General features: G+C 42.8%; 27 protein-coding genes and 3 non-coding genes across 63 annotated transcripts; 16 read left to right on the top strand and 14 right to left on the bottom strand.

The window, feature by feature from the left end:
* Positions 1–3,675: 3,675 nt before the first annotated feature.
* Prosap (SH3 and multiple ankyrin repeat domains prosap) lies at positions 3,676–72,446 on the bottom strand. Of its 3 annotated transcripts, none has more exons than XM_041777096.2 (12): positions 71,476–72,446; positions 44,664–44,736; positions 38,023–38,516; positions 13,927–14,052; positions 13,533–13,864; positions 13,302–13,470; positions 12,822–13,016; positions 12,442–12,508; positions 10,584–11,021; positions 9,116–9,743; positions 7,145–9,049; positions 3,676–7,084 (listed from the first exon to the last, which is right to left on the bottom strand). In XM_041777096.2, exons 3-12 carry the CDS (start codon positions 38,188–38,190, stop codon positions 5,461–5,463), a joined length of 5,652 nt encoding a protein of 1,883 aa, XP_041633030.1. In that variant the 5' UTR covers positions 38,191–38,516; positions 44,664–44,736; positions 71,476–72,446; the 3' UTR covers positions 3,676–5,460. The 3 variants fall into 3 exon arrangements, with proteins under 3 accessions (XP_041633030.1, XP_017019718.1, XP_070140905.1); XM_017164229.3 differs by lacking the exon at positions 71,476–72,446 and adding an exon at positions 55,917–55,935; XM_070284804.1 differs by lacking the exon at positions 71,476–72,446 and adding an exon at positions 45,469–45,487.
* LOC108072909 (uncharacterized) lies at positions 35,871–36,614 on the top strand. Of its 2 annotated transcripts, XM_017164234.3 has the most exons (3): positions 35,874–36,178; positions 36,246–36,381; positions 36,444–36,614. In XM_017164234.3, exons 1-3 carry the CDS (start codon positions 35,951–35,953, stop codon positions 36,521–36,523), a joined length of 444 nt encoding a protein of 147 aa, XP_017019723.1. In that variant the 5' UTR covers positions 35,874–35,950; the 3' UTR covers positions 36,524–36,614. The 2 variants fall into 2 exon arrangements, with proteins under 2 accessions (XP_017019724.1, XP_017019723.1); XM_017164235.3 differs by lacking the exon at positions 36,444–36,614 and having other exon boundaries at positions 35,871–36,183.
* Positions 36,626–37,773, top strand: LOC108072908 (uncharacterized). The gene is made up of 3 exons (XM_017164233.3): positions 36,626–37,042; positions 37,233–37,356; positions 37,549–37,773. Exons 1-3 carry the CDS (start codon positions 36,767–36,769, stop codon positions 37,638–37,640), a joined length of 492 nt encoding a protein of 163 aa, XP_017019722.1. The 5' UTR covers positions 36,626–36,766; the 3' UTR covers positions 37,641–37,773.
* A 1,050-nt stretch (positions 72,447–73,496) lies between the features above and the next one.
* On the bottom strand, positions 73,497–85,515 carry LOC108072869 (intermembrane lipid transfer protein Vps13-like). Its single transcript, XM_017164188.3, has 29 exons — positions 85,140–85,515; positions 84,975–85,067; positions 84,718–84,915; positions 84,305–84,661; positions 84,019–84,240; positions 83,819–83,955; positions 83,529–83,742; positions 82,036–83,467; positions 81,346–81,976; positions 81,134–81,289; positions 80,735–81,077; positions 80,432–80,577; positions 80,130–80,373; positions 79,801–80,073; positions 79,533–79,745; positions 79,364–79,473; positions 78,726–79,310; positions 78,101–78,670; positions 77,877–78,038; positions 77,222–77,815; positions 77,039–77,166; positions 76,142–76,984; positions 75,707–76,079; positions 74,829–75,650; positions 74,673–74,773; positions 74,478–74,616; positions 74,110–74,393; positions 73,913–74,051; positions 73,497–73,854 (listed from the first exon to the last, which is right to left on the bottom strand). Exons 1-29 carry the CDS (start codon positions 85,237–85,239, stop codon positions 73,612–73,614), a joined length of 9,852 nt encoding a protein of 3,283 aa, XP_017019677.1. The 5' UTR covers positions 85,240–85,515; the 3' UTR covers positions 73,497–73,611.
* Positions 85,516–94,010: 8,495 nt separating this feature from the next.
* On the bottom strand, positions 94,011–99,027 carry Rcd1 (Reduction in Cnn dots 1). 9 transcript variants are annotated; one of them, XM_070284145.1, is made up of 8 exons: positions 98,713–99,027; positions 97,404–97,720; positions 96,817–97,343; positions 96,309–96,754; positions 96,018–96,246; positions 95,814–95,873; positions 94,977–95,720; positions 94,011–94,919 (listed from the first exon to the last, which is right to left on the bottom strand). In XM_070284145.1, the coding sequence occupies exons 1-8, from the start codon at positions 99,025–99,027 to the stop codon at positions 94,132–94,134; spliced, it is 3,426 nt and encodes a 1,141-aa protein (XP_070140246.1). In that variant the 3' UTR covers positions 94,011–94,131. The 9 variants fall into 9 exon arrangements, with proteins under 9 accessions (XP_070140246.1, XP_017019879.1, XP_017019876.1 ...); XM_017164390.3 differs by lacking the exon at positions 98,713–99,027 and adding an exon at positions 98,461–98,555; XM_017164387.3 differs by lacking the exon at positions 98,713–99,027 and adding an exon at positions 97,883–98,535.
* Positions 99,028–99,103: 76 nt separating this feature from the next.
* On the top strand, positions 99,104–103,029 carry pea (ATP-dependent RNA helicase pea). The gene is made up of 2 exons (XM_017164386.3): positions 99,104–102,347; positions 102,401–103,029. Exons 1-2 carry the CDS (start codon positions 99,104–99,106, stop codon positions 102,946–102,948), a joined length of 3,792 nt encoding a protein of 1,263 aa, XP_017019875.1. The 3' UTR covers positions 102,949–103,029.
* On the bottom strand, positions 102,966–103,422 carry LOC108072961 (cytochrome c oxidase assembly factor 5). Its single transcript, XM_017164391.3, has 2 exons — positions 103,127–103,422; positions 102,966–103,065 (listed from the first exon to the last, which is right to left on the bottom strand). Exons 1-2 carry the CDS (start codon positions 103,322–103,324, stop codon positions 103,024–103,026), a joined length of 240 nt encoding a protein of 79 aa, XP_017019880.1. The 5' UTR covers positions 103,325–103,422; the 3' UTR covers positions 102,966–103,023.
* Positions 103,423–103,631: 209 nt separating this feature from the next.
* LOC108072989 (transmembrane protein 39A-B) lies at positions 103,632–105,272 on the top strand. Its single transcript, XM_017164437.3, has 4 exons — positions 103,632–104,007; positions 104,073–104,308; positions 104,370–104,931; positions 104,992–105,272. Exons 1-4 carry the CDS (start codon positions 103,735–103,737, stop codon positions 105,253–105,255), a joined length of 1,335 nt encoding a protein of 444 aa, XP_017019926.1. The 5' UTR covers positions 103,632–103,734; the 3' UTR covers positions 105,256–105,272.
* On the bottom strand, positions 105,230–107,162 carry CysRS-m (cysteine--tRNA ligase-like protein, mitochondrial). Its single transcript, XM_017164436.3, has 2 exons — positions 107,026–107,162; positions 105,230–106,964 (listed from the first exon to the last, which is right to left on the bottom strand). Exons 1-2 carry the CDS (start codon positions 107,034–107,036, stop codon positions 105,293–105,295), a joined length of 1,683 nt encoding a protein of 560 aa, XP_017019925.1. The 5' UTR covers positions 107,037–107,162; the 3' UTR covers positions 105,230–105,292.
* A 22-nt stretch (positions 107,163–107,184) lies between these two features.
* O-fut1 (O-fucosyltransferase 1) lies at positions 107,185–108,865 on the top strand. Its single transcript, XM_017164438.3, has 2 exons — positions 107,185–107,442; positions 107,499–108,865. Exons 1-2 carry the CDS (start codon positions 107,325–107,327, stop codon positions 108,587–108,589), a joined length of 1,209 nt encoding a protein of 402 aa, XP_017019927.1. The 5' UTR covers positions 107,185–107,324; the 3' UTR covers positions 108,590–108,865.
* Positions 108,835–114,576, bottom strand: eIF3m (eukaryotic translation initiation factor 3 subunit m). Of its 2 annotated transcripts, none has more exons than XM_041776906.2 (3): positions 114,439–114,576; positions 109,960–110,139; positions 108,835–109,906 (listed from the first exon to the last, which is right to left on the bottom strand). In XM_041776906.2, exons 1-3 carry the CDS (start codon positions 114,454–114,456, stop codon positions 108,968–108,970), a joined length of 1,137 nt encoding a protein of 378 aa, XP_041632840.1. In that variant the 5' UTR covers positions 114,457–114,576; the 3' UTR covers positions 108,835–108,967. The 2 variants fall into 2 exon arrangements, with proteins under 2 accessions (XP_041632840.1, XP_017019928.1); XM_017164439.2 differs by lacking the exon at positions 114,439–114,576 and adding an exon at positions 110,266–110,420.
* Positions 110,691–112,394, top strand: LOC108073052 (solute carrier family 25 member 35). 2 transcript variants are annotated; one of them, XM_017164519.3, is made up of 3 exons: positions 110,691–111,180; positions 111,246–111,381; positions 111,629–112,394. In XM_017164519.3, the coding sequence occupies exons 1-3, from the start codon at positions 110,933–110,935 to the stop codon at positions 112,154–112,156; spliced, it is 912 nt and encodes a 303-aa protein (XP_017020008.1). In that variant the 5' UTR covers positions 110,691–110,932; the 3' UTR covers positions 112,157–112,394. The 2 variants fall into 2 exon arrangements, with proteins under 2 accessions (XP_017020008.1, XP_070140262.1); XM_070284161.1 differs by lacking the exons at positions 110,691–111,180; positions 111,246–111,381 and adding an exon at positions 111,432–111,568.
* On the top strand, positions 112,482–113,584 carry LOC108073053 (solute carrier family 25 member 35). The gene is made up of 3 exons (XM_017164520.2): positions 112,482–112,729; positions 112,789–112,924; positions 113,042–113,584. Exons 1-3 carry the CDS (start codon positions 112,482–112,484, stop codon positions 113,567–113,569), a joined length of 912 nt encoding a protein of 303 aa, XP_017020009.1. The 3' UTR covers positions 113,570–113,584.
* Positions 114,223–115,697, top strand: LOC108072948 (solute carrier family 25 member 35). The gene is made up of 3 exons (XM_017164324.3): positions 114,223–114,560; positions 114,893–115,028; positions 115,091–115,697. The coding sequence occupies exons 1-3, from the start codon at positions 114,313–114,315 to the stop codon at positions 115,625–115,627; spliced, it is 921 nt and encodes a 306-aa protein (XP_017019813.1). The 5' UTR covers positions 114,223–114,312; the 3' UTR covers positions 115,628–115,697.
* An 80-nt stretch (positions 115,698–115,777) lies between these two features.
* Positions 115,778–118,025, top strand: ReepB (Receptor expression enhancing protein B). 3 transcript variants are annotated; one of them, XM_017164326.3, is made up of 4 exons: positions 115,778–116,019; positions 117,402–117,634; positions 117,694–117,793; positions 117,857–118,025. In XM_017164326.3, the coding sequence occupies exons 1-4, from the start codon at positions 115,869–115,871 to the stop codon at positions 117,916–117,918; spliced, it is 546 nt and encodes a 181-aa protein (XP_017019815.1). In that variant the 5' UTR covers positions 115,778–115,868; the 3' UTR covers positions 117,919–118,025. The 3 variants fall into 3 exon arrangements, with proteins under 3 accessions (XP_017019815.1, XP_017019814.1, XP_017019816.1); XM_017164325.3 differs by lacking the exon at positions 115,778–116,019 and adding an exon at positions 116,543–116,818; XM_017164327.2 differs by lacking the exon at positions 115,778–116,019 and adding an exon at positions 117,250–117,331.
* A 51-nt stretch (positions 118,026–118,076) lies between these two features.
* mRpS16 (mitochondrial ribosomal protein S16) lies at positions 118,077–118,654 on the bottom strand. Its single transcript, XM_017164328.3, has 2 exons — positions 118,459–118,654; positions 118,077–118,405 (listed from the first exon to the last, which is right to left on the bottom strand). Exons 1-2 carry the CDS (start codon positions 118,573–118,575, stop codon positions 118,133–118,135), a joined length of 390 nt encoding a protein of 129 aa, XP_017019817.1. The 5' UTR covers positions 118,576–118,654; the 3' UTR covers positions 118,077–118,132.
* A 715-nt stretch (positions 118,655–119,369) lies between these two features.
* cg (zinc finger transcription protein combgap) lies at positions 119,370–127,761 on the top strand. 16 transcript variants are annotated; one of them, XR_011444509.1, is made up of 13 exons: positions 119,370–119,592; positions 121,484–121,620; positions 121,677–121,756; positions 122,279–122,584; positions 123,013–123,149; positions 123,228–123,330; positions 123,402–123,726; positions 123,795–123,959; positions 124,021–124,168; positions 124,239–124,375; positions 124,439–125,063; positions 125,646–125,974; positions 126,304–126,443. XR_011444509.1 is itself a non-coding variant. In XM_070284155.1 (12 exons), the coding sequence occupies exons 1-12, from the start codon at positions 119,467–119,469 to the stop codon at positions 126,502–126,504; spliced, it is 2,496 nt and encodes an 831-aa protein (XP_070140256.1). In that variant the 5' UTR covers positions 119,370–119,466; the 3' UTR covers positions 126,505–127,761. The 16 variants fall into 16 exon arrangements, 14 of the variants coding, with proteins under 14 accessions (XP_070140256.1, XP_017019798.1, XP_070140255.1 ...); XR_011444508.1 differs by having other exon boundaries at positions 122,279–122,585; positions 122,969–123,149; positions 123,228–123,333; positions 124,236–124,375; XM_070284155.1 differs by lacking the exon at positions 125,646–125,974 and having other exon boundaries at positions 123,228–123,333; positions 124,236–124,375; positions 126,304–127,761.
* A 2,731-nt stretch (positions 127,762–130,492) lies between these two features.
* Positions 130,493–144,137, top strand: Sdb (SAXO downstream of blistered). The gene is made up of 5 exons (XM_041777227.2): positions 130,493–132,642; positions 132,764–133,033; positions 133,107–133,174; positions 133,581–133,642; positions 133,704–144,137. The coding sequence occupies exons 1-5, from the start codon at positions 131,104–131,106 to the stop codon at positions 143,954–143,956; spliced, it is 12,192 nt and encodes a 4,063-aa protein (XP_041633161.1). The 5' UTR covers positions 130,493–131,103; the 3' UTR covers positions 143,957–144,137.
* Positions 144,138–144,156: 19 nt separating this feature from the next.
* Positions 144,157–146,998, bottom strand: VGAT (vesicular GABA transporter). 2 transcript variants are annotated; one of them, XM_017164526.3, is made up of 3 exons: positions 146,825–146,998; positions 146,080–146,333; positions 144,157–146,020 (listed from the first exon to the last, which is right to left on the bottom strand). In XM_017164526.3, exons 2-3 carry the CDS (start codon positions 146,232–146,234, stop codon positions 144,724–144,726), a joined length of 1,452 nt encoding a protein of 483 aa, XP_017020015.1. In that variant the 5' UTR covers positions 146,235–146,333; positions 146,825–146,998; the 3' UTR covers positions 144,157–144,723. The 2 variants fall into 2 exon arrangements, with proteins under 2 accessions (XP_017020015.1, XP_017020014.1); XM_017164525.3 differs by having other exon boundaries at positions 146,080–146,998.
* A 250-nt stretch (positions 146,999–147,248) lies between these two features.
* Sox15 (Sox box protein 15) lies at positions 147,249–159,356 on the bottom strand. Its single transcript, XM_017164214.2, has 3 exons — positions 159,025–159,356; positions 149,124–149,857; positions 147,249–148,988 (listed from the first exon to the last, which is right to left on the bottom strand). The coding sequence occupies exons 1-3, from the start codon at positions 159,075–159,077 to the stop codon at positions 147,346–147,348; spliced, it is 2,430 nt and encodes an 809-aa protein (XP_017019703.2). The 5' UTR covers positions 159,078–159,356; the 3' UTR covers positions 147,249–147,345.
* A 4,288-nt stretch (positions 159,357–163,644) lies between these two features.
* Positions 163,645–164,993, bottom strand: RpS23 (ribosomal protein S23). Its single transcript, XM_017164197.3, has 3 exons — positions 164,847–164,993; positions 164,264–164,423; positions 163,645–164,036 (listed from the first exon to the last, which is right to left on the bottom strand). Exons 1-3 carry the CDS (start codon positions 164,848–164,850, stop codon positions 163,769–163,771), a joined length of 432 nt encoding a protein of 143 aa, XP_017019686.1. The 5' UTR covers positions 164,851–164,993; the 3' UTR covers positions 163,645–163,768.
* Positions 164,994–165,270: 277 nt separating this feature from the next.
* On the top strand, positions 165,271–167,170 carry Fib (rRNA 2'-O-methyltransferase fibrillarin). Its single transcript, XM_017164529.3, has 3 exons — positions 165,271–165,425; positions 165,544–165,977; positions 166,260–167,170. The coding sequence occupies exons 1-3, from the start codon at positions 165,413–165,415 to the stop codon at positions 166,839–166,841; spliced, it is 1,029 nt and encodes a 342-aa protein (XP_017020018.1). The 5' UTR covers positions 165,271–165,412; the 3' UTR covers positions 166,842–167,170.
* Positions 167,171–167,297: 127 nt separating this feature from the next.
* TRNAS-UGA (transfer RNA serine (anticodon UGA)) lies at positions 167,298–167,379 on the bottom strand. Its single transcript has one exon. It is a non-coding gene; the product is annotated as a tRNA-Ser (tRNA).
* Positions 167,380–168,053: 674 nt separating this feature from the next.
* On the top strand, positions 168,054–168,126 carry TRNAF-GAA (transfer RNA phenylalanine (anticodon GAA)). The gene has a single exon. It is a non-coding gene; the product is annotated as a tRNA-Phe (tRNA).
* A 176-nt stretch (positions 168,127–168,302) lies between these two features.
* TRNAF-GAA (transfer RNA phenylalanine (anticodon GAA)) lies at positions 168,303–168,375 on the top strand. Its single transcript has one exon. It is a non-coding gene; the product is annotated as a tRNA-Phe (tRNA).
* Positions 168,376–170,017: 1,642 nt separating this feature from the next.
* LOC108073037 (uncharacterized) lies at positions 170,018–228,361 on the bottom strand. Of its 3 annotated transcripts, none has more exons than XM_070284108.1 (8): positions 228,357–228,361; positions 201,806–201,971; positions 180,178–180,431; positions 176,457–176,708; positions 171,225–174,642; positions 171,033–171,163; positions 170,802–170,969; positions 170,018–170,736 (listed from the first exon to the last, which is right to left on the bottom strand). In XM_070284108.1, exons 2-8 carry the CDS (start codon positions 201,897–201,899, stop codon positions 170,398–170,400), a joined length of 4,656 nt encoding a protein of 1,551 aa, XP_070140209.1. In that variant the 5' UTR covers positions 201,900–201,971; positions 228,357–228,361; the 3' UTR covers positions 170,018–170,397. The 3 variants fall into 3 exon arrangements, with proteins under 3 accessions (XP_070140209.1, XP_017019988.1, XP_070140208.1); XM_017164499.3 differs by lacking the exon at positions 228,357–228,361 and adding an exon at positions 203,612–203,740 and having other exon boundaries at positions 201,806–202,131; XM_070284107.1 differs by lacking the exon at positions 228,357–228,361 and adding an exon at positions 202,501–202,766 and having other exon boundaries at positions 201,806–202,131.
* CCHa1-R (CCHamide-1 receptor) lies at positions 212,580–231,328 on the bottom strand. Its single transcript, XM_017164227.3, has 9 exons — positions 230,982–231,328; positions 219,267–219,840; positions 216,789–217,015; positions 216,630–216,733; positions 216,355–216,564; positions 215,310–215,413; positions 214,808–214,945; positions 213,459–213,605; positions 212,580–213,370 (listed from the first exon to the last, which is right to left on the bottom strand). Exons 2-9 carry the CDS (start codon positions 219,629–219,631, stop codon positions 213,142–213,144), a joined length of 1,524 nt encoding a protein of 507 aa, XP_017019716.1. The 5' UTR covers positions 219,632–219,840; positions 230,982–231,328; the 3' UTR covers positions 212,580–213,141.
* A 526-nt stretch (positions 231,329–231,854) lies between these two features.
* Positions 231,855–235,327, top strand: eIF3c (eukaryotic translation initiation factor 3 subunit c). Its single transcript, XM_017164475.3, has 3 exons — positions 231,855–231,976; positions 232,184–232,311; positions 232,373–235,327. The coding sequence occupies exons 2-3, from the start codon at positions 232,219–232,221 to the stop codon at positions 235,013–235,015; spliced, it is 2,736 nt and encodes a 911-aa protein (XP_017019964.1). The 5' UTR covers positions 231,855–231,976; positions 232,184–232,218; the 3' UTR covers positions 235,016–235,327.
* Positions 235,328–235,433: 106 nt separating this feature from the next.
* On the top strand, positions 235,434–236,101 carry LOC108072898 (TP53-regulated inhibitor of apoptosis 1-B-like). Its single transcript, XM_017164221.2, has 2 exons — positions 235,434–235,659; positions 235,727–236,101. The coding sequence occupies exons 1-2, from the start codon at positions 235,513–235,515 to the stop codon at positions 235,847–235,849; spliced, it is 270 nt and encodes an 89-aa protein (XP_017019710.1). The 5' UTR covers positions 235,434–235,512; the 3' UTR covers positions 235,850–236,101.
* A 353-nt stretch (positions 236,102–236,454) lies between these two features.
* On the bottom strand, positions 236,455–236,700 carry LOC121502921 (uncharacterized). Its single transcript, XM_041777067.2, has one exon. The coding sequence runs from the start codon at positions 236,648–236,650 to the stop codon at positions 236,522–236,524; it is 129 nt and encodes a 42-aa protein (XP_041633001.1). The 5' UTR covers positions 236,651–236,700; the 3' UTR covers positions 236,455–236,521.
* Positions 236,701–237,172: the final 472 nt, after the last annotated feature.

The following is a 237,172-nucleotide window of genomic DNA, read 5'->3' as shown; positions in this document are numbered from 1 at the left end:
TTTACAAAACCGACAACAGAAAATGCAAAAGCAATTGCTGCAACAAAAAGTTTACTTTTAGCCACAGAAGTGACATCCATTTGGGCAAGTTTTTGATTTTGGTTTTGTATTTGATTAGCCAAAAATTTATTGGTGCGCGAGAAGAGTCTTCTGTTTGCCGTTCTGTTGTTCTCTCCGAGATTGAACGAACAAATGTTGGGAGGCAAAAACAAACAAAAACATTTAAAGATGTTCTTTTACGTTAAAAAAAAGGAAAGTAACAAAATAAAATAGAAAAATATTACTTTTGTAAATAAAATGCTAGTTGTTTTATTTCACATCCATTTCAGCGGGCAGAAAATAGAAGGAAGCTTAAGAATTTACCGAAGAAATACCATTCGGCATTCGATCAACATTTTATTATATATTTTATATCATTATTATCTCAAAAACTACACTCCTTGTTGGTGAGATTTGGCACAAAACCGCAGATCAAAATGTGCGCTGCTCCCATTTCGAGTAACAGGAGATCATAATAGCAGTAGGGCTATTTACATTAGCTGCAATCTTTGTGGATTGTATTTGGTTTAGTCGTGCATTAGCTAGAGAGAGATACCTTCCTCAAAGAGAGTCGATCCGCCATCCATATGTTTAAATTTATCCTGTTTATTTATCCTGGAGATATTAATATTATTTATCTTGGAGAATCAAAGGATATTTAATAGAAGTAAAATGGATCAAACTTAGCCAAAAATGCTCTAATTTCAATTCTGAAAACGGTCCTGTGCTAGGTTTTTGTAGGTTAACAAATCTGCATACTTAATAAGAAATAAAATTTTTTGTGCATTTTTGAGAATTTTAATGATGTAACCCCTTATCATTTTTTGAAAAAATGGCTCAAAAATAATTTTCCTCCGGAGACGGCTAGATCGACTCGGCTTTTAATGCTGATCAAGAATATATATGGTTTATAGGGTCGGAAATGACTCCTTCATAGTGTTAGTAGCTTTTGACTGAAATTAGAAACCGTGCAAAGGGGATTTTTAATTTTATAAATATATAAATTATACCTCAAATCCCCCCTAACTTATATATATCTCAAATCAAATTTAAACCAATATTTTATTTATTTATTATTATTTATTCCTTTATTTTAGAGCTTAAAATAAGAGGAGGGGGCAACTTATAGATTTTAAAATTTGGTAAATAGATCAAGTTTGCAACGCTGTGATGGAGACCTTTCCCACCCTATAAAGTAATTTTATATAATTTTAGGATTGTCAGAGATGAAGCTGGAGGAGCGAGCAGATGGCTGGACAGACCTCAACCGGATGGCAGTGGAGGACGGTGATCGGATCTTGGCTCCGGGCTATATGAAAGCCTGCAGAAGGCGTAAATAATTAAAATATTTATAAATACAATTTAAATATGTAAATGTAATTGATGAAACACACAAATATGAATCAATAAAAGATGGTGAATTCAATGTGCAATTGTTTGGTGAAGGCGGCATTTATTTGGGATCGTTTGGGGAAAAATCTAATTATTTTGAAAGCCAAATCTAAATTTTTAATTTTTTTCTGAATTTTAAACATTTTTTTCGGATGTCTTACAATATTTCTAAATTAAAAAAATTTTTTTCTAAATATTTAAAACTTTTCTGGATTCTTAAAATTTTGCCTGAATTTTTAAATTTTTTTTCAGATTTTTTATATTTTTTAGAATTTTTTTTAGAATTTGTTACATTTTTTTAAATATAACTGCCAAATTTGAATTTGAATTTAACTGTCATGAGTGATGCTCATCTGGATCAGTGATGCTCATCTGGCTATATTTCAATATTGGAGGTCAATAAAGTCGGGCTTAATGTCAGTGATGCGCATGTGCATCAGTGATGCTCATCTAGCTATTTTTTTGCATTATTGGTAGAAAATTGCATCTCACTAGCTGCCAGTGATGAGCATCACTGATGGAAATGAGCATCACTGATTGAAGTGAGCATCACTGATGAAAGTGAGCATCACTGATGGAAGTGAGCATCACTGATGGAAGTGAGCATCACTGATGGAAGTGAGCATCACTGATGGAAGTGAGCATCACTGATGGAAGTGAGCATCACTGATGGAAGTGAGCATCACTGATGGAAGTGAGCATCACTGATGGAAGTGAGCATCACTGATGGAAGTGAGCATCACTGATGGAAGTGAGCATCACTGACGGAAGTGAGCATCACTGATGGAAGTGAGCATCACTGATGGAAGTGAGCATCACTGAGCGAAGTGAGCATCACTGATCGAAGTGAGCATCACTGATGGAAGTGAGCATCACTGATCGAAGTGAGCATCAGTGATGGAAGTGAGCAAAAATTTCCATCCAATTTGGCCGTTGCCCAAACTGGGGTAACAGGCAAACAGAAACCAGCAGCAAGCAACTGAAAACGGGTATAAACTGTTATAAAAACATTTGGGCAAAAATAATCATTGGTATAAACTGTTATATTTCATTTTATGCATTTATACCTGTTTTTTGCTGACAACAACAGCTTATGGCAACAACAACCTTTTTACAACAACATCCCTACAGCAACCCATCCAAATTTCCAAAAATTTCCATGCAAATTGCCCGTTTCCCAAATTGGGGTAACAGGCGAACAGAAATCAGCAGCAAGCAACTGAAAACTGGTATAAACTGTTATAAAAACATTGGGCCACGAAAAACGTGCCAGTGTGACCATATTGTAAATTTTGTCCAAGTTTCGAACCATTTAGGAGCCGGCGCAAGTAAGCGGAGACTCAAACCTTTTGAATCCAAATTTAGATGTTATTTTACAACTTCACCTGGTCACACTGAAACTGATCGTCGTTAAATTCAAATTCAAATTTGGCAGTTAAATTCAAATTCAAATTTGGCAGTTACAACATTTAAAAAAATTTAACAAATTCTAAAAAAAAATTCAAAAAAATATAAAAATTCTGAAAAAAATGTTAAAAATGACTCCTTCACTGGGAAATCAACTTCTGACTGACATATTTAGGTTTATTTAAATATAATATATCTTGGAGAATCAAAGGATATTAAATATACATAAAAAGCTTCAAACTTAGCCAAAAATTGTCTAATTTAAATTCGGAAAACGGATCTGTGCTAGTTTTTTGTAGGTTAACAAATCTGCATACTTAATATTAAATTTTAAGAAATAAATTTTTTTGTGAATTTTTGAGAATTTTAATGATGTAACCCCTTATCATTTTTTGAAAAAATGGCTCAAAAATAATTTTCCTCCGGAGATGGCTAGATCGACTCGGCTTTTAATGCTGATCAAGAATATATATGATTTATAGGGTCGGAAATGACTCCTTCATAGTGTTAGTAGCTTTTGACTGAAATTGTAATACCCTGCAAAGGTTATAAAATTAAAAGGGGTTTTTCATTTTAAGGCTATTATAAATATATATATTATACCTCAAATCTCCCCTAACTTATATATATTTTAAATCAAATCTAAACTAATATATTAACCCTACTTTAAACTCTATTCCAGGTGTCCGCTGGTCAGCATCCATACAGTGATGAAAATTCTTAAAAACTGATAATGGTAATAGCAAATCCCTTCCCCAAGGGAGTCTGTCGATCGTAGGCTAGATAGAGAAAACGAATACCATCCTCAAAGAGTGTCGATTCCACTTTGTTCGTTCATAGTTTTCATTCATATTTATTGATTCTTCATACGCATGGTTTTCATAATACATAATTGCATATTTTACGACTTATGTTAAATATTCCATATATTATTCCATTTTTAAATACATGAATTTAAAGTGTATGTGTGTGGGGGTTGTGTGTGCTTGTTGCTTAATCGTTTAACATTATCGTGGAGCAATATTCCTTCTATATGCTTAGCTTTCGCAATTGCAGGCTATACGTAATCGTGAGCACTCCCTGCTCCACGCGGGTTTCCTAGGCAGAGTTGAACTTATAAATTAACAAGCTTGACACGATGGCTAATCATATAATATTTGTGTTGGAACTAAAAACAGTTTACAAATAATTAGCAACTATTGCGAGAACTAAAAAGTGTGTATGTGCTAGAACCTAATTAGATGCTAGAATTTCCAATATATTTACTCGTACGCTTTACTGTTTTTATGTTATACTCTGTATTAGGGTTTTAGTTTTCGGCTTTTGCTAACTTTTCAACACTTAGATGCTAGTGCTAAGGGTGCGATTACAATATAATTCCATCCGATCCGATTCTGGCCATATATACCTCAAAGAGTGCTTTCCGTTTAAACAATGTATTGTAAATGCAATAATCGCTTGCTTGGTTAGTTTAGGAGTTATCCTTCCCGTACTCGTTATCCTTCAAGTACTCGTTACCGTACTCGATCTCGCTACTCGTACTCCATTTATAATTCATTTTCAGTTTGTGAGAGCGAATGCCTTTTCTGGGTTTCCGTGTTCTGTATGTGTTTTTGTTTTGTTTTATGCAGTAAAATCAGCCTTAGTTGTATAATAATTGTTACAACGTGAAAACGCATTTATATAAGTTGTTGACGATACAAGCTTGAGAACCTTCTCTACTTTATGTTTCCTCATTGCTCCTGTAATACTCTGGCAAGTAAAAGTTTTTCTCTATAAAAAACAATTATACAAAAGATCTCTCCCATCGGTTAAAAGTAAAAATCTGTAAATTTTACTAGCAAAAAATTTACGTTTTTGTTTCAATTTTCTTGTTGTATTCTTTCGGATTATAAAATTTGCCGCCTATTGAAATATTTTCGTTTACTTTTATTTTATAAATACTTGGTTTAAAAACATTATATACGTTTTATCCATTTTAGTATTGTTTAGGTTTAGGTTTAGTTTTAGTTGACTTTGACTTGACTTGGAAATTCGGCTAAATGCTCAAATTCAAATATTATTGTTACTCGGTGCTTTCCCTTCCTTTTAGGCCTATAAAAACCTACGCTAGTTTGTGTATTTAGATTAAATGTGTTTAGTTTTTCGCTTAAATGTGTGTTTTGTGCACTAAATCGAACACGAATGATCAATGGATGGATACTTGAATAAATGAACTTGTCTACGAACTAAGACTTGGCTCGAAAGCAAACTGAAAATAACGAAAATGCGAATTGGCATTCATTCGACTGCCTCTCAGTTTGTTTTCAAGAGGCTCCTCTTGGGGGATTTCAGGTTTTAACCATTAGATATTGCTGCTGTTTCGATTACAAAATAGCGTTTAGTTACATAAATTTATATCACACGCAATAAATATATAATAAAAGTAATTAAAAGACTGGGAAATCAAACGGTTAGCAGTTCGAACGTGATCCCTTTTAGCCGTATTTAATCGGGTGCAGTTTCTTATTTTCGTTGTGAGTTGGCAATGACTGTTGTTTTGGACTAACAACTAATACTAACTAACAATGTAACACGATTTGGCAAACGATTGATTTGATTTCTGGCTACTTGGCCACCTGCTTAGTGCAGCCTGTGGTGGTTTGCCTTGGGCATGGCCCCCACAATGCGAACCCTGCCCAAGGTGCCCACCGAGCCGGGACCGGCGCCACCCGACAGCCGTTGGTGCATCTGCAGTTGCATCTGCTGCTGCTGCTGCTGTTGCAGTTGCTGCTGCAGCTGTTGCTGCTGCTGTAGCTGCTGATGCTGCTGCAGTTGCTGCTGTTGCTGCTGCTGCTGTTGTTGCTGCTGCTGCTGCTGCTGGGGATGGTATTGGCTCGTTGGCAGATGCGGCTGCGGCGCGTGCTTGGCATCGTTGCAATCGCAGAACTGCGGCGGTGGCGCCAACACCAGATTGTCGGTGCACAGCTGCTGCAGATTGTTGTTGCCCGGCTGCACCGCAGCCGCTGATCCAACGCCCGGAACGCCAGCAACAACAGCGCCAGAGGCAACAGCCACCAGCTGTCCGCTGGGCAGCATGCCCACAACCATCGGCTGCGGTTGTTGCTGCTGCTGCTGTGGATGTTGCTGCTGCAGTTGCTGTTGCATTTGCAATTGCTGCAGCTGAAGCTGATGAGCTGGATGGTTCTGACGCTGAAGCGTATGCTGCGACGTCGGCTCACCATCGCTGTCCGCCTCCAGAGGCGGCGGCAGCTGCATCAGGGACACGGCCGAGGTTCTAGTGGCGCCCCTTTGCATGGCAATTGCCGCCGCCTGCTTGCGCGTCAGCGAATTGTGACGCTGGAAGGCCTTGGCCGGCGGCGAGGGACTCAGATCGCCATCGTCATCCTCCACATCGGAGCGCTGCTCCATCTCCGATTCGTGGCCACCGCTGTTGCTGTTGCCCTTGTGCAGCTGCTGCTGGTGCTTGGCCACCAAAGCGGCAGTGTTGCTGGCTCCTCCGGCCGCCGCTGCCTTGGCCTTGAGAATCTGCTGCAGGTGCTGCTGGTGTGCTAACTGCTGCTGTTGCTGCTGCAGGATCTGCTGCTGGGTGGCTATGAGCTTCTGATTCGGATTCGATTGCTGCTGCTGCTGCTGCTGCTGGTGATGGTGGTTGGGAATGCGACCCAGCACCTGGGGACTCATTACCTTGTTGTTGGCATTGACATTGATGTTGCTGACATTGCTTTGAGGCAGCATCTTGGCCACTGTTTGGGGTTGCTTGCTGCCCAGCTGCTGCTGCTGTTGCTGGATAACAGGTGCATGTTGCTGCTGCACTAGTTGCTTCACCGTCAGAGTGGCTGGGGCTCCTCCTCCTCCGCCACCTATGCTGATCGTGGTCTTGGCCATGGGCTTGGTTTGGCTTGGCTGATCTGGTATGGTCTTGGGTTCCTCCACTATGGTCACCGTTGGCTTCTTTTTGATGGTATCGGTGGGCTTGCTGACTGCCCCGGCCTGTGCCTGGGCCTGCTGCTGCTCCTGTTCGCTGCTCACCCCGGAGCTGCTATTATCGCACTCATCCTCTCCAGGCTGTAAATGCTGCTGCGGCTGCTGTTGCTGGTGGGCTTGCTGTGGCTCTTCTTCTGGCTTTTTGGCAAAGCCATTGGGCGATGACTTGGAGGTCTTGAGATTGCTACGAATTCGCTGGATCTCCTCCACGGAGAGCGAGTGGGAAATGGAGGCGCTGCCCGAGTTAGAGCTGCTGCCGCTGTTTGGGATAAAGGAAGGAATTAATAGGGACTCCATGATTCTATAGAAGATTTCTTACCTGGCCTGACTATTGCCACTGGTCTCGGGCACATCAAACAGGGCTATCTTCTCGTTGAGCTTGGTGTTGCGAGCCACCAGAATGGAGTTCTCATCCTCGCCATCTGACTCGCTGCAGCTGTAGTCTGGCTCGGGTATTGGCGGAGCTGTTCCAGCTGTTCCATTTCCATTCTGTGCCGGAGCTGGCGCCGCCTGCGTCTGTGGCGGCGGCGGTGCTGGCGGAGATTGAGGTGCCGGCTGCACTTGCTGGACCTGGACTTGAACCTGCACTTGAGGAGCAGCGTAGTGGGACGCCACTGCCGTGGGCTGCTGCTGCTGCTGCTGTTGTTGCTGCTGTGGTGGTGGTCGCATCTGCGTGGGAGCCGCATACTGACTCACCGGCTGCTGGGAACCAGCGGATGTCTCCTGCTGGGGCTTCTCCTGAGCCTGACGCAGCTTCCAGGCCATCACGTTGCGCAGCTCCTGAGGCGAGGCATAGATCTTGGCATTCGCCGAGGGATTGAAGCTGCTCTGGACGCCATCGATGGCGGCACTGGTCACCGCATCGTTCTCCGTACGCTTCTTCAGCTTCTGCTGCAAGGAGACAGTGCTCTCGTACTCCGAGACACTGCTGCGCGTCTCTACCTTGACCACCTGGCCTACGGGTGGCGGCGGTGGGGGATGATTCGGTGGTGGCAGCACCGCCTGTCCTAATCCTCCCAGCTTCAGCTCACCCTGGGTGGAGTTGAGGCGCTGCAGGGAGGCATGTAGCGTGGCCACGTCGTCCTGCGAGTGGTGACCCTTGCCGGCTGCCTGCCAAATGGATGAGGCGGAGCCGTGTAGCTGTGGTCCATGCAAATCAGGAGTCGAATGGAACCGCTTGAGGTCCCGTCCACCTCCTGCTCCGCCACCTGCTCCGACCGTGGGAGTGGCCACTGGCTTGCCGCGGAGTGTGCCACTGCCGTGCTTACTCCTCGCCGTCTTGCGCTTCATCTCGGCCACGCTGCCGTAGACCAGAGGGCCGGTCCTCATCGGGGAACCATTGGAGGCGGGCGGGGTGGCCGCTCCGCTGTCCGTGCCTGACTGGAAGCGCGAGCTGGTCATCATGGTGGCATAGCGACTGGCATTTGCCGCATTGCCCTCGCCCTGTTGCCGCTGGAAGAGCTCCTCCAGCTCGGCAGCTGTGATCCTGCTGGAAGTGGGTCGCGCCTTGATGCTGGCCGTGCGCAACTGTACAGGCGTTCCTGGCCCCGTCTGGTTCACGCCGGCGCCGCCACCCGGTGGGGGCATGGCTATGGACTCCACTGAATTGGACTTGGTATGTGGCAAGTCATCCTCCTTTTCGCCTCCATTCTCCAGACCAGCCACCATGGACTTGGCTCGAGCTCGGCCCACACTGAGTGTGGTCTTGGGATCACGACGCGGCGGCATAGGAGCCATGCGCACGCTTCCTCCGGCCGAGGATCCTCCGCCGCCATTGCCTCCCGGACCCGCCATCTTCCTGGGCAACGTGGCGCACTGCCGATGCGATGACTGCGGCGTGCTTGGTCCACTGTTTAGGTGCTGGCTACCGGCCCGTGCTCCGCTGGGCAGGTACTGGGCACTGGCCTGCATCTGGTGGGGAAACTGGGGCGAGACCACAGTCATGTTGACCAAGGCGCCCGCCGAGCGTATCATCTCCACCACCTGCTCGTGCGAGGCGGCGCTCACGTCCTCGCCGTTGATGGTGAGAAGGAAGTCACCTGGCCGGAGTCCAGCCAAATCTGCCACACCACCTGGATCTACATCGTCTAGATATTGGAGCGCCGGAAAGCGCTCTGAGGGACGCAGCTGCATCAGCTGGGAACTGGCCTTGGCGCCACGCAGGATAAAGCCGAAGCCGCGCTTGGCGCGGTGCAGCACCACCGAACGTGGGGCATTGTAGGCGCTGTGGAGGAGTAACCAAACTGGGGTTAGTTGGAATTTCTGGGAAATATATCTTTTATAGACTTGCCTCTTTTTGATGCGCGGCGCTGTGGCGCTGCTGTACTGTCCCACGGAGTGGTTATTGTTGTGGTTGTTGCCTGACCCAGCACCAGCTGCTGATGCTCCTCCGCCTCCGTTAATCTCTCCAGGCTGCTGGCAGGAGCCATTGCTGGCCACCGACAGCGAGGGAGACTGGTGGGGCTGCTGCAGCAGCGTGCTAGAGCTGCCCGAGTGCCCCCCAAGGCTCAGCTGTGGAGATCCCTGGTAGGAGGCGGCGGAGGACACGGGCGCCTGCTGTTGCAGATGCTGCTGCTGATGTTGCTGCTGTTGCTGTGGCGCCATGCCCGTGCTGGCCGTCATCACATTGGTGATGTGCTTCTGGCGCAGACTCACCTCCTGGACGCAGTCGGCAGGAAAGAACCCAGACTGATTGGTGCCGCGCACATAGCCCTCGAGCAGGCCACAGTCGGTGCTGCCCACCACCTCGATGACATCGCCCGGCTGGAGGCGAATGTGGCCCACGGTGTTGCCGGCATAGGGCTCCATGCACACCACCGTGGTGCTGGGATGGCCAATGGAACAGGCTGCCGAATCCGAGTTGGTTCCCACGCCCGAGGAGTCGCTGATGATGTCGCTGGTATCGCCCAGGGATTTATCTGTTCGAAGGAGGACGAGGAGCAGGATGTGGCAAGAGTGAGTGCGAGGTAATCTTTTGGTTATTTTCATGGTGGGGTATATATATATATAAATAGTGAAGAGAGACATGCACATGTCGGGGAGCGGAAGAAGTAGCCTCCGGCAAAGTGGAGACAAAGCGGATGCAGTGAACCGACGGACACAATGAAGACTTATGGTAAAAAATAAAGCATAGACACGACATGAACTGCGAATTATCTGCGAGTTTAAGTGACGACGAGTGGTTACATTTATATACCCTTTAATTTCAGTTAGGAGAAACTAATTTTTAAATTAATTAATTAATTAATAAGAATTTTGAGCCTAAACTACCCTTAAGGACAAGAGCCAGACCGGATTCTGGCAAAAACTCTTAGAGATTAAAGAGGCACTTACTGTTAATTAATGTATTAAATAATAATAATTATTATAAATACATTTTTATTATTATTATATTATCGTTATCATAATAATCATTATTATTATTGTATAATTATGAAAAACAGACATTTTCTTCAACAAAAATATAATTTGATGATTTTGGAATGGTTTACTTGTTGTGCAGTATTCATGATAGAAAACAGCATGCAAAATTCAATTATTTTTCCTTTTCAAAAGTCTACTAAAACGCATGCTTAAATATATAGAATTAAATATAGATCAAAGGGTACTTATCCTTTCCTGGTTTATAACTTTTTACAATATATATTTTGCCTTAACTTTGCCTCCCCATAAAACAGATCAAAACTTATAACAAAACCAAAACTTAAACTTAAGCAAATGCAAATGAGAGCGAAATCAAAGTAATATATATTCCTCACCTGTCACAATGCTGATATCATCCTCATGGGATCGGTGGCCAGAGGAACCCTCGGACAGGCTGGAGCTGGCGGAGCTGTAGGCGCCCAGCATGTGCTCCGAGGGGCAGGGCGATGGCGGGCCATGGAGCTGCAGGGCATGAAGCTGGAGGTGGTGCTGGTGGTGCAGATGGTGCTGCTGCTGCTGTTGCTGCTGGTGGTGCCCGGCTAGGAGCTGTTGATGGTTCTGATGGCTCAGCATCAGACCAACACCGCCAGCCCCGCCGTTACCGATGCCATTACCATTAAGGTGGCCATTTGCACTCCCATTGGCGACCATTGCACCACCAAAGCCACCGCCAGCCGCTGCCAAGAGAGCGGCACCGGCGGCTCCGTTGGCGCTCAGCCACCCGATGCCCGAGCGTCGCTTCGGATTGTAGCGCGGCGGTCCGCGGAAGGGAACTGTGTGGTGGATTAAGGATATGCGCTTAGAATATGTGTGTGTGTGTGTGTCTTAAGAGTTGTGTAAGGGATGGGGAAAGGTTAGGTTGTGTTAAAGGTATTGGGGTCAAGTCAGAGGTCAAATCTGGCTAATATTGGGAGCTCTTCAAATGGGAAAAATCTTTGTCAAAGTTTAGGAAATACAATTGTTGGTTTGGACTTTCTTTTCTGTTGAAAAGATGTATTTTTTTAAAATAATTTATCGATTTTATTGAAAAGAAATCAATAGTTTTGAGTAAATTAATCGATAATTGATTTCAGAAGTAGTTTATTTGGTAAATTATTTACTTTCTTCTCGGTAAAAATTTAAAACCGATTAAAAAATTAATTTTAAATATAATTTTATATAATTTATATTTCTTTATTTTATTTAATTCTGACTTTGAACATTAAAAATTTTAAAATTTGACGTCTGACTTTAGACGATTTTCGTCCAGTAAGAATTGTTTTTAATTTTTGTAGAACTTTTCCAAAAGCCCAAAAGACCGCTCTCTACTCAATCTATTTTCAAACATTTTAAAATTAAGAAAATATAATTAAATAATATTTAATCTAAGGCCCTAAGCCAGCTTAAATGTTTATATTCCGGGGTTACACACCTTACTTACACTTACTTACACTGATCATTTACCGAAGGCTAAGCGACTGTGACAAAATAAGCAAACTATATAGTCGAGGAGGACACTCTACAAATGTCCTGTCCCCAGGCAAACCAAGAAACTCGCTATTGGTGAAATGTGGTAGTAAATGTAAGAAAACATTGAACAAAACACACGGAACAAGAACAGCCAAAAAGAGTTTGGAGTGTGTGGCATCAACATTAACTATTTGAATTCGAATACATTTATATATATATTTAGACTTAGAGCAAATATCTCAAAAACAAGCAAATGCAAAATACGAAAAGGTGTTTGTTTTGGGTAAAATGTATATATATATAGGTGGCACTTTATATAAAAGTTGAAAGGAGTATTAATATTTATATAAACGAGTATTGTACATTGATATGATTGGGTAAAGAGAGACCTAGATGATCAAGTTGGATGATTGATTGAATGAATAATGATATGCGGTGTGTTCATAGAGAGAAAGAGCGATTGAGTGATACACACAAAATGTTTTTTTTGGGGGAAAATCTGTGATTCGAACCAAGTCTTAAAGGAAACTACATGTTTTTTGAGATGAGTACAGAATTATAATTATTTTAAAATAGATTGAGTAGAGCAAAACGAACTGAGAAACGTAATAAGAAACAAGGATAAACAAGGAAGTTGTTCTTGTCAAAAACAACTTCCCTTTAAATGGGAATTTTTGGTTTGAGATGAGTATGAGCTGTTAGTTCTGTCGAGTTGATGAATCTATATAGTTAACCTGCACTTACCTATATCCTCTGATTTGTAGTTCTCAATTATCTCCGCCAGTTCCAAGTTGCCGGCTATGACAGCCACCTAGAGGGGGGGAATCACAAAACGTATTAAATAACCGGAACCAAAAATCAAGTTATTAACTCAACAAAAACTAAACTTAATCACTGTAACTGAACTACAAAGCGTAACTACAGCGGCAGCAGCACAAAAGTACCAACTTAGAGACTACAAAACTACGAGTTAACAACGAAAAATTCATTACTTTCAAGAGTCCAGAGTTTGCACAGAGAGGGAATATGTTCTAAGATTGATTTTAATTAATTTTATTAGCCATCTTACATTTCCTGCCCTGTACTAACTTCTAGACTCCCGACAGAGAGACACTGGTCTTTACCTGGTAGGGAGTTTGATTGGCAAAGTTCTGGGCGCCACGCTGGGCGCCGCGAAAGAGAAGCATACGGGCACAGGCCTCTTGGTTGTTAACGGCGCACACATGCAGCGGACTATTGCCGGAGGCATTGCGGCCGTCCATGTCAGCACCGTAGAACAGCAGGTGTTCCAGGTGCTGGACCAGGCCATGCCGACAGGCCTGATACCGGAATCGGGAATCACGACGTAACGGAGGTAGCCAAAGGATGCAGCAGCCACAAACCGCGGGTTACAAAGTATTAGCAAGCGAATTTTTTTGGTTTTTTGTTTTTGTTTTTGATATTTTTTAGAGTTAGAAAGAGAAGTTAAAGAAAGAAGAGAGAGAGAGAATCAATCAGTAATTGGCAAATCACCGGGAATTGGTTTTGGCTTGGGTTCAAAGCTGGGTTTTGCTGTTAGGAATCAGACCGGGTTTCACTGGCTTCAAGGACCGTCACCGACTCACCTGATGCACCTCGTTCCAGCCCTGACTATCCTGGATGCCCAGTGTGGCATGATCATGTAGCAGACTCTCTGTGATCTTGGCCTCACATTTCCGGGTGATGGAAATGTATAAAGGGGTAATGCCACGCCCGTCTCGGTAGTTGGGCGAAGCTCCCAGCTCCAGGAGAGTGCTGTAATGATGGAAAAGTATTAATAAGACTTTCGAAATAGATATCCCAGTCCCTCCTCCTACCTAACCGCCTCTAAAGAGTCTTGCTCCACCGCTCTATGCAAAGCCGTGGTCCCATCCTTGGTCCTGTAATCCAGCAAAGCTCCTCCATTGACCAAGGCAATAAGCAGCTTATTGGGCTTCTTGGCGCCTGTGGCCACTGTCAGTGGAGTTTCGCCGCTCTCCGAGCAATGGAAATTGGGATCAAGACCCTTGGCACACATCTTGGCTATCTTCTCCACATGCCCACCATTGATGCACTCTAGAAAGCGACGCAGATTGGCCCGTGTGTGGAGAGCCTTGAGCTGACGTTCGTCTAAAGTGAGCATTTTGTAGACACGCCGTTTGTACTTGAGCTGGAAAATTCAAGGAAAAATCAGTAAAGGAAATAAATTCGTAACTGATTGCAAAGACTTACCTCCAAGTAGCCAACGGGTCCATTGAATGGATAGTCGCCCAGGCGTCGCTCTTCGTCCAGGAATTTGCCAGCCTTGCCATTGGCAGGTGGGGCGAACAGGCCATAGTTGAAGCTCTCTTTGAGTTCCTGGAAAAGCAAGGAAAATCAGAAGGTGAAAAACGGTTTAAGGCAAGGGTGTGTGTTGTGTTTTTTTGTGAATCAGGTGCGCCCATTGACGTCGTGCTCAAGTCGTGCAAGTGGCACAAAAGACTTCCGGCCTTAGCAATGGCTGAACTTCCTCCTAGTACTTATGCATATATATTATGCTATAAGCACTGGGAGAAAAATAGGTCTTAAAAGTTATCAAATAAATTTTTAAGAATGTAAATACCAGAAAGGAATTACTAATTATTCGTTCCCCATATAATATTTTTTAAATTATAAATATTATTAATATATAATTATTATCCTTGATTTTCAGTGCATTATTTATGTATTTTATATGTTGTCTGCCACACAATGTCCTCGCTAATGAGCGCGTGACTGCAGCACCCATATATGTGGCAGCTGAAAGGACACCCAACTAGGAGAGAGACCTAAACACAGGCTCGCATCCTGCCTGGCATTCATAATTTACCGCCGCCTTTAAGTGGCAATTTCTTGTTTTAATTAAACAAAAAAATAAAAACCTACAGCACATGATCCCTCTCTCCATCTACCTCTTTTTCATCCCGGAAAAGTTTGGTCTATGATGCACACAGAGAGACTCTCTCCCGGAAAATGTCTCGAGTGAATAACGGGTTTGACATTGCCAAGCGCTGCATTAATTATGCAAAGTGCGTGTTTGTGCATAGAGTGTGTGTGTAGGTGGTGTATGTTGTTCCCAGTTCTATTTGGTTCATTCCGCACGCCCTTAAGTGCCACTGAAAGGCTGTTGCCATGTTGCCTCATAATGTGCCAAATGTTGCCATTAAAGTGAACAGTTTTGTCGTGCCCACCGCCTTCTCCACATGTGGAAGCGTGGAAAATGGTGCTAGATGAGCAGGTGGTTATAGGAAAAGCTGGGAAATAAATTCGTTTTCTAATTAACCAAGAAATGTATTGTCTTTTTAGGGTGATAGTTTCAACGGAAGAGAGAAAACAAAAGCATACAAAATTCATTTTAAAATACATACAAAAGAAACCCCCACTTTTAGTATCTTATTCCTATAAAAATTCCCCAACTTCTCCATAAGCTTGTTTTCTCCCAGACACATATTTACTTTCTTGAACTTTAAATAAAACCTAAAGCAGTTACAGGTTATTTGCATAACTGAAAACTATTCCGCCTGCATTCATCCTTTTCTCTTTCCAGTCACGTATCCGAGACTTTGTTTATATAGTTGGAACCCGGATTCATATGCAGCAGCAGCAGCGGCAATAGTAGGAGCAGGAGTAGGGGCAGTTACAGCCCTTCTTCATCAAGTTTCCCACCCTTGGCCACCATAAATTTCAACCGCACAAACTAACACGCCACAAAGGAGCAGTTACACCCGTTTCTCCACCTCCGCCTCCTACTCTCCTCCTCCTGGGAATCCTGCGATTCCCTTTCTCCCCCCAACTCCTTTGGCAAATACAACAAAACACGTTAACGGTCTGTGCGCCAAATGGATTTTATGGCGCCACCCTCGGTTCTCTGGCCTTTGGACCGCTCCCATTCCCAGGGAATTTTCCTTGCCCTGCTCTTTCTCCAACCCCTCTCTGCCTTCCCCCAACTCCTCATCAGCACCCTGGGTCTCAGTTACAGTCTCAGTCATGCACATGCAAATTGCAGACACGTAGCTGCCCTAGACCCCAAACAAGAGCAGGGGAACCAGGAAGAGATTCCTAAGTCGAAGTGGGAAATACTCTACATAAATTAATCTTTTTGAGTTCATTTTTAAAGGAAAAACAAAGACTGAAAGCTAATTTAAATTTATAAAATTAATCCCAGACATTTTTTGTTTATTAAAAGATCATTAAGACGTTCCTAAAAAATATATTTCTAACTAGAAATCTAATTTTCCCTAAATTCCAATGACAAACACCTCCCCTAACTCATAATACTCTCTCTCCGAAAGAGCATAAAAGTAGCTAAAAAAGGACGCAATAAGGAATTCCCAGAAACTTTTCAGGTTTTTGGGGGTTGTCCTTTCCCCCCCTTCTGAAAAAGGGGGATGGCTCAAAGTCAAGTTGTTTGCGCAAATTGCATTTTTATGAGTTTTGATTTCGATTTTCCAATCCGTAAGACGACAACGGCTTTGGCTCATAAAGAAAGGTTTTTCCGGGGTAACGGAAGCTGTGCGCTTGCTGTGCTTTTCGGAAAAGTAATTTAGAACTTGTGCTCACTTTTTGGCTTTAAAACACTTTTCAAACTGTTTTTGGGTGATTTTTTTTTTTTCCTGCCTTTTTTGCTGCTGGGTGGCAGCCATAAATTCCGTTCGGCTGCAACAAAGTGGGGCAAGCGGAATGTGTATTCGACATATTCGGTTGTATTTTTGCGGCAGCTTTGGGGGGGAGCTCCATAAATCATGGAGGAATTGCAACTGCAGGCGAGCAGCAGCAACATAACCAGCAAACCCAATGGCTCTCCGAAGGGTATATACATGGCAACAAATTGCAATTTGCATGAAATTTACAATATTGCACAGTTTGAGAGACAGCCCAGTGCCATGGCGAGCAGTTTACGAGCCTTAGACATTTTTTTGGGGTTAAAGCACGATTAGTTTTAAAGTCACTAATAGATGGGAATTACTACAAGGTGGAGAGAATCTGTTACTAATTGAAATTAAGGCATGGTTCTTTATAATAAAGCTGAACAAATGGATATTTACTTGGAAATAATTGAAAATCTAAGGAATGTAGTGAGCAATACACCTAATCCCCCTTAAGATTTACTTTAAATAATTTAAGAATATTCTTCAAATGATATTAGAAGCTCAGTTCTTATAACTTAAACCCCACTAAATGCCCTAAAATATAATCTCAACACTTTATTCTTCCGGGGGCCAAGTGTCAATCAGCTTAAAATAAATTCTCCAGCTTAAATCTCAAATCTCACATACGCCGTGTTTGAGAGTCACAGCTGGAATAATTCAATTCAATTTGGAAGCAATTGGCAATGCAATGCAATTGCACTTGCAATTCCAATCTGCACAAGTGCCTCTACAACGGTGGCACAGTTGGAGAGCCACTTGCCCCGCACTGAGGCGAGTGAGTGTCAAGCTCAGAGATGCGAGAGAACCCGAGTAAATGTCAATGCAATGTGCGATGTGCACTTGCTGCCAGCCAGCAAATAAGCGACTTCCTGTTCCAATAAGAAGACTAAGAAAAAAAAATAGAGACCCCAAGGCGACTCAGCCTGAAGCAGCAGCAGCAGCAGCAGCAACAAAAGACATCATTGATAAATTGTCAAACAGTATATAGTATAGTATAGTATTCTGTTGTTGTTGGTGCAATTGTCTTCTTGTTGATTGAAAGCTGAAAGAGAAGGCAATAGGGGCTACATGGACAGGTAGTGCAGCATAAACAGTGCCAGCAAAAAGTAAACAGACAGTCAGCGAGTCCGATGGACCAGAGACCGGACAGCCTCCAAAAGCCTCCATTGGAAGTGGGTCGCAGTCCGACGACCATCTGTTGTTATTTTTACACTGTAAAAATAAGGGGTTTATTCCATTAAAAATGCAGAATTCTTTACAAAGAATACTGATGAGGGAATGTTGCTCTCTCTTGAAACAGATGAGTACCAACTCACTCTTTAAAAAACTGTTTAAGCTGGTCAGAAAAATGCTTTCAAAGTTAAAGAAATATTATTAAATATTATAAATACTACTCTCCTGTTTCTCCCAGTGCTTTCGTAATCTCATTCTATTGCTGCAATTAGAGTCGCAACTAGCTTGAATTTTGTGCAGTTTTCAGTTTGCCGCTAAAGTCACGGATTTGCTTTGATTTTTATTTATTTGTTTTTTGTTTTTCTTCGATTTTTTTCCCTGCCTTTGAGGAACTTGGTGGCTAGATACATTTTTTTGTGGTCTCATTAGTGTCAGCAGTTTTGGTAAGCAATTTTTGGCATTTTGGCAATGCGAAGAAACTGTAGAACAATATGCCCCACAGTTGTGCAGCCACTGGAGGCAGACTCCCACTCGAAATGGTATCGTATAACCAAGGAATAACCAAAGATCTGAGCCAGAGAGAAAGAGTTGACAAAGCGCAGCAGAGTGATAACGGAAATGGCAGTAAAAGGGAAGCAGAAAAGATGCTGTACTATGGGATTAAAACAGAAAATATAAAGCACTTTCCACACAAGTGTTCTTGAATCGATTGCTTTTAGAGGTTTTCAATTGTCTACCAAATATTTACTCAGCGAAATCGGCTTTGCAATTATTATCTATGGAATGCCAGACCGAGGTTCTACCTTCCAGTAATTCTACCTTGGTTCTGGTTCACATTTTTCCAGTAAATATTTACTCATATGCGCCAATATTTAGACAAGTAAATATCTTTTAACTGGAGCGTATGGCGTCAGCCTTGAATGAATCATTCCTTAGCATTTCCTGCTCATTAGCACCTTTAGAAATAATGCTGAATTCTAATCATAAATTCTGAATTCTAAAACCCCCATTTTTTTAATGAACATTTCGGCACTTCCTCTGCCATTGTCCCAGCAACGCGGCACATCATTTGGTTTTGTCTTCTTTTTGGGCTCTTTGTTCTGGAAGACTCTCCTCCGATTGCGCTGATGTCTGTAGCTGGAGCTTCTCAGGTTGCAGCAGCAACAGCAGCAGCATCAGCTTTGGAGGAGAGGCTTCGGCATCAATTTATGTAATCTGCCAGGCAACACGGAGCCCTCGGTTCTGGACGCGGGCCCGGACTTGGTCTTGGACTTGGACTTGGTCACATCATCTTATAAATTTAGCTCGTTTGCCGAAAGGGAGCAGAGCGGAGCAAAGATGGGATGAGATGCCAGTGGTTAACCGCAGAGCCACTTTGAATCGCAGTTTGGAGCCATGAACAATGCCGCCATCGCAAACTTGAACCTTACAGGGAGAGAAATTTGTGGCTTATTGCTAAATAAAATAAAATAAATATGGGTTTAAAATAAATGCGGAAAGTTATTTGCCTTTTATTAATTTATATTTCATAGGAAATATTAAAACTTACAACCTTATATTACTGAATATCAAAGTGGAAACTTTTATTTCCAATTCTTTTTTAATCAGTTTAATTTAAATAATTTAAAAAATACATTTCTATTATTTAAAGTTTGCACTTAATTTTCTTCAGTGCCTTGAGTAGGAGATGCGTTCTGAAAACTGGTTTCCCGCCGCGTTCTCTGTTCGACATTCGCATTCCTATCGCCCTGCCGCGACTCTGAGTTTGAGTTGGAGTTTGGAGTCCAAGTGTTTGGCAATTTTGCGGCGCTGAACTTGGTTGGGTTTTGGGATTCGGGTTTTTGGTTTTCGGTTCTCTGTTTGCCCTTACACCGATCACCCAACCCCAGCAGCACCTCTCCCCTTAGCTTCAGTCCCTCCTGATTTCATCTCAGATGACATACGGTTAACTCAAAAGCTTAATAATTTATGCGTGCATTGACAACGGATTGCGGTAATTAATTTCAAGTTGATTGCATTCTGGGGCACAGTTCCATTTATCAAGGTTTTTGCTTGTGAGCTTCATTTGAGAGTTTTTTCATATTTGAGTCATTTTTTAACAAAGGAAAAAGATAACTTAATAAGAAAGTATATGAAAATATAGAAAAAAAGTACGAAGTATCAAGATATACTTTACTCTCAGCATACTTTATTTTCTTTCAAATTTATTTAGAATTTCCTAAGCAGCCTTTTTTCTCAGTGTCGAAACTGCATTGGCTGCTCCTTATTTTTCCCTCCAGGAGGTCAATGACGTGTCTTCCGCCTGCAGCCATTCGAGCCGCCTCAAAGTCAAAGTCAAAGCCATTCAGCAGCAGCAACAAACTTTACTTTACAAGCCGCCCAGCCACCGACGACTCATCCCATCTTAACCAAAGCAAAGCAAACTAAACCCAACCCATCCCAGTGGCTGCTGCCAGGAACCCTTAGGTTTGCTCTGTATCTTTCCATTTCCCCGTTTGGTTATCATATAAGTTCTGGCAGGGCAGCAGGAAGGGGAAAAGCAAGAGGAAATTCTGCTCCGAAAACTAGTTTCGTTTGGCTAGATTTTCGTGGGCAAAAGAGCACTGCTCCTGCTCTGGAGCTGTGCTGGTTGCCTCCTTTTAGGTGTCCGTCGCAAGATGTTTGTCTTGTCATGCCCACCTACAGCATAAGAATCGGGTCTCTTGGCTAGTTTTTTAAACACGGCTAGAAATTTAAGGAACTTTTTATAAAAAAGAACTTGAAATTGAGAAGAATTAAATATTCTTTAAAATCCAACAGGTATAACTACATTTTTCCTAGTGTTCTCTTGCCTCAAACTTCTTGCTGAAGCCTGAAAGAAAGTGTTGATGTTGAAGACTTCTTTTGAGGCTCCACATCCCGACCCCACCCAACCCAACCCATCCAAATCCAACCCACCTTCCCCACTAACATTTATCAGAGTCAAGTGCATTGAACTTGCACTCGCCGACATGAAATTTATTTGCCCCAAAGGAGGCGTGTCGGTGCCCAGGACAGGAGAACGACGCCCATCAGCCATTCATATTTCTTACACTTGGCTGCACTTGGACAAAAAAAAAAAACTAACAGGGTAATGGGGGGAGAGGACTCCCTACTCCCTACTCCCTACTCTCTCTATCTTCATCTCTGGGGACGACAAAAGGACATTGACAGCCGGCGCGCGTCGAAAGGTGAGCTATAGCAACAACAAATGCAAACTGCAAACTGCAAAAATAGAAAATACCAGAAGAATTTGTACAGAAATGTAGTGGCGCGGCAGGCTAAAGGATGTGGACAAGCTCATGATGATGATGGCACAGGTAAAGAAGCCAGGTAAAAGAGGAGCCAGCACCACCACGTAAAACTTGTGAATGCAGGTGACAGGCATTTGCAATAAAGCTGCTATCTACAAAATGTCAGAGGAGGAGGAGGCACCGGCACCCGGGGAGGTAGTGCATCCCATACATCCACCTGGAGGTAGAAGAGAAAGGAGACCTTTCAGAGATTAACCGTTGACAATGTTGCACGGAATGCGGCAGTCCGTCCGAAAAGCGAGCTTAAGAGCAGCATGACAGAACCATGTTGCCAAGTTGGTGGCATGCTTCTGCTGCTACCTATATATTCGCCATCTGTCGGGGCTAAGTACCACGCTTTTCCGCTTTTCCAGGAAAGGGAAGGGCAGAGGAGTCTGTCCACAAAGTTGGTAAAAATCCAAAGAAGATGAAACCAACTTTAGCTCTACAGTTTGACAGGAAGTGGAATGGAATCAAGAATTTATGAAGGCATCGCCACTGAAAGTTCTATGGGGACATCAAAGTTTTTCCATTTTTCTTAAATTTTCGTATATTTATGGAAGAGCAAAATAAATCTTTAATGTTTTAAAAACACGTGGGTAACTGTATTTATTGTGTTTTAATTGTAGAAATTAATTTTATGTATTAAAAATTGTATTCAAGTTATAAAGTTATAAATATATCATTCTAAAATAAGTTGTGCCGTTTTCAAGGTAAACATTTTCCCTTACATTAAACCCATAACACTCCCTGATTAGGAAGCATTTTCCCATCTCCCTGACGCTCTCTTTCCCCCATTTGACTATCGTTTATCCAAAAACTAATGCAGTTAGCCTAAACAAATTTTCCAAACGGAGACCTGCAACAGACCAAAGGGGAAAATCAATATTTACATAGACACAAGACCCCAGACAACAACGGCAGCAACAAACAAACCAACAAACCAGCAACAAAAACAAGCAAAAACACAAAAAACAAGCCGAGTCAGATATTAAAAACAAAAAGAAAATACAAGGCAGCAGAGGTACATGCGATGTATACGTGTGTCTGGCGATTATGACTGCCTAAGAAGAGTCCGTAGTCCGTAGTCCGGAGACTGGAGAAGAACCATCCCTTTCTCCCCTCTGTCTAGGCTGAAGCCCAGATTCTGGGCGAAAACATGCGACAAATTTCCAAAGGGTCTTCCCTTCTTCCAAGGTATTCCTTGCTTCGTTTTGGGGTTAAAGAACGGTGGAAATGCTTTCAGCATTTTTCATATTTATCCCCTAGACAAGGGGGAGCAGCGAGATGAGGGGTAATATGAAGGGGAGACAAGCGGCTGGCTGCTTGGCAAACAAACAAAACACAAGACAAAATATAAATATGAAACGGCTTTACAAATAGAAAACCAAGACGAAGTCAAGATACACTTTGTGGAAGTTGGAATTAAATGTGACTTACAAGAGGAGTCTTCAAAATGTAAGTAAAATTTTAAATTAATATTTATTCTACTAAAATATATTTTAAAATACGTTTTTAGAGGTTTAAATACAATTTAAAAATAGTTTTCAGATCCAAACTCCTAGAAAACTTAGCTCAAAGCAGCCTTAAGCTAGATTGAACTTTTACTTTTTTAGTTTAACAGTTTAATCAAGCTGCTGATCCTAAGTTCTATATAAATTCCTAAGCTTTTTATAAAGAATTTGTCATTATTAATGTTGTAGCATAGCATCCCTTAACAGTAAAAAGCAAAATATAAAAGCAGCAAGCAATAAGGGTAGTTGGAAAACCTCCAAGGAGTATGTAGAGGCAAAGAAAAGGCCATAAAACGCTTTTCCCAGCTGACTCTAAGAGCAGCATTGGCATCTGGCACCGCCTGTCCGAATCCTTTCCCAAAGCATATCCCCCGTCCAGTGAAAGGTAGTACCCCAAGCTCCGAGGTGACCGTATGCACACAGCATTTCCATTTCTATGTCAAAGTCATTCCGCTGGACAATGTGGAACAATAAAATGCGCCACTAAACGCTACACGACACACAGCAAACACAGCACACGACTAGAACGGGGCCCATAATGATGGTAACGATGGTAATGACGGCATGATCGAAGCGGAGTTCTTACGCTGACCATTTGCTGAACACTCCAATCGCTAATCGATTTGATGCCAAACGTGCTCCATGCTCAAACCAAACCGAACGAGGCGGATCAATGGCTCCAATCCAATCCAATCCGATCCATCTGGGAGCCAAAGCAATTCAACCATTTGTTCTGGCCACTTTCTTTCGCGGCTTATTTGTGTCAGCGATTGGTTGGTTGGAGTTCCCCTTTTTCTTACTAATTTTCCTGAAGCAGAAAACCTTTACAGTTGTTGGTCATGCATAAGAGAAGTAATTTTGGACATTAAATTAATTACGGCCAAAAACTGTGAAAGAAGTATTTAGTGGGGGGAAAAACTCACCCACCCAAATCGTGTTCTTTTGGGGAAAAGGGAAAACGGTAGCTAGCTAAGCCACCCTTGTAGAAAAAGTAAACGAAAATTATACATTTCACTGCGTAAATGGTTAAGGCGTAATCCTGCAGGAATGTGGTTTCTCTTAGTTTTTGGGGGTGGTTAACGTAAAGCTTTTCCGGGTTGACAAACCTAGGAAAATTCGATTTATTTCAGTCTGAAATTTATATTTGCTTTTGAAGCTGAGATCTACCTTGGGCGGAATATAGAGAAACAGAAGGTTATAATGAGTGAATAACTATTTAAGTATTAAGAACTTTAAATCAAACATAAAATATTCATTTAACTTGAAAAACACGAATTAAATAGTCCAAATATTTGTGTTTTTGTTCTCCTTTCCCTTTATTTTACACCCTTCCTATTCTTTTTTAACATCCAAAACCATTGAAGCCACACATTGACCCCCTTTTCTGGCTTTAGCACTGGGACTAAAAACGGCTCTTTGGGATCCGCTGGCCATGCTGCCAGCCATTGGTCCAATCAATGCAACACCGAACGGACAAACGGACAGCGGACAGACGGACACCGGCTAACTGCAAACAAGTTGGCAAACAAACTTCCGTCTCAGTGCACTCCAACACTCCAACTGGAACTGAGTGATGCCGCTCTCGGTGCTGGCAGCTTATTGTGACCCAAATAGACGGCCATCGGTCAACTGTCGGCCAAACGCCACAGGAAAGAAAGCAAGCCTCAGAGAATGAGAGAGACAGATGCCCACATACCAACAGGGAGAAAGAAAGAGATGGCGAGGGAGTTGCACAAATAGACAGAGACCGAGGAGGGGGCATCAGACCATTAGCTGAGTGGCCTGGGCCATGTCCCACTGCAACTGCCAGTCGTTGTAAGTCAAGCTTGGAATGACAGCTCGGGGGCGAGTCCAAGTCCAAGCCCTTCGAGGCGGCATCAAATGATCAGCGGAGATTAGAGATCAATACAAATGAGACCTTCACATTGGGTGTCGTATTTGCAAAGAGAAAATATATAAGCTTTACAAAGGCTTTTCACTGTTTTTTTTCTTATACAATCTGAGACAAGTTCTTTATAAAAAACCTATATTTAGGTTATTTAAAAAATTTAAAAATTATTTAAAATATTTAAGCCTCCAAATATAATAATTATTTATGGTAATACAAGTTTCTACCTTCATTTTTCATATTTTCTTCAAAATTAACACCATTTTCTCACCCAGAAATCATCAGTTCAAGTCTTTCGAGGAGTGCTCCACCTATTAATAAGTATACGCAGCGTGTGCAATCTTTTAGCAAGGCAATTAACACCGCACATGTGTGGCATGCGGCACTCCATATCGCTTCGCTCCATAAACAAAATTGCAAAAAAGCTTTGAATTCTCCGCGAAAGCAACGGCAACTGCAACTGCAACTACAGCAATTCCCAATTGCAGTTTCAGGTGTGAACTAACAAAAAAAAAATCACTAAATATTTTATAGGAGCACAGGCTGAGTGTGTGTTGTGCTCAATGAGTGATAAAAGCCAGGTGCCCGCCTGGCCAAGTGTGAAACTTCATTAAGACAGCTGGCCGCACTGTCAACGATTAAGATTTTTGTGTATTTTTTTTGGGAGGCTTTTAAGTTCTAGAATTCAGATTTAGATCGAATAGTACAGCAGAGCCCAAGCCATGTGTTCCTTTGTGTTTTCTGAATTTGAATTTGAATTTTTTGTGGGGCCTTAAAATGGTGGGGTGCCCACAAATGGTAAAAGCCACTCCAATGCGAATACGAAAATTTATGCAGCCAGCGAAGCTAAAGTTGCAGCTGATGGTACACTGGGGAAAAGTTGGTGATAGAACAGGAATTTTGAAATGATTTAAAGGGAATTTTTGTGAGGGAAATTTAAATGTTTTTGGGAGACTAAAAAATAATAAGATATCCCTATAACAATGTTTTCCTTTTAATTACTTGTTTTACATCTATTTCTGGAGTTCTTTCTAAATATTTAATATTTTTCATGCTTTCAGAATGAAACAAATTGAAAAGTTTTCATCCTCTTGGCCACACGTTATTCCAAGTGCACGTTTCAGAGTTTTCTTGGCCGCTGGAAAAACTGACCACAGCCATATTTGACAACGGAACGGAACGTGCTCTGGTCTTGGCCCATTCTTGGTCCCATTCTCGTTCCCATTCCGACTGGCTTTGGCTCTGGCTCAAACTCTAAGCTCTCAGCTCTGAGTTTCAAATCAATCTCTGGAGTGGAGTGGAGAGCTGCGGTCGGTTTCGCGGCCCTTTATTTACGGTTCAGCGTTTTTATAGAGGTGAACGGGACACAAATTGCATCTAATGATGAATTTGCTTCACTCGAATCCAGAGCAGAATGCTCGGGAATGCCATTTCCCTCTGTTTAGTTTCTGTTTCTATTTTTTTGGTTTTCTTATTGGGGTCAACAGCAAAGTGCCACTTGTAATTAGGGAACATTGCCGGGTGGGGGTTTTGGGCCATAAACATGTGGCCAGTCAGCCATTGAGGCAGCCACTTGGCTATCTGACGGCCATCAGAGGCAACAAGGATTGGGAGGAGGGAGTCGCACAGCCAAGTGTTCCAAGTTCCAAGTGGCGGCCACAACAAACAAGGCAAAAGTCTTGGAAATGTGGCAGAAAAAAATATATGTATATGCTGCCAATTGCAATGCAAGAAATCTCACAGCTCGTAAATCGATGGCAGTTCCCTGTGGGAGAAGGGGTAGGAAAAATATACACTAAACAAAGAGTTTCTCTGTTTAGTAAATCTATGGAAAAAGAATCAAAATAAGCAGTAATTATGGCTCAAAATATGAAGCCATAAAGCTGACTAAACTAAGGAAATAATAGCAAGCACTTTGTTGTACAAATACTTTTATAATATTATAAACCTGCTTAGAAATATTTCATTTACTAAATGAAATACGAGGTCTTCCCTGAGTTTTTTTCTGCCTTCAACTTAAAGCCTTGGTTTTTTCCTGTATATTTTTTTGGGGCGTCGCCTGGCGCGCGAATTATGCCACCAACGAGCAGGCAAGCGAATGCGAAATCTTTTCTTTTTTTTTCGGCTCACTTCGGTTGTTTTCCTCCATAAACTACACTCCCCTCAGCACTCTGACTCCTCTATGCCTTCTGCCAAATTGCAGTTGCAACTCGGCTCGGTTTTGGAGCTCGGAACTGGCAACTGGCGATGCTGCACGTGCGCCGTATCTGGAAACGAGTTTTGGCTACTTTAATTTGGCCAACCGCATGGCACGGCGCGGCGGCAGATAACTGCTGGAAAAGCTGGAAAAAACCATGCTGAAGGACATTTGGTGTCTATGGCAAATGAGGCGGAAAAACTGCGAGAAAACAGAAATTGCTTTAGACCAAAAAAGGCCCAAAGGAAAGGTAGGAGCCAGAAAATACAGGCAGAAACCACAAAAAGAAAAATCCAAGGGGGAGAGAAGGAGAAAATTCTTAAAGCTTACAACTAAAAGATACCTTAAATTTAAATAATTAATAAAATAGTTGGGTTCTTCAATGAATAAATTAATAAATAATAAGAGAGGCTTCCTTAACTTAAGAGTCTTAAGACCCTATTCTAGGTTTGAAATTACACAAACTTAAGTTTTAGTTCTAAGAATTTCCCAAAGAATATGTGTAGTAGCTTCCCTAAAATATACAAAATATTTACAGGGAATTCCTGGCCATATATGCTTTCACAGCAAAGCCTGGCTAGGGGGCTGAGGCACAGGCAACAGCTCAGAAAATTGTATCGAACTATCTGCGGCTTGTTTGAGTTTTACTCGCAGGCTTAAGACTCCCCTGCTGGCTGGATGCCTCTTCTCTGTTTTTCCTGCTTTTCCGCTCGTTTTGCCAAAGTCAATTTTACAAGCAATGAACTCGAGATATTCCCTGCGATCCTCCGTGCTTCTCTGTTGTTGAGTTTTGCTACATTTTCGCTGCGAGCATTTTCTTTCGTTTTTTTTTTTTGCTGGCGTCAAAAGCTCTTTTTTTTCCTTGCTGTGGCGTTAGTTTCCACTAGGGCCCAGCCACGCCCACTAAATTGCCAGCATATTTGCTGCCTGAAGAGCTGGCTGGGATGTGGGGGGGGGGGATGTGGCTGTGGCAGATGGAGATGCAGAGAAGGAGGCTTTTCCTTTGGCAACACGTTAAAATAGCTCAAGTGGTTGCAGCCAAGAGATAGGAGAAGAGGGGCATTCAACCTGGTCGAAGTACACACACCCAACACACACACACACACATTCCACTGACACTCGGTGCCTTTGGCACAGTTATGCCTGCACTGAGAGAAAATAAAAGGAAGAGCCTGATAACCCTCATTTGCAAATAGATGATTTGAAAGGTTGAAATTAGGAATAGAAGAAAATATCGATATTTAAAACGATATATGTGCGATAAATCGATTTTCTCTTTGATAAATCAGATACATTTTTATCACCAAAGTTCTCTATTAGAAATCAGTTTAATGCTTCAGTAATATTAATAAAATATAATTTAAAAAATTAAGTATGATATTTATCGATGTCTAAACTGTCGATATTTCGAATTTTTTGTTTATAAAGCTATATTTCGAGTGTAATACAAAATTCTAAATAAAATTTAGAGTTCCCTTTAGTTGCTCTTCAACTCAACTAATTTCTCTCTCTGTTCTGGCCTGCTGTTCTGTTTAAAGACCCAAGTCTCCATTTGGACATGAGCTTGGCATGAGGAACTTGGGGCACCTCCTCAACTAAAATCAACTCGACTGGATTCGCACCAATTGAGCTGTGATTTAAGTACGCCATAAATGGCTCAAGTGCGAGATTGAGATACTCGAACACTTCTTTGACTTGGAGTTCCGCGCATATACGGGTTTCTTACCTGCAAAACTCTCCATGCTATATACTATATAGGCGCTGCTCAATTTGGATTGTGCCGCAATAATGGCTAATCGTAAGTAATGGGGTCTCTTATCCCAACCATGCTGGTATCCCACTCCCCTCAACCTCCCCGACCTTCAACATCATTATAATTATAATATCCGTTATGGAGAGACTTTAACTGTCGGAGGGTTCGCCACCCGCTTCAGTGCTCAATTTAAGTAAACACACATTCTGTATATATATTCACATGCGTTTTAAAACAAATTGATGCAAACTAATGAACATAATCTAAAAACACACAACACATCATATACACACATATAGAGGCCGCCGGAAGTGCTTCATTGTTCGGCGTTGGGGCGTCGGAAATTGAAAAGCAACCCAAAACCAACATCAACATCAAAATTTAAATTCGCAAATAAAACAAATAACAAAAAAAAACAAGAAAGGAAACTAACTTCGGGAAGCCGAAATTTGTATACCCTTGCAGTTTGCCATAGGATCTGTCATCCAATGAAAAATCTATCATAACTAAGCCAAAAAAGCATCAAATTCAATTCGGAAAGCTTTTCTGTGATAGTTTTTCCCAAATAAACAAATCTGCTTACTAAATTTCACATTTTAAGATATTAAAATTTTTGCTAATTTTTTCTGTGACAATGCACCATTTTAAGACCCCAAAAATACAAAAAAAAAATTAGGAAAATGTTTTTATTCCAAACATGGCTAGATTGACTCCGCTTTTTGAGCTGATCAAGAATATATATGATTTATATGGTCGGAAACGATTCCTTCACTGACTAAAATCATATAAAATGTCGGAAATGGCTCCTTCACACACTTTTGACTTAAATTATAATACCCTGTAAGGGTATAAAAAACGAGAGAAAGAGAACAACATAAAAGTGCCATTAAAAATTTAGTTAGAGGGCAGCTCAACTCATGAAGGGGAAATTACATTTATGCCAAGCGAGTGTGTGTCTGTGTGTGGTTTTCTGTTGTTTTTTATTCATTGTTTACTCAAAATAAAATTGAACTTGTGCGGCTCAATTTAATGGCAAACACACTCGAGTGACTTTTTTGCCATTTTAAAACGCTTAAAAAACATTCCGGATGCTTGAGAGGCGGAGTTTGGCACCTCAATTGTTTATTTTCAAAAGGGGATTGTTTTATTTGTATAATATTAAATATTAAAGAGGTATTTTCAATCGATTAAGCCAGTTTTTTACTTGAAATATGGTATAAATCTAAAGAATTACAAGTTTTTCAAATTAGTTGTGGGTTTTGTTTTATAGCAGCCAGTTTGTCAGCTATTAAACCTTATATTTCTATACTTTTGACTATTAATTATACTTATTTTAGCATTATTTTATGGTTATAAAAGTTAAACCTGAAACCTCAAGCGGTTGGCCAGACGCCAACACCAGTGCACTTTTCAAAATGAGTTTTTAAAACCACTTTACTAGCCATTATTTAGGTTTATTCAATTGAATTTATTGATTTTAGTGACGCGGTTAAAGTTTCTCAGGGACTGTGGCCAATGATTTAATGTAATTACTTCTAGTTTGACAAGCACTTTATTTATTTACTATAGTTTTTCTTTGTTGTCGCTGGTTGTCACAACAATTGCCTTTGGCTTTTGTCCCTAACGGTAGCACTCCCCCATGGTTTTGGCCACTATTGTTCATGGCAATTACAGTCGCTTTATGCAACTATCAAGCAATACGATATATAATTTCACAGTCAAGGTCGTTTGGAGGGTGGGCTTAGACAGTTTTGATTGGGCTTTTTGGGTAGATTCCACTCATCAAAGGTTGATTGAACTGTACAAATTGTTAACAAAAAAATAAGAAAGAAAGAAAAAACAATTAACAAAACAAAGCCTCGGTTTTGTCTGCTTTATGTCCTCAAAAAATTAACAACTCAGTGAAAAACAACATAATAAATGGTTATTATCAACTAAATTTCGGAATTCGCATGCAAATAAAAACTCCGCAGGCCACAAAAGTTCCAACGAAATGATATTTTTTGGGGTCTTTTTTGTTATTATTATTATTTTTGGGTTGTCTGAAAAGTTTTGTAAATTATTTTTGTTGAAATATTCGCCGATAATGTTATCGAGAACTGTCCACAAAACGAGGGAAAAGGAAAAACCCACTCTCATGGTGGTCATGGATACGATATATACATACATCGCCCCCTCTCCGCCTGACATCTCTCTCTATTATATATCTTTTCTTGCTCCATTTGCGAATGCCTGAAGCGACTCTTTTTTTGTGTGCCTTTTTTTTTTGCATTTTAATTGAATTACTAGGGAGGCGGCGGCTGAGTGCTCCAGAGGGGGCGTCGAGGTGCTTGGAAAAACAGTTCCTGGTCGCGTGCATCGAGCATAGCACCAACTCCTGGCCATAAATCTGTAACTGTTTGCTGTACTTGACACATTTCGTAGTTGAAACTGAAGTTGCCAAGCGAAAAAGGAGACAAAAAAAGAAATACCTATAGTGTTGCAACCAAATATTTGCGTAGGTGGCCGAACGAGTGTGTCGCTGCAGGCTTCGTGTCAATTAAAATTAAACTTAAACTTAGAAATTAATAAATACGATTTATTGCGGCACGAACGGGGAGAGTGTTTAGTACTGGAATTCGAGAATATATAGAGAGATAATATTGCTTGAAAAGTGCTGCTAAATTTTGGTTTAGTAACATTTTAAATTAAGTATTTAAAGGGTTTTTTTCTAGGCATTTAAATTTAATATTAATATCATTCTCCAACTTGGCTCAGTAATGATAATATTTTTAATATTTTTACAGCCTTAAAAATAATCTTTTATTGGCTAAACCTCGTTAAAAGTTTTAATTCCCACTTTTCTAGGCAATTAAACACGCTCTGAAGTGCCGCAAAAAATACATAATTCATGATATTATTTTTACATATGCATTTCAATGGTATTTAAGAGATATGAAAGATATACGAGAGTAAATATTAAAAGGCGAGAAGACCAACCTTAAACCAAAAGGCCACCTGAGTAAATTATTTGCGGAAAAGAGTGTTTGGCCGGCAGGGAAAAAAAATCAAGGAAAGTTAAGCATCACGGATTGTGGCGTTGTAAATTCAATCAGCATTTTATATATTTATATATTTGTTTATCGATTTCAGCGCCAGCCAGTTAAAGTTCCATTATATTTGCAGTTGTTTTCGATTGCGTATACGCAGCGTGGGCGTTCGTGTCCGCAGAAATTTCCATTTAAAAATTTGTCACAGCATCGTGGGTATTTATTTTGGTTTTTTTGTTTTAATTTTTAAGTTGTTTGGTATTTAATTAAATAAAAAAAAGTACGCCAGCGGCAGGTAGGGCATCACCGGAATTAATGAAAGCAAAACATATTTAATTAATAACGAGAAAATCGTGTTTACTGGGCAACTGTGTGTTGTGTGTGTGCGTTGATGATGATGTTGTTTTGTCTCTCCATGTTAGTAGTTGTTGTTGCTGTCATGCCGCATAACAATGTTCTTGGTTTATGCATGTAAATGTACATGATATATGTATGTATATATGTTTTTATATACATTCATTGTGTCATGTTTAGCCTATATATGCTTTACACATCACGCATACGCCATGTAAGCCTCAGCGAGCAAGGCAAATGTCATAAAACTCTTTTATTTTTATTTTTATGAATTTCATTTAATTTAAGTTTATTTTTTTGGCACACTTTATGATGACTGCATGTTGTGGTTGAATAAAAACATGAGAAATTTGCATACAGCGCGAAAGGGGATACTCGAATATTTATTTGCAGTACATGGAATGATACTACTGTATATTATATGTGTGTGTGTATGGTGTGTGAGCTTAACAAGAGATGAGAAAGGAAGATAATTTGTAACAAGGCAATGTTTTTATACTCTTTTCAATATGAAAATGTTAAAAAAAAGCTTGAAATATTAACAAGCAGCTTGAAATATTCATAAAACTGATTAAAATATTCAAAAAGGTAATTTTAATATTGAATAAACTGCTTAAAATATTAAGAACACGTCTTAACATATTTATAGAAAGGCTTGAAATATTAACAAAAAAGCTTGACATTTTCAAAAACAGCATGGAATATTTAAAAACAGCTTGAAAAATTCAAAGACAACATCCAGAGTGTGCACAACAGCACCCATTTTTCAATCTTTCCCTTGACATATAAGCAGAATATCCAATAACACATTTTTCAGTTAGTATAACCCCCAGAAAACCCCCTGAAACCCCTTTAAAAGCCTGCCTTAAACACATAGTCAACTCCTACATTGTTCCCTACGCCATCAAATGGTTATAAAACTTTACCACTTCATTGTGCCCGGGCTCCTCCTGGCTCCTAGTATAAAATTCAATCTCAGCCGGGGCCTAACCAATCGAGTGTAGGGGGATTCGAGGAGGGGAGTCCGCGTTCTATCGGCAGCATCTTTATGGCTGTGAACAATGGGGCTCAGGATGAAGCAGGAAGCTCTCTGTGCTCTTTCTAGCTTCAAAAGGGGCGAAATTATCCACAAAAGTATGTGACATTCTAGGCTCGGAGCTGGGGGGTGGGACACCCAGTTAAGTTCTCACCCGAATTAACGGCTCAATGGAGGATGAGGAGACACAGGGACCGAGATGGAGATAGAGACTCGCGCAGATGGGTCCTGCAACTAGGTCTCCGGGCCACTTGAGTCGACGGAAAGTCGCTGAAATGATGTCGTGCGTGCGCAAACTATGCGGCGTCATTAAATCTAACGAGCGCCCGGAGATTTTGTTGAGAGGGGGTTTTACTCCTACTCCCGACTCTAACTTTGACTCTCTGTGTATACAAGTGGATTTTTGCCATGCAAAATGTCTACATTTTCGACATTTTCCAAGCAAAGTTTTAACTGCTGTAGTTATTTCAACCCCATACAAGAGACTCTTACACACATTAACTTGGCTTAATTAAGGCATTTGCCCATTAACTAGGTCTAACTCTCTCCCTCTTTTCCGTTTTAGTTTAAGATTTATTTTGTTTATTTTGGCCAGAAATTGTCTTCAATTGATTCTAGTTGCGGAGGTCATAAATAAAGGGATTTCAGGGGTCTGCTCTCTCCTCGCTGCTGACCACATTTCCCTCTACCATTTGGCTAAAAGCAATTCCTCTATTCCCTTTTAGCCCTCTGGCACTTTTGGCCATCAAGGGGTTATCCTGTCTGACTGTCTGTCTCTCTGTCTATCCCTAGCTGGAAAGTTAAGAGTTAAGAGCATTCGATTAGAAATCCCCTTTGAATTTCGCTTTAGTCGCTGCTGATTTATGGTGGGAATTCGCTTGCACTTTATCTTAGTGCGTTTGCAGTTTTAGTTACAGCAAAGTTCTGGGAAGGAAACTAAAGGGAACAAAGTTGGCTTTAAGTAAGGAATAAACTTTATGAAGTTTTTATATTATAATCAGGTAAAGAAAGGTGGTTTAGGTATTTCTGACAATCCATAAAGCTTAAATATATAAAGTATTGATATTTTCTAAAATATTTAAGGGCTTGACATCTTATTAAATCTCTTTTTAGGCTTTAATATAACATTTAATCTCTTTTAAATCAAAAACTCTTAAAAATATATCTACAAAACCATTAAAATAAACCTCAAATATCCATTACAGGTTGTTTTCTTAATCATAATTCCATTATAAGTGTATAAAACCAAATGCGGCTAAGCTTTCCATTCTGGTTCCTTATCTCCACGAGCCAAAGTTATTGACTGAACTGAACTTGAGGCCAAGACAACTTGGAGTCCGGCAGCTAACGCCCACCCAGAAATCCCAAGACTCGAATACTGATCAGAAAAAGCTTCAATTTCGATTTGATTAGCAGGCGGAAGTTGAAATGCCAGAGGCCCACACACACACAACACAAACTGCACAAATTGAAGCAGCGTTAGATTGACTCAATGACTGACTGACAAATTGACTGATTGATGGTTAGGAAATAAATTCCACAAGAGTCTAATAATAAATTTATAAGGCCTGCGCCACTGTCAGGTGTCCCGATAAAGGCGACCGACGACCGATAAAATGTCAACTTATTGTCTTGGGTCTTTGGGATTTACTCAATAGTTCTGCAGTTATCAAAGGTTCGCAAAAATTATAAAAAAAACAATAAATAAAAGTTAAGGCCTGCAAATATTTACGCCATGATATCAGGCATCGTATTCTTTATGACAGACCCATATAGAGGGTTCTATGTTTGGTCACCGATAAGATATGCGGTCAATACGCTGATTGATATACAACTGTGGAAGCAGGAAATGTGCCAACAACCTGATATGCTTTCCACTTGAGAAAACCAGTACCCAGAACGAGGTGGAAAACCTGGTTAATTTATGAGGGATCAATAACCGGTGTATTAAATATGGAACTATTATAGTTTTACATTTAACTTGGGGTAATACTTTTAAAATTTATAGTTGGATATATTATAAAGAAAGAGAAAAAATAAACACATTTGCATATGGGTTTCAGTACACAGTCCTAACCCCAACTAGATTAGATTATTTGCATCAACCGACACCTGGTTCCCACACACCTCAACCAAAATTTACAACATAATTTACTAAGCTCCAAATAACAGTCACAACAAGGCACGCCCCCTCACCAGTTACCAACAACAAAAACAAAATACCGCCCCCTAAAAGAGCAGAGTCCAAGTACCCTCACTTGCCACATCGAATCGGAAATCGGTATTGACCAAATCGAAAACGGAACAAGCCAGCATGCAGCAATTAGCTGGAGGTCATTGTGTTCCTGGGTCAAAGCAGGTCAGCTCCAAAATCGATTGCAGTTCGGTTTCGTTCAGTATCCGTTTGCAATTCTGCGGTTTCATTATTGAAATGGGGTGCGGCAGCCCCCGCATTGAACTTTGACAATGTGTTTCGACAGCAATTTGTTTAGCAAGCAAATTTGTTATTAAATGTATACAATTGATTGGCCATTTGTTTGGCGTTCATTAACCCAAAGTAAGTAAAGTAAAGTACAGGAAATTATAAGGGAAAACGAAATCCAAAATAAAATCAACTTCAGCTATCATTCTCTATACCTAAAATAACTTCCAACTAATATTTATACCTCTTCTTTGAGCATTAGTTTTAAATATATGCTTTTATATGGCTTTATTATGGAAAACAAATCCGATAACCATCAATTAGAACCTTCCTTCTTTGCTGTCTGGTTCTTTTTTCTTAACCCCTTCCTTGACAGACGAGTGCCATTCAATTGTCAAATATCTTTTGGATCTGCAGCGTCACGATTTCCGACCAACCGGGCGTGCACGACTCACCAGTTGCAGAAAATTGCATTGAACTTCAAAAATTGAAACTTCACGAGGGCGCTTTTGGCCATTTCAGCCATTCGAGGGCAGGGGCGTGGCCCTGTCGGCCTCGGCTTCATGTTCAATAATGCTGGAAGGGCACGTGGCAGCTGGATAAAAATTCAATCAACAACAAAAAAAGTGGTGAAAAATTGCATTGCAATTCCAATGTAATTGGTTTTCTGTGTCGGCTTTTCCTCAAAAAAAAAAAAAGTAATAAAAAAATATATGTTTAGTTTAATGGAAATTGTTGCCATGGTTTGCGGGCCAAATTTAAATTTGATAAATTGATTTATTTATCTTTATTTATCTATATTCTTCAATTAAATCCCCAAAATGAAACCAAGATCAAATAATCTTTGCTTTCGAGGTCATAAATCCCAATTTATGTAAAAATTATGTAATAAATATTTACACTTTGTTGACGATGACGATGCTTTTCAAGAAATGTTGCTTTTTGTTACCGCTAAACTACGGATGCTACATCATCGGCGTCCTCTTCTTGAGCTTCCACGTGGGCGAATTGATAACGCATACGAACGACACGATCTTCATAAAGAACGTCTCCCAAAAGTCCTGGGGTGCTGTTGTCATGGCCCCAATCCTGATGGCGGGAACCTTGGGGTCCGTACTGCTGATCTATGGCGCCGCCAAGGTGAGGTATGCCCCGAAATGTCCTCATCAACCCAGACATTTTATTTCCCCTCTATTTTTAATTACAGCGCAAGAGATGCTTCGTCCTGCTCTGGGTTATAATCTATGTTATTATACTCCTGATGTACATCATCCTGTATATAATATCTTTTGTAAAATCCTCGCCACCGCCGATAATAATCGCCGTCCAGTCGGTGATCATAAGTAAGCTAATCGTGTGATTCCCAACCTAATACCCTTTCGCTCCTAATTCTCTGACCCAACAGTTGGCCTGATATACTCGCTGTTGATAGTGCATTCATTTTACAGGTACCTACGGACGGTGGAGCACGACGATGCCATTTGAAGTGACTGTCGTACTGTCATTGTTTTCATTTAAATTATACCAAGTGTCTAGTCATATTTCGTCAAATAAATTATATTCTTGTAACCATCTAGTTTTCTGAGTTTATGTTGTCACTCAGATTTGGGCTAAAAGTCGTAACCAAAACTCAAACATCTATACATACATAGAAATTTGATCAACAATAAATATTTGCGAAAACTTGTTCAACTTTTGTGAGGAAAAGAAGATACTGTATCCATTGCCATGGCTTGTCACTGCTGGTATCTAAGACAGATCGTGACCAGGTGCTGTCTGTGCTATTCCCTGCGCTTTGGGGTTTTGCTCCTTGGATGCATCTTCCTAACCTGGTTCATCTACCTGACCGTCGGCACTGGCTTCATGATGGAATCCATCTTCCCCGATGAGTACCAAAAGTATACCACGCATTTTAATCCTGCACCGGCCGCCCTCAAGACCACCATGGTGTTTTCCTTCTTTGGCATTTTAGTATCTGCCTTGCTCTGCATCGGTGTACATAATGTGAGTGTGTTTAGATATAGAAACTTGATCACAGACAAGCAATAGGGTTGATAAAGAAAGATTACGAAAATTGGGATACAAAACATAAAGAACCAAATAACTTTTAGACAAAGTTTTAAGATGGTTTCTGGTTTCTTTTAAACAAATCTTTTAAGATATTATATTTTAATTATAATTATTTTCCTTTTAGAACAACGAAATGCTTTTTCTGCCCTTCTTGGTCTTTTCGCCAGTTTGGATACTTGTTCATATTCTGGTGTTGCTTGTCTACACCTTTAAACTGGTTATAATCCTACTAACGCTCTTGACCATAGGTGAGTTTACGTTGTACACATAATCCTCATAAATTCCCTGTTTATTCCTCATATATTCCTAATTAAATCCTCATATACTCTTCATATATTCCCCGTTTATTCCTCATATTTTCATCATAAAACTCTCGTATATTTTTCATATATTCATTACAAATTTATCATATATTCTTCACACTCAATATATCCTTACAGTGGTTTTAATCTACACCTGGATAGTGGTTTGGTCCTATTATGTTCACCTGCTTTTTGCCTACGAAGACGAGCTTGAAACTGGTTACATATGATCTTTTGATGACAGAGCTTCAGTATGGATTCTGTTTGATGACTTGTACTTGGAAATATATACAAAATTACTATGTGTGCATTCTGCAAAAGCATTCATGAGCTTAGTTCAAAATTAAAAATATACAAAAACTAGCATTTTCTTTGATTATTTTTTGAGCAGAATCTAGAGGTAATTAGCATTAAAAACCTCGCTTAGATCTGATATTCTTAATTGAAAAGTCCCTAATTGCTTATTTTCCGTTTAGTAAGTTTCTGGCACATGCTTTTGGCGTGCTGCTCTATATATAGTATAATGCACTGAAGAGACTATGATTATCGTACATCCGTACTATGTTCTATGTATGTGTAATGTTATGTATATAATGACAGTGACCGACATACCTTTGGCAGCGAGGCAAGCACCTGCTGCTTGACATCCCAGACGAGCCGCTCCGATGGGAACTGCAGGCACTTGTAGACATTCAGCTCCGGCACATGGATGCGCACCAGTAGCCATCCGTCGCGCGGCTCCGGTGGCGGCTCATCGTCAAACGCCCCCGGCCCGGACATGGCGTCCGTATTGGCCGGGTTCTGTTTGACCTTGGGCGTTGGTGGGTGGTACGTCGTAATTTTGGCGGCTTTCTTTCACGCTTTCCGTGAATAGAAAAAAAAAACGAAAAAACCAAACGAACCACGAGGCTCCTCTGGGATTTGTTCGAAGTTTGTATATCCTCTGGACCTTTTCTCCTTAATTTTGTTTTGTTTATTCACTTTGTTGTTATTTTTTATTGGCAATTTATTTGATTGGTCGCCTGGCTAGGGCCTTCTGTTGATGGAATCCGTTTGGCTTGGACATTTCGCTGAGGGGTTTTCGTTGAGTCAGTCGCATGGTGGTTCTGAAAAAAAATAAATGAAGACTAAGATTAGCAGGTAAATATATACAATTTATTTTATACATATATTTAAATTTATATTTATATCAGGGCCTGATTTATTTACCATAAAATATGATAATGGCAACTGAAAGATGCTTCCGGTATGCCATTAAAAATAAGTTTAACGGAATTGTTAATGCTGCAAAGCCAATTAACTCATAAATTTGCACTCTTCCTTTGCATTTGCATGGGAAAATTATTCACACACATGTGCATAATGGACACAGTTTCCCCCTTTCAGCTCTCCTCCCTCGTAAGCGTACAAAATAAACTCGTTTCCACAGAGCACTTAGCGTTGGAAAACTTAATTTGCAAATTGGTTTACTTTTCTAAAAAAAAAAATAACCTCCACTGTAGTCAGTCAATTGGCCACCGTGTCTACATGTCTGAAAACTGAAGACTAGCAGACTGTGGAGACTGCAAGACTGCTGCAGACTGAGGAAAAACCCTCGTAAAATTCGTCAAAGTGAAAAGAAAACACACAAAAGCCACAGAAAACATTCCATCGTTGATTACTGTTTGATATTGACATTTTATGGCTGCACCACATTTGAATTGCAGTTGCAACTGCAATTATGCACAAATTAAATTCACACGAAGGAAATGGGGGCTGTTGTGCGGCTGTTGTAAATGTGTGCCAAAGAGACCCGCTGACAGTTGTCGCTTTTCCATAAGGTGGTGGTCGGTTGGGGGGAGAGGAGAACTGGAACTGTGGGCGGAACGGGTTAAACACCAACAAGCAACACTGCAAGTCTGCACTTTGTCGCATTTAATTGCAAGCGTGTTGATTGCATTCAACTAGTTAGTGCTGGCATTTTGTAGGCGGAAAACTGCGGTACGGGGTGCGGGAAAAGCGTGTGAGGTAGGGAAAAACTAGTGTAAAATGGAAAAACGCTTGCCGGTGAAAGATAAATCCTAATTGAGGATAAAAGTTGCGGGTGCCGGCAATGAAAGATGAAAAGGTTGCGCCAAATGAAAAGCCATTACCAAGACAAGGGGTTGTGCTAGATAGGAAACAAGGATGTGGGGGTAAAAGGATGTTGTCTGAAAGATGGAAAAATGCATGTTAACCTAAAAATGTAGCTAAAATTGGAATTATATAAAAAGTAGTTTCTTGAAATTTAATTAAATTATGTAAGTTTGGTCCAAGATTTTAGTTTTTACCATGATTTAAATCTAGATTAAGTCTCATGATAATCAGTTATCACCTTGTATATATATTCTTTAAAAATACAGGTTAACCTTATCTTGAATACCCCAGAAATTAACTTGCAATTATTGCTGATTTATTAATAATTCTCCCTCTGATAATTCTCTCTTTTTGATAATTTGCTTTCCATAAATTAAAATTTAATCTCTTGATATCAACGAATAATTTATTTTTCTTTTATTTATAGAGTATTACCTCTCTCTATGATACAAAAAAAAGGTAAATAATCTCTGGCTAGGCTAGACATACAACTTGTAAACAATTTGTTTAAATAATAAACTCTGTCATAAATTCAAACTTATCGCTGGCTCTTCTTTGACTGCCCAAAAGCTGCCTTTTAAAAAGTAAAAATTTATAAACTTTTTCCCTGGTTCAGTGCCCCCGTTTTCACGCTCAACAATGAACAAAAAAATATGTCACGGTCAAAAAACTTCACCGGAATACATAAATTAAAGCCCAAAATATATATGCACACGCATATCAATAAAAGTAAATACAAGAAATGAAGACTGCGTTTAAACAAGTGAAGCACTGAATATAGACAAAAGGCCCGTTTACCTTGGCCGGCACTCGGCTGTCAATCAAGCCAACGAATGACCGAGCTGTTCAAGTGAAATTATCAAAAGCAAAGGCAAAACGCAAGTCAAGTGTCGTCGCCAGACTTCTGTTTGTGATAAGCGTACCGGGGCCAAGGCATTGGTATTAATGAAACTCTGATAGTGGCCAAAATAGAGGGCCAAAAAGAAGTCTGATAAGGCGAGAGTAACATTTGGCTACGATTTGGCGCCTCAAGTGGTAAAACGATTCCCTTATAATTACGTATACGCCACGTGGTCGCAGCCAAGTCATTCAACTTAATTTGTAGAGAGGGAAAAACCAAGGGGCAAGCGGGCAGGTAATATCATTCGATGGGCTTTTTATTAGCTGGATTGAACTTAGCCAGCGCATTCGATTTTAATTGAAATTTTCATGGATCGAGATCCGGAGGCAAAAAGTTTATTTCGCTTTTAATTGGAAAAGTTGGTGCGTTCATACTTTGGCGCATAATGGAGCTTTGAAATACTGCTCAGCGGCATATGGAAGGCCTGATTTACTGATTCCTGTGAATTACTGGCTGGTCAGTAAAAGTCCACAACCATCCCCTCAACGATTTGCAGCGATTTTTCACTTGAGCTAATAGGAAAATTGTGCCTCGACCTTTGGAGGGGAAGCTAACTGCCCGGGCAAGTGAATCAAAATTTATGTTTTCGCTTTTATTTTTTGTTGTAGCATGTGTTCTTTTTTTGCAGGGTACCTTTTCTTTTATTTTTATTTTTTATTTAACAGACAGCTGTCTTGCGGCTGTCAAAGTTACAACTTTTGGTGCTCCCCTTCTGCCGATCGCCATTACCCACCCTCGTTGCTATACTCTATATATATTTTTGCTGTGTTTTTGGGGATGTCTGTCTGTCTGCTTGTCTGTCGCTTCTATTGTCTTAGCCCTGACAGCTATTTGGCTTGGGCACTCTGGATATAGCTCGTCTAATGCCAACTTAGTTGCTGGGAGTCTCTGAGGAAACATTTATTGCATAAGGTGTATGTAGTATGTTATCTGGGGTTTGTTGGGGTAGAACACATTTTTATGGTTTCCTTTTTATGAGGGAATCAATTGTTGACAGCGATGGACACATTATTGGGTTGGGTAAACATTAATTGGCTTCGGGTCACATAAGAGATACGATAAATATAAAAGATAGGCAAGGTGTTGAAGTTGGATTTTATTGGAAAAAGTTTAAGGGAGAAGGTAAATGTAGAATTCCAATAATCCCACGTAAATCAGTTTTTTCCCATAATAGCACATATTTTGTACCTCATAAAATATTCCGTTTCATCTTTATCACACTTGCTATTTGGAATTTGGGCACATGACAAATTTTCCTTGCCATATTTCGTTTTTTTTTTTCGGACCTGCCCCACTTGAGCCAGTTTGAGTGTCTCCTTCACTTGTTAGCTCACTCTCTTGCCGTCTCCCTCCATCACTGGTCTCTTGAACAATACCGTGCACCTCCTTGAGCTAAGTGCTTGTGACACTTGCCTCTCCAAGGCTTTATGACAGGCGATGAAATTTTATTTGGGCAAAAGTGTGACAAACTGAAAATGACAAAGTGCTCCGCTTCGAACCAGCTGCTTTTGGCGCGGGCTTAAAGCCAGAAAGAGAAGGGGTTAGAGCCCGACTAAAAGGTTAGAGTTTAAGCAGTGGGACGGCGGCCAACGGGGGGGAACGGCCATGTAAATTAAGTTTTAAATATGCCACATCGAATGGGCTTAAGTCGGAATTAGTTACGGCATCGGATGGATCCCTGGAGACCGTGGACCAAACGGGCGACTTTACTGGGTCAGTGGAGAGCCCCATTGGGTTGGCTCGAATGCGCAACTAAATGCGACTGGAGTTGCATGTGGCACACACCAATAATAATACGTGCACTTGAAGAAATGCGAGGAATAAAGTTAAAAAGCAATTGGATTTTATGTCAAGTATTAGTGGCCTTGCTAATAATGTTACGCCTTACAAAGGTCACACTGCATTTCTCTTTATGTATAATAATCACACTTTTACCATTAAAACTATCATTTATCCCAAAGAAGACATTACATTATCTTTTTTGCTCTCTGCACAAATATCCGAGAATGGAGAAACAGCATCGCTTATGCATAATGGCCCATGCATATTTAAATTGCCATCGCTGGATGTTGCAGTTGGTGCTGCTTTAAAAGCAAATTACTTTTGTCATTGCAATGGCTTGCCGCTCAATCTTGTGGGGATTCAAGAGATGGTCTAAAGGATGCACGGGATGATGGAGGGCGGGGGCCAGAGGAAGGTCCTTGTATAGCCACTTATTGTGGCACACTCTGTTGTGGGGATGCTGCAAATAATTTGCCTTGGCAACGGCAACAGCAGCAGCCACTGCAACAAAATCAGAAGCAACAACGAATGTAAAATGCAAAATGCAAAGCCCCAATCCACCCGCAAAAACTTAATAATGGCAAACTATTATTCTTACACCACCCAGCGATGGGCACACAGTGGTGTAAAGACGAAAAAGGGAGTTTAAGTTCAGCGGTTAAAATGATCATATATATTTATAGTTTTTAGCTGTGATAAAAAGAACTGGAGGATATAAATTCACATATTTTCTTTTATTATTTAAACGTTTTTCTTTGATTTTATAAATCAGTTCTTCATAGGTTTTCCGTACACCCTTCATCCCACTGTTACACCGCTAAATCGAAGGCGCCATTTTCCTTGTTGACGTCTCTCGGTGCATTGTTGCGTGTACCGGAAACGGAAATGCGCACATAATTCTATTAGAAAACATGCAACAAAATGGCGCCCAGACCACAGCACAGGGCAGGGCACGGCAACGGGGAAAGATGACCGAGCAGTTGAGGAGAAAACTTTAATTAAATAATGCTAAATGCAATTTCGCATGGCTCCTCCGGCTCCCGACTCCCGGCTCCTGCTGAGCCAGCACAAAAACATGTCACAGTGGAAGCAGGCTCATGCCTGAGAGAGCATCTCCGGGCTAATTTATTTTGCCATTTTCTGTTTATTCGAACACCAGAGAATCAGCAGTGAGAGACCGCAGAGGAAGCAGAATCAACCGAAACGAAACGAGGCGAGAGAAAAGCGAAACAAGAAAAACTTTAACCCCGAAACTTGTTTTCCAGTCACGTTCATTTTCAATCAAGTGGCATCATTATGCTGGCCAAACAAACTCAGGCTTGAGTTGAAGCCGAAGCTGATATATAGGAGAAAGAGGAGGCCAGGAAGAGCCACCACAATTGGCTAATACAATGGCTAAATTAGCTTGGACTCAAGTGGAGTGGAGTGTGTGTGTATGTTGCCCTTAACCCTTTGCTGCCTCGCTGCCTCCCTGCCAGCCTGCCTGTCTGTCAAGTCAAGTCAGTCAAGTCCAGCAATCAGTCCTTTGTCTAGGCCCACAAGCCGGCAACAAATTACCTTGGAGCCACCCGAAAAACCACAGAACCCACTTACCTGGGTGGCCATTGACCAGCCGCCCAGCTAGCGACTTCCTGTTCAAAGTCGAAAAGAGAAACAGAAGTTGGATTCGAATCACATAAATCTGCTGGGAAATCGCACAAAGGAAGGCAAACAACAAGAATCGAAATGGTCCAAATGAAGCATTGACATTTTGGCATTTATTTGATGATTAAAAATTGTTTGTGCATTTCAGAGTTTCTCCTTTTTCTCCCTTCAATAAATCTTTCCCTAGCTTTGGAAATCAATTAAACTGACGTGCAATTTAGCAGGTGTTCGGTTACATCTACCCACTGACTTAATTCAATAACTCTTGACGCCCAGCAGCAGCAGCAACGTTTCTTTTTAACAAATTGTATGGCCAACAGCCAATAAACCAAACGTATAGTTCAATTAATTATACAAGTAGCATATTTCACAAGTCCTGAGACGCAGCCTTTTTCGCTAATTTCAGCTCGCATTACGTCACAGAGCCATTAAGTCAAAAGTTGTATTTTTGCAATCAATGAAAATAAATTAAAGTCTAGAGGAGGGAAGAGGGAAGCAGGTACAAACAGACAGACAGACACACAACGATTAAAGAGAGAAAAACAGAACAAAACTTTATGCAAATGCTTAGCGCTCACCGCAAAACCAATCTAACCAGTTTCCGAATGCAGTGCAAAAATCTCACAAAACCAAAACAACAAATGACAACCGACAACCGCGACAAGTATACAGATGGACAACACATGGAAACACACAGCCAAAGCAGCCACGGGAGATATACAAGATATATATACATTAAATGTGAGAAAATTATGGGTTTCGTATTTAGACATGAGTAACACCAGCTACGAAGTATAAAGCACAAACTTACCCCTAAACTTTCCGTTGTCTTTTTGGCTTAGAACTCTGAGAAGCTCAGACTGTAGGGTCCAGACATGAGGTGGCTGAAATGAAGGGAAATATGGTTTAATTAGACATTAATTCCATTTTTTAAAATTTGTTTTATAAATTAGTATTTTAAAAATTATTTTTGATGGAAAAACAAGGCTTATTTTCCCATTTAAATATTTTTTTATTTCTAATTACAATTTTATTCAAGTTTATATCATATTTATTATTTCATGGACTATTTATTTCCGTTTTAAAACATTTCAAAACATAAGCCCCAAGGCCTTTTCTTGTTTTTAATTATATTTCGATTACATTTTAATTAACCCAAGCAGTTTAATCATCTTTTTCACAGCTTGTGTGCAGACTCTAGTATTTCCTTCGCTTCTCTTGATTAATTTCTATTTAACGTGCAAATATTTTTTCTGTCAATTTCACCAATAAATGCAATTTATATATCCATCCAGCCAACAGCAGCAGCAGCAGTGCTAGCAGGGCTAATTTCATATTTCACGTCTGGCGAGGAGGACTCCTTTTGCCTCTGCCTTGCCATTTTCTGCTCCTTCGTGCCCGCAGGGCCATCAATCATACGCCATGTAAGCAGCAGACGCACACAATCGAATCAATATCTGAGTGCGAGAGGAGACTCTGCGGGGGGAGGGGCAAGTGTTGTGGTTAGGTGAGTGTGCAACGCCCACGCCCACGCTGCCAGAAAGCATAAAAATTGCATTTGCCACAAATCGAAGCATGGCTAGTGGGTAAAAATTAACTTAAAGTCATATACATACACTGGGAGACTTAGAATATTTATTACGCAGTTTGTCAGGCACTGAAAATGATATGAATCAATGGGGAAAATGTACAATTTCATACTCTCAGTATTGTAACCATAACAAATTCCCCTTAATTTCATTGGAAACGCCGCCATAAATAAACAAAGTCAATATAAAGCCAACTTCGGCTTATATTAAGTTGTGTAAACAAACTGATTTCCAAGAATATTCAAGTGGCTATTGACAGAGTATCTGCAAACTGGTCGCACAACTTATGGCCGACACTGTCTGGCTGCCTGCTGTAATCATTGTTTGTTTGTCGCCGACACCAAAAACAGCTTTATTAAAAGAGATCTCACTTTGGTTTAGCGGGTTACTCTGCCTCCCTCCCTTTAATAACTTTATTTTTCAGCCATTTGAATTTATTGACACATTTCATTTGGCCAGAATTGTAGCGGCAACAGAATGAGTTTTCTGCCAAGTAATTAAGTCCGCTGACGAGCCCAAAAATGTCTCGAAACGATTTTGTAACCGCTGCTTGCCTTTCATGGAGAGCCAGCCAGCCCGGGCTCGAACTCGACTCGACTCGACTTAACTTGGCCAACCAGACACCATAACTGGTCGGAGCAAATGATTTTTAATAACTTTGACACTCATTAAACTCAAATTACATGCATTTGATTACGCAGCCACATGGGAGTTTAGAGTTTGGAAGCCTTTGCATGTGGGGTTTTACCCAAAATCTAAGCCTCTTAAATTTCATCATCATCATCATGACAGCACACAGTAGGCTTATGTTGAGGATGATCAAGGGGTAGTAGCCTTATAAATGACTTTTAAAGTTGTGAAAAATCACTAAAAGTTAAAGTTGGAAATGAACAAAGGGGGAGAGCTTAATAAACAAAATAAAATAAAATAAAAGAGTAAGCTTGATAGCCCATTAAAATCACTCAGTAGGCTAGAATTAAAAGGTTAATCGAAAACCTTAAATTAAATTAATTGTATGACCAAGAACCCCCATCAAATCTCCGAGTTTAATTAGCCATTAATTAGTCCAGCAAAGCCAGAGAGCTCATTGAACCGTTTACATAAAGAATTCAATCCTATGGGAGCATCACCCCATAAAAAACTCATTAAATCAAAAGCAAAAATTCTCACAGAGCCCCCAAGCTAGGGAGTAGAGAGAGATTTGATAGATTAAGGCGGCTTGGCCTGTAAATTAATTACTCACTTTGTCTTTGGACTCTGACAGGTAATTCCCGGGCCCTTGAAGTAACCATGAACTTGACATCTATGAACTGTCGCCCTGCCATTTTTTGTTACCTCTTCACCCTACCCGTTTGGCTGCCATGTGTTAACTTCTTTTTAATTGCCACCGGTCTTGGCCAAGTCTCGTTCTGAGCCATACACAATCGTTAAGAGCTCTTTTTTTTACGACTGGCGAACTCTGCACTTCCCCCTTTGCGATTGGAACGTGCTGGCCAGGTAAATGCATTTGCAGCTCAACACAGTCTTCACTGTACTGGGTTTTTGTGTTCAGCATGAAGCCCTCCAAGAAAATCACTTTGTTCTGTGCTTTATTTTTTTTTCATCGGGCTCACACCGAAACTCCGCTGTGGACTGGATCTGTGAAATGGCACGAACTTGCTTTATGGAAAGTGCCCGGCGACAGCAGCTACAACGGCGAGTGCTAATGGAAATTCCGGAATGCGGCTGCATAATTCTTGGGTTTTATTTACCAGAGAGACACTTCTGCTATACACGAGAACTTTTCAAAGTGTTGGCAAAAGAGTTTTGGTCACAAAAAGCATAGAATTGCGATTAGCAAGAAGCGAGAACAAATTTATAGAGTTATCTAGCAAACACTTTATTTTGGATTAAAAAGAAAGCAATTTCTTTAGGATGAGTTAGCAAAGAAAATAATAACACGTCTTTACTTGGTTCTTGGTTAGGTAGAGGCTAGAACCACTTGGGAATTATAGGGTTTCAGTGGTGCTGATATATTAATATATATTGATATATTGATAGCTGATTCAAAGACAAGAAAATCACGTCATTAGTAGATTTTTAAGCCATGTAGATGCCAGAACCACTTGAGAATTCGGATGCTTCTGTAATAAAATCTAGAAATTGAGGATCGTACTTCGCTTTGATCGATCTTCTCATATTTGATCCAAAATCTCCATTCTCTAGCCTGTTGAAATTCCCACAGAAATTACAAACAAATAAAAGAAATTTGAAAAAAGCCAAAAATTACCCACGATTATGGGAATTCGCTCTTTAGCCCCCGAAAAAAAAGATATGGGCTACACGAAGAAGAGCCATCCAATTAAGCCAAATCGACACTTGCCACAGGAGACAGACAAAACAAAAATAATACTGCCAGCTAGCCAGCCAGCCAAGAAACAAAAGAAGAAAAAGCGAAGAAAAGACGACACCGTTAACGGAATGACATGCAAAGTGCAGCTGCTTTTCGTGTAAGGAAAACTCAAGGGGAAATTCGCAAGGGGTGAGAAGGTGGTGGAGGAAAAATACACTGCACACATGGGTGACACGAACAAAGAGCAGGAGAAAAGCAAGCAGAAGAGATTGATTCTCGCCGCGTCACGTGGGAAATTTTCAAGTTCAAAGCAATTTTCCAAGGAAGCAAACGGCAGAAGAGGCAACTGTAAAAAGCGCAAATACGAGTGTACCAAGATGGCAAGAGGTTGAAATAAAAATAAAACTAAGCAGCAACACAAAGCGTGCACTCACGTGAGACTTGATAATAATCGGATTTGGGAAATCGTGAGGCGAAAAGAGGGAAAACAGCGGGCCACCAGGAAAATACTCGGGGTACTAAAAATAACAAATACAGCTCAGCTCAGCCACTTGTATCGATTACAGAAAGGCAGAAGAAAGAAAAAAACAGGTTGAGGGTCTCCGTCTCTGGAGAAATGCCAGCCATTCATCCATCCATCCATCCAACGGTCCATCGTCGTCCCAGGTGAGCCGAGCTGAGCTGTTCTCTGAAGATTCTCCTCCCTCTTGTGACTTCGGGGCTTAATGGATGGCCTTCGTTTCCAAACAGTTAGAATTAATTGACGTTAATAATGTTCCGATATCAAGATTTATGCTCATCAAACGGCTACTGTGCGCAGAATTCCCTGAAAACCTGTTCGAGCCAGGTAACAGCCACCAGCGGTTCTTTTCATTCAGCCACAAAAATATCGCTGTTGACAATTTGTCGGAAAAGGCAATTTTCCAAGACAACTCTTAGCCTAAACAGCTTAGAATGTTTATAACCCTGAGCGGTGCTAATGATGATTTCCAAGCATTATCTTTGGCGGTATAACTGCACACATTATCGTCAGCATGAGCGGTTTGTACAAGTATTAGTATACACCTCAATTCACCTGCAATTTGCTCAATGACAACCGATAAATATTCAATTTAATGAAATTGCATTTACATTCGCAAATAGCAAATCGCCAAGTCAAGCCACTTGAACCACTTTCGCCCACTCAAAGTTGATTGCAAAACTGCACCCACTGCCTGCCAGTCGCTCATCTACATCTTTCTCTTATTTAGGCTTTCAGCAATCGAGAAAGCCATTAACTTGGCCATCCATAATTTTTTAATTTACAAAACTCTTGCCAGTGAATGCCTGTTTTCCAAGTGAGTGGGTCGTCGTGAGTGAGTGTCTTGATTTAAATAACCCAAAGACATCGTCTATCTTGCATATTACATTTAAATCACTGCAAGTTTATTGGGGGAAATCCTTAATAATACTCGGTACCTGCATAAATTCAACCTACAAGTATGTCATCTGCCTCTCCTGGGCTTTTTCCAGTCTAGGTCTTGCAGCTTTTCTAGCTCCTGCATTTTTCCAACATCTGGTGTGATTCAGTTTGGAACAGTACAGTGAGAAAAATGTAAACAAAAATATTTCCTAAGGATTACAAATAATAAAATAGTAGTAAAAATAATAACTCCCTTTAAGATTTATTTCATATTTATATCTTACAATATTTAGCTTTAATTATTTACCCAATATATTTATGCTTTCTCTCACTACTGGCATTTTAGCTCCATTTGCTTTCTAAGCTTCCCTTTCTCCTCTCCTCGGGGGCTTTTGAGTTTGCGCTCCTCTGGCCAAACTCCTGCGGGCTTCTTTCTGTTCCCCGTTCTTTCAGGCTACTCCAAGTCTCACATCCTTATGCATTTTTAAACAATCGCTAACCCAAATAAAGTTTCTTGCTTTCTGCTTTCATATTTACGGTTTCTCCCAGGAGCCAAGCAAAAAAAAGCAGAGCACACAACTAGGCGCTTTTGGCCAGAAGGCAACAACAAAAAGTGTGTGTTTAAAAAGTGGGAAAAGTGGAAAATGTAACCACTTTTTAGGGCAGCAAACCCAAAGAACCTTTCGAAACTGCGGACACCGACAGTTAATTTATTATCTCGATCCCGGACTATCAGCTCCGCCTTGTTCTTGCCGATTTCTGATTGAATGTTGTTCGAACATTCCACTGACTCTGACGACTGGCGCTGGCTGTGTAAATAATAACATGGAATTCCTACTTCCCAGTGGCAACTTCTGTTTATTGCCACCGTGTTGGGGAGTTTGTGTTTTAACACGAGAGTAGAAAAAAAAACCCCGCAAGTCATCTCACTCTCAGCTCCTCTTTCCAGCTTCGTTACAAGAACTTAAATTATAGTTGATGCTCTTTCCAGGGGAGTTGGGTGAATATCAGTAGGGATTGGTTATTAAATATGAAATATTTACAGGTGTTTATTATGGTTTGAGGGATATTAAAAATGGCCTTAGCTTTAAGTTGGCTTAGGGTACAAAAATACTCATATTCCTGAACTTAAAAATATCATTGCCTACTTTTAGACACATTTTGAAGGATTTTAAAAAATGGTGTTTTAAATAAATATCAGTCTTTTCTTCGAATAATTTTCTAATTAAACCAACTTTGCTAGGCCTCAACTCAACTCTCTCCCAAGTATTCATTTATTTATACCACAAATAATAACCAAACGGAAGTTCAGTATTATTTTCCAATCATATTTCAAAGAGTACATTTTTCTATAATTTCTAATAAATAGAGTAACCATGATTCGTGACAGCTGTATATAACTCTTTTTTGTACCAGCAGCAGTTGGTGTTCTAGTTTATATCTAACCACTTGTATCTTGTACACAACTTTCGCAAACATAGATAGATACACACACACACACACAATTGGCAGCAATTTCCATTGGCAATTGTGTTCTGGCATCTGCGGCTCTTTCAGCTTTCAGTCTTGAGTCGTTTTAGCCTCATGTGAAACTTGGCCATTAATTTGAGCGCCGTTTTAAGGATGTATTCTGCTGAGAATGCGATGGCATGGCATTAGGTATTCTTCTCATATTTTGCATGCTGCTCCTACTGCTCATGACTGGGCTGGCATTTCCTTTTGTCTCCGGCAATTATGCATTATCTTGGATCGTTGACGTTGTTCACTGTGTTCTCCTTCTTGCGCTTCGAGTTTTGCATTTAATTACTGTTCACATTTCTCAAATTTCTCTCCATCTCTCGCTCAGCGTCACCTCTCTCAGGTGTCGTCTCCGCTGGAAGGCATTATCATTACCATTATCTTTTGCATCTGTAGCTTGGACTCCGAGTGTGTGTGTGTGTGTGGAGTATCTGCATCTGAATCTGGCGTCGTGCAGCGCCAACATTATGCTCATTACATTTCACTCGGCCGAGGATGCATCTTTTTCGTTTTTCCCTTTTCCTCGCTCTTATGACGCTGGGAAAGTTCTCTTGGGGAAGTGGGAAAACTTTCAACCCCTTGCCGTGTGATTTGCTTATTAAAGTAATTAAGATTTTATGTTGATATTCATGGCTAAATAAATCGTAAAAATATGGCCAATAAAAGGGGAAGGCCTTTTAAGGAAGTTTACTACTGAAAACAAACTCTCTCCCTAAGGAAACAATATAATATAAATTAAAAATTTAAATATATAAATATTTATAAAGCTCATATAACTAAACTGCAAATATTATATTACGCTTATAAATCTTTAATTTCATGTAATTAAAATTACATTTTACCACAAGAAAAGAAAGGTTAACTACCTTACAAAAATTCCCCTCAAGGACTAAGACAACTAGTGGCATCCAATTGCTCCTTCTAGTGGCAATTGAGAACTGCCCGCCCAAGGCTAATTAATTTATGCACCCTCAACTGGAGAGGAGATGATGCAGCTGCAAGAGAAGAGTTCTTCTCGGCTGATTGACTGTTGCCAGACGGTTTTCCGTCCGATTGCTAACTGATTCCTGGCTGGATCACATGTTGTAACCACTTCTAATTATGCACATTCGCTGGTGGCACTGTGCCTTGTCAGAGAAAAGAAAAGACATTGCTGCTGCTGCTGCTGCTGCTGCTGCAGGTGCAGTTGCAATGGCAATGGAAATTGGTGCAACGTTGCGGTAAAAGGCAATAAAGTGGCAGGCAGGCCAAGCAGTCAGGTCGGAAAAAGGAGGAAAAGCCATGCAAAGCATCTGGCTGTTGATGCTGCCCCTCTTCTTTGTGCCTTAATTAATTTTGATTGCACCACACAGGCAGGCTTTCCACGGCGGAAATGTTCATCACACGCGTGTGGCAAGGAGGCAAAAAATAGTAAAGAAAATATACGTCCAAGGGAACACTAAGCCAAGCTAATTAATTGAATTGCACAGGTTGAAAGACCGCCTGGCGGCCCCGTCATTACAGGCCATTTAGCATTGTTGGCTATGCAAATTGGCCCAAAGTCCGTTCGGAAGATTCGCCATTCGCCGAGTCGCCAGTCGCGATTCTCGATCTCACAGTCTCTGCCGCCTCTCCAGCTGATGAGATTATTAACTTGGCCGGCAGAGAACCATCTATCCGATTTGATGGGGTAATTGGCAGGCAAGTGTGATCACGACTTTGGACTGGCTAGCCTTTTCCTTGCCATTTTCCTTGTTGGCCAGAAATCATTCAGACCGCGAGCCATTGGGCTTGTTTATGGCCATAAAACGCAATTGAAATGATGCCGCCGCCGCCGTCATTTTGGCTTCGAGTTATTTTGCCTTCAGGCCGCCAAACATTTTGTTGACAACGCCCGATGACAGCCCCCGAAAAAGGGGGCAAAAGGGGGGTGGTAAAGGGGTCTGTTGTACTAGGCAACCCGCGCGATGTCTACGCATAATTCATGTTCGCGTCCAGACACAACTTCGAGCTCCGTGCGCCAGCACAGTGGGTGTCCTGAACAATTGAAGAGACTGAATAATCAGCGGGTGGAGTTGCAATTAGGGAAGGTAGAAAATATCGTTATATATCGATTCTTTATCGATAAAAATATATGTCCATTTAACCTTGCGATAAATCAATAATCGAAAAAAGAGAAACACAAATTAAGTAACTTAACACCGATATTTGATGATATTTGATAACGAACTTATCCCCTCCACATACATCCCCGAAAAGGCTATTAAATCATCCCACATAGCTTATACATTACATAACCACACATATACTACCTTTAGTATATTAATGTGAATATTTTCATTACCCTGAAATATCCGCCTCAGCCTAGTCACACTAATTAAACAATAGGAATAATGACTATCGCTTTACCATTTCCTACACCGTGAAATAGGCTTTAAAGATCATTAAATTAAAATCGATATGGGAGCCACCGCATTATTGGCAGTAGTAAGCTCATTTTTACGGCTGCACTCCACAAATTAAGCCCACTGTAACGCGAGGGGAGTTATTAGCTGCATTACCTCATCTCTCCGTGAACGTTCGTTCGGTTGTTTCGGCGTCAAAGGCATACAAAATTTATGGCCAAATCAACACCAGCGCAACACGAACGGCAAACAGCCAGCAAAAACCTCCATTTGGATATTATTTAACTACCGCGAGGGGGGTGCAGGAGAAAAGCGGGTGCGGGTTGGGCCACCACCACCAACCACCACCTTTTTCTTCTTCTCAGTTGACCCCGTTCCCTGGCTCATCTTGGGTCAGAGACTGGGCTTATAATTTAATTAGCTTTGCCTTCGCCGGCTCTCTTATCTGTTTGGTCGTCCTGGCCACTTGCATAACAACAATCCGAGGAAGGAATGAAAGTTCAAAAGTGGTCACAGCAGGTGGGCAATGGCTGGGGATTGAGTGTGGGCGCTCTAGGGTTAATTGTCTGCCAGTCGAAGTCACGAAGCCAAAATCGGACTATTCATTATCCATTATATTAGCTTAAAGAGGGAATGAAAGAAAGAAAGACGCTGCGATTTATTTCTTGGGAACAACCAGAAGCCTTTCTAACAGGAAATCCGCACGATCGGGGTCACCGAGCACTGCGATGACCCACTAAATTAATATGAATGACAACATTTCACGGCAACTATTTCGCACCCGGTCAACGTCAAAATGTTTATGCAAATATATCTCCGAAATCTCCACTCGAAATGCAAAATAAACAGAAAAAAAAGAGGGGCTGCAGAGTCACTTCGAACGTGTTTGTTTTGGGTCGTGATTGCCATCAGCCAGAGAGTCAGAGACGACGACGACGACGACGACAAAAGCCCAGTCAAGCGGCGACCTTGTCAAATTAGTGCCAAAAATGCCGGCGACAAAAGAGTTCGACGCTTTTAAAGTGGGCTTTTTGCTTTTGCTGGCGGCTTCATAAATCAGTGCACCGTGAATAGGGCTTGGGAATTAACTAAGCGATCGTTGAACGCTATAACAAAAAGGTAGCACGAAAAGTAGCTCACAACGAAAACCGGGGGCCATTGACAACATCAGCAAAAGTGAACTCATATTTTTGCAATTTCAATTTCAGCTTTTGTCCAAAATTGTATAAAATTTTACTTTCATTTTGCAAGCTGCCTTAAATATAACTTGAAATCCGGTGAACACATCAATTCCTTTTAATGGACAATACAATTCAAAGCGTATCAAGTTTATTATAATTCTCACAATCACCAAGCAGGTTCTATTATTATTAACCGACAAGGCATAACATTTAGCTTTTAGGCTAATAAAATCAATGAAAACAATCTTGAAAATTGGTCTTTGATAAAATCTATAAATATAAATAACAGGCGTTTGGCTTTGATTCACAAACTGGTCAAGTCAGGCAGCTCTTAAAGCCTCATAAATTAAGAGTGTGAAATTAGAATTTAAATTAAATTAATTGGTAATGTGATTCCTATAGAATTTATTTATTAAATAAGCAAAGTTACGAATTTAAATAGGAATGTTTGTTATGGTATGCGACCTACTTAGCTATCCATTTTAGCTTTTATATTTCAGTGGGAAATGTAGGTATGTATCTATTTAGGTCACTCAACCTCACATTATTTTGTGGATATTATCCAAACTGTAGAATTAGTTTACCTCCTCTCTATAGTACACATTTTTCTCTTAAATATAATTATCACCTTAACAATTTCTTCTACATTTTCTATTACAAAAAACCTCACTTCTATCTCTCTATTATCTACAACTTCTTTTTCCTGCCTTCAACAAAACTCTGTTTACCCAATTCTCGGTTAATGCATTCTTCGACATGCCCCACAAGCCTCTAAATAACGCTTGCCCAACTCCAATTAGCCCATTCTGGCAGAGTTGGTATTCAATTTAACCAGTTTACCCGAGGCACATGCCAAATTTTGGTCACTTTAAAAAGCCATTAGACCCTTGTTGTGTAGTTGCTGGCCGGGGGAATCAGCCAAGCAGAAACTGTACAAATTCGTCTTCATTGTTTTGGTGGGGGATTTCTCAAGCCGTGGAAAATGCTAATTCTAGACTCGAATCAATGCTGCTGAGAGAGAGGGTCTTCTGGTAAGCAGATGTTGGGGTTCTTTTCCCAGCGTGTTTACCTGACAACTTAGCACGTTCGTGTCACCTTTCACACTGAATGCTAAATGGGAAATGGGAAATTAAAGAAGGAATCAGAACAAGTCCGGCTGGATGGACACGTGTCTGACCTCAGACTTAATTATGTCATTAACGCGACGAGGAAACCACGATGATGATGAAAAGAGCTTGGCGACCATTAACTAGAGCAATACATAATTGCCCGAGCATTATCATCATCAGTGAAAGTTGGCAATCGTAATTAATAGTTCGGACTTAATAGTTCCCTTATTCTGTGAAAAGGTTAGAAATTGTTGCATGTCAGCCGGGTATTAGGAACAGGAAATGTGCCTTTGTGCTTTTCTTTTGGCCCTGCGAAAGTGTCGAGTAAAAGTAACACAATGGTCGGGTCTAGAGTTCATTCGCCCCAGCACATCAAGTCATAACTATTTATAAACTATATATATATATAATAGTATGTCCTAAACAAAAGTGCGTTCTCATGTTTCTCGCAGAAAAGAACCCGAAATGAAATTAGCAAACAAAGGAGCTGATGATTCTGTTGTTGTCTCTGCTTTTGGCTTTAATTAATGAGCGCCTTATTTGCCTTACCCCAAAGCCTTAGCCGCATTTACACTATAGTTAAGACGTTTCCGATTACGTTCCATCATCATCCCGTTGGCGAGCTGGGCTTATTTCGCTAAATATGCCATGAAATTGATGAAAAATTACCATTTAATTACCTGCAAAGAGAAACGGATAGAGGTTGAGAAAAACGATTAGTATACTCGTTTTTGCTTACATAAATCACTTGATCTATAATTAGGGTTTAGTGCTAAGTAAACACACAGCTTTTGACTGTTGAATTGCTTGGAAGTGAGGCTTAAAATTGTGTTATTTATTTGCTTGCTGATTTGAGTGGGTTTTATAATTATTTTATCATTAATCCGAGTTCATTGTATTGGCTTCAAGTGCCCATTAATTCTAATTTTAGTTGTACTTTCCGCTTCTCTTGTCTGCATTTTCTATGCAAAAAGGATCCCTGGTCCCTTTCTGTGTTTTTTCCAGGAGTCCCCGCGTAATCCCTAACCCTTGTTTTCTTTTCTTTTTTTAACTGCTGACTGGAAATAACCGTCGCGGCACGTACAACAAACAGTCGAAGGGGGCAGAGAAAATAGGCATAGGCAAACTGCCGGCACCTTGGACCCTAAAGGGACCCGGTCTCCCGCCTCCTTCGGAACTTTAGAACTGTAGGCACCCCAGGAACCCCTTCTCGGAGCTCGGAACCACTGACACCACAGGCACCACCCACAAATGCAGACGCGCTTTGTTGCTCCAGGGTCGCGTCGCTTGTTTTTTTTTTTTAACTCTTTTGGATGCACTCTCCGCTCCTCTGCAACTCGAACTCCAACTGTGTGTTGTGGGCCCCTTCACTCTGCCCCATCTGCATTTGGCTTTGTCTCGTTTACTTTTCATTCTGGCTTCTCCTGTTTGGTTTTTTTCTCGTCTTTTTTTCCTGTTGGGCATGTTAATGACCCTAGAGGCTGCCCCGCGAAAGGGGAGGAGAGAGGGGGAACACGAGAGGGCCCACACAGTGGCTCTCAAACTGTGGGCTCCCTTCACTGATTTTGCACAGGGAAAAATGTTACAATAAATGAAATACATACAACAAGGCGGACCTTAATGAGCATGGCTAATTTATTTCGAATTTATAAGAAAAACTTAAATTAAACAATGCAAAAGGCAGAAGAATATGTTGATAAAGGAAGGCCAATGTTGCTAGGAACATGTTGACAACACAAATAAAGATGTTGCAAAAGTTGCAACCTCTTAAAACACCTTTATTTTCCATGTTTTTTATCCGTTTTTACTCAAATAAATCCATAAAAAACCTCAATTTAAAGCTTTCTTTATTTAGAAATTTCATTAATTAACTAAATTTCTCCCAGTGCCTAGATAGAACGCCTCGTTGAGTGCCGCTGCTGCTGCTGCGTCCGCTACGCGTCGCTTTCAATTTAGGCGTCTGCGCATAAAATTGCATCGTTTGCTCTGCGCTTCGCTCCGCTCTGTTTTATTTTTCGCCTTATTTTACACATTTTACTTGGGCTTTGCCAGGGGGCAAAATGCAGCATCACAGAATCATGGCATCCACCTATCTTGCTGCGCTAATTTATATAAATATAAATATTATTTAGCTGCTCAGAGAGACTCGGGCCCTTTGAGCTGCAGGTTCTGTTTGATGTTGGTGTAAATATTTTTTGACGAACTTGAAATAAAATCAGAGGACAGCTGGCTATAGTTTTCATATGCATAAAGTGCAATCAAGAGCGCACAATCTTTCACTTTATGTCAGAGCCGAAATCAAATGCTTGAGGAATCGTACTACACAGTTTTTAATATATAGGTACTTTTTTTCAGTCATAAACAACTTTTGCAATTGTCAGACTCCATGTCGACACTTCAGCGACACTTGAGCGGCGAGGAGAGGCCACAATGCAATGCACTTCGTGGGCGAAACTCCAATCCCAATCCCAAGCCGCAGTCCCAGTCCCAATTCCGAATCCCCGCCAGCATTCGAGGCAAAGTTGAGTGAGTTGTAAATGAAGCCCACACATGACTTAACTCGAGCGAGTTGCCCCCTTATTTTTGTTCCCCCTCCTAGCTTTTACATTGCTCAATTGGAGTCAATGTCTCGGAGGAGATTCATGCAGAGATTTTCTGTATCTGTATCTGCATCTGCAACTGCATCTGCATCTGTAAATGTGAATGTAAATGTATCTGAAGGTCTACAGTACGGGTATCTGCATCCCGCCACAGGCGTTCCGGTGAACTGAAACGCTTTCAACAAGCGTGCGGCGTGTTAATTGCAAAATGTTGCTTTTTTGCCTCAGACAATTATTAAGGTGATATATTTTTCCTCTTTTATAGCACTGATTGGTCTACACTAATACAAATTTACGGAGCTTAGAGAGAGTTTAAGTGCTAAGTTTATAAATAATCCGTTTAAAGGAGTTTAAGAATAAATAGGAGATTTTTAGGATCACAGTGAGCAATTACTATAAGAGTAAAAATAATAGCTTAGAAATTAAAAATTTAACGCTTTTTAGGCATCAGGCTCACACTTATCCATATAATATCATTTCTAGACATAAAACTCAGTACTTATTACACCTTAAAACCCACTCAAAGTTCTTCAAGTTCCCTTAAAATATTCTTAACCATCAAATTGATTAATTGTTCAAGAAAATTCATTAAGTTATCGACGCTTCAAGTCATATATTTCACCTACATTCAATTTGGAAAGCTTTTTCTTTGAGGCGGCGGAACACTTTCCCAAGAACCCGGTGAGAAAACGATGCAATAATGAATCGTTTAGTTAACTCCGCTTGCACTTGGAAAGGTTAAGGGCCTCGGATGTGTCTGCCTGCCTGCCCCGCCCCAAATATCATTTATTATTTTTCACATTTTTCTCCCTGGATTTTTCTCATTTCACGGCCATCACCGGCAGTGAAGAACCTCTGAGAGATCGCCGCTCCAACCAGCCAGGCAGGCACATTCCCTACCTGGTCATGTGTATAATTATTTTCAACTGGGCTCTCTGGCATTTCCCTGTAGCCGGGGCAACTTTTCAAACTCGAAGCTGAAACTTTTCAAGCTGCTCTCACATATGAGCCTGTCATTTTAACTGAAAGACACAGACAGACGGCGCAGGCGAATAATATTTCGCCTAATTAACATAATTACCCGCAACTCTGGCAATTTTCAATTAATTTGCCAACTTGCATATTTCTGTAACTGGAATAATTTGGTACGTAATAAATAATGCAGCCAGCAGTGCATTCAATTAGGATACCATAAACTATTTATTAGGTAACCATGCTTAAGTCCTTGACAACGTTGCAAGTGACTAACCACAAAACCCAAAAGAGCGCCACTTCAAAGGGCTTTTTTGTTGTACATACTTATGTATAGACCTCATCCCCATTTTTTCAGGGCCGCCGCCGCCAATCAGTGACTTGTTTGTTGGCTTTATGAAAAGCGCAGTTTGAAAATAAATCAAAACACAAAGGAAAACGCACACGACAGAAAGAAATAAATGTAAATTCCAATTCGAAATGAAATGAAATGTAAATGCTGAGCCATCAAAAGCATCGAGAGCTGTGGAGTAACAAAAGGCCCAGTGAAGCTCGGCGAATCTGAGATGCCCTAAAGACGAAACTAAGTTTATTTCTTGTCATTTCGCTCGTTTCAACTTATAATCCCCCTTGGGTAGTGTAGCGCCATAAAACGTATTTTTCCTTAGCCACTGAAATTTGAATGCAAAAGCAGGAAAAACTTGGCCAAGCCACCGAAATATGCACAATATGCAAATAAGCCAACAAGAAATAAACAAGAAATGCACAAAAAAAAAAACAGAATACGAGAGTGACAGGTGGTAAAGAGGAGTGGAAAAAGTAAAACTCGAGGAAGATGGGTTAGAAATAAATTCAATAAAACCAAAGTGGAAAGAAAAGACAGGCAGGCCGTGGGGAATATTCATCAAAACTTTAGTTGAGCTGCGTGAGAAATGTGTGAGAATAATCCCAATAAAATGGTTGTAAAATGTTAAAATATATGAAAGAATAAAGAACAAATATAAATGAATGTTAAAAGAATTTGAAATAGAAAACATCTGTATTTAGAGACAAATATTTGTTTAAAAAAGATGTGTGGCTTAGCCATAGAAAAGTGCAATTTATTTAACAGATTTTTTCTTATTTCGAGCTTCAAAAATCTTGGAATATAAATACTAACCATATAGCAATTCAGTCAAGGCATTTTTATTGATTTATCAGCATTAATTTCGTTGTATGGTTTAACCTCTAGCAACAAAAATTCCCACATAAATTATTAAAGCCAAAAAAATGTTTTAAAAAATTCCCAAACATTTATCTTGATTGAACCCAATCGGCATTCCAAGCTCCACCACTGATTGACATTGATTCAATTAATTTGGCAAACTTTGTGTGGCCCTTTTCGACGGATTCCAATATAAAATTTGAGTGCATTTACCAACGACCTTCTTGCGGTTCATTCAACTTTCTTTCTGTCTTCTTCTGCTGAAAAATTGAATTGAATTTGCCGCCCAAGAAAATTGTTATTGAGTGCTAACGGACACGTAATGTTGGCGCTAAGCGAAAAGCGGTTCCCCTAACCAAACACACAGATGGAGAGAGAAAGGCTTAGAGGGGACAGAGGAGACACGGCCAAGAATGTTGGCCCAGAGTTGGAGACTCTGAAATTTGTTGGCCGAAAACCGGTTATCGACCTTTAGGAAAGTTGATCTCAACAGCGGCTCAGCAGCAGCAGCAGCAGCCTGTTTCGTGGCTAACACATTTTTCGTGTTAATTGTTTTGATTAAGTTCGATTTCCTAACCGAAACTTGCCCTGACACTCCTTGAAAAACATTGTTTTTCGCTCCACGTCATTCATCATCCGTCAACTGTCGTTCCCTGTCCCATCGTTTGTCAATCAATGTTTACCAAAAATTATATTATTATTTCATAATTATATTTATGAACAATTAATTGTCGGACATTATTTTGATTTGGCAACTCACCAGCCAAGCCAAGTCCCAAAACGCGTTGCGTGTGGACGCCTACAAAATGGCCAAAAATCGATAAATGGTCAAAATGTTGGATGGTCAGAGAGCCACAGCTTAGATGGCCATGTGGGTCCAATCTGTCCAAAATATATATACACACACACTCATGGAAATTGAAGTTTTATTGCTGTGACTGCTGCTGCCTTGTGCGTTTTGTGAGTTTGTTTATAACATTTCAGCATAAACAATATTTTCCTCAACCAAAAACGAGATACTTTTAATTAATTTCCAGGCTTAGAGGTTCTCTTTTTACTTGAACCTGGTTTTGGGGTCTTTTGTTTATCCTATGGCTCAGTTTACATTTCAGTTTCGTTTGAAATTTATTTATTTGAAAGCTAGTTTCGTTTGAAAATGGAGAGAAACATGAGGCCCTTTGAGGGCATAATTATTATGAATGATTTTTAATTCTGTTCGTTCGTAGAAAATTTACATACACACACCGGTACTTATGTACCTACCTAGCTGTCGTACCTTTTATTACAGAAAACCGCTTGGCAAATATTTGAGCTACGTTTCTCGTTCATTGTTTGCCCTCTTCTCCCCCTTTCCGTGGCCACTTCCCTTATCCTATTCACTCATTTTGGCGCTTTTGTTTGATGTGCCACTTGTCGTCGTCGTCTAAAGGTTCTCATTTTGTCTTCCTTCCTTATTGCGTCGATTATAAAGAATAAAAAAATGTTCGACCGACTCTTTTGCGTTCTTTTTTGGGTTTTTGTTTAAATTGTTGTGGTGGGAATGTCTAAAATTTTATTTTTGGAAAAGAGCCCATAATTGCGATAAACTGGCGGTCGATAAAGAAGCCAAATTGGGTTCATAAATGTGGTCGTAAAACGTGTAACTGAATCGCACATATGAATTTTTATTGTTTCTGATTAAAGTTTACAACAAGAAGAATCATTATGGAATTTATAGGTAGCTTAATAGTTTTTTTTAAAGAATATTGTTTCATAATAATATTATAATATGTGGAAAAGATAACTGATTAAAATACAAAACCTATGGTATTTATTTTTACTAATATTTATAAATTTTAATGCAAATATATAAATATTATTATTCTACATAAAAATTACTTTCAACACCTTTTCTTTTATTATTTCCCCATTAATAATTTTCAATTTTATTTGAACACATTTCAGATCTATTACGATAAGATTCGCTTTCAGAACATATTCCATACCAACAGGATGTTGTTCACACACCAGAACCACGCCTAGTCCTCATAAAAGAAATCTTTGCCGTCACATAATCAACTTTTTTCCCGGCACACACACACACACAACAAAAAAAAGGAAAAAAGAAATGACAGAACAACAGGCATATACACACAGCGAGACCAAAAGACACCCACTTGGCTACAAGCGAATGGGCCAAATGTGTTTATGTATCTTGTATCTTAATGTGTACATCTTGTTGTTGGCCATATACGTTGGCTCGTATTGCCAAGGCTATGAGCAGCACACACACACACACACGGGGGAGAGCCATCAACGTGATTTGCATTTAAATGCGAATATATATATATAGATGAGCATGAGAGCATGAGGATTCGTTTTCATATTTTATGGAAATCGATTACAACTCCAAATTGTCAAGTCCAGAAAGGGCAAATTGTTAAATGAACTGTCAAAACGACGACTGCAATATGAGAGGCGGTGCACAGTAAAGAAAAATATATTGGTTTGCAAGAGGTAATGCTTTGATTTTAAGATGATGACAGATTATGAACAAATTGTTCTTATTATTCTTACTTTAAAAACTGTGACCATGTCGCAGAATCCAGACTTGAGAATTTTTAGGCACCACAAGGGAAATATTTGTGATATTTTGAATGTCTAAAAATATTAATTTTCTTTGTTAATTTTACCTTTATTTACTGATCGTGTTTTCCATATTCCTATATCATAATTTTTTTACCTGTAAAAATATTCCAAGAAACCCCTTTCTCTTCTTATTATTTAAAGGCCAAAAGGATATTTTTTTGTTTGTGTAATTCTCAAATCTAATAAAATTCGCGCATAAATCCGTCTAAAAGCAAATATTTGCATAACCACGCCCCCCTGCTGCCGGACCGCCTCCTCATTACAGTTTATTAGCCCATGCAGCTGAGGCAAATTACGCAATTTGTTGTTTAATTTTGTGAAAATTGTAAATGCCTTTGCCTAGCGGGCTTTTTGCGTTTAATTAAGTCAGTCATTCCCCCGTAGTTCTTGTGTCTCTCCCCCTTTTGGCTCCCCCAGTAATTAGCCCGAGTTACTCTGATTGATTACAGTTACCTAACTGTTGCTCAGCAGTTGCCCAACAAACTGCGGCGGCTCTTGGTTGTTTTTCCTTTTTTTTTTTATTCCTCTAAGCCCCGCCCTTGTGGGCGTTCCAAGGCCCGGGTTCCCCGTCAGTCCATGTATAGTAGGCCCAACCAAGCTTCTCTGCTCTCGCTGCGCCCCGTTAAAATTCTATTAACGTGTATTTTTTTGTGTGATTACTTTTTTGCCAATGGCATCAAACGGGTTTCCAATCACCGCGCGCGCGAAGCCCAAGAAGGGGGAAAAAAATCTTGAGCGGCACTCTGCCTCCGCACTCTAGAAAAAAAATAAAAGAACACGGAAGCCCTGTCCGAGGTTTTATTAAATTTCTCCGAGTGGTTTGCTTTTCCCAGTCAACTTCTCCATTATCTTTGCATCTATCACCCGGTAGTGGAGGCTCTTGATCGATCCATTGATTGATTGATGGGTGGCTGGATGGATGGCGACTGTTTGTGCGGAAATGGGGTTTGAGCCCTGCATAAATAACACTGGCCAACAAGGACTAATGGATTTTCCTATTAAAATTATAGGGAAAATCTATAACAGTTTATTGTATCTAGAGGTAACTTCTTAGTGGAAATCTAGTTAATTTTATACCTATATAACTTTTTTTACTTCTTATAATTATTTGAATTTATTTCTTACATATTTAAGCTTTCTTAGACCTGTAAATTCTTTAAGCAAGCTCCCTTAAATTATTCCCTTTTCCCTTAATTTTTTTGAGGCCACCTCAAACTGGTGGTCTAGTGTTGATGGGCTTACTTTGCGCGTACTCATTTCTTAAGAGCTTCGTGTGCCAAATATTTTTGACAAATGCCGCTCAGCTTATAAAATATTTAAGCCAATTTTTCACTTCTCCAGCTCTAGTGTCTGTGTCATTCTTTAAGCAAAATTTCCTCGGTCCTGGCCTCATTAAAAATTAATTATGAATTTTTCTGTGTTCTGGCAGCAAACAAAAAACTCAAAAAATGAAAAGAAATTGAAGACCGGCCAACACAGACACACCCAAAAAAATAAAAACAACAAACAAATTCCTCACTTTCATTTTGTCTCATTGATTTCTATTTGATTTCCATTTCATTTAATTTCTTTTGGCTTTTACGTTTTGGCCATTAAAGTGCTTTTCGGTTCGTTTTTCAGCATTTAAGTTAATTTTTGTTATTTCTGCAGAGACACTTTCTAAACAAAAAAAAAGTTTCCGCGCTGGAAAAGTCACGGCCAGGCCTTACATAACGCATAATGGATGAGTATTACTTACTTCTCTATATACATATTTTTTGTTGGCTTTTCTTTTGCACTTTTCTTGGCCATTCAGCTGCTTTGTTTTTATGGCTTTTTTCAAGCGCACTCAGTGCTCTTGGCCGGCAGCAATTAGCGTAATTTAGTTGCATTTAAGAAGCGGAAATAAAATTATAAAGATTTTTTTTGTGGAGAAAGGCGAGAAGGAAGGGCAGTTCCGATTGAAGAAATTTGTTATTGTTTGCGGTTTTTATTCGCTGAAGTTTTTTTTTTTTCTTTCTATCTTTTGTCGGATTTATTCATGGGGAAATTTTATTTTGAATTTAATTCATAATTTACTGTTGGCAGCCACTTAAGTGAGTCTGTCTCTCTACGTTCTTTCTGCTGGAAATTTCATTTTAATTTGATTGCAGAAATTATTACAAATTAACTGGATTTTGCTTAGAGCTAAACTTTAATTGAATTCACAGCTGAGAAAGTTCTAGCGCAACTTTCTTCATAAGTCAACTTTCTTGGCCCGTTAATCCCCGTGCTCATAATGCCCCCTCTTCCCCCTTTCGTGGATCCATCCACCTCTTTATTTGTTCAACTTTGGCACGTTCTTGGCTTCCACTCTTCCTATTTGTTGGCCAAACTTATTTATTGCGCTGCCAACACCCCTCCGCCCCCTGCCTTTCCACCCGCATTAAGCCCTGAATGTCGTGCAGGGCTCAGCTGAGAGACAAAAGAAAATTCCGCAAAGAAAATGCCATCGTCTGCCAATGAAAATGTTGATTTACCACAATTGCAGGCAGGCAGGCCAGCGATTTTGGCTTTCTTCCCTTTAATGGGCCAGCCATAAACTTTGGCTTTTTCGTTGCTGTTTCAGTTATGGTAATGCCGATTTGATTTGACTATAATTACGTTAATAATATCACAAATCTCCAGCCAGGCAAGGTTTTTTTGGCATTCAAATAAATTTGTAAATAATTAGTTGACTTTGGTTGAAGGAAAAATAAATAAACGAAAGTGCAGAAACCTCAATAATATACACATCTATATTCCAGGCTGTTTTCCTTAAAATTTATGCATGTTTAAAATCAATTACACATTAATTATTCATTTTTCATATTGTAACCTTTTACGAGTTCGAAATCCATTAAAAATTAGATCAAAGTAAGAAAAGAAATGGTTTCAGCACAAAATCAAGAACAAAATTTATGCAGGAGCAGCAGAAATTAGCATAATATTCCCCGGGAGAAGCCTTTGATAAACACAAGACTGTTTGCACGTGTATCCCTTTCCGATGGCCCCCTTTTTCTTGGCAATGAACCGTATCAGCTAACGACTTGAACCCCATTTGTAACCTTGACTTGAATGAAAGCCACAGAAAGGAAACGCGCGTGGCAGATTATTGCAAAACTTGAGCTCTGATTTATCAGTTGCAAAAACTCCCCCACACATAGAACAAACACAATTATACAATTTGCAAGTGAAATAACAAGTTTGCAGTGAATATAATATATGACAGTGATAGGAAGTTCTATGCAGCTTATCGAGAAACCCCCACAGAATTGAAATTCCAACAGAAATATACTCAAAAAGTGAGTCATCATCACTTTGCTAAATATTATTCTTAAAGCACTCGAGAGATAATAAATCCGGCTTGGTTCTGTAAAGCTTTATCTCTGTGTTTTTTGAGTTATGTATATAATAGTGATTTGCAAATATATATCATGAGCTAAATGGGCAAATTGTGAAATTTATGTCTGATTTAATGAAGCCATTGTGAAAATAAATTTCTGATTCAATTTATTGACTCATTAATCTAGTAAAAAAGGGAAATATTTGTTTTGATTTTTTTATTTGTGTGTCTGTTAACTTTAATAGCCCCTTTAAAAATCTGTTATTTATTTTGGGCACTTTGTCGGCTTTTTACCATAGAGATAAGCCATAATTGGAGCTTGCTTTTTATGATTTCCCAAGTTGACTTGTAGATAATTTTAGAGCTACAAATAAAAATAGTTTTGATAAAAAGAATAATTCATTGAAATATGTTACTATTTCGATGGATATTTTCCCACAGGCCCAAAATTGCCAACACATATCTCCTGAATTATTCACGAGGCATACTTTCCACTTGAAATATGCTTTGATGATATGTACACCTGATTTACGCCCATCATAATGCGACCCAAAAAAAAAAAAGGAAAAGGTTTTTGCATTTGCGTTTTGAGGACATTGTGTGTGTGTACCCGCATGTATCCTATCTATAAAATGTGGACCACACTTAGTGCTCGTACGTGTAGTTTTATCCTTGTGCCAGATTGATTTTCCTAGCTGACTTTTCCTGCATGTTGTTATTGTTGTTTTTGTTGTTACTCATTGTGGTGGCAGATTCTGTTTTTATTTTTTTCATACTCCCCAATGCTTTTATTGATTTTTTGCTTTTGCCTCGTCGACTTCTTTTGCCGTATTTTTCCCCTCTTTTTTTCTGTTGCGGTAAAAAGCAAAAGAAAAATCGTTTTTCTGTTCAATTTTGTTGCTGTTGTTTTGCCTTTTTTAATTGCATTATGCAGTGAAATCACAGAGTGACAAAAAGAGGCGGGGCGAGACGAAGGCCACAAAGTTAATTTCATTTGTGAGTGCAAACAGGATGAGTCCAGGGCAAGGATCCGGATTGGGGATCCCATTGTTCGGCCCCGTGGAAAGCTCAAACTTTGCTTTTAACTGATTTGAGAGGGGGAGAATGCTGGAAAATGCAATAGGATTTTCCAAAACATTTCCCCTTAATAGCTTTGTTTGAATTTGGTTCAAGGATTTTCGAATATCTCTTGGGGAAATTTCTATGAAAATAGCTATGAATACAAAGGATTTTGGAAAATAATTCTCTAAGAACTTTTCACAATTAAAAACGTAGAATACTGCACCTTAAGAAGACAATAATCGTGCACGAGAACAGCTCGTTTTCCTTTATCACTTTTCTGCAGTTTTCCTTCGATTTGCTTCACCCTTTCCATTTCCTTTTATCTGTTCGGCCATAAATCTACGTGGGGATCATTAATTTGGTCCCGCTTAAGGGCTTTTTCCCGGGGACTTCATTTCTGTGTGCCACAATCCGTTGCACGTGTCCCACGTTGCCCCCACCCCAGAGCTCTGATTCCCTTTATCACCTTCCCTTATCAGTGCAGTGACAGACAAAGGCGGGCCAGAGCGCCGGGAAAAATGTCGAGAAAATGCCAACTATTAAGTTTTCCCAGCTTAGCAGAAAACAGAGAGGGCAAAAATATTTTCATTTCGCAATTTGAGGAGGACTTTTCCGGGTATTTTGGAGCACCAAGAGTGGCCGCATAAAAATGCTAATCATTTGCTCATTAAATCCGCATCATCCGCTGCCGACATTGGCGTCGGCGTCGGCGTCGCTGCTAGTGTTAATGACAGGACACCAGCCAGCCGGGAAAACTCCGGGCAAAAGGAAAGCTGCCAAGGGGAGCTGCCAAGGGGAGCAATAAAGAGATAGATATATAGAGAGAGAAAGATGGTCCCGGGCAGAGCTGCACAGCTGTTTTGGGAGCCTCAAAAGTTCAACGAGAATTTGGCACAAGCCAAATAAATAAAAAACAAAAGCAGCCAGCCAGCAGGCAAAAGAAGTCCAAGAAAAAAGGAGATAAAACAAGGGGAGAAAATAAAGTACGGAGGAGCAGAACAGAAGCGAGAAAAGTTGAGCGAAGGACAAGTGAGGGGCATAACCAGAACAGTGGTACTCAAAGATATATTGAAATCCTTTTGTAACCAGCTGCTAATTCCCCAATTGTTTATTAATTACATTTGATTGCATTTTGAGCGTAAAATAAATAAACAAACTGCTCGATTCAGGGCTTAAAGCAGCTTGAAAAATATTATACTTTCCGCTAAACAGCTGACGCTGTTCTGTGTGGTATGCGTCAGCCCCACTGTACTGCCCTTGGCTGATAAAATACACCCCATAGTAGCCGTCGTATCCGTCGCCATCCCCTTGCGCAGACATCCTAACAGCCTGTGAAATATTAGGCCTGGGCCTGGAACTCAGATCTGGGGACTGGATAGGCCACCGACCAGGGGTGCCTCTGTCGGGGAGACAAAACAGACTTCAGGGGATACATAAAGCAGAAGGAGGGGTGGGTGGAGGTTCCGGGTGGAAAAGGAGAGAAAATGAGGAAAAATTGCCTGGTGGGGTGATGCCAAATCATCTGTTTTAAATCGATTTTCTCTGTTTTTGTTGTTGTCTCTTTGCTAGGCTCATACTTTTTTCCCTTTCCCTCTTTTATGTGTATGCTTTTTTTTTGCTGCCATACACAGAAAAAAATCAGAGCATTAAAGTGGATAATTTAACCTTGTTAATACTAAATTCACATTTAAAAAGTAAACAAGACTTCTTGTAGATAAACAATAAATTTCTCTTGGTGCATTTCCATGTTTGACTTTATCCCGGCAACTGTAAATGTATCTCCCAACCCTGGGGAATGCGAATGAATGAGAAATTGTGACCCCGTCATTGCCTCTAATTCAGGTCTTAAATTTTCTTTCTGCTAAATAAAATCTGAAAAAAATACTAGTACTAGTACGCCCACAGCCAACTCCCCCCTTCGACTATCTGGCTTTGCGTATCTGTATCTCAGCCGCCGCGCAACTTAATTGACCCCAAAAATAGCTAGCGAAATTGCTTTAAATTTGTTAAACTTCAACGGCAGCGAACCAATCTGAGATCTACGCCTACGGGCCTCGCAGTCAGAGAGAGAGGGAGCTAAGCATTTTTGCTCATTAAATAAATCAAAAAATTGCCTGGGCCTCAGAGTTCGGGCCATAGAAGTCGAATTTCTCGACTTGGAGCGTTTCAAATCGAATACTCGTCGTAATTTATGCAAATTGGGCGAAATGTTGGCCAAAAACTTGAGCAAAAATGTCACTTTTTGTGGGCCAAGACGTAAAAACATTTTCTTGAGAAAAAAGAAAGAAACACTATAAATTGTTTTTAATGGATATGACCAAAAACGCAGAGAGTTGTGGAATTAAGTAAGATCACGCACTTAAAAACAAAAACACTGGGAGCTAAAGCTATTCGATAAATGTTAAGTGCTAAATATTTAAATTAAGCGTGACGAACTTGAATATTTTGATAGTTTGACCTTATTCTTGGGTAGACAAACCAGTCTTTAAGTTACAAAGAAAATAAGACATTTTAAGGGGTGTGGAGTATATGCAGAATAGGGGAGATCCTATGGAGACATGCACAAATTTTAAACGAGATCAAATCAGCACCAAAATCTAGGACGCAAACTGGTTAAACGGCCTTTGGTATATGACCCCTGTTTACCCACAATATTCCCTTTTTGTTGAATACATCAGATACAGGCTTAGCTTTTGATATCAGATCTTTGAAACAATTAAGTCGCATCCCCATTATTAAGCAACTGCAACACCAAAAAGGCAACCGCTGCTCTCAGATCTCCGATCTGGGATTGTTCTCTGCTCGCAGCTCTACGTGATATAGGCTCCCCTCACAGCCTCCCCCCTCTAAATCCCCAAAAGTACACAAAAAACAAACTGTGTTACGTGCCACGAGCGAATAACTATCAGATAAAACATGATCATAACAGCACATATAAAATTTTAACTATTTTCGTGGCGGACCAGTCTCTGAAATTTTATTGTTACGCTTGTGTAACAAAAACACCAAAAAAAATAACAACAAAAAACAATAAGCCACAACAAGAACCAGTAACGTTATGAGCAAGTTGTACAAAAACAACCAAGATAAGTGCAATTGGTAGGGAAAAATGTGAACTCGGAAAGGGGTACCGGGCAAAAAGAGGAGAGCGTGTGTAATTTCCCAATCACTCGCAAAAAGAAAACGAAATTTATGAATGCCTCTTTATAACCAGAGAACCACTCGAGTGAAGGTCAATATAATATGATGGGGTTTATAAAAAGGTGCGATAATAAAAGAAATAAAGTCGTCCAGAAGTACGGGAAGCAGACGTGATGCCATGGCGAATTCATTCCGAATGAGTGTGCTTCATAGGGTCAAAATTCCCGAATTCGTATTTCCTGCTGGCCGATAAAATGCGGTTAACAAAGTCTTACAGTTAATAGACCTTTTCTAAAGAAGTTGGGTAATTTTAATTGGTTGAAAGCAAAAGAAATTTTAATTGTCATCTGCTGTAACCATTTTCTTTTCTTAAATCATGGGCTTAGATTCCAGTGACAAATGCATTTTGTAGAGAAAAGCTCATGTAATGTTGGGTCACAGATTTATGAAATGACAAAGGTTTTTAAAAGGAAACTTTTTTTTTTAACTTTTGCAGAAAGAAAGACAATTTTTTTCTTAAAACTTATTGTTTAAGTTTATTAGTAAAAGGAAATATATAAATTAGCAAAGTGGTAGCTAAGTAGTCCCTACACGAAACTTATTGGAATATTCTGCAAAAACTGGATTCTAATATTATTTTCAAATTAGAACCACAAGCATCTCTTCCAGCCAGCATTTGGAAGATATTTTCTCGATGAGTCTTTTTGAGTCGTTGAAATGATTCAAAAAGGTTTCATATCATGCGGTACTCGAAAATTACCAGTAAATTAATCAAAAAAGACTCGAAGCTGATCAGATCAAATCTGGGATAGTCTTTTATTTTCAAATTGGAAAAATCCACATCCACCTTGTATTTCAAAGTTTCCCCGTTTTAGGGTTGTACTAAATGTGCATTAAGTGCCTATTTTCACGGCGAGTGACCGTGACCATGCCAATTAACGGTGATCAAGGGTTAGGGTTACTACCGCACAAAAGTTATTGGCCATTACACTGCCAATTTGCGGGGGTGTCCAAGGGTGAAGGTCAAATGGGGGACTATTAAGAAGAGCGTTTGCCCCGACGCCACTTTCTGTTCAGTCTTTAATTTTAATTTATTCAATTCGTCGGCAATCAATCAGTTTGTGTGCTTTGACAACAGTGCAATTTACCGTTACTGACCTTTTTCGTGTTGCAATTTCCCGAAATTCGTTCGGTTCGGCGCAATTTGTTTACTTTTGCAATCTATCGTTGTTGTTGTTGTTGTTGTTTTTCGCCGTTTTTCGTCCAGTTTTCGTGCTCCTTTTTTGGGTTGGGTATTTTGGACCCAAAAAAGGACGAATTCTATGTTCACGCTCTCTCTCTCTCCCGGTTTGTTCTCCTTCTTTGCGCGCGCGCTCTCTGCAAATTGATTTTCACTTTTGGAGATTGTCGAAAAAAGGCAATTCAAAATAATAATAAACGAACAACGCAGGAATTTTCACTTGTGCCACTTTTTGCGGCCTCTCTTTTGTTGTTTTATCTGCAGGAAACAGGTTTACTTTTTGATTTTTCGTTTTGTTTCCCTCTTTTCCTTTTCCTTGCGTTTTTCTCCTTCTCGAGATGCTCGCACACAGTCGCACTCACACGCACACACACACACGCACCGGCCAAACAACAAAAATTCTTTCGCTGTCTTTGATTTTTGTTTTTTCCTTAGCTGCTGCGAGACCGGTTTTTGTTGTTGTTTTTGCACTTCACTTTGGCTTGTATTTTCGATTTGTTAATAACAATTGCAGCGCTTTAAACAATTTTTGGGCATTTGCTGATTTGTGTGGGATTTTCGCTGTTTCCTTGCACCGTTATTCCGTTTTTATCCTCTCGCACCCGTCTTGAGCCGGAGCAGGAGGAAGGAGTGTGAAAAGGTGCAAAACACGATGAAAACTATTAATATTTCTATTTCCCGGCGATTTTACCGAATTTTCACATGTTTCGAACGTTGGATTGCGATTCGAACGACTTTCCGCAACCGAACGCCTCGGATTTTCAAAAACAGCTGATTTTCAAAAATAATTTGTTTGTTTTTTTTTTTAATTTTAGGTATAAAAATTAAATCGGTCGAAACAAACAGTTTTGTTTTAAATCAACGCGCAGCACACAACGTCTCCGATTCGCTTTTCAAATTGAACTAACTAACGAATACCCCCGATACGATACGATACGAACTGGTTTCATACGACCTCACCACCACCCACCCCCATTAAATGCTTTACCAATTTCTCTTTATTTCAGGAAAATCGACAATAAAATACTATTTAATTTAATTTTAGCAAATCAACTTTAATTTTCTTAAAATTTGTAAACATTGCTTAAATATGTAATATTAAATAGCATAAATATCGATATCTGTATAGTATTTAAGAACAAACGATAGTTGTAATCGAAATATCATGTGGTTTAAATAACGATTTAAGGGTACGGTCACTTTGATCGAGAAGAACGAGAACAAAGAAGAAATCAATCTTACACGCTAACAGAAAAACAGTGTAAAATTGTTAGTTAACATTTTTTTGGGGTCGAATTCTCATGTAGAATGTAAAATGTTCGAGATCGAACCTGTTGGTTAACAATAGAGAGCAACAGTGTACACAAACTCACCACGTGTAAAAGTAAAATGTTTGCCAGCCATCGATAACTATTCAGCTATTTTCTGGCTATTTTTTAACTTATTTCTGGAAAATATCTGTCATATCGATAGAAATATCGAGCATATCTGATGAAGTCACGCTGAAATGTTCGATGTATGTTGGCGCGTATTTTAAATTTAAAACGCCAAACCAGCGCTTAAATTCGCTAATAGAGTCAACATTATACCTCTGGGTTTGGGTTCAAATATTCCAAAACGAAAACCAAATATGCCAGGAATTTATTATATTCTTTAAATTTGTATTACTTTTTAATTAATATTTTAAAAAGATCACAAAATCTTCCCATCGTTCCCAATGCTAACTATATGATTTGGTCGTCCGATTTTCATAAACTTGAAATTCCAAATAATTCAAAATGATAATAAAATAAAAAAGGAGAAAATATGTTTAAAAACAGTAAAGTATTTATTTTTTATAAATTTCAAATTGTTCCTATTTTATCAAAGCACTCATTTCAAACTCCGTTTTTACTTTTGAATCTCCTATCAAGTATGCATGGAATATTAAGTTAACACCTACTTTGACATAAAATTTTAATATTAAAACATAATGGACATACATTTGTAAAAGCACGACACGTTACATCACAATTACAAGGTGCCACTCGAGAAAATAAATTTCAAGTCCTTTATTAATCATCCTCAGGATACGAGACCACGATCATGTGAGGATTGAGGTCCACCAGCTGGGCGTCGATTATGTCCACCAGGGCGAGACGCTTGCGCTCATCGGCCAGCAGGACCAGCTTGCGGGGCGACTCCTTCTGTCTGAACAGGCCCAGCGTCTTCTTGCCCTCCGCCTTGGTTGTGATCTGTACACCCCGCGAAACCGCCGTCACGTACCGAATCTCGCTCCACAGGTAAGACCAGAGGGACTAACGATGCAGGAGATGTACTAAAACTAAAAACTCTTATCTTATTAGCAAAACTTACCGTCCAGATATTAAACATCTCATTGCGCTGGACGTAAAGCAGGCGGTTATCGGACACTATCATGTACTCGAATTTCTTGAGGATCTCCTCGCAGTGGATAAAGCTGTCTGTGTCTGCATATATACTCTTATCGGCCTCCCTTTAAAATAAATTTATATAAAGTTAATTACGAGTGATTTCTCCCTACACAAACTTACATCAGTATTTTGTTACCCAGGGCATCCATGTAACAGTAGGGTCTTAGGATCATGTCGTAGTGCTGGAAGCGTGGAGGACGCATCCTTCTGATAACCTCAGTCGCCTCTGCGGCGCGTTTTACAGCATCGAAGCTGCCACTGGTAAAGTCAACCAAACCAGCGATGGGGCGAATCACCAGGCCAATTGCCCCCTTACCCAGACCCTTGATGAAGCCCCCAGCGCCCTGTTCGCGGGCTCCATTCATGGGTTTGGTTACAACGCCAGTCGCACCCTCCGCAAAGCCCTGCAAGAAATTTGTAGGAAATTAAATTGGGAAAAACGGGGGTTGAAGAAGGAGTTCTTGGAGGAATCCTGCTGAAGGACCCACCATCACCAGGCCCTTGCTGCTGCGAGCCAGTCCCTCATGAAAGTTCCTGGGCTTATTGAGGAAGCCTCGACGCCTCTTCTTTTGGTATTGCTCGTCAAAGGTCAAGACGGCCAGACCCTTGCCCATGGCTCCAGTGATTCTATTGAAACAGAAGGCATTATATTTTAATATTCCCTATAACAAAGGACATATTACTTGGACATGGCTGCCGAAGCACCGCCCACAGTGTGAGCAAAGAGTGACCTCAAGCCTATGACCAGGCCCTCGGCAAACTCTTGGGGTCCTTGGATGGCACCCTAAATATCAGGAATAGTTACGCTATATAATCATCTTGGAAATGGATTACTTCACCTGTAATGGTTCATAAAACAAGTCCTGCACACCCTTTTTGAGTCCCACCACCAGGCCATAGGGATTGCCCAGAACATCCAGACCCAGGACTAGGACGTACAGCTGCTTCAGCGTCTGACCCGTATAATGCGATTGAATCTCACTCATCAGCTGCGACTGGGTGAAAAACTGATATTCCCGCTCGAAATAGGCGAGGCGAAAGACGACATCGTTGACTTCGGTCAGGGTAACGCCCACAGCACCGAGCACGGAGCCCAGGAAGCCAGGCAGGGTCTTTGTGTCCGAGCCGCCCATGGAGAAACTCAAATGGATCTTGAGCGGACCCAGATGCAGGTTGTCGTAGAAGCTCTTCTGCTCCTGCAAGGATTGATTCTCGAAGAAGACGGAAAGTGGCAGCACAATGGAGTCAACGTCGTCGAGAAACTGTTTGGCCTCTGTCTCGTCGCTGACTTCCTTGGCAAACAAATCGCCAATGGCGGTGAGGAATTTCAGATCCACCTTGAAGTGGAACTCCTGGATCAGGAGCTTGGCGTACTTGAATTGTCGCACCGTAGAATTGGGCATGATGCGCTGGACCATGCTGCACTCAAGGAACGGCTTGAGGGCCGTGGTGTTGGCCATGCTCTTAGGCGGCGGTATGGGGGCCAAGACCACAGCGAATATGGGATCCATGCTCTGATTGTCCACCTGAATACGATTGATCTTCAGGTGGAGCTGGTTCTGGAATGGCGACGACTTGCGGGACACCCAAATGGCGGGATAGAAATTGCGTCGTATATTGCGTTCCACTGTCTTTTTCAAAATCATTCGATCAAAGTCGATCTGAAAGGAAGTCCTTTAGTTTTTCCACCTGCAAGAAACACAAAAACAATAATTACCGGAAACTTTTTGTCCAGCTTGTAGGTCTGGATCTCGTTGGCCTTCTTGTGCGCTAGGTACTTTGTATACTCGGCTTCAATAAGCGCATTCTCATTGATGGTCACCTCCTTAAACCGCTTTTTGCTCGTCTTCTTGGACTCCCAGATGATGCCAGAACTGGTGACACCCAGATATAGGATATCCACCCCCGACTCGTTGTTTATTAGCGAGAAACCTACACCGAGGATGCGCAGATCAATGCTCTGAGTGATGGACTGCAGGGCAGCATTACTCTCGGTGCGACGGGCAATGGACTCGCTTTCGGTGAAGAGCAATACCCGCTGCAGGCCGTCCAGGAAGGATACCCACAAAGCCTTAGAGCCATTCTCTGTGCTGTTAATAGAAAGGTAACCCCGATTAGCAGGCATAATATATATCAAATATAATGATCCTACACAACATCGCCCGTGTTATCCCGCTTAAGATCCGTCTCCTGCTTGTTTGTGCCAAACACCAGCACCTTGGAACCCGTCGGGTCATCCCAGGCGTACATAATAGTGCTCTTGGCGTTCAGGATATGCTCATTATTCGATCCCTTCTCGTAGTAGACAACCTCGTGCTTGGTGTGATTGATTAGCATGCCAGGAGCATCGGCCGTCTTGTATTCCGTGAAAGTGATATAGACTCCCCCCTCTGTGGTCTGAACGTCCACGTTGATGCCGCCCTTCTTGCTGTCCTCCAGTTTGAGCAGCGTGCAGACCACCTCAGTGTAGTCGAAAGCCGGCGTTATCTTCCCTCTGACGCGCACCACCACCTTGCTCTCCTTGACTGTCTTTGGCCAAAACGGCTCGAACTGATTCGTCTCGAGGAGCAGCCAGGGATCCCCCAGGCGGCTCTGCTCTTGCAGTTCAATGGGAAAGCGACACCTGTTGCACACAATGTAAAAGGGTATGAAGGTTACCTGCTTGGTCAACGTGTTCTGCGTCAAATGGTTGTGGACGCCAATGTGGTAGCTTCTGTTGTTTGCATGGCAAGTGACCCAGCCTTTAGCCCCGGCTATATCCATCGGGATCTTCTGGCTCCAGCTGCCATTGTCGATTCGAATAGATGCCTTCTTCTTGTTGGAGAATACCTTGTCCCGGAAAGTCAACAGAATGGGTCCAGTGAATTCGGACGGATGGTATAGAACGTCCACAGAGGTCGATTCCGTCTGGTAACTGAGCATCAGTCCCGTCTTGTTAATAAGCCAGAAGGGGCTAAATAGCGTGAGCATCAAGCTGCCCTCCCGGTTATCAGACCTGCGAAGGGAAAAGGTAAATAATACTTACCCATATCAGATAGCAGCTACTCACTTGACATAAAGAGACTTATTCACCTTCATCGCCGAGTCGTACGATGAGAACACCCAGGTGTCCACGTCGCCAGTGTCCTCCGAAATCTCGGTGACACAGGACCAGTCCTTCTCCAAGTATTGCATCATCTAAGCGGATGATTGATTACTTTCCATTACCTTCCTAGCAAAGGTCTTAACCTACCCTTACGACCAGGAAGCTCTTAGTAGAGGACAACCGGACGGTGGGCAGATGGAGGACACTGCCAGGCTTTATCGTCTTTTCGCCGTAGTCCAGAAATTCCTCCCTTATGTGGCTTTCCCCGCTGAATTGCATCGAGGATTGTGCATTTAAGCCGTCCTTACTCACAGAGCAACCGGCCACAGAGACCATGATCTCGATGGGCAGGGCATTGCGCAGGTACAGCGGCGGGCGCAGGTGAATCGTATAGAAGGCACTGAGTATTGTATATTTGTTCGAGTACTCGTGGTAGATCTCAGTCTTCTTTCGCCGGACATTGATGTACAACGGCTCGTATGTCTTGGTCGGATTGCAGTGCAGCTGGTTGGAGTAATCTGCTTCCGAAAGATTGGAGTTCCAGGCAAAGCCCTGATCCGAGGTCCTGTATCCCCGCATGGAGAAGTACAGTTCTTTGACGTCTGCGTATATGGCATGCAGCGGTACATGGAAAACCTGTCCCCTCTTAACCCGTCCCACAAAGATGTCCTGAAAGTTATCCACGGTGGGATGAGTGTTGCGTCGATATACATCTATGTGACACGTGAAGTGATTGTGTATCTGTGAGAGATTAAGTTTGAGCTCAATAATCAAATGCAAAAATAAACCTTATAGGACTTACACTAACTACCCCATGGATGTTGACCTTGGTGGTTCCGTATACCTGCTTCACCTCGGACACAATACCATAAGGCTCGGACACCGAGCTAGTCATTAGGTTAAAGAATCTGGTATCCGATTTCGACACCGGCAAAGCAATCTCTATGTCCCCCATGTCCCTAATCTGCGGAAACAAAAACTCCGAGCTCACGAACTCTACAAATATCCTTAATTAAGACCACATACCGTCACATAAAGACTATAGTCATCAACATCCTCTTCGGATGTCAACATGCTCAGGTCCTTGGTCTGTAAGTAGGCTCGTCCGCCCGACGCAATTATGACTATGTCAATTGCACTGGGCTTAACGTCAACAGAATAGTTCGACAAGAAAAGGCTGCTAGTGCTGGGCATCACGCTGGCAAGCTGGTTGTGCATGTCGTGCAGCATAAACATGCCCTTACGCAGGTCCAGTTCGACGTCATAGCCCGTGTCATTCTCCAGCATGTAAGGCGCAACAATACCCGGCTTGGTCAGACCCTCCTCATCGATGGCCTGCGAGAAGGCCTCGCCTAATTCGCCCAGCAGGCCCAGACAGGTCTTGCTGAGCGTTATCTCAAGCGTCTGTATCGAGTGGATACTAATGTACATGGCCTGCTGCTCCTCCTGGTCTTCAATCGCCTCGTTGTACACCAGTTCCGTGCCCATTTCAAACTTTAGTTCCCAGGGGATATACTCGCGGACGCCATCGGCGCGCATCACCTCGTTCAGCTCGATAATGGGCTCCCACTCGGCCAGGGTTTGGTTGTAATAGTTCTTTAGGAGGTTACCCATATTATAGATATTATTCGTATTCCCACCCACTACTTACCATGTTCACTGTCAGTGATCCTTGAGCTGTGAGATTACTGCTCCAATCGTTGAATACGGCCGTTAGGCGGGTGTCCAGCGAAATGAGGGGCTTCGTGTAGTAACCAATTCCAGACTCAATGACTAGCGTAACGCTGGGCATCTCAATGACGCACTTCTCAGTCTTGGTCGCCTCAGGAAATCTCTGGTAGTCCATGACCTCTTTCTCCTTTTCCGGCCGTGTGAACCAGTAGTCACGACTTTTCAAGGGTTGCTCCTTCCACAGAGTCGAATAATTGCGGGCAGCCTCGGCCACTTCCTGGCTGATCTCCTTCCCACTACTAATACTCACCATTGCCTTGTTCAGCAGCTCAATGGTGGCCGGGGAAATGTTGATTATGATGTCGCTCAGCTTTAGGCTAATGTGCATGCCCTCCTCCTCGGGCGTAGAGCCCTGCAGGCTAATCACGCAAGGATGCAGGATGTAGTGGCGGGTGGTGTCACGTCGATCGGGCAGAAAGGCGCACATGTACATCTTCAGAGAATCGATTTCCCCATTGATGATCTGCTTGTCGTTGATGCCGCGGAAATTAAGATGAGCATGGGCCTGCAAAGAAAACACTTGGGTGCCGAAAATATTCAAGTTATCCCCCAGCTTACACTGAAAATAATGCAACTAGTGTCCAGTTCCTCCAGACTCTCCACCAATATTATCTCCGGCTCGTCAATGTGGAGAATAAGGTTGACCTTTTTGCTCACAGCTGTATAAGCTGAAGAGCAAGTTTCCTACATTAAGAAGAGACTTTGACATAAGGTACTTGCTCCTTACCCAAGGACTGCTTTGGCATGAACTCGTTAGCTGTTCCTACGGAGGATTGGCGAAGGGATTTCTGGGCCTCTTGCACCGATCCCGCCATTGATTGTCGCTTCACCTTGATGGTGGGTTGAGGTGTCTCGTCAACAGGAAGGCTGAAGAAGGTGGAAAGCCTAAGCAAAAAGTCAATGCAGACGATCAGCCCAAAGCCGCGCACACGGATCTCAGCTTCAAAGATGAAATGACGATATAAAGGATAAAGGATAAACTCGTCAACCCCTACCAAAGGTGTCGTTCTCTTTAAGAACGGCCTTGATATCAATCATAAAGTCACGTTCATTGTAGCAGAGCTCAATGATGTCATCCGCTTCCATTTGTGGCCGCCCCCAATCTTTGCGTCTCAGGTATTGCCTGATCTGAATTTCCGAACTGCTGCGCGTATCGTCCACTTGGATATTGCACAGGACCACAGTGGAGCTCAAGGTGCCATTGTCCAGCTTGCTGCCCTCAATCGATAGGAAATAAATTCCAAACCGAGCCAGTCCTTCGTGTTCACCTGGGGGAAAGCATATAAAACCCACATTTAAGTGGGGAAGCCTTTCGGTTACTCACTCTCCATTAGACTTATGACCACCCCATCAAACTGGAAGTTAAACTTCATGGCCTCGACTATCTTTTCGTTGGGAAGGGTAAGCGAGGGACGAGCTTGGCGATCCATGGAAAGCCGTTTTTCCGATGACTTGGGTTTCGGCTTCTCCGGAGGCTCTTCACTAGGAGGAAACTCTTCCAAGCCCTCGTTCAGATTGTAATTCATCACCAGCATCACCAGGGCATAATCAGTCGCAAAAAAAGTGAGCTGTGGTCATAACAATAAATCCCATGTCTCCACTATATAAAACTTAAATAAAACCTGCCTCTATGGTCTTGAGGTGACCCGAAAGATCCAGCTCGGGCACGTCCTTGTACCAGCCGTAGGACAGATTCCGTTTGACCAATAAAGTGAAGCTCATGGGATTCATTATGTTTGATTTAGACAAATAGCCTACCGCAGAATCCATTTCTAAAAAAAAATGTATTAGTTTAGGGTCTCATTACTAGACCTCGAAATAGATCAATTTTTTGTGAAGCGTTTTTCGCGGGAAATAAATCGATTTTTCTAACAAATTCTATACAGTATATAAATATATTAAAATTTTCATTTATTTTCTTCCACTCACCATCAACAATGCTTTCATGGCCATCCATTATAGTCACCTTGATCAACTTTACATCACATATCCGGAGCTTAATCTCATCGATGACCGCCAGTTGTTCCCTGTTGGCCACCGCAATCTCCACTGTGTCGTTTGTGAGCTCCAGCAGACCCAAGTCAAGAGCCAGGGCATTCAAGGACCTAGAACTGGTGGGTACAATGATAATAGGAGCCTTGATGCGGATATCAAGCTTCATGCGAGTGGCCGTTTCATAGGCATCCATGGCCTTCTGGCGGGCGGTTTCAGCTGCAGCAGCGCTGGCCTGGGTTATGGCCTCCTGAGCCCTGGAAAAGTGGTTTAGAAAATTCTGAAAAAGTCAAAATAGATTAATATTTGTATTGTATTATATTATAATAATATTACCAAGACACCTGCCACGAACCAATTAAGGAAAATAATTCTCAAGCAGCCTATTTCCACTGTGATCTTCATATCGTCCGAGTTGTAGGCGAGGGTCTCCTCCTTGTTGAAGAGCACCACCTGGCAGTTGAAGGCGTCCTTGCCCACAATAGTCAGGATCTAAGGGGCATTAATTGAATATTATTTATATCTTCATGCCCTTACAGTTCACTTACATTCTTGTGTATGGTCTGTGGATTCAGATCCACAATCTGTATATCCTTGAGGCCTAAGTTGACGTCTGTGTACGAGTTCTTCATGATCAGGCTGCACACAAACCCCCTTACGGTTAGACCGGCCAAGTCTCGATTCAGAGAGGTGAGCTTCAGACCCACTTGTTCCAGATTCGCCATCAGGCGAACTTTCACACTCTCCACCCTGCCATATCGCTGATCTTGGAGGGGCTTAGTCTCGGTGGGGGTCATTATCTGTTCCTCCAGGATAAAACTAAGCTTTTGTCCGATGCCATCGCCGCCCCCGGCAGAACTCCTCGTCCACTCATGTACTTGTACACTGTAATTGGACATCACATAATCCATATTGCTTTGGAAACGATTTGCCACTTCCACGAGTTTCAGTAAATACTCCTGGTGCAGGACAATCTCCAAATCCTCGAAATTGGCCACAATCAGCTGCTCTGTGGAGTCGTATTTGGTGCTGAACTCTGGGGATGTCTTGGATGCCATTGTGCAGGTGACGGTGAACAGGTAGTTGGAACTATTCTCCGACTTGGGTGTGAGAATCATGTCCAAGGTATCAGAGTTATTCTCCGGGCAGCCAAACTGGCGCATGGTGATGTCTCCCAGCCTAAAAGGTATTTAAAGGAATTTATTTCCCAAGACCAGGACAATTTAGAATCTACTTACTTGACAGAAGCCACGGACTCGTAGGTTCGCGAGACAAAATATGCCTCCACTCTCAGAATGTCAATTGAGAGAATTTGGCAACCTGTCTCCGCTGGCAGTTCCCCCAGAAAGGACACCTTGGCTCTGGTCTCGTTCCATCTGCTGGACTGAAAGAGAACGAAATATACCTCCCCCAGGCTGAAGTTAACCTCCATATTGGTGTACTGCGTGATCTCTTGAGGGACCACCTCCGGCATGGCAGGCTGTGCCGTGGGCAGGACGATCTTCTTTTTCACCTCCTTGTTGAAATTAGGCGGGGCGGACATCGATTTGTGGGTAATAACTTGAGGGTGTGGCTGTGGATCTTCTTGCTTCGGAATGCTCATGACCACTCTCATGGCGAGAATGACGCGATCCTCCGAGATATTGACCAAAACCGAGGGAAGATCAATGTCGACCTTCATCTTAGGCAGCCGCGGATCGTTGTCGATCACACAAAGTGCAGCAGTTGCTTCCAAGGAGATGGGTCTTAGGACGTGCATCTCCGTTGATTCGGCATTCATTAAAGCCGTCTCCCAGGCCTCCCCAGCCGCGACCACGAGCATCTGAACATCCGCCACCTTGACGGTGAACCTGTCATAGGAGCTGTCCATCACCGCCTTTAGAATGTCGGCCTTCTCTTCGCCGGTGGAAAATATGTCCGTGAGATCACGCGCAGTGCTGGTGAGATGCACCTGACCCAAGCTCACCACCAGCAGGGACGCCTCGTCCTCTCTGTAGACTCCTTTATCGGGCAAAATCAAAGTGTTTGGCATGAGCAGGATGTCCACGTCCAGCACAGTTTTCTGTTCAATCACATAGTGCATCCCGGTGGCCGAACGCTCCTTGAAGTTGGCAATTTGTGAGCTGGCCGCATCCTCAATCCGGTTGACTGTCACATCCTGCGGCCTCTTGAAGGCGGAGATCAGGGCCATGACAGTGGGAGCATCGTAAACGATCTGCAGGGGACGTAGCACCATCTTCACCCGCTGGTCGCACTTTTTGTCCAGGGGATTCGTCTCGAAGAACACATCTAGCAGGTTGAACTCGTCGGTGATCTTTGATGCTATTAGCATAGGTGTATTCTCTGGGGTCTTGAATCCCGTGGCCTTAAGCTCCCTTATGCCGGCGGTAAGGCTCACGGCTCCGGCAGCAGGTCGCTGGATGAGCGAGGCCGTGGCCATCAAGAATTTGAGCAGGACCAGCGAGGGCAGGTCCTTGTATTCCCTAAACTCGCCGTGTGCCCTGGGCTCCTCCTTGTACAGGCCCACTTCCAAGGCAACCAGTTTAAATTTCATCTTGATGGCCTCGTATCTCTCAGGCATATCCGTGGGCACCATATTCTTTTCGTAACCAATGGCCGTGTACATCTTGGCCTTTTCCTCGCTCGTCATGGCTGCTTCGAACTTTTCGACTGCCATTCAAAGGGGGGAATTTAATTTTAAAAAGTCTAGAAGTGTGTTTATGGTACTTGCCCAACTTTTGGCCTTGTGTCTTGGATCCACCACCCCAGCCGCTGAACCATCCCGCCTTCTGCTTGGGCATTGCCTCGCGCTGCTTTTCAATCTCGATATTGACCCGCTCCCTTATCAGCAGGAGGTTAAAAATGTCTATTTTTTGCTCTAGTAAATTGCAGGATTCAATCAGAGCGGGGGAGGGTTTTTTGCTCAGGCATTGCTCTTTGTATTTCTGAAAAGAATAATTATTAATGATTATGATATTGTATATACAATATGATATTATAGATTAAGACTCTGGGAATAACCTGCGCATAACTGTCACATCGATTGCAGTGCTCCTTAATGTATTTCCAAGTCCAGGTCCTTTTAGACTTCCTTACATCCTCCTCCAGAACAGCGGTTATGGCAAATTTCCACCATACCTTGGCATGTCCTTTGACGGCTATTTAAATAAAATAACAAAATAGATAAATAAAAGTATAGAGTGGATATCCAGGATATTTACGTATATCATAAGGACGATATTTGCGGTATGGTATGGCCAACTGTTGGCGATTCATGGCATCTCCCAGCTTGATGAGATTTTCAAATTGTATATTGGTCAGGCCCACATTTAACTTTTCCATTTCTAGGGTCAGATCGATTTTTGCTATTTGGAAAGGCGGGTCATTCTGGTCAGGATTCATGTTTAGCTTTAGCTTGGCATTGCAAGAGATGGGACCCAGGACTGTATTGATAAACATAATAAACATAAAATATATATAAAAAAAGCTGCTAGTATAGACTTATACCGTAATTATATCCTGCTGGCTTCGAATCCTTGCTAGCAATATTATCCTGGAACTGTTCAACCAGATGGCTTGTATTCCTGGCATAAATCTGGCCCCCGCAATTTAGATAGGCGGACAAACTATCGAGATATGCCATTTTGTAGACCTGAGCCGCCTGCTGGGCCATATAGCACTTTTCCCAATCACAATCGGTGGTATAGAGCTCAAGCCGGTGCAGGGATATGCCAAAGGAGAAGGGACTGCCCGTCGTGGTGGTATCCTCGTAGCGCAAATGTACGTTGCTGATCAGCACCTGGAGATTGTTCACGATCTGGGCCGTCAGTTTCTCGGTAAAGCCAGCTTGGGGCTTGGGTTGATCTGAAAGAAAATAAAGAAATATCGGATATAATATATTTCTTTTAGCTTCTTCTTACCCTTTTCCAGCTCCTTTTTCCGAGCACTCTCCAGAGTAGCTATTGCCTTCTTTTTGAGATCCATCTCACGCTTGGCCTCCTTTTCGGGATTGTACCTAACATTGCTATTGGGCGTTACCAGGGCGTAGACTCCTTCGATGTTGACAATCACCGGTTGGGTGTACAGACGTTTCCAGGGGATATTGAGAATAAGTTTGTCTGTTAAATGAATTTAATTAAATATTATTTATTATTATTATTATTGTTCCTCGACTCACCCACATACCCGTAGATAAGTTTCACAGGCAGATCCAGATCCAACTCGTCCAGGGCATTCTCCCGAATCTTGAGGTTCTGCAAGACCACATCGCCTGCCGAAATAAGTATAAAATTGTTTTCATTAGAGTCTCATCATATTAATTAGCCAATCATAGCTTGTTTACCTCCCCAAATCCCAATTTTTAGCTGCTTCCGATCCAAATTCTCGATGTAGTCGCCCAGGAACTTGTTCAGCACATCCGCCACCACCGCCTCAAAAACCATCTTGTCCTAGCGTCCTAGCGGAGGTTCAATTCTTCAATTGATTTTTTGCGGTGTATTCCAATCGCTTGAAAGTTTAATTTTTTCAGAGATATATACTTGTGGTCGCTAAGATTTTTTTTAATTTATGCAAACACAGAAACAAAAGTGATGTAACGGTGAGAAAATATAATAATATATTGATTGGAAAGTGTACGCGGAGTCAAAAATTGTCAATAATTTGTATATATTTATTCAAAAATACAACATATTTGGAGTATTGTGTCAAGATAACCAAGATGTGTTTTTTATAAGATTCCTACTCGGAGACACAAACAAACTTTAAACTACAAGTATTATAAATTGTATAGTTTTCTAATTTGTTTACTTTTCAAATTTTAATTTTGTGTAAACATTTTAAATTTCTTTTATTTTGCGGACCAGAAAAGTCAACAGTCATGGTAAGAACTCTCATAAAAACTTAACAAAAACTAAAAACAGTTTATTGTACAGACACCCGTTAACCGTTTCATTCCATATTATTCTTTAATTTAAATTAATACAAAAATATAAACAAATTTCCTTAGCTAACAGCACCATAACAGCTGAACTTAACATGCTTCTGTTGTTCGCTGTTAGATGGAAAAACATCAAAAGCGGCGGAAAATCAACTGCCCCCCATGGCAAGCTGGCCACCCATCCCATTCCGTCTGCCTTGTAGATTTTCTTGCCCAAGTTCTGGGTCACTTGGGCATTTGTGCTGGCATTTTTCTTAAAGGTTTTTCCCCGTCTTCTTGTCGCTCGAATCGTTTTTCATCCATTCTGGGAAATGGGGGGCCACGTGCGGCTCATCCATTGACCTATTGTTGTTGTTTTTGCCGGTCCATTGTTCCCAATTTCCTCGTTTGTTTTGCTGTGGTTTTTGTTAAGAAAAAAGGTTTATTTCCAGAGGCGCCTACAGAAAGGTGTTTTTGTTGTCTGTTTATAGCGAAAAAAGCTGGGATTTTATGTTGAATTGTTGCAATTTTTATTGGTCTGCAAAATATTTGAGATTTGCTAATTGGTTGCTTGATAAGAGCTTGTAAATATATCTCTTGAAATCGTTTAACATTTAGTCAACAATTTTTATAGATAACTGTATCTGTTTCGAAATGTTCCTCTTGTTGCAAATACCAATAAGAATAACATAGAATATCTTTTTTTTAACAAATTTACTGCCTCATTAACTTCAACAAACTTCTTATTAAAACATTAAAAATAATAATGTAAATTCAAGCCCCTTCCATAGAACCTATACACACATGTGAGGTTAAAATTACATAATTTTTCCTGCAATGAACCGAAACCACAAGCCTGGCAATCACTCACTCATTTTGCATTTGCCCCGCGCTTCATTTGATTTGATTTATGCAAAATTCGCTTCCTTCTTGGTGATGGGAGGGGGTGGTGGCGGTGGAAAATGAAAATGTTCAGTCAATAAACGTGAGCCAGCCGCAAAATGATGACCCCCAGAGGTCGTCGGGAGAGTACCCCTATTATAACAGGGGGTAAAGCAGGCACTGGCTTTGGTGTTTTTCCGAAAATTTCGGTCAGGAAAATGCAATTTCACTGATGCTGCCGTTTTTCGTCTCTAATAATGCCAGTGCTCTTGCATTAGACAGATTTTCCTCTTGCACTTTCTGCCAATTTTCACGCATAATCAGATGGAAGGCTGATTTTCCACCAGAGTTTTAGAGTCTCTTTTTGATGGGAAATTTGTGGAAAGCTTCTGATGTCGGTTAGAAATGTGTACTATATTTATTTATGAGCTGTGAAACTATTTAATGTAGAATATATTTAATTTTTTTATTTATTATTTATTTTCTCTAATTTTCTAATAATTTTTCATCTTTGTTGCGTGCCAACATTACAGTTTGAGAGCCATAAATGTTGTTATGTTAGATCTTAAGATGTTGCCAGTCAGTTACTTCATGTTGAGAAGCGATTTATGAGCCGGCTTCTCCATGGCGGCAACTTTGGCCGCTGGTGCAACATGTAATGTGTACGACACGCCCCCTGAATCCTCAGCCACTCACCGCCCACCGCTTTCATAACGGTCACTAAGAAAAAAGAAAGTATTCCCAGATTAAATTCATATTTGTTTTTATTAATTATTATTTATTATTTATTTAAAATTAATAAGAAAATATGTCTTCCATATATTTATTTTGGGTTTTAACTAATTTCACAAAAAGGTAGAAGCTTTTGACAATCGGAAAATGGTTTCAAAAATGTACTAATTTAATTTACACTGATTTAAGTGTTTTAAACCCCTTTTTCCAGTGTGTTCACATTGGGTGGCAAAGCTATAGGAAAAAACACAATAGCAGCAGCAGACGAGCGAATAATAAATAACAACCAGCAGCTCGGGTAGTTTGAAGAGGAAAATATGGTAAAAAAAAAAAGGTATGTGAGGGTGCTAAGTGAAGTGCAGCTGCAGAGGATCACCTTCCAGTTAACAAATTAACATTTAAATAAATAAATTTATAAATAAACTCTAAACTATGTATATATAAAGCAAAATAAATTCTAATTAAAATCTCTATTATGATAAAATAGTCCAGATATTGTTTAAGACATGTGATTATAAATTACAAATATTAGTCAGAAAATAAAGTATGCCCTTTAAAATCTTTTAAATTATTATTTATTTATATGTTTCTAAATTCCCAGTTACCCAAATTAAGCTTCTTAATACTTGACTTACAAATTAGCCAAAAATACTGACTAAATATTTGCATACTTAACCCGAAACTCCTGTTTTTTCTTTGCCACCAACTGATTTGTTGATGTTATTTGAAAAACTTATGATCTGTGAATAATTACATTGGCCTTCCGCCCCCTGGCAATGGTAAAAACAATCACCAAAGCTTCATTTAGGCTGAAGGATTGCGGATCAGTTGCAGTTGTTCAGCAAAGCAGAAAAATGGCAAAGAAAAAACAACATTAAAACAAGGCGCTGGCGAGTGAAAGTCCAATGTTCGGACGCTTCGTTCACATCTCACTAACCTCGTGATTTATATTTACTTTTTTTTTTTGGCTCAAACCGGCTGTCGGCTGTCGGTTGTCTGTGACTGCTCCGAGCCCTCCTCCTCCTGCTCCTCCTCTTCTCCCCCTAGGTAACAGACAGTTGGACATAGGGGCGTGGCATGCGTTGCCTGCATAATGAAAACGTTTGGACACAACGGCAGCCGAGAAATAAATTTGCATACTTGGGCGAAGAAGCAGAGGAAAGTGAAAATTGCATAAAATTTTCTGTATTTTTCCAGGCCAAAATAACCGAAAGCGATCGCAAAAAGGAGCGGAAAAGTGTGCAAAAAAAATAGTGACGATGAACAGGAAATGCATTTCAAAGCGTTGGCCAATTCGCAATGCTTGCCAAACTGCAACGATATTTGATATTCAAATTGTGTTTTACTTTTTCTTCTCCATTTTTTTAAGGTATTTATGTAACTGGCTTATGATTGAACTACTTAAAGCGAAGATTTTGTAAATTATAGTTGGGGTGGTGCTTTGAAAATATTTTGGTATTTGCCAGGCAGTTGAAAACTATAATTAAATAGTGGTTAAGTGAATAATGCTTAGGCTGATTAACGAGTTTGATTCAAGACAAGTAGTTTTAGTTGGAGTTAGGTGGCTGCCATAAATATTTGTAATAAAGTAGGCGGCTTTGGAAATGGTTTTAAGCACTTCAGATATTTTTAATAATTCGTAATATGTGTTTAATGGTTTTTTAATATGTTTTAATAATAAGTTAAAGTTGTGTCACTAACTATAGTGATACATATTTTCAATAGAAAAATAAGGCTTTGAAAATGTTTAATATGTCTTTAATTGATTTTATAATAAATTAATTCCTAATATTGATTATAAGCTTAAAAAACCCTTAAAAAATATACAAACCTTCTAGCCAAGCCCAAGAGCTTTAAATTTAATAAATAATTAAGTGATTTCTCCCAAGATAGCTTTTTTAAGAACCATATTTTTTTGTATTCCTTTAAAACTCTAATCAGTTAATGAGAAATTTATGCAAAATATTCCTAGACAGCGAGCAGCATCAGCCCGAAAAGGAGATTAAGCAATAAATTTATGTTAAGCAGCCAACTGAAAGCTGTAAACTGTCGTCGCCCGCTGGCCAGGAGTAACCTTCCTGGCTCTTCTGCCGCTTCTGCCGCTCCTTTATTATTTTTTTGCTATTTCAGCACTTACACGAATTACGCGACCTGAGAAAATTGTAATTCATAATATTCCAGAGCAAGTAATTCCTGGGGGACTGGCAGCCAGGCAGGCATCCTTGCTCTTGCCTTGGGATCTGCTTTTGTTATTGCTAAAAATAGCACATGGTGAATGCCTCAAGGTTGGTTAAGGGGGATGATGCTGCTTGCCTCATTCCATACTTTGTCCCTGTTCTTGTTTTTGTTGCTGGTCTCTGACGTGTCAAAAGTTTTGGCCAAGGCAGCTCCCCCAAGACGACGACAGCCAGAAGATGGAATACTAAGGAATACAGGAACGGGGACAGGTGAGAGCTGCTTGGTAAAAGAACAAAGAACAATAAGGTGAAAACAGATTGCTTGGAGTATTCTGGTGGCATTTCTTGGATTATTTTTAGAAATATAGAGGTTTCTTTATTTAATTTCAAAGAATTTACAAAAAAATATTTACCTTTATTTAGAGTAATTTTTTCTTTAAGTTCATAACCCTTTTCTTAATTTTTATTTATTTGGAAACAATGTTTATATTTTATGATTTTAATACAAATTTCTTGGGAATATATTTTAGCCTTCCAATATTTTTATTAACCTTATATAGATAATTCACTTTTTGGTGTTGGCCACCTCAGGAATGTTCCACTACGTCACATCACATGAACTATTCAAAAAGTCAAACACATCAGCCAACTGTAGGTGGAAATGGATATCTATAAATGGATATCAAAACCAGATCAGAGGCATTAGCATTTTATGCATCACGTGACTGCGAGGTAGTGGCCAACTCCCGAAACGTTTGTTGTTAAGAAAAATTTGATGGAGAAAGGAAGAAAATCCAGGTAAAAGTATTAAAAATATATTCAAATAAATATAAAAAATTAATTCAATTTTAAAATACCTATTTTAAGGACCTTTTAAGGTAGCTAAGAATTTAAACTACCAAAAAATAAAGTTCAAAAAGCAATAGTATCTCGTCCTTGCACTTTTTCACTGCCTGGCCCAATCAATTTCGGCATAATCAGATGGTTGCCTGGATGCTCAGGCTCCTGTTCCTCTGCTCCTCCTTATTTCCCTACGAATGCTTGCCCTGGAAAAATATTGAGAGTGTCAGACACACATTGAATAAAAAGGAAGCGAGATAAAATGGGTGGAAAATGAAGGAAAATGGTTAGGTGGTGGTGGCTCATGGCAGATGGCAGCAGGTGGAGCACAGAGTCCCGCGGTATTGCAATGTAAGTGGCATTCGCTATTTTCCTGCCCCCGCCTTTCGCCACTGCACTTTCACATCATTTGCATGTTATTAAGCGCCATTTGATGAGGGGGGGGAAATGGTGAGGAAAATGTGAGTGGGCGGCGGCTTTGAAACCCTAAACTATCAGCGCTGGCCCGATGATTCCTGCTCTCACTCTCATTTTCCGTTTTCCCAGGGGAATGGGTATGCATTGCAAAATCAGAAGTACCGGGTTTTCGTTTTCCCTGCTCTCTGTTTTTCTTTTTTTCGGACAGCTTTTCGCTCGAATACCCGCGCTTATTAGTATTTGTGCAAGGGATTTTGCGTCAGAAGAAGGATTTGCGGTCTTTTTTACTTGAATACTAAAATTTTCTAAAGGATGCTAAAGAGGGGAAAAGCAGGGAAAGGATATCTGTAAACCTAAAAAGAGACAGAATTTGACGAAAGGATTGGAGTTTAAGGAGGGAGTTTAAGCTGGAAGTTTAGGCTAAGGATTACGGTTTTGAAGGTACTAGAGGAGATTGGAAGTTTGAGAGGAACTGGAAATATAGATGAACTGCTGATAAGTGAGATATATACATATTTCTCTATAAATAAATATATTATTCTCTTTAAAATACAAAATAACAAATTATAATAATACAGCTAATCTCCCATGACCCCAAAATAGTTTAACCTGGTTAACACAAGCCACCAAAAGTTAACAAAAAATATACATGGCAAAAAAATAACAAATATTCGGCTAAACACAAAATAATAATAATAAGCCATAAACAAAAACGCACATGGGGCCTTATGCTGGTAGCCAGCCTAGTGGGTTTCTGGTCCAACAAATTGCCACAAATTAAGACCAGATCGCGAAAAAAGGCATAAACAAAATGCACCCGGCAGGTGGTAAGCGAAGCGAAACTGCATCTGCAACTGCAACTGCATTTCCATTTCCATTTGCAACCAGCAGCCAAGCTAAAGACATTTTTAAATCAAATTCGATTTGGGTCTTGGCATTTGTGCGATTTACGAGAGTCTGGGAATTGCCCAGGCTTTCCACATTATTTTCCAATTGCGTAAGCCGGCGACGCTTGGGAATTGATCAGGAATTTGTACAAAAAAGTACCCAGAATCTGGTGGGGTAATTTACTAGATTTTTAAAGGTTTTAAATCTTGCTTTAATCATTTTTATATTAATTGAGAAGCAGCCTCTCAAATGTTGAGTATATTTTAGAATTGCATTAAATCCAGTTTATTAATTTGGAATATAATCAGGCTTTAAATGGAAATATACTTTTCCCAGAGAAGTTAAAAGTTTAATGGGAGTATTTTGGAGTTTATTTTTAATATTTAGAAAATATTTTAGAAATGTCAAAGAAAAAAAAACTTGTTGCTAACTTGTTTTATTTTCATATCACTTTAATTAAATCACCCGATTGCTTATTATCCTCATAGATCACTTCACATCACTGGGTTTATATCTCTACTCGATCAGTCACTGATCACGTTTGTCACATTACTAAAGTCCCAAGAAATCGAAAAAGCCTGCATTACCCTTGACGACTCACAAAATCAGAGATATACATATTTATCTTTATATAGCTGGAACACTGTCAAACTGTACATAAAGTGCAATTAAATATACATCACTTACACCAATGCAACTAACAAAATATGAAATACAACAAAAAACAAAGTCCCGAACACAATGTTCTTTGGCTTTTTAGCGAGCAATTCAGTTGACAATTTGCTGAGTGGCCAAAAAGGGTAATTAACCCAAGAAAGGCAAGTGAATTTGATAAATAAAAGAATATTAGGTACTAATTATAACTATAAATTAATATATATTATTACTATTATGTTTATAGCTGGCACTCAGAAATATCAATATATAATTAATAAAAAAATATATTAAAATATTTGTTGATGAATTTTTTTTAAATGAAAACAAGAAAGAAAGCTAACGTAGGCCAGCCAAAGTTTGTATACCCTTGCAGGTAACAATTAAAATATATCATAACTAAGCCAAAAATGCATTAATTTCGGTTCGGAAAGCAGTTTTGTGTTAGTTTTTATTAATTTAAAAAAACTGCATACCAAATTTAAAATTTTAAGAAATCAAAATTTTTGGCCATTTTTGCTAATTTTAATGATGTAACCCCTTATCATATTTCGCAAAATTTGCCAAAAAATCGATTTCCTCCGGACATGTCTAGAAAGATTCGCATGTTAATGCTGATCAAGAATATATATGGTTTATGGGGTCGGAAATGATTCCTTGACTTAGAAAAATATTATTTTGTGTTATAAAATCTGATTTTGTATATTAAAAAACTTCTTGATTTTTTTTTTAATTAAAAATATCATAACTCGGCCAAAAGAGCATTAATTTTAAATCGGAAAACTGTTCTGTGCAAGATTTTCTACAGTTAATAGATCTGCATACTTCATTTAAAAATTTTGAAAATTCAATTTTTTATCAAAATCAAAAATTTTAATGATGTAACCCCTTATAAAATTTTGCAAAAATGGCCAAAAAATCGATTTCTTCCTGACATATCTAGACAGATTCCCCTGTTGATGCTGATCAAGAATATATATACTTTATAGGGTCGGAAACGTCTCCTTCACTGCGTTGCAAACTTCTGACTGAAATTATAATACCCTGCAAGGGTATAAAAACTCAAACTTTCCAAGTATTACTCTATTTAAATTTAAATTAATTCCTAATATTTAATCTTCACTATTTATTTTTATTTTATCCTATTTTATTTTTCTAAAAATTATTACAAAATAATTTTTATAAATAATAATGGGTTAATTTGAACTATATAAAATAAAACAAGGCATCGCATTTATCAGGAAAATCACATACCTACATAATGCTTATCCATGTGTCTCCATGGAGCGAGCTTCAATGAAATCTTAGCTCTTTTCGACAACTCCTATGGCTAAAATGCAATTCTAAGCAAAATTATGCGCCATCAGCGCCACAGTTTGACAGGAACTGGTCCGTCCTCGAAGTGCAACAGCCGTGTAAACGTCTGCTCTGCCTATATAATCTCAGCCCTGCTCCCGGACAAGCTTCTCCTTTCGAAAGCAACGCACTTTGGGGCAGAAAAATCCACCAAAGCTTCCATGGAATTGCAGACATTGGCTTTGTGATTTCTCACGCCGCGCTTCCTGTTCTCTGATTGCCATAAGCAAAGATATATACATAAGATATATAAAGGTAACCCAAAACCATACCTGGACAGACCTGGAATTCGCACAAGTGTGCAAACGAATTCCCAGAACTTGCATTTAGAATATTTGCTTTATGAATAAGATTAAATTGTAATTCTTTTATTTTATTGAAATAAAACTCTCAATTAATTAACGCTTTGATAAATCCAAACTTAATCCTACTTCTCTTAACATATTTACATAGATATCCTTATTACTATAATCCTACTTCTTGATCTGCGTTGGAGTAGCTGGTGTTGTCGCCTCCACTTTCGTCGCCGCTGTCGCCATTGTGGGCTGCAGTTTGATGACCTTGGAGTCCGGGCCAGTTGGTCCCGTGGCCAGCTTGGAAACGGTGCCAATGTTGACCACTCGGCGCATACCACCAGCTCCTCCTGGCTGAGCAGAAACTGATGATGACGGCAAGCGATTTCCAAGCATCTGTACTGGCACCTGCTTGAGTCCGGCAGCGGATTTAAAGTATACATTCCTTATCGGAGCCTTGCCATCGCCAGAAACAGCAGTGGACGTGACCGGTGTGCCAGGGTTTATCACTTGGAACTGGGAATAGGCCTTGGTGGTGGAGCCCACCTGGCGTATAGCAGAAGCTGTGGGCTTAATGGTCTGCACATTGACGGCCTTAACGCCGGGCACTAAAGATCCTGTGGCAGGATCCACCACCAGAGGACTACTCGAAGTCACTGCTCCCGTTTTTGGGTTACTCAAAATCCGTATGGGCACGCGATGGGCGCCAGTCGTGACCATATTTCCCATGGGTTTCATGGTGTTGCGATTGATGTACAGCACCTTATTCTGGCCACCCACTGTTGGCGATGAGGTGGTGGTGGTGGTAAATAACTGATGCATGCCCTTGTTGAGCACAATGTTGCCTCCGCCTGGCTTGGTGGTGGTGGTGGTGCCGCTGCTGCTGGTGACAATTCCAGGCGGTTTGTTGGCCTCCTTGATGATTTTTTGACTGATGATAAGTGGTTTATTGGCGCTTCTGATGGGAGCTAAAGAGAAGGGAGATGAGGATCTTCTAAAGCAAGAGTTTACAAGTTGATACATACCTGGTTTTATTTCCTTTTCCACCGGCTGTTGCTGCTGCTGCTGATCTGAGATGATGCCTTCGTTGTCGGCAAATACAATGGGCATGTCTATGATGTTGGCAAGATCCACATTACCCGAGGAGCTGCTGCTGCTTGTGGCCGTAGCGGGCTTGGTGAGTTGCAGCATGGTCATGCCGTTGGCATTCTTGAAAACCGTGTACTTCTGCTGTCCCCCAGCTGTAGATGATGAGGAAGTCGAAGAGCTAGAAGGACCTGCTGTTGTAAACTGTGTCGTTTGTCCCATCGGCGCTTTTAGTGTATAGATCTGCTGGCCACCAGATGATGATGATGAGCCCGGTAGAGTCTTTACAATGCCTCCCATGTTGCCGGTTGAAGTGTTGGTTGCTCCACTTGTTGGCTTGTAGTTGATGAGCTTGCTCTGCGGCGGCAGGGATTTGATTTGGACAAACTGGCTGGAGGGTATCATCTTGATTTTGGTGCCAACTGCCAGATTGACCTGCGGCAGCTGTTTGGATATCACGCCACCTGGTTTCATAACCTTTGGTAGAAAAGCTCCACTGGATCCTGCTAAAGTTCCTGTTGCTGCTGCTGCATCCTCGTAGCCCTCGCCCTCATCTAGTATGAATTCAATGGATTGGTTAAGTTCTTCGCTGCTCAAATTTGACTTGTCTTGATGAGGTGCTTCTTTTTGGTTAGCCACCGAGCCACCAACTTTTGCCAGGGGTCTTGTTCGGGGTCTTCCAACTAAGGGGGTGGGATGTGGGGTAGAACAGTTAGTGGAAAGGATAGCCACAGGTGGCACTAATAACGACCCCCTTTTTGGGCGGATGACTTTACCCTTTCGCTTGACAGCAAACGGATCAATGAGTCGAGGTGGCTTCGGCTTGTGAGGGCGATCTTGAGGCAATGGATTAGTTCGTTTGGGAATGGTTATTGGTTAGGTGATGGTGGTGATTAGTGGTTAAATTACATGCGGGGTGAAAAGGTGGAAAAGGTTGGAAAAGGTGATTGGGAAAAATAACACAAAACGCTGGTACTCACTGTGCGCCACAATCTTGGTCTTAACCGGCTGACCCGCCAGATCCTCCTGGCCATCATTGAGCTTTCTTTTGCGCATCTGCTGCACCGCCTTGTTGGCATTGCCATCGGCCAGGACGTGGGTTAATTGCTTTACCTGACGCTGGTAACCCGGCTGATGCATTAGAGATGTGGGCATCCGAGGTCCTGGCGGATTGTTCAAGGTCCTACTAACAAAATCGAAGACCTCCTCCTGGTAAAGCAATTAAGAAATTACATAAATGTTTCAAATGGAAGAAATTTAACAAAACTTACAACCACCATGTAGTCCACCATGGCCTGTGTAACGCCCTCGATGCGCCGCTTGCTCTTAGGCACCCTCAACGCATCATCTGCACTGCCCACCACCACCAACGAGGACTCAGATTGCATGCGCTCGCGCAGCCCCTCCATCTCCTCCTGACTGGTGCGGGCAGAGTTCTGGCCAATGACAAACAGTATGGGCGCCTTAATGTCCAGCATTCGGTCATCCGGCATTCCGCGAGGACCGCGTATGGTGTTGTAGGCAAAGCCCATGCAAACCACACAGGCCACACTCTCCGACAGGGCAACCTGCAAAGCCAAAGCTGCTCCTGCATTAAAGCCGACAAGGATAATGCCACGGCTAGGATTATCAGTGCGCAATTCATGAATTCTGACGCGTGTCAAGGACACAATGGTTTCGGCCACCTGATCAAGGTTTTGATTACCAATTCTGTTGTCTAAGGGATTAAAAATACAGTTAAATCCGAGTAAATATGAAATGTATGTAATAAAAACTCACTCGAATTGGGCAGAGTAATCTGCACGACCTGTGTGATGGTGGCCAAAGCCTGATACCACTTCTGCATGCGATCCGTGACAACGCTACTGGTGGGCATGGTTGGCAGCACCACTATAATAGCGTTGTGCGATAGCTGACGCCCCTTGGGCAATATATTTGGTTCCCAGCGTTTTTTCATCACCGGAGCCAACAGTTCCTGGGTATGATTAAGCGGACGACTGAATAGCATCTTATCCACCAGCGTAGGCAGCTTAGTTTTAAGCGTCTGCAACATGTCTAGGTAGGAGGCCATGTACGAGGGCGACAGATGCTCCATGAGCAGCGAGTGCAGCCACTGGGTGATGCGGGGCTCCCAGGAAACGCCAGCTAGAGCCTTGCGCAGACGGGAGGCGGACTTATCAACGCTCACTCGGCGATGAATAGCTTCATGCTGGCGCTTGTCGTTGGCCAAACGCGCCAGCTGATCCTGGTCAAGAATGGAGCTCACCTTCTCGAATAGCATCTGCTGCATGGGTGTCCAACCAAATCTGTTGAGAATTTGAATGATTTTAGTCATAGTTTAAAGGAATACCAATAGAAGTACTTACTGATTGACTCGCGCCACCCAATCCTGCTCATCGGCATTGTTGTTCTTCACGTATTTGGCAATGCGAGCGCATTCGTTCATTGCCTCCTTGGCGGCTATGTCGTCGTAGGGCGGCACATGGACCTGCTGCGTCTCCGTCAGATCCTCGTGTTGCGGATATGTGTGGCAACTGGGACACTGCGGAGGATGGCGGACTAGTATGTTCCTTGCGGGTGCAAGGCCATTATTAACTTCGTTGCGTGTAACTGGATCACGGATATAGCTGTGCTCCATTTTCTCCCCAAACGACGATTCACTGGGCGCCGAAATGGTGCTGGACTAAGGGAGAAAAAGGGGAAAGAAGGCGTTAATATAGGGATCCATATATACAAGATTCTAAAAGAAGGATGTGCGATGGACTGTGTCAATATAGAGATCTTTGGGGGCGCATGCAGTGCAGGTTAGTGGGTGAACACGATGTTGCTTCTGGCTTATCATTACACTCTCTGTCGGCGTGGACGACGATGTGATGACCAGCGTGGGCGACTTGGTCGCGGACCCAGCCTTTGGCGGACTGCTGACTTTGATCGAGCCCGTCATGGAGGCAGCGCTGCCCAGGGAGCCGGCCTTTACCACAAAATACGACGCGAAACCTCCGCCAGCAGGATTTTTATTTGTTTTTGTTGTTACGCTTGCCGTCGCAGTCGCTCCCGTTGCCGTCGCCCCTGCTGCGCTTGCACTGGTGTGAGTGTGGCTGTGTGTGGTGTGTGTGTTGTCGCCTGGGCCAACGCGCGTGAGGAATTTGCTCGGGCTGTAGGTGATTATGGAGGAGGACCCGGCGGCGGAAACCTCCGGAGACTGCGGCTTGCTGCCGCTTTTCCCGGCTATTTGTTTCATCATTTTTTGGTTTCTGTCACTTCGTTTCTACACTAGCTGTCTGACTGCTTCTCGCTCTTCCTCTTCTACGCCGTTGTTGTGCACTTGCGGCGCTGGGCAAACACCTGGAATTCCCAGAACCCCTCGACTGCCGGTAGTCCCTATCAGTTAACACTCCTCGCCCTGATTTTGAAGGATTTTACGAGCAGCTCCTATTGTTTTTCGGCCGTGTTCCGCAACAGTAACCGATTTTCGCAATTGCTTTTGTAAAATATGGCGTGCCCCGCGGCGTTGCCACTTCGTTGGCACTTTGACCGTGTGGCAACTCCAGGGACAGCTCGACAGGCCCAGTACAAAAATATTTTTGGAATTTCACAACAAATGGGCAAAATGGGCGTCTGTCAGGACAGCAACCCGTACGGGCAGCCCTGCCCCGTCAAGGACGCGTGACTTACACTCTCGCTGGGCGTGGGGGTGGTGGGCTTCGCCAGTTCTGTGTCGGGGACCAGCGGCAGGGCCGCCCCAGCGATCTGTTCCTCCTGCTCCTGCTTCTGCACTCCGGTGCCTCCGCTCTGCAGGAAATTGTTGAAGCACTCGAAAAACGATGCCATGTTTGGGCGGGCACAGATTTGAACGAGAACTAAATTATTCACAATCTCAAAAACAAAATAACAATCAAAGGCAAGCGTCAAACCGAGCAAGGGTAGTGTTGGAACTGGGTGGCGTTGCCCAACACTGGCCCCATAAACAGCTGATTGCCTGGCGTGCATTTTGTTTGGAGTTGTGGAAAATCGCGTTAATTGGTGAAATTTGTTTAAATAGCTCCAAAAACCGACCGGAGGAGGCATGGAGGAGCTGCAGCAGTTGGAGTACCTCTCGCTGGTCTCAAAGATCTGCACGGAGCTGGACAACCATCTGGGCATCAACGACAAAGACCTGGCCGAGTTCATCATCGATTTGGAGAACAAGAATCGCTCGTACGACTCATTTCGCAAGGCCCTGCTGGAGAATGGCGCCGAGTTTCCGGACTCCCTGGTCCAGAATCTGCAGCGCATCATCAACCTGATGCGTCCCAGTCGTCCTGGTGGAGCCAGCGAGGAGAAGAAATTCTCGGGCGACGCGAAGGAGGACAAGAAGTCGCAGCTGATGAAATTATTTCCCGGCCTGGCTTTGCCCAATGATAAGTACAGCAAGAAGGAGGGCAGCGACGATGACGAGGAGGAGGCAAAGGAGAAGAAGGATGTTAAAGAGAAGAATGGGCACCACAAGATCTCCGACATGAGCGACGTGGATGCTGCCATGCTGGAGCTGGAAGCTCTGTGTCCTGGAGAAGGCAAGGCAGAGGTGAAGCCGACCAAGGAAACCAGTTCCAGGGATCGCCACAAGCGCCGGGAACGCAGCAGAAGCAGGGAGCGGGACGGGGACAGATACAGCCGTCGTCGCAGCAGATCCCGGGAAGATCGGGATAGGGATCGCCGAGAAGATAGAGACAGGGATCGCCGCCGTAGCAGATCGCGGGACAAGGACAGTCGCCGTCGTGAGAATCGCCGCAGAAGCAGGTCTCGGGAGGATCGAGACCGCGACAGAGACCGTCGTCGCCGCCGATCCAGTTCCCGAGACCGTCACGAACGTCGACGACGAAGCCGCTCTCGTTCCGGTGACCGCCGGGATCGTAAAGATCGCTCCAGGGACCAGGAACGCAGCGAAAAGATGCCACCGCCCGCAGCAGCAGCCGCAATGACCGATGATCCCGAGGCTGGAAAGATCTACTCCGGCAAGGTGGCCAACATCGTTCCCTTCGGTTGCTTTGTGCAGCTCTTTGGGCTTCGCAAGCGCTGGGAAGGATTGGTACACATCTCGCAGCTGCGAGCCGAAGGTCGAGTTACCGACGTAACCGAAGTCGTGAGCCGGAATCAGACGGTCAAAGTGAAGGTGATGTCCGTAACCGGCCAAAAGGTATCGCTGTCCATGAAGGAGGCGGATCAGGAGACTGGAAGGGATCTCAATCCGCTGTCACATGCCCCCGAGGATGACGATTCACTGCGAGATCGCAACCCCGATGGGCCTTTTAGCAGCAGCACGTCCATGTTGAATTTGCAAGGCAACGGCCTGGATGGCGATGAGCATGAGTCCCGGAAGCGTGTGACCAGGATCTCTAGCCCCGAGCGCTGGGAAATCAAGCAGATGATCAGCTCGGGTGTGCTGGACAGAAGCGAGATGCCCGATTTTGACGAGGAAACTGGCTTGCTGCCTAAAGACGAGGATGATGAGGCGGATATCGAAATTGAGATTGTGGAGGAGGAGCCACCCTTTCTCTCCGGCCATGGCAGAGCCCTGCACGACCTGTCGCCGGTGAGAATTGTGAAGAATCCCGACGGATCCCTGGCCCAGGCAGCCATGATGCAGTCAGCCCTGTCCAAGGAGCGTCGCGAGCAGAAGATGCTGCAGCGAGAGCAGGAGATGGAGGCTCTACCCACGAGCCTAAACAAGAACTGGATAGATCCCCTGCCCGAGGAGGACAGCTCTCGCAGTCTGGCGGCCAATATGCGAGGAATGGGAGCGGCTCCAGCTGAAGTTCCCGAGTGGAAGAAGCATGTGATTGGCGGCAAGAAGTCCTCGTTTGGCAAGAAGACCGATCTCACGCTGGTGGAACAGCGCCAGTCCCTGCCCATTTACAAGCTGCGCGATGATCTGATCAAGGCGGTTACCGACAACCAAATCCTCATCGTTATTGGAGAAACTGGCTCCGGAAAGACCACACAGATCACCCAGTACCTGGGCGAGTGTGGTTTCACGGCCAGAGGAAAGATCGGATGCACTCAGCCCAGGCGAGTGGCGGCCATGTCCGTGGCCAAGCGAGTGGCGGAGGAATATGGTTGTCGTCTGGGCCAGGAGGTGGGCTACACCATCCGTTTCGAGGACTGCACCAGCCCCGAGACCATCGTTAAGTACATGACGGACGGTATGTTGCTCCGCGAATGCCTGATGGAGGCGGAACTCAAGAGTTATTCCGTGATTATGTTGGACGAAGCCCACGAGCGGACAATTCACACTGATGTCCTGTTTGGTCTGCTGAAGACAGCTGTGCAGAAGCGACCGGAACTAAAGCTCATTGTCACATCTGCCACGTTGGATGCGGTAAAGTTCTCGCAGTACTTCTTCAAGGCTCCCATTTTCACCATTCCCGGCAGGACCTTCCCCGTCGAGGTTTTGTACACAAAGGAGCCGGAGACGGACTATCTGGATGCCTCGCTCATCACCGTCATGCAGATTCATCTGCGTGAGCCACCTGGCGACATTCTCCTCTTCCTCACGGGTCAGGAGGAGATCGACACTGCCTGCGAGATTCTGTATGAGCGCATGAAGAGCTTGGGTCCCGATGTACCCGAGTTAATCATCCTCCCGGTGTACTCTGCCCTGCCCTCCGAGATGCAAACCCGTATCTTTGACCCAGCGCCAGCGGGTAGTCGCAAGGTTGTCATAGCCACCAATATCGCAGAGACTTCCCTCACCATTGACGGCATATTCTATGTGGTAGATCCCGGTTTCGTCAAGCAGAAGGTGTACAACTCCAAGACTGGCATGGACTCACTGGTGGTCACCCCCATTTCGCAAGCGGCTGCCAAGCAGAGAGCAGGCAGAGCCGGGCGTACGGGTCCGGGCAAGTGCTATCGCCTCTACACGGAGCGCGCCTATCGGGATGAAATGTTGCCCACGCCAGTTCCAGAGATTCAGCGCACCAATCTGGCCACCACAGTGCTGCAGCTGAAAACCATGGGAATTAACGATCTGCTGCACTTTGATTTCATGGACGCACCTCCAGTGGAATCACTGGTAATGGCGCTGGAGCAACTGCACTCGCTGTCGGCCCTCGACGACGAAGGTCTGCTAACGCGTCTGGGCAGAAGAATGGCAGAGTTTCCCCTGGAACCGAATCTCTCCAAGATGCTGATCATGTCGGTGGCCCTGCAGTGCTCCGATGAGATCCTCACCATTGTGTCGATGCTGAGTGTGCAGAATGTGTTCTACAGGCCCAAGGACAAGCAGGCCCTAGCGGATCAGAAGAAGGCCAAGTTTAACCAGGCGGAAGGTGAGTTTGCAACCTCTAATTCCCGATTCCTTGCTAATCTCCTCTCTTTACAGGCGACCATTTAACCCTGCTGGCCGTGTACAATAGCTGGAAGAATAACAAATTCTCGAATGCCTGGTGCTACGAGAACTTTGTACAGATTCGAACCCTCAAGCGGAGCCAGGACGTGAGAAAGCAGCTGCTGGGCATCATGGACAGGCACAAATTGGACGTGGTTTCAGCTGGAAAGAACTCGGTTCGCATCCAGAAGGCCATCTGCTCGGGCTTCTTTAGGAATGCGGCCAAGAAGGATCCTCAGGAGGGTTACCGCACCCTAGTAGACTCCCAGGTGGTCTACATCCATCCATCGAGTGCTCTCTTCAACCGTCAGCCGGAGTGGGTCATCTACCATGAACTGGTGCAGACCACCAAGGAGTATATGCGCGAGGTGACCACCATCGATCCCAAGTGGCTGGTGGAGTTTGCTCCTTCGTTCTTCCGCTTCTCGGATCCCACGAAGCTCAGCAAATTCAAGAAGAACCAGCGTCTGGAGCCGCTGTACAACAAGTACGAGGAGCCCAACGCATGGCGTATTTCACGCGTTCGACGACGTCGCAATTAATGGACTAACTCTTAACCTTTATGATTGTAATTTTTTGTATTTTAAACGCTTAGAAATATATTTTAAGTTTAAACTTCAATAGCCTTTGCGACCGCGAAAGCGCTGCCGGTTGTCCAGCTGAAAAAGGTGGAGCTAATATGATGAAAGGAGTGGGATTACATACTTCCAATGTACTCACCAAGGAGCGCTTGCACTCGTAGAAGGTGTTGCGGAGCACCTGGCATTCGGGGGGAACATTGTTGTCCTGGAGGCACTGACGCGGTGTCTTACCCATGCGGCAGCACTCGCTCTCCAGGAGGCACATCTTCAGGTCAGCCCTCACACCCGCACAGGCCGTCTCGTCCGCCAATCTTTCGTTGCCCTCGTAGCGCATCATTTTTAGGTTTTTTAAGCTTTTTTAATGTTTATTTCCAATAACTTAAGGAATTCAGTTACAAAACCAAAGACCGGGCAAGTATTGGGAAACGTTTGAATACGCACAGCTGACAGCAAAAAGCAGGGGCGGAACATAAATAAGGGGGTCCAAAATCGCCCTCTGTGGGAAATAAACTAAACTTTTTAATTGTGAAATAAATGCATAACTTAATTGTTAATTATTAATATTTTTCTTTTTCTCAAATCAGTTGTATTTTATTTTTAAATGTTTGCTTTGTCATGGTGCACTTCTCTGGAGCATTCTCACATTTTCCAACACTGCAATAGCTGCATTTGTTGACCAACCGCACAAAAACATTGTTGCTCGAATTTGTTTAAATGTAGTATTTAATACAATCAATTATAAACGAAATGGCCTACGATGAGCGCAGTAGTGATGGCAGCAGCTCCAGCGAGACGCCGGATACCTACGCCCACTTGCTGTCCCCAAAACCAGGCCAGTCCTCCCAGACGCCGGCAACTGCCATGCCCAAGCACATTCCCTTCCCCGAGCACGCCACCACATCCGAATGGCTGAGTGAACTGATTATGTGCGCCTTTACCATGGGTTCGGCCATTGTCCAGTTCATAAACATTTACAGGACCAACTGGTGGCTACCACAGGCCCACACAAGGCATATGGTGGTGGGTTTGGTCATGTTTTTGACGGATCAACTGTTTCGAATTTAATGGAATCTCTGAATTTACAGAACATAGAGCTAATTGATCCGTATCTCCGCTATCTGATGCTCATACTAAACACGCGAAGACTGATTTACTGCTTGCTCCTGGTAAAGCTAAGAAGGGGCAATGAGAAGAGTCAGCGGTGGATCCGCCTGGGAATCAAGTACGGATTTGGAGGCCTCGTTCAGCTGGCCTTGGGTTTTTGTGCCATGAAGCTGTACCAGCAGCACTCCTACATAATACTGCTCTTCCTATCCTATCCGTAAGTAATTTAGTTACTAAATATCCAGGAGACTCTTGAATCCTTAACTTCCCTTCCCTAGAGTTGTCATCTACTTGCTGATCTTTGGCTTCCAACTGGAGCCCTTCCTGCGAACCAGATTCGAGCTGCCCGGAGTTTATATTAACGATTTGCCCGTCCACAGCTGCACTACGAATGCCGTGCACATCCGGGACGAGGTTGAGACACTGCGTCATGACTTTAACAAACGCTTTAAGCAACTCATTTTCACCTCCATGCTAAATGCCTATTACAGTGGCTTAATGCCCTGCTGCCTGGCGGTCAGTGTCCAATATAATGTACTCCGGGCAGCCCAGCACTGCATCATTGTTTGCCTGGGCGCTTTTAGTTTGTGTGCGGTGTTCCTTTACCCGGCCAAGTACAGCGATACGTTGCATCGGGCCACTCTGCATTTGGGCTGCTGGCAGCGAATTGACCGAGAGCCAGCGCCCTCGCAACTAATTGTGGCGGCCAGTGCTTTGTCCTGGTCGAAATATTCATCCTATGGCCATGGAACTGTGGTGAAGCACAACGGGGGTCTGTACCGGAGCCAGGGAGTAGTCACAGTGGCCACGCCGGGAAATGCCAGTCATGCGCGATTCTATGTGAGTATTTGTATTCGTTTCCTAGTTTTTCAATGTCTTATGCAATATTTCCTTTTGTAGAAACTCTTCCACAATCCCACCATCATTTACTCCACGCTGGCCACTCTCCAGGCGGCCGTGCTGCTGGTGGAAATTGGTTCCCTAAGCGCCGAGAGCGTAGAGTGGCACTTTGTGCTATCCATCAGCTTTGTGGCCTTCACTAGCATGGGCGCCTTCTTCAAGCTGGTGCGTGACTATTTCATCACCAAAGATCTGTACAAGACTGAGCACGCCGTGGCCTCCGATCAGCCCTTCCGCCTACGCATGAGAGATGCATTTATTTAATAAAGTAATAAAAATAACACATTAGCTTTTATTAGGCCTAGTTTTGGCTTTTGTCACCGGGCGAGGAACAGGATACAGCGAAAACCCAGGAGCTGCCCTGCTTGTGGTCCCGCACCTGGATACCGTGCTGCTGCAGCAGATTTCTCAGCTCGTCACAGGCGGCCAGCAGCTGAGAGTTCTTCGTTTTTCCGGAGATGGCCTCTTCCCGCATTCTTCCTCGAACAGAAAGGACATCGTCCACCAGCAGAGAGGGGTCGATGTTGTGCTCCTGGGATGAGATCTTCTCCTGAAGCGATTCGCTTTGTGTCAGCTCAGAGACTCCGAACGTGACCATGGCCCTGTTGATGAAATTCCCAGCTGCCATAAGGAGATCCATGCAGAAGGCCGGCTCATTCTCAGCGTTCACCTGCTGCTCGTTGATGCAGCGACTGATGCTGCTCATCTGGTCAATCAGAACGCTGATCGCTCGCGCCGTATCGAAGTCATCCCGTAGGCTGTTATCAAACTCGTTGACAGTGTGGGCCAGTTGGGCCTTCAGGGCACCCTCATCCAGCAGGTGGATCGGCTTGAGGAACTGTGTGTAGGCGCTGAGGTCCGCCTGGAAGTTCTTGAAGCGCTGCAGCGTCTGGCGGGCAGTCAGCATTAGCTGCTCGCTGTAGGACATGGCATTTCGATAGTTCGACAAAAGACAGGCCATGCGGAACTCGTCGGCAGAATAGTTCTTCAGCATCTCCGAAACCGAGATCGTGTTGCCCAGCGACTTGGACATTTTGTTCTGGTCACCCGCCATGCTGAGCTGGCCCGTGTGGAGCCAATAGTTGACCCACTGGTCTGTTTTGTAACGTGCACAGGACTGTGCCTCCTCGTTCTCGTGATGCGGAAAGCGCAGGTCCAAGCCGCCGGCATGGAAGTCCAACTGGTTGCCAAAGAAGAGACCAGCAATGGCACTGCACTCAATGTGCCAGCCTGGACGTCCTTCCCCGCCCCAAGGAGCCTCCCATGTGGGCTCGTTGCTCGATGCCTGGCGCGACTTCCACAGGGCAAAATCTGCGCTATTTTTCTTAGCCGGATCCGACTTCTCCTCCTCGCTCTGTCCCAGCCTCTGTAGTTTCCCATAGTTCTGGCTCTTGGACACATCAAAGTAGACGGATTTGTCCGGCGTAACGTAGGCATGCTCGTTTGCTATTAGCTCCTGGATAAACTGCACAATGCTCGGCATTGTGGTGGTCACATTGCAGCGCACATCAGGCGGTCTGACATTGAGGCGGAGCATGTCCTGCCTGAACTCTGTCTCGTAGGCGCGTGCCATTTTGAGCCAGTCAATGCCCGACAGCCGGGCTCGCTTGATAATCTTATCGTCCACGTCCGTGATATTCATGGCCGTCACCAGGTTGATCTTGAAGTGATCCCGCAAAATGCGCTGCAGGATGTCCACCTTGACATAGGTGCTGGCATGGCCCAGGTGTGCGGAATCGTAGACTGTTGGACCGCAGGTGTACCAAGTGACCATCTGCGGGTTGCGCAGCACCAGCGGCACCTTCTCCCGCATTCCATTGTTGTAGATATTAATGCCGGTGTACTGACCCAGCGGTTTGCGCCACTTGAACGCCGGCTGTTGATTCAGCGGCGCTCCGTCATCCGAGAAGCTCCGCCGGCAGATCCGCGCGGATTCAAGCCGCGCGCTCCCAAAGATCCGGAACGTTTCTTTGCTGTAAGTGTGTAAGGATATGGGGATGAGATCCTGACTATCTGAAGCTGCGGTATACTCACAGAATAAGCATAGCCCAAATTTCTAAGAATTTTGAATTGGTTCATGTAAACAAAAACATATGACATATGTGAAGTCTGCCAGATAGTTTTTCTATCGCCAGTATTTAGTAGGGTGTGTCGGTTAGAGAAATAAATATTAATAATTAAAAAACAACAGAAACTTGATATTAATCAAATTAATTAGATTCTAAAATTGTAAATTTAAATGTATACCAAAAGCTTATGATTTAGCTTTAAAAAAAGTGAAGCACCCTACTGCCCAGGGTTGCCAAGCTTTACAGAAAAGCGAAGCCGGCAGAATGCAGTGGCTTAAACTGAAGCTCCAATTTATTTTCATAATTTGTATATTAATAAGCTCAGCATGGGGGCAATTAGGACGCGATCCCAACGGCTACCTCACCTACTGTCCCTGCATGGGTAAGTCCGGCTTTACATCCTTTAAGCGCTCTTAGAAAAACCCTTCTACTTGGCAGGACGCTTTGGTAACCAGGCCGACCATTTTCTGGGCTCATTGGCCTTTGCCAAGGCTTTAAATCGCACCCTGATCCTGCCGCCATGGGTGGAGTACCGCAAGGGAGAGCTGCGCTCCCGCCAGGTGCCCTTTAACACGTACTTTGAGGTGGAACCGCTGCAGGAGTATCATCGCGTCATCACCATGGCGGACTTCATGTGGCACTTGGCCGACGACGTGTGGCCGGAGTCGGAACGTGTGTCCTTCTGCTACATGGAGCGAAAGAGCCTGCAGGTGGAGAAGAACGATCCGGAAAAGCCCAATTGCCATGCTAAGGATGGGAATCCGTTCGGCCCCTTTTGGGATACTTTTCACATTGATTTCGTGAGATCAGAGTTCTATGGGCCACTGCACTTTGATGTCCACCACAGTGCCATCGCTGCCAAGTGGCAAGCCAAATATCCGCCGGAAACATGGCCCGTTCTCGCCTTCACCGGAGCACCGGCCAGTTTTCCCGTTCAGCTGGAGAACTGCCAACTGCAGCAGTACATGCACTGGAGTCAGAGGTACAGGGATGGGGCCAGGGAGTTCATCCGGGAACAGCTGCCACGAGGAGCCTTTCTGGGCATTCACCTGCGCAACGGCATCGATTGGGTGAGAGCCTGCGAGCATGTCAAGGACAGCCAACACCTGTTCGCCTCGCCCCAGTGCTTGGGCTATAAAAACGAACGCGGTCCCCTCTATCCGGAGCTCTGTATGCCGTCCAAGGAAGCCATTGTACGCCAGATAAAGAGGACCATCAAGAATGTGCGACAAACCCAGCCCAATAATGAGATCAAGTCCGTTTTCGTGGCCTCAGATTCGAACCACATGATAGGGGAACTCAGCACGGCGCTCACGCGGATGGGAATCAGTGTTCACAAGCTGCCCGAGGATGACCCCTACCTGGATCTGGCCATTCTGGGACAGTCGAACCACTTTATTGGCAACTGCATTTCATCGTACTCGGCTTTTGTGAAGCGGGAGCGGGACTCGCATGGTTTTCCCTCATATTTCTGGGGATTCCCCAAGGAGAAGGAACGCCAACAGGCCAAGGCGCACGAGGAGCTGTAAACGGGAATCAGTAATTAACTACTTAAATACTCTAATTGGCCATTTTTCGGATTTAACATTCACATTTTATACTTTAGAATATTTTTTCAATTATTTTAAAGTTTCTTTAAAAACTTGGAACATTGCTGAAGCTTAATTTTTAATTGAAAAGAATGAATGAAAACCGAAAAAGCCTTTGAAGACACTGTTTAGTTGTAAGCTAGAAAAGTATTCCTCGCATTTAACAAGCATTTTGGATCTACACATTCGATTTTACTTATAAATTTATTCAAGTTATCCACGCACGCTCTCTTGAAAATAATTTAGATCGTAATTCAATTGCCCCGAAGCTTGCATTTGTTGTTCCTTGTCCCTCAACAGGTTAGTTGTTGGGCGTTCCTAGTGTATCAGCTTCTGGGTGCGGGCCAGATCCAGTTGCGCCGAGGAGACGCTCGTGAGGCCCTCGCGCACTGAGCTAAGGTTCTCCTTCCAGGCCTGCAGCAGATCGCGCAGCTGCTCCCACTGCGGAGCTCCAAAGGTGCGGTGCATGGTGGACGAGATGTGAACCTTGCGATTGGCCTGATCCAGACGGGCGCGAACCAGCTTCGTTTTCAGAACTTCGATAACGAAGGGCTCCACCTCATCCTCGTTGATCTGCAGCTCCTTGGTCAGCGTTTCGAAGGTCATCTCGGGACTGCTCTCTGCCAGCTGCATGAAGGTCAGCAGACGCATCTTCTTCATGTTCTGCTCATGGTTCAAGCCCTGCGAGGTGACAAACTCCCTGTGGTCCTCGTAGAACTGCACATACGCGGGCAGCTTCTCTGAGACGAAAATGGACAGGAGGTCGTGGATGAGGTCGCCTTCCAAGAAACGGACCGGCTTCAGCGACAGCAGGGGATCCAGCAGGAATGTATTGGGGTCGGCCAAAGCGGTCACTATGCACTTCATGGCATCCTCGCGGGCGACACAGGCATTATCAGCGGTATAGGTTCCCAGCAGCTCGATCATCACCTTGGAAGACAGTTCGAGGTTGGTGTCCTTGGTCACGTCGTGCAGCAGGCGGTAGAGCTTCTGCATCTGTTCCGACGAGGGCGGGCAGTTGGCAAACTGGGTCTTAAGCTGATCTACGCCGGTAAAGACCTCCAGCACCTGGTCGCACTGCTTGGCCACCTGCACGAGATGGTAGTAGACATGGTACCGCAAGGGCGAGGCGGTGTCCAGGTTGTTGAACAAACGCCACAGCGACTGGAGGCACACTTTGGCCAGAGGCTGATGCGGGGCCTTGGTCATTTTCTCGCAGTATGCCAGCACAATGTTCTCGCCCCGATCCAGGGGAATCTAAAATAGGAAACATTAGCAGGGAAGCTTTGATGTTTTCATGGATTACTCACCGTGATCATGATGGACACAATGCTGTTGAGGATGCCGTCAATCTGCAAGGGCTCGCCGTCTTTGAAGCAAACGTCGCAGACGCCAATAATCTTGTGCAAATCATCCTCCACACCCTTGTTGGACTTCTCCGATGAGATTTCGGCGCCCAGCTTCTTGAAATACTTGCGCAGCTCTTGTACCTAGTCGGAGAAATGGGAAATTTCGCAAAATATTAGTATTGTTTTGCAGGAAGAGGAAGACATAACCTCAATTTCGGGTGAACAGCCGCCTGAAAACATGGTTTAGGCTGGATAGCGGCGCTTTACCTGCTCGTCCAGGGACAGGTCTATGAATACCGGATGCGAAGTCATGGTTTTATAAATGTTATTTCAATTATTTAAACAAATGTAGTTGAAAATAACACGCACACGTCTTCGGCGCTGTGACAGCTCGAAAAAGGAAAGAGAGCGAGCAGGACTGGCGCTCTGGCTATTTTGTAGCTAGCGGAGCTACGTATAAGCAATTGAGAGGTTTATATTGGTAAATTCATTTATTTATATTTAAAAATTTAATTTTAATTAAAAAGTATTAAATAAAATCACAAATACTATTATGACTAGTAGAAAAAAGTTATAAACTTAAATAGATTGTAATTTTGTTTGGCGAATTTATAGCCAGAAAACGAGCTGATACGAGATACCTTCTTTGTAGAGTGAACAGATCTTTAGTTGTTTTTCCTCTTCACTATCCCGTCTGGTCATACTAAAACTAGAACAAAATATTCCTCATAACAACGTTTTATTATATTTATTTAACGGGCTGGGGGGCACTCCGTGCTTGCTAATTAGGGCAGGAAATTATGAAATACTCGAGATCAGCACAGCGCTTGGCTTCTTAGAGGCCACAGGGTCCCGCGGCAGGCGGCACAACAGTTTCTAGTCAATATCAGCCCGCTCCTCGGAGAAGCAACTCGTGATTACATCGCACCTACACATGGCCACCTCGGATTTCGTGCTGGGAGGCCTGGCCTCGGTGGGCGCCACCTTCTTCACCAACCCCATTGAGGTGATCAAGACCCGGATCCAGCTGCAGGGCGAGTTGGCGGCCCGGGGAACGTATGTGGAGCCGTACAAGGGCATTGCCAATGCCTTCTACACGGTGGCCAAAAACGACGGACTGCTGGGCCTGCAGAAGGGTCTTTCGCCTGCGTTGTACTTCCAGTTCATCATCAATTCCTTCCGGTGGGTATTGGCTTTGGTTTTGTAAACGCAGGATTAAGTGATATCCTTTTTTGAACCCTTTACAGACTCAGCATTTACTCGGAGGCCATGGAGCGGGGTTGGATGCACAACCAGCAGGGCGAGGTATCCTACGGCTTGGGCCTGATGTGGGGCGCTATAGGCGGCGTGGTGGGCTCCTATTGCTCCAGTCCCTTTTTCCTGGTACGTTCCCCCTGCCGCTGCCTGATCGGGAGGGGTTACATAAACAAACAAGCTTATCTATCCGATTTGGTTGGAGCCGCATGCTCATCACATTTTTCGGACTTTGTCAAAGATAAGAGACAATGATATGAAGAGAATATTGTTTATTAATTGATAAACAAATTAAGAGTTACGATAGAGTTTAAGAGTTAGTTAAGTATGTTTATGTTTATTTTATTTATTTATTTTTATTACTTGACAATTTCAGATCAAAACTCAATTGCAATCGCAGGCCGCCAAGCAAATCGCCGTTGGCTTTCAGCACTCGCACACTTCCATGAGCGATGCCCTCAGGCAGATTTACAATAAAAATGGCATTGCTGGCCTCTGGCGCGGATCGGTGGCTGCTTTACCCAGGGCTGCCCTGGGATCGGGTGCCCAGATAGCCACCTTTGGAAAGACCAAAGCCATGCTGGTCCACTACGACTTGGTAACGCAGCCCACGTTTAACTCTTTTACGGCGGGATTAATCGCGGGCTCTATTATGTCGGTGGCCATAACGCCACCAGATGTAATCACCACAAGGTTGTACAACCAGGGCGTGGATGCCGAGGGCCGTGGCCTGCTCTACCGGGGATGGGTCGATTGCTTCGTTAAGATCCTGCGCTCCGAGGGTGTCTACGGTATGTACAAGGGCTTCTGGGCCAATTACCTACGAATTGCCCCCCATTCGACGTTGGTGTTGCTCTTCTTTGACGAGCTGATCGCCCTGCGCAACAAGTACGGCCCCAAATAGAGCTCCCAGGAGTTGTGTCTAGCCTTACTTTAAGTACAAAAATTGTTTTCACATCTGATTGTTTTGTTAGGCAGTGTAGTGAGTAGCTTAGAATTCCTAGATCAAATCTCCTATGCTTAGCATATAGATAACTATAACCAAAATGTGCCTTCAGTTAGCTAAAAATTAACTTTAAATGGGAGCTGTTCCTCCTAGCTAGTAATTGTGCAATAAAACCCCGTTCATTTGTTACTTTTTACACACGCCTTGTCTCAGTTTCTCCCTTATCATAAGGAGGTTGTTGGGCTACGGTTAGTGATCGCCAGATTGTGAGCAAGAACGCACGATGGCTACGTCGGATTTTGTGCTGGGTGGTGTGGCTGCCATGGGAGCTGGAGTGTTTACCAATCCTGTGGAGGTGATCAAAACTCGCATCCAACTGCAGGGAGAGCTGGCCGCCCGAGGATCGCATGCCCAGCCCTACAAGAGCGTCTTTCAGGCCTTTGTTACTGTGGCCAAAAATGATGGCATCCTGGGCTTGCAAAAAGGTTTGGCCCCAGCTTTATGCTTTCAGTTTGTCATTAACTCTTTCAGGTGAGTTGTAGGATATTAGCCTTAAAAGAAATCTTCATTGTAAACTGTTTTCCATGCAGGTTGAGTATTTACACCCATGCTGTGGAGAAGGGTTGGGTGCACAACAGCAGGGGCGAGATCTCCTTTGCCCGCGGCATGTTCTGGGGCGCCTTGGGCGGAGTTGTCGGCTCCTATTGCGCCAGCCCCTTTTTCCTGGTAAGCGATTATGTAAATCAAACCTCAGAGGTGTCTGCCGACGCCTGACAATGTCTGGCGGAGATAAGATAAGCTCCTAGTTCGCTTGACCGCTGATAGCCAACTTTTCCGTTCCAGATCAAGACGCAACTTCAGGCGCAGGCCGCCAAGCAAATCGCCGTCGGCTATCAGCATCCGCACACCTCGATGAGTGATGCAATAAGGCAGATATACCGGAAGAACGGCGTCTTTGGACTCTGGCGGGGATCCATGGCCAATGTGGGCAGGGCCACCACGGCCTCGGCCGTGCAAATCGCCACCTTTGGTCAGGCCAAGTCGCTTTTGAAGGAGAGTGGAGTAATCACTCATCCCACCTGCCTGTCCTTCTGCTCGGGCCTAGCGGCAGGGTCATTTGTGTCGGTGGCCATCACACCTTTGGATGTGATTACCACGCGGCTGTATAACCAGGGTGTGGATGCCCATGGGCGGGGGCTTTACTACAATGGTTGGCTGGACTGTGTCCTTAAGATCCTCAGATCGGAGGGAGTGCATGGCTTGTACAAGGGCTTTTGGCCCATTTACCTGCGTAGTGCTCCGTACTCCACCTTGGTGCTTTTGTTTTTCGATGAATTGATTGCTCTGCGTGAGAGGTATAATCTTAAATAATAATAATAATAATTTAATAATACACCTATTAAAGATTTATATATAGGGAAAAGTGGCATTTTTCATAGCAGACGGGAATTTATTTTTTAGTAAAGTAGGGTGAGTAAGATTATAAATATTTGAGATTTTATTTATAATTATTATTTTTTATTGCAATTTTTTTTTATTTTAAAACTTCCCGCTCTTTAACTAACGATACATTTTTACTGATAAAAAACCGATTTAAATTATAACTGATTATTCGATTTTTACTGTATTCGATTTAAAAAATTTATTTAAAATTAAGCTTTGCCTAGGTTATTGATTTTATTATTAATAGTAAATACACATCTAAAATCCATTAATTAATTTTTTATAAATTAATAACAACAAGGACCCCTAAATCTATACTAAGGTTCCTCAATTTTTTCACCATTTTCCTGATTATTTCACAAAAACCCGAATTTTTTCTTAATTTAAATTTCACAGCCGGACCTACCTATCGATATTATTTTACCTACCATCATTTTTTAGATTAAAAACCAATAATAAAACTTAATTAATGAAAAGTACCTTTAAATCCTCCATTAATCACAACTAAGCTATATAATTTTAAAATCGATGTAATTTTTTAGTTATGCAACCATTCGATATACTTACCGATGACTTTACAGCTCTGTTTATCTGCTCAAACAAAACAGTAAACAAGATGTTAACGTAACATTAACTAAATTCAAAATTAAAAGTCTCAGTTAACGTTGAACATGGTCAAGTCGGACCTCGTTCTAGGCGGCATGGCTGCCATGGGGGCGGTGATGTTCACCAATCCCATTGACGTGGTTAAGACTCGGATGCAGCTGCAGGGCGAACTGGCCGCACGTGGAACTTACGTGAAGCCCTACAGGCATCTGCCTCAGGCCATGCTGCAAATTATCCGGAACGATGGACTCCTGGCCTTGGAGAAGGGTCTGCTGCCGGCGCTACACTACCAGTTTATACTGAACTCCATCAGGTAAGAACACTTGGTATTACATGGGGCAGAAATGAATTGCCAGCCCTAGAAGTGCTATGTGTAACTCAGAGCATACTTAGCCGGCGAGTCCCTTAAATCGGATTTAGTTTTAAAAATGGTTTAAATAGGTGTTGAATTAATATTTTTTATATAAATGTTGATTGATTCATAGTTAAATAATGAACCTTGGAAAGACAGTTTCCTAGATAACAACCAAGTAATACCCTAAAGTCATGTGCCTCTTATCTAAAGAGATCTTCAGTCAAGAAATTACACTGTGATAATGTTTTTTCTGTTAAATATATTTTAAAATAAGTTATCTCCTTTGGCAGGCTAAGCGTTTACTCGAATGCCTTGGAATACGGCTACTTGCAGGACAAGGATGGAAACATTGCCTTCTACAGGGGCATGTTTTTTGGAGCCCTGGGCGGAGGTACCGGCACATTTTTGGCCAGTCCATTTTATATGGTGAGTGAAGGCTGTCAATTCCCCCATAAATACTCCCATAATTACCTTAATCCTTTTTGCAGATAAAATCACAACAACATGCGCAGGCTGTCGAGGCGATAGCGGTGGGTTTCCAGCACAAGCACACCTCGATGTATGATGCCATGCAGAAAATCTACAGGGCGCACGGCTTTAGGGGATTCTGGCGCGGATCCACGACTAGCCTAATCCGAGCTTTCACGGCTTCCAGTGTCCAAATCGGCACCTTCCCCAAGGCAAAGGCTTGGCTTCAGGACAACGGCTGGATCAAGCACCCAGTGCTCCTCTCCTTTTGCTCAGGCCTGATCTCGGGTTCCATGGTGTCCATTGCCAATGCACCCTTCGACGTGGTCACAACAAGGATGTATAACCAGCCGGTGGATGCCAATGGCCGTGGCCTCGTCTACCGGGGGTTGTTGGACTGCTTCATAAAGATCCTGCGAAAGGAGGGACTACACGGCATGTACAAAGGCTTTTGGCCAATATATTTTCGGAGTGCGCCCCATATCACCTTAACGTTTGTGTTTTTTGACAAGTTGATGCTTTTGCGCAACCGTTATTTGTATAAGGAGGCAGCCTAAAACAGAGCAGATTCCGCCAAGCATTTTTGTTATCGTTTTCATGTGAATAAATAGTTTTACATTCAAAATACGCGCTCTTAGTGCAACCCCCGGAACCCCTGGTCACTCCTAAAACGAGTACTTTTGGCCCTGCATCCCGGTATTATTTGCCAAAAGAACCACGGTCACACTGTCGTCGAAATTGGAATTTCTAAAGTCGGCGTCGCATTTTTCCGTTTGACAGCTTACCAAATCACCCACTATGGCCGCCCAAATTGCACAGGTGCAACAGTTTTTCAACGGCTACAAGCAGAACGTGGAAAGGTCGCTGCGCGATGGCAACAAGCCCTGGTCAAAGGCCTTCGACACCTTGGAGGAGAAGACCGGCGTAGACCGCGTTAATATATTCTTTGGTGAGTTGTCCCTCTGTCCTTGTGGCGACGTCATCCTGCCTGACCCTGACTCCCCAAAACGCACACCCATTACCCCCACCTGACCCCTGGCGAAGTGGCTGCGTAACTCATCGAGATGCAGTGGAATTTTTCACGACATTTATAAATAGCAACCTGTTATATATAGTCAGGCGCTGGCTGATGGGGGTTTGGGGCCTTCAGCCGTCTGCTGCCCGGTGGCCAATTAGACGGTAATCACTCCGTTTAAGTTGGAATTAAATTCGGTTTGTGTTTTATCGCCAAGCGCGCTCTGGCACACACCGACACACTCCCGCGAGAGGTGAGCATGAGCATGTGATGTGTGCATGTAGGGGGGCAGCCTACGTAGGCAGCTGCCGGGGTGAGTGCGTGTGTGTGTGTGTGCCTGAGCGTTATCCACAAAACTTTTCGTGTTTTTGTGCTTTTCTTTGTTTACTTTATCGAAAGTACATTTTCTCTGTACGCGCGGTGAGCAATCCATCGGTCGGTTGTCTCAGCATTCCATTCCGCGATCTCAACGAAAGTCCAGCGGTGAACGGGGTCAAAAGGTTGCCATTGAGACGTGGCGCTTTGACACACACGTGGATAGAAATTAGCTGGGCAGGTGTTAGCGCTTCAGTGTGTGTGTGTGCTGACTGCATAGATCAAATCCATAGAGAGCTTTTGGATCCAGCTCCCCCGACAGAGTCACCGATGTGGCTCTGGGAGTATATTATGCTAATCAGACAGCGACAGGCGGCGCGACGCAATGTCAGGGTTCCCCTCGTTTACCTAGGCACAGGTGAGTCCTCCTGATGCTCCTCCTCCTCCTTCTCAGACAAAGTACAATACGTTCATAAGTATAATTAGCCTCGGGTCTAGCGTGAATGACATCACGCATACGTTCGGGGCAACGAGTCCGATCATCTGGGCGGGCAAACTGCAACTGGCCGGGATCAGAAGCAGGTCGAGACAACATCCCAGTGACAACAGCTAAGGGTTTATAATTAGCCCAACCATGGGGCGGTTTAGGAACCCCAGAGATCCCAGAAGGGGCGCCCTTGAAAAGGGTACAGGTATAGGGTTCTCTAGCTTAGGATAACTTGAATTCAAAACCAAAAAATCAGATACATTTGGTGGCTTAGCTACCCCAGCGCCTAATAGAACCGCTCCTGTCCCCAGATTTCGCCATGGGCCCCAAGGGAAAATCCGCCACAGCCACAGCAGTTGACCAACTAGACGACAAGCATGGCAGTCGAGGGTTTGGAGAGCAAAATAATCGAGCTTTTCGTTGAGAATGCCCTTCTACGCTTTGGTACAGTTTCGGGAGAGGGCCCAAACACCAAGTATTAATTACTTATCGACTTAATCAATGCTAATTTCAGGTGCCGCCGGCTTCTGCGCCCTCTATTTGATCTTTGGCTATGGCGCCCAGCTGCTGTGCAACATCATCGGAGTGCTGTATCCCGCCTACATATCGATCCATGCGATCGAGTCCAGCACAAAGCAGGACGACACCAAGTGGCTCATCTACTGGGTCACCTTTGGCATCTTCACCGTGATTGAGTTCTTCTCGGGACTGCTGACCTCGGTGATTCCATTTTACTGGCTGCTCAAGGTGAGTTCTGGATTACGTGTTTCCCTCACACGGTTTCTTAATTGGTTTCCGCCTTGCAGTGTGCTTTCCTCATCTGGTGCATGCTGCCCACGGAGCAGAATGGCTCCACCATCATCTACCACAAGCTGGTGCGACCCTACTTCCTGAAACACCACGAATGTGAGTCGTATTATAGCTACACAGTCTTTGAAGTTTCCTAATTCCGTTTGGTTTCCCTTACAGCCGTCGACAGGATCATCGATGATGGCATGAAGAAGGCCGCTGGAGTGCTGAAGCACGACTAGGACTAGGGAGCTCCGTCCGCTGCTATCACTTGCTTCCCCATGCATTTGGATTAGGTCACCACCTCACCTCGTATCGGTTACGTTTTGAAATAAATTTTAAATATGTACTCATTTCGTTGTTAATAAGAGCACGCCAGTGGTAAGAATGAAGACTCCGCTTGTTAAACGTAAAACGAAAACGATGGTTTTTATTAACGGCCAAAAAATGCGATCTTTAAGAGTTGGATTCCGCCTTTTCCGCGCTGGCCTCCGCCTCGGCGGCTGCTCTCCGGTTGCGCCAGGCGGACATGTAGGTGCGTGGGTGGATGGGCAGCAGTCCGGCGATTCCCAGTAGCTCCGCCGCCGGTGTGGACAGATGAGCACCTTTTCCCAGCCAGTGGCGGATCCTCTCCGTGTTCAGGGCCACCAGTCGCTCGTTGGAATCGTTGGGCAGGGGATCGTAGGAGCCGACCTGCTCAATCACAGGCTGGTGCTGGTTTTTTCTCCTCTGAATATATAATATTAATAATAATAGATTTTGAAGGCTCAAAAATAACCCACCTCCATGACGACGATGTGGTAGAAGGGGCGATTGGTGCAGCCCAGGCGCACGAAGCGGATGATCTTGGCCGATTTGGCGTAGAAGCGGCCAATGCCACTAGCCGGGGACAGAGGCATGCTTATATTTCCCGGTTTTAATACAGATATTCACTTATTTATTTTTTTATTTTGCGCTGAGGTTACCGCATATGCTGGCCAAAATCGATAGGTTTCCAGCGGATAGCGATAGTCGCAGAGCTGCCACCCTGGTGCTATATGTACTCCGCGCCGCCGATGGTCCACCGAGACGGCAACCCTCGTCCGCGCACGCCATCTTGTGTGTCAGAGAAACGAACACTAAGGAATTTTAGTGGTATAGTGTCTGTGTGAAATATATTGGAAAAAGAGTGTTTTGTTTATAATTTTAATTGCAAAAACTGCACATAGGCACACGGCGCGTGCACACACCGACGCACCGCACCCGCACGCCCCCCGAGGCCACCACCCGAGAGTGTTATCAGTGGAGCGAACACGGCGCTCCAAACGCCAAAGAAAAAAATGGCGCCCGCAGCAGCGGACTCTGGCTGACTTTCTTTTCGTTCGGAATATAGTCGTTCAGTTCGCCCCAGTCTCGTCGTCGGCGGACGAATGCGGTGATTTTCGTTAGCGTTTTCGTCGCAGTGCGATCCCCTCGAAACACACATTGAAAAGTGCCAATATAACCAAACGAGAGACCAAAACGAAACAAATCGAAATATTATTGTTGTGTTGTATATTGCTCGGCTCGAACACAGCCGCAAATTACCATTACCAATTTCCACTTACTACTACTAGAGAGGAGGCTAGTATTTTGTACGTTTAGAATACATACATACATACCTACATAACCACAAGCAAGCGAGAGTGCAATTACATTTGCGTTTGGAAATTTTGCGCTTTTTTCTCTTCCGCCTCCTTCCACCCTCCACCCCCCAATCTCTCTCTCTCTCTCTGTTCCCCGTTTGCCTCTGCACCGCACTGTGCTAAATAATGTGCGCCGCCCAGAATCCGCCGCCCTTCGGCTATACCTGGGGCTTTGCAGACAACGGCAGCCGCAACGCCGAATCTGTCCTGGAGATATCGCCGAACATCAACTACACGGTCAGCGGGGAGTCGGTGAGTAGTCCACGTCTACATTTTATACGGTTTTTCTTTTTTGTAGCGCCTATTAGTCTTAGCAAGTGCAAGCTGCTAGGATTCTCGCCCCACCCCCACCAAACCTCCTCCTTGCGTGCGTGTGTGTGTGTTGCTGTTGCTTTCCCACACCGAATCGTGTTGTGGCCACCGCATACACACAAACGCACAGCATACACGCACTGTGCGACATACATACACTCGCTCGCTGATGGGCCTCACCAACACTCGCTGGTTTCGCGGCAACGAACTGTGTATGTATACGTGGAGAACGAGCGGGCCGACGTCATACATACAAACATACCTACATGTACGAGACGTATGTACATGAATATACATACGCCACACTTTATGTAACTGCGTTGTCATGCGAATACGGAATGAAGCGAGTGTGTTAGAATTCTTTTACCATACATCCATACGAATTTTTTCCGTTTCCATTTCATTCGTAAACATCATAATTTGGTATTCGTAAGCCCAAATGCGTACACATCCATTCAGCCACATCTCTGTGTGTGCGAGAAATTCCCAAATAAAAACACGCACCAGGAGGATGGGAAAGGTGGTGGCGGTGGCAAGGCGGTGAATAAATAAATATGTAGCTAGCTGCCTCCCCACTCGCAATCCCGCCCAATTAATTAGCAGAGGAAGGTCGTGAAATTTTTCAACAGTCTGGCAGCGGGCAATCGATGCTAATCGATATTTGCTTGATTATATACATATCGCTAACCCAATTTTCAGTTCTATTAATAATTATTTGGCCTTTGCTCTCTGGTCTGGTTCTTGTTGTGTTTATTTTCCCCGTGGAAATTTGAAAAGCAACAATTCTTGTTGTTGTGCAATTGACAGGACGGGCAACCCTGTTTTTGTTGTTTTGTTTCTTTTGCTCGCACTCACACAGAAGCAGACGCGGCGAATTCGCCGCACTTGCGCGCCCGATTCGTCCGCATTTGTGTGCGTCAGTGGCGAATTCGCCGCACTTACTGTGGTGTGTGTATACGCACGCATACACGCCCAGAAATGACGTGTGCTCTTCTGGTGTGAGTTGCGTTTTGCGTGCGTGTGTTTTGATTACTTTTGCGTTCCGTTTTGGCGCCCATCACATCACACACAAACACAACACTCGTGCATTCGCCGATGTCCAATTGCACACACACAGCAAAGAGAGAAAAAGGCGCGCGTTTTTTTTATTTTACCGACCACCCTCCCCCCTTCCACCCCTTTCAACCGTGCTTATCATCTGTTGCCGCACTGCTGCTTGCGCTGCGCAGGTGTAGCGTGGTTATCAATCAGAGCGAGCAAGAAGCAGCATCAGCAGCAATTGCAACAATAACAAGAGCCAAAACAAAAGCGTATTGCGGTTAGAAGCATAAACCGCAACTTAAAGCGGCGCCGCCTGCAGAGAAGCTTAGGATAGCGAGTGGCAACTGTACACACCAAATGGGCTCCAATTTGGAGACCAAAAAAGTGCTTTAAAATATACTTATATCAAAAAACTTCAACAGATATAATATACATATATTTTTTTTTAGTAATATAAAACCAGAGTTAAGTCTTAAAAAATATATTTGTTTAGAATTTATTATAAAAACAAAATAAAACAATTTCAAATTTTTAATTAAATAAATAAACACTGATAAGAAAGTTTTCAAAATATTAAAAAAATCAAAATTAAGTATCTATGACCTATGATTATTTAATTATTAAAAATAATTAAAATATAGGCCAGTAATATAAAACCTTGAACTTTAGACCCTCAAATCAGCACTACATATTTAATGTAATAGTTTTTGTATTGGAAATGATAAACTAATACTATATAAACCCTAAAAGAACTATTTTTAAATGTGCTCTTAAATCCCCTTTATTCTAGATGCCCTATTTGTTATCCACGGATGGATCGTTGGCCGTGCAAAAGGATGTCAAAGGGCTCACAGGTGCCGGCAATAAGAATGTCGTGCGTCGCATGTTTGTGGTAAACGATCCCTCGTTTCCACCAGGGACACAGAGGTGAGTTGCTACGCCCAGTCCAGATTTTCCAATTCTATATCCATTTCCCTTTACAGGGTTATCACTGCCGGAGGATCATCGACGGTGGTGAAGAAGCAGGACGCCAATCAGCAAGTGTTGAGCCTGGACAAGAACTGTAAGTGGAAATTAAATCAAAGATCAAATCGAATCGAATCAGTGTTGCACGCGTTACTGTGTTACTGTGTTTACTGTGTGATTATCTCTATATATTTTTCGGTTTTCTGTTAATCGATTGTTTTTTCTCTCTCTACTCCCGTTTATTTATATAAAAATATATATATATATTTGACTTATTTTGTTGTCTTTTTTTTTTTTTGTTTAATTCTCGCTCGATCTCGCTGCCCTTGAATCCAACCCGAAAAAACCGAACCCCAAAAAAACCCTCCAAAACTCCTCATTGTGCTTGTGTGTGTTTTGCCCGTAATACTGCTATTGCACCCGAAACCCACCATCGATCATCTTTAACTGCACCACACTCATCACAACACCATTCAACCAAACATCACACACCATCGAATCAAACATCACACACCAACTCATCATCACTGCAACACAAAAACCTCATCACTTGGCGGGCGGCGGGCGCGGGCTGATCGATACCAACAACCAAAACTATCAAAATGAAAAAAACCTTCAGATCTGCTTGTGGATCCGGCCACGGCAGCAGCAGCTGCAGCGGCAGCGGGTGGCGATCCTTCGGTGGCCCATCATCACCAGTTGGCGAATGGCAGCATTGTCGATGCCAAGACCGGACAGACGGTGCTAACCGCTGGCTCGGCGGCGGCAGCCAAGTCGCACTTCAGCTCCATTGGAGCGCTGCATCTGACGCAAGAGGAGTGCAACGAGATCCTGATCAAGCGCGCCATCGCTGCCGGCCATCATCAGACGCACACGATCACCACTGCCGATGGGACGCACCATCATGCGTCTGGCGGGACACCAAGTAAGCATCTCAAATCTGTGTTTGTTAACCTCAAGTCCCCACTGCTCCCCCTCCTCCACCTCCTGCTCCTGCTCCTAGTCCTGCTCCACTCTCACACAACCCACGCCGATTCGATGTGTAGTCCCTCCTGGCATATACTCGTCTAATTGGCACATAATCTCGGTTCCGGTTGCTTAAGTTACGTTCTTTAGTTTTTAATCTGTAGTTATTGGTATGTTTTAAGTTTTTAACCCTTTTTTAACCCACCACCGATGATGATTTGTTTGCAAACTTTTTGCGTATATTGCGTTCGTATCTTTGATTTTCTTCCTTTTGTTTTTTCTCGCCCCCCACCGTTCTTTTTTGTATCTTTTTTTGAATTCCATTTGGTTTTTGTTCCGTTGGCGGTGCAACAACACTCTTAGGTGACATACTTCCTGGTATTTCAGTTCAAGTACAGAAAGTAATCCAGGGACTCGAGGATAACGAGGACTCGCAGGGTGAAGCACCCAATTTAAAGTTGGAGCCAGGCACTTTGGAGCTGTCACCGAAGACCGAACTACAGGAATCAATGCATTTCAGCGAAGTGAGTAGAGCTTATCTGTGCCTCCACCTGAGTTCCTTCTCACTTCAATAATTATGGCTTTTACGGGTCTATTCACAGACGGACGCCACCATTAAGAAGGAACGCCCGTACAGTTGCGACGAGTGCGGCAAGTCCTTTCTGCTCAAGCATCATCTGACAACCCACGCACGCGTGCACACAGGTGGTTGTTCTTGTTCCTGGCAGACTACCATTGACCAAGGAGCAGGCCTAATCGTCTCATCTAATCCGCAGGTGAACGTCCCCACATTTGCACCCATTGCGGCAAGAGCTTCGCGCACAAGCACTGTCTCAACACGCATCTGCTGCTGCACTCAACGGAGCGACCGTATCAGTGCCAGGAGTGCAAGAAGAGCTTCACCCTTAAGCATCATCTGCTAACCCATTCGCGTGTCCATAGCCGGGAGCGACCCTTTGTCTGCCAGGAGTGCGGGCGCGCCTTTCCGCTCAAGCGACATCTGGTCACGCACAGCAAGTTTCACGCCGGCGAGCGACCGTACGTTTGCGAGGAATGCGGTGAGAGTTTTGCCCAGGAGAATCACCTGATTATGCACTCGCGGTAAGCAAAGTTACTCGCCAAGCTCCGCCATGCCCCAGCAATGAACCTGACCTTTTGTTCGCTCACAGCTTCCATGGTTCATTGAATCCATTTGTTTGCGCCGAGTGCGGAGCCTCGTTTCCACGCAAGTTCCAGTTGGTTAACCACGGACGTATTCACGGCAAGATCCCCCATTCGTGCACGGTGTGCGGCAAAGAGTTTCTACAAAAGCGAACGCTAGTTTCCCACATGAGGTGAGGAGCAACTCTAATCTTTGATACAGCGTTTCCTAAACCTTTAATTTATATCTCTAAGACGCGTACACACTGGCGAGCAGGCGCATCCCTGCGTCAGCTGCGGCGAGGGTTTCCTCACCAAGGCCGAACTGCATCAGCATGTGAGGACGGCGCATAATGGAGTCAATCCCAATACGAGCAGTGCCACCATCATAGCAAATCAGCAGGTAAGATATTTCATATTCAAGCCATAAATATAGACTGAAGTGTGTCTTTTAATATCCAAAAATCAAGCAGCTGCAACAGGCTCATCATCATCCCGGACAGCCGCATCCACAGACCATTACTGTGGTCAGCAATCCGGCCAACTCCACGCTGCTGACTGTCTCCACTACGGATGCTAATGGCGTGGCCCGGCCGCAGTTTGTGTGCCGGTAAGTAATCACAACAAATATTCTCCAAAACCCGTCATAATCCTCGTATTTTCATTCCCACAGCGAGTGCGGCAGCGCCTTCAATAGCCGAGAGGCCTTAGCTCTTCACTTGCGTCTCCATACTGGCGACAAGAGCCTCATGACCGATCTGTGCGCTTTGACAGCCGCCCTGCCGGGTCACTTCTTGAGCACGGCCAGCTTGAATCCGGGTACTGTGGTCACGGCCAATCCCAATCTGGTTGGCCAGAGTCCAGTGCCCGTGCAGATAATATCGTCAACTGGGCAGGTGATGTCGCAGACCACGCTGGTGCAGGCCGCCAACTCGACCCATCCGCAAGCCGTGGTCACAGCAGTGCCGACCATGCCTGTGCATGGCCAGCAGCAGCACCTTCAGCACGTACAGCAGCAACAGCAGCAACAGCAGCAGCAACAACAGCAACAGCAGCAGCAGCAGCACGTCGTCTCTGTGGCGCCGGCCAACAAGCCCAAATCGCATTTCTGCGCCAGCTGCGGCAAGGGATTCGCCGCCAAGCACGGCTTGATGCAGCACAATCGCCGGCATCCGAACGGCGGCTGTACGGTGCGCACCCATGTGTGTGAATGCGGCAAGGCCTTCTTCCAGAAGAATCACCTGATGCTGCACCAGCGCCAGCATCTGGAGACGAAGCCAGCCATATCGCAGCAACAGGTATGCTAGAGACTCCAGTCCCCAGTGTGTCCAGTGCCTCTCCGATATAGCCCGATAATCAGATAAATCAGATATATACATTACCTGATATCCCGATCCGCTCTGTTCCGTTCTTAATGCTTTTGATTTACAACTAATTAGTTAGTGTTAAGTCTAATTCTAGTTGGGAGTAAGTTAGGCGACGGCCCCTAACGTTAAATGTAATAAAAAAAAGAAACAAAAAAACAAAACAACACTAAGCACCTAAGCAATGTTAATCCAATTCAACAATAAACGATTCTTATTGGCATCCGCAATAGAGGCTTTGTCGGTCGGTTAGTCGGTCAGCGGCGTTCTTAGCTTACTTCTAAGTTAAATGTGTTTCCCCCTTGTTTTGCTTACCCTCCCATCTCTGTCCCATCTTTATCTATACATATTAGGGATGTATATCGAGAGGAGAAACCGATACCACGATACAGTTATATATATTATATGATTGTAACATGTATTCTAGCATCCCTAATATGTATATACCTTTCACTGATTCCCCAATGAATTCGAATCTGAAAACATAATCGCATTACCTTCTCCAATACTTTGCAGCTTGTTGTACCAACTACTTCTTACTAAGAGTTTAAAACGAATCAGAACAGAGAAAAACAGAAACAAGATAAAGATAAACCACAAATGAACATCAAAAGCCTAAAAAAAAGAAAAGAAAACACAACAACAAGCAGCTCGAGGCACACATGCAGCCAAATATCTTGTGGATCTTTTAGATCCCAACCGATCTGAGGTGTTGTGTGTGTCTCCTGTGTGTTGCCACAAAAAAAAACAAAAACAAAAATCAGTATAAAACAACCATAACTCTGCAATGAATATAAACCCAAAAAATTCGTGTCGAAAAGGCTTCAGTTTGCGCGCGGTTTTAGGTGTGTATGAAATATATCCCAAAATTATCGCTAATGTATATGTATATCACGATGTATTATGTATGTCTTTTGTTGTTATTGTTGTTTGTCGTATGCTTAGAGCTCCAATTGTTCCTAATTTGATCCTGCCTGTGTCTCCTCTGTCTACTGTCTCCTCTGTCTCTCTAAATGTATCTCCCCCGTATCTTAATTTTTCCTTCTTGCAAGCGTAATCTTTAGTTTAGTTTGTATTATTTTCGCATATCTCTAGTTTAGTCGTCTATTTCGAGAGGCAATAGAGTCTCTTCCTCCTGGCCTGAGCTAAACCATGTTCCCCCCCACTCTTGCAGGAGGCGTCCTCGGCCCAGCAGCAACAGCAGCAACAGGCGGCTGGGTCGGCCAGCAGCGGACAGCAGCCGGCGCAGGTTCAAGTGCAAATAATGCCCGATGGCCAGATTCATGGCAAGGTGATCAAGTACGAGATCTGTCGCAGTGTCCTGCCCGAGGATCAGCAGCAGCAGCAAGAGCAGGCGGACATGGACGGGGAATAACCGAGAGCGACTGTAAATACGTGGCAAGTGCAACAGCAGTGACAGCAGAAGCAGCAACTTTAGTAGCAGCAACAATAGTAGCAGCAGCACCAGCACACACATGGCATTATCCAGATATATCCCTCCCGAAGAAGAGAAGAAAAGAGAAGTGAATCGGGGCGACAGCATCTACGTCTCGTGTAAGCGATTCCCTTAAGTGTAATAAATTTTAGTTAGAATCTAGGCTAGCGGCTAAGTAATCGCATTGTACACATATATTAATAGTTAACTAGCGTTTACAGATGCATGGAAACACGTATATATATATACATATATATAAAATGTATACACAGACATATATAGGTTTATGTAGAAAGTATCTGTTAATTATGCGATGCGTTGGTCGCATCTAAAAGAACAACCGCCGGTATATGAGTTGCAAAGTTTTAAAGCGTTACGTTCTCTATTGGTTCTACGGATAATACAAAACACGACTTTTAAAATAACAACAACAAAACACAATTTATACACACACACACACACACACACACAAACACACAAACTTATATATTCAAAACTAGATGACAAATATAAATGCTTAAGTGTAAAATGTATACAAAAAAATAACACGAAGAAAAAAAAGAAGAATATACTAGACGACTTTCGGTTAGGTTCTAGAAACTAGACACTAGCAAGCGTTGCACTTGAATACGTAACCAAACAGCGTAAGAAGCGGCTCCCCCAACCGGACTTGGCGTGGGCAATCCTGCCCAGAACTGCGTGGGTTTCCCGCACATTTCGATTGTACATACAGAAACGGGAGCCTGCTGCAAGTTTAATGCGAGTTTGGGGGCGGGCCTGTGGGAGTATGTGAAGTTTATATATATCCAAACACGATCAGCAAAAGATATATCTCTCTCTCTAGCCTGAGGGGAACTGCAACCTTAAAAATTATTCAATGAAATTAGTGACACACAAGGCGAAGAAGCAGCAGCCGTTAAAACAATAACAGACATACTTATATACAAAACCCCGAGTAAAAATCACCCAATCCATGCACGCTTGGCGACGAATATCACACTGTAAAAAATTCTACCTTAAGTCTTAGGAGTGCAGAAGAACATAATTGGTAATTATATATCGTAATCGGATAAAAATGAAACAATAAATAATGAACCTACACACTAAGCATATATTTTAATATGTAAGCCTTAAAAAAAAAAGAAAGAATAAATACAAAAACGGAAAAATATGAATTATAATAAACAAAAAAACAAGTGTGTGTAATTGCATTTAGGGCTGGGAAAGAATGTGCTATCTTTTTAGTTAAGTTAGTTTAGTTTAGTTAAGTATTTCTATGGGGGTCGGGGTCTTATCTAAACTTTTGCAAAAACGCACCGATCATACAATCTGTTGATAAGAAAAAAGCGCCAGAAACAGTGCGTTTCCTGGTAGCTAATTGGTTTTAATCAGCAGTGGGAGTAAAGTTGAAATAGGGAAAAATTTGATGAGACTTCTTTTAAGCAGGAGTGGGCCTTCTCTTGATAGGTTTACCGGAAGAAATATTATGTTTTAGGGTGCAAAAACAAAAACTACACATAACTAAATAAGTGTACATAAATGGCTTTCATTTTTTGTTTTGTTTTGTTTACATATTCCATCTGACTTCAAGGTTGATTATATTTTGTTATGCTTCGATTTTGACCTTCGCTGTCCAAGCCTACTGAAAATTATAGTATTTTTTAGACTAGAAACCCCTAGAACTAAACTGATGTCACGCAGCGTACCTACCAAGGAACTTTCTTTTGTCAAAAAAAATATAAAAAAATGAATGAATAACTTATTTATAGATTTGCTGATTAAACAAACCAAAAGCTAATGTTTTTGCCACTCCAAATGTGAGTCAACGCAACTGCAATTTGTGTTGCCAAGAAAATTGCTTAGACACTTATGGTAATAATTTGAGAGAGGGAAAATATCCAAACTAGAGACAAACCTTGTATGCAAATTCAGAGAATGCCAAGGCGAAAACAAAGCCAGATAAGATAAGAGCTTAAACACAAATTTTTTGTCTAATTGTTGCTAGAGAGATACTATTTAGGCAAAGCTTTTTTGGGTTTTCAGGTGTGCTTCAAAGTGGAAATATAAAATATTAAAAACTTTAATAGACTAGGCTGTTATTTTTCAGTTCCTCCTGCCTCAATTGATGGACCCTCGAGCACGTAGCAAGTGTCCAACATGAGCGAGGTAGTCATTACAATATATTCAGTCGGCGCCGTAACTTTTAATTGTTTTTAATTTTTTGTAGAGATGCGAGCGAATAAATAATATATGTAGGTATACGTCAAGCTACGTGACTGGGACTTCCATGCCCATATGGGCTTGAGGCTTGAGTCAGTTGGATAATAATGTCGCTTGCTGCAGCAGGCCTGCCCTAAAAGTGCATTGCAGTAAAAAAAACACACACATTTTTGGATATTTTGGCATTTCGGCCAACTGCCAAATAAGGGCTGACACGTTACCTTGATGTGCATTTCGCTTTATTTTGTTGAATTAAAATTAATTGAACTTGAGGCGACAGCCGAAACTTGCGCATAAATTTTCGAGAACGCCTCTGTTGTCGTTGCTTCGATTCAATTTCAATTTCCAAGGAAACAAACTGTGAGATGAGCGAGAGATGTGATCATCGCTGAAGCTCTACAGAGAGCTGTGCCTCTAATTAGCCATAGGTTTCCCTTGCACCCAGTGCGTTCTAGTTCCCAATTGCTCTGAATTGCAGTTTGTCCCAGTTGTCTAGTTTGCAGTTTGTTTTTATTTTTATGATCATTAGTATGCTCGGTGAATTGCTAAGCAGGCTTTACTGTGCCTTTTTTATTTTCCACTTTAATTTTGCATTTGTGGCTTACTTCTCTATTTGCGTGATTTTATTTTTTGTGTGTACCCGGGCCAGCAAACAAGTTTTGATTGCTTTTGGCTTCGCATGAAAATGAGTCTCAGTCGCCGATGCCGCCGCCGCTGCCGCTCGTTGCTCATACGCCGCGTATGACGTCAGGCTTGAATTAAGCAAGAATTGGTTTAGCTTTTCTTTGTAGCTTGACAAGCGAACATTTTGGAGGTCAATTGGGTCTCTCTTTTCTTATGCAGGCTGATCTATTGCATTCTATCCCCGTTTTGGGCATAACCACTTGGTTCTGGGTTATATTTTGCACCCACCCAAAGGCCGTTATAAATCAATTGGGCGGCCATTGAGCTTCAGCAGAATTATGGCAAATAAATCTTGATCCCAATGGGGCTTACTCACTGATCGAGCTCCGCCGGAGACGGAGACGGACGCCCACATAGCGCCCCGGCTAGACATTTGCTGACTAATCAGCGTCAGATATTATTCAAATTTAATTGTGCATCCAACAGATACAGCCGTTAGTTTTGGCCAATTTTGGTTTTTGCCAATTTCAGTTTATGGGCTTTGAGTTAATATTGTTTTCAAGAGCTGTTTGTTGTTCGATGTTTGCTCTAGAGGAAGCCAAGACGGCGCATGGCCTGGAAGATCGTGCTTCTCGGTTTTAGGTACCTGAAGCTCAAACAGAAAAGACCGACCAAACATCAGACATCTGTTTATTTTTATGTTTTTATTGGCACTTTCACAAAAGATCGATGCGGTGCGATGCGGTGAGGTGTGCGTGCAGCTTTTATTGGCTTATTGAACTCGGCTTCGTGGCAGCCAAAACTGGGCACATACAGGGAGACGTCTGTATAGTTCGGCCTACGCATCCGTCAGATACTCTGGCACGCATACAGGCGAGACTTGAAACCTACGCTGCCGCCTGGCCTGGCCTGGCTTTTTGCGAAGGCGCTGGCAAAGTCGTTTTCTGTCTCGCTTCCACTTGCTCCGACAAACCCACAAAACGCTGCTGCTGCTGGCGCTTCTGCTGCTCCGCTGGCAGCGCACAGATAGTCGGTTGGTCGCTCGAAAGCGGTTCCAGAGGCGATCAGTACGTTTTGAGTTGTGCTTCGCGACGGTTGGTGATCTTAACAGTGCTCCGAACGAAAAATACGAATCCGAATTAAACGCTGTCTCTCGGTTTTTGGCATCTAAGCAGTCGCCGCCGCCTCTAGCTGTATCTGTATCTGTATCTGAGTATCTGTATCTCTAACTCACTGCATCCGTGCGATCCCCCGTCTCTCGACTCTCTCTCCAAGGTGGTGTGTGTGTGAAGTGAGCGAGACTGCTAAGCTTTTTTTCTGCTCACACGTCTAACTGTCGTCGGTGTGTGTTTTTGGGGCCTCAACTTGAACTATGGCTCGCGTGCTCGTGTGCGTACTATAAATATATTTAAAAATAAGTATTTCGACATTCCGGCGGTGGAAATTATGTGACACACCACAACACAATATATAGCAGTCCAGATCCCCAACAACCACGTCCCATTCATACCGCAAATATTTTTACCGAGTGCCAAAAAGCAACGAAGCGAGTCAATAATTGTGATTAATAACAAACAACAACGAAAAGAGCCAACAGCGTTCATTAATTAGCCCGCAAATAGCCATAGTCCCTCCAGGTGCAATATTCGGTGATTACCTCATCTGTGTCAGCGCGCCGCTCGCTCAAAAAGCAAAATGGTATCAAAAAGCAATAAAAAGAAACAAGTGTCTCAGCAGCAGCAGCAGCAGCAGGCGGCAGCTTCGTCGTCGTCGCAGCCACCAGCAACTTCGAGCACAACCACATCGTCGTCGGCCTCGGCCACGAAGCTCACCAAAAAACTGGGTCCCGATGCGTTTGCCACTCTGACAACGAACCAAAGCTCTTCCTCGATGGAGCACGAATCCGTGTCCTATGGCGGCAATGTGGATCCTGTGGCCAGCACCCCTTCCCTGCCGGCAGCCGGTGTCCGCAGCTATAGCAGCCGTAGCTCCAAGAGCAAGGCCTCCCAGTCGCACTCCTCCTCAACCTACACAGAGCAATCTCAGCTAACCCACGGACAGAGCAGCAAGATCTCCTCCCGGGATTATGCCAACAATGCGAAGATCATCTCCTCGATTGATCTGTTGGAGAGTGAAAAGAAAGAGCCAGTATTCTCGGTGCCCATTGAGGTGGTGGAGATCACAACGCCCACGCTATCCGTCTCCGCCAGCGGGGGCAGTGTCTCGAAAATGTTCGCCGCCTCCTCGTCGTCGCAGCAGCAGCAGGCTAGCAGCAGCAGCTCCTACTTCGAGACCACAACCAGTTCCAGTCGGAGCGCCAACGAAACGCTCATTGCGAGCGAGAGAGCCGACACGGCTACCGGTATGACATCATCCGGGCCGAGGAAACAGGTTGGCTTCGACACCAAGACAGAGACCAACACCAGCAGCAGCAACATGACAAACACAAACATCACCAGCAGCAGCAGCCATGGCGGGGTTATTAATTTGAGCGAATCTCAGAGCGTGCCAAAGCTGCCGCCAGTCCGCGGAACAGCTGATGGGCCCGCATCCGTGACGTCGCAACCGGTTTCCGCGACGTCTGGCGCGACCACAACAAAGGCAACGGCAACGACGTCATCGTCATCCACGCGTCGCAACGATAAACTGGAAGTGGGCACAGACAAACGCACCGCCACCACAGCTGTTCATGGAGCTACGTCATCGTCGTCTGCTTCACTGGTCGACCAGTCGACGCTAAAGTCCAGCAAGGAGGTCAGCGAGAGCACGGTTCTCAAAAGCTCCAGCAGCAGCAAACAGTCCAAGTCGTCGTCCAAAAAAGAGGTCTACGATGTGAAGACCAAGACCTGGACAGAGTACAGCGATGGTAGCGATCCCAATAAGAGCCGTCCCGCCTTTGAGCGGTATGTGAGCAAGGATACCGATGGCAGCTCCAAGGTGACGTACAAGAAGAAAATATACGATAGGCGCAACAATCGGTGGCGGGTGGTGGACGAACGGACAGTGGACAGCAGCGCCGACACGGGCTATCCCGAAATAGTGGATGATGTCATTAATACAACACGGACTACGTACACCACCAAGGTGTACGACACGAAGCTCGGCAGGTGGACGGTCGTCGACGAGAAGTCGTTCACTGATACGAAAGCTTTCGTGCCCAATGACATTGCTCGTGAAATCGAGAAAGATAATACCGATGTTGCAAACATAACGACTACCACGGAGGTAACGAAGGTAAGTCCACATCGAAGATAGTGCGTTAGTGCGTGCGTTCCACAACGGACCATATCCAGGTGTCCGTCCCACTGGGTGTGTTTACCAATTTTCGTAATTAAGGAACTTTCCCTTTTGTTAGATTTTCGATGCAAGCATCAACGACTGGCGCGTTCTGGACGAGAAGGTGCACACGGATGTCATTGAGAAGATTGTAGAGGCTCCCAAGAAGACCATCTATGTGGACGAGTTTGTGGAGATTGAGAAGAACACCTCGATATCGGAGAACAATGAGAACATAACCCTGAACCTCAAAGAGACATCGAAACACAAAAATATTACCGAAAATATTTATGATGAAATCGATTATGTGCGCACTGATAAGCAGCAACGCCTAGACGACTCAAGAACCGTTAGTAGATTAGTTAATAAAGTAAACTTTTACACAAAAAAAATAATAAATATTTTCTTTAATAATTCAACAGCGGGGAGTCGCAAAGAACAAGACAACGACACACAGCGAAAGGTGCATCTGTGAAATCTGCACTTGCGGGTAGGCTTTATTTACTTTTCCCATTAAGGGCCAAAAAATAGACAATTTTCAGGAATTTTTTGTGGACAAAGGAAAAGACATAGAAAGTTCAAACTTGTCATATCTATTTATCATAGTTTAAAGATGATTTAGCAAAAATTTCAAAATTTTTAGAGCATGTCCTGAAGCAGGACACAGGGCGACGTAAGCCCATGACGGTGTTCATGGAATAGACTACAATTACATTGATAGCTTATACATTGGATTTTTAATCAACAAATAGATTAAGAAAAGATTCACGAAAACGAAAAAAATTTGTTGAATCGCCGCCAAAAAAATTCCTAAAGATTGCCTATTTTTTGGCACAACTAACCAGAATGGACCCTTGATATACTTCAAGCTCTAAATTCATTAACTATTTTTCCAGACGACATCATTGCTCAAGCAGCACAACGAAATCAACAGAGAAAACCATTATTGAAACCGATGGTAAGTGCGAGTGTCCCAAGAGTCGAAACAATTTTTCCTAATTAGATTTGAATTACTGCAGATACCTTAGACGAAGCATACACAAGGATACGTACGAATACCTGGTCGAAAAAAGAAAATGGAAACATTCCCAAGCCAAACGAAGACATTCTGGTGGATTACGTAGTCATTAAGAAGCCAGAAGACAATTTAAAACCCGAAGGTGACTTTGTTGTTCCGCCAAAAGAGCCCTATAAGCCCGGAGAGAAACGTGAAAAAATTGTGCATACCGACAACCTACGCACGGAGGGAGAAATGACTTTTGTGGAGCGGGAGGAATATCAGTACACTGTCCGTCCTGGATATGTGAAGCCCACAGACAACCTCAAGCCCGAGGGAGAATTCTACAGTCCAGAAAAGCCAAAGTACCAGCCGGGAGATAGGCCCTCTCAAGTGCGACATCAGGATAATCTGAAACCCGAAGGCGAGTTCTACACTCCTGAGAAGCCGGGCTACACACCAGCAGAAAAACCCGAGAAAATCATTCGCACTGATAATTTGCGAACTGAAGGCGAAATGACCTTTGTGGAGAAGGAGGAGTATCAGTATGTGGTGCGTCCTGGACAAGTCAAGCCCACGGATAACCTGAAACCTGAGGGAGACTTTTATAGTCCTGAGAAGCCGAAATATCGCCCAGGCGAACGTCCCTCTCAGGTCAGACCTGAAGATAATCTTAAGCCAGAAGGTGATTTCTATACTCCCGAAAAGCCAGGATTCCGACCGGCTGAACGTCCCGTGCAGAAGAAACCTCAGGATAACCTGAAGCCGGAGGGTGAATTCACAAAGCCAGAAAAACAAGTATATAAGCCTGCCGATAAAACCGAAAGAATTATTCGAAAAGATAATCTTCACACTGAAGGAGAAATGACTTTTGTCGAAAGGGAAGAATATCAATATGTGGTGCGTCCTGATCAAGTAAGGCCAACTGATAATCTAAAACCAGAGGGAGAGTTTTACAGTCCTGAGAAGCCTGGGTATCGCCCTGGAGAAAGACCTTCTCAGGTTAGACCAGAAGACAACCTCAAGCCTGAGGGAGAATTCTACACTCCAGAAAAGCCCGGCTTCAGACCTGCGGAGAGGCCAGTTCAAAAGAAGCCGGAGGACAATCTAAAACCCGAAGGGGAATTCTACAGCCCAGAGAAACCAAGATACAAGCCAGGCGAAAGACCATCTCAAGTCAGGCCAGAAGATAACCTCAGACCTGAGGGGGAATTCTACACACCCGACAAGCCAGGATTCCGTCCCGCTGAAAGGCCAGTTCAAAAGAAGCCCGAGGACAATCTTAAGCCGGAAGGAGAGTTTTACAGCCCCGAGAAGCCCAAGTACAAGCCAGGGGAAAGACCGTCCCAAGTAAGACCGGAGGATAATCTCAGACCAGAGGGAGAATTCTACACACCGGAGAAGCCTGGCTTCAGGCCTGCCGAACGTCCAGTGCAGAAAAAGCCCCAGGATAACTTAAAGCCGGAGGGTGAATTTACAAAGCCAGAAAAGCAAGTGTACAAACCTGCCGATAAAACCGAAAGAATTATTCGAAAAGATAATCTTCACACGGAAGGAGAAATGACATTTGTGGAGAGGGAAGAGTATCAATATGTGGTGCGTCCTGACCAAGTAAGGCCAACAGATAATCTGAAACCCGAAGGAGAATTCTACAGTCCCGAGAAGCCGAAATACAGACCAGGAGAACGGCCTTCTCAAGTCCGGCCAGAGGATAACCTTCGACCTGAGGGTGAATTCTACACCCCTGAGAAGCCTGGATTCCGCCCCGCTGAGAGGCCAGTCCAGAAGAAACCAGAGGATAATCTTAAGCCAGAGGGAGAATTTTACAGTCCAGATAAGCCCAAGTACAAGCCAGGGGAAAGACCTTCCCAGGTTCGTCCTGAGGATAATCTCAGACCAGAGGGAGAATTCTACACACCGGAGAAGCCTGGCTTCAGGCCTGCCGAACGCCCAGTGCAGAAAAAGCCTCAGGATAACTTAAAGCCGGAGGGTGAATTTACAAAGCCAGAAAAGCAAGTGTACAAACCTGCCGATAAAACCGAAAGAATTATTCGAAAAGATAATCTTCACACGGAAGGAGAAATGACATTTGTGGAGAGGGAAGAGTATCAATATGTGGTGCGTCCTGACCAAGTAAGGCCAACAGATAATCTGAAACCCGAAGGAGAATTCTACAGCCCAGAGAAGCCGAAATACAGACCAGGAGAACGACCTTCTCAAGTCCGGCCAGAGGATAACCTTCGACCTGAGGGAGAATTCTACACTCCAGAGAAGCCTGGATTCCGCCCAGCTGAGAGGCCAGTTCAGAAGAAACCAGAAGACAATCTTAAGCCAGAAGGAGAATTCTACAGCCCAGAGAAGCCCAAGTACAAGCCAGGAGAAAGACCGTCCCAGGTTCGTCCTGAGGATAATCTTAGGCCAGAGGGAGAATTCTATACTCCCGAAAAGCCTGGTTTCCGCCCTGCTGATCGTCCCGATCAAGTTAGGCCGACCGACAATCTGAAGCCCGAGGGAGAATTCTACAGCCCAGAGAAGCAGAAATATAGACCAGGAGAAAGGCCTTCTCAAGTCCGGCCAGAGGATAATCTTCGGTCTGAGGGAGAATTCTACACTCCAGAGAAGCCTGGATTCCGCCCAGCTGAGAGGCCAGTTCAGAAAAAACCAGAAGACAATCTTAAGCCTGAAGGAGAGTTTGTGAAACCTGAGAAGCAGGTCTACAGGCCCGCTGAGAAAACTGAAAAGATTATCAGAAAGGATAACCTTCGCACTGAAGGAGAAATGACTTTTGTTGAAAGGGAGGAATATCAATATGTGGTACGTCCTGATCAAGTAAAGCCTACTGATAATCTGAAACCCGAGGGAGAGTTCTACAGCCCAGAAAAGCCGAAATACAGACCAGGAGAAAGGCCTTCTCAAGTCCGGCCAGAGGATAACCTTCGACCTGAGGGTGATTTCTACACTCCAGAGAAGCCTGGATTCCGCCCCGCTGAGCGGCCAGTTCAGAAGAAACCAGAGGACAATCTTAAGCCAGAAGGAGAATTTTACAGCCCAGAGAAGCCCAAGTACAAGCCAGGAGAAAGACCATCCCAGGTTCGTCCTGAGGATAATCTTAGGCCAGAGGGAGAATTCTATACTCCCGAAAAGCCTGGTTTCCGCCCTGCTGATCGTCCCGATCAAGTTAGGCCGACCGACAATCTGAAGCCCGAGGGAGAATTCTACAGCCCAGAGAAGCCGAAATACAGACCAGGAGAAAGGCCTTCTCAAGTCAGGCCAGAGGATAATCTGCGGCCTGAGGGTGAATTTTACACTCCAGAGAAGCCTGGATTCCGCCCCGCTGAGCGGCCAGTTCAGAAAAAACCAGAGGACAATCTGAAGCCGGAAGGAGAGTTTGTGAAACCTGAGAAGCAAGTCTTCAGGCCCGCTGAGAAAACTGAAAAGATTATCAGGAAGGATAACCTTCGCACTGAAGGCGAAATGACTTTTGTTGAAAGGGAAGAATATCAATATGTGGTACGTCCTGACCAAGTAAAGCCTACTGACAATCTGAAGCCCGAAGGAGAATTCTACAGTCCTGAGAAACCGAAATACAGACCAGGAGAAAGACCTTCTCAAGTCCGGCCAGAGGATAACCTTCGACCTGAGGGTGAATTCTACACTCCAGAGAAGCCTGGATTCCGCCCCGCTGAGCGGCCAGTTCAGAAGAAACCAGAAGACAATCTTAAGCCGGAAGGAGAATTCTACAGCCCAGAGAAGCCCAAGTATAAGCCAGGAGAAAGACCATCCCAGGTTCGTCCTGAGGATAATCTTAGGCCTGAGGGAGAATTCTATACTCCCGAAAAGCCTGGCTTCCGCCCTGCTGATCGTCCCGATCAAGTTAGGCCGACCGACAATCTGAAGCCCGAGGGAGAATTTTACAGTCCGGAGAAGCCAAAATACAGACCAGGAGAAAGGCCTTCTCAAGTCCGGCCAGAGGATAATCTTCGGCCTGAGGGAGAATTCTACACTCCAGAGAAGCCTGGATTCCGCCCCGCTGAGCGGCCAGTTCAGAAGAAACCAGAAGACAATCTTAAGCCTGAAGGAGAGTTTGTGAAACCTGAGAAGCAGGTCTACAGGCCCGCTGAGAAAACTGAAAAGATTATCAGAAAGGACAACCTTCGCACTGAAGGCGAAATGACATTTGTTGAAAGGGAAGAATATCAATATGTGGTACGTCCTGACCAAGTAAAGCCTACTGACAATCTGAAGCCCGAAGGAGAATTCTACAGTCCTGAGAAACCGAAATACAGACCAGGAGAAAGACCTTCTCAAGTCCGGCCAGAGGATAACCTTCGACCTGAGGGTGAATTCTACACTCCAGAGAAGCCTGGATTCCGCCCCGCTGAGCGGCCAGTTCAGAAGAAACCAGAAGACAATCTTAAGCCGGAAGGAGAATTCTACAGCCCAGAGAAGCCCAAGTATAAGCCAGGAGAAAGACCATCCCAGGTTCGTCCTGAGGATAATCTTAGGCCTGAGGGAGAATTCTATACTCCCGAAAAGCCTGGCTTCCGCCCTGCTGATCGTCCCGATCAAGTTAGGCCGACCGACAATCTGAAGCCCGAGGGAGAATTTTACAGTCCGGAGAAGCCAAAATACAGACCAGGAGAAAGGCCTTCTCAAGTCCGGCCAGAGGATAATCTTCGGCCTGAGGGAGAATTCTACACTCCAGAGAAGCCTGGATTCCGCCCCGCTGAGCGGCCAGTTCAGAAGAAACCAGAAGACAATCTTAAGCCTGAAGGAGAGTTTGTGAAACCTGAGAAGCAGGTCTACAGGCCCGCTGAGAAAACTGAAAAGATTATCAGGAAGGATAACCTTCGCACTGAAGGCGAAATGACTTTTGTTGAAAGGAAGGAATATCAATATGTGGTACGTCCTGACCAAGTAAAGCCTACTGACAATCTGAAGCCCGAGGGAGAATTCTACAGCCCCGAAAAGCCGAAGTACAAGCCGGGAGAGAGACCTTCTCAAGTCCGGCCAGAGGATAATCTTCGGCCTGAGGGAGAATTCTATACTCCAGAGAAGCCTGGATTCCGCCCCGCTGAGCGGCCAGTTCAGAAGAAACCAGAGGACAATCTGAAGCCGGAAGGAGAGTTTGTGAAACCTGAGAAGCAAGTCTTCAGGCCCGCTGAGAAAACTGAAAAGATTATCAGGAAGGATAACCTTCGCACTGAAGGCGAAATGACTTTTGTTGAAAGGGAAGAATATCAATATGTGGTACGTCCTGACCAAGTAAAGCCTACTGACAATCTGAAGCCCGAAGGAGAATTCTACAGTCCTGAGAAACCGAAATACAGACCAGGAGAAAGACCTTCTCAAGTCCGGACAGAGGATAACCTTCGACCTGAGGGTGAATTCTACACTCCAGAGAAGCCTGGATTCCGCCCCGCTGAGCGGCCAGTTCAGAAGAAACCAGAAGACAATCTTAAGCCGGAAGGAGAATTCTACAGCCCAGAGAAGCCCAAGTATAAGCCAGGAGAAAGACCATCCCAGGTTCGTCCTGAGGATAATCTTAGGCCAGAGGGAGAATTCTACACTCCCGAAAAGCCTGGATTCCGCCCTGCTGATCGTCCCGATCAAGTTAGGCCGACCGATAATCTGAAGCCCGAGGGAGAATTCTACAGTCCTGAGAAACCGAAATACAGACCAGGAGAAAGACCTTCTCAAGTCCGGCCAGAGGATAATCTTCGGCCTGAGGGAGAATTCTACACGCCAGAGAAGCCTGGATTCCGCCCCGCTGAGCGGCCAGTTCAGAAGAAACCAGAAGACAATCTTAAGCCGGAAGGAGAATTCTACAGCCCAGAGAAGCCCAAGTATAAGCCAGGAGAAAGACCATCCCAGGTTCGTCCTGAGGATAATCTTAGGCCAGAGGGAGAATTCTACACTCCCGAAAAGCCTGGATTCCGCCCTGCTGATCGTCCCGATCAAGTTAGGCCGACCGACAATCTGAAGCCCGAGGGAGAATTCTACAGCCCAGAGAAGCAGAAATATAGACCAGGAGAAAGGCCTTCTCAAGTCCGGCCAGAGGATAATCTTCGGCCTGAGGGAGAATTCTACACTCCAGAGAAGCCTGGATTCCGCCCAGCTGAGAGGCCAGTTCAGAAAAAACCAGAAGACAATCTTAAGCCTGAAGGAGAGTTTGTGAAACCTGAGAAGCAGGTCTACAGGCCCGCTGAGAAAACTGAAAAGATTATCAGAAAGGATAACCTTCGCACTGAAGGAGAAATGACTTTTGTTGAAAGGGAGGAATATCAATATGTGGTACGTCCTGATCAAGTAAAGCCTACTGATAATCTGAAGCCCGAGGGAGAGTTCTACAGCCCAGAAAAGCCGAAATACAGACCAGGAGAAAGGCCTTCTCAAGTCCGGCCAGAGGATAACCTTCGACCTGAGGGTGATTTCTACACTCCAGAGAAGCCTGGATTCCGCCCCGCTGAGCGGCCAGTTCAGAAGAAACCAGAGGACAATCTTAAGCCAGAAGGAGAATTTTACAGCCCAGAGAAGCCCAAGTACAAGCCAGGAGAAAGACCATCCCAGGTTCGTCCTGAGGATAATCTTAGGCCAGAGGGAGAATTCTATACTCCCGAAAAGCCTGGTTTCCGCCCTGCTGATCGTCCCGATCAAGTTAGGCCGACCGACAATCTGAAGCCCGAGGGAGAATTCTACAGCCCAGAGAAGCAGAAATATAGACCAGGAGAAAGGCCTTCTCAAGTCCGGCCAGAGGATAATCTTCGGCCTGAGGGAGAATTCTACACTCCAGAGAAGCCTGGATTCCGCCCCGCTGAGCGGCCAGTTCAGAAGAAACCAGAAGACAATCTTAAGCCGGAAGGAGAATTCTACAGCCCAGAGAAGCCCAAGTATAAGCCAGGAGAAAGACCATCCCAGGTTCGTCCTGAGGATAATCTTAGGCCAGAGGGAGAATTCTACACTCCCGAAAAGCCTGGTTTCCGCCCTGCTGATCGTCCCGATCAAGTTAGGCCGACCGACAATCTGAAGCCCGAGGGAGAATTCTACAGCCCAGAGAAGCAGAAATATAGACCAGGAGAAAGGCCTTCTCAAGTCCGGCCAGAGGATAATCTTCGACCTGAGGGTGAATTCTACACTCCAGAGAAGCCTGGATTCCGCCCTGCTGAGAGACCAGTTCAAAAGAAGCCAGAGGACAATCTAAAACCAGAAGGAGAGTTTGCAAAGCCAGAGAAACAAGTCTACAAGCCGGCTGAGAAGACTGAAAAAATCGTTCAAAGGGATAACCTTCGCACTGAAGGCGAAATGACATTTGTAGAAAAGAAAGAATATCAATATGTGGTACGTCCTGATCAGGTTAAACCAACCGACAATCTGAAGCCCGAGGGGAAATTCTACAGTCCGGAGAAGCCGAAATACAAGCCAGGGGAACGACCGTCTCAAGTAAGACCAGAGGATAATCTCCGCTCAGAGGGAGAGTTTTACGCCCCGGAAAAGCCAGGATTCCGACCTGCCGAGAGGCCCGTCCAGAAGAAGCCTCATGATAACTTGAAACCGGAGGGAGACTTTTACAGTCCAGAAAAGCAACCATATAGGCCAGGCGAGCGACCATCCCAGGTTCGTCATGAGGACAATCTTAAACCTGAAGGCGATTTTTATACACCAGAAAAGGCTGGATATAAGCCAGGGGAGCGACCAGTAGCAAAGAAACCTGTGGATAATCTAAAGCCTGAGGGAGAGTTTGCTAAACCTGAAAAGCAAGTCTTTAAGCCCGCGGATAAAACTAAGAAGATCATTCAGAAGGACAATTTACGTACTGAAGGCGAGATGACATTTGTGGAAAAGAAAGAGTATCAATATGTTGTCAGGCCAGAGCAAGTGAAACCAACTGATAACTTGAAACCCGAGGGTGAATTCTTCAGTCCCGAAAAGCCGAAATATCGACCTGGAGAGCGAGTAACCGTGGTGAGGCATAAAGACAACCTGAAGGTGGAGGGAGAATTCTATGTTCAGGAGAAGGAGGGCTTCCAGCCTGGCGAGAGACCCAAGCAGAAGAAACCTCAAGACAACTTGAAACCAGAGGGTGAGATAGACATCCCAGATAAGGCCAAATACAGGCCTGCTGATAAGGTTACCAAAGTTGTTCATAAGGACAATCTTCGCACTGAAGGAGAAATGACTTTCACGGAAAAAACTGAATACCAGCATGTCGTAAGACCTACTCCGGTAAAACCAGAAGACAATCTGAAGCCTGAAGGCGTTATGTACACCCCCGAAAAGCCAAAATATGAGCCTGGATCTCGCCCCGAGCAAAAGAGGTACGTTGACAATTTGAAACCAGAGGGTAAGATGCACATCCCAGAGAAGGAAGGCTTCAGGCCAGCAGACAGGGTAAAGACGGTAATTCGCAAAGACAATCTGAGAACTGAGGGTGAAATGACATTCACACAGAAGGAGGAATACCATCATGTCAAGCGGCCTGAACAGGTGAAGCCAAGCGATAACCTAAAGGTGGAAGGTGAATTCTACACACCCGATAAGACAGCGTTCAGGCCTGCAGAGCGACCGATCCAAAAGAAGCCCAAGGACAACCTGAAGCCAGAGGGAGAATTCTACAAGAGAACCGACCGAAGCGAGACCGATAGCACGACCCTCACAGAGACAATTAAACGAGAAACGCCCAAGCGACCTGTGGACAACTTAAAGTTGGAAGGTTCGATGACAGTTACCAGAAAGGATGACTACAAAACGACGACCAACAAGACAACCGTGGATAAAGTTCAACGCACTCAAAAATACAAGCACAACAGTTCATCCATCACTTTGGGCAGTGATACGGCAATCCTGAAGACAACCAACCAGATGAACTTCGTATCTGGCAAGGACGCAGTTAAGCAAGTGGATTCCAACAGTCAAAATCCTGTAGACGGTCTCATTGTGGTGTCCACGAAGAAGGTAACCACTGTGATTGGAGGCCGCCACAAGAAGGAACCCGAAACCGAGTATGTCAAGAGGCCAGCCAAGATCAATGTGATCGAGAATGTGGCCAAGAATACAACAACGACAAACATTGAGAATACCCAAAACATTCACAAGGAAACCACCTCGATGCAGAGAAACCACAACCTAGTCCAAACTGATCTATCCACCAGAGCCATCGAAACGAATCAAGGAAATGTCACAAGGAATATCACAGGCGGCGATACTACCTCGAGAGTGGTGTCAGGCGGAACTGTCTCCAATACCGTAACTGGCGACTCTTCATCGACTCGCCTTGTTTCGGGCAGAAATGTGACCAGCAGCGTGACGGAGGACTCAACCACACGAGTAGTGACGGGCAGAAATGTTTCCAGCAACATAACTGGGGAAACTACATCAACATCCCGTGTGGTTACCGGAAGAAATGTCTCCAGCAATATCATTGGTGGTGATGCCACAAGTCGAGTCACCGACGACACAACTAGTCGAGTGGTTTCCGGTGGCAACAGGAATTCCAGCCACAACATTGTGACCGGTAGCTCCAACTCCAACATGACCAGTTCCAAGCACTTCCATCACCGCAAGAGCGAGTTCTCCTCGGAAGCCGACGTCTCGAATACGATATTCCATCGCAAGAATGTCACCAGCGATTCAAACACGGCCAACGGCAGCCTCACCTCCAACGGCAAGATGATGCGAAAGAGTATTCTCAATCTGCACGAGCAACCCTCCAGCAGTGCCCCCCATGGCGGGGAGCAGCGTCAGAGCTACAGCAGCATTCACCGGCAGAATCGGGACTCTGAGCAGAATTCCAGCTTCTCGAGCGAGCGTAGGACCTGTAACGTGCACAAGGAGAACGTCAAGAACTCATCATCGTCGTCCTCGATGTCCCGAATAATTTCTGGTGGTGGTGGCGGAGGAGGAGGTGTTACCGGAACAACAACTGTGACACGCACCCAAGTCTCGGGTGGGGGTGGCATCGATTTTCCATCTCAATCCACACACTCCCATACGACACGTCATCGGGGAAGCCAGCATGTGTCCAGCTCCAGCGGGGGCATCGATTTCCCCTCCTACAGCCACCATGGCCACACCGAGCGCATGATGACAACCACCCGTCGCGGCAATCAGTCCTCGATTAGTCTGGGCAACGACAAGTTCACCGGCTCCAGTCTCTACAAGAGCGAATACATAACTGCCCCGAGCACCACCACCTGTGCGGTGCATAAGATAAACAAAGGTGCATTCCAGCATACCAGGAGTACTCAAGAACACAAGTTCTTCAAGACCTCAAACTAACCCGAAAGCCGAGCTTATACCTTTGCCTCACTAACCCCCAAGACATACATATCCCATAATAACACTAGACGCCTAAGCTTCCATGACAATATATATACTTTACATGTGTTTCTACGCAATTATTATACAAACCAATCCGAGAACGAGAATTAACAATAAAGATAAAATCATATTTTTGGAATTTCGATTTGGACTCTGTGTTATTGGGATCAACTGGAGATGACGTCTTTATTGAGAGTTTAAAAGATGCGCTAGTGTCGTTTTTAAAGGCTATTATGTATAGGTAACTGTATATTTAAACGTTAAAAAAATCCATTCGACTATAATAGGTATATATAAACAATGGGTTCTATCTATAACATACGAGCACGAGTACATTTCGGTTTGTATTTCGTATTTTGTATAATGGTGTACATATGCAGTTTATTGTGTTTCTCTGTTCAATTTCTCTATATCGTATATTTCAATACAATAATTATTCTCTTTTGTATATACTTAACTTACACCTTTTATATATCATCATAAATAGTTATTATTTTGTATTATTTATGTTTGGAAGACATTTTTTCGCTTGTTTGGAAGACTTGCGTTGCGTTTTTCTTACAGACTAAACATTATTGTTTTCAATTTCGATATTCTTTCGCTTGTATGGTATATATATATATAACTGAATCCTTGGCCTCTCGGACCTGGCCAAATGATGCCAAAGCACCTGGAAGACTTGCCAGGCCCGAAGGGATCAAGAAATCACAAAGAAAATTCAAGACTTAGAAGGGAAGACCGATTTCGAATGCATTTATCAGGGCATTTCCGGAATCATAGATTCCAATCACGCCGAAGAGCACGCCAAGCCCAATGATGAGGTAGTCTTTGGCTATTTCCTTCTGGTCGAGCAGGTGGCCCTTGATCTTGATGTGGAAATAGCACGGCCAGATAAAGCTGAGCATGGTGCCCGTGAAGCTACCAATAAAACCCATCAGAATGGAGAAGTGGGGTATAAAGATGGCCATCAGTATGGTTGACACAATGACGCCCACGCGGAAGCCCAGGCCCCAGACCTTCAGCTCTCCGTCCAGATTCCAGATGGTGGGAAACTTGGTCTTTGGCGGACCCCGAAAGAAGTTCCTCTCGAGCAGCTCGCAGGCAGCATAGTAGGGCAAGGGATAGCTAAGGATGGCCTTGATCACCAGGAAGAAATTCACCATGCCCTTGAAGCCCTGCGAGTGCAGATTGTTGGTGATCACCTGCTGGGTATCATTCTGGAAGGTCAGGAAGCATATGTACCCAAAGCCGGCCTTGAACACGGCAGCCGCAATGTGAGACCAGTCCAGCATCCAGTTGAACTTGGAGCGGTCGGTCATGTTGCCCTCGAGCGTGGGCAGAAAGATCTGGGAGGTGTACGAGAACACAATCACGCCGAGGGAAATGGGAAAGTTCTCCATGTCGATGCTGAAGCGCACCTTGGACCAGCCCCAGTCTCCGATCTGCAGCAGGCAATAGCCCAGAATCACGGCGTTAATCACGATATGGGACATGGTGCACCAAAACGACAAAGTCGAGACCATTTTCAGGGACTTCAGGAAGCCCATGGGTAGCAGGAAGATGCCTATGAACAGCATCCAGGAGCGCGAGTCAAAGGAACCCTGCGGATAGGTTCCGGCCAGCAGGTCGCCGCACACCACCACATACAGGATGCACGTCATCAGAAGCTCAATCAACTGGGCAATGCTCACGGCCCGAGCACCCAGCTTGGGTCCAAAACATACCTTGGCAATGGCCACGTAGCTGTCCCGCACTCGCACCATCTGCCCAGTGGTGGGATCTGGTTCGTAGAGGCACTGCACCAGCACCTTGCCCGTGTAGCAGCAGATGTGCGCTATGCCGACCATGGCCACGATGGCCCAGTATCCGCCATGGAGCACGGCGAAGGGCAGTGAGACAATGAACATGCCCTGGATGGCATTGGTCACATTCCAGGCCGCCTGGAATTCGTCAATCTTGCAGCCGCCGCCACCTTCTCCCTCGCAGACGAAGGAACTGCCCTCCGAGGCAATGCTGCCTTGCCTGGAGAAAAAGAGATACAAGGTTAATTGGGGTAAGGATTAACTAGCAGTAAAACCCACCTAAATCCGTCCGTTTGCTGATACCTCCCGTCGTACTCATTGAAGGATGTGCTCTGGTACTCGCCCTTGTACTCGCCATCGCCCTCGCCATCGTTCTCTGTCCAGTTGCCAGCATTCCGAAAGGGATTCGAGCTCATCTCTGTGTTCTCCTCCATGCCAGAGGGCTGTGGCTGGTGGGGATGCTGCTGCGGCTGCTGCTGCTGGTGATGCGTGCTGCCCGGCGGTTGCTCGTAGTCCTTGCGCTCTGGAATTGTCTGTCGGGCCGTTTGCACGGCCACATTCAGTATGTTTCGCAGGGGCGGCAATGGCGTGGCCTTCAATTTGGCTATGAATGACATTTTGGATGCTGGCTACGAACGATGGTGGAATGTCGATGTCGATGGCGATGGCGATGACGGTGGTATGGTTAGGTGGTGTTTAAGGTGGTGGATTCGGATGGCGGCGGCCGCAAGCGGTGGTGGTGTCAAGAAGGCGTGCGACGCTTGGCTCGAATGTGCTGAGGCTGAGGCTTATCGATTTTGCCGATGGCCAGAATTATGTTGCAGTGACAATTTGCGGTACACTCGCCGCAGCTTCCGTTTCCGGTTTGCTCAAATTCGGTCGAAGATCTAGAGATCTAGAAAATAAACTTGGAATTTTGTCTCAAATTTCGTTTTGGTGGAATGGATGAGGGACTCCTCGTCTTGGCGCCCAGCGTGGTGTGCGTTTCATGCGTTTCTCGGATACTTGCACATCCTGCGCTCACTTGGAGGTTTCGAAATCAAGTCACGAATTAAAGTTGAAGCAGCTTGTGGCCAGGAAATGGTTTTTATAAGCAAAAGTCTGTTTGAAAATTTATGTAACTTGAGGAAAAATTATTTGGCCGTGTGTTCGAATGAGAAAAGAAAAATCTTTGCACTCCACACACAACCTGATGGAACCTGGACACTGCGCAGACTCCCAACGTCGTGTATATATCGGGTGGCTGTGTCATATGGTCACGGCCTGGACCCGCGTTCCACCCCAAGGAGTAGCTGTAGCTGTCACTGGGAGATGCCTTCCACACCAGAGTCTCTTTCGATTCGATTACTTTCTTAGGCTTTACTTTATTTCGTTTGTTTATATTTTGTTCTTTTTTGTGTTTTTCATAAATTTCTAAAACATTTTACATTACAAAGGGTTTGGGGGGGAGGGGACTGGAAGAAGGCTTAAGTCTACCTATAACCACGCTCTCTAAGATCTCTCTTTAATTTAGTTATCAAAATTGCAAATGTCTTCGCTTGGGAGTCAGTTGCTGTAGCAGGTCTTCCGCACTCCGGCCAGAATGTTGCTAATCTCATCGTCCTTGCGCTGCTGCTGCTCGAAGAGCATCTCTCCTACTCCCACGCCCACGCCCACGCCCACCATGCCGGGTCCTGGGGCAAAATGGTGATGATGATGCTGCTGCATGGCTGCAGATGCTGCAGCTGCTGAAGCGCCGGAATGGGAGGTCACAGTCTGAGGAGGAGGAGCTGCTGTCAAGGCTGGAGGGGCCGAGTGCGAAGATTGCTGTTGCTGCTGCTGATGTTGCTGCTGCTGCTGCTGTTGTTGTTGCTGCGGCATGCTCTCATAACCCCCATAGTTTCCATAATGCAGGTAACCACTCTGCATTGGTTGCCCACCATAGCCACCTGTTGTGGCCTGCTGGAAGGGCACCGCCAGCTGCAGGGGAAAGGCAGCCAGCGAGGTGGGCGCATAGGGTAACTGTGTGTAATAGCTGGCCGCTGTTGCCGGCAGCATGGCATTGCTGTAGGCCTCCGCCTCGTAGTCATCATAGTTCTGATTTGTGTCCGGGTACTTGAGGCTCTTCTGGACTCCCTCTGGCGAGGGATCTTTGTGCTCCAACGCCGCCGACGAGGAGGTGGAGTAATCCAAATCATTGGATTGATAGCGCAGGAAGTCCTCGTACTGCATCCCGTAAGCATTAGCACTTGGCAGATACTCCTGGGCGGACAACTCATTCATGCTGAGCCTAAGATTTCCGCAATTATCCGCCATGGAGACCGTATAGCTGCTCATATCGCTGGCCGTTAGGGGTCCCGAGGAGCTGGAGGGCGTCACTGTGCCCAGATTGCAGTGTTGCTGCAGGACACTCACACTGTTCCTCATCGAGGAGCTGCCCTCGTCCTCTGACACGGAGACAGGCGGGTAAAAGGTGCCCTTGACGGAGTGACCATGGTCGAGGAGACCCCGATTATTGCAGGTCACATACATGCCCCGGGCAGCCACCACGGCCACGGATGTGGGCGCCAGCGGATACGAGGTGGTGGCATAGATTCCCTGCTGATGGGCCTGCTGCTGCGCCTGCACCTTGCCTTTGTCCTCGGCCTTGGACAGCTTATTATCCTGGCGGGATTTGGCCGTCCGGCCACTTGGCGCCTTTGTTAGCTTCTTGAGCAGCAGGGAGCTGTCGTAGCTGCCGCCGCCACCCGTCGGCGAAGGCGCACAATTGGAGGCTAGGGACTCTATCTGCTCTGAGCTGTCCGCATTGCTGTAACAGTCCACGGAGCTGGGTGAGTATGTGGGCTTCAGGGGCTGCTCATAGAGGCCACCGCCGCCTCCGCTAGAGACCTGGCTCTGGTTCAGATTCTGGTTTGTGGAATTGCAGGTGCTTTCATCGGTGGTGGGCGTGGTGTAGCTAGAGGATCCAGTGGCCAGGGGAGGCGTGGCCAGCTTGGGATTCGCTTTAGAGCCAGCATTGCCCACGGGATTGGGTGAACTTTCGCTTTGATCCTTGCCTCCAGGCTGCATTGCTCGCAGCTTGGACTGCTTGCGTCGCCGAGGTCGGTACTTGTAGTTGGGATGCTCCGTCATGTGAATCACTCGGAGACGCTCGGCCTCCTCTACATAAGGTCTTCGATCTTGAGGTGTCAGGGAGCGCCATTTCTTGCCTGAGAGTTGAAGAGAAGAGAATAGAAGAAGGAGGAAAGGATTATGGTTAAGATACAGAAATCTAAAGAAGCCTTTTTTAAAATCCCGAGGTTATAATCCCTTAATATTTTTCCCCAAAATCCAACCATACTCACCCAACATCTTGCTGAGATCCGCATTATGCAGGTCAGGATTCTCATCGGCCAGCTTCTTGCGCTCGATCTTGGCCCAGACCATGAATGCATTCATTGGCCGCCGGATGCGCGATTCTTTGGCACTTTTTGACTGGGTTCCGCCGGGTCGGTACTTGAGGTCGGCGGGCAGCGGCTTGTGCCGCTCCAGGTAGCCACAATTGGGGGCACACAGGTCGCCCTTGTAGTCGTAGCTCCACATGGACGATGGCTCGATGGGCGAGTGAGAGGCACAGTCCTCCATGGGCCCAGATCCCCCACCTCCTCCTCCACCTCCTTGGCCCACCATTCCTGCATGCGGATGCGATAGAAATTTGTTCAAGACCGAATTACCACCGCCGCCACCGCTCAACAAGTTAATATTGCTGTTGATAAGGGAACCCGATGCACTGCCTCCGGTCACATAGGCACTGGACACCATAGGCATGGGTGAGTGACTGTGACTGTGGCTGGGCGCCGCCAGCACCGCCTCGTTGAGGGAATGCTCATTCTCGTAGCCGGCGCTCTGTATGGCTGGGGAGTGGAGGCTGGGCGAGGAGTGTTCACTGCCTTGTCGCACATGGTAGATACCGGCATCGCTGGTCGTCTCGTGCATCAGCCGGCCATCCGTGGTGAGGTAGCCGCCGTGATCCGGATAATCACTGCCCGTGGAGTGGCTGTATTCCGGAGTTCTCGAGACGTGCGGGTACTTCTTTGAACTGGAATGGATCAGAGAGGGAGGAGGAGATGGTAAGGTCAGCAGAATAAGGTAGGTGAGTTACTAACTAAGAAGAAACTAAAACTATTTAAAGTCCCTAGAATGCTTCTTTTTGAGGAATTCTTTTAGGCATATCTTGGCCAAAAAGCATATAATGGCCAAATGTCACACATTTATGAAATCAGCATAAAAACCATAATTAATTATAATAAAATTTTGAAAGATTACGAAAAACAAATTTTTTGTCAATTTTTCAAAATTTTAAAAGGGGTTACATCATTAAAATTGTAAAAAACTAAAAAAAAAATAATTTTTTATTATCTTAAAATTAAATAAGCAGATTTATTATTCTCATAAAAACTAGCACAGAAAAACTTTCCGAATTGAAATTAAAGCTGTTTTAGATGAGTTATGATTAATTTTCTATTGCAAGGGTAATTAAACGTTTGCCTGCCGATACTACATCCCTTAATTTTACTTTTAATTAATAAAAACAATAAACAATTTAATAAAAATATAACAATTAACACTTTAAGTTATAGATTATTATTTAAATGAAGGTTTTCATGTCCTATTTTTACTTGATATTAATACATTTTAAAAATTATAAATGCATAAAAATGTACTAGGTACGTTTTTCCATCAAATCTCATCTCATTTTAAAAGCTCTTCTTAAGCTCTGTAAAAAAACTCTATAATTAATGTTAGCTAATGCTTTAATGAAACTAAATGTAAAGGAAATATAGCAGACTAAATAAGAATAATATTTATAATATATTCTTATTATAATTTAATCTAAGAAATAAAAGAAAACACGCTTAAAATTCTTTTAAAAAATATAAAAAAGGAAAGCCCTATTTAAAAGATGAAAATCTCTTTACTAATTATTACTAATTACGCATTACTTATTAAGTTAAACGCCTTAACCCAAGATGGCATCTATGGCACCCAACAAAGATGGAGTTATACCCCAAGTTCCACTTCAAAATCCAAATCCCAATCCCCCGCCCCGTATCACATTCATGATCGTTGTTAATCGCTCTCCCAAGGGGCTACTGCTGGGAATTACGTACCGCCGGCAAAAATGCACCGCCGCCGTCGCAATGTTTCTTTATAATGATATTTAAAAGGGCTGCTAAATACGTTGACAATTTTCGCGTTGCCGGGCACGCACATGAATCCAGGTTTCGGTTGGAAGGGAGGAGTATCAGCAGAGCTTTGCATTTATCAGACACCAGAGAGACACAAACTGGATCTCTCGGCCTGGATCGGAACGGATCGGAACGGATAGCTCCCTGCGATGGCCGGCTGGCTGCCTGCATCGGTGCGCTCCTTAATGTCAGCGGACATAAATGTAAATTGGGCGCGTGCAGCTATTGTATTATCAAAGGAGACCGCCCCAACTCCGACAAGCCACCGTCGCGGAGTCGTCCCAGTCGGAGTCGGCGGAGTAAGCAAAGAAGCTGGAGCAGAAGCTGGAATGGAGCAAGATCCCCCAACCCACAGCCAGAGTCAGACCCAGAGCCAGAGCCAGAGCCAGATCAGACCCAGGCCGCGTTTCGCAAAGGAGTCTCGAGACTGAGAATGAGAACGAGCAGTCTGGCTTGCCTTGCCTTTGCCTTGGCCGGACCTTTATGCATAACTTTTAAAACTTGCGACATATCGACACATTTCAAAGTAATTCGCCTTCCAAGAATTCAGGCAGCATTGGGAGCACGGAGCATGGAGCATGGACAAGTTTAAATATTGCCAAAGCTCCCGCTAGTGGATAGCCGAGATCCCGACTGCGATCCTTTGGGGATTCTCGGCTGCCGCCGCCGCCGCTGTTGCTCCTGATGCTGCTGCTGCTGCTGCTATTCTGGGCCTCCTTCTCTTTTCGCTCTTGATACCGTTTGAATTTATTGCTGCCCACTACACTTTTGGTCTATTGTGTTTCTCGTTTTGCCTACCTTAAGTCTGCCCCGGCAACCTGGGCCTAATTGTTGGTCGAGCTTGGAACTGGACTCTACACTGGTCTGCCGCGAGTTCTAATTCTCTGGGTGAGTTCTGACTTTGAGGAGTTTGAGGTACAAAGACTGGAAGAATCTGAGACTTGAAGGATTAAAGATTGTAGGACTGAGAAGATCCTAAGACTTGAAGTGTGAAATACCTTTAGATTATAGGAGTGAAACAGTCCAGGACTTTATGACTTAGAAGTGAAATTTAAAGACTTAAAGACAAAGATTTTAAAACTACAAGACTCTAGGAAGAACTAAGAACCTAGGACACTAAGTCTCAAAAAATCCAAAGACCTTTAAGTGCCTGGTCTCTTAGTCTTTTGTCTTAAAATACTCCAGCTTCCAGTCACCAGCTTGCCCATGCCCCCGTTTCCCATTCTTCTCCTAATTCTATGGTCTGCCCAAGACTTGGAATATTTTTCTTAAAAGAAGCCCACCTCTCCTAGTCTCTTTGCCTTGCATATACTCCACATTCCCCTTCCCCCTCTGCCTCCAGCTAGGCGCTCTAGTTCCGGCGACTTTCTTCCTTGACAATGCCGCCAAAGTTGCAAATTTTAGTTGCCCCAGTACCCGGTACCCTTAGCGAATAAGCTGGGTACCCGCTTCCCCATCTTCACCCTTCTCTTCCCTTTTATATTCCAAAGCAACGACCGGCAGCCCCGGCTGAAGTCTTGATAATTTATTGAGGGTTTTCGGTGACGTCGTTACGTTTTTGATATTCGGTTGCGGCTGCCGCTGCTAAATACTTCGCCTGGCCAAAAAGGGGTACACAAAATTATACCGTCCCGAGTTGGTCTGTCCGTTTGTCCGTCTGTCCGCTGTGTCCGCCGCTGTCCAACCTGTCCCAACTGTCGGCTGTCTGGTCGCAGTCGGTCTGGCTTTATCCTAAGCGCGCTCACGATCCAAGCTCCGCGCTGCTCCTGCAGATGCGGCTAAGCCAGCTTCAGTCTGAGCTTCATCTTTTGGTTTGGCTTTAGCTTTGGCTTTGGTATTGGCTTTGGCTTTGGCTGTGGCTTCAGTGTATCAGCTTCAGTTTTGTGGCTTAGCCATGGCCCTGATTTTAAAATAGGACACATACAGTGGCCGGTAAGTTGGCATTTTTATGCGCGCAAAATGTCAACATCTTTGCAAAATGCCACATATTCCACATTGCGGCCAGCCAGCCGCTGTAGCAGCCTGTCCTCGTCCTCTTCATCCTCCTCTCCCTCCCTCCCCTGTTCAGTGTCCCCCTGTCCCAGAGTACTCGATGTCCGCCGCCGACTTGGGGACCATGGAACGTTTTGTTTACGAGCACAGCAACTTCTCTGGTGGTGGCTGCCACAGAGAGTCCAGCGAGAAAAGATGGAAGGGGTAAGTAAGAAGCTGAGGGTACTCCCTCCTGTGGCTGCCACAAAAGTAGGCAACTCCTCCCTTTTAACAAGCCCCGGAGCAGCAGCAGGAGCATCGGCTTCATTCAGGAGCCGCCGCATTGATCTGGAGAGTGTCAGGCGCTTTAGCATATTGTGATTCATGTGACGCTCTGCCGCGCTGCTGAAGACAGCCTTTTAAGTTGGTTCTCGAAACCGAAGCCGAAGCCAAACCCGATCTGATCCCCATTCCCCTTTTTGGAAGACAATTGTCAGAAGTAGAAGTCGGGTAATAAAGAGTTCCCCCTTTTCCCACCCAAACTATACTATATTTTCCATATTCCAGGCTAATTTTAGAAAGCGTTTCGGGGGCCGCATAACTTTGGCCTGACAAGCTGACATTCCAGCAAATAGGACAGTAATTAAGACAGATCCAACTGCTGTGGTGAGCTGTCAATACCATTGTCTAGCCTCTGTTGACTTTTTGGAGGAATGGCCTGGCGGTTAGGGGATTCTCCGCGCTGGAGTTGGACAGGTATGTGACAACGATTGGGCAGATTTGTCTCTTGGCTTCCAAAACCATCGCGGTGGCCCCAGCAGGCAGGCTATTGGGACAATGGTTAGCTGGTGTTTCTGGCATTATTTCGATGGATTTGGGAAGCGAAAGAGGTTTTACAAGTGAGTCAAAGAAGAGTCTTTATCGGGGAGTTGAAGAAATTTGATTAAATTAAATTAAAATAATTTAGTGGGATTTATTACTGATTGAATAATGATGAGGAATTGATTTTTATTTGCATTTTAAAGGGTTTCAATGAAAGAAGAAGCACAACATGGCTTTAATAATTAAAAGGTAGCAGTAGTAAGTTAAAAAGGAATAGAAATTATGTTGTTATTGCTTCAGTAGTAAAAAAAAATCTTTAAAATATATATGACAATCTATTGTTGCAAATAAAAACATTGAAAATATAATTACTGGCTTGGGATGCAAGCGAAAGTTAAGCCAAAGAAAAGCCTTTTCACAACCATTTTAAATTGTTTCCTAACAGGGTAATGTAGTGAAAGCCTCAGAATATATATATTAAATAAATAGTTTAATTAGCTTTATACCTAATTACAAATAAATTAAATAATATGCTATAGTTTTCCACTTTTTAATGACACCCTTTTTCCAAGTTCTCTGAAGTTTTAAAAACCCCTTCGATTATAGTCAACTCTCCTGTAGCAAATGCTTCTAACACTCTCATATATTAGAAAGCTTCTCCCGTGAGATATGCTAATTAGCAACCTTGATTTATAATTCATATAGAAACTGACACAGACCTGCACTTAAAACTAATTAGAGTGCACGGCTCGGACTCCAGCTTAGCGCCTCCAAAGAGTCAACCAGAAGTTCTGGTCCAGAACGAAACCTGCTGCCTGCCGCCTGTTTAGAATGGCAAATCATTTGGCGCCTCGACGGGGAGCGATGGAGCTTCAACTTCATCTTCTGCCTGGGCAAGTGGTGCGGCAAGGTAATAAAAGCCATTTTGGTTTTTTGGCTGGCCAAGAGGACGAGACGAGGGGACCAGAGGTGGGTGTGGCCAGCAAAGAGGCATCTTCGGCGGCGGCTCTCCATTTGCTCCATTTGCAGTCTATTGGCTGCCTGCTGTGTGGCTGCAGGCGCCCCAACCCGAACGACAAAAAAAAAAAACACAACAGATTTCAGAGGCTTACAAGAGGCCGGAAAACGAGTTTGGCCCAAGCAACTCGACGGCACGACCTGGGCCGAGTTCCAGTTGCAGCAGCAGCAGCAGCAGCTCTCGGAGCTGTATCTCTGCGAGGCGACGGCGACGGCGGCGGCCCAGGTGTGATGTACTTGAATAACTTAACGACGCAGGCCCACAGTTGTCGACCGACGACGATCGGATCGCATCGCATCGGCCATTTACGCATACATATGCATGCCAAGGCAGCAGCGTGTACATATGGCCGCCAGCCTGTATGTAGATGCCGCCTGACCAATAAGCATAAACAGCCCAGCATCCGGGCCAGCAGAGCCGCCATCTTAGCTTTAATGAACATGAACGTGAATGCGGACGCGGATGAAGCGAACGCGCTACCTGGGCGAATGAGATCGACGCGGCACGCACAATGGAGGAGGAGAAGATGTGCACTGGGAAAATTAAGGTATACTAGGTGGTTTGGGAATCGGTGAGGGAGATATATGAAAAAGGTTCTTGAAGAATGGAATATAATGAAGATTAAGAAATACAGAGATTCCATTTAGAATTCATATCCGGTTTAAAGCAAAGATTTAAAAACTGATTTCAAAGGATGAAAGATGAGTATATTTCGAGATCTTAAGATTTAATTGTTTAAATTTAAATAGGCCTCCATGATAATAATAATGTTTTTCTTCAATTTAAAAAAAACACCATTAAAATCCAAGTTTTTTATAAAATTTAAAAGAATTTTAAAGAAAATATAGGGAGTTTATAGTGATTATATTTATTTATATTAAATATTGTTGTTGATTTTATTTAGAACTTTTTTAGCATAGACAACATCCTAATTAAGGTAAGTGCACTCAATTTAAAAAGCAAAGAGTTGGTGGCTTAAATCCTAAATCGATTCCCACATTCATTTTGAAATAAAGAAGAAATACCTTTAGCATAATCCCAACATAAAATATCTCAATTCCAAATTATATTTATAAAAACTAAGCTAGTTTTTTGTACGTGTATAAATCTTCTCTTCTTGTTTTGCAAGGTAGCCCCAATATATATGGTATAGGTAGTATATGTATATGCCGGCTATATACCCAGGGCACATAATTAAACTAATGAAGCAAGCGAAGCATCATCATCATCATCTTCATCTTCATCGTCGCCATCATCACCATCACTCTTCGAGGGCCGAGCAAGCGAAGCTGACTTCGGATTCGTTCGGCTAATGAGGTTTATTGCGGCCTGTCGTCGCCCGATCTCCACCCCGGCCACCTCTGGCACCACCATCCGCCTCCATTTTCCGCCAAGAAGAAACGGCGAAGACCCAGTTCTCACACAAGCGATTTTAAGAGCATAAAAAAGATACAAAAACTTAATGGATTTTAGCACGCACATACACATAGACTATACGACGACGACTCCCTCGCAGGTGGGGGAGGGATCGACGATCGGGGTCCGGGCCCTAAATTATATGGATTGCATGGAAATGGAGGCAGTGCTGCCTCGTACATGCGCGTACCACCAGTAACTAGAGTAATTGCATGTGGAGGATCTCTGTACTTAGCTAGTTGGTTGATGTTGATTTCGAACAAAAATACGAGTACAAATTTAAATGGCAGGGAACTAACCAGCCGGACCCGGAGTTTTCGATAATGGGCTTTAGGGGGAGTTTCGCCACATTTTCAGGCAGTCCTGATTTACAGGGGTTATAATGGGGGTTATAGGGTGCCGACAGATTTGAATGTCTGGAAAACCACTAATTGGGGTTATTAAAATTAATTAACTTGAAACGTTTATACGGCTCATGCTTGAATTTGTGATCGTTAATTGGTCATAACGTATCCGAGGTTCGGAGAGGTACTTAAAAATAGAATGTTCTGAAGGTAAAGGTTTAGTCTTGGTGAGGGAGAACTTAGTAGTTTTTTATGAAGATCCTTGGGGATACTTTTGTGATTTTATATTTATTTAAAATGTTTTAAATTGTTAGCTAACGAAAATATACAGTTTTGAGTGCTCTGTTAACTTCTAAATTTCGAATTTAAATCAGGAATTTTTTGAAATACAAGTGAAGCCAAAATAAAGCTAAAGGAAAATATTAAACATTATTTTTAGCATCCTTTTTAATATATTGGATTATTTTCTACGGATCATTTAATCTTCAATAAGAATTTTAAGACAACAATCTCTTTTTACATTAAAGTATTTTATTTTATATTTTAATTTTTAATTTACTTGATTTAAGGAGCATATCGACCCATTTATTCACTTTCCAAGAGACATATGACCTTATAATCCCTTAAAATATTTGAAAATATATTCTTGTCTTACTAATTTCAATAATTTAATGTAGGTTTAAGTTAATTTAAAGAAAAATGCTCTATTTCTTCAAATAATTGTCACCCTTCGTAATAAGAACCCAAAAACTCACACCAAAGAAATTTTCTGCATTCTATTCTCTCTTAAAAAAAACTTTCCAAACTTCACCTTTTTTTTATACTTTTCCCTGACATACCCTGGCGCAGATTCATCAATACAATTAACCAATTAACCTGTCGACACGCGATTTATACAAAGATTTACTAAAGATTTATCTCTGTCTCTTCCAAGAAGTCACAACTGCTTGGAATCTCCTTCTACGTCAATGCCAAGTTTTAGTTCCTGCTTGAAGCAAAAAGGGGAACCGATCTTTATCACTATGCATATATTGAGCAACCAGGAACTATGGTTATTATACTATATATCTTTGAAGCCATAACAGATTTCCTTTGCCAGCTTAGTCACAATGAAATCTTAATTAATTGCCAAACTTGATTGGAAATCCACATATACAGATCGCTGGTTTATTGGTCATTGAATTTTATTTTTAAGTGGAAAACTATTTAGATTAAAGCCTTGACTTGATTTATGTTTGAAACCATAAAAGATCAAACTGAATGGAGTTGATTTGTGAGCCAAACCCAGCAGGAAGATTTCGAAAAATGTGACGAAAAATGTGACAAGCTTTCGCTTGGAATAAAGGTCTCTAGAGGTTTTTTCAGATTCCCCGAAATCCCTTGAATATTTTTATTTTTTCAAATTTCTTTTTGTTGATTTATCAAAGCTTTTTCATCTGTACTTAATTCAATTTCATGGCTACATTTCCATTCATAATTTCCTAGCCAATTTGTAGACGGGAATTTCCCGTCGGAAACTACGAAAGTCAGAGGCATAAACTGTGGGGGAGTATATGTATATAGGTATACTATATAGACGGATATCAAAACCTCATGCGTAGCTATCAAGCTGTTTAGATCTGTTCAGCTAAATCTTTTTAATGGCTGAAACAGCTTGACCTCTGGCCGAAATATATACGGAAATTAAAACCTCTTTTCGGGGCTTTTCTCCTCGCCCGCTTGCCCTGTGCCCTGTGCTCGTTCCCAGGCTCTACACCCCCAAGACCCGAGACCCGGGCCCGGAGTCTTGGTTTACTTTCCACTTGACCAATTTCGAGCCGCAGTCCAAAGACGAAAGACGTTCTTAAGTTATACGCGGCCGTCCATTTACATATTCAGAGGGAAGAGATGGAGGGGAGAATGCTCACACACTGCGAAGCGAGAAGCGGATACGAACACAAGTGCAAGTGTGTTGTGGGTCTGGAAAAAAATAAGTAAAAATAAAACCGAAACTGGGGCCACACTAAGGAAAATCTAAGCAAAATTCCCAGGTATTAGGTATGAGTATATACCCCGTATATACCCCCTATATACCCCCATATATACACCCGTTTTTATGGCATCCCCGACGGTGTTTCTTGCTGTCGTGCCAGTATCTTTAGTATCTCAGTACGAGTATCTCAGTGTTTGTATCTCGTCTCTCTCTCTCTTTGCTCCTCTCTCTTTCTGTGACTAAGTCTTGAAAAGTCCCCAGTCATCAGGGGCTATATATACACCCTCTAACTCGGGCTTACTCCGGCATAATATACATACACACGATCTAGAGAATTTCTTCACCACTACACGGACAGCTTTTCCATTTTTCATTATGGTTATTATCTTGAAGATATGTATCTTCGCTTCGCTTGGATATAATTAAACAGCGAGGAAAAAAAAATTTTTAGCATGGGAAAAATGTAAATATTACTTGTAATTTGTTAGCAGATGATGTGGATGTTCGTGATCATATGAGGGTTCCATTTTTATACGGCAACGGCGGTGTTCGTGGTAACGGTGACGCTGATGTTGATGTTGTTGTTGCTGTTGCTGTTGCTGTTGCAGTTGTCGGTGGCAGGTTGAGATTTTTGTGGCTGTTGTTGTTGCTGTTGTTGTTTGTGTTTGGGGCTTTGCTTTAGCAGGGCCAGCAGCATTTTGCTTAATGTTGCATTATTCCGTTAGCTTTTTTCCCTTCGTCGGTGGGGGCAGGTGGTCTGCTAGTACTACTACTGCCTTGCCGGTCCCAACATTTTCGCCCCGTTACAGTTCCAACCATAAATCTATGCACTCCGGCATGTGTGAATTTGCGTCCATTTGTTGTCAGATTTTGGTGTTGTTTTTTGTTTCGTTGGTGGTGGTGCTGCTACTGCTAGACCCTAACCCACATTTTTCGGTTACGATTTTGCAATCGTCTAATGATGTGGATACTTTTATTTTGCACTCTATCAGAGGGTTTTTCACGGGGTTTTCCACTTGGTTTTTTCTACCGATTTGCTGATACCTCTTGAAATTTAAACTCTTTTGGGTCTTGGGTCACTTGGCACTTTGATTCGATTGTTCTTTTAAGGGTTTAGTTAGTTGGCACTTGGTTTGGGGGCTGATCTTCAGGAAGATGTGGTGGTAGAATCCAAAACGTTCCGAAAAAGTTTGATTTGAAGAGAATTAAATACACTTTTTAGTTAGTTTTTAAGTAAATTTTCAGGTTCTTTTAAATCTTTTATTAATGAAGTGGATTTTGAAATCCCTTTTTTAGGTTTTTAAGATGGATTTTGGCTTTATAAATACACTTTTTTAAAGGGTTTTGAGAAGGATTTCAGCACTTTTTGAACCTTGTTTCTAGGCTACTGAAAAACACTTTCTAAAACGTTTTTTAAGAAGGATAATGGCTTTAAGAAAACACTTTCCAATTATATTTTCTAGTTTCCAAAGAATATCTTGTATGTAGCTTTGTAGATCGCTTTAGGTAACACTTTTTAGAACGTTTTCCAGCTTAATTTTCCACTCTTTTTCTAGTTAGATTTTCCAAGCTCTTGGCAAACACTTTTCCGCTCTCAGTGAACACGCTTTTCCGATTCGCGAGAGTCTGGACGGGGGGACCACCACTAATGAGCGTATCGACTGCCTAAAATCAAGGGCTTCGACGACATTTCACAAGAGACTCAAAACACAAACCGCTCGAGGGAGCGGACGCTGTGACAGCGGCAACAACACTCTTGGGAAAATGAAAATGCACAGCCAGCAGCCAAGAGACTAACTAAGTAAGTAACTGGGCCTATGTACGGCGGCCAGTCAGTAGTCGGTCGCTGTATGTAGATATATTTATGATTATAACCGGGGAGACGCAGATGGCGATGTCAATGGAGAGGCGAAGCCAAAGCTAAAGCTAAAGCCCGATATCGAGGGTCCAAGACCGAGTCGGAGCCGCATGAACCACGCTGATGACGAACCGCAAGCCAACTGATCGACGCGACGCTCTCTGGGGGCTCGGAGATTGTGAACTGAACCTGAGAGGTGTCTCTGCCTGTGCCGCTGCCTCTGCCTCAGTCAGTGCCTCAGCCTCGGAGACCGAGACCCGATCTGCGATCTATAAGGCCAAAAAGCGAAAAGCACCAGCGAAACCTTTCGCGCAACTCGCAGTCTTGGGCCAGAGCGGCCAGAGAGCGGCAGCTGCTCAGCAAAGCGGAACGAGCAAGTGGCCCAGGTGACTTGGCTCCCAGGCCAGGCCAGGCAGGCCAGCCAAGCCGAGACCCCGAGCAGCTAGCGCGGCGGGTTCTTTGAATCTAATGAAACAAGCCTTATTTAATATTCGTTCTCTCTCACACTCTCCGGTTCTCTCGTGCCGCAGAGTCTCACTTTCGGACAGGGAAAACCTGTTCCCCGACTCATTTGTTGTGGGAGAGACGACTTTGCATTTGGTTTGTTTCAATTGGTTGGAGGCCCCAATGTCGCTGGGGTCTACTCTACGCCACATGCCACTGTGTGAGTGCCGGGGCCACAAATACTTATGAGCAGGCTCCAAACAGGGGGTCTTTACTCATACCAACAGATCGTATGCAAATAAACGCGAAGAGGTATGGTAATGTGTGCGGCGGAACCATCTGGGAAAGGGTGTTATGTGGATCAAATGGGGCACAGAAGAGTTGCAACAGAGATATTTGAAGGGAAAATGTATTTAAATCTAAACAGAAAAGTTTTTAATTAAAGGGTGTTAAGGGGTTTAAGCAAGGGTTCTTTAAATGTAACAATCTAGAAAGATTATGATACCAAAATGGATTGTTTTATAACAAGAAATTAAACTAGAATAAAGGTTAATGGATTAAGCACAGTCTTTAGAATATAAAAAATGAATAATCTATAAATACACCATATAGAAAATATTATAATTAAATAATTTATATTAATATATCATTTAAAAGATTATTGTTTTATTCATTATTAACTCCAATAAGTTTTCATTCTAACTAACCCTTAAGTACTTAGGATCAATGTATGAGATCATAATTACCTTCCCCTACCTACCTACCTTATAAAATATATAGCTCCCCTTCCCACACCTATACCTTCACCTTATATACAAACCCAACTAATCTCAAGTAAATTTCAATTGCAAACTAATGCTTAAACTATTACTATAACGTAAACCTAGCCGTACTATATAAGAACCTAATGTATTCCGTCAGGATAAATCAATAAATCAAATGGCTTTTCCCATGCCAATTCAATTGCCTTTCAGAGAATCATTCTCCCTACCCCCCCAACTACACTTTGGCCCCATTACGCATACGCCCCGTGTGGCTGTAAAAAGCTGGGAATATTCAAATAGAGCCATATTTAATTTTTATTTCACTCTCCACCCACCCAGCGAGAGAGGGGCCAAGCTGTGATTGGTATCCATTGGGAGATAAGCACCCAAATTGCATATTGCAACAACTGCTGGCAGCGGCGAGCAGCCAAGAGCCAAGCCAAGCCCAAAAGATCGGCGAACCTCCCAGAAGACGAGTCAAGTACGTCGGCAGGTAACAGTGCAGGGCATTTAATATACTCGTACTTGTGAGCTTGGGGGGAAAGCAGTGAGGCGGAGGAGGAGGAGGAGGCCGCCGACCAAACAGAGTTCATAATTAAGCGCCAGAATGCCGGGAAAGCCTTCGCTTCTTACCTTAGATGCAAAATATTTGTTTATCACATCGCGATAATTGCCGCCGGCGAACTGAAGCCGCAGTCGAAGTCGAAGCCAAAGTCGTGGATTTATGTGCGGAGGGGCCAAAGTCAGGCAAAAGGTTCCAGCATCGGTCAGACCAAAAGAAAGAAAAGCCCAAAAGATACTAAGCAAGCGTGTGCCGACCGCAGACCCAAGACGGAAGACTGAAGACTGAAGAGGACCGAAAGATCGAAAGACTGAAAGACCAAAGACTAAAGACCGAGAAGGGGGCTGGGATAAGGATTGCGAATGGGAATGGGAATGGGAACTGGGTATGGGGATCGGATCAAAGCGTGCCTCGGTGGTGGGTACAAGTTTATTGGCGTGGCGTATGTGCAAATAGCCGCTCGCTCGGCTCCATCGACTGCTCCAAAAATGTGGGCGTGTGACACTTGAGCGGCTATCGCCAGCGCATCTCGGCCTAAACGCAGCAAAAGAAATAAAAAAAAAAAAAAAACAAATTATTGATAAGCAGATCGGGGGTCTCCCCAGCAGCACTGCAAGAAATCAGCCACTGCCCTCGAATCGAACCAGTTTCCAGCTGCGAGTCTTGGCCGCCTTGATTTCTCCCAGTGCCCCGCCAGGTAGGAGGTGCAGTTTGCGAGTCCTTATCGCTGATTGAAGCTCGGCACACGTTGGTCCAAGTCCCGGGCTCATGCATTGATGATGGCTGTCTCAGTTTTCTGAGGCTCTCTTGCCGTTCTGTTATGTAAGCAGCCGCCACTGCGGTAGGTACAACTGCCATGGAGGCACTGCAGCGCTGCTTTTCCCCAAAGAGGGTGTGTTCCAGCATTGCACAATGAGGCTAAGGAAATAGTTGACAATGAAGTTATTAGTGGTTTAGGATTTGTTTTTAATTAAAAGGATTTAAGTTGTGGTTTTAAGTTGAGTTAAATTTAAGCTGCAGGTGATTTTGAATTGGGAATAGCGCGGCAAACAGTGTTGCAGGGTATGGTCAGCTCAGCGTTGTGGAACACTGTCCGTGTTGCCAGATTGTTTCAACAAATATTTGTTATTGTTTGTTTAATTCTGTTTATAAGGTTCAAGAATTTTTAAAGCTTGCTTAATAACTAAATTTTATCTAGATGTAAAAGTTGTTTTAGCTAAAACCAAAACCACAAATTTCTGCATCCTCAAAAATCCCTTTATCCAGCTATATATGTACATATAATAAAAGTAATGCCTAATTCATATTTCTTAGACATAAACAAATACTTTCAGAACATTACTATGTATTTACATAAATACAAATCAATTCCCTAAATATTTATAGGCCTTGCTTAGCCGGCAAAACCATCTCTTCAATTTTACAAAACCTTTGCTCTTGGCAAACAAAAAACGTTGATAACCAAATGGGGTTTTAAACAAAAATCACATTTAATTGAAACATTCACATTATTTTGTTTCTTTTCTTTTTTATTTAGTTTTGTAAAACCCTAACTCTGCTTGTCTGGAAAAAGATTAGATGCATGGACATCTAAGATCTTGGGCGTTCCTTCTTCTCCTTGTAGAGAGCCAACAGAGAGACGTTGGCCACCTTGACAACCTTGAAACGGACACCGGGAATATCACCGACGGCGTGACCCTTACGACCGAAACCGGCGACCAGAACCTCGTCGTTCTCCTCAATGTAGTTCAAGCTACCGTCACGGGGCACGAAGGCGGTGATCTTCTTGCCGTTCTTGATCAGCTGCACCCTCACGCACTTGCGGATGGCAGAGTTGGGCTGTTTGGCTTCAACGCCGCTGTGGAAAGAAAGAGAATGCAGATTAGAAACTGGTCACAATAGGGAGACTATAATTAAAGGCTAATTATGCTGCTGCTGTTGCTGGCACGCTTGTCATCTCACAGTATAATCCTGTGATTTGAGTTTTCAAACACAACAAAACACAAAAATATACTGCGAGGCGTCGAGACGTGGGTTCTTCGGAGAGGAAGCACTTTGCGGGGGGGACGGGACGGAGGTACTTACACCTTCTCGAGCACGATTCCCTTGGCGTGGGAAGCACCTCCGAAGGGATTGGCCTTCCATCTGGTTCCCAGATGAGCCTTCTTGTAGTCCTTATCGGCCCAGCGCTGGTCGCGGCGATGGTTCACATGCTTCCTGGCAGTGCGCAGACCTCTTGGCTTGCCTGTAATAAATCAAGATAGCTCATTAGTTGTATGAAGACTATTTTAGGGGCGCATCACAATGTAAACAAATGGCAGCTTGCTTATGCGGCTTCGCTTTTCAGGTTAGATCGAGCCAACTATTTTAAAAATAGTTAAATTCAAATTCTGGGCAAATAACACTTGTAGTTGGTCCACACAACTGTCTTGTAAGGTCAAAACACAGTATTTTATTGATATGCCTGGAGATTAATTCGATTTTCTCAGATTTCTGGCCACCAGAACTACCAAGTATCCGACTTGTTTGAATTGTCCGTACTTTCAGCCCGTTTCGACTCCAGTTCACTTACGTCTTTAGCCGCACTGCACTGCTAGCTCCATTTGTTCACTGCTCAGCAAGTGAGTCTGTTTATTTCACGCAAAAACCAATCTTTTTCGCAACTCACCCATGATTTTTCAACTTTCTCGGCAAAAGGCGGAAATAAAAGAAAGAGCGAGACGGTTATAGCCAGGGTGACCAGATGGGAAAATGTAGCTACGTCAGATGAAGTAACGGATTTTACCGTTAACCGTTAACTGGTTACACTGGCATTACGAAACGTAATCAAACACGTAAGCTATCGATTGATTTTGTTCTCACCTTAGTGAGCAAAACGCTAATTTGACGAACATAAATAAAATACGATCGTGTAGAATTATTATATTAAAACTAATCCGTTCCGTTTAACATAAACGTAATCAAATACTTAATCAAACAAAAACGTAACGGTCTTACGTTAAAGATTTACGTAAGAGAAAACATACGTAACAGAATGTATTATCGAAATAAACAATCAACAGTGTGGCCAGCTGCTGCGATTGAGTAAATTTTAGGCATTAACTATAGTGCCCGCATCTGGTCACCCGTGGTTCTGCACGTGTTTTTCTTTTCGAGATTTTGGCCGCGTGTTTAACAGCAGCATTCACATTTCGGCGAAAGTTGTATTAAAAAGTGCAAGTACAGCAACTAATTATGGGCAAACCAGGTGCGGAAAACAAATATCTATTGAGTCTATCTAACGCGCGCTGTACAAACATTGATTTGAGCGCCAACTTAAACATATTGTGGGGTTAATATTCAAACGTGATATCTTTCTTTTGCAGGTTTTAGTCCACGCGGTGGTGGCGGCGGCGGAGGAGGAGGCGGTGGCTTCCGTGGTCGTGGCGGTGGCGGCGATCGCGGAGGTGGCGGCGGATTCCGTGGCCGTGGAGGCGGCGACCGTGGTGGAGATCGCGGCGGCCGAGGAGGATTTGGAGGACGCGGCGGCGGTGGTGGCCGTGGAGGTGGCGGAGGACGCGGAGGCGGTGGCTTCGGCGGACGAGGCGGCGGTGGTGGACGCGGTCGTGGTGGCGGCGGAGGCCGTGGAGGCGGCGGACGTGGAGGCGGCGCCGGAGGCTTCAAGGGCGGCAAAACAGTCACCATTGAAGCGCATCGTCACGAGGGCGTGTTCATTGCCCGCGGCAAGGAGGATGCCCTGGTCACCAGGAACTTTGTACCCGGCTCTGAAGTCTACGGCGAGAAGCGCATCTCTGTCGAGGTTTGTTGTTATTTCATTGTTTATATAAACCTGCTTCTCCCGCTTTCCCTTTTGTTTCCTCGCTGATGATGAGGTTGTGCAGGGGTACAGAACATGGCATTATGTGGTCATGAGCATCCTCGGCGGCCACCTGTGACTGTGTGCACTTCAGGTGCACGTGAAGCAGTTGCTGGGGCTCCAAGGCGTGCTTAGAATTAATGCACAACTGAGGCGCTATTCCAGAGAGACTTTATTTGAAAAACACGCAACTTTCTTCTAATCACACTTCTGTTTCCTTTGCAGACCAATGGCGAGAAGATTGAGTACCGTGTGTGGAATCCCTTCCGCTCCAAGCTGGCCGCTGCTATCCTGGGCGGCGTTGAGCAGATTCACATGCCACCGGGCTCCAAGGTCCTGTACCTGGGCGGTGCTTCCGGAACGACAGTCTCCCATGTGTCCGACGTTGTGGGACCCGAGGGTCTTGTCTACGCCGTCGAGTTCTCTCACCGTTCCGGTCGCGATCTGATCAATGTGGCCAAGAAGCGCACCAACATCATACCCATCATCGAGGACGCTCGACATCCCCACAAGTACCGCATGCTGGTCGGCATGGTGGACACGATTTTCGCCGACGTTGCCCAGCCGGATCAGGGCCGTATTGTGGCGTTGAATGCCCAGCACTTCCTGAAGAACGGCGGACACTTTGTCATCTCGATCAAGGCCTCCTGCATTGACTCGACGGCGCAGCCCGAAGCTGTCTTTGCCGCCGAGGTGAAGAAGATGCAGGCGGACAAGCTGAAGCCCCAGGAGCAGCTCACGCTGGAGCCCTATGAGAGAGACCACGCCGTCGTTGTCGGCGTCTACCGACCACCGCCCAAGCAGTAAGCAGCTGCCTCCTGCCGGGTTTTAGTTTTAAGGCTATTGTACTAATACAGACGTGTTGTATTAAGTTTCTTTTTAAATATAAAACCATAGTTGTAAAGATAAATCAAAATGCAAACTATTTTTGTAGCAAAGACGTACAAAAAATACACAGAAACCAAAAGGAATTGAAGCGGGGCGTGTTAACAGGGTTTAATTGTTGCCAAAAGAGGGTTTCATGATAAAGGATATGACTATAAATTAAGATCCCGTTCCTTTTCCTTTGCTTTATAACACTTTACCTTTTATTGGTGTATTTTTTACTGTCATTAAAACTAAGTTGTAGCATTTTATTCAATTTAATTTTTTAATTTTCATCACAACAGAATACGGAACTACAATGTTATAAATAGTATAAATAAATACAAATTATAAAATAAAACAATATATAGATTTAATGAACTTAAAAAAAAAAATTTTCGCTGCGGACAGGATTCGAACCTGTGCGGGTAGAACCCAATGGATTTCAAGTCTATCTCCTTAACCTCTCGGACACCGCAGCTGGGTATCACACGCTGTCCTAAATACCCAATTTAAGGTACGAGTGAAATTTTATAAATTATATATATATTTTATAAATATATAACTTATTAAAATGGCCTTTTTGCCTTATTTGACGCGCCGCCGCCGCCGGTTCTTTCTTGACTACTACGCCGCCGCCGCCGAGTCATTTTGACCTCTACGCCGCCGCCGGATGCCTTTAACCATCGGCGTAAACCTCTAGTTCCTACGTCTTTAAACGTGCGGTCAGAGTTGTTAGAGCAACAAGTCGCCAGGTACAGTTACGTTCAAAATTTGTTCATATCCCAGGACATATTTCTCTTTATTAATTATTATATAAATAAATATTTCATAATTTAAAAACACTGAATGCTCTTAAATATAATTATTTATTTAATAATTACTATCTAACTTTCTTAGAAATTTATTTTAAGAGTGAAGAAACACTATTTAGTTTACCTTGACTGTACGGAGATAATAGGGAGAGATATGCATTAATAGCTTAGGACCATTTTCCTGGGGCTGCCCACCAAAGCACTTCAGCACACGACGCCCACATTGGAAAATCCAGACAGAAAAAACAAATGGGGAGAAAAGCAATAGAACTCAGCCCGAGGGAACAGTTTTCAGGTTCTACTGGCGCGTTATAGTATATTAGCCGGGTAACGGACATCAGCCGAAATAGCTCAGTTGGGAGAGCGTTAGACTGAAGATCTAAAGGTCCCCGGTTCAATCCCGGGTTTCGGCAAAACTTTTTTGGTTTATTTTTTAAGGGGAAAAGTTTATTTTATATTTTAAAATTTATTTTTAAAGATAAGTTACACAATTTGTTTGTAATATTCTCCAAGCAAAGACATAAACCGTCGTTAGTGGTTGCGCACACCGTTTGACTCAAATGCCACTTTGGACACTAAAGTGCCAACGGCCGAAATAGCTCAGTTGGGAGAGCGTTAGACTGAAGATCTAAAGGTCCCCGGTTCAATCCCGGGTTTCGGCAATTACTTTTTTTTCTTTTAACAAACTTTTTTTTTTTAAATTTATTTTATTAAATCCGTCGCCTACTTTATCATATACGCCATTTTTCATTCGAGTTCAATACTCGAACTTTAAAGGGCTGTATCTTCTGTTCTAATGTATGGATTCTAAAAATCTTAGTCTTGTTTTGTTGGTATGTGTATACACTATGTTTCATAAAAATTTGAAGTCATTCCATAAAGGGAGAAGCCTATGCTTAAGCCAAATGTAAAAAAAGTCAAATGTTACAGTTTTGCACCCAGCTTATTTTCGATCAAATATTTTTATTAATATTTTTTTAATAATGTTTCCACAGCCCCTTAGATTTTTTAAGTTCTCCTATGGAATTTGGCATACTCAGGGTGTAGCCTAGCACAAATTCAGGGGGACTAGCGTACCAGACGTCCTTTGTCTTATCCAAAAGCTCCATCACTCCATTTGAAGGAACTGCATATCTCACGAATTGCGATTTAGCAGGACTCCATAGGTTTTCAATTGGATTCATATATGGAGATTGTACTGGCCACTTTATACACTGAAAATTTTGTGTTGATATCAAATTTTGGACCAAATAGGACGAATGCTTTGGGGGATTTTCTTGCTGAAAAATGCATTTTTCAACAGAAAGACCGAAATTTTCGATGGCTACTGGAAGATTTTGTTGTAATATGCTGACTACGGTAGTCGGACTAAACAAAAATTGATCGATTTGAGTCAGATGATCGCTCCTGGTGTTGAACTAGAAACCCCACCAAGTAATGTGCGCAGACCGTCAAGCACGGTGGCGGCTCAATTATGGTCTGGGGGTGCATACGTAAAAACTGAGTTGGTCCGCTGGTGTTAATCGATGGAATAATGCGGAAGGAACTATATTTAAGCATATTACAACAAAATCTTCCAGTAGCCATCGAAAATTTCGGTCTTTCTGTTGAAAAATGCATTTTTCAGCAAGAAAATCCCCCAAAGCATTCGTCCTATTTGGTCCAAAATTTGATATCAACACAAAATTTTCAGTGTATAAAGTGGCCACTACAATCTCCATATATGAATCCAATTGAAAACCTATGGAGTCCTGCTAAATCGCAATTCGTGAGATATGCAGTTCCTTCAAATGGAGTGATGGAGCTTTTGGATAAGACAAAGGACGTCTGGTACGCTAGTCCCCCTGAATTTGTGCTAGGCTACACCCTGAGTATGCCAAATTCCATAGGAGAACTTAAAAAATCTAAGGGGCTGTGGAAACATTATTAAAAAAATATTAATAAAAATATTTGATCGAAAATAAGCTGGGTGCAAAACTGTAACATTTGACTTTTTTTACATTTGGCTTAAGCATAGGCTTCTCCCTTTATGGAATGACTTCAAATTTTTATGAAACATAGTGTATACACATACCAACAAAACAAGACTAAGATTTTTAGAATCCATACATTAGAACAGAAGATACAGCCCTTTAAAGTTCGAGTATTGAACTCGTGTTACAGTTTTGCTCGTCAGTGTAAATTCCGTCCCATTATTCAGAACACCCGAAAGTAAGAAAAATTCGTTTTGCTTCGTATATAATATTTTTTCATTTATTAGTCTAGTTTTCGACATTATTAGTATTATAGCAAGCCGCCAGTACTTTAAATAATACAAAGTATATATGTAGTGTATCTATTTTTTACTTATAGGCTATGATTAACTAAGAGTGCATGACTATTTATTTTCGGGGCATGCCCCAAAGTTCTATTAAGTAACATTTCCTTTGAACGCATACATATTAAGGAAGTGTAAGGCATCCGGATATAGCAGCTCCATATATTGGGTGTACAAAGTAGATAGCTTAGCTTGACCACAACTCCTGGCCCGGGCCCGGGCCCTGGCTGTGGTCAGCCGGCAGAACATACGATAAATTATAGCAGCCTTACAAATACGATACTCTTTACTCTATTAAGTTACAACTCGAATCGTTCGCAGGTTACTAAAGCTAGTTGGTGCCCCGGCTGGAGGAGGTCTCCGATGCTCAGAAGTCGGGATCGTAGTCGCGCGAGTAGCGCGTCCTACTCGCATGGTTGTTGTAGCTGTACATCTGATGGGCATCGGCGAAGGCATCCGGATACTGGTGTCCGTACGCCTGCTGATGCTGCTGCGGCTGGTGATGATCTCGCCCACTGTACTGGCCGTGGTTGCTGTGACTTCCGTGATGGTGGTGATGCTGCGGCCTCTTCAGGGAGTCGCCCTTCTGGGAGTACGTCGGCTGTTGGTCATAGAAGTAGTCACCGCTGGTGTGCGGATGGCGAGTGGAGCGCCAGCTGTCATAGATGTTGGAACTGTTGCTGCCGTGCATGGAGTTGGTGAAGCGCTAAAGGAAATGAATTAAATAAATAAATTAATTAGAAGGTTTAATAATTAAAAGAGTCAAGTTACCTTTGGCTTGATGGGCTGTTTGGTATCATTCCAGGGATCGTCTATGTTGTAGAAATCATCAACGCCATAGTTATCTACACCGCCCATGTGGTTCACCTTGAGCTCGTTTAGCATGTCATTCGTCAGAGGAATCGGAGCCTTTTTGGCCCTCTTTTGGCGATTCAGCAGCTGCAAGAGGATTAAGGATTAACCAGAGCTCTACGAAAAAATCAAGAGTTGTAAATCACTTACCACTGTGACGCCAAAGATGATGACAAAGACCAGGGAACCCACGCCTATAACAATCACCACAATAGCCCATTGGGGTATAAGCAGATCCTCCTCGGCATATTCAACATTGGTGTGCACATTCTTGGCTATGACTGTAGGGGAAAATTATACATTAATTACTTAACTTCAGGTATATAGTGTTCACCGACTCACCACTAAAATCTGTGGCTACCGGATCAATGATGTATTTGCCCATCTGATAGCTGGCGGTAACCAAATGCTCCTCCTGCGGTCCCGACACGCTGTCCGTCTCATTCTCCTGGGCATCCTTATCCGGCACGGAGGGAGTCGCTGGCTTGGTCAGGGCATCATGGAACAGCTGGCGAATTTCCAGGGTATCCACATCCTCGGTGATGTTGGCCAGCTCCACATAGTAGTCGACCAGGACACTGCCCTTGCTGAAGCTATCGATGCGCACCTTCTTGTACCATTTGTTTAGCTGCGAGGCTCCCGAGTAGACTTCATTGAGCTGTGCCTCCAGCTCGTGGGCCAGATTCTTCCATTCCAGCGTATTGTGATCTAGCAGCTCTGGTTTCCAGGCCACACCATCGATGATCTTGATGGTGGCCGCCAGATCGCAGTCAGCGGTGCAGTGACCCGGTTTCGTGGGTCGCGGTGTCGTCGTCGTCGTTGTGCTCGTCGTCGTGGTGGTGCTGCTACTGGTACTGCTTGTTCCACTGGCCGTCAGCAGATCCTCAAAGTTAATGGTTTGAGCGTTCAGCTTGTCGATGGACAGCGGAGTAGTGGGCGGTGTTGGCCAGCCAGTGAACTCAGTGGTGGCTCTAGTCGGGGGACCCTTCTTGATCACCACTTGCGGTGATCCCTCGTCCTTTTTGGGCTCAGAGGCTGCGCCGTCTTGAGAGGGATGCGGAGTTGTTAGGCGATGGGAACCCACTCGCTTGTGGAAACCCTTGGGGAACACAACCTTTAGGCCACTTCCTCCGCCACTCTCGGTCACAGCGGCTGCTTCAGTGGTGCTGGAAGGCACGGCCTTGGGTTTGCCCGTCGTTGTGGTCGTAGAGGCAGGGTGAACCTTCTTTGACTTGTAGCCAGGTGGCAGCAGCGAGGCAGGGATCTCATCGCTGCTCTCGGAATCCGCCTTGGCGGTTTCATTCAGCTTAAATCCTGGTGGCAACAGACTGCTCAAATCATCGATTTTAATGGGCGTCACACCCTCTGGCAGCTTGGGCTGCTCCTTCTCCTTGGGAGCCTTATAGCCGGGCGGCAGGAACTTGCTCAAGTCATCGAAGGGCACAGCCACTGGCAGGTTTCGGGGAGTGGTCGAGGAGCTGGGAGTGGTGGAGTTCGCCTTGTAGCCTGGCGGCAAGAACTTGGAGATATCATCCACCACAGAAACCTCTGGCTTGGGTGTACTGCTCAATTTGTAGTCCTTGGGCAGAAGGGCGGCCAGGCTGTCGTCGAACTTCACCTCGCTGAAGAGACTCTCCAGGCCAGAGGAGGGCTTGACACTGCTCTCATCCGGTTTCTTAGTTGTCGTTGTCGTGGTAGTAGTTGTCCTGGGCGGCTTATAGCCCTTGGGCAGGAGACCCGCCAGAGCCACGTCCTGCACTGTCACCTGGCCGCTCTTAAAGGACCGACTTATGGTGGAGTTGCGTCCCGGCTTGGGCTTTGTCAGCTCTGCCGGGGGAGCCTCCGTCGTGGACGTGGTTGTTGTAATCTTGCGGTTCTTGTAGCTGGATTTGGGCTTAAAGCCCACTGGCAGGAGTCCCGCCAGCTCGTCCATTTCACCCTCATCGAAGTGCTGTACCTTGAGTTTGCTGCCACTGCTGGTGGTGCTGGGAGCAGAGGTGGTCCTCGGCTGGAACTTCCTGATGTGGGGCACGAATTTACCAGAGCCCGCGGCAGCGGTTGTGCTGGTAGCCGGCGTGGAGGAGTCCATCTGGCTGATTATGGGATATTTCCCGGATAGCAGACCGCTGGACAGCTCTGACTGGACGCGATCCAGCTTATCGATGATGCTCTCGGTGGAGGCGGCAACCGGAGGCTGAACGGAGGAGCTGACAACAGGGACCTCTTCACTGCCCTCTGGCTGTTTCTGCTGCTTGGAGTGCACCTTCCGCTCCAGCTCGGACAGGGTCTGCTTGGTCTCCTCCTGCTCGATGGCGGGGAAGGGCAGGAACCTGGCACCGTTGATGCTGCGACTGGGCTGGATGGAAGCCACCACTACATAGTTTTCCGTGGCATTGGATGCCTTTTCTTCGGTTTCCAAGTTAATGGGAGTGGTGGTGTCTACTTTAGCTTCGGACAGGGTTTCCTCTCCCTCCTCCTCCGTTATTGTGTTGGAACTAGGCGTGACTGGCGCAGGCAGAACAGTGGATCCATTAACCACACTCTTGGTGGTTACCACAGAGATGATTTCGCGATCATCCACATGCTCGGCACTGGGCGTAGACGATGGCTTGGAATCCTGTGCTTCCACCTCTTTGGTTGAGTCTTCGCCACCTTCTTCATCCTCATACTCATAATCCTCACCTTCTCCTTCATCGTCATACTGGGATTCAGATTGCTCTTCCTGCTTGGATGAGCTGTGGCTTTCCTGCTTGGAAGAACTGTGCTCCTCCTGCTTTGTTGGCTTGGGTTCCTCTTCCAGTTTCTCCACCGCCTTTGGGCTCACAACTTCCTCCTGCTCGGATGTGCTTTCAACTGGAGTCTCAGTGGTCACGACCTGTTCTTCCACTTGTAGTTCCTCTGTGGACTGGTTCTCCTGCGGAATAATGGTTGTGACTTCTTCGGCAATCTCCTCTTCCTGAGCAGAGACCAAGGTGGTGGCTTCCACTTCGGCATTGGTGACTTCTGAGACATCCGTTTGGCTTTCCTCGGTGCTAGCGGTGCTGCTCTCATTATCGACTTCCGAAGTGGTGGTGACCTCGGAATGCTCAGCTGGCAGAGATGCCTCATTCTTGGCCACTGTCACTGGCGTCACATTCTCCTCCTGGAGGGGCAGTTTCTCCAAACTAGAGGACTGCGAATGATCCTCTGGTCCCTCATCGGATTCCTGTTCATACTGATCATCGCTGTTTTCCTGATCCTCTTCGTCCTGATCCTCGTCCAGGGCTTCCTCCTCCTCCTCTTCCTCGGCACTCTCGGTGGTGCTAGTGGTGCGGGCAGTGGGTCTGGCTGGCAACTTCAGCCTGGCTCCGCTGTAATTGAAGGGCCTCTTGCTCACCAAACTCACTGGTTCGTTGACTTCGCGACTGATGAAGACGGGACGCCTGGGATTGGGTGACTTTCTGCCAAAACTTGGACGTTCTGAAGGCGTGTTCTGAGTCGTCGAGGTGGTGCTCGTAGACTTGACCCTGTTGCTGCCAAAACGATTGTACCGCTTGCTGCTGACCTCGGCACTGTCCGTGGTCGTGGTGGTGCTGCTGGAAGGAGTGGCACTGCTACCCGGCTGATACCGATTCCTGGGCCTAAAAGGCGTAGAGGCGGGCGTGGCTGGGTTCTCCGGCAGCGCTGAAACCGGAGCCTGGGTCCGTGTCCGTGTGGGTGAGAAGCCACCGCCATTGCCGAACGGCCGAGTGTGGGACGGAGTCACCGGACGCTTGTCGTTCTGCAAGAAGAGATGCGGGTTTTGGATTAATGAGAGCTCAGTCAGTGCATTGTCTCGGATCACGGGAGCAGCTGCACCATGGCTCCGTTCACAGCCTCGACAGACGTCGTCGTCATGGGAAACTGTTACAGTTTCGACATGGAACCGCAATCTCTGCGGTTCGTTCGTCGTCGTCGTCGTCGTCTTCTGCTGTCAATTGTATGGCGTGCGAACTCTTCTCAACCGCTGCTGTGCCATTCAAGTGATTCTCAAATTTGTCTAAAGCGTTTTGTGCAAATTTTCCTAGACCAGTAATCCCCATTCCCTTATATCTCCTCCAACCCCCATCCAACCATCCGTTCATCTTTAATTTATGCGCTCGTATTTATTTAATTTTTATGTGAAGGCAACCTCGCAACTGTCAAAGTTAGGAGAATCCTCACAGCAGGTTGCCAAATCCAAGGCACAGAGAGAAATAGGGGTACTTGGTAATTGATTTAATAGCAGATGATGATGGGTTATGACACTGTATGGTTGAAAGGGAGATGGTATTCTATTTAGGTTAAGATATATGAAGAAAGGGCATATAGAGTTCTCTTTCTACCTTTAAGAAATGATAGAAGCTATGAGTACTTCAGATGAGTAGTTGGTCATGGGGATATGACACTGTATTATTGTAAGTGTGACAGTGTTCTCTAAGATAATTTAATTTATTTTTAATTTAAATTTATATGTTAGAAATTACTGAAATAAATTCTTGAAAGCTGGGAAAGATGGCGTAGAAAATGTTATAGAAAACAATACTACTCCCTTATTTCTCTCTGTGTGCTTTAGTGTTAGGAGTCATAAAGATGATTGGAGATTGGCAAAGCTTCGGATGGCTGGCTGACTGGATGGAGAATGGGACGAGAGGATGAATTTGTTAACCACTAAAAGGCATGATCTCAAAAGTAATGCCAACTAATGAGTTTTCGAGCGCCCACTAGCAATTGTTATTATTATGGCCGATTAATCGTGAACCGATTTGATATTTAAGCCCGGCATCCATCAAGGCAGCACTTTCGCCTGAATGGGCCAACAAATTGCAGCAATTAACTTGAGAAATTTATGTGGGCAAAACGAGAAATGGAAAATGAGAAATAGAGAAAACGGAAAGGGAACTACTACTCTTCCGCTCTGACATTTCAATTATGAGAGTTTGAAATGTTTAAAATATACGAGTAAATATTTGTGGAGCCAAAAGTTATGTGCACAAACACTTGCCTTCTGGAGTTGTTTTTCTCTTTTTTTTTGTAAATTTTTTATAAATAAACAGAAATTGGTAAGGCAAACATGATTTATGAACGCAGCTTGTTGGTGGTTGGCTTTGCCAAAACGTTAAGCAAATAACAATAAAAAATAAAAATGTGGAGCATGAAATGCAATCGGGTGAAAGGTAAACTATAATTCGATTTGGCCTTTTTCTGCGGTTATTTTCAAAAAGTAAACTTTTGGAACTGGTTCTGAAGTTTGGCTACTTGAAATGAGGGGAGAGAAAAAAGCGCCTCAAAGCATTTACTGTTTGGAAGTCACGTAAGACTCAAAGAAATAATAAAAAAACAAAAAATAACCTCCAACAGATATTGGCTAAAATCAGAGCAGAGCCAATTGTTTTGTTAACTTGTTATGCAATTGACGCTGCGAAATTGTTTTTGCCCGTGTTCCGAGCTCTCGAGTTCGAGTTCGAGTGCTTCTTGTTATGCCAATTGAGATTGCTTTTCAGCCGCTTTTACTTTCTGGGATCGCCACTCCAGATCTCGGCTTCGATCTCGTTTGCCATCTCTCGATTTCCTTACCCCGGACTCGCTGAAGTGGGCCAGAAATTGCGTCTGCTGGTGGGGCACATTGATGCGCTGCGTCTGCGGCTGGAATCCTCCTCCATTCAGGCTATTGCCAGCTCCATTCCGTATCGCCTTTGAGCGTGTGAAGCCGTTGGTCACTGATGCACCAGTTCCCGCTCCAGCTCCAGCACCAGATACCGCCGATGCTGCCGGCACTCCAAAGGGGCGTGGCGAGATATCGTAATAGTCCGTCTGGCGATTCGGTTTCTGCGGCCGAAAAAAGCGTTGTGGAAGAGAAAAAACATCGTGATAGGCTTTTAATGGTGTTATGGCAAAAGCAGGTTAATTAGTTTTAGTTTAGGTTTTTCTTTCGTTTGAGGGGTTTGTCAAATGATATAAAAAGTTTGATAAATAATGAATTAGGGATTCAAGCAGAATGGGCTTATAATTAAAAAGAGTTGTGAGGGGGGAAAAATAAGCCATGAAGTTGGGGTAAAACCCAGGAGGAGATGGGGTCTTGAAGGTAAGGTAGTATTATTTAATACATTTTTATTTTTAACTTTTAATTAAAAATAAATAAATTAGAAGGCTACCATTGCAAGGGTACACAATCTTCGGCTTTCTAAACTTAGCTTCCCATCTTGGTTTTTAATTTAAATATATTTATAAGCTTTTTTTGTTTCCCTCAAAGACTCCCGAAAATAAACATTGATAAATAATGGATCAAGTTCTTAGGCAGAATTTAGCATATAATTAAAAATCAATTTGTCGAAGCCATTAACTTAAAAATGGCGCACCTTCTGGTTATTGAACTTTCTTAGTTGATGATCTAGAGAAGAGTTTTAAATTACAAAAGAATAAAAAATTCCAACTGAATCATTCAACAAAACTCCAAATGAATCATTGAAGTAGGTTTTTTTAATGTTTCAAGTATAAACCCACACATTTAGTCACCTTTAAATGTAAATTATCTTTGAAGGTTCTTTTTTAAATAAAACCCCATAATTTCATAAGAAAAACCATCCAAGAGTAAGAGTAATTTCCCAATTAAATAGACACACCTTAGCCCCTCTAACGTAACAGTTTTATAGGTTTTATAAGCTGCTACAAGCTGACTTTGATCAGGGTCTTAAAACGATACCCCAAAAGTGCTCTCAAAAGTGACAGAACTATCATAAGTCCGACTTAAGCCGGGTCTTAAGTTGACAAAGTCCATAATCTAGGCCAAACTTCAGGTGGGAAAAAAAAACACTCGTAAGAGCCCAGAAGAAACCCTTCTCAATCGCCTTCGACGTGCTGCAGACAAAGCCACACAGAGCTCTAGATATCGAAAGCTGCAGCAGCGAGCAGACAATGGAAATCGATTGAAAATATTTGATTGAAGTGTATCAAGGTCGTTTGGAGGCGATATATTCAGCTGGCTCACTAATTATCCGAAATCCAAATTGCCGCCAGTTTCGCCTCCAATCCAATCCAATCCCAAGTACTTGTTATTATTGGTACTTTGTATTGTTTGTTGTTGATTGTGTGTTAGCTATGTGCTTAGTTTTTGTTGTTATTTTTTTGAAAGCCTAGTTGTGCTGCATTGGCTGCCAAAGTTTTGCTCTGTTAAGCAAATTGCATACAAAACGCAAGTTTTGTTGCTAAAAGGCGCATTTCAATGCATTTATTTTTCCGCTTCTTGACGGAGCTGTTTACGCATCAGAAAATTCACGTTTCCATCCGCCAAACAACGAACTCTAAGCTGAAATTTTCTGGGTTTTGAGATTTTCTCTCTGGAGTCCGTAGAGAAATGCGGTTTGTTGCCCATTGGACTTACTCTGATTAACCGACATTTAATGGGCGGGGCGGCTACAGTGTAATCAACACCTTCACATTGGTACACGGAGAAAAATTGTGGGATGTTTATAAGCATATATTCATATATATTCAGTACTGTTTACCGGTATATAACCGGATTTAAAGGGTAAAGAAAGCACCCAATTGGCAAAAACTCAATACAAAAATCTGCAATTTTAATTCGTAAATAAAAATTACTGCATTTCCCCTCTGTTTACTCTGTTTAATATATGTTTTGTGTGCTCTGATATGCTCAGAGATTGAAAATTTCACTGCCCCATTGTCAGTTGTCTCATTGTGTGGTTAGTCAGCAAAGAAAGCGATCGCCAGTCGGTGGGGGGGGAAATTAAAAACAAACGTTTCTAAGACATTTGTCAATACGGCTAGCATAATGAAACTATGAAAGCTTCGCTCACGAAGCTAAGAGCTGGGGAGTTATTGCAGCGCCACTTATGCGATGTCATTACGACGCACTTTCCCCTTAGACCAACACACGGCACACACACTAACTCCTGGCCATGGCCAATCAGTCGTCATTCAAACAAATCACAATTTCCATTATGGTTTATGATAAGCTGGCTCGTAACGAGTGGGCAGGAGGATCTTTTCAGTAGCTCTCATACCTAGCTGATCCTGCCTGGAGCTGTCTTCATTCATCATCAGTCTGAAAGGAGCACCTCGAAAGGGTTCTGTAGGTTAGACTGGCTGCACAATTGCAGAAATCACTTCACGAGCTGAGCCAAGTTAATTGAGTTTTTCTTTAAGCCAACAAAGCTCTCTATAGTGCATTGAGACCCCTGGCTGTGCAGTTCCCCCTTGCAGCTCTTGGAACCTCCTCTGAACCACAAAAGCGCATTTCAATTAGGGCCACAGAAGACCTGCCTGCAAAGTGCGTGCTCATCGCCTTTCAGGCTGGCAATAAACAATATGAATTTACACTTTTTTCAATTAAGAAACACTCAGGCTGGCCTGGCACCCCTCCCTTTTCTGGCTTTCATGAATTTGAATCCACAGTCACGAGTACTCACGCATATATTTGTTGATATGCAGAAGCCCCCAACGATTCGCTTTGTCTGCCTTTTGGTCAAGTGAAAGTAAGAGGGAGAGACTTGCAGTTCCCGGCATTTCTTACACGCACATTGGGGTATATTTATAATATCTTTAATTTGATTATAGCTCTCATATGTTGTGGGGTTTTTTTTTAATATTTCTCTGGTGACTGGTTAGCGTGCAGCCTACGGACATTTTAAAAAGCAAAACTAACAGTTTTTGGCAGTCGCGTGCCAAGGCAATAAAAATGAAGCAGTAAAAGGTAACAGAGATGTTTCCAGCCAGGTGATAGATGTAAGAGAAAGGTTGAAAGTGAGATGATTCCTTGATTTTAAAGTATATTTTAATAAATATTTCCTGGACTCTTTGATATAGGTATTTATCTATATTAAAGAAGAGGAATTTATCAGCTGTTTATATCTTATTTTATATGCCAACATTTATTATTAAATCCAATTTCTGTTTAATAAAATGTAATCTCTTTTGGAAGCTTTCTAAAATATTGATTTTTAATCAAAACTATTTACATCCTCTGTTCGTTTTTGTGGCACGCCATATGTAGTTACCCACCAAAGCCAAAGGCAATTTACAAATTCCCGCCCCCCCCTGCAATTTTTCAAATTTTCTCGTATGCCTGTGGCATGTGGAAATCCTTTTTTTTTTGCATTCGATTTGATTTCGTTTTTGGCGTTGATTGACTGGCATGCCTAAAGCCCACAAAAAGAGACCAGGCCCACAAAAAAAAACCCCACTTAATTTCCTAAATCGTAGCTCTCCGCATAAGGAAATGTAATGTTTTGGAAAATAATTGAATTTGAATTTGAATTTAAATTTTTGTTGTACTTACCGCAAACTGGGAATTGCCACCACCATATGGAGCACCGCTGCCGAAGGGGGAACTGACCGCCGGCACCGCCGATTGCTTGGCATTCTCATTGGCTATGAAAAGGAGTTGCTCCTGGTAGGAGCCTGGAGCAGCGGGTGAGAAGCCGCCGGAGCTGGCACGGAAACCATTGAGGGACTGCGGCTGCTGCTGGCGGGGAAAGGTTCCAGATGATGGCACAAATCGGTTTTGCGAGGGGAAATAGTAGCTGGAAGTATCTGAAGGTCGCAAAAATACACAAATAATTAGTAAAATGGCGAAAATGTGTCAACAATCAATTAATTTGTACACCTTTCGTTGCCTCTGGCAACGTTTAACCATGAAACACATGGCAGTGCGGCACCAAAACCTAAAAATCATTGCTCTTAATTGCGCGAAAAGTGTAATAAATAAATATAAATAAATAAAGCCTCCGGCGTTGACGTCTGGCACCCCATAAATTATATCATTTTTCTCTTTTTTTGGGTCACAAATTTGTCACAGCATGGCGAAAAAATATTTGGCACGCATTTGTCAAGCCAGAAAAGAGACGTTCGTTTGCTTAAAGTTTCCTTTTAAGTAATTACCCAAAAAGTCGTGGGGTTTCCCAACTCAAAATCGATCAGAAAACCCTTAGCTATTCCCCATAAATAACCCATAATAATAGCTTATTATATATTGTGAAGATTCCCGGGATAGTTAAGCTAATAATAACCCATTAAATTGTTAAATTTTTAAGTCTAGCTTGTCCCCATTTTTCATGTTTACTTGGCTACATCTTTTCGGGTATTATTTTTGCCCAATTTTAAGTTGATTGAAAAAAGAAAAAGTGTAGCAAACTGCAAGAGGATATCTTATTATATTATTATTATTATTGTAATTCGTGGGGAACCCAAATTTACAATGCTTCAATGCGTCACAATCCTGACTCTTTGACCCACAATGTCTTGCCTCAAAAAATTAACAAACAAGAAAAATAACAAGAAAATGCAGTTGAACCACGCAAACTCTTATTATTTTTACGTTTTTCTCGTGTGTCGACAGATTTTGGGAGTCGCTAATTGAAAATTGAAATATCATATGGCAGCCGTTTTTTTACTTTTAACGAAATTGCAGCCGCGGCAGCGTTTCATTGAACATTTTATCAGACGAATTTATGCAAGAGCCTCGAGCTTTGGAGGCTTTGGAGTGGGGACAACGCCTACATGGGGTCTCCGAGTGAGGCACTCTATGCCTTCACACCTTGTTTTTACCTGAATCGCTTTTAACTGCAAATAATTGCCGTTTATTATCGCATCTAAGAACGCGACGAGGCGTCGCATGTCTCGCACATTTGCCGCGAGTTGTCGAAACTGACTGGAGATTAGTTTAGGGTTTTGATTAATGGGCCAAGCGGGATCTCTCTTTCAGATGGAATAAACCCAAAATATTTTGTATGCCAAGGCAGTGGCAGGCATTGCCGAGATTGTTTACTTAAGGCTTCTTATGAACGCCCACTTCCGTTGTTTGGCAGTGAAGTTAAGTGCATTACGAATAAACTAAGCTCAAAAGGGGGTTAATTTTAATTTAGTAAATGGTTTTTGTAAGTTAATTCTTTAAATATTATTTTTATTTTATAAGACAATGTATTTTGTTAAGGTAAAAAAAGTTTCTATCACTCCAAACATAGTTTTATTTATTATAAGAGCTTTTTTAGTCCCTAGAATGTAATTTTCATCAAGTTAATATTGTCATTGAAATTTAAAGATTATATTTAATAATATTAAGAAACTTTATCAACCTGATTTCAAACCAAATACACATACTGGCTGTTTAGTTTTACTAAAAATCTCGAAAACTATTTAAATAATTTAAATTAAAAACTAAAAAACTAAATAAAATGAAATACTTTTAGCAGATTTTCTACACATTTCCTACATCTACCCTAACACTGCTTGCTCACTGCTTTGAAACCTGTTGCTGACCACTGCTTGTCCTGGTGGAAATGCTAACCTGACGCCAAACAGCTGAGGCCGTTCGTGGTTCTCCCTGCTAAGAGGCCGCTCAGAACGCTCTGTTCTTAGTATAAAATAAACACACGCGAGTTCAACTCCCACTCGAGGTGAGAAATTTTAGTTACGTTTTCCTTCTGCGCTTGGGCAAGGGTGCTTATGCTATTCCAAGCGTACTTACTCTAATCCGCAAAAGGTAGATTAAATCGTTCGCTCTCCATTGCCGTTGACGCTGCACTATAGCTCCATATATCCAAGTGGGCATTGCAGTTCTAATAGGGGTGAATACAATTCTTTTTTTTTCTGATATTTTTCTACAACTTTACTCATTAGCATGCCGTGTGCACTTGACCCAAAAATCGAAAAACCGTCAAAATAAATTAAAGTTTGATGACGATTTCGTTGATGTCGTGACACATTTGCCTATTTTGTGGCCAGAAGTTTACTAGACGGCGGCAGCAACCTTCGGGCTCTTGTCGCATAAATATGCCTATAGATCGGAAATTGGAATTTATTGTAAGTTTGGCCAGAGGGGATTCGAGAGATGCGGTCAGAATTTATTATAAACAGAGCTATATCTCTGGCTGTTGGAGTATCTTTATATAGACAAACGTATCCGTACACTGAAGAAGAATCTATAGCATATAGCTGGTTCAGATTATCTTCTTTTGCTAATAATAGAAAATTATAATTATATAAACCCAAAAAGAGCCCAAATTGAGCCCTAAGTTGATGGCACGCTTTAAAGTTGCTCCGGGCAAGGAAGAGTCTGCCACAGCCACACCGATATCGCAAGGTTCGCCATTCAATCGCCGATGTCAAGTAGGTCCTTCTATCTATATCCTTAAGTTTTCTGAGGCTTATCTTAATTTGCCACCTTTAATATGAAGGGTATGCAAGGTCCGGCCTTTATTATAATAGGTTTCCCTTAAGAGGTTTTTATACCCTTGCAGGGTATTATAATTTCAGTCTGAAGTTTGCAACGCAGTGAAGGAGACGTTTCCGACCCCATAAACCATATATATTCTTGATCAGCATCAACATGCGAATCTTTCTAGACATTTCCGGAAGAAATCGATTTTTTGGCCATTTTTGCGAAATTTCATAAGGGGTTACATCATTAAAATTTGCAGAAATAGCCAAAAATTTCGATTTCTTAAAATTTTAAATTTGGTATGCAGTTTTTTTAAATTAATAAAAACTAACACAAAACTGCTTTCCGAATCGAAATTAATGCATTTTTGGCTTAGTTATGATATATTTTAATTGTTACCTGCAAGGGTATACAAACTTTGGCTGGCTAAAGTTAGCTTTCTTTCTTGTTAAAATATCTTTCAAGTTATTCATTATAACTACACTACGAGAAATTTTGTAGCCCTATAAAATGAAACTTTAAGAGCACGCAGACTGTTTAGTAAAAAGGTCTTTCTGGATGTGACAATCCCATTTGAAAGCCCATTGTGCAAAGCCTGCTCCGACAATGGCCTGCCACGATTCAAGTCCGTTTCAACTTAGCCGCCGCCGCCGCCAGTGTCCGGTGGTTCTAACTCGGCCCAAAGGTGACTCTGGCAAACTGTCGTCTGCATTTGGCATTTGGCTAAGACGAACAAAAACAGGAAAATGGCCGAAAACAATGGGGCGGCCGCAACGACCGAGGGGCGTTGTGTGGGTTAAGCGGTTCAATGCAATACCATTTTCAGCCAAAGCGGCGATCGGTGATGGCTAATCGGCATCCCCGGCCACCGGTGAGAGAGAGACTGGTCACGTCAAGTGCTATTCCCACAGCACAGTGGTTTAAGGTTGGGTTGTAGATGAAGTCTATATGGAAGATTATTGTATGTATTCTGTTTAGTAAGTATTATTGACAATTTGTAGAGAAATGCCTGAGAATTCTCTAGAATTTACTACTCTTTCAGTCCTGTGGCTGCTGAACTGAACTAAAAAATATAATAATCCCTTAAATGAAAAATTAAATCAAATCCCACAACCACTGTGCCTGATCTATCAGCTCCACTGCTTGACATTTACTATTTTGCAGTTAAGAATTTAAAATTTACACGGCATTTATATATAGCTGCTGGTTTCGCACATCTCTCGTTCATATAGCTGCGCTTATATCGGGGTGTTTCGGGGGCTAATTATGCCAGTGACAATAGAGTCTCTCCTATTCACTGGCAGCACTGGGCTGGGCTGGTGCAACAAATTGCGAAAATAAAAGCATGAAATCTTCTTCATTTGTTTGGGATTTTTTCTCGTTGCAGTTTTTGTTTGTGCGAAATGTCAAGCCATGGCGCAAATACTTCACCAGAAGGTGCAACAAAGGCGAAGGGGGGAACAACAACAACAAATGACAGCAGCAGAAACAAGTTGAACTTTACGTTTTTCTTAACTTTAATCAAGTTTCTTGGCTGGCCGCCGCTCTCTGGGATGCAAGGCATTCGCTATTGTTGTTGCTTCTTCGTTTTTTGTTTTGTTTTGCTTTTTGACTGAAGGTCGTTGCTGCTTTTGCCTGCAGTTTTGAATGCAGCACAATATTTTGAAAGTTGAACTGCTTGCAACAGAGTTTTTGAAGGCACTTTTTAAGGGTTTTTGAACCAGAGTTCTGGTAATTATTTTTTAAAATTGTTTACTGATTTTTTTAACTCCATAAGACTAACCCTGGAGGCTCTTCTAAACAAGAGTTCCCATAATCTATATTTAAATACTTCAAACCTTAGTGAACTTCATTAGAATCTCTACTATATTGTGGGAATAACTCCATAAATAACTCAATAAAACCCCATATTTTTGTTATATCTCCCCTAATCAAAGGGTAATCAAAGTCACAAATAAAGACACTCCCATCTAACAATGACTAGATCTAGGCCTTAAGGTATAGGCCCCATAAATTGTGGGGTGCTTAACCAGGCACAACTCACTTCCTAGATCTCTCTGACATCATAAACCCCACACCCAGTTCAGAAAACCCGATATTATTACTTCCATTATGACTCTTTTTTTTGTGTTTGTTTCTTTTGACAAAATTTCATTTAATTTACTCACTTTTAATGGACTTTGGCAAACTGATCAGAACCAACGTTGCAAAAGATAACAAAATAATAATCGTAAAAAAAAGAAACCAACAGAACTGAAAATGGAGACTGAGAACAATAAGCTTCCGACGCCGGTGGCGATAATATCAAACACAAATAAACTTGAGAAATCTGTCGAGAAGAGTGGACAGTGGCGTTCTCGCTAATTAGAAAATAATGCCCGAAGGCGGCAGCAAGGTCCAAGGTCAGGCTTTGAAAGTGATTCCGTTGCGAGTTTGTCGCCTGAGTCTTTTGTTTGACTTTCTTAATATCATAGAATTTGGCCAGCTATTTGGCTTACATCAGCCGGTTTGCCTAACACCACCGCATTCCGATTTAGTTTTTAATTATATTTACTAATACTCCACTCCCCACTCACTCTCCTCGGAGGCAGTCGGTTAATTACATATGCAAACTTGTTACACAAAGCAAACCGAAAGCGAGCACCGCCGAGCAGTGAAACCGAAAGCAAAATAACACAACTGCAAAAAACCAAAATCAAAACAAAGAAAACTGTTGCAAGGCAACGGCTCAGCTCGGCCAACACAGCTCTCCAGCTGGTTGGCTTTTATTGTTGGCCAAACACACTGAGCACTGGAGCACCCACTGGGCAGGCTTAGCGCTGGCTGGCCAAAATGTGTGGCAAGTAGCAACTACCAAATGGCACAGAGAATGCGCAGCTCCAAACAGATTGTCAGCAAATAAACAAATTTCACATCTACTCATTGTCGGAAATAGGGGGAAATATTTGCGGAGGCAGCCCCACAGATGTTTGTGGTCCGATAAGTGGCCAACAAACAAAAGTGGCTAAGTAAACAGGGAGTTGTGGCCAAGATCTATAGCGAGTAAGTAATAATAAACAATGGTCAAGAGAGGAAGTTGCTTTTTGTTTGGAGTTTAATCATAATATTTTTAAGCAGGTTACTTTATGTCAAATAAAAATAATATACAAATAAAATAAGGCTTTCAAAAAAGAGTCTCCACTTCCTTATCAGTATCTAAATGATGTCTAAATTATTATATATTTTATTAACTAAAAAAAGATACACAAAAGCTTAACTAAGTATACATCATATTCCTAGTTTGTTAAATATTTTTACAGAATTTTTCTCTCTGCATTCATGACCTTTGCCTGCAAAAAACCCAAAGAAACCAAATCACTTTCCCCTAGCCCACCTTACCAGTGGTCGTTAATCATGGCTACTAACATGACAGAACCCTTTAATTGAACACTATCTAATACCTAATGGAGGAAGTGGCTCCACAGACATGTCAACCGCGGGAATGTGGTCTTTGGATATCGCGGGGACAGCTCCACACCCTCAAAGAGTGTCGGTTTGTAATTGCCTTCACCCACTTCACACCCCCGCGGCAGCCGGAGTGTACAGGCAAATTAAATACAATTAAGGCAGAAATAATTGCCAAGTGGCAATAGCGATTCATAAACAGGTTTCTGGTTTCTTCTGGCCGGGATTAGAATGTGGCTCGTTCTGTTCTTTGGCTCTGTTGTGTGCGGGTGTTGGCCGAGGGACAAGTCGCATTCTAATAATGCCCATGTCCTTGGCCGGGGGCTGTGTGCGCACACAAATGATTGATTGGAATTTTCGCTCTCTCGTATAAACATCACGCGGATATTGTATTATTATGTGGACTCGGAAACATACATAAATCAAGTATGGAAACCAGAAAACGAACGGAAAGGCGATTTAAACTGGTTTAAAAATAACAAATCATAGTATGTCTTGCTTTTCACATTTATTTTGCAGCTCGTTTGTGGCATTTGCATAAACAGTGCAACTTTGTAGAGCAATTATACGCAGATTTTGGTCAATGGGCGAACAGGTTGCCGTCAAGAGAGGCTCTAAAAACAAACTAAACTCAACTAAACTGGGTGACTGTAACGCGGACTAGCAGGTGTCTTGTATTATATTCGGGTTACATAAATTAAGAGTCACCTTCCCCGTGGGAAAAGCACGTCTCATCAAAATACCCGAAATTGAAAGTATTTTTCAGTGGAAACCGCATAAATTTGTAAAGCATTTAGCTTAAAAAAAACCTAAGATGCGCCGGCAGCGCCAACTACTGGGCGTGTCTGCCCAAAAGCAAAAGCAGAAATACAAAAAACAAAAGCAGATTCGGGCCAAAACCTTTACGTAATGCCTCGGCTGAGGTCAGTTTTCGGGGCGGTGAAATGAATGAAAGGCCGCCGAGGTTGGGTCCAGCGAAACGAAAGTGAAATTTCCATCTCCCTTCGAACATCGATTGGAGGCAATTTCTCATTGGCTTCGCTTGATTTTGGGCCCCTGCCTTTATTTCTTAAATTAAATAATCATCGTCAATTTACATCTTTTCTTTTGTGTTTTTGGTATTCAAGCCCCAAAGGGTAGGTCGCTTATATTTTTAATAAATTGATTTTGGGGACGGGAAAGATGATTGAATGCAAACATTTGGTAAAATCTGAGATAAAAGGAGATTTTTTTTAATGATTTAAGGTAAGCGTGAAGGGGGAGTTGCATTGAATTCTTTTAAAATTTTAGTTTAAAAAGTAATAAATATAGAATATAACTAAAATCGAAAAGAAATATGAAAATTTTACGAAAATATTCTTACAATAACCAAATTTGTAGTCAGTTTCCTTGAAATTTAATGAAACTAATACAAGAAAAGTTTGTAAAAAGTAACATAAAACACGTATTTATTCAAATTTAAATTGCCATATTAAACTGTATACATTTCAACAACTTTTTAGGCCAAAACTCCAAGAGTTATGTTACTTTTTACCCAAGTAACTGGCCAAGCCAGCTCGATTTCCACAGATTTTTTCACATAAAAGGACAATGGCAATATAAATGGCCGAGTTGAAAATGGCAAACGAACATGAAAAACTTCTTAGGATGGAAAATTCTTTAGCCGGTTTTGGCCAGGTCACCACTCCCGCCAAAAAAACTGGTTCAATTCCAGCTCTAAGCTCTAGGCTAAGCCCGTGTGCGGGTGGCAGGCACTCTTAGAGCTCCCTTTCCCCTTTTGAGCCCCCTTTTTTGTGAATTCCGCTCACAAACAGCACGACTTGGCTTAAAGGCAAAACTTCAAGACTTCCAATTCCAGCTCCAATCCAGACTTGGGCCCTTTGGTTCGTTTTGGGTTTCTTTTCGGAGCTCGTGCTGGGTTCAAAGTTGGAGTGTGGGGCGATGTGGGGTCCAAGTTTCTGGGTGAAAGGCCGCCCGCCGCTGCCGTCGTCGATATTCTATCAATTATTTGATGTTTGATTTGTGCTTCACACTCGAATGTTGATTTTAGTAGCTCCTCTGTTTTCCCTCTCAATTTTTTTTTGGCTTCGTCAGGCTTTTGCTCGTGCCGTGTTTTCTTACCTTACGTTTTTTTCTCTCTGTTTTTTCAGAGGTGCGACTGCACTTTGTTTACGTTCATTTTTGCCCATGTTGTTTTTGCAGTTAACATTTTTATTTTTGTGGCTCTCTTTGCGAGCTGTGCTCTTTGGTGGCTTTATGTAATTTGCAAAGCGTGCTCTAATAAAAGCACCAGAAAACAGCAACAAAAATTATATTGCAAATATTAAAACTAAATTACGAGCGCAAATGCAAACGAGTTTTTTTCTTTTGCGATTGCAAATACTCGTGGCAGTGTTCGTGGATTCGAAAAATAAAAAAACAGATTGTGAGCTGGGTGCCGAAGTGGTCTGGTCCGACTTCCTCGGCCCGCGTTTGAACTGGGCTTGGCTTCGAGACTCCATTTGCCTGACTTGACTTGGCTCAGAGCCATAAATCGCATTTAATAAGAGAACAAATCAAACAGAAAAGTGAACAGAAACTAGAACTGCCCCTGAGAAATCAGTTAAGAGGGAAAAATAGTCTAGGAAAGAATGGGATTTACTTTGGGTCTAGTTAGCTTTAAAGCAAATATATTCTATTGATTTATATATTAGAAAAAGGAAATAAAGAACATTTTTATAGCAGGTTTTTATATAGAAATAATTTATAGTCTTTTATGGATGTATTCCCAAAATTTTACCACAATTGAATGATAAACATGGGAATTACTATACCCTGGCAGGTATATATTTACAATCAGAAGCTTAAAACGCAGTGAAGCAGTCATTTCTGCATTTCTGACCTTATAAATCAAATCTATTCCTATAAATTGTACTAGTAAAATGTACATTCTTATCTTGCCCGCCATAAAGCATTGTTTAATAACTTGATTGCTTGGAGCCACGAATAACTCAACTTCACAGAAGCCTTTAATCTAACTTGTATCTCCATTTTTGTGTGTTTTAAGAATTCTACAAAGACTCCACCGACCAATCTCTGGTATTAGCTTCAGGTCTGCTCCAATTCCAGAAAGAAACTCGAATTATCATTCCAGCAACGAAGTTAAATTCCTTGCCATTGTCAGAGCTCAATCTCGATCTCCAATCTACCATAGATTTTAAGGCAGTTCTCGAGACAGATTCGAAATACCTAAACCCAGGCACGTAGCCAGATCTCCTCCGCTGCCGAAAAAAAAGTGCCAGTGAGTGGTGAGTGGTTCTATATCAATGGAGCAAGCTCCGAAAACTGTAGCACGTAGCAAAGAATAGTTGAACTTAGGTGTGAAAAACTGTTGACCGCCTTGGGTTCGCCTCTTGCCATATGTAGTACATATTTATTTTCCCAGTTTTTTCTTCTATATACAGATGCCTTTCTAAGTTGGCTCTGAGGTCTGAGCTCTTTTTTAAGCCAAGTCGTGGTGCTGGTGTTGATTGAATGTCTGGAGACCGTCGAGACTGGGTAACCGGAGGATCGTGTGTCTGCTAGGCCCCTGGTTTTTCTGTGGGTTTCTGGTGGTTTTTCGGGCCTTTGGTTTTTCCTTTGCCACGATGTCGTGCTGCCATTGTTCGCATTAGTGTTGCATATTAAGTAATAGAACTGTTTTTCCTAGCTCCCTATCTGAATCTGGGCTCTGGTCTCCCTCCATTCGCATCTCTGTTTCTGCCAGCAAGTGGCGCAATGTCTTTTTGACTTTAAAATACTAACTGAGTTGTTGCCATTAAAATGCGAAAGGCAGAAGGAATTTATTGTATGTAGTTGTGTGTAAAAAGGGATTGGTGGGGTTTAATTCTTGAGTAGAAATGGGAGTGGTCAAAAGTGGAGTATAAATTAAAGGTGCTGAGTAAACAAATCAGGAAATTAAATCATGTAAAAGCTGTCAATTACTGGAAAGAAATACCTATAGATATTGTTTGCCTGCTTAATGATTTATTTCCTTGATATTCTAAGTTCTCTGAACTAACCTTTTCTATATTTTACAATCTACAAGTTAATTTCATGTTAATTCCTTTCCTCTTACTTAACAAAATTTCACCTCTTTTAATCTATAAATGTCTCATATCGAAAAAGGATTGTGTAACCTTAGCCTACACCCAGAAATACATAATTCACGATTAGATCTGTCTCTCAAAACGGCACAAATTTCTATGCATTGTAATTTTCCGCATAATTTTGCTCAGCTCTTTGGCTGTCTTTCTGTGTTTGTTTTGTTTTCCTTTGGACTGTGGCGAATAATATAAAGAATGGCCAAACAAAAGACAGACACAAGACACAGCTTTTTGCCGCACGCTTCAACGACAAAATGGTCAACAGCAAAACAATCTTGGCTTAGTTTTGTCGGCCAGGCTGTCTGTCTATTGTTGTGTGAATATAGCCAAAGCTATAGCTTTGGCCATAGCTGTTCTGGTTGTCGTGATTTATTGTGTGAACAACAAGGTTTCTGCGATTCCTCCCTAGCTTTTGTTCTGCCTCCGCATTTGCATATTCTCTTCTATTTTTTATTTAAGGGTCTAGCGGTGCTATAGGTGCGGGTGCCACTTCAAATTGGGCGTGTCCAGCTATCAGGGAAGCCATAGAAGTAAATCCCAGTCAAAGCTCAGTGGGTGCCCAAGTGCTGGGAGCTGGTGAAGTGGTTAGGAAATTGGCCAGAGTTCAATGAACCATCATCAACGGGCCCTGCAGTTCTCGAGTGTTATTAAAGCAAATAACACTTGAGATGGGTCCGTCAGGTTGCCAGCAGCCACCGTCAATCAAGGGTTATCCAGTTATATCCCAAGTTGAATGCCTTTTTAAGAGAGTGGCAACAACAACGCCAACGCGCCGATATCCGAAATACTGAAGCTTGGGGATTACTTAGCGAAGGAGCTGCTTCTTTGCAAATTGCCAATTCATTGTTGCTTACCCTCCACTCGGGGGAACCAATGGCTTGACATTTTTATTAAAAATGCAGACCGGACAGGCGGCCTGCAAATCTGCAATCAGGCGATCAGCCAATGTCTGCCGCACAAAGGGCATATTTTATGCCTGCCGCTCGTTAAGCGGTCGCTTCTTCTTATGTCGCTTTTGCTTCGTTTCGTTTCGTTTGTTTGTTTGTTGTTGCAGCCAAATTGCCAGCTTTGTTGGTGCTGTTGCTGCTGCTTTTGGGCATCATTTCCTGCTTAAAAGGCCGCCTCCTTTGAGCACTCAGTGGGGACTGCAGCTCCTACGACACATATATCTGAGAGGACTGCCTGATGAACCGTAATCTCAAGGATAACTGCATACCTTTATTACAGGTTTCCACGAGGAGGCTGCCAGTAGCTGGACCATAATTTTCTGTTACAAAAGGCCACAAAGGAAACGAAAGACTTAAGACACAAACTTGTTTTCCTTGCCGCATATCCGCGAAAACAGGCAGAGAAACAGAGAGAGATAAGGTAACCCATCAGTTGTTACAAGTTATTGTTTTTTATTTAACTGATGAATTTAAGTTATGGCTATAATAATCCTTGAGTTCCCTAGTAAACTATATTAATAACTTGCACAAGTTCGAATTATTTCCTTTTATAAAAATATTTTATTAATTTCCTTTATAAACATTAATTAATAAAAGCCTTAAATACCCAAAACCTCCCTTAGCTTACATAATCTCTTTGTTTTGATTTCCTTCCTTTAACAACAAAATATTTCCCCTCTAACCAAAATGGGTTAATGGCCAGCTTAACCCCATTAACTATCCCCTTTGCCGGAGCTCGTTTAGCAGCGGAAAAATGACAAAAATAGCTAAGAAACGTAATCATGGCAAAAACAAAAACCGCAACAAATACACCTTGAAAATCTCGCCTACAAAAATATTATTTCTCTTTCTCCACCGACATTTAAGGTATGTAATTTTCGACTCGAAAAGGTTTTTAATGACTGCAAATTGAGCCCGGATTCGAGCCGAGTTGAGTTGAGTTTCATTTTGCACTTTGCAACACACAGAGCGGAAATGCCAAAAGACTGGCTTTGATGGCTAAGAGAGAACGCACCAAATGGGTCAAGGATTTAAGCCATTTAGCCACACTCCATTGGCTTCGCAGGGCAGGGCCTGCTCACTCGTTCAAAGTTCAACTCAAAGAATGGACACAAGACACCTGGCCTGTGCGACTCCAAATATTGGCGGTTGTTATGTCACTGACTCTGGGGGAACCATTAGCCAAACATGCGGCACAAATGTACCGATACATAAATATCCAGCATAACCAGCGTCCCAGCGGGGTGTCCTAAGACCAAGCCTGGTACGCGGGTGTCTGGCCGCCTGTCTGCTGAGTCAACTGGGTCGGGCTCTGTGGGTCACTGGGCGGCGTGAATCACTGGGTTATTATGCGGGGTCAGAAGCTCCATTGATTGGTTATTAGTCTGCGTTAATTGAGCGATATGTGTGCGCTGCAGTTGGTGGGAAATCCGATATACAGCTGCCTCACAGTGTTATTGATCGCCCTGTTCGATCACTGCCTTGGATTGCATAACAGCTAGACCCACTCTTTGAACTCTGGCTTCCCCCCTCTGGCTTTGTGCTTTGTGTTAATCACTCAATTTGCCAAGACTTTCGCCCCTTTGGCGAACACTTCCGTTTAGTGTCAACGCTTTCTTTTCGCCAAAAGAAATATTAATTCGAGTCTCGGTCGCCTTTTGTTTGTGATTTATGCGACCGTTGAATTGTCAAAAAGCCCTCCGCCTGGCCAGTTCTGCTCGACTGACCGTTTGCCACCAAAGTGACCACCACTTGGTCTGGCCGGGAGGCGGCTGGAAGCCATAAAAACCGAGCGAGACTCGACTGGCACAGTTGCAACAAGTTAAGTTAAGTTAAGTTAAGTTTTGTCGGTGACGCGAAAGTGAAACGAAACGGAGCGAATGCAAAGCCAGGGAAAACGGAGTGCCGTGTTGGGGAAAAGCCAGAGAGCAGGCAGAAAACAGACACCAGAAATCCCAATTAAAAAGAAAAGCGAAAATGTGCATGGAAAATCGAGCAGCGAGGCAGCCAGCGAGAAGTAGTAAATGCGTTCAATGCACTTCGATGGGCGGGACTGGCAGTCTTGCCTTACATTGCTTTGACTTGGCCTGACTCATGGCTCAAGCATCGCTAATAATATCTGTATATATATATATATATAAGTTTGTATATGTTAGAAAAAGGTAAACGCATTTTGTTTAACTTGCGGAAGTCGTAGGTGTAGCTAGCCAATATGAAAACGGCAAAAAGCAGCCTACAAAGCAAACAAAGAGCGTAAGAGGAGTCTTTGGTTAATGAGAAATGGCAGAGTGTTACATATTCAGGCAGAAAAACTAGTTATAGGTAAGAAAGTAATGAGGGAAATGGAAAAGTAAACACAGGGAATGATTGTTAGTTCTTTGGTTATAAATATGCTACAAAACTCTATAGATTTTACACTTGAAAGTAATATTTTTAATGAATTTTTATTATTCTAATCATAACCTAGGTTAAATCTTTAAAAATCCTGGCCTAACCTTTAAGTTTCTATATAATTTAACCTCCTTAGAAAACCACCTCCCTAATAAATTCCATACATTACAAATGACTCAAACCTTTGATATACCCACAATTCCACCCACTTTTTTCAAGCAAGACAACCTCAATTTAAAGAATGCAGTTGAAACTTTGCCAAAATTAACATATAAAGCTCATTTTTATCAATGGAATACGAGTCTCTCCCTGCTTCACTCAGAACACACCCCGAAAGAGCAACAAAGGAAATACCAAATACCAATGCAAGGTAATTGCAGTGAATTTTTGTGGGGCGGTGAAGCTGGATATAATTCGAAAAAGTCAAACAAAAATGTCAACAACTTTGCAACCAGTAGAGGCTACCGACCCAGAGACCAGCTTCGATTTTGGTTTACAACCTAGTGACATTTAAGCCAAGTAATTCAACAAATTCAATGGAAGCAGAAGCGGAGTCTAGAATGATGTATTGATTTTATTTAAGTTAACAAGAAATTGGTTCGACCTTCGGGCTTGAGTTCCCTTGGTTCAAAGTATCAAATGTCTTTATGTTTAGAAATTCCTAAGATTTTGATTGACATTTTATATTCAAAGGGATATCGAGTTTCTTTTGATTCTTGTACAGTGTACAAAACAAATAATAATTATTGACTTCTAATGCAAGTTCTATTTTTTCTTGAAGCAATGAAAATGTTTTTATAAGAAATAGTAATAAATATGAAGAATTAATTCCTTCATTTGGAGTTTACCGCCGTCAAGATCTCAATACAAATGCGTTGACCCTGAACTTCGGAGTGGCTTTGTGAGTTGTTCCCGTTGCCCGCAGTTTGTCTTGTTGTTTTTCAGTCGTCTTTTTTTTATGATAAATGATGAGAATGTCGGCTTTTGGCCAAAAAATACCTAAAAAGAAACAAACAAAAGGAAAAAACTACATGAAAAACACACTCTTTTATGTGGATACATAAACTAATTTAAATGTTGTTGCACTACAAACTGAGGCACACATATAAAAAATATATAAACAAAACAAAGGCAAATTTAATTATCTTAACGGGCGTGAAATTAACATTAACATCAAGGGAAGACTGACCGCTCGCTGGGGCAGGTTCTTTGGGGCGTGGTTGAAATAAAAGCGAAACGAAGATAAAAGCTTGAGAGAAAACAAAGCAAGGTCGTTGAAGCTTGGGTATGGGATGCACTTTTGTGAGAAAAGCTGAACTAGTTTTGAGGTCACAGGTGGCCGAAGGGTACCTATAGAAGGTGTTAGCTTGTAGAAAGTGGGAAGAGAGTAGGAAATAGTATGAGTTACCAATAGGGAAGTCGTTAAGATACAGTTCAAGTACAAAGTACGCCTAGTAACATAAATACCTTATATATCTAAGCTTTTTATATCAGTTCCCTTACTGATTATCAAACAATTAAGTAATTTACAAGCCAGCCAATAAGTTTTATATCACTCCATTACGATTTGTCTGAACCACATGATAAATAACCATCAACAATCAATCAGCAGCATCTTGTAATGGAGGAGCCTATCAGCCATTTGTAAGCCAATATAGCGCCACACTGGGCTCAGCCAAAGTTAAGCAATCTAACCGCATCTCCGGCAGCAGCTGTTGTTACAGCAATTGCAGCCACAAGGGGCCACCTTAACTACATATAATTGCTGTTCCAATAACCCCTAACCCAGAGGCACCCAGCAGCACACAACAGAGAGATGCCAACAAACTGTGACTCGTGCCAACGAACCAACAGATACTATATTAAACTGTCAAACAAAATCATAAATAAGCCAGCATAAATGCTGGAAAAACACACCCACACTTTCGGGCAGCTAAAAAGAAAAATAAACAAGCGAGAGGTACAAGGGAAAATTGCAAGGAAAATGCAAACGCAAAGAAAGCTACAAACTCTACACTGCATATTAAAATATTGTATCTACTGGATGTTGTATCTGTATCTGTTGTATCACAACCTACGCGACCCGAAAATGTTGCTGCTGCTGGCCGCAGAAACACCAAGAAATGCGTTTTCTTGTTGCCTGTTTTTGGTAATAAACGAAGCGTTAAACAAATTGCATTACAACAACAACAACACACACATTACAGTTTCTTTCTGATTTGTTGTTTTCCATATGCAAAGCGTCATAAATGAGGTTGCCGCCTGTGTGGATGTTGTTACTTGGTTGTTGCTGCTGCTGCTGCCTTGGGCGTAATTACATCTCGGGCCAAAAATGGTCAAACGAGCGAGAAAATTATCACATATTTTGGTGTTGTTGCTGCAGCCGAAAATTAAATGCAAATTTGGTTTACAATCAAATTGCATAATCAGGAAATATATATGGAAATTCGGTGTCTGGAGCGATGGAAATTTAAATAGCAGCGGATGGATTTGACATATGGTAAGAAAATTTGAATATTTTTCGGCCAAGGCAATTAATGAAGCCAACTAATGAAACGATTATTAAAGTTGTGGTAAATGGAATTTCCCTTTTCCTTTTCACCTCTACCCAACCTAGGTGGCACTCCTCGAAAGCCAGGGAAAAACATGTTCAAGAAATCAAAGCAAATGCCATAGCCACACTCATAAATCAATGAACGTCGAACGTTGAAGGCAGCCCAGAGATATCAGGAAGGTAAAAACATGAGTAAATTGCACAGCAATAATGAAAAATAATAATAGAGCAACGAGGTAAACAGCAAACAGCAGTTTGCAAACACGCCTTGCCAAAAAGATACATATTTAATAATAAAATCTAAGAAAACTCTTTGTTCATTTACCTAAACTACCTAGAGGTTTTAAATATTTACTAAATAAAGCAAAAGACACTATATAATGATCACTATTTAACCCAAAAGTAGGTCATTTCATTTAAATTTCCCCCTCGAGAGATAGAGAGAGAGATTTACGGCCATTTAATGGTCACAGACCGACCTTCACAATGAACGCTTTAAAACGTTTTAAATTAATTAAAATATAAAAAACTTAAATTAGCTGTGTAAGCGACAATAAAACAATTTACAGGCACCTAAACCACTAATTTAAGTAGCCGTTAAACAAGATTTCTTTTTATGAGCACACGGATTTGAGTGCGAATCCACTAGGGGGCCATTAATCCATGGAACAGACTTATGATCTGCTGTGCAAATTGCTGAAAAGTGCAATCATTGGGCATTAAAAGAGCTTACAAATGACATTGGAGTTGCGCAAGCCCCCTGCTAAATGGACACATTAGCTGCCCGGTCCAGCACAACAAAGGTGTGTTCGTGTGTACGCCTCTGCGGGGTGTGCGTGTCACCTCAAGTACTTCTCTGAGTGAAGGTTAAGCCATAAAGACAGCGCCTTGCATCTGTAGAGAATCACTATTTGGGGGAACACTGGCGCTGACTTCATTCTGAGCCAGTCTTTGCCCAGGTTCAATGAACCCTGGAGCCTCTTAAAAACGCCCACAACTTTTGCGAGGGAGTTTTTGGCCTGGTCTATGGCTTGGTCTGTCGCCGAGTTCAAAGCGGAGCTGTGTGGCTGTCAACAGATGCGACAGAGATAAGCCAAATGGAAACCGCAAGACACAGAGTCTGGAGCCACATAATTTCTTAGCTGGCTGAGATCGCGAGCCAGAAATCTACAGCAGAAGGGAATCGGAGAATTAGTGAGTTCGGTATAGATGAGGGCCAATTTGAGTCTTTAAAGTCTTCCCATTACCCTGCCAATATTCCCAATGTAAGAACCTCTCATTAATCTTCCCAGTACAGTCATAAATCCTACCTAAGAACCGTGTTCCAAGTGCAGCCAAGATAAGTACAGGCAAGCAATTTGTCATATGCCGAACATCGGAATTATCCAATGATTTACCACCGAGAAGAGATGGCGGAAAAATGCAGATACTACTGGCAGGTGCACGTATAGGGAAACAAAACCAAAGTGCTTGTTGTTGTCTTCGCCCGACCACCGGATGATGCTTCGTTTTCGTTTCTGTTTTTTCGCTTTTCGATGGCATTTATCTTGACCCGAAGGCAACGCGAAGTTTTCATGGCTCATGGCTCAAATATTGCGAGCGTCGAACTGTAAAGTTATGAAGAAGAAACCTAGCTGAAGTTGAAGCTGAGAAGCCGAAAGAAGCCCGGAGCGGAAGCTTGCGTTTAAGGTTATGGGCACAGGGCCGACAGTCAACTCACCCAGGTAGGTGTGTGTACTACAGACACCTTTTGGGCGCGGGTTCGGTGATCCCTTTTATGGTAAGTACTGTTTTGCTAGAGCAGTAATCCCTCCAAGGGAACCCTATGGACTTCCGGGTCACCCTTCCAAACGACAAACATGTAGCATTTGCCTTCTACTTCTTCGATGTCCCGAATTTGGTCCAGTTCCCTGCCACAAATCAGGCGGAAAGGGTTCTCCTGCGTTGCTGGATTCCTGATATAATAGGCGCCAAATCTTAGTAAGCTTTTTCTTTGTGAACTATTTAAAATAGGTCCTACAAAAATCTCAAAAAGTATAAACAAGTGTTAATAGCCCCAATTAAAAGGAAACAATGGAATTCAAGCCGCTCCAGCAGCTTTGTTTGCCTTCAAGGAACTTGATCTCAGTTGAAGTTGTCGCAAAACCAACAACTTTTTGGACCAGGACTGGCCAAAGTATGTTAGCAATGCCTATTAACTATTTGAGAAATTGCTCCTTTTTAAAGCTGACCATTATATAAAAAGCCACCGCTGGCCACGAGGGGCTGTCGCACCTGTTTTTTGTTTTGGCAAAAAAAAACTGGTTTTCAACTCGGAGTGCAGTTAACCTGAGCGGAAATAATCTCTCGGCTCCCGGGAGCTGTGGAAATGCGAATATTCATTTTAATTGGCCATTGGCAAAATCTGCGCTTTTCTTTTCAGGCCACAAAAATCGCACAAAAGTCGCATGTAAATTCGCTTTTCACTGCAGCTATGTTTGCCTCCTGAGTCGAGCTTTGGATGGACAAACAACAATGTCATTGGCATCTTTCCCATCATTACGACGCCACAGAAATGCCAATTTGCATGAGTATGTAAGCCTAGCTGGCAATTATTTCCACAGAGTCTGCATCTCTCTGGCCGAAAAGATTTGGATTTATTCATTGAAATAAAACCAAAGAAATGCGTCACGTTCGGCCAAGAGTTAAGGCTGTGTGACAATTCGAAGAAAAGTAAGGAGTTTCGGACCAGAGACTCAAAATCAGATTTGAGTTACAGTCGTTACTTAATAAGGGGGAATATTTCAAAATAGTAATCATGAAATTTCCTTGTATTTTAAGTCACTGATCTCTTTGTTTTGCCTAATTTTAATTAAGTTTTCAGCCTCAATAAATAAAGTTATAATTTTATCCTTCAGAAATTAAAGAAGAAACTTATGACTTATGGACTTAGACTTAGGAAATCCTTCGATTAATATTTATATATGTTAAAATATATACAAAATATCATAAAGATCCAATTTTCTTAAAATTAAGCTTATAATACTTTGATTTCTTACTGATTTCTAAGAACAGTATCTTTGTTTTTGAACCTTATTTTCTCATTCAAGTTCATTAAAATGTAGGTAAGCAAGTTCAAGTTATAGAAGCCGGACTGTAAAAGTCAGCCAACCTGTTGCCATTACCGTGTTATGATTTCGAGCGCAAAACTTGTGCCGCAACTCCACTGCCATGTGCACATACGCGCACTCGCACTCGCACTCTTACATTTCTTTCACTTTCTTTCGGCAGCGAATTTATTTTAATTCGATAGAGTTAACAGCTCGGTACATGACGGAATAAAAAATAAAATAAAAAAAAAGTGAAAACCGACGACAACAAGGGCAAACTGGCAGCTGCTGGAAGGGTCTTAGGGGCTTTGGGGGCTTTCGTTCGACGAGCGCTTTTCAAAGTCACTCCACTTTCGTTTTCATTGCGGGATATTACAAAATATCAGAGAGAGAGACATGTGTATAGCTTCAGTATTTAGTGTTTCATTTGCATAGTGGACCGCCAAGAGACTCTGGAAACTTGTTTTCCCATTCTGCTGGCCTGCCTTTGCCGCTGTTTGGCCGAAAACACGCGCGACAAAAATGTTTCTGCATACAAAAAATGCTGCCCAGCTTGTATTTTTTTATAAGTTGTATTTCTTGATTTCTGTTTCTTTGGCTGCTCCGAAATGATTTAAGTCAATATGTATATGTAGGTATATATCATGGTTGCTGCGGTGTGATCATCGCTTCATTAGCAAGTTAATTTTATTAGCGCTGCTTTGTCTCTCCTCGCTGGCCCCCACAAATATTTGGTCTCGGGCTGCGCATCCACTGGACAGTAGAAAGGTTGTGTGTCTCTGTCTATTGATGGCTTATGCAACAGATTTTGTTTTAATTTGTTTTGTTTACTTTGTTTTTTGATACCAGCCTTTTGTTGGGTAAATTCGCTTTGTGCTGATTAATTCGGAGATACCTTGTAATGGTGTAAATATTATGTCAAGTTTACGTGACACTCATCTTCGGTTCAATGACACTCGGTTTAGCCTTAAAAGCACTTGATTTTCGAAAAGGAAATCTCAACACACAAAAATCTGTGTTAAGAACTCTTGTAAACTGGGTTCCTCACACAAATCTGTGCCAAGAACCCTTTTACAATCGATTCTCTTCAAACTTTCCAACAGTTAACCCAATATTTAACCGGGAATTCCAGCTAAAAAATACTTTATTGACACTTACTGACATTTTAACACACTCCGAGGCAAAAAATAAAGTAATTCCAATGCAAAAAAACACACTAAACAAAAATGTATTGATTCGTAACCGGATATAAGCAAAGGGAATAATAAAATCAAGTTTTAAAGATAATATTTTTATGAGAAAAACATGATTCCGATATGAAAAAAGCCATTAAAATGTTTATTTTTATGATAAGTCAGAGGAAGAAACTAATAAATAAGGAATTTCAGACTAACAAAACAGCACTTATAAAAATGTTTTTCTATATTTAAGAAAAAATTGTCCTAGAACCAGTTAAGAATAAGAAACAGTTAAGAATAAGTTGTTATGAATTTAAGGCAATGCACTAAAATCAAGCCAAAAAGGAGTTATTTTAGGCCGATCTCAGCTAAAAAATGGTATAGTTATAAATATATTACATTTTCTCCCCGTGCATCCATTAAAAGGTTACCAAAAAAGGCCAAAGCCGTCAACATTTTGCCAATCAAAAAGCGGAATGCCCCCCAAGGGGATTCAAATCAACTGCAGGTGCAACCAAATTTGTGGCTGACACTTGGATCAAGCCGAAAGAGTTACCTGTATTTTGTTGAACTGCAAATTGGTTGACAGTTAGTCTTGCTCTTGCTGTCCGGAAGTTTTCAACGTGTTTTTGTGTGTTTTTCTTTGGGCTTTATTATTACCGAGCATCCGTTTCTTTTATTGTGACAAATTTTAATTTGGAGATTTTAATTTTGAACACGCATTTACTGTCGTCGTTCTTTTGATTCAGAGACTACCGAGACTCGGAGACACCGAAGACCTTCGGAGAGTTCCGGCTTGTAAGAGACGCCGACGACACCGATCTCACGGCTTTAAAGAGAGATAAATTAGCGCGAAGTGATTCAGACAGAGAGATCTTTGGGGGTTTTCTGACGTTCCAAAATCCGAAAATCTCTGCCCGCAGAATATGACTTAAATTAAGCTTTTTGTCGTGTGGTGCATAAACATCGTAAAATAAAAGAGATGTGTACGAAATAAAAACCATATGTAAAACTCACTCACCTTGTGCGCTGGCGAAGAAGATGAGGCAGCAGCTGCTGGTGACGAAGAAAAAGAAGCTCCGGCTGCCCAAAGGCAGCTTCACTCTGCCAGACATTTTCGTTACTAACCGAAAAGCCTTATTTTTGTAATTTTCAACTGGTTTCTTATTAATTTTTGTTGTTTTTTTTTGTGGTGCTTTTGCCTGGAGCGTTTTGTAAATTATCGTTAAATTATTTGTTGTCCAGTATTTGCATTTTGTTGTGGTTTTTTTTTCATATATTTTATTGATGGCTTGGCTGGCGAATTTCAAGTCAAGAGCAAGAAATTGCTGTCGGACGGGTTTCTTTCTGGAAGTTATTCAAAACATTTTGGCCAAACAGCTTGCTTTACGTTATACCGTTAAAATACAATTAATAATAATGTGGATTTCTTTCTCTTTGTTGCCTTGTTCAGAGACGATGTGTGCCTTAATGGAAAAGTTCAAGGCTAAAACGCCAACGGTGCGTATGATGGTTAACTAGAATTGTGTGTGAGTAGGCTAAGTTCTGTGAGCCAAGAACAGAAAAAGATTATTTCATATCTCTGAAATATCTCTAAGAAGTTGCATATAAATTTTAAGCTAAAACCAAAATCCGAAAGTCTAGTCTGGGGGATTCCCCTTGCGACTAGTCTAGACTCTGTTATTTATTATTGTTATTTCTCATTAACAAAATTACCCCCTGATTATTTTTTTTGCTTTTTAAATTAATGTTTTATTTAATTGTATTTGTTTGGCGCTGATTTCTGGCATCTCCTTCTCTTATTTCACTTGCTAAGCACGCGAACAACCTCTCAATAAATTTTCACTTGTTGCTCTCGAGCTCTCTGTCAAAAAATAATGGCAACATTCACCTTGAATCTCTGTCTTTGCTATATAAACACGAAAGCATATATAATATATCTTGGCTGGAGGTTTGCTTTTTCTGTTTGTCTTTTGGTTTTTATATATTTGTATATTTCTTTTTTGTTTCTTGCAATTATTTATGTGATTTTTTGCAAGTTTCTGATATTTTCTATTTATTTGTGAGAGAGGAAAAACTTCTGGAAAAATATCGCATTTTATCTAACAGCCAATGACCTTGGCTTGCGTGCTGGCAATTAAAAAAATTAATAATTCTTCATTAAGTCTTATGAATGGACTTCAACTGCACAATTCTTATGCATTTATGGCAGTTTCTAATTGGAGGCCAGCCGGGGGGTAAAACTTTATGTTAATTTCACACTCGAGAATCTCAATGCTATTATATGTACTGGTAGATGGATGGCTATATAGTCAGGGCTTCTAGGAAAACGAGTGCAAGTCCGGTGGTTTGAATTAACACACAAAAATAAAGTATTTTTCGATTTCACAAAAGCTCAGAGGTTTAAAGTAAACATTAAATAATATTATTCCACTATTTCTAAGTCACTGAGATTTCTCTTAATAACTGTTTTAATTTTTTAAATTTTTATGCACACAAAATATCCTCCTTTTCTTCGTGTGTATGCAAAAACTAGCTTTCGGCGCAAAGTGAAATTTTTCCACTGGTAATCACCGATTGATTAGGAGATCGCGGGAGGCGGTTGTGTTTTTTTTTAGAGGGGGCGTGGTCACTTTTTTTTATGACGCGACGCGACAACGGTAATGCAAGAGTACGCGCTTTGCATATGTAAAAAAGACAAACTGAAATCCCGTAGACCGAAATTGAAATCCAAACCCGCTTGGCAGCAAATCTTCAATCTGCGGACGCACTTGCTCCGCTCGGGCAGCGGGGAGAGAGAGCGAAAGAGAGCTGCGATCGCACTTACACATCACCCACTGCAAATGGACGATATTGGATTGTTTTGCCTGCAATCGAGTGACATTCACTTGGCCAACAGCGGAGACAACAGAAGCAGAAACACAGATCCGGCAACCGGCGGCAACAACCGAGCTTAAACGCGATTCGAATCGAACTGAAGAATGGCACTGAGCTGAACCTCCAAGCCCCAAGCGAGCTGGTGGCCAAAACACGTTTTGGCCAAGACAAGTGCCGACGAGAGCCGCTCCAGAAGAGAGCGAGAGACGGTCCCAGGTAAGCGTGAGCGCGTGGCAGCTGTTGTCGTCTACATTACGGCCAAGAAATGAGTAATAGAGCTGGGCTTTAATCGGTTGGAATCAGTGGTTCACTTTTTTAAACATTTTTAATACAAATATTTAAGAAATTATGAATTTGGAATAAAGAATGTAATATTTCTTTCATAAAAATGTTAAAGTGAAGTTATAAAACTAACTGGAAGGTGAACTTAACTAGATCGACTTGCCTGATGATAAATTTTTAAATCTTAAGATCTTAACTAAGCTAAAAATTCCTTAATTTCAATTCGGAAAGCTTTTCTATGCTAGTTTTTTTTAGGTTAACAAATTCGCATATTAAATTTTTGTTTTTAAAAATTTTAATTTTTTTGTTTAATTTTTGAGAATTTTAATGATGTAACCACTTATAAAATTTTGAAAAAATTAAAAATTTTTTTGTTCCATCAGACATGGCTAGATCGACTCTGCTTTAGATGCTGATCAAGAATATATATGATTTATAGGGTCGGAAATGACTTCTTTATTGGGTTTCAAAGGGAATTAAGGTCCACAAATGATTTAGCCATTACAAATTTTACATCTACAGTGGCGACCTAAAGTGATGTAATAGACACTACATTTTCCACATTTCCCCCATTTTACTTTTAACTTTACCTGTAAAATATAATGTATAAACGTATATTTCGACACGATTCTACGTGACCATCGAGTCTAGTTTAAAAGCTGAAAAATTCAGTGAATATTTATGTTTATTCAGTTCAAAGACCAAATAAAAATCAGCTAACAGCCTAAATCTTTCGGTTTTAGAAACCAAATTTATTACAGATTTTTTATGAAACAAAGAAATGTTAAATTTCTATTAAAATATATAAAAAAACACTATACAACTTAAACTTGAGCAACCTCAAAAATTAACTTTTAGCTTTGCCGCTCCATTTCATCTTCAAACTTTACTGATGCCAACCGAGGACAAGCAAATTAGGTCGATTTCCCCTTATCATATGTCATGGCCCCAAAATCGTGCGGTTTTTACCCACTTTAAGTCAAATCTCGAGCATGGCAAATAAATTACAAAGCCAAACAAGCCGGCGGAGGAGAGCACAGCACAGAAACGTATCCTTTGATTGACGACAGCTGCCCCCCGTCTCACATAAAGCTTTATTGTAGCCAGGCTATGCGACATGCGGAAGGACTAAGAATGGAAATCGAGGAGCAGGACGGCCTGCAGGGCATCGATTGCATCGGGCATCGAAGCCAACGCTGCGTATGCGTGATATAAGCGCAACACCGAACCGAGAGTGCAAATATGCAAATGATGTGATGTGACAGTGACAAACTCCTTCACTCCCGCTGGTATATGTAATCGCCCGCGGGAGGGGATCTTTCCGGTTAGCTGGGAATCCCAGCTGTCCACCTGTAGCCGACCTGAGACTAGAGTAAGCAGTATGCCAAAGTGCCAAGTGCCTAGTCTGTTTGTTCGCTCTCTGTGTGTTTGTCTGCTGCTGCTGCTTTTGATATTTTTTAATCTATTCGCAGCTGCCACTGACAAGACAATTTTCACGCAATTTCACCATTTTCCAGCGAAAATGCGAGAAAATACTTTTGTTCTGACATTATTATGTCAGTTATGCGCGGGCTCTTATCAAATCGTATCTTTGTTTTGTTTTGTAGCCGTGACAGGTATTTATTTTATGTTTCCAGTGAATTAATAATTCGAGTATTTCGCAAAGTCCTTTTTTGGCAACTCCTTGGGACTTGCTCTTCTTGCTTTAAATATTTATTACTTTTGAACTCTGGCATTTTCCTGGGGAATTATGAAAACCGCGGCGGTGCAGTCGAGCGGAAAAATGGATTTTTTTAGTGCTGGTGGTTAGGGGACTTAGTTCTAGTTTCATTTTGTATTTATTCAGGGAATGTGGCTTCCAGCTAGTATTATTTTCTTTGATTTTCCCTCTCTTAAACCACAAACTATGAATCCATTGTGTGGGATTTTGCATATTTCAGTGTGCCTTGTTAACATGTCGATAATACGTGATGCGTCCGAAACACATGTGAACCCTTTAAATGTCATAACTTGAATTCCTGCCAGAAAAAGGAGGAGAACGGAGACTTGGAGTGGGTTTTGCTGCCCACAGACACGTACTTGGAGCACAATTCAGTCGGCGATTTGTCATTATTTTGCATGCACGCGACCGGAAACGGAAGCGAAAACAAAAGCAACTCTCCATTTAAAACTTTGTTCAAAACCGGACTGGGTTTGTTGGCTTAAAAGTTTGCCTGAGGTCTGAGAGAAGTTTCTGCGGGTTCTCGAGGAGTTTTTAGGAACCATAATGATGGCGCCTCTCATCCTCTACCACAGTGTCCTAGTATCCTGGTACTGCTGACAAATGAGCAGCCCATGATTTGGCCGAAAGTTGTTGCCTGCACAATTGCTGACTGTTTTGGCAACAATGTCAGGACAACTGCCAAATTCCAAGGAGCAAGGCAGGAGATGAGGGCAATTGTTGCTACACAGCTACATTGACAATCAAAGGTCTCGAGAAAAGGAGAAGAGAAATGGGGTTAAAGGGTAAGCTTGGTCAGTCAGATGACCCATATTTGACTTTCAGTTGACGGGTCAGGGTGAGTCAGACTGCCTTTGTTATTAACCTTTAAAGTTTAAACTTGAAAAGAATAAGTTTATAGGAAAATAATAAAACAAATACTTGTTCATTAAATTTAAAAACCACACCTATCCAAAGATATTTTCTTAAAGAACACAAAGAACTTTTGCATACAATTAAATTAATTACAAAATCGCTACACAAAAACAATTTCTATCAATCTGACTTCAATCTTATTTTACATTTCATCTGATAATCAAATATTTCCATCAATGGCAGCTCCATAAAAACCCCTAGTCCAATTCCAATTCCAAACCCCAGCCCTAGCCCGCTGCCTAATCCCATCGAGAGTTTTCATCATCTGCTGCTCGACGCCAGTGATGGAATTGCTCCACTGACTATGGCTAATTTGATTGAAAAGGGTTCATGCCCACCAGATTTCCAGCAACAAACGAATAAAATCAACGAAACGAAAAAAGAGAGATTTATTTTTATCAGGACTCAAAGTTTAGCCATTTGGACGCCTCGGTGGAGAAAGTTGGCCAGTCTGACCAGCGGCGATTCGGGGTACCCGAAATCACAACTCAAAATTGAAATGGAAATTAATTAGACAAGTGCCAGTTTTTTGGTCACTTTTTGGATGTTTTCAACAGGAAGTACAGGAATTTTGTCTAAAGAAAAGAATGCCTCAATGACTTTTGGGATTTATGTTTTAAATAATTGGGAATCTTGGGCATTATTTAAGCCAGGGAACTTGGGAAAAACTTTAGAGAGATTTATGTAAGTTTGAAAATTTGTGTAGCTTAAAGGGAAAATAATTTAAGAACAAATTTACAAGTTTAAGGGGATTTAAATATAAATTTAAATACTAAGAATTGATAAAGAAATTTAAAAAGAATTATATGAAAACAGAAACATACATAAAAAGGCTTGAGGGAATGTTCAAAAAGGTTAATGAGAAAAATCTTTTAAGGAAATTCTGTAAAGCTTATAAAAAATCTCTTAAAGAAATCTCGCTTAATACTTTTAAAAGCCTTTTCTCCCAAACTCTCCCAAATATTGTTGTTATTAATTGACTGAAAAATTCGCAAGAAAATCCTGCCAGACATTAAACACACTCTTAAGACATCTGCCATTGTGATGTTTAAAACCTCTTGACCTTTGACGTTCTAAACAAAGGATTGTGTTGGTGCCTCCCTATTTTTAGGGGGCATCTTTGAATAAATTCCCGAGTCCTGCGCCTTTGTTCTGTGTGTCGGCATAAATCGAGGACTGTTTAATCTTTTGCGGCTGTCCCCACGTTCAGTTAAGCGAACGAATGTGACAATTCGGGCGAATGTCCTTTTTACTATTTGCACAGGCCCAAGGAGAGCAGGAGGGGATGAGACACCCTGATTCGTGACTCTGGCCGAGTTGAGTGGCCCAAGAGCACATGCCACTTGTGCCCCCTTTTGGTTGGGTATCCGTTTATTTTATGCCCTCTAAACTTGGTTTATTCTTCCGCCAGCCATCAACGTCAGCCATTTGAAGTGGGGATAATGGATAATGGCAATCCTTCGATTGGAACCCCCACACACATGCATGTGTAAGAGAACACTTAATTTGAATACCTAAATTTGACAGCTTGCCGAGATCTCGGGTTGCCAAGTTAATTAAATTCCTGCTCAGCCACACGAGGCGTATACTTAATGTCACCCAAAAATGCCAGGTGGTGAGAGGAGCTCCTCCTCTTCCGTTTGCCTAATGATGGAGCCTGGCGATGGTGTCGGATTTTTGAAGTTTCCCTCCTACTTCCTCGGCAATTAGCTAAAGAAAATCACAGCCCCTGCCGAATCCCGAAGCTCTAGGATTACACTCGGTTTGCTTTGCCGGGGGTGATGACGTGGGCGGATGGCTCTTGTGGCATTTGTCAACCGCCAACTGTGATTGCCCTCGAAAGGAGCTTAAAGTCAGGCTCTCCTGGGGTCCAGCTCGAGCTCTCCTCAGTGTCCGGTCACTTGACCAGTGGCCATAAAGTTGTAAATGCTTAAAATAGACTCACACAACCGAGGTTAAGTGCGGGGAGGAAATGACCGATAATATACCAAGCAGGGCCAGGCTAGGAATTGGGATGAGAGATTGGGGGGTGCAGGAGGCTGTAGGTCCTGGCACGCTTGTATAATTCCAACTTAATATAAATCAGCAGGTGGTGATTTTCGGCCTGGCCTTTGGCTTTTGCCCGGGCCATAAAATCTGAATAGTTAAATATTTGTAGGGCAGCTTCTTTATGTTTGGAATATATGTATTTTAAGAAACAGCCCTAACTTATATATACATATATGAATGTGGTTTAATTTATACCTTATATCAATCAAACATAAATCATTGAAAACATTTAGCAGTGAATGTGGATTATTGATTACAGCTTTTGATTCTTGATTGATTGTTGCTCTCGGTGGACTGCAAATGTGATTTATTTCTTAGCACTTCATTTTTTCTTGGGTACTTAATTTAATAAAGTTATTTTATGTACTTAGAGGAAGCTAGAGAAATTGCTTTAATTTAATAAGAAATAATTTCAATGCAACTTTAAGTCATAAAACACTTTAATCTTTAGAAAAGTATGAATTAAGCTGTGTTAGAATGAAGCCTTTACTATCTTTTTAGTAAATGATGCTGGATTCTCAATCAAGCTCCATTTAATTGTTAATATAAAGTATATTAATTGATTGTTAAATTGCCTAAAATTTTAAACCCTCTCCCCAAACCCAACACAAATTTGAACTGCCTTAACTCAAGTTTCCCAGTACCAACAACTCTTCTCTGGCTTGATAAATGTCTAATTACCCACTTATTAACTCCGATTAAATCTTTATTGAACAGCTTAAAATACCGAGTATCCAATAATTCAGTTTAATTAAGCCAGCAGCCTTCAGGAGCAGATCCTTGTGTGTCATTAACATACGTGTGTCATTGTGTTTACCCATTCGATCGGCTTTTTATGATTATTATTTGTATCGCATTTAGGCATTTAAAATGCAGGAGGCCTCGGGAGCTAGACGATGCCGTCTCAGCGTCGCCTCCTGGCTACAGGGCAACGCCCAAACGCATAAACATATGTACAAACGTGTCCTTAAAGGGAGGTGGAACCGTAAAGGAAACGTAGAGGCAGAAGAAAAAACGACCCAAAAGTGCCCTCTTGCTTATTGAGTGCCAATTTTTATGCCCCTAATATGTGTGCGAGTGTAGATTAGCACTATATGTATGTATGTGCCTGGCAATTTACGATTAGTAGGGACAGGGACTCTTCGTCACGCCGAATTTTCCCTCCCCTCGCATTTTCCCAGCTTTTCACACATGAAATGCCGTTAAGCCGCCGTGCTTTGCACCTTGAGGACTTCTGTGTGTGTTTACATTTGCGTCTCTCCTGCTCTCACTCCCTCGGTGAAATCGTTTTATTTATTTACCACGCCAATGCTTCTTCATTTCTCACACCAGAAGACCCCCCCAAATACACCCCAAAAAACCACCCACAAAAGCACCCCCTCATATGTTTTATAAGGCCTTTATTATTGTTATTGCCATTGCCATGTTTGCGTTTGCCTGTTTTGTTTTTATTTGCGTGTTACGGTGTTGTTGTACTTCTCATTACGACGATGCCGAATTTGTTTTTGTGCGGTTTTCAAGTGTCAAGACACTTGGCGCTAGTCTCTAACTTAAATTAATATTAATGGCCGTTTAGCCAAGAAGTGCTGAATTAAATATACATCTTATGGCTGTTTAATTGGCCAAAAAGAAAAACAAGAGAGATGAGTGAGAAGAAAACCAATATTAAATAAGCTTTAACATTAAGAAAGACCTTAGGTGCTTAAAGAGCTCTCCTAAAAAATGCCATTTTGGAAAATTTACTAATCCAATCGGTTTGAAATTTGAAACATAACTTCTTTAACTAATTCTAAAGGAACTCAAGTCGAGTTTTTTTAAATTATATTTTTTTAAATATTTTTTATCTATTAAATTAGAAGGTATGCCGAAAACCACATTTCTTTGAGGCGACTCGGGAAATTCCCTATTACTCCTAGACTTCTTAATATTTTTTAATAAAAAAATATATAAAAAAATTGCTTAAGTATTGCTTTATTATATGGTATTTAATTCATTAAGCTAACTTTAGCCGTTTCGCCACCACATTGTTTTGAAAAGTGGGCTTTTTGCTCCTAATTAAGATTACCCCCCTTAAGCTTAGTTTAACAGCTAAAATCAAAGCTAATTGTATAATTAAATAACTAATAAACCCCACTTAAGTCTCTACAAATCAATATTTAGCTTAAACAATTTGCAAATTTATTCAATCTGGTCAAATGAACCCCCAGCAATCGTTAAGGCATAAGTTAATTATGGCCAAAAGCATTAATTGCCTGAGATTTTCATTAAGCAACCTGCTAATTAGACCAGAATCCAGTTCCACTCACAAATAAAGCGAATATTTCCAATTGTAAAAGTAACCGAAATTCAATTTCCGCCAGACTAATTTCATAAAAATAAACCAACATTTTTTATGTTATAAGCTTGAAATTCAAAACCTCAAAAAGCGCAAAAATCAAGGGAAAAAAGTAAGAAAAGTAAAAAAATAAACTCAAGATACGGCGGAAAGGACAACGACAAACCGCACAGAAGCAGAAGGAGCAGCTACAAACACTTTGGACAGTTAATAAAGCCGGGATAAGCACTCGACTTGGCTTGATGACAACTTGACGTGGTCGCTGAAATGCCGCATGAGTACCCCAAGCCGGTTTATTAAAAATGAGCCAGCGCGTATAAACAGAAATAGAGAAATGTATATATATGTATATGTATATACTATATACAAAAAGAATAAGTAGAGCTGCCAGGCGAAAGATAACGCCTGTCACCAGGACCTCCGACATGCAAAAGGAGTCGCAGGGAAATCCTCGGCACGTAGCCCGTGACGCGCCCGACATTTTCATGAGTTAATTTAATTTCTGTATCTGTCGAATCTGTCGAATGTCGAGAGTCTGGCTGGCCCACGCAAAAAGGCTTCTTCGGTAAATAATGACGCCAATGTGCGTCCGATTTAAGCTGATTGACTTGATGGCACATTTCATCGGCACTTACGGCCGCAAAATCATCATTGAAATGGCCGGAAATTGATTCAGGAAACGAAGAGATGAAGATGAAGTCCCTGTGGCATTATGAGCAAGCATAACTGCTGGTGCTTGAACTTTGAGAGCAATCATTATTGTATAGGACTTGCATAATGTCTTTATAAAGTCAAGAACTTGGCTAAGGAGTCCTCAGATATAGCCAGTTATAAAGGCAATGCCTTAGAGTTAAGAAACATTAATTATAAATAATTTATATAAATCTCAAGAGATAAATCGTTTCTATAAAAAGACTACAGACTTAAGATAAGAAACCAAAAATAAACCCTTACCTATTTCTCAGAAAATGTGTACTAAATGAGGGAAAACCTCACTCCAAATATGTAAAAACCTTCAACAGACCCAAAAGCAAGACCCCTAAAGCACGGTTCATATCTCGATTAAAGATCAATCTGAGCCTGAAATATCTCAAAGGGTTGGTTTTCCATCGAAAATGGTTTTTTAATAATGCAGGCAACTCCCACAATTGTTTTTCCGCCAGATTCGAACCCAAAATCCGGCTCAAAAATGGCGCAGCAATTTGTTTGAAGTGAACGAGATTAAGTTGTGACTCCGATTTCACCTTTTTGTGCCTGCGGCCAAACCAATTAATCTCCCCGAATGTCCCTGGCAGAGAGCCCACGTCGAACCGCAGGGAGTCGCTTTCCTTTCCTTTTTCCCCTTCTTTTTTTCTGAGGTCACGACCGGCCAGCTTTGTTGTTGATGCCTCAGCCAGGAGACAAAGTTTTCCGGACTCCTTAAAGTTGTCCACAAGCTGCCACAGATGGATGGTCTCTAAGTAATTTAATTTCCCATAAATTTCCATGACTTGTTCACGCTGCGGGTTTTCGGGTCTCACAGCTCATGTGGCGGCTTCGAGTGACTTTTCCAGCGACAGATGAAAACAAAGTTTTCTAACGCACAATTTACATTTATTTTCAACTAGTTGATGGCACATAAAAATGTATTTACAAAGTTTCTTTAGTGATTAGCTATAAAAGTGGAGTTTTTTCTTTTCCATATATTTTATTTTAAACGCATTTAGTTGTTTAGCTTAAAGCCGTGCCACGGCTGCAATACTTTAGTTTGAAACAGACACAGTTTACATTTAGGCTTAAAATCTATGACATAAAAAACATTTAGTTTGTATTTACATTCCATGAAGGTTTACTAGCAGCTTCTAGTTGATTTTTAGCACAAAATAATCATCTGTTGGGAGTGATTTATTTAGTATTTCAGGAGTGTTACTGTATTAACCGATCTAACCAATGAATATTCTTTAATCTGTATTTTGTTAGGCAGAAGCCTTTACCGATTTTATATAATTTAAGCCTGCCCAAAGCTGACTTTAATTTCTAAACAAATTCTCTTAGCTAAAGAATTTCTCTATTTAAAAAAACCTCAGCAGGTAAATATGCCACCTTTAACTACTTTTTGATCTTGATAGAGTGTCTGTCTCGCTGCCTGACTTCCTGTAAACTCCGTTAAAGTCCCACTTTTAGTCCTGATCCTGTAATTTCAATTCAACAAGGATTCCTGGAACTTTGGTGGGTGCGAACGTTGGTGCTGCTGCTGACCAAACTCGTTCAGAGCAGCAAACTCATATCCTGGAGGTGGTGCCTCATTGTGCCCCGAGGCTGGGACCATAGGCATGGCCAATGGTGCCAGGTCCACGGCCGAGATGGAGGCACCATTCTGATTGCCACCGTTCGGCAGCGTGGTTATCGTTGTCTCCTGCAGACGACAGCTGTCCATTGAGGGTGCAGGCAGTAAAAATGATGGGAATTCCGGGATTTTTCAGAATCTACTATTGAGGAGAACAGGACTTCACTCACCTGCGTATGGTGCTCTGGTAGCAGGAGTGACGCGACTGGAAGCGCTTCGAGGCGGTGCTGGTCAGCGAGGTGTCCCGGTGCATGCAGAAGGTGTCGTGCTGGCCGCGCTTCTTGCGTCTTCCGCTGGCTCCACGGCAGAACAGATATCTGCCGGCGGAAGGAGGAGGTTGGAGAAATGGGGGGTGGCGGTCAAGGGGAGGTATATTCGCGTTTCATAAAGAATATTTCAAAAATTTCACTTGTCTATGTGTGGTGGCGTGTTTTTGTGGGGTGTCTTAGTATTTACACAGAGGAAAAATATCTGCAACATAACTAAATATCACTTTTAAATTAAATTTAAGGGATTTATCTATTTTAAATATTTTATTTCTTATTTTTTTCACATTTTTAAATCATTTCAAATCTTAGTAAAATTTGAAAAGTTTCCCCTAATGAATATTATTTTTTCTTGAGATTTTTCTAACATATTTTTAGGTTTCAAAAATGTTCATTATTTATTAAAATTAAATTTGTATTATCTTTAATATATTTTCTATAGCTTTGCCATATTTTTTCTCTGTGCAGTCGTGGTTGTGTGCCATTTTGTGAGCTCATGCGGGAGCAACAAACAATTCCAGATTGCAATTTAAGAGCAGAGACACTCATATCGAAAGGGAAGTTGTGCACTTGGTCAATGTGTGCGGTTCAATAAAAGTTGAGAGAAATATTACAGAAAATCAAACAAATAAATAGAGAGAGTAGGGGATACACCACACATTTCACAGTTTGGATAAATTGAACTTAAAGATTAATTGAATTAAAGCTGAAACACTGCATTAATTTCCTCACTTATTATTTATGCAGCGGAACTCTCGCGAGTCCATAAATCATATTTTTTTAAAGAGACAACTATTGAAATATTTAAATAAATAAATCTGACACAAAGAGGAGAGTTTAAAGGGAAGAAAAAAATATACAAAAACCTGAAACAGAAAAAAAAACATATCAAAGGAATTTTCAGATCACGTCCAAAATGGAAATTGACAACCAAACTATGAATTCTTTTCCTTTTTTTCTGCTTAAAAACTCTGTGGGGTGCATAGAGAACTTTCAAGTCACGCATGTTGGCTCAAATGTTTATGTTTTTTGGGTTCTTTTTTCTTTTTTTATACGGAAGTTATGGGTTTTGTTTAGAGAGGGAAAGATAGAGAGAGATAAACGGAATGGCAGTTGGCTTACGCTTACAGTTACGGGGCTACAGATTGTTTATTGATTTACCGACCAGCGAGTACCCAGTACCCCGTACCCAGTACCAGGTATCGTTGGGGGTGGCTTATGCGGCTGGTGGATTGATGTGAACGAACAAATACCTATTGAAATGCTTGCGAAAGGCACCGCTGACGAAGTACAGGGCCACGGGATTGGCACAGCTATTGGCAAAGGACATGCAGTAGGCGACGATGCGCAGGACATGCCAGAACGCATTGTAATCGTCCTGGGCGGTGGGCCTGTAACAAAACCAAGGAAGAAATAGGGAATTTAAGGCACAAACAGAAACATAAAAAATGGGAGGAGAAGGGAGGTAGTCTGGAGTTATGTTGGGGCCTCCCATAATGGAGATATCAGCGGGTAAATCGATTGTCCTGCAGGCGAACAAGTGTCGGACAAATGGCAACAACATTACTCATACGCAGGACTCTCTTCACCCTTATCGACTCCTTTGTGAACATGCAAGAGCCATGAGCCATGGAGCCATGGAGCCATGTGTGTACGCCATATCCTTTGCTGCTGGCAGGTTCCCTTTTATCCGCTTGACAAATTGACTTTCCATCCATTCATTCATGTTTAGAAAGGAGCAGGACCAACACTCACCAGAAGTAGAACCAGAGGAAGAAGACGTGATAGGGGAGAAAGCAAATGCCGAAGATGACAACGAAGGCCAGCACTGTGACGGCCACCTTGCGACGGGCACGAACCTGAAATGAAAACAGAAATTTATGTTAAGTGATGTGAGAAAAGGATATCCTGTTATTACAGGACACAGGAGATTTGGATGCTCTTAAAAAATATATATATAAAATATTAACAAAAAGATTTATATTAAATCAGTAAAAGTCTATAGAAGTCCTTAGGTTTCCCTCTGGTATCTTAGGGATACAGCTCCTTATTTTGTATCTTTTGGCATCTTCGAGTTTTTAAACATTTTTCAAAGCTTAACTTATTTATAATTTGGTAACATAATAAAGCTTTTCATATATTTTTAAATTTATTAAATAACTCAAAAGCACTTCGTTCTCACTGAAATAATTTCTTATCAAGTTTAAAGAGTATTTATATTTATTTATTAAACTAAACTTAATTTCGTGACCTTGCCAAGCTTAAAAGACTCTCATAAATAACACCTCTAACTAAACTTTTGTGGTAAACACAACTTTTATAAATACATAGAATTAAATACAAGGAAAGCTTAGACGAAACCACAAAGAAACAAGTAAATAAAGAAAGAAAAACTTCTAACAAGCTGGAAATGTAATCCCTAACAATTTGGCTCCTGATATATTATACCATTGCGCTGTATTTATTCACCAGGAATTTCTATTGATGAGGCAACACATGTTTTTTATGTACATTTTCCCCCTAAAAAGTTCCTCAATTTATTTTCCAACCAATTGAATTGAAATTCCAGAGCGTTGGTCAAGTCAATATGAATATTTTATGCCGCCCCACAGAAAGGGCAAAGTTTTTGCGCACTTTTTCTTTCTTTTTTTTTGCTACAGCAGCAAAATAGTTGTGGAAAAAACTTTATAATTCACTTTTATGGAGTTGCCCGCTTTTTTACAGTTTAGGGTTCAATGATTGATTTCAATTATGAATACTTTTTAGGGGGCATAAATTGAGTTACGTGCTTAATCCTCACCTGACGAACGGCTCCCTGGATCTCGCCGGGGACACTGGCCGAGTACATGAGATGGAGGGCAATGAGCACGTAGAAGGCAGCTATGACCACCAGAGGGATGGCATAGTAGACCAGAAAGTGTAGCATCACCATGGTCTTGGGATAGTTGGGGCCCCACTCCTCCGGATAAGGATAGCAGATGACAATGGTCTGCTTGTTGATACCAAAGTTCTGTTGGGTAAACAGAGTAAAATGAATCAGGAAAGGTTAAATAGATGCAAGAGAGGATTAGCTACCTTGAGTTTACTGCCCAGCAAAGCTGGCATGCCACAGAGTATGGCCAGCAGCCAAATGGACACTGCTGTGGCCAGGGTCATCCTGGTGGCTCGCCTACCGCCTCCTGGAAATATTCTTAATAATATTTTAAGCTCTTGTAACTCTGTTATTTTACCCACCATGAGCATGAAACTTCCTCAGGGGATCCACAATGGCAAAATAACGATCCCCCGATAAAGCTGTCAGCGTGAAGACCGATACTCCAATGGACACATCCTTCATGAACTCCGACAGACTGCAGAGGAAGCTGCCAAAGGGCCAGTACTCCACGGTGTAGACAGTGGAGGCCAGGGGCACTGTGGTGATGATAACCAGCAGATCCGCCAGTGCCAGTGATAAAATATAGCTGAAAGAGGAAATTTAAAGTCAAACTTAAACACACCCTTCTCCCGGGGAGGCGGTAAAGCGAAAGGAATCCCATGGATTTATGCTTCATTTTTTTGAGATAAGTAAGCTGCCTGCTCATCTTCCCTCTTGTCTTTCCTGTGGCCAGCACGTGTCCTTGAAGTGTGATAAAAATGTGGCGCCTTTGCTTGATTTATGTTTTGCAAAGTTTTAGGCAAATTTAAAATATATAAAAGAGGATATAGCGACACTTGCAACAACTGCTGACTGTGGAGGAGTAATACAATGACCATTAAAATTGATTTATCTAGCAGAAGCTATGTTAAGTGGGGTCTAAGAGGGGAGTTTGAAAAGTTAGTGGGGCTTGAAATATTAAAGAAACTAAATAAGATCCTATTTTAATAATTTTTAGTATTTCAGGGTTTTTCTTCTTTTTAATAAAACACAAAACTCTCCATCAATTTAACTTTTTTTGATAAACTATTAATCAAAAAACCTAAAATATATTCTATAGACTTTCTTAACTTAATTCAAACCCCTTAAACCACCCTCGCATCTTCACAAAGACAAAAGAAAGCACATTTAACTATTTTTATTTTTGAGCTCCTGCCTGGCAGTGGCACACTTAAGACCACAGTGGCACCGAATAAATTGCCAACAGTGGCAATTCTGGTCATGATCGCATATAGTAATTTCGCCTTTATCCCAAAACCTCTTTCCCCTCAACCCACCCCCCCGCGCTTACCATAAATAAGCTGCATGTGGCACTTTGTTTGCCACGTTCTGGCTTTCAGAAGGAAATGCAACACCAAATTACGTTTTTGTGGCCCCCGGGCAAAGCCGATAAGGGTCTCCCGTCTCAGTCCCTGCTATCCTCCAATCCTCTCCAGCACTTGGCACTTTTAAAGCCAAGTTACCGGAGTAACGAAATGCAATTTCAGCGTAATTTGATCAGTTGACATTCCCCCAACGGTTGGCCTTTGGTGAAAAGCGCCAAGCGAGTTTTATGTGAGTTAAGCTCAATGCAGAATCGGATTCATGAAGATTCCATGGTCAGCTTAAAGTGGCTAATACATCCGGCTTTAAGTGCCTTCATATACGAGTAGTGTGCTGCCAACAATGTGGAATGTTTTAATTGGCCAGAAGCCCCAACAGGCCGCCGCCAACAGGCACAGCCTCGCAACTCGCTGCCCTCAGGACGAAGGTCATCGTTTTAATGATGAACTCGTGTCACTAATAAACTTCCTCTTGGAGCCAAGCTGTTGCCTCTAGAGAGCATAGTGCTTAAGATATTTACTCAAGTCTTTTGTGGGATGCAAGGCCAAGAAAAATTACTGGTAATACGGCTCTTAAGTGGGGCACTTAAAGAGTTGTATTAATACTAAGTTTACTCTCAAAATACCCTCTAAAAACTTCACTCTGTTTTTTGGGAATTGTCTAAAATAGGTAGAGGTATTAGCTTAATAATAAAATCCTCTTCCTAACAAGTCACTTAACTAAAAACCCTTAAAGTAACTTACTTTAATACAACGCTTCATTGGCTTCGACTAGCTTTGGAAATCATTCTAGACTTCAGAGACGCCTTTAATGTATTGCCTAGGCTTCCCTTCAAGTACTTCGACTTTCGTTTCCACTCTCATCTTCCACATAAGGTTATTGTCTGCCTGAAAATCATATTTATGCTAGCATGTGTGTAATAACTTGATTTATGGCACACACATACCCACAATAATGTATGCAGCACAAAAATCTACAACAGACACGACTAATTAGTTATCCCAGAACCAAGCAACTCAACAGCTGCCAATCGATTTGCGTGGGTTTCCTAGTGAAAGGGAAATTTTAAGCAATTTCCAGGCGGAGACGGTAACAGCATTACCATTATCATCACCGGCTGGTTGCCTCCTGTCCTGGCCTAGATGTCACTTAATTAACTAAAGGCATTTTGTGAGCCAAAAAACGGTGGAGGAGCAGGAACATGTTTCAGGCAACTCGTGACATTTGCCGTTTGCATGCATAATTTGGCGCACACTCATCGCCACCGGGGGAGATACCATCAGGCATATAATTAAATTCAATTTAAGTTTGCCATAAATCAAAAATACATTTTCAAACGAACAGGGAAGCCAGGGAAACGACTAGCTGATGTCCTGGAAAATTTACTACGAGTTTGGCTAGGCTACTATCCTTTAAAGCCTTATCTACCCAGCTTTTCTCTGGGATAAACAAAAACTTTTCCCCAGGACACTCACGTGTTTGGAACATTCCGCATCTGCCGCACACTGAGGAAGACCACAATCAGTGTGCCATTGCCCAGGACGCCGACAACGAAGATCAGGGCAAACAGGATGGGCACGATGTAGGTTTCCGGCCTTCGGCCATAGGGCACGTAAGGAGTCTCTGTAGGCGCCACACCGCTGAGGTTGTCGTAACCCGAAGTGAAGTCGGTATCCAAGAGCGTCCACTGGGTGGAGGTGGCCAGCATGGCCATGTCCCAAATAGCCTGGGTGATGTTAAGGGGATTGGAGAGCAGAGACTTGTCCAGGTCTAGATCCTGGTCCCCCTGCGCCGTCATGTCCAGTTCCGATTCCATGCTCACCAAATTGTTAGCTATCATTGGGGAGGAGGGATCTCCTAGTAATCCTGGTGGGGCTTCTACTGCTGATTCCTTTCGTTTCTCTCTCGTTTAATTTTATTTCTTTGCCAACGAAATGGAAATTGTTTAAGCCAACTTGATTAATTCATCTCCTTCACGGCTCGTTGGCTCGTTGGAGGCTGCTGCTGCTCCTGCTGCTCCTGCTGCATATCTGCATCCAAAGCTTATAGCTGCAAATAGTGGGAAAAAACAATGCAGTTTGTAACGTTAAATTGATTCAAATTGCTTTTGGTTTTGCTTTAATGGATTCATGTGCAGGAAATGCAATTATTTAGTATTAAATTCCGTCAGCCCAAATAATATAAAAATATTTCAGATGCCATTAAATGGTTGATATAACCCCATATGTTTACTTTTCTATTTCCATGCATATATGTATATTTATGGATCTCAATTTATTGGTTTTAATTTGAACAGCAAACACAAGTGTGTGTTGTTCTAAGGCAAACTTGAAAGTTTCTAAAGCTGAGAAAATTGGTAAAAGTAAATTAAAGTTTAATTGTTTGTCAGAGTTTAATTAAGTTTAGTTTATGGGCTAGACTTTGGGGTAATTGTTATTTTGAAAAGTAAAAAAATAAAAATAAATAAATTGAAATGTGACTAGCATATTCTTAGTTAAGATATAGTACTTTAAACTCAACTTGCATTTACTTAAAATTTATTTTACTAATAAAATTTACTAACTATTCTGCTAAAACTCCCTTGCTTTCCTTAAATTCATTGAATTTTCAATGCAAATACATTTCTCTTCCCCTTCAAATACACATTTCCTGATTCCTTCAAAGTGCATTTGAAAATCCCTCTAATTTAACCCTTCCCCTTTCGCTAATTTGGCATTCTGTTTCCCAGATTTTCTCTCAAAAGACACGTGCTAACTTTCCATTAAAGCCACCAATCTGAAAGTATCCATAGACGATGGCAACCAGGACGACAAGGAGAAAGAGGGCTTTATGTTACAGATTTATGGCATTAGCGTGGAATTTCTTATCAACTTGATGCTTGCCTTTGCTGCTCGGGCTCCTTGGCAGTCCTGCCTGCGCCAACACTTCAAGGAATGCATATCCTGTCATTACATTTCCAGCCATTAACCACATACTCACACACATACTGTGATACAGTGACTCATAAAATGTAACTGACGCCCACAAGGAACTTCAATGGACTTGGACAGCCGCAGGAAATGAACACTTGAGATTTTGTTTTAAAGTTTTTAAAAATAAAGAAAAAATAGAAAAAACCTATACTTTTTAAAAGATTAAAGAACTCGTTTTCCTCGCATTTCACAAATATATTTTTACAATAAAAACCCAACCATCTTTTATTGCTTTTCTTCCCTTAAAATTTTCCAACTTCAATGTCAAATCACAATTTTTATTTCAATTTTTTCTCGAGTGCATCACGAATCGGGTAAGCAGGAGAAAACTCTGCGTAATTGAAATCTGTGCGTTCGTTCGGCTTTTGCCTTCTTAGCCCAGGCTGTCATTCCTTTGTAATAAAAATATGAATGGCCCGCCGCCATCTTCTGTCGTTTTCTCGGCCAGGTGAATGTAAACATCCGGACAAATACCCGTCAGCCGGCGACCTTTCACCTCCTTCCTGCGAAGTGAGGTGCATAAAGTCCGGATGCCATCGAGAATAATATAAAGAAAGTGTAAAACAGATGCCTTAAAAATCAAATCCGTATGAATGCATAAACACAATTTGCATAAACCAGAAAATTCAACGCCTCTGTTGCCACAAAGTTGCTTGCAAAGTGCTGAGTTTTCGAAGTGAAAATATTCATGAAAAGTTTACATTTTCCACAAATATGATTAAAGTTTACTCCCTGGAGTTGAATTATTTAAATGTGTTTTGTAAGAGTAAATTAAATTTAATATTCTGTACTCAATATTCAATATGCTGTAGTTTCAAAAGAGAAAAACTAATTGAGATCCTCTGGTGACTCCAATCAGTGGAAAACTTCTAGCACAGAAACTTTGTCTTGGCCAAGTTCAGGTAAGCAAGAGGTTAAAAGTTTTCAGTTAGCTGGAAAAATAGTTCTCTACAATTTGTGAAAGTTAATAAACAATCACCAACTGTTGTTTTTACTAGCTGCTAGTTAATAAAAATTGATTTTTAATGAATTTATGGCCACAATTAAGTTGGCTGGCTAATTGCCTGCGACATAAAAACCCATAAAAGTCAGGCATTATTAATAGAGAGTGAAATTCAAACAAAAAAAAGTGGCATACATGGCGTATGCGTAATAATTTATTAAATTTCTATTTAAGCTGTCAATTAAATGTAGTGACTTGCAGTTGCTATTAATTAGCATTAATTGTTAGTGTTGTTGAAAGGCTTAATTATTAATTTGTTAAACAATTAATTACTTTTCTATGAATACATAGATTTTATAATTGAAGGAATACCTTTTGGTGTCCCTTTGATTTGCAAACTTCTTGTTTCTTGTTTCTATTCAGTGGACATTTTCCTAAGACTTCATGATTTAAATTGAATTAATTTCACTGTTGGTGACCCTTTTCGGTATGGCTTCCCTCGCAATTGCGAATATTTTCGAAATGCAAATGAAGTTCAAGAACAAAGAACGAACTAATTAAGTATTTTCAAGCAAAAGCGGAAAATTGCTAGAATATTTCTCAACTGAAAATGGCTGCTTGATGAGCCTGTTGAAATGTCAACATTGTCCGCATTGTTTGCTGCTCAACTTAATTAATTTGTTAGCAAAATAATAACGCAGAACCAGTTGGGGATGAGGAGGAGAAGGAGGATCATGGATGTGGCGGTCAGGTTTATTTGCCCAACACTTAGCTAATTGAATTTCGACACTGACACTGACTGAAGCCCAAATGATAAATTATTCCCTTTAAAGTGGCCAACATGCCTTAATGTCACATGTACAACATACATTTCTGCGCCATAAATATTCATGATTCGTACGAAAATTGATCTATTTCGGGATCGCACAGCCATTAGGCTGACAAATAAACCTGTTAGCCAATATCAATAACTGGCTTACATCGCTCCAGCAACTCCAAAATAAAATAAAAAAACAAGGCGAGAAGTGTCGTGATTTATGGCATCGAATGGCCGGCAGAAGTCCGCTTATCTGGTGGCCATCTGGATGTCAAATATTTATGGACTTTCAGAGAGTGCTTCCCCCATGTTTTTACTTTTATTTTTGTACCCTGTAAATGAGGTTTCAAAAAATGTAGAAGGGTGCTTACCTAGCTTAAAAGTTAAGCCTTTAAATTCATAGAATATATAAATAATATTTTTTTTTAAATGTTTCCTTTCAATTGAAACAAGAGTTTATAAGATAGAGCCTTAGGTTGAACTTATCTCTATAAATTTTCTCTTTAAAAATTGAATAATTATATTCCAGGATACCTTTCATTCCATATTTATTTCTGCTGTCTACTCTTTTAGTTACTTGTTATTTTTATATGTGACTACAAGCTCATGAGAGTGCGATTGATAAATCAATGCAATTTATCAGTAGTTCAGCTGCGGACACAACGCCACTTAAAATGCCTCGCAACCCGCAGATCCATCCGCTGGGAATGGGAATGGGGAAGGGGATAGGACTGCGTCTCTTTGGTAGGTGCTAACCTAACCCACTGGCCAAATTTTTATCGCAGGGCAAACAGCAGTCTGCTCACGTGGCCAACGAGGAGAGAGGGAACAGGAATCTTATCTGTCAGCCTTTGGGGACTTAGTGCGTCTCATAATAAATGCAGCTAAGTCGCCTGTAAATGTTTGGGATTGTTTTTTGGGCACACGCACGAATGTTTTGAATAAATAACGCGGTTTTTGGACACTCGTACTCCCCCTGGAAAAGTAATATATAGTCTAACAAAAGGGAAACCCACCATATTTTCCTCTGATTCTTCGGTGTGTGTGTGTGTGCGTGGGAACTTTCAGTGTGTTGTTCATGAAAAATATGCGTACAAAGCGGGAGGCAGGCTTTGGCAAAAGATTTGCGATTGGCCATTTGTTTTCAGCCTTGTAATTGAATACCAGACCTGCCTGCCTGCGACTCTTTTTATTTATTTTTTTATTTATGCAAATATAATGAAAAGAAAACACAATTTTCAATCATTTATTCGGTGAGGATAATAAGCCTATAAATAGCTCAGTAAATTTTCATACTTTATTTGAATTTTAGTATTAAATTCTACTCGGATGTCTCTCCTGCTTCTCCTATTTAAAATGCCAGACAGGGTTATAGATATTTAAGTGTCCACCAAATACCCGCATGTTCGAGCATAAAGCAACCACTAAGGAGCGGTCATAAAAAATCAAATTTAAGCGTCTCCATAAGCCATTAAAATACATTGTCATAGTTATATTTTATTTTTTTCCACTCTCTCCCACTCTCACTTCAGTTGTTCTCGTATATTATTTCCTATTTTCCTCCTTTTTATGAAAATCGTTTTGCCAGTTTGCACTTAATGCCGGTTTGGCAGGAGGGGAAAAAGTGGATATAGTCATAAACGATGGCGGATCGGTGCGGGAAGCTGAGCAATTTCGATTGTCATTATCTAGATAAATTATTTATGTAATCGCTCGAAACCATTATTATATTTTGTAGAATTTCTCTGGGCCCTGCGGCAGAGCCAAAAGGCATTTTGAAACAATTTTGTTTTCCACCCGCAAAAAGGGAAATCGATAGGCAAAAACCAGGGGCGACAATGTTAATAATTTAGCTGAAAAATGTAATAAAATCTGGGGCCCGAAAAATAAGCAAATTGCGGCAAAAACTTCGCATTAACGTATATAGTATATGGCGCATATTCTGACGTATCCTCTGGCATATCCTTTAATACGAGGTTGGCTTGCCGACAACGCAATTAGATTTTGTGACGTCTCCATACGGTTCGGGGGGGCGCAATTAGAGTGCATTACAGTGTCTGAATGCGAACTTTAGTTTGTCGACAAAAACAAAGCATTCGCAATTGTCTGAAAACTTTTTGCCAAGCGAAAAAAATACACTTTACATAAATTTTTCCAGATAAATATCTTAGTATTCAACAAGTTTAGTTTTTATTCGAAGAACAAAGCCTTTGATTTGTAGTTTAAGTATTTTTACTTCATTAATTCTTTGGATATTCATGATAATTTTATTTTTAATAAATCTTTTCATGTAAGTACAACTTAATGTCAAATTCAAATTATTTTGAACTAAAAAAAATTTTAAATAATTCTAAATTTAACCCTTTTATCATAGTTTTAAATGAGTTAATATAATAGTTGTTGTTCATATTATGTCCCCATATTTTTACTTATTTTATTACCTAATTCTTCGAGTGTACCTCCCCAACACAATAAATTTATTTGCATGTGTTCCTCATGTGCTCTTACTCGGGCCATTAGCAGACATACTATACGTACTATATAGATATAAATATATATAGCTACTATATAATTTGAGAGCCCAACAGTTGCCAGCAAATAAAGCAATTTTGGCGCCTCTGTTCTCTGTCTTCACTGCGAATTTAACCTAATTGGAAAGGTTACATTTTGGGGGCTTGGCATTTTTAATATTTGCCAAGTATATGAAGAGTTTAAATTTTCATTCAGTGGATGGGAAGAGCTTTCACCTCCTGGTTAGAAACATTTAATTAAATCATTTGGCATGTCAGACTCCTGTTTATTGCCTTTTATTTTATACGCTCGATCATTTTGTGCCATTTGTGCCATTTACCAGGACTAATTGCCCGCTAAAAAGTGCCAATTTTTCCTTTGCTTTCTCTTTTTTCCTTTACATATTATTTTTTTTTGGGAGGAGGACCGAGCAGAGTCCTTTGCACGTACACATACAAATGAAGTGGAGTGTCCGACACTTGATTTATATACTTGAGTAATGGATGTCGCACACACATAAAGCCGGCTGGACAAAAGCTTTTGTTTTTTATTTTCGTTGTTGCTGTGGGTGACAATTTAAAATATATACACAGGGAAACAGAAAACGAAAAGGAATTTTAAATGGTTTCTACAGGGTGTGAGGAAAATACTAAATACTCTTTAGTTTAGTTGGGAAGGTTAGAGCTTTAAATAAATATTGTAAAGTCCTGGGAATGAATGAGTTTTTTTTTAGAAAAACTTAAAGGTCATGTGGCTGGTTTGTCATTCTCTAAAGGGTAAAATAAAGGTTACAAATTAAGGCGTGGGAAAGTGAAAATGTGCTCAAGACCTTTCTTTAATGAGAGGGGCCCAGCCTGGTTAATTAGCCTTATTAATTTCTCACATTTTTATTCGTTTGCCCAGACTAAAGATCTCTCTTCCCCGAATTTAATACTAAATGAGGGATTACACAATTTTAAAATATATTTTCTTAGGCACAAAATTAAAGGTAGCTTTGTGAAATTAACAGCCAAACTTTAGCTTTAATTTCCTACATTAAAATTAAAACAAAGACAACCAAACTTCTTGATTTAGAGAGCATGGTTCCGCCAGGAATTAAGCACCTTGACTTTACAAACTTTTCAGACTTGAAACAAAAGAGAGTATCCACCGAACGAACTTTAGCTTAAAATTGGGACTCTTCCTTGGTCTTTAAATAATTTGCTTACCATTTTTCATATGTCTGTGCCATTTGGGTTTTTTCCTCAGCAGCTATCATTAATTTAAATTTTATTTTATTTTCGCGCCCGCGACAAACAGAACCTAAATGCCACCAATTTGCATAATTCAACATTCTCGCCTCAAAGTCCTTAATTTCCTCTTGTTTTTTCTTTGGTTTTTTCCAACGCTTTTCCGCCTAGTTTGTTGACATTTCTTTGATGGGCGTAGTAACGCTCTCTAGCAGCTTCATTATTCAGCAACAGCTGGTGGACAGGAGGGATTACCAGGAGTAGGAGGAGAGTGAGGCCATGACTCCTCGACACATAAATTTGACTGACTGACTGACGGACACGCCGCACTTATGCCTCAATCCATCCCGGAACCTCCATCTCCCTCCCCCTGGCGACATCAGCACATATATCATTTTCATTTTGTAATTTGTCTCTCACCCTTGGAGCTCGAAGCTGTTTCGGTCCCGGCTTTCGGCATTTCGACCCAGTCACGGGCCATTTTGTGCACAATGGCCCCCAGTTAATTGGTTGGGTGTTGCCGTGGGTGTTGCCACCTCTCCCCAACCGAAGACTAGGATCCTGGCGAAGGCGCCCCCATATTAAATTACATGACAGCTAACATGAGGTGCTAACTTCCCTGCGTTGAGCTCATTAAATGTGTAAAATAAATGGGGCAATGGAGGCGGCAGGCAGAGGCAGGGCAGGCTTTCCCTGTGGTGAAAAATGCGGAAAATTCAGTTCCGCTTATGCAATTTTAATCATTCTACTGCGATTCATGTTCAGCTTGTTGATTTTTACAAGGAAGAGGAAGCGATTAAGCCACAAAACAAAGCAATTATTTCACATGACTGATTGTTGTAATTATGGGAATTTTTTTTAATTTTGGGTATAATAAATCGATATATGTGAGAAAAAATGTATATAAATAACATGAGAGATATGTTTCGGTTACATTTTCAGTTACAAATTCGAATAAAGTCCTGATTTCAATTCTCTAAAGTTTCTGTATTAATTTTATAAGGTATTATTTCATGAATTTCTAGGCAGCTAATATCAAAATCCTAACCATAATAGTTTTACTTTATTAATTAATTAATTTAAACTTAAATCCCCTCTCTAAGCACCAAATCAAGTCGTCTATTTCCCCCTTAAAAGCTTATAATTGTTATGTTAGTAAGCCAAGTTTGTAAACATTAATCTCTGAAACCCTTAGCTCTGCCCTTCCAGTGAATTCCGAAAACCCAATTTTCTTAAAACACCAAACGATAAATTAATTCAAGCCAAAGGCTAAGACATCGCACACTTTTCATATTAGAAAAGCGGAAAAGTCGCCGGGCATTTAATTAATTCGAAGCGTGCGCGCTATCAGGAATGCTCGCTCCTCCCCAGAGCAGCTCCCGGCGTTAGTTCGTCCGACTTTACTTGTATTACTTGTCTGTTTCACTTTCAGTTACTTAATTAATGAAATGTACTACTACTGCTGCACTCTCACAAACACGAAAATATTCATAAACTTTAGTAAAGGGGAAAAAGGATAAAACCATTTAAAATTCTGCATTTGTGCAAGGCGAGAATTTGCGGTTTCGTGTTACGCACAACCTAATAATGCTAATTGCATATCGGGACTGGCTTTCCAACTTGGCTAAATGGCTGAAATGGCATTGGTCGAGAAAAAAATATGCCAAGCTGGGGTTAAATGCATTTGGTCATCAGCAAAAAATAAAGGAAAATGAAAAGCTTAAAGGTAATTGCTTAGAATAAACCCTGAAAACTTTATTTAAAATAGAGAAGGCAATAAATTTGTTTATGCTTTTAGAATATATGTGCTTTAATCTTCAAAAACCCCATTAAAATTTGCTTTAAACAAAAGCTAAAATCCTTTTCTCTTTCTGACAAAGAAAATCATATCTTTCCCCCCAAGAAGCATTGGCAATTAAATCATTTGCCATTTGCAGATACGAAGCCATCATGCAAATAACTTTTCCTGCAAGAGATTTCAATCGAAAGCGAACACAACAGGACTGTCAGTGTCCGGTTGTCCTGCCAACAAAACTCGGGGCAAACTCCAAGAAAAGTGAGGCACTTGAAAAGTTCCGCATCATTACTCGGGTGTTTTGTGGTGATTGGCTTTTGTATGATCCCGGCAAACAAGAACCGAGTGAAACTTGGGCCGAGGAGTGACAGTTTCGACCCCTCTGATTCGCAGACACTTGAAGTGTCGGGCAAACAGAATCATTTGCCGACGTGCTTTGTTTAGTTAAACGAAAGTTTTTCGAACTAAAACAAAAGAACGAAAACTACTACTACTACAATATCTGCTATCCTACATTTCAATTTAAGTTTCCGTTTGGTTAAAGTTTTTCTCGCTGGGATACCGCGGGTAATACAAGTCTGTAAGTCTGAAGGCCTTGGTTTGGGTTTCATTTCCACCTAATTAGGTGCAATTGTTTGCTGCTCAACTTTCCAGCTCCGACTGTGACGCAAACACCCGCCGCCGCTGCACACCCGGCGTATGCGCATTATAAAAATTTATGACTCATAGAAATTAAACGACTGTCATTCGTATGTATTAGTCGGCGAAATTAGTTTGTCTTAGCAGATCCTGGAGCCAGGACAGGGGGATATACAAATGGGTGTGGGTTACACCCCGTTGTGGGTGCGGTTTCCGAACAAAAAGCTGGAAATGAATACGGAATAGAGATGCATATCAAATCGCCGGCAGCATAAATCAAAGGTAACCCAAATACATAAATATCGCGTAATAAACATGTTTATGGGGGTGAACTTTTAAAGGGGATGAAAGGCCTTATCTAAAAGAGGAATTTTCTCGATTTGTTCACTTGTTTATGTTTCCCTTTAATCCGTTTCCATTTAGTACTTTTTCCGGGATTCTAAATAATGTAGATAACTGGGAGTTTAGCTCGATAAGCAGTCAATATATTGAGCAGTTAAAGGTAATTTTACACAGTTGATTTTTTGAGATTTTCCAGAAATTTACCTCGCAAATAATATTAAAATTATATTATCTAAAGTTAAAGATTCACACCCTTAAATCTATTTAGATTTTATAATTTTGTTGAGCTTTTAAATTATGCAAAAAAACTTTGCTTTCTTTACGTTAACTTTTGTTGCTAAAATGCGAACTTTTGGCCATCCAATTTTTATCTTTTTTAACTGCAAACTTTATCTAATAAATATGTATCATATAAAGTTGAAAATTACCTTACTTATATACATTTACCTTTAGCCTTTTTGGGCGCCTCTAAATACAGTACATAAACTTGCCCTTTAATTAAACTTTTCGTCGATAAGAAGTCAATAAATCCACAAGTTAAAATGTATTTGTTTTTCCGCGGCTTTCGCGCTATTTATTTGCGTAAGTTTTGCCAACGAAAACTTGGCAAGGTGAAGCCAAAAAGCTATTGTTAAATTTTGTAGACACCTTAAATCAATCCGATCCATACGAGTTTTTGGTACATATGTTTCCATCGCGGAACGGGCAGTTCAGGTCTTTGTTTATGGGCGCTAGGCCTCGTCATCGACATCGTTTTTGTTTAATGCTGTCGCGTCGGTTAATTGTAAACAAACTTCTCGATGGACTCGATATTTGGATGGACTTGATGTTTGGATGGATATGGATGGATCGTGTCCAGCAGCACGCCCCGGTTTTATATTTAGATTGTGGGGGCAGCTATTAGATTGTAAATTTTCCCAAGCCCCTTGGGCACCTACTCCTCCGATCGTGCAGCTTATGTTAATGGCACATTTAAGCCCGGCCAGATAGCTCCTCCTCCTTCGGTTGCCAAAAGCTAATAAATGGCACGCGCATCCGATGCACTCCTCCATTTTCATTCCCATTCCACCCGCATATTTACTGTATTTCTGTGCCGGTCCTCGGCACTTGTATAGTTTTTCTTGGTTTTTCATTAACTTGGGAGTTTTTCCGGCTTGTGGCTAAGTGTGTGCAGCATGAAAAGGGTGTTACCCTAAAAAATCCCGGAATAAAACATGAGCTCTGAATCCTTCTGGTTGCAATACAAACCTTTATGGCTTCGTGCAGATAAATTGAAATGAAATATATGCAGCGTAAATGGCAGAACAATAAAACAGAAAACCTGATGGAAATTACTTTCCACATTATCCATCAAATACTGGGATTGTGAGCCACAAATATATAGTTAGAAATATGTATTGAAATTACGTAATCCGCGCTGGAATTCAATCAACAGGAAATCCATCAACATGCAAAGGCAAAAACGGCATTAAAATGGAAATTTCGATGCACCGGGCTAGACTGGTTTTCAAAATGGCCAGGATTTATGGAGTCAGGGGCCAGAAACAAAGGCAGCAATAGCAAAATAACGGAAAGCGGAAGCAAAATAAACAGCACAAGAGCCCAGCGGAAACAGAAACAGAACCCCCAGACCGATTTTGGATGCAAAATGCATATAAAGGCTTTGCTTCCACGCACGATTTACGATTGCCACTGCCGTTTAGGGCCCGGAAAACTACATTTTTCACCGGCCAAGCGCCGATTCAAAATGTCGATAGGTTGGGCCGGAAAATTTATGGAGCCGACACCATCAATTGTTCAGGATAATATGCACACTCGAGTGTCAGGGGGGTGTCAGAAGGCGATTAAGCGAGATTAAGTGATCAATTTTTAATTTGCCATTTTCCGACACCGCAAACAAACAGATTTGCATCAATCTGCAATTATTATTTATTATGCTTACATTTGCGTTTAAGTGTTTTTATGTGTTTCCGTGCTTGTTAGCGATGCCAGGCCCCCTCGCACACGAGATGATGAGATGGGACTTAAACAGGATATGCCAGCGCCAGCGCCAAACGGGAGGAGCACATGAACTTGAACACTTGGCCCTAATTTTGTTTACACACACACACACTCAGCACACACGCGGGAAGAATTGGAAATAAATTTATTGAATTCTTTTTAGCAGGCGAAAGCACTTGAAACGCTATAGCCGGATATTGGCATCAACACACCGCACCGAACATCCGAAAATTCCGTTTTTGAACTTGAACTGTCCGTCGGAGCGAAGAGAGAACGATGCGACTTGTTGGCGCGCGCGAAATCGTTTGCCGTTTGGTTTTTGTTTCGGTCTTGCTGGCTGACTGCATGTTGTTTTGGCCAAGAAGTCCCGTACCCGCCCGCAATTGATCCGGAGATTGGACGGGGCGCCAAAATGCCGGCTAACGCGTGCGCATGTGCTGCAACATGTTGCGGGGGCGAAATGTTGCAGCCATTTACTGCCCCAGACTTGACTTCTGAACTGGCCTTGATCAGTGATTTGTATTTTTTAAATAATGTTTATCTAATTACCCGTATAATTTTACCAATTTTATGTTAGAGTTATTATTTATTTATATATGTAAGCGTTCTATTTGCCATTTCTATATATTACCAACATAAATTGTTGTTGTTTTAACTATTTATCGTAGTTTTACTAAGTTTGGCGCACTATTTAAAAATTGCCGCCGAAAGTATACAACAATCGAGCGTTTTAGAGTGCCCAGCTGCTGCGATTTTATAATCGACTATTCGATTTTTTATGCGATACATCGATACGTATTAGCTGCGGTTTGAGTATTAGCTGTGGTTCGCGTATAAAAATATATCGATTTTAGGGGGAAAGCCGAATTTCATATATCTGGTCACTCTTTTTGATGTCTTGTGCATTCGACAGCGTTTAGTTTTGCTGTAAAAATAGTAAGTTTTCGTGAAAATCCAAGCCCCACCCAGGTGAAAACGTGCCCAGCCGAGACCGGCGAGCGGATTTTCCGAAAGGTCATGGGGGAACCGGCGAGAAACTTGCGAATTCATTTTCGCAAACGCCATGTTGGCCGAGCGGCCAAACATAACCTCAACCAGGGGCGAGAAATTATGTGGCCCGAAACTAATAGATTTGTATTCCAGGTGCAGACAAACGGCCGCGTGGAAAGTCAACGAACATGTCGCGCTTCTTTGCCAACGGGTCCGACTCGGAGTCCGAGTCCAGTGAGGAGGAGGTCCAAGCGACGAACTTCAACAAAGCGAGCGCCTTCGTGAGTACCACCATCCATTGCTGTGGAGTATCCGGTCTTAATCCCGCTTTCCCCCCATTAGCAATTCAGCGACGATGAGGAGGAGGTCAAACGCGTGGTGCGCTCCACCAAGGAGAAGCGCTACGAGAACCTCACCAGCATCATCAAGACCATCCGCAACCACAAGAAGATCAAGGATATCCCGAACACGCTGACCAGCTTCGAGGATCTGACCCGCGCGTACCAGAAGGCGCTGCCCGTCATCTCGAAGGAGGAGAACGGCATCACACCGCGTTTCTACATCCGCTGCCTCGCTGAGCTGGAAGACTTCATCAACGAGGTGTGGGAGGATCGCGAGGGCAGGAAGAACCTGTCCAAGAACAACTCCAAGTCGCTGGGCACGCTGCGCCAGAAGGTGCGCAAGTACATCAAGGACTTTGAGGACGATTTGTCGCGTTTCCGCGAGGCGCCCGACCAGGAGAGCGAAGCCGAGGATGAGGTGGCCGCCCAGGACAGCGACGGTGGCGATGCCGGCGACGACAGCGATGTGGGAGTCAAGCGCGAGGCCACCGAAGCCGCTCCCAAGGCGGCCAAATCGGCGCCAGTCAAGGCTGCACCCGCCGACGATGACGATTCCGATGATTCCATTGACTGGGACTCGGATTCGGAGAGCGAGACGGAGTCGTCGGACGATGAGAACCAGTACCAGAACATGCGCGAGCGCTTCCTTAAGCGCACCACCGAGAAGGAGGACAAGGACGATGACAAGAGGAAGGACAAGCGCAAGGAGCAGAAGGTCAAGATCCGCAAGCGCGCCGAGGATGATGAGGATGGCGAGTGGGAAACTGTGGTCAAGGGTCATGTCGTGGAGAAGCCCAAGATGTTCGAGAAGGACGCCGAGATCGATGTGCCCTTGGTGCTGGCCAAGCTGCTGGAGATCATGTCGGCGCGCGGCAAGAAGCGCACCGATCGCCGCCTGCAGATCGATCTGCTGTTCGAGCTGAGGGACATCTCCGACCAGCACAACCTCGGCACCGCCGTCTCCGTGAAGATTCACTTCAACATCATCTCAGCTATCTTCGACTACAACCAGAAGATCTCCGAGCCCATGAAGCTGGAGCACTGGGCCCTGCTGCTGGAGGTGATGCAGAGCATGATGAAGCTGCTCCTGGCCAATGCGGACATCAACATGAGCGAGAGTGTGGCCGAGGAGCACGAGGAGTACGCCGCGGCGCCCTTCTTCGTTCGCGGCTGCCCCCTGGCCGCCGTGGAGCGACTGGACGATGAGTTCACCAAGCTGCTGAAGGAGTGCGATCCCCACTCGAACGACTATGTGTCACGGCTGAAGGACGAGGTGAACGTGGTGAAGACCATCGAGCTGGTGCTGCAGTACTTCGAGCGCTCTGGAACCAACAACGAGCGCTGCCGCATCTATCTGCGCAAGATCGAGCATCTCTACTACAAGTTCGATCCCGAGGTGCTGAAGAAGAAGCGCGGCGAGGTGCCGGCCACTACTGGCACCTCTGTGGAGGTTATGGACAAGCTGTGCAAGTTCATCTACGCCAAGGACGACACGGATCGTATTAGGACTCGGGCCATTCTGGCGCACATCTACCACCATGCCATGCACGACAACTGGTTCCAGGCGCGTGACCTTGTGCTGATGTCCCATCTGCAGGACAACATCGATGCCGCCGATCCCGCCACCCGTATCCTGTACAATCGCATGATGGCCAACCTCGGTCTGTGCGCCTTCCGCCAGGAGAATGTGAAGGATGCGCATCATTGTCTCGTGGACCTAATGGTCACCGGCAAGCCTAAGGAGCTGCTCGCCCAGGGACTGTTGCCCCAGCGCCAGCATGAACGGTCCGCCGAGCAGGAGAAGATCGAGAAGCAGCGCCAGATGCCATTCCACATGCACATCAACCTCGAGCTGCTCGAGTGCGTCTACCTGGTGTCCGCCATGCTGCTGGAGATTCCCTACATTGCCGCCCACGAGTTCGACGCCCGCCGCCGCATGATCAGCAAGACGTTCTACCAGCAGCTGCGCTCCTCGGAGCGCCAGTCCCTGGTGGGTCCCCCGGAATCGATGCGCGAGCATGTGGTGGCCGCCGCCAAGGCCATGCGTTGCGGCAACTGGCAGGCATGCGCCAACTTCATCGTCAACAAGAAGATGAACACCAAGGTTTGGGATCTGTTCTACGAATCGGACCGAGTGCGCGAGATGCTGACCAAGTTCATCAAGGAGGAATCGCTGCGCACGTACCTCTTCACCTACTCGAACGTCTACACCTCGATCAGCATTCCGTCGCTGGCCCAGATGTACGAGCTGCCCGTGCAGAAGGTGCACTCGATCATCAGCAAGATGATCATCAACGAGGAGCTAATGGCCAGTTTGGACGATCCCAGCGAAACGGTGGTGATGCATCGCTCCGAGCCGTCGCGCCTCCAGGCCCTGGCCATGCAGTTTGTGGACAAGGTCACCAATCTGGTGGACGTCAACGAGAAGGTGTTTGACATGAAGCAGGGCAACTTCTTCCAGCGCGGCAACATGGGCAACCGTGGCGATCGTGGCTACAACCGCAACCAGAACAACCAGGGCGGCAACTGGGCCGGCCAGCGGCGGGGGTCCGGCAATCGCAACCGCAACCAGCAGCGTGGCCATCACAAGAACCAACAGCAGCAGCACCAACAGCAACAAGTCCAGACCATCGACGAGGAGTAGACGCTGCAGCCTCCATTCTATCCACAACAGCCTCCTCCTTCTCGTCTCCACTTGAAAACATAACAAATTTGTAGCTCTCGGACTATATACAAAATGGAATGGCCATGGACAACCGGAGGGGCTAAGTGCAGGCAGACCTCCGGTTCGGTTGCACGACTGGATCGGAGGTCTGGTTCCCACCATCGTCCGCTGACCGTTGCCCGTGCTGTAGCCACGTCCCAAGTATAAATTTGTTTACGTTAAATGATAAATAATGATAACTACATTTTGTATCAAGTCTAAAACTCAAGAAAAACCTAAAAAAAAGAAAAATTTGTTTTATTTTGGGAAATTATATTTATTTTTCCTGAAAATTTTAAAGTTGTTCGTTATACAAGTGTGACCAGTCACGGGCTTGCAAGGCGTTAGGCCATTTTGAGCAGAACAGGCAACGGGCACCTTGTTCCGGCGCACTCTTAAATAATCAAAAACTATTTAGTTAAAACTTCTCAGGAATAATGAATAGCATTGGCAAGGACTGTGACGAACTGAAGAAGCAGTACGACGCCTGCTTCAACAGCTGGTTCTCGGAGCAGTTCCTCAAGGGCCGGACGGATGACTCGGCATGCGCGCCAATCTTCCGGGTTTATCAAGAGTGCGTCAAGGTGAGTTTGCTGGGAGTTTCTTTAAGCACATGGTTAGGCAGCAATTAACCCAAACTTTGACCCTCAGCGCGCCATGCTGGAGCAGAAGATAGACCTCAGCAAGATCGGGGCGGAGTACAGCACGCGGTCGGAGTACGAGGGCGCCGGGAGCAGTGCTGCCGGTGGCAAGCAGCAGGGCAGCAAGAGTTGACCCGTAACACCGGTCGGAGATACTAGTGGCCTCCCCACCGGCCCCGAGGAGCGCCGGCACAAGCGAGGGGGAACGGCCTAGGATGGATACTTGCCACTTGCCCGTACCAGATGCAGCTTTTGTTACGTTCTATGATTCCTAATCAATAACCCTAGACCTTATATAAATTTGGTAGTGAATGTGCGGTAGTTATCCATTAAGTTCAAGCTCATAAACTGTTAGATTGCAATAAAATTTGTTGTATATAGTGTATGTATCCGGTATTTACTACTCATTATTGCAGGGAATAATTTTAGTCAGAAGCTTGAAAGGCTATGAAGGAGTCATTTCCGACCCTATAAATGATATATATTCTTGATCAGCATTAACAGGCGAGTCTTTCTAGGCATATTAAACCAAAAAATAATTTTTAAAATTTTTTTCGAAAATTCAAAATTTGATAAGGGGTTAGATCATTCAAATTTTCAAAAAAAAATTTAAAATTTTTAAAATGTTAAATGCAGTATTTAAATTGGTTAACCTACATAAAACTAATGCCAATTGTTCACCCACTGAGGCATTTGGCTTCCCTCCCAGTTTGATTTTATCATCAAATACAGCGTTAATTACTAAGTTAATTGGTTTATTTTGGTTGAAAAAGGGCTTTAAGGGTCTCGCTGCAGATCCTGGCAACTAAAATTGCCTTGAGTATGGCCTGGGTTCGTAATCGCCGGGTCGGTGTCCTCCCCACTCCTCGTGGTTTGTGCAGGCGGCGCAGATGACCAGAGCTAAGAGCACAAGGATGGAGGGCAGCAATTGCATCTTGATTGTTCTGTTGGAAGCTTTACTTTGGTTTGTGCCAATCAAGCTGAAGGTGCTTCTCTTTATAGGTGAGATTTCCTCTATTATCAGTACAAGTGCTTTCCCTAGTGGGAAGTACTCGATCTCTGTTTGTCTGAAGCTGGGATTCACCTTTTGCCGATAAGAGACAACAAAGATGCGGCAATAAACCATAAACAAACTTATAGAATACTTGGTATAGCCTAATTCATTATTAACAATAAAGGAAACTAACTTAAATGCCGAAATTTCAAACCTGGCTTCTTTCCCAAAATACAACTCTGTGTTGTCTGCTCTCTTCTTTTCTGGACACTTGCTATCCCTCTCTGAGCTGCCTGCCCAGAGTTGCATTTTGGGAAAACAGCCGTTACTTTCGCTTGCTCCTAAATGGTTCGAAACTTGGACGTTTTATAACAGTTTTCAGTTGCTTGCTGCTGGTTTCTGTTCGCCTGGTACCCCAATTAGAGAAACGCCCAAATTGCATAGAAATTGTTGAAAATTTGA

This window comes from Drosophila kikkawai, chromosome 2R (genome assembly GCF_030179895.1).
Source record: "Drosophila kikkawai strain 14028-0561.14 chromosome 2R, DkikHiC1v2, whole genome shotgun sequence".
In the NCBI taxonomy this organism is placed as follows: Eukaryota; Metazoa; Arthropoda; class Insecta; order Diptera; family Drosophilidae; genus Drosophila; species Drosophila kikkawai.
Note: the sequence above shows the minus strand (reverse complement) of the source record. Positions and strands in the feature narration are given on the sequence as shown.

Bases quoted from the DNA above. Each gene is read 5' to 3' on its own strand.
- LOC108072909 (XM_017164234.3), top strand. From the start codon at position 35,951: ATGACGATGCTTTTCAAGAAATGTTGCTTTTTGTTACCGCTAAACTAC. The intron at 36,179-36,245 runs GTGAGGTATGCC...TTTTAATTACAG, and splicing joins TGATCTATGGCGCCGCCAAG to CGCAAGAGATGCTTCGTCCT. The intron at 36,382-36,443 runs GTAAGCTAATCG...CTGACCCAACAG, and splicing joins CGTCCAGTCGGTGATCATAA to TTGGCCTGATATACTCGCTG.
- LOC108072908 (XM_017164233.3), top strand. From the start codon at position 36,767: ATGGCTTGTCACTGCTGGTATCTAAGACAGATCGTGACCAGGTGCTGT. The intron at 37,043-37,232 runs GTGAGTGTGTTT...TTTTCCTTTTAG, and splicing joins TCTGCATCGGTGTACATAAT to AACAACGAAATGCTTTTTCT. The intron at 37,357-37,548 runs GTGAGTTTACGT...ATATCCTTACAG, and splicing joins ACTAACGCTCTTGACCATAG to TGGTTTTAATCTACACCTGG.
- Prosap (XM_041777096.2), bottom strand. From the start codon at position 38,190: ATGTCCGGGCCGGGGGCGTTTGACGATGAGCCGCCACCGGAGCCGCGC. The intron at 13,471-13,532 runs GTAGGAGGAGGG...CCATCATTACAG, and splicing joins GACTCTTTAGAGGCGGTTAG to CACTCTCCTGGAGCTGGGAG. The intron at 9,050-9,115 runs GCAAGTCTATAA...ACTCCTCCACAG, and splicing joins GCGCCGCGCATCAAAAAGAG to CGCCTACAATGCCCCACGTT.
- LOC108072869 (XM_017164188.3), bottom strand. From the start codon at position 85,239: ATGGTTTTTGAGGCGGTGGTGGCGGATGTGCTGAACAAGTTCCTGGGC. The intron at 84,662-84,717 runs GTAAGAAGAAGC...ATTTTCTTTCAG, and splicing joins GAAAAAGGAGCTGGAAAAGG to ATCAACCCAAGCCCCAAGCT. The intron at 74,052-74,109 runs GTAAGTTTGTGT...TTTATTTTAAAG, and splicing joins CTGGGTAACAAAATACTGAT to GGAGGCCGATAAGAGTATAT.
- Rcd1 (XM_017164387.3), bottom strand. From the start codon at position 98,281: ATGATGAAACAAATAGCCGGGAAAAGCGGCAGCAAGCCGCAGTCTCCG. The intron at 97,344-97,403 runs GTAAGTACTTCT...AATTCTCAACAG, and splicing joins TGGGTGGCGCGAGTCAATCA to ATTTGGTTGGACACCCATGC. The intron at 96,247-96,308 runs GTAAGTTTTGTT...TTGCTTTACCAG, and splicing joins TGGTGGACTACATGGTGGTT to GAGGAGGTCTTCGATTTTGT.
- pea (XM_017164386.3), top strand. From the start codon at position 99,104: ATGGAGGAGCTGCAGCAGTTGGAGTACCTCTCGCTGGTCTCAAAGATC. The intron at 102,348-102,400 runs GTGAGTTTGCAA...CTCTCTTTACAG, and splicing joins CAAGTTTAACCAGGCGGAAG to GCGACCATTTAACCCTGCTG.
- LOC108072961 (XM_017164391.3), bottom strand. From the start codon at position 103,324: ATGATGCGCTACGAGGGCAACGAAAGATTGGCGGACGAGACGGCCTGT. The intron at 103,066-103,126 runs GTGAGTACATTG...CACCTTTTTCAG, and splicing joins ACGAGTGCAAGCGCTCCTTG to CTGGACAACCGGCAGCGCTT.
- LOC108072989 (XM_017164437.3), top strand. From the start codon at position 103,735: ATGGCCTACGATGAGCGCAGTAGTGATGGCAGCAGCTCCAGCGAGACG. The intron at 104,008-104,072 runs GTGGGTTTGGTC...CTGAATTTACAG, and splicing joins CCCACACAAGGCATATGGTG to AACATAGAGCTAATTGATCC. The intron at 104,932-104,991 runs GTGAGTATTTGT...TTCCTTTTGTAG, and splicing joins CCAGTCATGCGCGATTCTAT to AAACTCTTCCACAATCCCAC.
- O-fut1 (XM_017164438.3), top strand. From the start codon at position 107,325: ATGCAGTGGCTTAAACTGAAGCTCCAATTTATTTTCATAATTTGTATA. The intron at 107,443-107,498 runs GTAAGTCCGGCT...TCTACTTGGCAG, and splicing joins CACCTACTGTCCCTGCATGG to GACGCTTTGGTAACCAGGCC.
- eIF3m (XM_017164439.2), bottom strand. From the start codon at position 110,310: ATGACTTCGCATCCGGTATTCATAGACCTGTCCCTGGACGAGCAG. The intron at 110,140-110,265 runs GTAAAGCGCCGC...TTCTCCGACTAG, and splicing joins ACCTGTCCCTGGACGAGCAG to GTACAAGAGCTGCGCAAGTA. The intron at 109,907-109,959 runs GTGAGTAATCCA...TTCCTATTTTAG, and splicing joins TTGTGTCCATCATGATCACG to ATTCCCCTGGATCGGGGCGA.
- LOC108073052 (XM_017164519.3), top strand. From the start codon at position 110,933: ATGGCCACCTCGGATTTCGTGCTGGGAGGCCTGGCCTCGGTGGGCGCC. The intron at 111,181-111,245 runs GTGGGTATTGGC...AACCCTTTACAG, and splicing joins TTCATCATCAATTCCTTCCG to ACTCAGCATTTACTCGGAGG. The intron at 111,382-111,628 runs GTACGTTCCCCC...TGACAATTTCAG, and splicing joins GCTCCAGTCCCTTTTTCCTG to ATCAAAACTCAATTGCAATC.
- LOC108073053 (XM_017164520.2), top strand. From the start codon at position 112,482: ATGGCTACGTCGGATTTTGTGCTGGGTGGTGTGGCTGCCATGGGAGCT. The intron at 112,730-112,788 runs GTGAGTTGTAGG...TTTTCCATGCAG, and splicing joins TTTGTCATTAACTCTTTCAG to GTTGAGTATTTACACCCATG. The intron at 112,925-113,041 runs GTAAGCGATTAT...TTTCCGTTCCAG, and splicing joins GCGCCAGCCCCTTTTTCCTG to ATCAAGACGCAACTTCAGGC.
- LOC108072948 (XM_017164324.3), top strand. From the start codon at position 114,313: ATGGTCAAGTCGGACCTCGTTCTAGGCGGCATGGCTGCCATGGGGGCG. The intron at 114,561-114,892 runs GTAAGAACACTT...CTCCTTTGGCAG, and splicing joins TTTATACTGAACTCCATCAG to GCTAAGCGTTTACTCGAATG. The intron at 115,029-115,090 runs GTGAGTGAAGGC...TCCTTTTTGCAG, and splicing joins TGGCCAGTCCATTTTATATG to ATAAAATCACAACAACATGC.
- ReepB (XM_017164326.3), top strand. From the start codon at position 115,869: ATGGCCGCCCAAATTGCACAGGTGCAACAGTTTTTCAACGGCTACAAG. The intron at 116,020-117,401 runs GTGAGTTGTCCC...TGCTAATTTCAG, and splicing joins CCGCGTTAATATATTCTTTG to GTGCCGCCGGCTTCTGCGCC. The intron at 117,794-117,856 runs GTGAGTCGTATT...TTTCCCTTACAG, and splicing joins CTTCCTGAAACACCACGAAT to CCGTCGACAGGATCATCGAT.
- mRpS16 (XM_017164328.3), bottom strand. From the start codon at position 118,575: ATGCCTCTGTCCCCGGCTAGTGGCATTGGCCGCTTCTACGCCAAATCG. The intron at 118,406-118,458 runs GTGGGTTATTTT...TTATATATTCAG, and splicing joins ACCACATCGTCGTCATGGAG to AGGAGAAAAAACCAGCACCA.
- cg (XM_070284150.1), top strand. From the start codon at position 119,467: ATGTGCGCCGCCCAGAATCCGCCGCCCTTCGGCTATACCTGGGGCTTT. The intron at 123,334-123,401 runs GTTGTTCTTGTT...TCTAATCCGCAG, and splicing joins CGCACGCGTGCACACAGGTG to GTGAACGTCCCCACATTTGC. The intron at 123,960-124,020 runs GTGAGGAGCAAC...TATATCTCTAAG, and splicing joins ACGCTAGTTTCCCACATGAG to ACGCGTACACACTGGCGAGC.
- Sdb (XM_041777227.2), top strand. From the start codon at position 131,104: ATGGTATCAAAAAGCAATAAAAAGAAACAAGTGTCTCAGCAGCAGCAG. The intron at 133,034-133,106 runs GTTAGTAGATTA...ATAATTCAACAG, and splicing joins GCCTAGACGACTCAAGAACC to CGGGGAGTCGCAAAGAACAA. The intron at 133,643-133,703 runs GTAAGTGCGAGT...GAATTACTGCAG, and splicing joins AACCATTATTGAAACCGATG to ATACCTTAGACGAAGCATAC.
- VGAT (XM_017164525.3), bottom strand. From the start codon at position 146,417: ATGTCATTCATAGCCAAATTGAAGGCCACGCCATTGCCGCCCCTGCGA. The intron at 146,021-146,079 runs GTGGGTTTTACT...CTTTTTCTCCAG, and splicing joins CAGCAAACGGACGGATTTAG to GCAAGGCAGCATTGCCTCGG.
- Sox15 (XM_017164214.2), bottom strand. From the start codon at position 159,077: ATGGAACCCTCATATGATCACGAACATCCACATCATCTGCTAACAAAT. The intron at 149,858-159,024 runs GTAATATTTACA...GATCCATTCCAG, and splicing joins CATCTGCTAACAAATTACAA to TTCAAAGAAGTACCCGCACG. The intron at 148,989-149,123 runs GTGAGTATGGTT...TTCAACTCTCAG, and splicing joins GGATCTCAGCAAGATGTTGG to GCAAGAAATGGCGCTCCCTG.
- RpS23 (XM_017164197.3), bottom strand. The intron at 164,037-164,263 runs GTAAGTACCTCC...TTCTTTCCACAG, and splicing joins GGAATCGTGCTCGAGAAGGT to CGGCGTTGAAGCCAAACAGC.
- Fib (XM_017164529.3), top strand. The intron at 165,978-166,259 runs GTTTGTTGTTAT...TTTCCTTTGCAG, and splicing joins AGAAGCGCATCTCTGTCGAG to ACCAATGGCGAGAAGATTGA.
- LOC108073037 (XM_070284108.1), bottom strand. From the start codon at position 201,899: ATGTCTGGCAGAGTGAAGCTGCCTTTGGGCAGCCGGAGCTTCTTTTTC. The intron at 180,432-201,805 runs GTGAGTGAGTTT...TGCGACCTTCAG, and splicing joins CTTCTTCGCCAGCGCACAAG to ATACTTCCAGCTACTATTTC. The intron at 171,164-171,224 runs GTGAGTCGGTGA...TTTCCCCTACAG, and splicing joins GGTAGCCACAGATTTTAGTG to TCATAGCCAAGAATGTGCAC.
- CCHa1-R (XM_017164227.3), bottom strand. From the start codon at position 219,631: ATGATAGCTAACAATTTGGTGAGCATGGAATCGGAACTGGACATGACG. The intron at 217,016-219,266 runs GTGAGTGTCCTG...TTCCTCTTTCAG, and splicing joins ATGCGGAATGTTCCAAACAC to CTATATTTTATCACTGGCAC. The intron at 216,734-216,788 runs GTGGGTAAAATA...GAATATTTCCAG, and splicing joins GAGGAAGTTTCATGCTCATG to GAGGCGGTAGGCGAGCCACC.
- eIF3c (XM_017164475.3), top strand. From the start codon at position 232,219: ATGTCGCGCTTCTTTGCCAACGGGTCCGACTCGGAGTCCGAGTCCAGT. The intron at 232,312-232,372 runs GTGAGTACCACC...TCCCCCCATTAG, and splicing joins TCAACAAAGCGAGCGCCTTC to CAATTCAGCGACGATGAGGA.
- LOC108072898 (XM_017164221.2), top strand. From the start codon at position 235,513: ATGAATAGCATTGGCAAGGACTGTGACGAACTGAAGAAGCAGTACGAC. The intron at 235,660-235,726 runs GTGAGTTTGCTG...TTTGACCCTCAG, and splicing joins TTTATCAAGAGTGCGTCAAG to CGCGCCATGCTGGAGCAGAA.
- LOC121502921 (XM_041777067.2), bottom strand. From the start codon at position 236,650: ATGCAATTGCTGCCCTCCATCCTTGTGCTCTTAGCTCTGGTCATCTGC.